The sequence below is a fragment of the Strix aluco genome, chromosome 1 (assembly GCF_031877795.1).
Source record: "Strix aluco isolate bStrAlu1 chromosome 1, bStrAlu1.hap1, whole genome shotgun sequence".
Classification (NCBI taxonomy): Eukaryota; Metazoa; Chordata; class Aves; order Strigiformes; family Strigidae; genus Strix; species Strix aluco.
The window spans coordinates 158,384,598-158,672,955 of record NC_133931.1 but is presented as its reverse complement, the minus strand read 5'-3'; the positions used below and the strand labels follow the sequence as shown (position 1 = coordinate 158,672,955).

General features: G+C 42.3%; 6 protein-coding genes and 1 long non-coding RNA gene across 27 annotated transcripts in view; 3 read left to right on the top strand and 4 right to left on the bottom strand.

Moving 5' to 3' along the window:
• CUL1 (cullin 1) overlaps positions 1-18,048 on the top strand; it is a 54,458-nt gene extending 36,410 nt beyond the window's left edge. For all 3 annotated transcript variants that reach the window (XM_074842865.1, XM_074842876.1, XM_074842884.1), the window contains 14 exons: positions 2,524-2,654; positions 5,573-5,680; positions 5,770-5,876; positions 7,029-7,077; positions 7,619-7,750; positions 8,282-8,399; positions 9,345-9,421; positions 10,194-10,325; positions 11,715-11,807; positions 13,120-13,167; positions 13,258-13,340; positions 14,856-14,961; positions 15,711-15,824; positions 17,420-18,048. In XM_074842865.1, coding sequence (XP_074698966.1) covers positions 2,524-2,654; positions 5,573-5,680; positions 5,770-5,876; positions 7,029-7,077; positions 7,619-7,750; positions 8,282-8,399; positions 9,345-9,421; positions 10,194-10,325; positions 11,715-11,807; positions 13,120-13,167; positions 13,258-13,340; positions 14,856-14,961; positions 15,711-15,824; positions 17,420-17,500 — 1,379 coding nt within the window. In that variant the 3' untranslated portion in view covers positions 17,501-18,048. The remainder of the gene's footprint in view (positions 1-2,523; positions 2,655-5,572; positions 5,681-5,769; positions 5,877-7,028; positions 7,078-7,618; positions 7,751-8,281; positions 8,400-9,344; positions 9,422-10,193; positions 10,326-11,714; positions 11,808-13,119; positions 13,168-13,257; positions 13,341-14,855; positions 14,962-15,710; positions 15,825-17,419) is intronic.
• A 2,178-nt stretch (positions 18,049-20,226) lies between these two features.
• Positions 20,227-72,187, bottom strand: EZH2 (enhancer of zeste 2 polycomb repressive complex 2 subunit). Of its 9 annotated transcripts, none has more exons than XM_074842831.1 (20): positions 72,151-72,187; positions 50,385-50,508; positions 49,734-49,862; positions 46,722-46,838; positions 45,214-45,352; positions 42,858-43,001; positions 42,215-42,317; positions 41,488-41,651; positions 35,020-35,111; positions 33,792-34,032; positions 33,187-33,356; positions 32,717-32,811; positions 25,847-25,887; positions 24,586-24,711; positions 24,017-24,195; positions 23,083-23,178; positions 22,383-22,464; positions 21,491-21,571; positions 21,291-21,375; positions 20,227-20,567 (listed from the first exon to the last, which is right to left on the bottom strand). In XM_074842831.1, the coding sequence occupies exons 2-20, from the start codon at positions 50,499-50,501 to the stop codon at positions 20,507-20,509; spliced, it is 2,262 nt and encodes a 753-aa protein (XP_074698932.1). In that variant the 5' UTR covers positions 50,502-50,508; positions 72,151-72,187; the 3' UTR covers positions 20,227-20,506. The 9 variants fall into 9 exon arrangements, with proteins under 9 accessions (XP_074698932.1, XP_074698952.1, XP_074698942.1 ...); XM_074842851.1 differs by lacking the exon at positions 72,151-72,187 and adding an exon at positions 71,773-71,909; XM_074842841.1 differs by lacking the exon at positions 72,151-72,187 and adding an exon at positions 71,022-71,263.
• A 54,157-nt stretch (positions 72,188-126,344) lies between these two features.
• On the bottom strand, positions 126,345-139,515 carry PDIA4 (protein disulfide isomerase family A member 4). The gene is made up of 10 exons (XM_074842765.1): positions 139,271-139,515; positions 134,107-134,281; positions 132,120-132,325; positions 131,321-131,459; positions 130,601-130,806; positions 129,759-129,917; positions 128,470-128,621; positions 127,911-128,067; positions 127,583-127,816; positions 126,345-127,011 (listed from the first exon to the last, which is right to left on the bottom strand). Exons 1-10 carry the CDS (start codon positions 139,374-139,376, stop codon positions 126,596-126,598), a joined length of 1,950 nt encoding a protein of 649 aa, XP_074698866.1. The 5' UTR covers positions 139,377-139,515; the 3' UTR covers positions 126,345-126,595.
• A 10,460-nt stretch (positions 139,516-149,975) lies between these two features.
• SMARCD3 (SWI/SNF related BAF chromatin remodeling complex subunit D3) lies at positions 149,976-261,625 on the bottom strand. 11 transcript variants are annotated; one of them, XM_074842696.1, is made up of 15 exons: positions 261,374-261,625; positions 260,062-260,527; positions 258,615-258,808; positions 209,914-210,131; positions 206,724-206,766; positions 186,983-187,105; positions 175,124-175,246; positions 173,144-173,239; positions 172,555-172,656; positions 170,454-170,615; positions 166,326-166,423; positions 159,954-160,089; positions 157,692-157,814; positions 154,081-154,182; positions 149,976-153,982 (listed from the first exon to the last, which is right to left on the bottom strand). In XM_074842696.1, the coding sequence occupies exons 4-15, from the start codon at positions 210,120-210,122 to the stop codon at positions 153,929-153,931; spliced, it is 1,371 nt and encodes a 456-aa protein (XP_074698797.1). In that variant the 5' UTR covers positions 210,123-210,131; positions 258,615-258,808; positions 260,062-260,527; positions 261,374-261,625; the 3' UTR covers positions 149,976-153,928. The 11 variants fall into 11 exon arrangements, with proteins under 11 accessions (XP_074698797.1, XP_074698815.1, XP_074698824.1 ...); XM_074842714.1 differs by having other exon boundaries at positions 260,068-260,527; XM_074842723.1 differs by having other exon boundaries at positions 260,388-260,527.
• On the top strand, positions 223,440-224,333 carry LOC141934494 (uncharacterized). The gene is made up of 2 exons (XR_012626345.1): positions 223,440-223,618; positions 224,029-224,333. It is a non-coding gene; the product is annotated as an uncharacterized LOC141934494 (long non-coding RNA).
• Positions 261,626-271,242: 9,617 nt separating the features above from the next.
• On the bottom strand, positions 271,243-276,479 carry CHPF2 (chondroitin polymerizing factor 2). Its single transcript, XM_074842655.1, has 4 exons — positions 275,774-276,479; positions 273,942-274,506; positions 273,320-273,502; positions 271,243-272,726 (listed from the first exon to the last, which is right to left on the bottom strand). The coding sequence occupies exons 1-4, from the start codon at positions 276,046-276,048 to the stop codon at positions 271,464-271,466; spliced, it is 2,286 nt and encodes a 761-aa protein (XP_074698756.1). The 5' UTR covers positions 276,049-276,479; the 3' UTR covers positions 271,243-271,463.
• Positions 276,480-277,081: 602 nt separating this feature from the next.
• Positions 277,082-287,319, top strand: ABCF2 (ATP binding cassette subfamily F member 2). The gene is made up of 14 exons (XM_074842640.1): positions 277,082-277,275; positions 279,271-279,483; positions 280,412-280,594; positions 280,925-281,096; positions 281,251-281,346; positions 282,443-282,545; positions 282,631-282,726; positions 282,834-282,953; positions 283,496-283,585; positions 283,825-283,935; positions 284,195-284,257; positions 284,716-284,844; positions 285,738-285,941; positions 286,706-287,319. The coding sequence occupies exons 1-14, from the start codon at positions 277,122-277,124 to the stop codon at positions 286,841-286,843; spliced, it is 1,872 nt and encodes a 623-aa protein (XP_074698741.1). The 5' UTR covers positions 277,082-277,121; the 3' UTR covers positions 286,844-287,319.
• Positions 287,320-288,358: the final 1,039 nt, after the last annotated feature.

Here is a 288,358-nt window from a genome sequence, read left to right as displayed (position 1 = left end):
TATGTTTGTAAACAAATGTATTTACTCTGTAATTGGAAGAGATCTTGATACAGGTGGGTGTTGACTAGTAAAATGACTATAATATCTTCTGACAATAGAAATAGTAATAGCACAAATAAGAAAAGTTTTCTGGACTCAGGAGGCCTTCCCAGGCTTTTCTTTTTTCCTTTATCAAGCTCATGGGTTATGCAAGCCTTTAATACAGTCGCTTACCATAAGTGATGCAATTCTGTAAGTTTGTTGGGGTAAAAAAGGAAGAGTACCAACTTGTGTCTTGGCACTGTCTTGGTATATGTCTTTGGTTTTACTTTCATTTCAGTTATTTCTAAGATTAATTAGGCATTTTTAAATGCCTGATTTTTTTTTTTTCTTCTTTTTCAAAATATTTTCTCTTTGGGCTTCATTTGTGCAAATTACAGTAGTTCCCTGGCCCTTTTTAAGTTTCATGAAATCTCAAGATTAGAAATACTCATTTTGAAAGGTTCTTTGAGAATTCATTCTCTAATCAGTTCACTCACAAATTTGTAATGTACTAAAATAGCCTATTGTAGACTATCCTAAACTTATAATAAAATTTTTCTCTCAATTAAAATCTTTATTGCTTTGCTCTTGAAAGTGCTAGTCTTGAGGTCCTCCCATGTGAAGTATGTTAAGCATGTTGTATTACAGACCACTCCTGCTGGTGTTCTGTAACTCTTTAATCGCATTGTGCAACTAGTTATAAAGGTTGTGGGGCACATTGTCATGTGTTACCTATTCACATCAGTATATTACCTATAGGAAATAATCATGTTTGTTGGGAGCAGTCTGTAATGATTTAGGTGGAGTTACCATGTAAATCTTCCTTGAGGCTTTGTAGCATCTCCTCCATGTTTCACCAAATACAGACCTCCTGATAGACCAACCTGTGAACCCTTATTTGTGGGCAGGTCTAGCAGCAGCTTATTAGATCTATGCATGGTGGTATTTTCCTACCATTTTTCCTAAAATTTCCTAGGTAAAAAAACCAGCATTCTTACGTTGTTATAAAAGCTTAACATCAGAATGCAAATGTGATTTTCAGAGAGAAAAAAAGTTTGCTTTTCAAATCCAAAAGTTTAAGCTTGCCAAAGTTTTAAGGAGTGGAAAGCATTATACGGGAATGGGTCTGAATAGAGGTGTCATCGCTTCAGTACTAAAGGCATCAAGTTCTGTGTGTTGTATTGCACAGTTAGGTAGTGATACAGCTGCTTGATTGCTCTGTTTTAATTTAATCTGATAATCCTCAAGTGGTAATAAATTGCTCATAAGCCCCTCAGAGAATTCCTTACAGAAGAGCTACATGCTGCTGACAACCTTAAGATGGATTCAACAAGGTGAAATATCCTCTTGGTGTACAGTAACTAATTTGGTTGTTTACTGTTTCACTTGAGTGCCTGTTCAAGAGGGCAAGATTACAAGGGTAACTAGTGCATTTGTGTACCTGGTTTATGGCCATATTAAAGCTTGCTTTTTTAATTATTTTTCTGTAAAAAAAGTTCTGTACTCAGAAAGTACAAAGCACCTGCCCTGTTGAAAATGAGTAATAAAATCAAAACCCTCTTCAGTATTAGACTTTCCAAAATTACTAATTGATTTTGATTTCCAAATTTATTTACGAAATTACTAATTGATTTTGGAAAGTCTTGGCTGAAAACTGGTGAGATTTTGATATGAATCTTTAACATATGTGAAATTACATCGAATCTGGTTTTACCTTTTTTAGTTTTGTTTCATGGTAGTGCTTTTTGTTTCCATGAGATGCAGTTACTTCTACTGGTAATCAGCTACTTAAACATTTTTTTAAGAAACATCTTTATTGACAGTGCTTTAGTGGAGCAAATCTGGTTTCTAATGTTTCAGTTTATCTGCTAAGGTCATATCAATACATAACATTTCGCCTTAAATTTCCAACTGTTACCACTGATGCTGCCCCAAGCAGAAGTGTTAATATACAAAAGGCTACAGGTGCTGTTAGATCGCTGAGAACTGTCCTGTTCAGAATAAGATTTAATGGACAGTGGCCAGCTGGCAAATGTTGTGCTCTTAGCACAGCCAGCAGTAACGCTAATGGCAGTCCTAATTCATGGGAACACTTCAAAACTTCATCTAAATAAGAGGGTTTTAACTCCATTTTAAAATCATGGCACCTATTTAAATTTATGAAAACTAGAAATCAGAAGTAAATATATTTCTATAGTCGAAGTAATTTTTTTTTTTTTTTCTTGAGGTTTATGTAGCATTGTGAAGGTAAAACAGATCTTAAATATTAAGAGGTTGTTTTCTCTAACTAGTCCTAGCTTTCCAGGTTAGTGCAAAGTTTTGCTGCACTGTATAATTTTTTGCTGTAGCTTTTTCTGGCTCTTTACAGGAGCAATTGCGCATATGTTTTCATTGATGATGGATGTTTAACTCCTATTGGCAACTTGTAAATGAGAATTTGAAGACATAACCAGTACTAATGGGAGATGCTGGCTTTCCTTTTTTTTTTTTTTTTTTTTCCAGACTTGGGACGCATGTATAACCTTGTATCTCGAATCCAGGATGGCCTTGGAGAGCTGAAAAAACTTTTGGAAACCCACATTCATAATCAGGGTCTAGCTGCAATTGAGAAATGTGGAGAAGCTGCTCTAAATGCAAGTATCCCATCAAAATAAGTCTGTGTGTGGTTGCTGCCAGTTTTACATTAGAGGAGGGTAAATGCTTCCTGATATTTCCAGTTTGCTTATGTTTTCCCTCTCACTGATTTAATTTGTGAGGACTAGGCAATTCCTAGGCAATTCTCAAATGTTGGTAGTAGGCTTAAAACAACAGTCATATCACTGTTACTACTCTTTGAGCTTTTGGTTATGGGTTGCTTTTTGGTGGGTGGTTTGTTTTTTTTTTTTTTGAGGGGAGTGAGGGGTGGTGTTCCTTCTGAGTTTTTGCACTCTGTCAGATATCATGCTGCTTGGAAAGCTGGCTGTGTAAATACAACATCCGACACTTACACCTGAAAGTCCACTATTTCAAGAAGCATTATCTCCAGTAGACTGTATTTTATTTCATCATCTTCTAGACTTCTGACCTGGGTCACTGAGATGGGACTGTATGGAGAAAGTTTCTGTTGGTTTTAATTTTTTGGTGAATGGCTTTATTCAGAAAAGCATGAGAAATGGAAAGGAGGAAGAGGTAACTGAAATGGTTGGTCACAAAATAAGGAGCAGGTCAGATCTTCTGCAACACTGTGGTCATTTAGCCATATAATTGGCTTTCTTGATTTTATCCTATAATTCTGATTTCGGATTTAATTTTGTATTGCTTAGGGTTGAATCTCAGCAACATGAAGTTGTTTAAACCCTTAGCTAACCTTTTTGTCTATAGAACAACATGACATTTTCTAGAAAAAAATAATAGAATGAAACACTGCACACAGCAAAATTAGGATAGGATTATAGATTCTGGTAAAATTTATTTAAAATGGGGTTTAACTTTGATTTTTGACAGAGTTCATTTTAATCTGTTATTGGCCTCAGATATTCTTGAAATAGCTTCATACTATTAATCAGTAAAGCAGTAATCTGTAATGACTACACGGAGAACAGTAAAAACTTTTTAGCACAGATTAAAATGTTTTACATTTGTATAGTGTCTGTTGGTCTCTTCTGTAGTTTTAAGTGTGTAGCTTTTTAGCAGTGTTGATCTTTTATGAATCATGAAAGCAAGTTCAGGAATCTACAGCTTCGTTTGTAGACATCACCTTAGATGTTGAAATTGGATGTGCTCAATGGCTGACACATCCCCCTAGTGGCCATCACTCTTGGGTGGGTTTCTTTGTACTTAGGCCTTGAAAAATTTCCCAGAAAAATGAAAGCTCTTTCTCCAGGAATTAGTTCATCTTTTAGAGAGGGGAAGCCTGAGACTTGTATGTGTTAGTTCTTTTGACTTCACCCATTACAAAACTCTTCCTGATAATGACGCTTTTTCTTGTTTCTTCATCTTTCTCCTTCATTCCTTTTCTTTTCCACACGTTTGTTCTTTTTCATAACAGTATCTCTGGCTGTCTCCCTCGGGAACCATCTTGCCTCTTCTTCCAGTATCCTTCATGCCACTGTTATCACTATTCATCATTGCCTTGTTAGCCCTCTGTCACACTTAGGTAGGACTGATTCTGCCTAAACAGATAATCAGCTGAGCAAATGCTTCTCAGTTTTTCTGTAGTCAGTGGAGAGAAGTAATCATACCAGCTTGACTCATCTGACCTATTTTAGGTGTTTTACTGCAGAATGAGTTGTGCTCTAGACCTCATTAACTGTATTAACGAGACTGCTCTTTAGTCAGAAGATTACTGCTTTTTGTGCCTTTTAGTTTGGTTTGTTTTTTTTTTTTTTTGGAGTCCTTGTAATCAGTAGACACCTTTCCAAATGTACTTCAAGTCCACTTGAATTTCTTGTCTGGGAGGTTCTCAGTAATCTCAGTTCTTTATCTTAAGCATGGCATTAGATCGGTGGTCCACATAGTCTATGTCTGTCTTCAGTGGCAACAGGAAATGTTTTTCAGGATCCTGATCTCTTGCCATTTGTTGCCAGCATCCAGAGCTCTTACAGTAGGAATGTTATGGGAGTACCTCCATGCACAGCCCTTTTAGTTTTTATTTATGGACCTATTGTCCATGAGTTTGTCTAATCTGTTCTTGAACCTGCTGATATTATCTGCTTCCAACAACCTCCTGTGACAGCAAGTTCCAGAAGTCCACTACCTTATATGTAAAGATGTTCTTTATTTTATCGGTCTTAAACTCGTTTCCTATAACTTTCATCAAGTGCCCTGTAGTTATAAAATGTGGCTTTTAGTGATCTTTTCAGTCCTCCTTCTGATTTTGTAAATCTTGGTCATAGGTCCTTTCAAAAGACTTCTAGCCTTTTTAGTCTGTGGTTCAGTAGCTGCCCAGTCTGCCTGGTGTTCTAGTTGCCTTTCACAGTTCCTACTCTGACGCCACTCTGTCTTTATTGACATGCAGAGATCAGTACTTGCACCTAGGACGCAGTCTGTGAGTGCCATAAACTTGATGTTTATTGGCATTTGGCTGCCACTAGGTGTTGAGTGGATAATTTTTAAGAACTGTCAACAATGATTGAGGTCTCTGTACTAAGTTGTACCTATTGGGGATACACTTTACTGCAGAGATTTATTTTGAGGGTTTCTTCTAGAACAGCTGCCATTTTATGGTTGTCCAGCTCTCTCAGGTCTGATTCAAATTAAGCTTCTGTCTCTGAAAATGTCCTTCTTAGGAATGTTTGCAGTGGTTGAGTAAGTGGGTTTGTTTCCTTTTGTGCTATATAATGTGGTACACTCTGCACTCTGGTTGCTGTAAATGAAAGCTTGTGCTAATGTAAATCAGTCCTGGACATAGGACCTAAACTAGTCTGGGTACTATTTCACTTCTAAAAGATTTCTAATACTTTGTAGACTTCCCCCATAAAAATTTGCTTAGGCCAGCGAGTAGCTCCATTTTGGAGGAAGTAGAAAGCAGAAAGTCAATGGGTTGCAAAACCAATCTCTCTTTATTTTACAGGATCCAAAAATGTATGTACAGACAGTGTTGGATGTCCATAAAAAGTACAATGCTTTAGTCATGTCTGCATTCAACAATGATGCCGGCTTTGTGGCTGCACTAGACAAAGTAAGTATATATAGTGGCATAAGGTGAATGCTTTTTTTTCTATTCAGTGTTTTGTCTCCCAAAATTTCACTGTCTTTTGTGATTTATAGGCTTGTGGTCGATTTATAAATAATAATGCAGTGACAAAAATGGCTCAATCATCTAGTAAATCCCCAGAGCTACTGGCACGATACTGTGACTCTTTACTAAAGAAAAGGTACGTCTTCAAAGACAGATTATTATTTCAGGTTGGCTTTTGTTTTAAAAGATTTTAGCATATGAAGTTTTATATTGTGTTTTCAGAAACAGAACTTAACATTTCAGGAAAAACTAATTATACCAAATTTTGAAGACAAAAATTTAAATAGGGCTGTTCCTAAAGATTATATGGAGTTTACGTTTATTTTTTAAAGAAGAGGGGGGTAAATAATAAAAAATCTGCAACCTTTCTTCCTTATAGGAAACTAAGTTCTATTTTTTTTAATAAAACAGAAGGGGTTTTTTGGGGAGGGGGGTGTCCCCCAAATTTGAGTTCTGTTACATGTTGTAAAGAAGAGACGCACATTCCATTTTTTCCATTAAAATTCTTGCTTTCCTCCTGTTGTTTTCTCTATATCTTCTTCCATCTGGGCAGAAATTGAGGAGGACAAAAACTGCTTTCTAATCTCCCATGGTTCGTAATTTAATTAAGGTATTTGGCTTCAAATGATTCAGCAGCTCCTACGCTGAGTTGGTATCAGTTCAGTTCATGCTGGATTGGTGTCAGTTTTGTCACTGGCAACTTCTTCTAGCTGTTTTGGGGGAGGAAAAAACCCACCACCAAACAATCCAAAACCAGAACAACTTGCTCACTTTTCCCTTCCCCATCCCCTCCTTCCTTCAGCAAAGGATTTATTTTCCCCTTTATAAATACTAGCTTTCTGCAGGGTAGATTCTGGGTATGCCTCATGGACAAGCATGATATGGAGGAAAACTGGGGGGGCCACCTGAGCTCTCAGCCAGTCAAGACCCAGCTCTACGAGCTGGTTTCTTTCCACTGTACTACCTAAGATAGTATTTAGGCAGGAAGAGAGAGATCTATGTTTAAGCCCAGAAATCCTGAGAAGCACCAGCCTATCAGGAAGTCCTGAGCAATTCATGGTCCAGGACTTCAACCTCTTGTTTAAAAATTGCATACTTCAGAATTGCTTTCATGTGGAGTAGTGAAGAGAACTGTTCATTTCATTACACTATTTCCTCTCTGAAGAATCTTTGATCCCAGAACTAATAAATCTGTGTTCCTTTATTTATGAAATTTCCGTATACATCCATATGTTGTTTTAATTCGGCAGTTTTGGGAGTCATTGAATATGCATTTCTTTAATTGCAGCTCAAAGAATCCAGAAGAAGCAGAATTGGAAGATACACTCAATCAAGTGGTAAGATGTCTATAAATACATCTCTTCTGTGTAAGCTTTGACAAGTTAGTAATATTTGGTTGTTATACAAGTCAGATGAGAGAAAACCTTTTATTTTTTATGTTTGATTTCATTACTTAGTATTTCAGCTCTTCAGTAATAATCTTCATTTTTGTGTGGCTTGTTGGTTATATTTTTTTAATTTAAAAAAAGCCCTTTACAGCAGATTTAAAGTGGCTAAATGGGATTTATGCTTTTACTTCATTTTTATATACACATATATATAATTTCTACAATATATTTTTATATAATTACATATACACACTACATAGTTATTCATACATAAGACCGTACATGTGGAATATACAGTTAATGTGTTTAAAATAGAATCCACATTTAAAACAAACACACACTACCCTGCACCCTCAAAAAAAAACCCCCCAACAAAAATCCCTGGCCTTAAAAATTTTAAGTGCAAATGAAGTAGCTACTGCTATAGCTTTTTCAAGACAAATGCTTAAATATTTTTTTTTTTCCTTACAAATTATCTTGGCTTTTCCAGATGGTTGTCTTCAAGTACATTGAAGATAAAGATGTGTTTCAAAAATTCTATGCCAAAATGCTGGCAAAAAGACTTGTACATCAGAACAGTGCTAGTGATGATGCTGAAGCAAGCATGATCTCTAAACTAAAAGTGAGTATTCCATGACTGTCCCATGATCTACCATCTTGCAGGTCCTCAGCCTGCCTTGGAAAGCAATGATATATGTCCTTTCATTTCATTATTTTATGTACAATAGAAAAATGCACAATCTAGGGGTTTGGGGGTTTTTTTACCTCCTCGGAGCTCGTAGTGCATGTCTGTCCACTGGAGTTAAGATGGAGTTAAACTTAATTATTCTTATTCAGATGACTGACATGGATATAATTATCCAGGGGAATGACTGCTGAAAAGTTACTTAATTTCATTAACCCGTGTTCATTCAGGGTCAAGCAAAAGCCAATCTAATACTCTTCTCATTATGTGTGTTGCTTCATTTTTAAACATCATTTTCTTCAGTTTTTGATGACAGTTAAAGAGCATGTCTAGTTTGGATCAGTACTTTGAGTAAGGGAAATACTGAACTTTGTACATCTTAAGAAAATAGGTTCCGATGCTTTGTTCTTCTCATTCTCCAATGTCAAAAATGTGTCTTGCTGACATATCTGTGCTTTTAAAATACAGCAAGCTTGTGGTTTTGAGTATACCTCCAAGCTGCAGCGGATGTTCCAAGATATTGGTGTAAGCAAGGACTTGAATGAGCAATTTAAAAAGCACCTGACCAATTCAGAACCATTAGATTGTAAGTAATACATTTACCTAAGTTACTGTTGAGTAGTTTAGCTTCCTCTTATTTCTACAGAGCTAACTATATGAGGGAAATAATTGGTTTAGACATCATACCCCCAGAAGTTAGAATTTGTATTATTTTGACCAAGATAGATAGGATTTTTAAATTAGTCTTTTAGGTCTGTACTTTGTCTTCTAATAGCACTTTATATCTTCTGTTATGGGTAGCCTCCTCCTGATTTTGCAGCTCATGTTTAGGTATGTAACTAAATTAAGTTGAATATCCTGTCTCTTTTTTTTTTTTTGATTGGAAAGATGTTTTTGTTTAAACAGTTGATTTTGAGCACAACATGGCTTAAGTTCATACTTGTGTAAAAGTATTAAGGAAAAAAGGATATTGTGTTTTTAGGTTGCTAGCCCTATCACTTTTTTATAAAGAAATATTTTTTTCATTGAAGCACGTTGAAGCAAGTTCTTTAAAGAATTGATAATTATTTGTTGGATTACATTTGGAGTTGTATGTTGACAGGCCTAAATTTCACTTAGTTTTTGTATTATTCTTGCCCAAAATGCCTTAAAAGTATGTGAAATGTTTATTCTTGCAGTTGTGTACTGTGATGACTTTTGGTTACACATAAAAATGAACACTTAAAATTTTTACACTTGCATGTTAAAAGAGAAGTCCATTGTGAGGGTAGAAACAGCGTAGTAACTTCTACAGATGAGAGGCAGTTGAGTGACTGTCACAGTAAATTTAAAGCGACATCTCACATGAATTCTCTTGGTTTATGGTCTGAATAAAAAAAAAAATAGGTAGAGCTTAATGACTTTTCACCATGTTAGTTTGAGCAAAATGCAGAACCATTTCTTATTTGTGTTAGAACTGGGACTGCATGTTTGAAGGAGGGGGAGGGAGCAAGGGGGATAACGCAGCTCAGCCTCTTCCCCTCTCTTCCAGTGGATTTCAGCATCCAGGTGCTGAGTTCTGGATCGTGGCCGTTCCAGCAGTCCTGCACGTTTGCTCTGCCTTCTGAGGTGAGGCGCTCGCACACGGTTCATCCCAATGTGGAATGATCACGCGAGAAATTTGTTTTACAAGGCTGGTGTCCCCTCCCGTTTTGTTGTGTGTCAGAGAGGAACGGAAGTGTCTCTTTGTTTGCCTATTTGGCTGGGTTATATTTGGAACAAGATAAGTGAGTAAGGTAGTAGGAGAAAACTGTGTGAAATACTTAACTGTTTTCACCTCTGGAAAGACCCTGGTTAATGAATCTTTCTTCAAAACATTCAACAGTAACTGAAGCAAATCTTTGTTAGTGTATTTTTCTGTGTATACTTTTATTTAAGAAAAATATTTCTCCCTGTTGCTTTGGCTTTGTCCAGTAAAATCTTTAGATATTATAATCATTAGTTTTCTGTTGAGTGCTTATCCAGAGCAGACAAGACAGGAATAATTAACATGAGAAATAAGTTTTAACTGCTGTTACCTGGAGGATGGAAGGTCGTTAAAAGAAATCACCTTTCTAGCCTTGCTTAATGTATCCTATAAGGAAGAATGGAACTTCAATACAAACCTAAATAAGCGTCTTTAACAACACTTTAAAGGGGAAACTCGTAACAAAGGGAAGTTTTCATCCAGTCTGAAGAATTTGAATACTTTGTATTTCTGTTTGTCATATTCAGACAACATGGCAGCCAAGGGTGATCAGATTTGATTCTCCTTTGTTGGTTCCAGAGCGTGTACTAATAATGGTAAATTAAGGTAAATAGTATTCTTTATTTATCTGTTGTTGTTGTTGTTTTTATACAGTTAGAACGGAGCTATCAGAGATTTACTGCATTTTATGCCAGTCGCCATAGTGGAAGAAAATTAACATGGTTGTATCAGCTGTCCAAAGGGGAATTGGTTACCAACTGTTTCAAAAACAGATACACGTTACAGGTAAGGATAACATCATGCCAGTAGGAACACTTGGTGATGATTGCATCGAGAGGACGGGATGCAGCTCATGGCTTAAAAGACACGCGTTCACGCTCTGCTCCGCTGCTCTTGCCTTATGTGGATGACCTGCATAGACTCTTTACTCCTCATTTGGAGATAATTGCTTTTCCATACTTTAAAGGACCATTGTGCAGATAAATGTGTTTAAAATGGTGAAGCATGTAGATGTTGAAGTAGTGGAGTTCATGTGAATACCTGCGCCTGCACACAAATTTTAATAGATAATACCATGAATTGAGCATTATATATTGTATTTGATTTGTATGTCAAAATACTAATTAACAGTATGTAATGATATATCACAATTAAGTATTTTAAATCGTTCAGTTCCTTAATTGGGGGGGATGGGGGGGAGTGTGTGTACATTCATATGTATACACACACATATATGTTTAGCTACTATTTACGATGCTCACATGCATTCATTAGCTTTATTCCTGTGAATAATACTACTGTCTTTAAATAAAGCAAAGCACAGATGCAAGACCTGATGGCAACAGATCTGTGTATTACTGAAGTGAACATAAATGTTAGCCCTCCCCAGATGGCTCTTGGTGTTATGATTAATAGAACCTTTATTATATGTTTGATTTATTTACTGTACTGATACTTAAGATCTATGTTTAAAAGAAAATTGACTTAGAAAAGGGAATGCATTACTTGTGGTCTAAGCAGGTGTTGAACTGGGTTGTGTGAGACCTCTTTGCATAAGATCTCACGCTGCTTATGCTTTCCTGTCTGCTTTCTCTCAAAAAGTAGACAGAGGAGGGAGTTCACAACAGTGAGAAGAAACAAGATAATCTCAGACTTTGAACTTGTCATCAACATATGTTAACCCTGTAGTGGTAGATGTGAATAAGCCACTGATAGCTGCCTCGGTTATAAATTTGGTTTCGTTATTCTGCTGGAGTTGGGAGGGTTGTGAGGATGAATACAGTAGTCTGTGTAGATTTTAATGAAGATTAAATGGTAGGAGTCAGGGAGTGACAGAGGAAAATAATTTAAAATTATGTTAGCAAGTAGAAAGATAAGACTTTGACACCATAATAGAAGATTTGATAAAGTGTTTGCTGCTAGTTAAATGATCATAATCTTAGGGTTTATGTTTAGATAATGCTGGAATGTAGAGTTCTGGTTGTATAAGTAACATCAGATTTTTCTGTATTGTGTAATGATTACCACTAGTTGGCTGTTATCTGTTGTCCAGATACTCCAGTGTATGTGTTTAACTTGTGAATTTCAGGCTGTTCAAATGCAGAAAATACGTTTGTCCATTCTCATTCTCTGATTTCCGCTCTCTCCCCTTCATTCTCTCTTTTTGGATGTTAGGCATCCACATTCCAGATGGCGATTTTACTGCAGTACAACACAGAAGATGCCTATACCGTGCAGCAGCTGACAGACAGCACTCAAATAAAAATGGTAGTGACTTTGCACATTTTACTACACTCTTGTGAACAAGGCTTTTGGTCTTCAGGGCTCTTCCTGCTCTCGTAAAACATCGGGATTAGACATGCTTGAAGCCAGAGTCGGTTTCTGTCTTGAAGGAACCACATGTGCTCTATCCTTGGTCAACTTATTTTCCTGGTTTACTTTCCTGTAACCCTAACTGCCTAGTCTTCTGATGAATCTTAGTGTGTATATCCTCCTGTTCATGCCTGGAGTGAATTGTCTAGCTTCCTGCTGAGCTCTGGTAGGAAGTTTTCAGGGGTTCGCTACGTAAATTGTAATATTAAAAGACAACATTCTAGGAAATTCAGAGTTTTCCCTAAATGATTGATCTGTGCATCTGTTTTTCTTTACATCTCAAGGCTTATATACATCAACCTAGTCAAGCCTGTAGTTTCATTGGTTCACTCTCTCTTGTGGAAAAAAATTTCCTCCTTTTCTTTCTAAGTAGATTTTATAGCCCACAGTTTATTTGGCAGCTGTGTCCTTTACTAGTAGGTTTGAATCAAGTCTGTTGGGACTTCTGGGAAGCTAGACAATGCCTAGTCAGTAAGATCTTTATTTTTAGAAATGCATATCTAGAAATTTCCTCCTGCTGCTGGTTTACAGCAAACTCAGAAGTCTTATGGGGTTGCCACTTATTGTAGATGCTTGCTTGAAGATATATATACATATATATTTATTTATGTAAAGTAAATACTTGGCCCAAATTATGGTTGGACCAGAATAAAACTTTCTACAGCTGAAAATTAACTGCATGAAACCCAGATGATTTTCGCTGTGGTAAAATAGCAGCTTTGCGAGCCCGCACAGAACACTGAGGGTAGTGTAGCCACCTGGGTGACTGACCAGCGACAGTAACCAGAACAGATCCCTCATGTAAGCAAGAAAAGAAAAATATGTTCATCAGAAAGCAGAGGGTGCTTGCTTTCTGAGGTTTAAGCTTGCCATCGTATCTATATTTGCATGGTTTGGGAAAATTTATTTCTTACACTTATAAATCTGCTTGCAAAATAGCCCCTAAAACAGCACCTGGAAAGATCTGGTTTTTGGAATTAGTCTTTCTAAAGAATTTGATGTTATTTGACTGACCACAAGGAGAATGTGTCCTAACACCCACTTCTGTGAAGTACGTGTTTACTGCTTTTTTTTTTTGTTTTACTCATTTTGCAGTGTTCTGCACTCACTGGTTCTTAGTCTAAAAACGTGTATTCTTGCTGAAGTATTTTAAGTTAGAGAAAGGTGCTGTCTGTCTGCACTGATAAAATTTTCTGTAATTTTGTAGGATATCTTGGCACAAGTTCTACAGATACTGTTGAAATCAAAATTGCTTGTAAGTATTCTTGCTTTTTTATGAGCTGCTCAACATTCAGCAAAATGTATTAATGAATATTTACTTGTTTGTTTTATTTATTTATTGCAGGTTTTGGAAGATGAAAATGCCAATGTTGATGAGGTGGAGTTAAAACCAGATACATTAATAAAACTGTTTCTTGGTTATAAAAAGTAAGGAAAAACTTCAGCAGCATACATCACTTGTGTATAATGGGTAGCATCCTCTTTCTCTGCTTTCAAAATTGGGTAAAACCTAATATACCTGGGATGAAAACTCCAGGGTTCAAGTGCCAATTCAAATAGAGATCCAGCATGTACCAGCTTTAAAGGGGAGGGTTGGCTAGCAGGGGGATGGGTAAGATTTCAGCTATCCACCTTGGACTTTGGGTCCTTTTTGTTCCTTGATTCTTGTCTAATTCTTGTATAATTTATTTCTGGTAAGAAATTGTGCTGGTTTTTACCAAGGTGCATGACTTGCATGTGCTCAGCAAAATACATTATATTTTATAAGGTTACAGTAGTGTGCAGTGACAAGTAAAGGTCAAAGTCTTAAATGTTCATCCTCTAGAGATAATATGAGAAGATCAGCAGGCTCGTTTTAGAACTTCAGAGTGTACAGTGATTTGAGAACTTAATAAACATGATTTTCAGTAGTTTTTATTACCTACTTTAACCAGTGTTGATTTCAACGTTCATGTATTAAGCTGTTCGCAGTACTGCAGTGACCTTTTGTCATGCTTACCAGAGCATAGACATAAACACACATAAATTCAGTGAGGAGTTCAGTACTTCCTGAAGATAAGATCTCAAGTGAAAGAAACATTTTTAAACCTTTCCTTGTACCTCACCTTCTATCTGCTTTCTTCCCTCCCTGACCAATAATTAAAGGTTTGAGAATTCACGGTCAGTGGCGTTAATGCAGTGATGGAAACAGCTCAGTGTTGCTGCACGGTGCGGCTCGGTGGTTCCCAATTTATGGTGCACAAGACTATGCCAAATAAATATCAGATCCCCTCTCCAATGCAGCGTTCCCAGTGCAGCCAACAGGCTGAGCACTGCCCAGTGCTCCCTGGTGCCCTGGTGCTGAGGCTCCTTTGCCACTTGTGACACAGCACTTCGTCTTGAGAGCGGTCACGCCTGGCAGCGGGCTCACCCAAGAACAACCGTGGGCACTGGGCAGCGTGTGAAAGAAAGGCAGAATTCAGTTTTACAGAACAAATGGATTTCTCCACATTATGGTCAGAATCCAATCTGTAAGGTGATTCTGTTTTCACTGACTTTCTTTGTCCTGTTCACTGACTGGAAGCTTCTTACTAAACATAGAAATATTTCAAATATAGTGTAATTGTATGGTGCTAATTTGACCTAACAGATCACTAGGTTGGATTCAGTAAGTCATGAAATACACAAACGACCACCAAAAAGGTATTTTGTCTTTTTGGTTGGTTGTGATTTTTTTTTGTTTGTTTGTTTGGCATTTGTTGGTTTGTTTGGGGTTTTTTTTAAACTTCAGTAAGATTGTCTAAAAGTTTCAGAAGTGCCAAAGTTCCCTTTTGTTGTAAAGTACTTGTGGTAGTGTGGCTTTTACTTTGGAGTTGGATTTTGTTTGGGGGTTTTGGGGTGTGGGTGCTTTGTTTGGTTTGTTTTTTAAACAGGCTGATTGTTTTATTCTGATTTTCTTTACAGCAAAAAATTAAGAGTAAACATCAATGTGCCAATGAAGACCGAACAGAAGCAGGAACAAGAAACTACACACAAAAATATAGAGGAAGATAGGAAACTACTGATTCAGGTGACTTGTTTTGCAGAATGTTGCCATGCTATGAACTTAGAATTCCAGCTTTGTAATCCTTTAGTGAAGCTTAGTGTGGGGTTTTATTAAAAGACAGTGTGCCCTTGCAGTGCACATTGGTGGAGCTAAAAATGTATTTACAGTGCTTTTAAAGGTGATGGGAGTCTGTAATAGAAAATGTAGAAAGGCAGGATAGGACACTTCTTCACATTTGTTCTAACATCATGTTGATGAGTGTTCGGGTGCTGTGGGTGCACACACACACCAGACCTCTGTCCTGGGTGAAAACTAGTAATATCTAAGTAGTATGGACTTGGTGTTTTTTCTATCATTTGGAATCCACTTGAGAAGCAAAGGGGCAGGAGAAGGAAATACAAATGTACTACTAAGAGTGTGTCACAGTAAGGTTAAATATCTAAAGAATCTAAAGAAGGCTTTCTGTTATACAAGTAGCTTCATGTTGCTCTTAGTACCAGTTGTACTGTAGTTATGACTGACCATAAGCAGAGTAGTTCTTAAAATTCCTGTCAAAACCACTTCTGATGACTGCACGCTACGTAGAATCTGAGTTCTTAAAGCCTGTGTGAGTAGTTGACGTTTGTAGGCAAGCTTCTCCCCAGCTGGTACTCAAGTTTGCTGTGGTGATGCTTCTGCACTAGCAGATGTGGTCTGCTGGGGAAGTAAAATGGCTTTATCCAGAAGGACAAGGAGTTTGCTCCTAAGCTCACCTTTCTGCCTTTGCTGTGCAGGCTGCTATTGTGAGAATCATGAAAATGAGGAAGGTTTTAAAACACCAGCAACTGCTTGGAGAAGTGCTAACACAGCTGTCCTCGAGGTTCAAGCCACGAGTTCCAGTAATTAAGGTATGTGAGAACCACATTTCTGAACCTGTATTTCAGGAGGTGAGGAGGATATATATAGACAAAATGCACGCTTCTGAATTAGAAGGGAAGCTAAGGAGCTGAGATGGGTAAGGACAGATTTTGGGAGTTGGAAATGAGTAGGAAATATTTTAACCAGAAGTATTCATAGAAACATAGAATGGTTTGGGTTGGAAGGGACCTCAAAGATCGTCTAGTTTCAACCCCCCTGCCAAGGGCAGGGACACCTCCCACTAGACCAGGTGGCTCAAAGCCACACCCAGCCTGGCCTTGAACACTGCCAGGGATGGAGCATCCACAACCTCCTTGGGCAACCTGTTCCAGTGCCTCACCACCCTCACAGTAAAAAAACCTTCTTCCTTATATTTAATCTAAACCTCCCCTCCCTCAGCTTCCACCCATTACCCCTCATCCTATCATTACAGTGCCTTGTAAAAAGTCCCTCCCCAGCCTTCTTGTAGGTGCCCTTCAGGTACTGGGAGGCCGCTCTAAGGTCTCCCCGGAGCCGTCTCTTCTCCAGGCTGAACAACCCCAACTCTCTCAGCCTGCCCTCAGAGGGGAGGTGCTCCAGCCCCCCAATCGTCTTGGTAGCCCTCCTCAGGACTTGTTCTAACAGTTCTATATCTTTCTTGTGTTGGGGGCCCAAGAGCTGGACACAGCACTGCAGGTGGGGTCTCACAAGAGCAGAGTAGAGGGGCAGAATCCCCTCCCTCAACCTACTGGCCACACTTCTCTTGATGCAGCCCAGAATCTGGTTGGCTTTTTGGGCTGCAAACGCACGCTGTTGGCTCATGTTGATCTCATCATCCACCAACGTGCCCAAGTCCTTCTCCCCAGGACTGTTCTCAATCCACTTATTACCCAGAAATATTGTATTTCTCTCACTGGAATATGCATGTTTTGTATTGTTGGCAGTGGTAAAATAGCTTGGTTGCATCTTTCCACACTAGTGCTGGCTTACAGCAGCCTCTGCTCCAGGCTTACCTCTTCCTGCTCTCCCCGTTGCGGGAGCACCACTGCTTGTGGACTAGCTCAGCAGAACAGCTTCCTGACCTCTTCTAGAGTAAAAACATTGGGGATGGGAGCGGTGTATTTAATTATTTGTTCAGTGGCCCCACCAGTGGTTTTTACGTCCACACCTGAGGGGATAGAACAGGCAGTAGAGAGCGGTTGCATAAACCAGTGCTGAAAGATGCACCCGCTCAAGAGGCGAAGTAGGCAGCTGGTTGCTGCAACTGCTGTCTTTAGTAACATTACAATAAGCGCTCTGCATCTTGGTTTAACTCTTGAACTGCTGTCTTACTGTGAAGCTGCTCAGCAGACTGAGGATCAGTTGATCTCCCAGTCACTGCCCTGGAATTGGCACCCAGTAAACGTAGTTCAGTGTAGTAGATTGGTGAAGTCTGCTTGGATGGGGTCAGAAACAGGCAAGTGAATTACCGTGGTTTGTGCCCTTTGCCTACTCCCATCCTCTATTTGGCGTGAAACTCAGTGGCCAAAATGGTTCAAAGTTCGTAGCGACCACGGAGGGGGCTCTTCTGCCAGCGTCCCACCGCTTGGGTTTGTTTCTCCCACAGAAATGCATCGACATTCTGATTGAGAAGGAGTACTTGGAACGCGTGGATGGTGAGAAGGACACCTACAGTTACTTGGCTTAACATTTTTATTAGCAATTACTTGACTGTGTGACACTCGGCAAATAGGTATGTGATGGAAAGAATGAAAGCAACGGAACTTCATAGCAGCCACCCTGCTGCCATTTGGACCTCCCTTTTTAATAACTGAGACCAGGACTCCCATCAGCCAGTCTCAGATTTACATCAGAACTGCTCAGGATTGATACATTTCAAGTATGTAAATATGGACACCAATGCCATTTAACCTAATTTAAGAACAGAAAGGAATCAAACCCTTCTCCTTTAAGGGTTGCATGCTACTGCATTTAAATCAATACATTGGCTATATGATAAACAGCTGCCGTCACAGGCAGCACTTATAAATGTTGGCAGCACTTTGAGAGCGAGTCTGAATGGACCCATGTGTAATCTGCTATGAAAAACCATTTGTATAGTGTGTTTCATTTTCTAATGTGTGATAAATAAAAAAAAAATTAAAAGATTTCTGTACAAGTTGCATTTGGTTTTATTGTTTTAAGTTTCATGACTTATCTTTCTAAATGTAAATAAAAGGTATAATGGTTATGAAAGCTATAGAAATTCGTTTTGCTTTTCCTCCTTCTCCCTGTTTTCTGGTGATTTAAGCACTTTTTGTTTTCTGTGGAAATTAATTGTCATCTGTCATGAAATGTGCCTGTTACTACTTTTTTAAGAGGAAATGTCTACGCTTTGAAAAGAAAAGGTTGTGACAATTTCACAGATACGTGGAATAGAAAATACTTGGAATACATGTGGCAATACTTGGTCATCTGAAATTGGAGCTGGTTTTAATATTGTTCAGTTTGCCATAAAGCGCATCACACTTGCCTAGATGCTGCCCTGAATAAATAAGGTTTTAGGCTGCCCCTTTCTTTGGCTAGAACAGGAAATTGTGCTCCTAAAGATTAATTCCCATTAAATGCAACCTGTGATGGGAATTAAAATATCTTTGAGTGTTACATGTACATTGATTGACCAGGCTTCATTCCATTCCTCTCACAGAGTTTTGTGTTCATTATATACATGTGAAATGAGTATTGGCTTTCCAGATGTTGCAAGCAAAATGCTGCCATCCTCACAGGTCTGTTTTGGTAACTTATATCTCCTGTTCTCATGGTGAAAAGAACCAAACTTCTGCAGCCAAACCCTTTTTCCCCTTAGAATTTGTGATTTGTTCAGGGTTTGCTCTGGCATGAAGAAAAGGGAGCCAAGTTTTGTGTTGATACTGTTTTTTCTCTGAGGGAAATTAATTTTTCATGGTTATATTAAACTCTGACCTACAAAAATGTCTGGGTTTTAAAGAAATAAAAATGGAGCAGTATTAGATGTGATCCAAACTTGTTTGGAAAATGGGGGAAATAGTCTCAACCCCACTTGAGATTTTGCACGCTTGTTATTCTTATTCTGAAAGAACTTTTATTTGCACTGAAGCATGGGTAAGAGAAGCATCTTGCTGTTCAATTTTCAGATTGCTTTTTGAAATTTAGAAGGATGGAGTATGCGATGCTTTTGGAATGATGGAGTGTGTGGCACTTTTAAGATGCTGTTTGTGTTTTGTTTATGTAAACCTTCCTTGCAGAAAGTTCAGTGCTAGTAGATTTTCATAGCAGGATGTAAGAGTGGTGTGGTGAGAGAGGAGCAGGCTCAATGTTCATATGTGGAAGGCCAGAAATAACCTGCTCTGAGCTGCCTCAAAGCCTAGCCTTAACCCAGTGCTGGTTTAAGTGGTGTTGCTTTGTACACTTTGTCTGCTGTCTCTTGCAGAGCTCTATTTTTAAAACCCAGCTGCTGTTGCTCCAGCTTCAGGCAAGAGTCATGTTCTACCCAAGCAGGGAGAAAGTAAGTTTTGACTTTTGGACTTTTTTTTTTTTTTTCTCCTGAGTAAGATGAGGGCTGTGACTTCTCAGTTCCTACTTAGGAACTGGCAGCTGACTGCTGTGCTTGAGCTGTGCTGCTTCAGCTCGTGTTGAACAGGGAGTTGGAGCCTCCTCGGTGTGGAAGTGTCATTATTGACAGGGTTTCTTGAAACCAGTTTTGCAGGAGTGTGTGCCTGGCTGTTTTGATGAGAGTATTGTGTTCTTTTGAGCAGGAGGACACAGAGTTCATGCTCAGCAAATCAGAAATAAATGTGGGAGCCTTGTACAAGAGTCAGACAACTAGCTGCAATCTAAACAATTTTGGATAAAAACATACATATATATATATATAAAATTTATAGTAACTGTACCACTAGTCAAAAGAGTGATTGCTTACAGATAAAGGAGATGAGGAAGAGAAAGGTATGTGTAATTACTGTTGCCTTTGTTATTCAGTTTGTTGCATTTGTCCCAGAAATCACAGCTATTCTGGGGTGGTTTTGGGACACACACCCCCCCACACCCCCTCACACCCCCTTTTCCCCTCCCATCAAATGCATCATGTTAAGATTAAGGAGACTTAGCCAAAGTAGAGAAATACCTAAAAAACTAAGGTTAGCTGTAGGAGTTTCTAAACTGCAGCCATCACTTTAGAGACTGCAAGTGTAGCTTCATGCCAAGGGTGTATGAAAACTGCTGAAACTACTGAAAATTTTACTTAGGTGCTATATGCTGAAGTTCCACAGTCTCCTACACTGTTTACGTCTTCACATTAATCTTAAATGGGACCTGAAGTAACAGGGCTGCCTTTGCTCAAGTTGAAAGCAAGTGTTCACATCGCTTCCTCAAGGCCGACACAAAATTCCCACTCAGTTCCAGTAAAAATGAAGAAGTTCAAGTATCCTTTATTCAAGGTTGAAAAATGTACCACACCACATTATTGCAAAAGTTCATCGGTACAAAACACTTTGCAGCTGGTGAGAAGGCAATAAAAAGTTGGGGTTTTTTAATTTGTTACTATAAATTACTGTTACAGTACTTTGCAAATACAGAATTTCAAATTGCATCATTTTTATTTTTCTAAAATTGCCCACAGTACTAGAAATTCCTGAAGATAAGGCAGCTGTTTGTTTAAAAGAAGAGGTAGCTGGTGTCAAGGGATTTCCATTTCTCTTTCAATGCCCACATACTTAAGGGCATCAGCTTGGCTATATCTGAAATTAAAAAAAAAAAAAATTAAAACCCAGTAACACTGAACATTTCAGCTTTGTTGTTCTGACACAACAGCACAGCACCAGCTCCTGGAATACTCTTGTACTTAAGATTTTCCATAGTTTCCTCACCCGCTGGGGCCTTTATTCCTTGTGTGAATTTGCAGATGCAGAACAATGCTGACCACTCAAGAAACCACCTTTAGAGGAGTTTGACCAAGAGGAAACAACACACTGAAATTCCAGACTTTTTTGCCTCAAATCTTGCAATGCTAGAGTTCCCTCTTAGCTAGTGGAAAGCAACTGCATTTCTCAAGGTTGACTTACACAGTGGACAGCTTTGTTTTCTTCAAGTGAGGTGATTTTAGAAAGTCTGAACAGAATCTGAGTGAGCACTTCTCTGTACTAACACAAGAATTAATGGGAAAGACAACCCCTGTGGGTACCTAGGGAACCCTACCAGATTCATGGGCAGGTCTGTCCCTTTTGTCACTAAACTCTTCTCTGTACAAGCTGCTGTTCCAAGTTCACAAGGCTCTTAACCAGCCACTTTGCCCAAGTCAGTCTTACTGTGGTATCTGGCATAAAAAGAAACACAAGGGCACCGCTGCTCAGCTGCCAAGAGCAGAGGGTGCAAGGAGGCAGGTGCAGTAATTAACTAGGAGCTGGGCAGAAATACTGAAGGCTAATCCAGTCTGATAGGAAGAAATTACAAAATTTACCAACCTGTAGTCAAAGAACAGTTCTTCACCAGTCTGAATGGCTCTTTTAGCAAATATTCCTATTCTGTGATCACCATTAACCATCATAACTGTTTAAAAGAGATTTAAACTTGTGTTAACACAAATACTGATAAAATAGGTATTCTAAATAAGTATCCCACAGCATTTAATACGTTGCTAAAAGCAAATCAATTTAAAACTTACCTTTTGCATAGCAGTTGGGATTTACTGAATGGTTTGCAAATCTAATTTTGTTGCCCTTGCGTGTTGCGTCAACCACAAAATCTAAGGGGGGAAACAACAACAAAACCCACAAGTGATGGATAGGTCACCCTCAAACCCATTTTTGTGTTCAATACCTCGTGTGCTTGGATTTTGGCAGCTGGAGAAGATAACTGCTCAGCTTCCCACATGGAAGAGCTGGCACATCATCCTACGATAGCTTTATTGTTCTGCAGGACGCAAAACAGTCCAGCTGCCCCACGCTGTGCTTTCTATTTATCTCCCCCACAGTGGCCCTGCCTTAGTTTCTCATTTGAAAAGCTTCTCTACCTTTATTCCACAAGCTCCATAAATATGTTAAGTCAACACTGACATAAAGCAGCTTTTTTCCGTGCTTTCAAATATTTTCTTGACACAGTGCAGTCTGTATTTTTCTCCTCAAGTGGCAGTAGCCACATACCACGTACCTCTGTGTGGCTTTTCCCCCCAGACACTACACAAAATTACCATCATCGCTTACTGCTAATTTAAGTCACAGTAAAATTATTTCATAGAATACCTAGCAAGCCTTTTAAATTCTTTAAGCACTTAATGCTTGCACATAATTTTACTCCATGAAATTCCACTTAACTCATCTTGTACAGTTGGCTTGTGTAATGGCTCTATCAGTACCATCTAGCTGACTACCATTTAGAGGGGGGGAAAAAAAAGAAAAGGACTAGCTATCGATATTAGGAATCCACACATTGCTAGGAAAAGATGTGCAGAAGAAAAATTTCTCAGTGTTACCTGCTGCCTGCAAAAGAGCGGGGCTGAACAACATGGTGAGCATATTTTATTTATGCTGCAAGGGTTATGACTAGTACATACATACCATTATTCAAGTTAAACAGAAAGCTGCACATGTATTTGTCGTATACTTTTCCTCTTCTGTCTGCCTCATCCTGAGAAATAATCTGAAAGAGATAGTATTTGTAAAACAGACCACCTCTTCTCTTCTGTAACCGTAACAGCTTAAGGTCAAAACCCCAGACATTCTGAAAGAGCAGTGGGGTTTTTTTTATTCTCTGGGCCTGAAGATATTCCCAAACATAAAGTACTGTTTTCAGCAAGCGCTCTGCGCTTATCAACCAACCATGCTTTGCACTTCGCATAAGTAAGTTCTTTCAGAGCACAAGGAAAGCAAGAATTGCTTCTCATCTCAAAATCAAGACCACATACCTGATTCCGGGGTTTATTACTACAGAATACAATTTAGTGAAAGCGCCTACTGAATTTTAGGACAATATTAAATTATTTTAGACACAATTCCTGGTGCATTTGAACTGGAATTGCATCTAAGATAAAGATGACATTCCAGCCTCTCACTCTCACAAGAACCTATGTCAATTTTTTTGTGGTATTTCAACCATCTAGCTCCTGGCTTTGGAGCCTCTGACAGCAGTAGCTGTATACTTAAGTCCATCACATCTCTGTCTAAACATGATACCAAGCTAGAGACAATCTCTTGGTCCCTAGCCAACACACAACTTCACCAGTTAAGCTCATACATAACCAGTGCTCTCCATCCTTACCTCACCACAGTATTCAGATATGAATTCATTCTTCTGTACAGGATCTTTGATGAAAATTCCCCAGCCTGCCACATCTGAAGGTGCCAATAGCAAGTGCTGTGGGAGTGGAGGAGAAGGAAAAAAAAAAAAAAAAAAAGAGTTTAGACATGCCTGGCTTGGATCTGGTTTTTGTTTTGGCTTTTTGGTTGGCTGGTTTGTTTTTAACAGAATCACTTAATGAAATGGATGCTGGGACTCCAGGAGAGAAGACAAACATGGATTCTTCTAATTATCAAATGCACGCTAAAATTACAGCTCATGGATCAGATGTTTTACATGAAAGAAAAACCAGGTGAAGTACTGGAAAACCAAGAAAAATTTTAGTTTAAGCTTGAAATGAGTGTGTTACATAAAAACATACACACTAAGGACTTCAAACTAGAAAGGTCTGCAGACAGGAGCCCACTACTGATTAGCTCAGTATTTGACTGAACTAGTTTGTGAGAATATGTTGCAGAGCAGAAATAAACCTTGGTTAATTTATTTATTTATCTAACAGATCAGAATGGGCTTTTGAGAGCAGACTGTATACAAGTTTGTGTGTCAGAATCAACAACTGAAGAAAGAAATAGCCAATATCTATGTCTGAGCCAAACTTCCTTATGCTGATCTAGGGGGAGACTGACATGCTATCACTTTAAAACAGCAACCTATTTACAAATTACAAGCGAAGCCTGGTTGGGGAGAAGGAGATACATGACAAGGTATACACACAGCTTAACAGCAGCACATAAGCAAGCTAAGGTGACAGCTACCACCCTTTTTGTTTGTTTTTTTTGCTTTGTTTTCCTGTCTGACAGCATGAAGGCAAAGAAATTCCATTCCCTGGTATGAAAATATAAAAGTGCCTGAAACCCGAGGGAATAGGAATGTAGTTGTACAACTATCGACATACTTTTTTGGATCCTCTCTGAATGCTGCAGTTCTTGCAAGAAACATTTTTGCTGTCCCAGTGGTCAGCTGCTCCACATGTTAAACAGAGGTCAGGGTCACATTCACGTACAGCTAGGTAACACGGGCACTGCTTAGTGTTGCATTGTGCTTTACAACGACATCCAGGAAACCTGTTTTGGCCTGCAAAGGAATATATGGAAAACAAAAAGAGCAAGTATGAACAAAAGACATTGTAAGATTTTGGCAGTGCAGATTATAGCATGTCAGAAAATAAAAAAGAAAAACAGCCATTGATGTCTGTATAAGACATTTGGAGGTACTGCAAGTTCTTTCCTTCCCTGTTTTTACTGTAGTCTTCCTCAACTTTAAGTCTGAAGACTCTTTTTGACTTTATTCAATGGCTAATTAAGAGGGCCAGATTAAACTGAATGTGTGCTCCCTTCTCACACCATTTGACACAATTTGCTGCTCCTGCAAACTCAACCTGCGGTAGGGACAGACTGCTAGTACACAGTTAGACGCTAGGACAGTGAAAGGAATTTATAGATAGCTTTTAAATGTTTTACTTACATTCTGAGCTGCACTGACAAAACTTCTCACAGAAGTTTTGAGCAATTACACATGGGCATGAGCTATCGCAAGGCTGACGTGGATGATCACATGGCTGATAGTTGTAAACATGATTCGATGACCCATCTGAATAAAAATAGCAACATTTTGTAAAGTTGAAAGGTGCAAACAAACAGTTCCCATCACTCTTTAAAGCAGAAATTCCCTTTTAGTCATTTAACTAAGAAAACCCAGAAAATGAACAAAAAAAACCCAAACCTACGATGAGTGGGGTTAAAAAAACCAAAAGACACCAAATCAGAACTGTAAGGTTAGTCAGGTGTTTGACACCATTAGTTGCCTGCTTCCTAGTGCACTTCATTCTTCCCAGTACTCAGCTGCTTTGAATATTCAGAGCTAAAAACTGTTTACTGTGGAAAGCTGAAAAACAAACTACAATGGTATAATTTCCTGTGTGAACATGTTCTAGAGTAGCACTGATATTATTCAGCAAAGTAAATTTGCTCAAACACTCCCAAGTAATTTTTACTCTGGAGCAACAGTCAACTTTCAAACAAGACTGGCAAAATGACACCCAGTCATTATACCACTGTGCTTTGCCAAGTCAATTTTCCAATACAGACAACACTAACATCTTACAGGCAAGGAGGGACTATCGGGGATAAGTCTAGAGCTTTACCTATAGAGCAGCTAGGAGAATTTGGTGCTATATAAATTGTATTTGCTGTCAATACTCCTGAGCTCATGTTGGGTTTGCATGTATTTGTAAAAATGCTCAAGTTAGCAATCAGCAAGTAAAAAGGAGACACGCACAAATTGATCAATTATTTATGTTGCTAGAAGTCCCAATGATTCTCAAGAAATTTTCAGATAACTATTTCTAAAATAAGCTGTTTTTTTTTTTTTTAAAAAAAAAAGCTGCTTTTTACCACAGCTCCTATTGTTAATACCATTTTTATCTGTACCTCAATGAGGCCATACTGAAAAGATTGTAAATTCAGCCTCTTTCCCTTTCTCTTGAATTATACATAGCTCTTCCAGTTATGTAAACCAAACAGTACCTTTTGTCCCTACGATATCAGTAATGAGAGCTTACTTTTATTCTTTTTATTCCCTCTATAATCTCTAGCTCCCCATGGAAGGTATATAATGGCTTCACATTAAAAAAAAAAAAAACACCCAAACCCCAAAAAACAAAACCAAAAAAGCAGTAGTAGGATCTTAAAAGTTCAGGATATAAATTGAATGGAAAGATGCTAACCCTTTTTCAGCTGTATCTTTCTGCAATGAGCAGCCCACAACCTGCAAAAACACAAAACACAAGAAGGTTGACAGGAACTCCTCCTGCAGTGGGCTGGGAAAGGTAGCTGCATCTTGCACCCACACTTGACTTAAAATGGGAATGCTTGTGGTAACATGAACATCTGCTAACTGCACACCAGTCGCAAGCGGTTGCAGCAGAACCACCCTGTCCCAGTCTCTCGGAGCTGACCATCAGTGCTCTGCAGGCTGCTCCCTCCCCCTCCCTGCCCAGGATTGTACAGACGGAGCAGCCCCCACCCAGCCCAGGCTAGAGAGATGCTTAAATTCAGATGGCCTTGAAGGAAAAACCTGCAAAGAGGAGGCTGCTGGAGCTGCAGAAGCAGCAGCAGGAAGGATACGGAATCGCAGATACGGAGGGACGTGTCTGAATAGGGGAGCAAAGTTCTGCCAGCAGTTTGCTCCTCAGGACGTGGCCCCCCGCCACACTGGTACTCTCCTACAGGTCACAGCCAGGTATCGCCCTTCGTCTGCCGAGCTCCGAGTATATGACACCAGGAGATCACATCTGTCTGGCACAGCCACACCGAGGCAACCTCAGTATTTCTTCTGGTTGGACAGACTTTTCCTCAGCTTGTTCTGACTGGTGGCACTGTGCTAAGCCTTTTCCCTTTTACTTCAAACTCTAAACACCTTTCTCTTACATCCTTAGAGTTTTCCTTCACTGTCCTCTTCCTCCATTAGCTTAGCTAAGCACTCCCTTTGCAAGAAGTGGTGTTTGTTACTGGAGGAAGGGGTGGTTTAAGAGTAACCTTCTCACTATACTTTAAAGTTCTTGCAAGCTACAATTACCCCTTTTATTTTGTACCCGTTTCAGATTGCAAGCTCTTTGGGCAGGAAATGTCTACTATTCCATAAATAGCTGTATCAGACACAATCTAGCAAAAACACCTGGCTAGACCTTCGGTATCAAAAGGAAAACCAGACTTAAATTTCAGTAGCCTTAAAATTAAAGGAGAGGTCAATGGTTTTAGTTTCTCTTCAATTCTCTGCATTTCAGTTAGCACTTGAATTTCAGCGAATAAACAGAATAAAAAAATATTAGATTAAGGATTCTCAAAGTGTATACTTCTTGGACTTTCTTAGTATGTCATATAGCAACATTAAGAGAACATGGGAGAAGCCCCTTTCCCTGGCCAAATAATACACTGCTAGCTGTACCTAGCAACCTCACTTTCTCTGCAGATTTACTTAGCAGTCCAAAATACTCGTGAAGACGTTGCTAAAAAATCCCCAGTACAGAACTCTCAGAAAGCCTTTCAGTGAGTGCAACACTCAGAGGCTTGCAGTCTGAAAAAATATCTCCTGCTATACTTAAAACACTTAAATAAGTATTCATATATATAAATACTTATATATATATACACACACACACACACATTAAACTACTTAAATAAGACTTTTTAGCCACTACTTCTTTCATAAAAGCGTGATATCAATTTCTACTTTAACCGAATAGTGTGCTGGCCCCCCCGCCCCACACAACAGCTTTAGGTAAGCAAGATTCTCTATGCAATTGCTCTTTCAAAGCTTTACAGTTAAGACTTAACGTTAAGTGCTCGACAGCCAACTTTCTTACAAGCATTTGAAGGAACCCATACAAGTTAGAGACCCACAGAGGCAGACTTGTCCAAGTAACTGAGGTTGAGGGGAGGGAACAAACCCAAAGACTATCAGCACTACAGAGCACTGTAATAAAGAGATCACTTAAGAGTGACTCACTCTAGAAAAAAAAAGGCTACCAACATAAGAAGACAGTTCCCATATAACTGAAAGGAGTGCAATTTTGACTTAAATTACTCTAATGCACACCAAACTACTTTTCTTTTTTGTCTGGCTGGTATTCATCAAGTGTAACGTATATCTTATTTTTGAATAATTCTTTCACAGAAGCTTCTCTTTCAGCCCAAGATTATAAGGACCTACTAGCATACCAAACCCTTAAAAGCCTTCTGTGGACAGACTTCTTAAAATGCCATTTCATTAGCAGTTACTATGAACCTTTTCCCCCACCCCCCCCTTCTTTTTTAGGTCAGCACTATCCTAATTCTTTAAAAGTAAAATGCCACTTGCTGACTAGTTACCACCTGAGACTTTTTGGTTTCCATGGGAAAGTATAGACTATATGGACAAGGTCACCTGAATATTACAAAGATTGCCACCATCAACATAGCATTAATACTACTAACTCCTCCAAATGGATAGAAAATTAAATATGGCAGTCACAATGGCAAAGGCATAAGCTTAGCCACTCGTGTAACAGAGACTGGTGTCACAGGAGGAAGAGAGTCTAGCAAGGAAGGAGCTGGAGACATGCAGTGTGAGCGTGAATTGTGAGGGATGACAAGACAACATGAAGCAAGCTGCCAACAGTGACAAATTTGACAAGAGGTTTGATTAGCACAATCAAATAGTACAGGCATTGGCTTCTAACTTTCAAAAACTGCCAGGAAGCACTGCAAGTCCCCCTGATTAGAGCACAAAGCTGAAGGCTGAATGAGTACCATACTAAAGGTGGACTAATTTATCTATCTGCCCTATAATCTGCTATCAGGTTCCAAGCACCAGGAAGCAAAGGCAAGGAAAAGACAGAAAGTTGAGAAAGCACTTGGACTCGAAGCTTCATAAGCAAAAGCAAACTGGAAACTCTGTGGCAGATTTCCAAGCAAGCAGGTGGATTTGTGCATCTGGTTTCTGACATCTGCAGGATAGCCAGCTTAGAAAACAAGTGTTTCCAGAAGCATTATGACAGAAGCTGTCAAAAATATTGTTGTTCTCTGCTAACAACCTACTAGATTTTGCTGGTGTTTTCAGGAGACACTGGTATCAGCTAATCAGGCAGTACAAACGCATTCTCTGAAGCTTACACGAGCATTTCTTTCTCTGCACAGGGATACTCTACCAGAAATAGCACTGAAAATTCAAAATACATGCCAACTGTGTCAATATTTGATTTTCTGGCATCACTCAAAGACTTCTTTTCAGTCTCCTAAATCATATCTACTCTAAGACTCAGCCTTCCAACCAGGTGGCATATAAGAATATCTGTGCCAATGCCTCAGCTGCACCTTTTGCCTGGTAACAGCGAGACTTTAAATCCCTATAAAAAGGCACCCTGAACTCTAGGCAGAACCACGTAAGCTATTCAAACATATGCAGTGAACAGCAGCCCAGCAGAAGATAGGGACAGGAGGAGGAAAATGAGAAAATGGGGAAAAAAAAATACTTTCAAATAAAGTTTACTAAGTACACTTGCATCCAAATAGGGGATGACGGAGGGGAGGAAAACAAAAATAATCAAGAAGCAGCATTACATGGCCCTACAATCAATAATAGATCCTTACTAATCCAGAGGAAGGAGTGTTGATTAGTTAAAGCAAATACGTGCGTTTTTCTTCCATTGCTGGGAGCTGAATTGTAAGGGAATTAATAGTACTGAAATACTGTCCCTCCAGCGTACATTCGTGCTGTTCTGAATTCTTTCTTGGTTCAGATTTTTCTATTGACTTCTATGCAAAGTACTTGCTCTTCTAGCAAAGCAGAGTTTTCACAAACTGCCAGGTTAATCTCTGATACATAGCACAGTCTGACACTTACTGGCTCTCCAAAACACAACTATATAACAAGTCTTCTCCTCTCATTGATCGGCCTTGTTACGGCTCTCTAACGAAAATGACACTGGAAGGAGGGAGCGAATATCTTTTACTATCCAAGAAGGATGTAACCTTGCCAGCTAGTTGCTCAGTATGCCTATACAGTCACCAAGATCGCATGGAAATAAGTGAAGTCTTGTAAGAAAGTTTATCAAATCAGTTAATAGAGGCCATTAAAAGCAGCCTTCTGCTGCAGCTTTTCTCTTTGGTGAATGCTGCGTTTGCTCAAAGGCTGTCTACCACAGGTACACATGGAAAACCTGCAGACCAGTAAGTCCCTTGAAATGGAAAAGTGCAAACAGGACAGAAGGGCCTTCCTGGTTCTAGGACTGGATTTACCTTAGGAGTGAGAACTCAAAGAAACAATAAACAGAGAAAGACTTGGAGATGGTTTTCCCAACTACTAGTTGTGTGACTTTGTGTTGGGTTTGTGCATGGTGTGGTTTTGGTAGTGGGGTAGGGGCTGCAGGGGTGGCTCCTGTGAGAGGCTTCTCGAAGCTCCCCTGGCTCCAAGTCAGCAGACCCGCCTCTGGCCAAGGGCGAGGCAGAATCACAGAATGATCTAGGTTGGAAAAGACCTTGAAGATCATCTAGTCCAAACATTAACTGAACACTGAGGCAATCGGTGATGTGGCTGCGCCTCTGCAATAACGTAAAGAACCTGCTGGGCAAGGAGCAGGGAGAAAGAGAGGGGAGGGGAATGATGTGATGTGAGAGACACTATGCAGACACTAAGGTCAGTGAAGAAGGAGGGGAGGTGCCCCAGAGCAGAGTCCCCTGCAGCCTGTGGTGAGAGGTCAGGCTGTCCTCCTGCCACCCACAGAGGTCACCGGTGGAGCAGATGCCAACCTGCAGCCCATGGAGGACCCCACGCCAGAGCAGGGGGCTGTGCCTGAAGAAGGCCAGGGCTCTGAGGGAAGCCCACACTGGGGCAATCCATTGCTGGGAGAACTGCAACACATGGAAGGGACCTGCGCTGGAGCAGTGAAGAGCTGCAGCCTGTGGAAATGACTCATGTCAGAGAAGTTCATGGAGGACTGTCTCCCGTGGGAAGGACCTCACACTGGGGCAGGGGAAGAGTGTGAGGAGTCCTCCCCCTGAAGAGGCAGGAGCAGCAGAGACAATGGGTGATGAACTGACTGTAACCCCCATCCCCTGCACCACTGGCTGGGGAAGCAGAGAAATCAAGAGCAAAGCTGAGCCCAGCAAGAAGGGAGGGGTGGCAGGGAGATGTTTTAAGATGCAGTTGTATTTCTCGCTGTCCTACTCTGATTTGATTGGTAAATTAGTGGTGGTATTCAAATTAAATTAACCTTTTTTTCCCCAAGTTGAGTCTGTCTTTTGCCCACGACCATAACTGGTGAGTGAGCCCTCCCTGTCTTTGTCTCGACCCAGGAGCCTTTCATTATATCTTCCCCTGCCCATCCCACTGGGGGGGAAGAGTGCGCAAGCTGCTGCATGGTGCTTTGTTGCCAGCTGGGCCTGCACTGCCACAGACATCTTTAGAAGTGCTCAGATTACAGCAGTATGCACGTGGGCTGAAAGGTTTTCCTTTTTTAAAAGGCTACTGCACGCAGAAGAATGGGCACAGCTTGACTGCCACATACTCTGTGAAATCAAATTTTAAAAATTATTTCCTTCCTTCAATGAGAGTTTAAAGAATTAAAAGGCATTTCAAAACTAAATTGCTAGCACAAAAGCTTTTATACTAGCAACTAATAAGAACAATAATATCAAGAAATCCCACCTAATGGTATGGGGTTTTATTTATTTGGAAAAAAGACCCAAACAAAAGTCTCAACACTCCTCCAAAACAATGTCAACCTGATAACCATACAATCCATTTCAGCTTCAAAACATGTTTGAGCCTTTCAGTTGCTCTTTTCAAATACGTGTAGTGGCACGACTTTTATAGCAATTTGGGTGAATCTGAAAGCAAGCTAATTCCCAACTGCATATTCTAAACTTGCACTATAGCTAATAACTCCAGATTTAAACAGCCAAGCCCACCAAATGCCCAAAAACTTGAAAACTGTGCCAAGAGCATTAAATCAATAGTTTTTGCTGAGAACAGAATCTCTTCCAGATGCTCACTGAATCTTTTCCTAGCTCACATTGGCTGCCTCTATGCTACAAAGCAGAAACACTCTACTCCACATCAACAGTATCTTTGAGCCAGTATCAGGAATTTCACTAAACCTGGAAATAATAAATATACTTAGACAAGCTAAGACAGAAGGCAAGAAGAATTGACGTGAGAAGAACTGGAAGAACAAACTTGGGGGAAAATAAGGAAAGTTAAAAGGAGAAATAGGAAACTTTATGGAAAAAAGTGTACTTATTGCTTGCAAAAAGAAATGTTCTTGCTAATTTTCAGTCAGCTCTTCATCTCCTAGGTTCTTATTCCTGGGAATAAAAATAGTCAAAGCAGAGTTGCATTTTTCAAACCTCAGGATTCTCAAAGAAAAATGCGTTTCACTGACAGCCAGCCACCAAGTTTACAATTTCAACAGGAATTGTTTCAGATTATCTTTGTGGCTTCAGCAAAAAACTTAATTTCAGTCTTCACTGCAGCTTCACTTCAAAGAACAACTTGTTAACCTGCTTCTTTAGTTGAAGTTCTAGTTGATGAAGAAACTGAGTGCTACAAAGGACTAGTATCTCAAAGAAAAAAAAAGGCAATCCTACTAGTTTGCTACAACATTTTTGCTCACTGATCATCTGAATCTTAATGGAATACACTTCACCATAAAAAACCCATGAGCTTTATTTTACAAAATACCATATAATCATTATTGAATCCCATTATAATGCTTGAAAATGTAATATTTATTGCTGCAAACAAAATTCTACCACCATACCTTCAAAGTTAGAACAAGCTGTGTAGAGTATTTCTAATCTAAACTTAGTTTGACTGCTTGCAGCAATACACCTACAAGAATCTGGCTGTTAAACAGGTTAAAAAGAAGGGAGAGAGGAAGAGATGTGGAAGGTTATACTTGCCAATGTGGTAAGACTTTTGTATGAAACCAAAAAATCATTTTGTTTTTGGAAGCAAAAGGAGAAGATTTGCATGACACTTCCTCCAAAATACTTTCTGTCTGATCCCCTGTTCTCCAGTTTATTGTTATGCTAAGGTTATTTAGTAACAGATTTACCTGTGTTTCCTTTTCTTCTTTCTGGGAGGAGTATCAACATCTTCAGCAGGGACTGGAGCAATAATACTAGATTCCTTTACTCTAAACTCATACACCTAACAAGAGATACCATAATACATCCACGATAAATCTCTCACTAGTAGAAAGTTGCTCATTTTCTAAGTTAGTATGATTTTCTCCAACCAAGAACTTACAGATTATATCCAGTCATAGCCTCTTTTCAATACATTTAAAGTTGATTATTTTTGTCATTTAAGAACAGTCTAATTTAAACCTCCTGTAACTTTAATTTAAAAACAGTTTTAAAACTAACTTTTATATATTTGTGGCATGAATTCTGGATCATAGCATTCTTGGGAAAACCAAGAAAATGAATTAATTTTCTCTTTTAGTAATCAATACTAGTATTTCTATACTTCAGTTTTAAAAGTAAAATGCTGTCATCCTTAACAAGTAGGTTCCCTTCTTACCTGCCTGCATGTTTTGGTCCCAATCAGTCTGGCAATTGCACAGAAGTTGTCATAGTAGGTACCAATAAGAACTCTAAACATTGAGGCTTCTGCACCACTCCATTCCACATTCTCGGGAGGCTCAATATTTGGCTTCATCTTTATCGGTGTTTGACACCTAGAATTTGCTTCTGTAACAAATGAAAGTGTGGATCAGTGTAAGGCTACGTTTCAAAAATTTTACATAGCACTTAAAAATGCCGAATTATTAACTGTATTTAAAAATATCCCAGGTTTTTGTTGTTGCTTCCTAATCTAAGTGCCACAACAAAATAGCAGTTTTCACATACCTCTTAAAGTAGTTAAAAATAAGGTAACACTAGCTATTGAAATTACACAATCTCACTTCTATACATAAATTGAGACAACCTGGAAATTTTCTTACAGGGTTCTCTTTGATTAAACTCGTATTATTACTTTGTCTTTTCATTCAGTTCCATACATTCCAAATATGTGGTTTCTAGGATCGCGTGGCTCAACTTGGTTTGGGTTTTTTGTTTTTGTGGTTTTTGGGGTTTTTTCCAATCCTCTCAAGCACTGCAGCTAACTGAATAAAGAAGCCTTACCAGAGGAACTGGATGTTTCATCTTTCTTTTCTTCTTCTTCTTTATCATTGTTTTCTCCTCCAGTTTCAGTTCCAGCTTCTCTATCACTATCTGTGTCTTTCGATTCCAATACATTTATTGTCGGCGTGCTGGGTCTGCTGGTGTTGTTTGGAAGTCTTCCCCTTCGGCGGCCACCTGGGCGCTTTGGTGGTGTCTTTATACGCTCAGCGGTCAAGGCAGCTGCAAACTCCTTTGCACCTTCCTAAACACAAAACATTATCATTTTCAGTAAGAGAATTAAAAGTGTTTTCACCTGTGGTCAGGGATTGGGGGAGAACACGTTCTACTTGCACGCTGTATAACTTTGCATTATTCTACAAATTAATCACGTACACACAAATTCTAGTTAAATGCACTCTAACAATGAACATCAATACTTTTGATGCTATCATGAAAAAATAAATCTACATTTACAGAGTACTTATGTCAGTATTTCAGTTCCACTTTCATTTTGGCTGCCAAATGAAAAAGAATCCAGTAGTAAATTTCTATTTTCCTAGATGACAGAAAAAAAAATGAGAATTTCCCCCCAGAGAATACCCTTCAAAATACAAGAAATCTTCTTGCACATGGCACTTGAACAATATGCATTCTGCATTTTTTAGAATGCAATCACTGGTGATTTGTTTTCTAGTGGAAAGGGGTATGACAATGCGTAGCAAGCTTTTAGATTGGAAAATTACATGGTTTCTTGTACTAAAAAAATTTAGGAGAAGTATGAGAGAGATTTGAAATTATATTACTAAGGATTTCACCTTATTAATTTCCATCCTGTTGTTTCTCAAGAGCACAAATAATGGATGGAATCTGCCTTCAGCAAACTAAAAAACCTTTATAATTTTTAGTTGTGATATAACTTATGAGAGTGCTAAGTCTGTAAGACCCAGTTGTTTGACTAGATTGGACACAATAGCAGCAACATATTATTAGGAGGTGGTAATCTTTCTTCCCTACAGATATGTCAGGCTACATCTAATAGAGCTGAAAATTATTCCTACTTAGATTTTCATTTGATGACTGGAAGTAAACTCTTTTCTTTTGCACAAGCTGAAGATAACATACTTGACTTCAAGTAGTGCATATGCTTGTGGGCCATCACAGATCCAGCATGTCCTTACACTAAGTGTAGCTTGCTATACTGCAGCTAGCACTAGCACTTAGTGAATTCTAACATATGAAATTATCTTACCAGATGTTGATAACAGTGCGGTCCACAAGGCTTATTATCTAATGCTGTTTCTGTATTCTTTCGTTTATAAGTATTAGGAGTTGCATGGAATGCTGTTGAATCAAAACATCACATTTGTAAGTTTTCATATTAAAGATACACTAAATATCTAACCTCAAACAGTATCCAAAACATAAGGTTTACCAAGACTTTACTAAAACCAGAATAAAAATTATAACAAATGGAAAAAAAACCACAAAATAAACCCCATCTAGTGACATCTGACTTACCGCTTAAATACACAGAGACAGCACACATGGGTAAATTTTGCATATGCCCGTTTATATCAGTGAAGACAGTCATCACATTTGTTTCATGTATCAAGGAAGACTTGCTGTATCTTCCTTCCCAACAAACAGAACAGACTTTAATTCTGTTACCATGTTAAACAGAATTATTCAGGACTTCTCCTATTAATGCATGATGATCTGTTAATCTGTAAAATTCAGGTCTTCAATTTCTATCTTGTCAAAAAATCCAACCCCACACACTTTGGAAAGGCAATGGACGCACCTTTCATTCTTGTTAGAAGGACACGTAAGCATTTTTACTCTATCAGTTTATCAGCACTCCAACTAAGCTGACAGGTGATAAGAGTTCAGTTCCTATATCCCAGATGAAGGGTAAAAATAAAGTAGCGTCACACAGTCACTGTGGATCAGAACAACCACAGAGGAGTGTCTGCTCATGTATCTGACAGACTCTTAAGTTGCAGCATGGTGACTCAGAAAGGAGCAGAACTGGACACATTACAGGTGCAACGTGAGCACCTTTATAACAGGATGGCCTTGTTTCCTACCCATTCCCTTTGCCAGAGCTCATCTCTACCAGCTCTCCCCCTGTGCAATCCCTGCCTCCCAGCAGGATGTTTTCGGAGAGACTGACTTTCCTGGTTTTGCTGGAAGTCTTGGGAACTCTTCTGAATCCCTTACTTAACTGAAGCCTGGAAAACCTGCAGCTAGAGTCTCACCAGAACTCATATAACTCATGTTCCCAAATTATATTAGGAGTCTTTTGAAATATCTTAGTTTTCTGCAATTCTCTTTTTTAAAAAAAAAAATCCTCCATGCTCAAAGAACGCGTTTTTTATATCTATATAGATATCAATAAATGTGCTAACAGTGGCATACACAACTAAAAGGAACAAAAATGGAGAATGTACTCAAGTTTTTTTAAAAAACAAAACCAAACCAACACAAACCCAAAAAACTATTCAGTGCTGTCTGTTTCCTAATGCTCCATAAAGGCCTACAGAAGACACCCATCTGAAAATGCACAATTCCCAAGCACTGTGAAAGCACTTATGCTGCAGTTTTACCACAGTTGCAGTTAGGCAACTGTAACTTACAATTAAGTTTTTCAACAGTCAGTGAATAAAAAGTGCTAAAGTTCAAACTGAAAGAAGAAATCCCTCCCCTCCTACCCCTATTAATCAATAAGGGCTGGTCCATACCAACACCACACCCTTCTCCTTCAGTAAGCCACCACCATAGGATTTCCTACTCATCTTATTTCTAGACTGTGCACAAGGCTTCTCTTCATAAGAGTCCACTATGCTTTCAAGACTAAACTTTTTATAAATGCTCTTCCTTCCCTTTTAAAGAATGTGGGCCAAGCTCACATATGTCTTCACAGACAAAGTGTTTAAAATTTAATTTCAGTGATCTGGCTTGCAGTGTAGCTCCACAAGTACTTGTTTTGGCACCAGTGGGGAGGGTGACCAGTGGTGGTGAGCGCTTCTTAAGAGAGCTCTGATGAAACCATCACTTCATGCTCCTCTCCCATAAGGGAAGGTGTGCTGGAAATCCAATCATAAATTCTATAATGTTATGCCTGTATTAATGACAGCAGCACACAGGAACCTCAGGGAAGCAATGTATTCTTTCAAGGTTTTCTTAAAAAGGTATAAACAAAGTATCACTAATTAAACATTGCGTCACTTTCTCCAGAGAAATATATTACATTTTATAAATCTGGAAACACAAAAAAGCTTTCATTTTCTACATATGGACATACAGATATGCAAAAATTATTTACAAGCAAGTATAGGAATGTAGTTTAATGCATATTATTGCTATTAGCATTCTTTCTTCCCCCACATTCCAGCTAAAAGCTTTTATGTGGTATGTCACTTCTCACGTTTCACATATCCTTCAAGTGTTCATACATTGTGTAGGTAAAATATGTTAAATAACAAAGAAACCTTGTAACTGAATGCCAAGTTATTCCACCTTTTTCCAGCTTTTAAGAAACAATGGGAACACCCCACCCAAAAGTGGAGGAGAAAAAACCCACATTTTTCAACACTGCATCTTTAAATTTGTAGAGTATACCATTTCATTTATTCAGGGGTTTTTTTGGTTGTTTTTTTTTTTTTCATATAACTGTTTTACCCTCTCTTCACACCACAAGGAAAATAATTTTGCAACAATGCAGAAGAGCAGTAAAACATTTGCAAGCCATGATCTATATCAGACTGCTGCAATGTGAAGAAATCAGAACTGTTCTTTTTACATGTCACTTGCAGATGCAAACATTTCTCACAAGTTCATTTGTGAGAGGTCCTAAAATGAATGTTTATTTTTTTTAAAAAAATGTTTTCCTTTAGACAATTAAGAAATGTTTAGTTTGTAATGCAGTGAAACAAATCAATGTTTGACTTTTTAAACCAGCGAGACCTCAAAAATACACTATATCTGATACTTAATATTAGAATCATATCTTGTATTCCACTATTTCAGAAACACCCAACATAATATAGTACTGACAACTATAGTCAAGAATCTACCACCGCTGTTGCGAGGTATTTTTTGGGGAGGCTTGTAACAAAGGGCCCAGGACAAGAATAAAACCGTACAGCTGTATTATGAATCTTGCAAATATCAGTAGTAATTTTTCAAAAAAATCAAAGAAGACTTTGCAGAATTTCCTAAATAACTAAACTCCATATTTCATCAATAATTTCCTTATGAAAGTCATTCTAAAACTGCTTCACTGAGCATGGTTTTTGTCTTTGAGATTTATTACCTGTCTCATCCCCAGTGGGCTCAATTCTCATATTTTTCATAATGTGAAAGTACACAGGCAACAGTTTAGCCTGAAATGTACATCTGCTTCACAGTCAAGCTATTTGGGAAATTCTCCCTACCTGATATTTTTCCTTCTTCTAAATTCTTTGTTAGTCCAGACATTTAGGCATAATTCCTTGCTGTCAGCAAATGAAGTCGGTACACAAGTTTTTTCAGTAATGTCATCACCTGCACATAAAGGGATTGCCAGGTCGTCAAGGGGACTTGACATGTTAAAAATCTAATGATAACTTTTCCAATATTTAACCCAAGTGTTCTAGAACAAAGATTCGAAACTCCATAAAATAAGGCTAATCTTAACAAAAAAAATGGAATCTGAGAGGGGGAATTACAAAAATCAAAACCAGACCTAATAGAATTTCTGTATTTTTTTAATTCTCTATGCCTTCTCCAGATATTTGCTCCTTTCAAGGTACAAATCTGATCACTGTAGCCCACCACATTACCAAAGTAATTCATCAAAAAAGTCATCAGCAGAAGCCAGGGCATCATCCTGTAGCGCTTGGCAATTGCATGAAGTAGAACATAAGGGCAACTGATAAGGGTGCCAGTAGAAACGTTACCAACTTTTTAAAGAAGTTAAATTGTTAAATTGTTGCAGACTCACTGAAAATTGCTAGTGCAGCCCCGATAACCAGAGTAGTCTTTTTTTTTGATGAGTTACTTATTCCCAGCAATGAATCTGGTGGATTTTGACCAACAGTCTTAAGATTTCGCAGAAAGCAAAGAAGTCATACAACTGACTCTCAGTTTTTAACAGGTAAATTCCTAGCTCTAGACAGACACTCAGACAGACAGACACACAGACAGAAAACAATCCTCTTTCTTTGGCGTTACTACAGACAAAAGCAGAAGGAAGCAATGCATCCAAAGCAGTGACCAGTCATTGTAGATGTGGGGTTTGGGTACGTCTTCAGCGAATGGTGACTGAAGCATCAGTTTACTACATTCAGTGTCCAGTATGAAGGCTACATAATGAATGTGTAAATCAAGCTTCTCTTGCTTCTCTTTGCAATGATCAAGTATCAAATATATTTTTATCAGTGACAATGCATGTGCTGCACAAGCTGTCATGAAGAGCATTATCATAACAGGTAATTTCACACTCCAGCTTGACACAAAGGTATATCTTGAATGCCTCCACAGTGGAAGTGTTATTCCTCCTTTTTTTCTGCTATGGCCCTGAAAACCTGAAGAGATGACTTAAAGTTTGGGCCTTTTTAAGTATGAGGCATGGTTTAAAATGAAGCCTTGGACATAGACCACTTTGGAAAGAATACTGACTTGCTTAAAGGACTTGTTGCTGGTGATTTCTGACAAGAACTGAGGCAATTTAAGTGTTTAGCATAAACACTTTGTCTTCCATCTGAAAGTTATGAACACAGAAAAGCAGGCACAACGCTTTCCACTTAAAGGATGCTTCTAGTGTGAGAACTGAGGTCCTTCAGCCAATCACTGACATGACTCTGGACTTTGTCATTAATCTGGCACTTAAGAACATGTCAAAATGAACAACACTATGAACCTGTCCCTCACAGCACTAAAAGAAAAGAGGCCTCACAGAGTTGGTGCAATAAAACTGTGGACTGGTAATACCAGGCTCCCCAGAGTAGCAGGTACTAAAACATGGTCTGTGGATCCTTTTCAGTTCTACTTCTAACAGTCTGCAAAAATAACTATGAAAGTCTATATAAAATCTATATAAACTATGTAAGTAATCAAATATATGTGTATTTTAGAGGAGCCCATATCTTCACTGGAAGACTCATACAAGTTTATAAAGTTAGTGAGAAAAATGGCCTAAAACCACTGCTGCAGAAGCACCTAAAATCTTTTGGGGTGCTACTGGAAAAAGTTTGTTCTATGTCTGGACAATGCTTTCCTGTTGACTTAAAAAACAAAATCCTTCTGAAGAAGTAAAACTAGACTGGCATTCAATCTCCCTGCTAAACTATTGAGAGTGTTGTAAAACCACTGCCAGACAAACGGATTTGCCAAGAGGTAGCATGCAGCTTCACTTCCCTGCCCTACAGAGTAAGGCTGCACACAGCACTTCTTGGAATGAGTCATCCAGGCAACTAAGATACTTCGAAACAAAAGCTACAGCTTCGCAGAACACACCGTGTTGAAGCTGGCTGGACAAGGCAGCAGCTATAACTTCAGAAATTTATTGTTCTTAAACATTATTCAGAAGTAAGAGCTTCTTGCTTTGTATTTTCAAGCAAGGCCTGCCAACAGAACACAAGGAGAAAGTAAAACTAACAGACCTAACTCCAAAAGCCACAAATACTAAAGAAACTAGGAACGGGAAAAGCTTCCCCCCTCCCCGCCATCTGAGAACAACTCCAGTTCCTCCTCAAACTGAAAGGCAACTAAGGGAGACTAAAAAGCAGCAGCACTGTGTAAAGCCTTCAGTGTGAAGTACAAATACAGGCAGATTGCATGTGTGCTGGATGAGGAGCTGCTGACAAAGCACAAAGATTTCCAAATGAACATGCATGCACACTCACAGTGGAACATGCACATGAACAGTTAAGTCAAAAGAGAAAATTAATTTGAAATAGAGGGCATCATAGTATTCAACTACAAGTCGAAACCACTTCATATTTGACTGTTAGGTTCCTCTTTACATTTGACTCTGTTCTCAGAGAAAGAATTGTCTCAAGTAGCACTTCAGAATCTCTCTTAATCTTCACACTTTGCAAATGGAAACTAACATCACCGCTAATGCTCTTGTCAAATCCTTCCCCCAAAAGAATGGAGCAACATGAAAGTAATTCAGTGGAAAGGATACCACGATTTCTAAAACTCAACTGTCTGAAACAATTCTCTTCAAACCACCAGGTACAAGTAAAGTGGCTAGAAAGTAACCTGAGAGAATAAAAGATAAAACTGTTCATGGATATTCATTCTCCCTGCTGGAAAATGAAGCAAGTCTGATGAATAACCAGGTATTTTTATGGAGAAATATATTCCATTCTCCATGCACAAACCAAGAAAGCGTAACACAGAAACAGTAGTAGAAAACAATACAGTTTTCTTGAAAATTACGAAAAGAAAAGTAACATTAGAGGTTGGTCCAAGTCAGGAATTCTATAGGAACTCCTAAATGCAAGAAGATAAACTACCCCAAACAGGTGCATTCAGTTTTCTGAGGTATAGTTTTCACTGCAAAATTATGTCAACGTGGACAAGTTGTTTTTGTAAACTTTAGCGATATTACTGCTTTTATTTTTTCTTCTCTTTCCTTCCTTCTGTATTGCATCTTATGGTACTTCTAAGTTTCCTGACTTGCAAAAAAAAAATAAGAAATATACAAGCACACTGTAATTGTACTTACGATGTAAGAAGCAATCATATTTAAAACAGCGTCTACAGAAGAGTGTGTGAAAAGAGTGCAGGCTTTGCTCCCTCTGAACAGATTTAGCATTTGGTCCATCTATGTTTGGTGTGCACTCAGGAGGAAGAGCTCCGGGAAGCTGCTGCTCAGTGAGTTCTTTGTATCTTAAAAGAAAGAAATAGAAGTGATTTATTCAGTATAATTTAAAAAAAGTAATTTTTTATTTCAGTACCACTCTGCATTTTAAGTGACAAAATTTTAAAAAAATCTAAGAAATGTGTGCCAGCCAGAAAGGTCAATCTGTCAGTGACGTGACAAGTTATTAATTCCATACTCATTAATACAAATATAAAATTGGCTAGGAAAAAATGCATTTATTTTTTGGACTGTCATCTCCTCATATATATTACTCACTAACGCCACAAAGGAAACTTCACTTTCTTAAATAGAAGCTTTCATTTTACCACTTCAAAAAAAATAACATAGATTATTAAACACATGCAAGCACTCACTTTTCATTAGTTTGAAAGGAAGGCTAATAAACACCTCTGTATTGACTCAGTGGGAACAGTCAACTCCCTTCAAGTATCACTTGCAGAAGTTATACAACTGCCACAAAACCTAGCTGCCAGGGGGACCATTCCTAATCAACAAATATTTAACGAAGTCAAGGAATCTTTGTTTCATAAAGCAACACAGCAATATATATCAAGGAATACTTTCTTACTTCTCTTTCAATTCTTCTGCTGTACCCTTGTCTGGGAACATTGAGGAAATGGCTTCAAATATCTTGTCAGAAGGAAACCTCCGAGGTGGGTGGCTTTCTTTCTCTGTCAAAGAAGCAAAAAATTTGGAAAACAAAAAATGTGTATTTCTGATCTTTTGCTACTTCAAGGAGGTGTTCAGAGAAAGGGGGACTTTGCAGCTTCTTTTATTAGGATTTTGGCAAAGTTTTTTATTTCTAAATTAGAGACAACTTAAAACTGCATTAAGTGATCTTTCCTGCTGAAAGAACTCTACTAGTAAAATTCGGAGAAACCATTATTTCACCAGCAGATGGAGATGGCAATTCAGAACTCTGCCTACTTTAGCATAATGATATTTTATTTTCTGAGGAGTACGAAAGCATTTATTAGACAGATTTCTGGTGCATTTGACTGTCTCAGTATGGAGATAAACAGAAATTGGCAAAAGCACCTTTCACAGTATTCTCAGTACAACTCTTCAACTAAGTGGCAAAAGAAATTATGAAGAAAGCGATGCTACTTTAGACCTGAAAACTATCAAGTAGAAGAGTTTGAACCAATTTATCGAGTGATTAGAGAAAGGGTGTTTTGGTTTTAATTTTTAAAGTCTGCAGACAGACATACCCATCCTGTTACCTTCCCGATCTTTTTGCTTGTCATCTCTTTCGTCAGGATTGTCGTCTCCATCATCATCATCTTCATCATCACTATATTGACCAAGTGCATTGACCAGCTCAACAAATATTTCATCATTGATAAATCCACATTCTGAAATTCAGCAAAATTGGGAATGAACGAAAAAGCACAAGGTTTATATGAAGTATTTTTAACCCTCCCTACACCTGAATTAAATTATGGCAAATACTGTAATTTAGGAAAAACAATTTTGTATTTTTTCCCCCCTCTTAATTTCAGCATATGAACTAAGAAATAAATACTGAGCATTTTTAACTCTTAGACTGACAACTGGGAAGGGAGAAGGAAACTTGCTGAAATTTTTCTTTTCCTCACTCCCTGTGCTTCATACTAGTAGACGTAAATAAACCTCTCTTCCTTGGAAGATAAATTACTTACTAGCTAGACTATTTAAAAGATTTTATGCTAGAATCCCAATGCCAACATGGTTGGATTAAGCCAGCCTGGAAATGCATACCAACACTCTATGAATCTATCCTTGGACAGCTAGGCAATCTCCAGAGAGATTTTTGGTTGGTAGTTCACAGCATCCACTTCCCCCCTTAAAGACCCCACTGGTAAGGTGATAAAAAAAGAATACAATTATACACAAAAAATTTGAGAGAAAACTGAAGCATACAATGATGCGTATATCTGCTTATTAGCTTATATTCTGCTGTGAAATTCAGAGAGCAGCACAGACAATAAGGCATTTCTTCAGAGACGAAAATCATAGTTAGTGTTGACAGAGACTGCTCTTATTTTTCAAAAAATAACCCTGAACTGTGTGGGAACTGTAGTGCTTATCACCATCCTTCTGAACCTGGACTGGGGTTGGATGTCAAACTATAACTTGAAGGAAACTATTAGTTTTATTCCTATGTAGACAATGAAAACAGGCAGATACTTCATTTGGATGTTTTAAACAGAACTCTTAATATACACAGGTTAGTATGACTTTCTCTCCCAAAAGTGCAATTACAGAGCTAGTTTACAATTCTGACTCCTACGTGAGAATGCCTCTGGATTACAGATTCCCACAGCATTTACATTTAATTACAGTCACACAAGAATACTAGTTATTGAGACACTAAAAAACTATCTCTCTGCTTTCAATATACAGTTTTGAAGGACCCATAATAACAGTAGTTGCCATCATAAACTTGGGACTCAAGACAGTAAAACAAGATTAATTTTAAAGCTAGACTCATTTAATAATAAATCAAATAAATAATAGAAGACATTTGCTAGTAAAGTCACCACTTTGACATAACCAGTTCTCTGACAAGGATGTCAGCAATCAGTAAATCTGTAAAAATATCCAAAGGCAAAACCCCATGAAACATTTCATATTCCTCAAGAAATATAAAGGCAACAGCTATCCTGAAGACATTAACAAGACTGGGTAGGACTGAGTAGCATTCATTATCGAATCGCAGGCTTAACCTTCCTGAGTGGCACATGATGTACTCAAAAAATGTAGTTCTCTTTCTCAGTCACTCCAGCATTAACAGGAATATAATCAATTTTAAGAAACAATTCCCCATTTGGGTGGAGGGAGGTGGGTGGGTAATGCTTCTGTGAAGGGGGAAGCAGAGTAGTCAGAGAAATCTTTACAACTGTAAAGTTCAGGCTTGTATAAGCCAGTTCTGAGTGGGCACACAGAGCAAGCAAAAGGTTACTACTTCACCAAGACTTTAGCAAACTAAGGGACAGATGGCATTGCATGCAGTCCAGCTCCCACACAGAATAAGAGATAAACTACACCTATGAATACATATATATAGTGTGCCAACAGAAGGATACAACTTTGCTCTATAAGCTGACTTACAGAAAGGAGGCTTTTAAATAGCTCTTATTTTCCTTAAAGGAAAAAAACCCAAAACCCACAAGAGGTTATTGTGTCGAATCCCATTCACAAGTGTTGTCTTTACCAGAGTTTTGCATACTTCTCCTGCCACTTTCTGCTAGGCAAGACACGCATAGGGGCATTATATTATTATATTCCAAAGCTCTGAGCATAAAATTGAAGACCAAGAACTTCTCCAAGTTGCACCTAGGCATTATGACAACTCACTGTATGGTCTAGAGAAAAAGTTAATGTATTTCATTTCTCCGTACTACTACTTCAACAATTTGCAGCCTTCTGAAAATGCAAAGCAACGTATTTAAATAAGGAAGTCTGTTATACCCAATGTTTACACGTTGTAGGGTTTCTAGAGATACTACTGTAACAATCAAGCATCAGGACTTAACAAGCAACACTGACAACAATTATTTATGTAGGAAGAAGCGATTAGTATACCTGAGTGTTTGGGCTCACCTCTGTCTCCATGCACTTTCCCATCATAGTTCTTTATCAGTTCTTCAATAAAGGTACCATCCTGGTCAAGCACTTCATCTCCCATATACGGAATGTTATGTAAAACAGTTTCATCCTCTACCTAGTAATGACAGTTATAATCAAACAATTTTAAATTGGTTTTCAATTGACCATTTCTGCATTGCTATTTTCACATTCTACAAGTGCCTAGCTATCACAGTTAACTAACAGGCCTCACTGCTTTAGCACATTTATCATTAACTAGATAAATAAAACAAAACCCTCATCTTTGTTCAAAATTTTTTTTGCACTAGTGGTGACTGGTTCAAGATACTGTCACTAGCTCCTAACATTAAGGTTAGCAGGGTGTTTCCACAAAGCTTCTACTACTGAAACACCATAAGCTACCTGGCTTTGGGAAGCTTGCATTTGATAAGTTCATTCTCCCTTCCTTGGTGCTCTTCCACAGTAATGTGCAACGGAAACTACCCCTTCATTGCTTTGCCAGAGAAAAGAAAATATGATATGAAAAGACTCTAAATTCAAGTTGTCTAAACAGCAAGCACAGAAACATGCTTCACAATTTAATCTGAACTCCACGGTCATTTTTTTTTGTCTGCATATAGACTAAATGCATTCATACTCCCATGTTTTATCAGTAGAATTTACAGACCTTGACACTCAGCTGTATCTTCCAATACTAGAGAGGAACCTTCTATTGCTAAGAAGATAAATGTAAACTTTCCTGCTAATCATGATTCTGCAGCAGCGCAAAATATCCAAACATTGATGAATTGAAAGCAAGTAGAAAAATGCGTGGAAGAGCTCTGTACATATACTGGTAAAACTGGTTATTTAAATCACTTTGCTACGATTATTATCATCACAATCAGCCAGCGAAGGTGATCATGTGCAAAATGATGTGACAAAATTTGGAATAATCTTAGCCTTTCAAATAAGTCAAATACCTACATCAGAACTCCAACATTATAGTTTCTGCATACAGTGAAGCTAATCAGAAGAAAAGGCTATATACTCAGTTGCTATATAAGAATGTGGGGAGACTGTCAGGATTAAGTTCTCTTTATCCCATAAGAATTGCTATTCTGCTACAGGTACGTTGGTCAATTGTCTTACATAAAGACATTCATATCCCTCAGATAATGTTTCTCATTACACTGATTATATGCTTTCAAATAAATCTACATTTGTTAAATGCCATACAAGACTATTGGTCACCTAAATTAAAGAAACTTAGGGTCTCTTTACAGTAAGGTTCTAGAGATACTTAGGTTCATTGAGGACAGAGGTTTAGTTTGCAATTAAAGTTACATTATTTTTTATTTGGGGACCCTACTTCTGATTATTACTGCCTTATTACCAATACCAAATAGATAGGGAGGGTAACTGGCAACAGATTTTTGCTGGTTTATTTCTAAAATTCACCCCTCCCTTTCCTCCATACATCCCAGCATTTTTTTTAAACTTACCATAAAATTCTGTTGAAGGGGAGACCAAGAATACATTATAGGCACAGAGGCAACAGCATTCAGAGTTTTCAGTGGGATGACTTGTTTTGGAAAATCTATATCACTGGTAACAGAGCACTGAAATAAGAGGTTGAAGTTACACTTACGTAGCAACATCACAAACAAAAAGAAAAAAAAAAAAACAGAGAACACTCTACAATGTACAAAATTCAAAGTGTTTGTCAAAATTAGCCATATCAGCCTTTGAAAAATACATCACATTTTTAGGGCATAATAGTAAGAATAGGTTTAGCCAGAAAAAAAAAGACACAAGATTTATTTCTATGTCAATACCTTTGCTAATAGATCATGGGGTTTTTTTCCACTTAAGTGGCTGGGATAGTATTTTATTCAGACTATTCAACCTACAATACCAATTATGTTTGGTATCTCAGATTTAGTACCTGTTGCTGCTACACTGATGTCAGAGTATTTACATCAGAGAAGCAACTGAATTACCCTGGCTTCAGATCAATACACGGCAGAAATCATGTATTATTTATGTTAAAAAACAAAATCATTTACTTTAATGCCAGCAAGACATCTATGGAAATAAATCCTCCATGTCTTGTTAATTCCTGTCCTGTTTCCCCATTGTTGTCGTTTCTCTTTATCCTACCCTCAAGCCTCTGATTATGCTCACTGCTTACAACTGAAAAATTAAAATTAACTCCTAATATGCAACTGTGGACATGACAATGAGTTTTTCAGCTACGGGACTTTTTTCTTTTTTTTGGAGTTCAGGGGTTTATATAGCCTCCAAAAGATAAACATGCCATAGAAATACAGACATCTTCTAGGTTATTCTTGTATCTATTCAACAGTTAACAGACACAGATCAACTTTTGTCAAGTACTTGGACAACAGTATGAAGAACTCCGAAAAAAGTCACAAACAAAAGCAGACAGGAACATACAAAGCTAGGGAAAGTACAACAAAGAGGATTTGGAGGTAGGTAAAACAAAGTTTAGAACAGCTATCATAGCTACCTGAAAGGAAAAAAGGAAGTGGAGACAAAAGATCTTTCTCCTTTCCCGAAGGGAAAGATGAACAGAGCTTCACATTTCTAAAGAAATACACAAAGTAATGTAACAAACAGTATACAGAGACAGTACCCCGGTAGAAGGACACAAGCCAGATTTATTTATTTTCTTTTTAATCTGCAGCAAATGAAATTAGATTTCTGCTGTGTATATCAATACTCAAGATACTGTCCTATGCTAATGCTTTATTCCCATTTCAGATTAAAGTTTAATTTTCTAGATAGCAGCCACCTAGCATATTTTTCATGTATTTTTCTTTAAAAATACAGAAGTAAAAAATAATTACTTTTATCTTTGGAACTAGAAGTCTCAGGCTGACAAATTAACTATGTCAAAATGACGCAAAGTTTTTGGTACTAAGTCTTAGTTATGTTGTCCTGCTGTTTTGGTGTGGAACCCATCTTAATATTTATTAGGCTAGCACAGGACATGTTATGGTCTCTGGTTGATGTGGACTGGACTAGCCATTGGAGAAAACCTGTGTCACCAACACAGTCTTCACCAATCACATGAAGGCTCTCACAAAACCTTTCCATCAGGTCACTAAACTTCTAGCCAGTGTCCTATGCAACTCTGAAGAAATTCAGCATATTAAGAAAAAAGATTTTAAAGTAATCTTAAGATCCCCACCATTTCTTTGTCTCATTTCTCTCACTATAACTTATGGCAATCTTAAATCAAGCATTAGAGTTCTGATTCATGAGACAGAGACTGGATTTGAATGCAGTAATTAGTGTGCTTATCAATTCAGGCAGGAAATTAACATAAAAGAATAGTGAATCAAGCTAGAAAACAAGAAAAAAAGAAAGAGGAATGGTGAGGAGTGATCTTTTACTAACAAAAAGAGAGCGAGAATGTGTAGAGAGGATGTGTACCTGTGTCAATTATTATCAGAAGTTCTGATCCTACAGTGCCATGTAAGAGGTATGGAGCTGTACATGAGTAATTGCATATTCAATCATGTTTAAGAGAAAACACTCAGGCAAAGGTCCTTGCCTGTTTGCATTTGAACATGCATGTACACAAATGCACCTCTGACAAACGCCCCCAGTTCCCCGCTAAAATTTTGGGAAAAGGATGATCTGACAAATTTCCTTGAAGAGAAAGTGGTTTGTTTGGGGTTTTTTTTAAGCTAGTCACAATAAAGTCTTTTCATTCTCATCCTACTGAAAAGAGTTAGCTTTTCAGATTATTACACATGAAACATCTTCAAACTGGCTTAGTGTGGAGAAGTGCCTAAAGAGCAACTGAGAAAGAAGATAAATTAACCTGGGCTGAATACAGAAAGTTGGAGTGGGCTTAAATCACTGCTCAAGCTACCAACATGGAAGCCAGTTTAGGTGCTCAAGTTGCATCACAATCATGGAAGTGTTTTTCACAAATTTAGCATCCAGTCTGCTTGTGCAACACAAGGGTGCATCAACTCAACTAACTCCTTTTAGAGCCTCTGTGGTTACATAACTTTAATTAACATAAAGAAGACTTTGTCAAGTGGGTGTGTTCACAGCTTTCACGTGTTTTAACTCAGTAACAACAAAAGTAACTACTCATTGGTACTACTGGGGGTCAACTCTAATAGGAGCAAGATTAAACTCCTAGTATCAGTGAGACAAAAACAGTTTGATTAAAGGATGCAGAGGTATGATCCAAGTATTATCAGAAATAAAGAAGTTTCACTTTTGTGTCTCTTTGAAGCTAGGCAGCCTGCTACATATTTATTGCTTTTCAGAAGTCATACAATTGAAGTAAATAATAAATAAATTCTTTAAGAGACTCATACAAAAAGTATTTAGCTGCCAAGTCATGTCATGCTGGGAAAAAAATAAAGAACAGCCAACTTTCCAGTATTAAAAAAAAAAAAAAAAAAAACAAACCAACAAACGTGCTAACAACCTTGTAAGTGGAATTACCACAACACATGTTAACCAACCTCCCTGGTCCCGCGCAATGAGCTCACAGAAGTCATGATGTGAACAGGCTGTATCCTACGTTGTTTCCATTCTTGATTTAAGATTTCAGTTCTTTCCAGTATCTTCTGGCGATTAGAATTAAACATACTCTAAAAATTAATCACAATTGTAAACATTACAAAGAAATCAAAGACTCTAAATTCACCTGCTAGTATCTTAAGGCATTATAACATTTACTAAAAAAATAAAACAAAACCAGACAGACTAAAAACAAGTACTCAAAACTCAACTGTCCAAATTTTGTTTAAATGTCAGCGAGGCTCAATATAGTTCATTATCCCTTTCTTTGACTCAAACCATGTTCTCATGTTTAGAGACTCAGAGGTTTAGCATGGAATTAAATTCTAAATGGAATTAGAAAGAATATGTGACTAAAGAAGTTGCCATACTTGCTCTCCAGAGTCACTTCTGATACTTAGCATGCCTGATTCAATCACATATAAATGTATCATACCTGTTTATAAGATCAGAGTTAAGACAAGTTTTCAGTACGTTAACAAAGTATTTAATGAAATTGTTACTGCAGGTGTTAACTGCAGGACAATTCATACCTCAGAAGAAAATCAATTTTTGTATCATTTTTTAAGCAATAGAACCAAAAGATTAAATACCTTTACTTCATCCGCACGTCGGAACCTCTTGAGCTGCCTCAATCTCATATATTCTGATTTCACACGTTTTCGCCAACAAATTGGTCCCTTCTCAGATTTTTTTCCGGTTTGACCCATGATTATACTACAAGAGAAAACGTCAGGTTAATATTGCCAAATGTGATGTCGCTGCTTACAGAGGAAGTTAAGTAGGATAGAGACATTCTTTTAATACCTTTCACATCCAACTCCTTTAATTCCTTTCAATCAGATACTTGCAATAACATCCCAATCCAACAAAAAAAAAAAAGAAAAATGAAAAAACGTACTTGAGTGATAGACACCAGAAAACAGTCATTTTAATTACAGAGCAGTGGGACCATTCACATTTGCTTTAAGCATATCTAATGCCTTTACACAGAAAAAGGTATGCAATGGATTTAAAGAAGTGGAACAAATCAAGATTCCCACTGCAAAGATACACACTGGTATCCTTGCAAGCAATCTGGTAAATTAATTTCTGGACAGCTACGTTCACAGCAGACAAACCTTTCCCTTCTCACAGGAGTCATCCTCTTCGGTAAGATACCAACTCCTAGAATAGGCTTCTGGAGTTGATTTTAAGTGCAGAGACATACCCCGAGTATAGTCCTCCCACCCAGCCACTCAAGAGTCAAAAAATTCTAGAAATTCAGACAAAGAGATTTGAAACAGTCAGAATAAGAGACCTTGCTCTCAAGTATTCTACAAAAACCCAAACTGTCCAGCTGACTGTAAACAGGACACTCATTCCACTTTTACTAATCACTCTGCTAGTACCAAGTGCTTCTTTTTTATGTTACAAGACTGTTGGTAATGAAGTTGCATTTTTACTTTATAATCCAATTGCATCGCTAGAATATGCCAATCTGCTCAGCATTTTTCAAAATCAAGGACCATATGCTGCGACTATGCTGGCAATGACTATTTTGACAGCATCCCGAAACAAAACCACTACATCGACGACTGGCTTCCTCTCAAGAATTGCACTGTAACAACCTATGGTATTTCACCGAATAGCTCAAAATAGCATTCACAATAGCCATTGTGGACTGAAAGACTGAAATGTCCAGTTGCCCAAGGTTAATACATCCTCAAACAAGCATAATCAATTTGAGCAGAAACAATTCCAGCCCTTCTGATTATCAAGGTAGGTAAACATGAACAGAGGTGTCTTCTTCAGGCCGGTGCCAAACGCCCAGTGCTACCTCCCCTGCCCCGTACCACAGCTCCCCTGACAGTCATGAGTACAGCTTTATTCAGGTTTTTGAAAGTTCTTTGCTGCTGTAGGCAGAGCTCTATTTTCAGCAGTTTTGTACAGGTTGGATCCGAGTTCTATCAGACTTTATGACAACTGGGGAGGGAAACAATAAAGAACCTGTTTATTCTCAATACTACACCTTCATTTACATTGAACACATTTACACTGAACAAAAGGTAATCGTCTATGTGAGCTTTACACCCGTTTTTATGCAAGACATTAAATCATACTGTGTAAGAAAAATTGTTGAGTTTTTAGATTTAGAATGAAACTGATTCAACAATTGTCACAATTGCCGACCCAAATCATGGGAAGCATCCTTTGAGGAAAAAAGGCACAGCATATAAATAAGTTTCACGTAATGCTTGAAGCACCTGCCTATACAGAGGGGAAGGACAGAGAACAAGCAGGGGGAGGTAAATCTAGAGCAAAATGTCAGAGTTGCTCTGCTTCCATGCCTCAAGGCAGCAAGTAGAATCCACCTGTACCTCACTTGCCACAACACCAGTGGTTACAAGAGATAAAAAGAAAATAAATTTTAAAAAATAATCCTGGACCATTCATGTTAGAGCATGGTAAAGACAATCAGTGATTCCGAGCGCACTACAATATTGGTTAGAGAACAGCATAAAAGCATTATGAAGTACAGAAAATGCATTGTATTATATGCTAAACTAAGCAAAGCAAAAATATGGAAAAACATACCATTAACTGGAAATAAATTAGACATAGAATAAGTATCATTAAATAAGAGAAAGACAGATTCTGAATTTGTAATACAGAACATCAAAATCACTTCAGTTATGGTTGAGCCAAAAGACATGGAAAAAGTACCAATGAATTCAAAAGATACATGAAAGCTCAGCTGACAATACTGAAGTAGCATATCCCATAAAAACAAAACACAGATTATGTTTACTTACTCTAACACTGCATCAACCACAGCTCTTCTTATTCTAGTTTCCTGGAGAATAACAAATGACTCAGGCTTTAAAAAAAGCTTAACTAAAATTAAATTGCCAGATAAGACCTGCTTATCAAAAGCAGATCTATATGGAAATTATATATAATTAGATTAAAGCCAACAACAAACCAAACAAACAAAAAACAGAATTCCCATCTTTCTTTCATACAACTGAAATGCAGCCCCCAGAAGATCACACACACAAGGATTTAAGACCGGAGAGCAATATATTCCCATCAAATAAACAAATCCAATCTATTCAATTTTTCAGTAATAAACATCATTGTTACCTGTTATATTAAAATGGTAAGAAAAATAATACTTCACAAGAAGATAAACACTTCCTTTTAAAACAGCATAAAACTTATGCACACTCAGGTCATTCATCTGAAAACAAATGGGACTTAGAAGGACACTCTCCTCTTGCACTAGTTTCAAGCTACTATCTGGGGCACAACATAGACAACCATTTAACATTCAAAGCATCAAATAATAAATCATAGAAAATTTTAAAAATGCACTTGTTTATGTCAAGTTATAGCAAGAAAAAGTTCTTCCAGATAAAGTAATAATGTTAGTGTGCAACAGTCAGTGGGATACACATAGTACATGAAGCCAAATATGTATAAACGAATTAGAAATGGCCTCTTAAATGGCAAGTCTGTATTAAGAGAAAAAGCACTGAATGGAAAAGAAGCAAATGCATGTATAGGTTATAGAAAAGTTATAACTAAGAAAAAAGCAAAGCGTCCTGGATGCATGGTTGTAAAATATGAATTTTGAAAATCCCTGAAAATTTATTAATGAATTCTGGTTTTGAGCAGCAGTTTTTCAAACCAAGTGAACCATATTTGTATGTTTCTGGGCAGCTGAACATCACCAGAGAAGAATTACAGTGTTGTTAACACATGTATTGTGGTAAGTGGTAATTGTTTTTCTGTCCCTAACCTCAGAAGAAAGTACGGGAGAAAAAAAAAAAACAAAAAAAAAAACCAAACCACAAGGCAGGAGGCAGGGAGAGAAGAGCGTATTTGTAGAGGACAGAGTTAATTCTCACAATGCCATTGATTCATTGTCTTCACATTAGGACTACAGCCAAATGCCACTGACAATTTCTAATGTCAATTCAAAGGTTGCCCCAAAAACTATTCATTTAAGAAACTGAACCAGAGAAACTGGGATAAGAAATTTCCCAGACAAAGACAGCCCATGTTGGGTTAGGGATGAGGAAGCAAAACATGAGAGAGAAAGATGAATTCTTACGGAAGGGTGCTGCACACTACCTCCACCCCTGGAGAAAGGGAAAGGAAAAGTAATCTGGAGAATTAAAAAACTTCAGGGAAACATCAACATAAACTTAATCTCTGGGACAAATTCAGGATTGTAGATGCTGTCTCAAGCCTGCTATTGGTCCACTTGCACTAGTACCTATGTGTAAGAAAAACCTTTCCCAAATCACTTTCTTCCACCATTTCTGCTGTTCACAGTTGTAAGTGCTCTGAGCTGTAACGAACTACACAGGTTTCACTTTGCTAAACAAGAAAAAAAGCCTATACATTTTCATTAAATTATGTTGTATGGGATTTGCAGCTAGGATTGCAGACCAGAAACGCTAGTGAATTTTAAGATAATTTGTCAGAAGTAGTCAACTTTTCATATAAAGTTTCAGAAAATTGCCACAGTAGCACAAGCAGCACAAGATAAATCCCATCTGTCTAAGAATAGTTAAACTGTCTTAACTGTCTTAATGTTAAACAGTTTCCATTTAATAAATAAAAACATGATACTGGATTGTCTTAGTGCAACGGTCTGATTCTGAGAGCCCCCAGGCCATGTCCCTCTTCTCTGTCCCCATTTCCCCTTCTGAATCCTGCTAGCTGTTTCTATTGTTTTAAAATCTTTTTCTTTCCCATTTTTGCATCCTCTTCAAACGAAGGGCCTACAAAAACCATCTGCTAAAGATCCCAGTCCTGAAAACTTTTATCCAAGAGAAAGAAACTACGTAGCAGTTAACCCTGTGGGCAACTTTAGGGGCAGATTATCTCATCTCCATAATAGATACCAGAAAGCAAGCGTAACTCCAAAGCAGTTATACTGTTTCTACAGAAAACTCCCAAAGTGCAGAATGACTTCCACGTAAAACCTGAGCTAACCTCGCCAGATCTTACCTGGCATCACGCTAAGAAGGGAAACCTTGCCATAATTCCCTGCACCCCCTTTGCAGAAGAAGGAACACTGCGAAGTGTGCTGAAACAGCCCCAACGATTCTAGTGTCAACCTCGTACAGTCAGAGACAGATGGACTGCGTCATTCCAGACTGGGCAATCACCCCGATGCCATGGCAAGCAAGGAGATGCATGTGCCATACCTAAATGCAAAGGCTTAATACCCTGGGTCCAAAGCTGGGCTTAACCCAGCCAGCCCTCCCGGAGCACAGCACTGCAGAACTAAGTGACCCCACACTGCCTATTCCATACATACACCTGAGCGTAGCTACACTCTGCTCACCAGCTCTCATACCATCCATATTTTTCCATTACTTGTAATATTACAGCTATCTAATTCCCTGAGCTATAGAGTACACCCATGCACAGTATACCTAAGTGCATGGGTAGAACTGGACATTAGATAATTATACTAACGAGTGGACCAATGTCATTCTGAACAGACCACCATCAAATACAAGAAAAATCACAAAACAGACACCTCTTTTTGACCAATAAGGAGTTTGAACTATGGTATTACGAATGAGAATTATGGAACCCACCTAAACCACTGATTTTAAAAAACCCTGCAAGAAAATAAAAACAAACACATAGCTATTCTTTTCAGTTTCTACTCATGCATGCATAGCTGGAAATGAAAAACAACAAAAATGGCAGCATCCTAAAGCATATACATTTGCATTTTAAATAGACTCTGCTGAGCATTGCATGAAGTTATGTACAAGATCCACATTCTTTACAGTAAATTTTAAAGAAACTTCATGCCTACAAGCTTATATCAGCCAATACTTACTTTTAACAGTCAAATACATCTAGGATTCACAATGAGAGACAAAGAAGTATAGAAAAATTTCAGCTCAAATTGCTCCTGTTTTGCCTACAGAACATAGAAACAGCCTTATTTAAAGACAATGTCCTATTTTTCTTGGATCGTTTTGGCAATATCCATCAGTGACAGACAAGCACACAGATAATTCTCTAAATTAGGCAGTCTATTCAAGCAGTCGTACTGCTGTCAAAGACTATATTTAAGCTCCTCTGGCTACCGTACCAAATTTCAGGGGAAAAAAAAAAAATAATGAAAATTTTCAAATTGGAAATCATGGGAGAACAAATGAGGGTGTCTGCCCTTTTAAAAGAATGCTATTAGTTTGTAACTGTGCTTAATATCATACAATATTTTAAACTGTAACAACATTACATTATCTTCTTCATTTCTGTTTGGATATATTTATGAATTAAGACATACTGTGTACAGTAAAACTTCTCAGTTCCTTTTTGCGAATTAATCTACACCCAAGATTATTAATATACTTTAAATATATGCATACACTGATACGATACTGCACTTAAGAGCACTCTTAACCAACAGATTCAATGTGGGGTGGGGGCAGGGAAGGTAAGGTAGGGGGAAGAATATAAAACCCAGCAGAGAAACTGTATATGTAACCCAATGCAAACACAACAATAAAATAAGTCATCATGTTTTTTGTTGCCTAGAGTAATAGAGTAATGAAGGAATAAAATAATTCAGATGGGGCAGGGGTAGGTGGGGGGAAGTACTACTTCTACTTTCTACAAAGACAAATGCAAATGCTTTCACATTTGCTTCTCAGAACCTCGAGCTCTAAAGGAATGTATTTAACTGCACAGCCCTGCTCAATGAACTACACCACGCTGCTTCTCAACCTCTTCTAGCTCACCGTTAGCATGCCCACAGCCCTGTGAACAGTGATGTTCTTCAACTAAGTTCTCTGGACTGGGTGCACTGGTAAGCTCCAAGCTTGCCATGCATCTGAACTGGCTTCACAAACTGTCCCTTCAGATACAATAAATTCCTTTAGATTCAATACCACATAATGAAGGTCCTCATCCAAGTAATTTCCTCAGCAGCGATGCCATCTTACAATCCACACTTCCCAACACTTTATTCTCACCCCAATACTGCCCACTGAGCTGCAGTCCCTCTTCTCAAAGGGATGCACTGTAAACTGGATTAAACTGACCAACAATAAATAAAAGCTCACTTTTGTGATTGTTTGTTCTCTGAAGCACAGATCAGTTTGATGATCCCATCCACAACTGCGGCTTCCTGTGCACAACTATAAAGCAGAAAGGATTTGTTAGGAACTCAGATCAACGCTAGGGAAAAACTAGTGCAGGCAATTACACCAACAGTGCAGGCACTGGTTTTCCATATCAGTTTACTCTGGAAAGGCAGACACACTCTTTAACTGTAAGCTGTTATCAGATCAAGACAGCATATAGGTCTCTCAGCCTGAGCATAAGCAATCTTACTAATGGAGAAATGATTATATATTAAACCCTATCTGAAGTTATCACTGAATTTCAAGCATCTACAAAACTTGGTTTAGTATAAAAAAAAAAAAAGGCCAACAGAAAAAAAAACAACCACACCCCACTACACCACTACACCCTTCTATGCTTTTCCTCAAACTAAAAAAATTTCTGCTCAGGCAACAGAATTTATGGCAACTTTCATGTTCAGAAAGCAGAATTTTAGCAACAAGATTAACAAGATTTTCCATAAGCCTGCAAAAAATTCAATACTTGCTAGAGGAAAAAAAAGGTAATACATTTCAAGTATCAAAAATCAATGCATTAAGCTTAGACCTAAAGTTGTTAGCTTTCCAAAACCACCTCATAAAAAAACCTCAAATGATCTTTTATGTTACAGGATTTTACACGGCACAATACAACCAAATGATTGTTCAACTGCAGCTAAGTATTTTTCAGCTGTGTTAAGCTAAACTTTATTGCTTAGAAACTCTTGGAAATTTACTTTTAGTAGTTTACTTCATGCACCCTAAATGCAAAATACTCTCTATGAACCTATCCTACATCTTTTCAGAGTAAGCAGTTTCCAATAGACTCTTATTACAATTATCAAGTACCTGAAAATAAACTATCAATAAAACACATACATATTACCAGACTTCAAAAAAACTGACTTGGAAGTTAATTAATTAAATTAATGCTGTGATCTGCCAGATCTGTTTCCTTCATTTATACAAACTTTTGTTAACTGCACGGAGAGATTCATGAAAAAGCTATGGTCAAGAAACAGTGTTATTTTCTTGGGCTAAGTAAGAAAAATTGTTCACTGCTGTGATTTCAGATTATGCAAGCTGCAGGGGCTGGGGGAAAAAGACACTCTCAGTACCTCAAAGGGCTTTTTACCTGTGCTATCAGCAGACAAAAAAAAAATATGCCTGGGAGCTTTGTAGTTGCTTGCTACTCTACTTTTTGGATTTTCTAAAGGAAAACAAAACATGATTTCCTTCCAAACTTATCTATGTAAAATAACATTCTTATTTCCATGGGAAGAAAAATATTCCCAAGGCCAACTGTCAGCTTGGATATTTCAGATATCAAACCAGACAACTAAAAAAAAAAATCTCTAGCCCTGAAATACAACAACATAGGAAAGATTAACATAGTTTATTAATAATGTTTCACTACAAAAAACAACTACAGCACATCTACTCCTTTGTAGAATTAGTCACAGAGAAATAGATGGGAGCAAACTGTAGTGTGTATTTTACTATTCTATATTCTAGAAATGTGGTATTTTAAGTTTAGAGTACAGTTCAACCTATTTTTAATAAAGAAATACCTAAAAATATTTCTCTATCCTTAAAAATTTACATCATGCCATTATTTCACATGCTGAAGTTCTGTATCATTAAAGGATGTTTAAATTTAGAGAGAGAACTTACATCAAATGCTACCATCAGTTCAATTACCTTCCTCAAATGCTATTTGGTGTCCATTTTACCTGGAAAAGACATCATCTGTCTGCTCTATCAGTAGCCCCCGGTCACTCATTTCCACCTCTGCTCAGCCTTCTCTACTGTGAGAGCTTAAGTGCTTATGATTCTGTTAATCAAACTAGGTCAGGGGGAAAAAAAAAAAATCTGTCTGAACAGCCCACAAAATAAACACACAGTTTTTAAATACAATTTTTCAGCAAAATCAGCTCCACAAGCTGGTTTGTTCAGCAGCCACATGAATTCTTGAATCAACACAAACAAAGGAGGAGCAACACTGGGGCAGGAACAAGAGGCAGAGAACTGAAATTGGAGAGGGCAGCAGTTTAGGCTTCAGCAGAAGTGTCTGTCAAGCCGTATCGTCTCTGTTGCTCAGTTTTACCAGTACAGAAAAAATTATTCTTAACAACCAGAAACAGGAAACATTTACTAAGCCATCCATGCCAGTTGTACCACTCTTCGGGCAGATAAATGCCAACAGGCTTGCAGTGGCCTACAAAGGCTTAACCTCTATTGGGCTCTGTTTGGCAGTATCTAAAAAGAAATTGGTCAGTTCGTGAACTGACCTAAGCAGGTAACGCCAAACAGCTCATCTGTCCTTCCTCACTCTGACAGGCTTCGGTGGTTGTGGATGATAGGTTAATAAAACACTCATGACCAACTCTAATGAGATTCCATGTTCTGCAAGAAGGGTCTTGATTACTCAAGAGATGGAAACTGTTATACTAGCTGTTGTCAAAGACAAAACTATTATTTTTACAAACCTGATGCAAGGAGGAGAACCATCAACAGCCTCAGATGTACCAATGCCATAACCCCAAACTGAGGAGTTATGTCTGTTTGTGAAAGCAAATGTCCAAATCTCAGAATACTTCCTCTTCCTCCCCCTCAAGTTAGCAGAAAAACCCTGGCTTGCAAGTAGAATTAAAAGCCTGTGTTTCAATTGCAGTGTGGGTAACAACCACATCCAAGACATTTTACCGTCAGCCCTAGCACCAATTCAGAGTGATGACGGCTGTAGGCTTTCCAGGTAATATGGCAGCGCCAAAAGCAGAAGGTCTGCTGCTATAAATCAGCACGCTTTTATTATGAGGAGTCTCATCACAGTTAAGCTCCTATTATTGTGGTAGTTAGTTACTTGCAATTACCATCTGCAACACTAAAATACGTTTCAGTTTGTGGGATCCCTTCAAAAGTAGCAGTCTGTCACTACTATATTGTGGGGGGTTTTTTATGTACCAACAACTTAAAATTTTTGCCTCCACTGGAAGAGAGCTGTCAAATTCAAGGCCAGTGCACTCTCTCCTCCGTGACATAATCAATGGCTACTAGTGTATTAACAGTTACCTAACAGAATTTAACTTTGAAGAACAACATTCCAACTTAACCAAAATTAAGCAGCACATTCACTTACCTATTTGCTGTCTGAAGCTGATAACAAGTACATCCTAATGTACTTCTCAACTAGGACTTGGAAAGGAAGTGGGATCTTAAAATGGCACGTTTCCTCTCTTCATTGTCTGTCTACGCTACTTCAGCATCTCAGATATAATTTACATGGCAAATATAATAAATTTGATTGATGTGACCAGTTACATCAGGTTTTTTCTGCACTCAAAAGAAGCAGTTTCCTAACTGGACCAAAATTGCGCATGCTGCCCTGATAAGCACCCAAACTGGCATGGAAGAAGAGGAACCATGCAACCAAGGTCAAGGGAAAGGAACAAAGCCTCTCCCTGTCAATGTCAGCAAACCATTAGAGTGTATCATCCACTTGCCTCGGACTAGAACACTTATCTTCCGTACCGTGTAAAACATACTATTCACACTGTGCTTTTTTTTTTTCTCTTTACAAGACTTTGCACAATCAAAGCAGCTAACGTGGCAAACTACTTGAAAGCTACTGGCGGAGAAGCATGTTTCCTGCTATCTCTAGATCGACTCAAGATTGCTCTGAAAAGATGTAGTGAGTGGCAAAACAGCAGCAACCATTTGTAACTTGTCTACATTAGTTGCCAGTGCAAGACAAATATAGAAGATGTCTGTAACAAATGAAAAGTTAGTGTAGGTTTGTTCAATTCAGTCCTGCCTCATACATTCCACTACAGCCATTCACAACTGCATATATTCAAATCAATGGTGCACAAGGGGTTTTTTCCATTTCTTATTACAAGTCTAAGGCTTCAAGGCATGTTCTATTTATTCTTAACAAAAATTATTTAAGACTACTACACACAGGCCCCCAAACTCCTAAATGGACTCTTTAAAACACGTGTCATGTTTTTGCCTATTTGTTGGTCTTATCAAATTGGACAAGACACTTCAAGAATTTCAACCAATACATAGAAGAATTAACTCCCCAAACAGCATGCTTTCTTACACAAATGAGAGCTAAACCTGGACAATCACAGAAGTTAAGTGCAATTCTAGTCTTTCTACTGAGACACACTAATCTATGCTACAATGAAAGCACAAGAGGCAACATAAAGACTCAGTAAGGGATTTCATTTCAATAAAAAGGAGAAAATTCTTCACAGTGAGTGCAGTCCAGTATAGGAATGCATTAAGCAGGGAGGTGCTAGAATCTCCGTTCTTGAAAACATTTTAAAAGTGGTCTGGAAAAGAGAATTTCAGTGTTGGCCTTGCCTAAGCAGGAGACCGGATCAGATGACCTCTAGACGTACCTGCCAACCTGAACTGTTCTACAAGTCAATACAACTCTGAAGTGGGCTCACCATCTCAAAACCAAGGACCATGCTATTTCTAAAGCTGATGCTATGGAGGTCGTTTGCCTTTCAAATTCCAGTTTAATACTTCAGAAGATTAAAACAATCACCGCCACATCCTAAAATTCTTGGCATTTCAATCAGCTACAGGTACAATTTGGAAAACAGCACTACTATTAAGGAAACAATAATTTGTGAATTAAAATGCTTAAGAGTTTAATCAGACTGAACTCTTCAGTTTGGTGCGTAATCACCAATTGTTCCTATCAGTGGAAACATTTGTTACGTTAGTCTCCCTTAACAACTCCATCAACTAGTTAGTTCACACGCTCCTTCCTACTATTCCATGTATTTGTTCATTTGAAAGAGGCTTTCTCTGCTTAACAGTACAGTTGGAGCCTTCAGTTCAACTTCTTAGAAATCATAATAAAGAAAGACAGATCGGAAAGCTCTTCACTAATTAACAACATAGTCTAACTAGTGCTACATACTCTCCATAAACTTTCCATTATGTTTAAAATAAAAAAACATCAAAGGGCTGTTTTTTCAAATTAGTTGTCTTCTTATCCTAATAGGGTTCTGCTTCTCTTATAGTCCAACCTTTGTGCCTTTGAAGTGTCACTCTTTTCAGACCTTTTACTCTCTGTATTTAAGTGACTATAGCCTTACCTTGCACTTGTTGTACTTAAGATTAGGAGCCTGCTCTCTACCCTGGAACATCAAATGGTTGGTTGTTTTTTGTGTTTGTTTGGTGGGGTTTTTTTCCCCTCCAACATCAATTTTACTTTTTTCATTTTTAAATAAACAAACACATTCTAGAAGATATCATTAAGCAAGTCAGGCAGTACATATGTTCACAAGAAGCAACTACTCTATGAACTGTTTCCCTGCAACTCAAGAGATGTGCCTCTTCAATTATTTCTTCCCAAGCACAATGTTGTTTGGGCCTTGTTACTATCCCAGCAGCTCCTTAAGTTAAAAGCTCTCAATTGATACTTCAGGATATTCAAGATTATCGAGATGTTTTTCTGTATCTTTTGAATAAGAATTCCACCTTCTTTCAAAAGAGGCTTAAAAAAGAATCACCGTTTTGTGGCAAATTCACACTTGGTCATCACATGCTACCTTGATAAAGATGCCTATCATAAAGTAACTGTACGCACCTCTTCTCTTACAGGTGTATGACCAGCTATCAGTATACTAAGAGAAGTTTCATGACATACTTATTCCCATCAAACTACTTACCTGGAGTAGTACAAAACTAACTTATTAACTGTAATGACTATAGTATTATTTGCAGTATTATTCCCCAAACTAGTTGAAGTGGTTACTAAATCATTATAACATAGGCAATACCTTGCATCTGTAATCTAAATTTCTTCTAAAAGGCTGATTTTTAGCTTTCCTATGATAACAAGGCTGATATATCCTTCTGCATATATCTTCCACAGTAACTTCTGATGCAAATGGCAAACATAAATTAGATGGCTTACAGATCGCTAAGTTACGTGTTTTCTGCAACAGATTCAAGAAGGACTTCAAGTGCTCTGGCACTATGAAAAGCTGCAGTGTGAACTCACATCTTATAAAAGGAAAAAAAAAAAAAAATCAGGGAAGTCATGAAAAACAAAACCAATTACAAGAGAGAAACACCACTCAGGGTTTCAGACACTGATGTATCAACAGGCAGCATCAGATCTCCACCCAAGCAATGCCATTGCAGCCAACTACAGTTCAGAGGACTCACCACCATACCTGCTCTCTGCTCCAGTGTGTAACAATTACATACATGACAGTAGCTACAATCCTTGCATTGTGCCCCTAGATGTTGCTAGGGAATGCTGCCATCTTAGATATTAGGAATTCTAACCTCCAGTCAAATTTCCAGATTTGGTAGGAGTCCCTGTCTTCCCTCCCCATACTTAACTCCTGACTTCTGCTTGCCTTGATCGCAACATCTACCTTCCTGCATCACTTACTGTTTCTAGTCTGGTTTTAACAGTTAAATGAATCTCTTCAAACACAGTTTCTCATTACTGCCCAAATATACCAGACAAAAATGGTACGGAGGACCAGGCAGCTTTGACTTTCAAGCGTCGCCCCTACACTATGCTGGCATTGTTACAAAAAAAAGCACTTTTACCCGCCACTTGTTCCTGCACCTGTGCTATCATTTCCCTCCTGACAGCATGAGCATTTTTGCAGCCAGACACTGACAGAGGCAAGGAAGTCCTCTGGCTGAAAATGCCTTGCTACTCTTGACTGAAGAAAAGTGAGCATCCAGCCACTCTGTCCCAACCTAAAGATGCTATGAACTATGGCCTCAGACATTCAATTTTCAGCTCCTTATGAAAGTACTAAATGCCTAAGCCTGAAGATCAGTTTCTGCGTGTGCTCAGTTCACACTGAAACTCATCACTTACTATCTGAAATGCTCACCTCATATAGTAAATCAGAGCAGTTCAGTTACTGACACACAAGACAGGAGGGAAAACAGTCAACTCTAGAACCCACAGAACTCACATTTTCTTCAATCATGCCCCCCATCTGATTTAAAAAAAAAAAAAAATTTAATTTGCCTCCCATGGTATTTTATTTCTTGCTTTCTTCCCCTAAACAGTTCATTCACATAGATCGTTTAACACTATGTTGCTTGAATATTCTTTTCAGGAATTTCTACCACCATCATGAACTGACCAGGTAGACACCAGAAACTCCCAACTCTTTATCAAGGACAAAAAGGAAAGAAAGGGAAGAGTGAGGAGTCAAGCAGCTCTTGGATATTAAAGTGTTCCTTCACTCCCTTTTTCTTCCTGGAAAAACATGAGGAATCTTAATTTACCTTCTTGCTGTTTTTACATTAGGATTTTTTATTTTTGTGGGTTAGAAAACTATCAAAGCAATGCAACTACCAGGTATTCAACACCCCTTACCCTATCTGCCAGCATGTTAAAAACTTTGCAACTCAGAGGTTATAAATAACTCAGACCTTCCAGAAGTACTTCAGAAAATAGAGCCAAAATTGTCTGTGGTTCTTAATATCTGAAATAATTTTCATCAATCTACTTCAAAAATTTAAATAATAAAAACAAGGAAAAAAAAAGGCAAGAATTCACCTGGTCTTGACAATATCCCACAATCATTTTAAAAGCTTTTGGCACTAACTACAGATTGATTAAACATGAAGTAGCTGAGTAAGATCCAACAACAGAACTGTTCTAGAAAACAAGCTTATTTCAGATTTTCTATTAGCCATAAAGGAGGGCATCTGATTACTTCATTTTTCCTGACAGTACACAGCCTTTGGATTTGTTTTGATATTATCTCATTTTGTGGGAGTCCTTCATTTAGAACATTTACTTATCAAGAAACAATGGTATGGGTACTTCTCAGAGTTTCATTCTCCTCAGTAGAGAAAAATAAAAAAGTTATGTCTGTTAACAACAAAATAAGATTTCAATACAAATAATTACATTTCCAATACATTTCCTTAACCAAATACAAGAGTAGAACAAGAAAAGTAATATAGTATAGTAAGTCTAAGTAGTATAAATAAGTCAGCCCTTAAAAGATAAATCCTTACTAGACTGTTCAGTCAGTCTGCATATGTAAGCCTGCAACTTTCAAAGGTATTCTTCCCTTCAAAAATTAAGTTCTTTCTCTGTATCCCTACAGCTTCAGGATTTAGAGAAACAAAAACAGACATGAAATAATTACTGAATACCATGTAAGAAGCAAGAGTAACCATTTCAAAGAAAAATTTTCTAAATTCCATATATTATTGCTTTCTTCCAGAACATTTCAACATTTGATACTTTTAGAAAAATACTGTTTTGGAAATAGAAATAACAAGTTCAAGTAGTCATCCACTTGGGTGGAGGAAGGGGGAAAGAGAGAATAGGAAGATCATAACCAAGTATTTTATATTAAAGATCAAACCAAAGTCGGCACTAACTGAAACCAACCGACATCTCACTTCAGTTTGGGCAACAACAGCACTTGGATATCTGCAGGTATAAATACTTTTAACTATACTTGCATGTGTGAGTAAGATTATTTGGATCAAAAACCAAATAAAATATTTTAAAACAGCAAAGAGCAGAAGAGCATCAAAAAGTTTCAAGCCTGATTCTGATCATGCTTTTTACATGCCACCCTTAAAACTATCCCACAGCCTGGCTATCTGTCAGGAGAAAGTAAAGGTTTATGCATAAAACCTGAACTTCACCTCTGTTGTTCAAATGCGTACCTCCGAATTTCTCCCTTCACGCTCATTCACAGATGCCCAGAGGGGGTAGATGACTCACACATACATTCCAAATCACCTCTGCTGCCTAACACCTTCATCTCTCAAAATTTAGCTTTTTGATATCCTGGATAAATCTGGCAGAAAAAGCAACACTTGCTGGGAACACTTAAGGCATGTTTCCACAGGCAAAATAATGTAGGGTGTGCACTGACTATTCCACCCAAACTTGTTTTGTGGACACACCTCTTTTACTCTAAAAACTCTAAAATAGCCACAGGTTCTTCAGCTCAATCCCCACACACAAAAGCAACCCATACTCCATACTGGACAAACTGTCACACAACAATTAAGCAGCTCAATAGCTATTCCGTACTTCTTTCCCTGCATAGGCCTAAACTTTTACAGACATTACACTTCCACGTATGCAGAATTTATTGTAGAACAGTCTGGCAAATTTTGGAGCTTAACTGGTATTTGCCAATTGTCTGAAAAATTCCAAAATGAGCTGCAAATGATGAAAGCAACCGTAAGAGTTATTTACACAACTCTCACTTTAAAGTCCTGAAAATAACTGGGTCTAATGTATGGCATCCCTAGTCTGTAAGGTATATGGGGATTAATTCATCAGCACATTAGAATAAATGTTGCTTATAAAAGGAAAAAACAGAGACTGCTTTTCCAAAAGCGTGATTTAATGGAGGAAAATTAATGAGAAACAGTTTATCTAAAAAAAAAAAAAAAAAAAAAACAACACACACAAGCCAAAACAAAAAAAAAAAACCACAACAAACCCAAAAAACTCGTCCAGTGAAAAAAAAATTAGCTCCCTTAGGCAGAGGAAGAGAATTACAAATAGTAAGGCTTTGGGACCAATTATGTCTCCCAGTTTCAAAGCAATGATGGATTTAACACCAGTAATGGTTAAACCATTTTAAGAATAAAACAACGTATGTCAATCTCTTCTGCCAACAGTTAAACAATAGATTTAACATTGCACTAAACACATTAGTAATAAATGCTCACTAGAAACATGGCACAAACTAGTGGACATATAGCTGGAAGAAGTTATCACAAAGGACAAATTTTATGCTGTCCCTGGTTATAAATTGTGTCATTAAAAAAGAGACGATAATAACTTAATGACTTCAATCCATTTGCCATGGTATAGTTTCACGGGTAAATCAAGCACCTGTAACACACATCTGCCTGATTTCTGACAGAAGCAGCAAACTGAATTCCATCTCTAGAATTTTTTATCTTACTAATAAAAAAATGAAATCAGACAACCACACACCAAAAATACAAAGCTTGCCAGATCCACTCCTATTAAGAAACATGGAAAGGAAACCAGCTCACATTTAAAGAAAAAAAAAAAGAATTACATACGAGGAGTCGTAAGATTTGCGTTTCCTTCCTTTCAAATACTTTGTTTCTTTAAATTACATCTGATGGCTTGGGGATTTAAACTGAACATGCAGGCTGTGAAAAAGATAATACATGGCAGGAAAAACTGAACCAACCACATAAAAGGCAGAATGGGAAGGAGCCAGATACAACAAAAACTGACAAGGGAAATAGGCCTGGTTCTAGACTTTAAGATAATTTAAAAGTATAAAGAAATCCTACCCTCCTGTAAAAGACTTATTTTCAGTTCACATCTTAGCCTAGAATGTGGACTGCAATTTGTACTACTTTGCTCGCATAATTACACATCCAACATAACTTAAGCTGGCACCATATGCATATATAAAAAAAGAAAACTAATAGCAAATTCTGAAGGTTTTCTGTAATGGTGTATCAAGGAAGTCTTTATTTGCACACAGGAAGGCATCAGTTTTACCTCATTTTAATGAAATCGTATCTATCCAAATTAGAAGCTTTGGAAGTATTATATCACATTTTCAAGCAAATTACAATACTGCGCTGATCCACTCACATCATTACATTGTTACTTTTACCCACAGCATTCAGAACACACTCAGTATCTCTCTAGATTTCCAAATGGCCTTCTCACCTGAAAAGTGCTACTGGTTTTACCATCGGAAAGGAAGCATAGTACACATTATAAATCATTCCAAGACAACAGAATTTTTCACAAATTGAGCAGAGGCACAGTTACTGAAAAAACCTATATGCAGATTTCAGCCAGGTAGTCAAAAGATTCCTAAAATAAGGGCATGACCCACATTAATCTGGGGGGTGTTTGTTTATTTACTATTTTTTCTGGACAGAGCAGACACATTAACAGACATCCTCTTCTTTCCCAGTATTTTTTAAAATGACAACCAGTTTACAAGTCTGTGGTTAAATAATAAGTTATATATTTAAGAATTCCTTTCCTTTTTGCTATTTTTAAAAGAAGTTTAATTTGTCAATGTTATGTGCAAATTATACTTGTCACTCTTCTTAAGAGCTGCCTCTACCCAAGTTTACTAGCGTGACTTTATCATTTTAATTCAGAATACATATTCTGACTAACAATGGAGGTAGTTTTCTCACTTTTGCTGAGGATCCAGACCTCAAGTCCACAGTCTGACACCTCTGAGTGGAAATCCAGACACAGAACCAGAAAAAGCCTGTAACAATCAAACTACCTACTATTATCAGTTACAGAAAGCAGCACTGTCACTACCACGTTTTAGAAAACTTCAGTGTTTCTTGCTTTGGGCTCAATAAAACTTACTCCCTCCTCCAACAAATTTCACTCTTTAGTTTCACCTTATCCAACATCATCCCAAAGTCTTTAACTGATCTCTGTGAGAGCAGATACAATAGCTATTTAAAAAGTCTGTGCGTTGTTCTCCTTTCAACCTTTAGCTCAACAAAACTCTTGGGCATATACTCAGAGCAAAAAAACAAACCCAGGCACTCTGCTAACTTGTAACCAATGTTTTTATGGTTCCCCTGTAAAACAGCTCTCCCTGTTTTGCATCCATTTTATACAACGTTTTTCTTTGTCCCACCTTTCTTCCTCCCAGACATAGCCACTTCACTGAAGCTATCACTTAATCTATGTCAGTGCTGGAGTAACTCATCCGTTTAAACATTAGCCATTCTAGAACAGTTGTACAAGTCATATACATAGATGCTAAATCTATAGATACATTTATAGATACAGACAGCATAGATGCTGTCTTCAATCAGACACCATTTCAATGGGCCCAGCACTGCTCTCCATGGACCTCGCTGATAGTACGTACAGAAGGTTGGTAGCAGCTTTAACACTAAAATAAGCCCCCCTACAGCTTCTGTTAACAGGGGTCTTGTTTCCTAATATAAGTATTATACAAACACCTCCTGAAATCATTAAGACTTATATTTACAGTATGTAGTCCATTTCCTCCATTTTTTTAAAAATCTGTCAAACTGAATTTTGCTTGGATAGGCAGTTCTGTAAAGATTACCTGCTTGACTCAGTAAAGCTTGGCAAAGGCCAGGTCCTGTTCCTGAGATTTTCAGCATCTCTGCTTGGGAAAACTTTACTCCCCCTTAAGTTTCACTGATAGTTCTCCTCAAGTCAGCTATGCATTTATAAGCGCTAACCGTATGATTACAGAACTTTCAGATTACAACCAACACTAAAGTTTCCCACAGCACTTTTGCTCAAATACAACATAAAGCGAACATTTATTAAATACGCCTTCTGTCAGTATTGCAGCCACTTTTAAAAATAACTCACTGTTCAAGAACATGAATATAAGACATTTAAAATTGCTGTTCAATTTTAACACTGTATCTATGAACTTATTAAAATATATACATGAAATATACAGCTAAAGAGGCTGAATCTTGTGAATGGTGACAAAAACAGATTTTTTTTTTTTTTACTAGTTTCAAGAGGAATTTTAGAGTGTACCAACTTTTCTGGGAATATTGTCGGAGTGGACTAGATGTTAGTTCTGACATAAGCTGCTTTACAGAAAGTGGCAGTTTGCTTGCACTCTCTCCCTCTCTACATATATATATATAAAAAAATACAGTTAGTTCATTTGATAATGCACTACAAAAACTCCCTTCTCGCTAAGCCAAAGTTTCACTGCAGGTAAGGAGAAGTGCAGGAATATATTTACATTTCACCTATGAATGTTGCAATGTTACAGAACAAACAAAAATCCATTTGAATGCGTATCTTCAACAAAAATCACTGTATTTCAGGTTGTTGGCAATTCTACCAAGAGAGGAAAAAAACACAGCAAGAAAAACAAAAAATTGAGCTTAAATTTCAAGTCTCTGGCCTAACTTTACATGCTACTGCTTTAGCTCATTTTAAACCGAACAAAGACATTTTATGACCTTTTGTCAATGCAGATTTTCAGTGTCTGTCACTTCTCAGGGTGAAATTAAGTATTAAAAAAACACTTTGAAAAATTAACTTTTTCCCAATTTTTGTCCTAAATTAGAATCTTGAATTCTTCAAGAGTTCTAGACAAAAGCATCTCATGGAACATTTTACTGTCACAGATTTCTCCACAGGTTGTTTAACTTTGTTATTTTCATTCCTCATGTAGACAGAGGAAGGAAAAAAAAAAAAAAGTATTTTTCCTCTCTTTTTTTTGGTAAAGGAAACTCCACAAGAAGAAATGTAACATTTTTGATGTAACAATCTTAAAGCCAGTACTTGACAAAGCACTAACTCTCGAAGTTAAAAACACTTTACACATCGCACAAAACTTTTGGTTCGTATCTCCTAAAATACTGGAAGCATGCTTTCCAAAAAAACTCTGTAGATGTTAAATGTTCACATTTTAATAAGCTAAAGCGAGAGCAGTTATAAACACTATGTACAATTCATACTCACCCTTCTGAAGATGCTTTATTGTTACCACAAATAAACATTCCCCGGACTCTCAATTTGATATAGACACTGGGGACAAACAAAGAATGACCTTTTAAATTTTATAAATCACAGGATGAATCTGAATGTGCCAACCCCTAAAAAAAGATGAACCTATCTATTGAGGAAATCCCAATTTAGAAAAGTGAAGATTACACTAAAAATGCTGGTAAAACTCTTCACTGAAATCTGAAGAACCAAACTCGTAATAGCTGAAAGTACAGTTGCCAGACTTAAACAAAGACAAACCCATCCTGCAACGATTAAACAACCTTGTTCAAACTGTTACCTGCTGCTTATTAGAGACCAAGAATCCAAACTTCCAGCTCCCCAGTTTAAAAAAAAAAAAAAAAAAAAAACACAAAACAAGAACTTTTCTCTAGGTCCAATAAAATAAGGATAGTGCCTTCTAAGTTAGAAATAAGTATCCTGAGTAATGTACAAGTTCATTATCCCATTCCTGCTGCATCTATGCACAGGCTGCTTTTCTTTTGTCTGCTAATAACAATTTCTGAATCACCAAGAATACCTGTTAATGTCAAATACATATGCGTGATGCCACAACACACCGATTTCTTCATCTTTATCCAATCATACGTTTGTTGCTCAGGGGCAGCTCTGCCCAGTACCCTCCTTCACGCCTCCCCCGATACCCTAATTTTAGAGAGCGCGCTGTATACCCGTGCTTTGCCGACATTAGACCCAAAACCCAAAATTCCCAGCTCCCCATGAACTTTCTCGCGGCGCTCTGGAAGACCAGGACCGCACGCTGCCTTTAACGCTTCGGAAGTTCGCCGGAGCCACCGCCAGCCCGATTTATCCCCCTCGCCCTCTTCGACTCCCTCCCCGAGCCAGGAGCGGGAGCCCGAAGGGCGGCGACCCCCCCAAACTGGTTTCCAGGACCCCAGGGCGCGGGCCGGCGGCCCGGGGCGCGCTCAGCCTCCCCGCCCGGCTCGCCCCAGCTTCCGGGAGGCTCAGAGCACCCGAGCCCGGAGCGGACCTGCCCGCGCCTCCCGGGAGCCTGCCGGGGCGCGGGGGGGACGGGGGTGGCGGCTTCATACCGCTCTCCCCACCGGGGGCACACGGATTTCTCAGCCGGGCGCTCCGAGACCTCAGCCGGCGTGCGTTAGGCACACACACCCCCCCCCACATCCCCTCTGCCCCTTCAATCAAACCGTGCCTGGAGCCGCCGCATGCAGACGGCAGGAACAGGGAGGAGGGGAAGGAAATCGCCGGGTCTTCCCCGTTCTCCCTCTCCCCGCACAGCGCGGCCCCCCCCCGCCGCCCCCCACCCCTTGGAGGGACGGACGCCGAGCTCACCCCCGGCCCGAGGCCGAGCTCCGCCGGGCGGGGGTCGGAACGGGAACCGCCGGCCGGGCTGGACGGAGCCAACTTAGACAAAGGGCACTTCAGACTCCATGTCTCTCCCCTCCAGCTGTCACCGGCCGGGAGCGCGCGTACCTCGCCGCCAGCGCCCCCCGCCGCCCGCCCACCCACCCGCGGGATGGGGACAGGGCGGGGGGAAGGCGGCTGCTCCTGGGGAGCCGTCACCCCCCCTCCTGCCGCCTTCCTCCTCCTCCTCCTCCTCCTCCTCCTCCCGCGCCCTCCTCCCCTCCCCCATTACAAAGGCAGCCGGTTATAAATAGCCGCTCCCGGTGCCAGCGCCTCAAGCCCGCGAGGTGTCGCTCGCTCACTCACCCGCCCCCCCGCCCCGGCCTCACGCCGCCGCCGCCGCTGCCGCCCCGCCGCCGCCGCCGCCAGCTCCGCGCCGCGCCGCTCCGCCCGCCCGCTCTCGCTCTCTCTCGTTCTCCCTCCCCTCAGCCTCCGGCTGCCGGATTCACCCTCCCGGACCGAGCGCCAAACGCGGCGGCCCAATCGGCATCGCGCTCATTGGCGAGCGCCGAGCGCCGCCTCGATTGGATGGACGCGGACAGGGCCCCCCCCCAGCCAATCAGGCGCGGGGAGGGGCGGGGCGAGGGGCGGGAGCTCTCGCCCCACGTGCGGGGCGGGCGGGCGGACGGGCAGCGGGGAGGTGGGGGGGGAACTCTTTGTTCTCGCGCTGGCCGCGGGGGACCGGGGGGCTCGTGCTTCCCCTTCCCGCCCCGCCGCCGCCGGGCCTTCCGTGCCCCGGTTCCCCCCCGCACCCCTCACCGCAGCGGGGCCGGGGCCCGCCGGGCCGGGGAGGCTCGAAACTCTCCGCCGCCGCCTCACGTGGAGGGGGGGGGGGGAGGGAGGGGAAAGGAGGGAGGCGAGAGGATTGGTGGGGCCGGGGAGGGAGCGCGGCGCGGCGCGGCCCGGGGAGGGGAGGGGCCGCCCTGCCCGGCGCTGCCGAGTTTGAATCAGTTCGAAAGTGGGAGCTGGTAACGGTTTTAACAGTCCCGCCGCTGCGCGCGCGGGAGGCGGCAGCCCTGTGGAGAGGCGCGGGAGGGCGGGACGCCTGCTGTGAGCGCCGGCCGCTCCTCGGCCGCCAGCGCTCCCCTCGCCTGTTGCTGCCGCGGCGGGCAGGGCGGCTCTCCGCCCCGGGTCGCCCTTCGCGCCCCCTTCGGCGCCACATCCGACGGGTCGAGGGCGGCCTGCGACAGCCCGCGCCCCGAGGCCCCCTGCGCCGCTCCCCGGGGCCCCGGCCCCCGCGGATGTCAGCTGGCTGAGTCACTTTCCAGAGTTGCATGATGCGCCCTCGTGTCGTGTCTGACCTTTGCTTACCCTAACTTTACCGGCATCTGCCTTTTTTTGTGTGTGTGTGTGTGTGTGTGCATCGTACCGTTCCCCTCGGCTTTCTCTGCCTCCCTGCTCTGCATCCAGAGTGGTTTTTCTCCGCCGTCAAAGCCCTGCCCTACCCTGTCGTGGGAGTGGTAATAAATCACAGCAGCAGCAAAGTGTCCACATCAGGCTTGGATCGTGTTGCCTGTTACGTGCCGTCTCCAGCCTCTGAGGTTGCTCTCAGTTTTCCCTCATTTCTAATCCGTGGGCTGTGCACATCAATCTTGTTGCCGAGGTTGTGTTTAAACCTTGAGGATTCGTGCTCCTTTAGTCCATTGTCATCTTGCTCTTTGGTCACTCCAGCCTTTCTTCGTCTTCAGTTCTGAGAAATAAAATCGTGAAGATAAGTTTCTTAACGGGTACTTTGGCCTTCCCTTGTAACCATATCCCTTTCCTGCGCATCCCCGCATTGAGCGCTGTGTCTAAAGTGAGCTGGAGCACGAGCCGCATCCTTGCTTCCACCATCTATCCCCGTCACCCCCCCTGACCAAATACAATCTCCCCTCTCCCTTGCGAATACCTTGGTACATCTTCAGGGTCAAAGCTCCAAAAGCAAGCACGGCCACCATAATGAGCTCCTGAGTAATAAAAGTCTTTTGCAGGGGAAATAAATCACAAGCACAACCTCATTCCCAAGTCACGCAAGCAGTTGGCTTACATGTCAAACGAGGCTCAGTGTTATTCTACTTAAAACTGACGTGCTTGTGTGCTTTTATAATCTCTTTCTATGTGCAAGTACTTAAAATTTCCAAACTTCATTGCATGTTAAACTTGCAATGAGATCTTAAGAGTGGGCATTCCTACACTGTATGTTCTTGATTTACCTCGTGGCCTTGAAAAGGGGTTTCTACTAGTAGCTTATTTTTACTTTTAAATCTCTAGGCGTTTGTGAGTTAAGAGCAAAAAATGTGCAGCAGAAATTATTTCCTCTTACGGTTACATGTCATAGTGTGTTAGATTGCCATACCCTTCCTCTAATTCTGGTGAAGTGGCTGACAATTGGAAAGATTATTTTAAAATTATCACATTTGCAAAATATTAGTCATTTCTGGAAATTCAGCTATTTGAATCTATCCTGCCCCAAGATGGCTGCCACCATCAAAATGGCTACCCAGTCCCTTCACAACTTAGAATTTGTAATTTATCTTGATTGTTAGAATTGCACTTCATGGGATCTGATTTTAGTCAGCAAGTATAAATAATCATGGCTAAACAAGCACAGGGTAACTTAATGTAAGAGGTACAGTCAGCCACAAGGTGGAAAAATCTGCGTTGTAGAACCTACCCTGTGAACTAGACCTCAGCACAGATCACTTCGTTTTTCTCTCTTGCACAGAACCTGAAACTAGTGCTTGCAAGAAAACTAAACACGTTTTGAGTGGAGTTAATCTTTCTCCTCTGCACTGTAACAAAACAACCTGTCCACCAAGGCTCCATTCTAGGCTCTTAAAGCAATGAACTCCTCAGCGAGGAGCTCCATTAGGCGCCGATTTTCTGATCAGTCGCTCAGGCTGTCTCAAACAATAAGGAGAATTTTAGCAACTGGGTTTTTCTGCACATGGCAGTTTAATGTTGCAACGAGCTCCTTACAGACTTTCTGTTTTCACAAAGTAAACCACCCAAATGGTTTTCTGTTTCTGCTGTATTTTCGTGATTAAAGAACACCTATTTGAACAAGGATCTGCTTTACGCAGAGACATTCAGATCTTTAGGCAAAAATAGTATAAAAAATTTTGAAAGAAGTATGAAACTGGTATTTTGAGGAGTCATTCTGAAAGAAGTGAATTCTGATGGCAGAACGTAACAGTGCTTTTGAGAAAAGTAGCTAATGTTGAAGAAGTATATATGTGTTACATGACAATGAAAATAAAATCAGACTCAGGAAAAAAATATCAGACTTGGTTTAGACACTTCTGGAATTGTTGAAAGCTTTTGCCTTTTTTTATAGCTAAGACATTGTAAGAAGAGCTTTCCCCATGTTCCAAAATGTGAATGAAACATGTATGTCCGAATTGTAAATATGACTAAAAGAGCAGAATAAGGATTTGTCAGTGCTAGATCACTAACATCAATTAGACAAAAAAATAATTGTTTAACAGCATCACAGGATATTCCTAACTACGATTGCTTACATTGGGGTGTACTTATGTGCCTCTTTTCACTCTCCAAAAAAAGTAGCATGTGAACACAGAAAAAAAGAGGTACAGTGCTACAAAGCAAAATTAATAGTTGAGTGGTTTCTTTTAAAGATTTTGACATCTTAACTAAGGTATTTCCAAAGCACAGATTATTCTTTATGCATTATCCTAATGATTTCCTTTCAGTCAGAATCATACGGTATTTCTTCCATCTGGCTGGGGGAACCAAGCAATACCAGCCAGGGAACTGCCTTAGCCTGAAATAACCACAAATGTTGGCCAGTTTTCCCCTTGTCCGCCCATCTTCGTTAAGGAGAAGCACAGCTAGGCCGCCCCCACCATCAGCAGCGCTGCGCAGGCATGACGGTAGCTGCATCTGTAATTCTTGTAGATAAGCTTGTGACTTGCTGATCACAGCGTTGCTTTCCTTTGTGCTTCAAGATCGCACTGTAACAAAGCTGTGCGCAGCTTTTGGGTGGGTCTCCTCTGTGGTGTGGTCTGGTGGACTTCACTTATTAGTCACACAGCCTCGAAAGGTTCAGTCTCATTGCTTTTGAGCTCAGTTGCTTGGTGGTGGGCAGAAAAAAGAGGCACACCCTGTCCTTGTTATACCTACCCCTACAAGCAAAGCCTGTAGTGCTGCAAATAATATTTCATCCAGCAGGCCATTTAGGAGCATGGTCTTTGTTTCTTTGTTTTTGTTTGTTGTTTGGGTTTTTACCTAATTATTTTATTTTTTTAAAAAAATGCATTCCGTGTCTGTTTTGGCAGAGGTGACTTCCATACAATATTCATTCAATTCCTTACACTAATCTGTACTTTTCCTGATACCTTGGTTTGTTGTGTGGCTTAAATTCCGCATTTTTAGTCCATGCGAACGTGGTAAGATTTTACAAAATGTTTACATACATGGAAATATATGCACAGCCTAAACCAGTATATCTGTAATAGCATTAAACTGTTAGGCACCGCAATGATTACACCGAAGTCAGCACATAGCCTTTTAAAAGAGTTGGCCTCTTGTTACATTATTATTATTAAAGAAGCAGTTCTTTTGTGTTAACTTTTTAAAAACAATTACGACTATTTTGTCACTAGACAGTTTGAGATCAACTATGTTTTTAAATGTTTTTCCATTAATATCTTAATGGTACTTATGGGCCAGGAAGAAATGTAACCTTATGTCGTGTTTCGCAAAACCTTTCTGCCCTCTTTTTTTCCATTTGCCATATGCTTCTCTGTAGAATTGAATTTAATAATGAGATAATCAGCCTACGTCATTTCGGACACAGTGGCCATTAGGCTAGATGAGGAGAACAAGGAGCTGAGTCACTGCAAGACGTAACATATACACGGTGTTTTTCAGACCTGCCAGGTCTCACGTACTGTGCCGGAGACTCCTGCTCTGCCCTCCCCTGCTTCTCTCATATTTGCAGCGCAGCACCTTGGCTGCTCCAGTGCCTCCCATGCCGAAGGCGTAGGGCCTGCGGGCTGCGAAGAGATGGCAGCACAGACCCGCAGCTGAAGGCGTGCCTCAAAAAGAAGCACCGTGCTCACAGGGTCCCTGCTAGAAGTAGACTCTTTCCCTGTCACGCAACCAGATGTGTGGTTGCCATCTGTCAGAGGACCCAGAACCTGGGAACTCACGTATCCAAAGAAGGTTGGGAGGTGTACGCAGTCAGGGTGCAAAACACATGTACAGTGGCAAGTGTAGGTGTATTGTCTAACACCAGAGCACCATGAAAACTAAATAGACTGCACGGGTGAAAAAAGGTGTAACAGTAAGTACGTTGCTAAATATGACCAAAATTTGATGCAGTGCTGCTACAGGAAAATGCACAGATTTCTGCGCCTTTGGGGGGCTGTCTGCATCTGATGCTGTGAATGGTAGCACATGCAGCTGGTTCTTAGCGCTGCAAAAGTGTCAGTGTCCATCCCCCCCTCCCCCTGGCAAGTAACAGAAAGCTACCTGGCCTGTCACTGAATGTTTGCCTCACGTATCATGATAAAGGTATGTAATGCGCTTTAGACTAAGGGTAAGTGCTTTCAGCATGCTGTGCCACCTCAGCTCTATCATACTGAGTTCAAGGGGATTTTGCTGAGGGAAGGGGATGCAAGATGAATAAAGGTGGAAGTGAGAGTGATGCGAACAATTAACTCGAACTATGGCTCTGTATCAAATACAGGATAGTATCTTTTTGGCTACGGAGAAATATTGCCGAAAGGAAAACGCCAGTGTTGGTTTTGTACAATAACAGAAGCAATGTAAGTGATTTTCTATTAACTTTTTTTTGACACACAGAGATAAAGCTTATTGCATGTGATCATCCATTTCAATTTGTGAAAGGGATTAATTGACTTCCCCTGGCTTCAATTAGAAGTTAATTTTACTTTAAAAACTATCTGTAGGTAATGGTTTCACTTTAAAGAATCTACTTTTGTTTATTTTGTGGTCACAGAAGCTGCTTAAGTTGTGTAAGAAAAATACTTTCCCATCCTTGTCTGCTTGTTTTTCCCTTTTCTTTTTATTCTTCACCCAACCTGCATTTACTGTTACATTCAAACCACTTAAAGGTCTAAATGGTCTCATGTAACAAAATTGCTGTGAAAGCATATGCTTGAGATCTTAAATTTGAGAGCCCCATCCCCGTTTCCAGGTGTATTTGGCAGTGTAGCTGTATGATAGTGCTGGGTGTGCCACTCACAGGGGAGGATTTTGCTGCAGATTTAAAGGCTCAAGTGGGCATTCATGAGTGTTGATGGATGGTCTCCTGTTGGGCCAAATCCAAGATTAAAAGCCTGAGCTCTGTTTGAATATTCTGTTTCTGAGGGGTCAAAATTCTTCAGTGGCAGTGGCTAAATTGCCCTAGCTGATGGACAGAGTTCACTGACTAGAATCAAATATTCTTGTTCGGCTGCAGAAGGTACTTCTTCAGGCAGCAAAGTGCAATATACATGTAGTGATAAGTCAGAGTGTTTGCAAAAGTAAATGTAGTTGTGAAATCTTTCCTTCTGTTCATCATTTCACCTCTCAGAGTATTACATCCAAATGTAGCCACCCTTCCATCTGTGTGTGAATTTGCCATGCATAGGCCTCCATTTTTAGCATCATTTACCCCTCCTCATCCTCTGATACTTATGGTATGCCTACTTTCAGCTCTTCCTTTGTAAAGGTACAGCCCTGTCCTGTCCTAGAATTGCCTAATCCCGACATCTAAAATAGTAGGAGGTATTTGCAGTTGCACTGACCCTAACTACCTTTTTAAAAAAGATAATAATGCATATTATGTTATCTGTATATACACAGGATCTGACATTACCCAAGGTTAGTAAATTCATAAAGGTAAAAATGAAAATATTGTTTAGCAACAGAAACTTGATTAAACCGAAAAAAATTGCTGGTCTTCTCACCTTTACAGGAGAAGACTGTGAATACCTACACTTTGAAAGTGGATTTGATAATTTGTTAAAGCTTGCCAAGACTAGTAAGTTATATTGTCAAAAAAGTCAATTCAAGAAGATGTATGGTAAAGACTTTACAGTGAAAGTAAAAAGATAATGATACTCATCCACCCATTAAATAAACTCCGTCTAATGCAAGTCATAAAAATAAGACGTTCTTCACAGAGGTTTATGGAGATGTACGAAGTACAAAATATGTATCCTATTGAATATGCTTCTGGGTTGTGTTCATGTTTCTCATGATTCAGGAGCCTTTTCAAATGATAGTTTATTCCAAATTTCATCCCCTGGGCATGGGTTAGAGAAAGCTTCTGTCAAGTCCAGGCCCATATCAAGTTGCTGCCCCATTCTTCTTCCTTGTTTGCATGTTTGTGGAGAGCCTTTAGTGAGTTGAGATGCTGGTCCCTACCAACAGAAGGCAAAGCCTTCCAGCACCCCTGGCTTTTTGTTTTCCAGTCTTAGCCCTTGATGAAAACATTCACAAATAAATGCAAATTTTAAAAAAGGATTATGCAGATCCATTCACTACTGTGACATCGCGTCAATGAGTTTACTTCCTAGCTGTAAGGATTTCTAGTTATTTGGCAGTCTTTTTGCCAAATATGCAATTTTTTATCACATACGTATCTCTGAAGATCAAAATGGTAAAACCAAAAATCATTCTACTGCTGGCCTGAGAAAGCTATTACTGGGAAAATGATGTTCTAAGATCAGAGGATGATAAGAGTTTTTTGTGCTTTATGACAGAAATCACTGCAGTGATTTATGTGCATGTACAAATACAGACAGACCTGTACATTAAAGTCCATCACACAGTGATGCAAGACTTGGTCAGACAATATTACATTTTAGGTGTCAGCTAAATAGGCTGGTCAGATACGTAATGGAAAGAATCACCGATTTGAATTTGTATCAAATTTGTATCATAGAGTAAAAAAGGTTGTGGGTTTAACAATTTAAAACTCTTACATATCACTTTCCTCTCTGAAGCCTTCATGCTGGGTATGAAACGTGAAATTAAGAGAAATTAAGGGAACTGGACTTTAGCCAAGAAAATTTTGAAATAAATTAGTATCTGCGCAGACTGACGCTGAGAAATGCTTTGTGAAGGATAGATTGCTGACAACTACGTCAGTGTTAAAACCTTGTCTATAATTTACACGCAAAAGGCCGCATTTTGCTCTCAATAATGCTCACTTAAATAAATAATACCAAGAGGAGAATCCCATCTTTTGCTTTCAAAGCAAGTGAGGTAAAAAGGAGAAAACGGGAAGGCTAGGCAAGGTCCATGCAGCAATAAATTTCTACTTAAGACCTTAAAGTACTTCCAAGTCACATTGATGGGTTGTTTCATGAAGTTTAGTATCTGTCAGACTGAGGGTGTAATTCTGATTTTCTCAGTCTATGTGGGTCTTAAGTGAATTTTAATTGGCATTACTCACTGGGAAAGTGAGATGAGATTCTAAGGCTGTAAGTACGAAAGACTGAGTCAACCAAGTGAGTGAAACAGTGACTAACTAATTAAGTGAATGAGTGAGCAGAGCATTGTTTGCTTTTGTGATCATTTCTATGCATGAGTGAATGGCAGGGCTATTACATGTGTGTGAATGAGTGGGGTCAGGGTTGCTGAACAATCCATAATTTGTGTGGTCTTTCCATCGTTTGATTAGACTAATGAGCCAAGTGTTTGGAATATTAATACATGTAGACTAGAGCTAAACTTGTTATGTAGTTTGGAGACAAATTAAAAAATATGAACGATAACGTGCCAAAGCCTGTTTTCAGTTGCATACGTGTAGCTCTGGATTGGGTAATCGGCTGTTCCACAGCAGGTTGCTTTCAGCCCACTGGCGTCGGGGAGCTGAATGGTGCTCTATTACTTCTTCCAGGATTATTGTTAGAAGTGACATGACCAAATCTGTTTGTAGTTTATTGCAAATCTAATTGTGTACTATAAACTGAAGCATTATCTGACAATGAAATGATTTTCTGTCTTATTACACTTTCATAAAGGAGCAGATTTGGCTATTCTTATGTCAACTATTTTGCTTCCAAAGTAGTTAACAAGGCTAGCAATAATTTTGGCACCCTAAAAGCTTATTCCTTCAAATAACAGAAACAGAAGCAGAATAAAACCTTGTTCTATTATGTCATATATATAAATCATGTTCTATTGTCACTTTTCATTTCATAGCTGCACGCGGTTAAGAGACTAGGAGTCAACACTGTGCTGCTAAAATCCAATCAAACCATAGGTGTGAAGCATGGAGATAAAGAAATAGTCTAGAATCGTGGAAAACTTAGAGGTTTTTCCACCCTATGGATTTTTTTTTCCCCCCTGAAGACTCACTGGCATTCATTACCCTGCCCTTTCTCTCTCTCTCAAAAAAAAAAAAAAAACCAACAAACCAAGATTTAAAAAACCTTGTAACTTCCAGTAGTAGGAAAGGTTGAAGAAAATATATCAAGCATTAGTAGTTACCAGCATTTCAACAACTCTGATGTCTTGACCTGAGCTGGGGAATGCTTTTACTTACTGTAAATTATTCTGAATTTGAAAACTGAGGTTATGGGAAACCTGTATATTACATAATTAATCCTACAGTTTTTCAGGCTTTTTCCTGCATGTTGGCTGATTGTTCCAGCAGAAGATATTTCCTGATCCTAAGCCAAAATCTGCCCTCTCATCTGCACTGTACTCTCTCAGAATGTTTCAGTAAATTGAGCAGCTGGCAGTATTTTTTCATATATCTTGTGATCTGACAACATTTTGCCATTCTTTAAAAAGCAGGAATCCTTTGCTTTTTACATCCTCCAGGTTTGGGATGGCGGTCCTCCAGAGAAGGACATGATTTGGCAAACAAACTGTAATTTAGCAAAATGCTGATGTTCTGCGTATGTTGCCATCTTTCCAAATGTATTTGGTCTTGATTTGGATGCTTTAAACTATGTGACTAGCTTTAAAGAGAGTAACAATTTTGGGATTTTTGTGGGTTTACCTACCCAAAAGAGCTATCTGACTTTATGAGCAAAATTAGTCACTGAAGTATGGGCAAGCCCAATGCCAAAGGTAAAAATTCATGACTTCTGCTCTGATGCAAGTCACATGAGTATGTTCTAGTTATCTGTGTAGTGGTAAAACTAGGGTGGCATTCTATTCAGGTTTCGTGTCAAAAATGATCAAACCCAGACATAAACACAGGCAAAAATTCTTGAAAAAGTTTTAAATGGCAAAATTGTTTTATAGAAAACTGAGAATTATCAGTCTATGTTTTAAACTGATCGGTAAACCGCAAAAATCTTCTAATCAATCTCTTCAGTCAGAACATCTGTTCCTATCTAAGGCTACTGTTAGCGGCCATTTTACAAAGAGCTGAAAACTGGCCGATGTTCTTCTGAGACACTGAGCCTCCAGCTACCAATTCCAAACAGTGCTACTGAACAGAGAAGGCTGAATAACATTTCTATGAGATGGAGTGTGTTTCAAAGAAGAGGGTTTGGGGGTTATGTCAGTCTAGTTCTTTGGTTTAGGATTAATTGCTGGGAACTTGAAGTGTGAGGAGTAGATGGTCCAGGATAAGGGAACAGATGTGATTTACTCTTCCTGTGATTTGCCTTGTGGTTTCTTCCAACTGCACTTCCATGTGCCTAATTCTCACATTTTCAAAATAAAGACAGGATTAATGAATGTTTATAAAGTGCTTTTGATGCCTAGAGAAAAGGAGGCTTTATCATCTCAGGATGTCATTATCAGAGTGGAAACATCATAGTAAGTTGTCACTGACATTGATATTTGTGAAATTTTAAAATTATTTTCAAAGTACATTCTGTATTGAAAGATTTGAATGCAATCTTGAAATACAGTATCGGAAGAGAAGTAAGAGTTAAATCATGTCATATTTGTTTTGGGTGGCCAAATACACAGAGAGAGAAACCTTGCCCACAGCTGGATCAATTTTTCAGATAAGAAAGGGCAATGTGCCATGTTAGTTACACCATACAGCAAGCAAATGCTTGTCTGCATGTAATTCTTGCAGATCTCCAAAAGGTCACAGTCTGGCTGTGGCTTGATGTCTACCACGGATCATGAAACTTAGCTGAAGAGCATCCACTGCATGCAGCTATCAGATTGCAGTTCGTTTCTTAAGCTAGACTAACAGACAAAAATCAAATCTGAATGATTCATTTTGTATTTGATCTTTGGCCTTATAGCGATGCCTGCACAAAAGCAGAACCTTGTGAATACATTTGTGCATGGGGTCGTTAAGGATAATGGAGTACTCTGTGGAAGTGCTGCACTTTTCCACCTTCTTAGCCCATACTTCATGCAACCCATTCAGAATTCTCCTCATGCTTCCTCAGAGCGAGGAAGTCAAATGTGTATGCTTTGCACATCACGTGCTCTTCCGTAGAGCCTCTTTTGCAAAGTGTCTCTCACAGGCCAAGAAGTTCACATTAGTGTGAAGATAGAGAGGATCAATAATAAAGAACTGCTGCCATTTGACAGCTGCTCATTGACACACATTACGAGTATCCAAATTTATTTCACCAGCTTTTGCTGCCATTCTCTGTGTGTAGACTCGAGGGACCAGAAAACTGCTACAGAAGCTGCATCTTTAAAACCAGTTTGTACAATGCTGCAGGAGTGTCCAGCACAAACAGCTTCAAATTCATGGTTTGAGTAAATTTTACACATTCTCAGATCTGGATCTCAATTATTTATAGTATGTACTGTGTCTTCCTGAGAAACTGAAGGCAGGTAAAGAGAAACTTTATTAATCCTGAGATTCAAGCTATATCCAAAGGACAGTGGCAGTTCAGAGGGCTCTTCTAAACTGCACAGTTGAGAAACACTTATCCCTGTGTGCCTCATCCAGCATACAGAGAGCACCACATCAAAAGCACCAAATCAGCTTCACTAGACTGCATAAACAGAAGGCTTTGTGTTTTTACTCCCTCTCCTTTTTTAAAAAAACACCAGACTTAGGAAATTAAATGCAAAAATAAATAAATGAAACCCTACATTCATACACACATACAGTTATCCTGTTAAAATGTCAGAAGTCAAGAAATGCACAAGTTAATGTTCTTATGTCAGCTCTGCTGCCCTGAATGGAGCCAGTCTTTCTCATCCTGTTTTCCTTGTTACATTTATTCAGGTTTATGGCCTCTCTCTCAAACTGCAGAAGCTTCACAGTTTTTGAGAATAAGATACTGACATCTGGAACAAACCGACTAAACTGCCCACACTTGTTTGGAAAAATATAATTAGACCCTTGCATAATAATAAAATGCAATTCAGTAATAAAATTAGCTGAATACATTGATTGCTATACTTCTGCTGTTTAATGTGTACTGTAAAATAAACCAGATGTACATTGTGACCAAATTAATGTTCCTGTAGAAACTTAATATTTGCATTTTGTGGTTGCTAACATCCTGCATTAGTGAATTAGAGAACAATTCTATGCTGCAGGATTTTTTTTAAAATTATCTTCTACTTGTTAGCCCAAAGTGACCAGCATCCATAAAGTTACTAACCAAGAGAGGATTCCCAGCACCTCTCTGCTGAAGGAGCTTTGAAATGCATACCCTTCTAAGGACTGCTGAAAGATCTGTATTAATTAACATGTTCTTCATCAAATAATGTGTGATATTTGGCAAATTATTATCTAAACAATTTTTCACATACTGTAACACATAAATAAAAGTTTGGGACCTGCGTTAAGTGGTTACCAATCTTGCTGAAGCATTTTTATAATGTGATTGATCACTAATATTGTACACTGATGCATATATGAAGAATTTGACTTGAACTGGTTTTGTCCAGCGTATATTCATAAAAAGATCTTTTGGGGGGGTTTCCCTGGTTTTGTTTAATTTTTTAAGGCAGGAAACATCTGAACCTTTACTGTATACTATTATTCTGAATTTAATACTGGATATTAAATTTGACTGAAAGAACCAATAGAAGTAGCATGTACAGAAAATCCCCAATTATAAGGATAAACACTGCTCTGCTGCCCCCAAAACCTACTTACAGTCACGTCTTCTAGCTGAAGTCAGGTCTGCCAAGAAACACATAATTTTGATCAGTTTAGTAGGAACAGTCTTATATGTTAGAGCTGGATTTGCAACCTAACTTGCAAATAAGTGTGCCTTGAAAATGTGAATGTTTTAAATTAACAGCTAGTCCTAAACTTCTTATGTAAGTCTGCAGTGGGTGCTGGGTAAAGAAAAATGCAGCTTGCAGAAGCAAGTGGAGACCTTGAGTAGCTGTTATTTGGCCATTCAGTATTCATTGTCCATAACCAATGGCAGTAAAAACATTTATGAGCCCTGACCATTTCCCATGGGATTGGCAATGTAGCAATTGGTACAACAGCACTTATTTTTTTCATTTATGCATCACGCTATAGGTTCTAAAGCTTTAATCATCTATATGTTTCAAAACATGATGTGGGTGTAAAGGAGTAAATTCCTTTTTATACTGCATGTAGACTATGTAATATGCCGATTTACCAACTACCATAAAATTTTCTGTTTCATTTTAGAAATCTGCCCCTTTTTTAATCTTGTCTTCCCTGAGGAAGAACATCTAAGATTCACATTTATTTAAAGAAAAGAAAAACAAAACCTATGCATGTGCCATCCATAGAATAGGAGAAGAGGGGATCAGAAAAGGATTTAGTCCCAGGATTTTTTTGTGTTTTTGTGTTACATCCAAAATCTGTTTGTCATAACGAATGAAAGCCAGGTAGGACAGATAAACATCTGTTCTGCAGAATTTCACTCAAGACAAATTGTGTTTGGTTGGCCCTATTTTTTTCCTCTCTACATGTAAAATAAGTATATACATACTATTTTTTTTCCTAGTGCTGCGATCTTTCAACAGAGGCTGCACAAAGACTTGCAAACACTTAAGATGGTAATCTTATCTTCAGAAAAGCAGCTGTTGAACTGAGTATATTTTTTGTGACGCAGTGGTTCCTCAGCCATCACTGTCGCATTGGGGCACTGTGAGGTCCCCATGAGGGCATGTTGAAGCCAGATGAATGGGTCCCTGATCACGTTGCTGTTGACTTAGAGCATGCGCTTATTTGGACAGTGTGTTTTCCATGCAGGCTTTGCATCAGCCATGGTAAAACAGAGGCTCCGTAAGGCATCTGAAGGTCAGAGTAGCTCAGAGAGAGAGAGTACCTACTCTGGCACTAAAGCATGCCACTGCAAAGTTCTTCATCCGAGGCCATAAACACATCTGAAATGTGTGGGAGAGTTTATATTGGGTCAGTGTTTCAAATTATGTGGCCATTGTGGTTTTTATCCAGCACTGGTTACGTGTTACATTCAAGTTTATGGTATCATGAAATCACAGTCTGACTTTAAACTCATTTAGCATTGCATGTGGCAGTGAGATGTGATCATACCTCATAAGCTGCCAGTGTCCTAATTTAGGAAATAACGTGTGCCAGAGATCCAAAATGGATTAGACCAAAATGTTAACACTGCAAAGAACCAAAAATAATGCATGTTTTCTTTCCTTGATGTCAATAACATTTTCTGTAAGCATACATATATTGTATTTTACTGTTAATGGAAATAATTTTCAGCAATAAATGAAAGGGACAGCTTATTTGTAATTACAGGATTTTTTTTAAAAAAAAAAAAAAAGAAAGAGAAAACAGTACATTTCTAAGTCAAGGATACCAAGACAAACTCTGGAAGGGACTGTGCACCTGCCTTGGTACTGGGAAGCAATAATAGATGCAGCAGTTTAGTTCAGCGCCTTTCAAAATTTAACACGCTATTGGTGTCTGCCTTGCTTCAATAAAACCTTAGCATTGTGTAAATAGAATGATCCTGATAACTTTCTGGATTGTTTCCAAATGCCTCATTTTTTGAAGGAGATCAGCCAGCTGAAATGTCAAAATTTGGAAACTAACAAAAATACTATATCCATTGTAAAACCTTTGTCTTCCTTGATACTTTATAGGAATTTTTATATCGTAATAATATGGCACTTCATTTCATCCAAGTGCTTCAGGGGTTTATTGGTTAAGTGGTTTGTACTAATACCTACACCTATTTTATAAGTATAAACTCATTCAAGATTTTTGGATGGCACACAACAATGTCTTCCAAGTTATGAAGAAAAGTATTTTTAGTAACAGTTACCATTTGACAATTTTGCTTTATATACTAATAATTTCAAGTGCTTTTGGACTGCTAGACCCATTTCCTGACATGCCTATCATACCTGTGCAAATTCCAGACACGCTGTTTTGTACCAGGGAAAGATCAGAGAGGAAGAGCACCTATTGTTAAAAAGAAGTAAAAATTACAAATACCAGTCTGGTCTAAAACTTTGAAAGCTATGATTTTGTCAGATTACATGACTCTCTCATGGAGTATATTCTACAATTTTATAAGGATGATAGACACTGTTTTAGAATTACTGATACTTTTTACTAAGTTCTTATTTTATTGAATTAGTATCCTTTCTAATCATTGGTTTTCAGCTACTTCTCCCAGATTTTGTTTTCCTTAGGCTTTTTACCCATGCGTAGATGAATCCACACATTAGCCTTTCTCTCTTGCCTGAGCATCCCTACAATCAGCTCTTGAGAACTGCCGTTCAGGCCTAACAAGCAAATGAGATGCTTCAAGACTACAATTATGTGATTATATTATGGTCTGAAACAGCCAACAAGGAGCCAACACCTATTATCTTGTTACCACACATTGTATACACATTCAAAATACACGATGAAATGTATAATAGACTGGAAAGGGTTGAAGATGTTTGGAGTACAGCTGGTCAACCTTTCTGATATTTTACGAAGTGTATATACTGTAAAGAAAAATTACAGCAACATTTGCTGTGCAGCTGATTAAAAACAATTATAGACAGATTTTGTTGAAAGATGAAAGAGTTATTTACCGCTTCAATTTGCTTTTTAAGTTACAGAATCAAGTTTGTTTGCCTTCACCTCTTTTACTGAAAGAGCCAGCTGGTAGCTTACTCACATGCCCAGACTTTGGGCTCCAGATGCTGAGACCTGCTGTAAATCTCTGGTAGTTCCAAACTGGTCAGGAGAGGAGAGGAAAGATCCATATTTGTAGGGGATCAGGGAACAGTATCAAAACTTGGATCTTAATGTTACAGAGAGGTTGTTTTTAGAAGTTATGGTTTTGTATGCCTGTATATATCAATGAAGGTATATACAAAGCACAAATTATAATGTCTTAAAGTTATAGGTCCTTACTCAGCAAAGTCTGTTAAGTGTAGGCTTAAGTGCTTTGCTGAATGGGTGCCACATTTGCTACAGCATTCAAGTTTCCTATGGATTGCAGCTGTCTGAAACAGCTCAGTTGCTGAAGTGACATCCTTTAAAAGGGATGTGCAGCACATATGCCTTAACCTGCAGATAGGATTGTTCTACCAAAACTTCATTTTAAATCTTTTTCAGGTATTTCAGTTGGAAGTACCATGATTTTTCAATACAATATGGACTCTCATAAGGCAAAGGCTATTTCTAATGGTCTTTTCCTTCACAGTTACGTAATGAAAAGGACATTTATCGTAAACCCTTATGTGTGTTGATGACCTCAGCCTACTGAATAGCCCCAAACTTTGGCAAATTGAGTGTCATATAACTAGACCCCAGGCAAGAATTTTATGGAAAGGGAAATGTATAGAGGAAAGTTTGCAGCTGGGAAATGTATCATAAGTGAAGACCAGAAGAAAGTATGTTTATATGTGTCTGTGGCTTCTGGTCTTTTGCCACTCACATCAGGATGTACAGCCTGGCGTGACTGAGTTCTGATCAAGAGCTGATCTACTATGGACTTCCCTGCTGGAGAAGTCTGGGTCTCCAAGTAAGTTACTGAAAATCTTCTTTACCAATAGACATCTACTAAGACATAAAATCATCCACAACGTGTTGTGAAAATGACTGGAAACAGACAAAGCATGAATAAGTGGAACCCAAGATACTGTGGACACAGTCAAGTATTATTTAATACTTCTCTAGACTAAAAGATGTACTTGTGCTTGTGTACGTATGCAAGACTGGCGATAACATATTGTTTAACTGATGACTGAATCAGGTCAATTATGTGTAAAATTATTAAAACAGTGGCACAAATACACATATATGTTTTATTTTTATAGTTAATAGATACACTAGCAGCCAAGTTTCTAATTTAGCATGAATGCAAATAAATTTCAAATAAAGTCTATCTTTAACGGATGGAATAAAATTCTACTTACTTGCATTAGCAGGAAATTAATTCATTTAATAAATCAGAAGACTCTTTTCTGAGGTAAATGTGAAATTACCCCTAGTCTAGAGAGCCCACAGATAGCCGAGACATCACTTCAGCTATGAGGTGCAAAAGGAAGGCCACCTGAGGTAAATTTTGTCGAGTATAAATAGACATTTAAGAATTAATTAGGTAGCTGGGGGTTTCCAGGGTTTCATTTTGTTGAAGCATTTTTAAGTGACTGTTATGTTGCTCAAATACATTAAATGTTCTGCCTACAGTAGGGCTTTCCCTGAAATGGAGCTGCCATGGTGCAATGGGTAAGGACTAAGGACTAGAGAGAGAAGAAAGCAGAGGGAAGGAGGGATTTCTCTGCATCCCTGCTCCCCAGACAAGAAATCAGTGTGGAAAAGAAGAAGGAAATACAAACATTTGAGTGTAAATGAGTGAAAATCAGAGAAAAGAGGGGATGAACAGAATGGGGAGGGGAAGGCATTGAGATGTCGAGTAAGTTGTAAATAGGCGAAAGGAGAAAGACTTATGGACCCAGCTAGAGTTGTAATGTAAATTACAGGATCTAGTGCTTGTGATAACCAGAGTGTTAGACCTGATGAGCTAGAAAATAACCTTTAAGACTTCTGTCCTAAATATAGCATCTTAGTGCTTCAGTCTTTGGGGGATTACTTTGTGGGGTATAGCACTGATTTAATTTTCTCTTTGCTTTTGGTCTCATTTTCTTTAGTTGTTAATATGTCTGTGTATACCAAACATCTCCGGCAAGGTGCTGATGGGTTTCATGAAGACCACCAGCTCATGTACCAACCATAAAGAAGATAAGCACCAGCACTCTTTCACTATTACCTTCTATTCGAATCCACTCATGGAAATATAAAGCCTACATATCCTTTTCATGTCTCACTGGTGCTCTGCTTCATTGGTGACACAACAGAGGAGATGGACATGAGTCAAGAGGCTTTGGATTTATTCTTCGCTCTCCCAGCCATATTGTGGTGTTTGGAGCAATTCACACTTTTTACGCCTGTTTCTTTGTTTGTTATCAGAAAATACTGATGATGTAGACCTTTGTAAAACAATTCATAAACCCTGGATGTCAGGATATCAGAAACCTAATCATTATTATCTAAAAATTATTTTAATTTTCCAACATGGTTTTTAATACCAAATATTCCTTACAAACCCCAAGAAAATAGAAGATAATAGTAATAATAATAACAACAATAATAATAATGCAAATTCACAGCTCACTGCACTCAAAATTTTTTCCTGCTTTTTACTGTTGTTTAATTTCAATAAATTTTTGTTATCAAAGTAAAATTTAATTAGATGTCAGAATGCAAATGCTCAGATTGGCTTCAGGTAAGCTTTGTTCTACTGCTTTATACAGGAAAATCAAATAGTGTATTATAATATATTCCTCCTGGATTGAGTAGTATTTTGAACATACACAAGAAATTACTGCAACTTATGCAATGGTAATAATGACAATGAATTAAGTTAATAATGGTGTTATTTTCTGGTTTGAGTTCTGTTAGTACAGGCAAAAACACAGTGTTAAAACATTGGTTTGGAGGCAGGTTTCTAGTTAGAAAAATAATACTTTCACAAAAAGCTGCAGTTAAAATGTTTGTATTCATAATTAAAGTTATTTTTAGAATACTATATTTATAATATATTGATGTTTAGACAATGTAAACGATTTTAAGTCTTTGTTTTCAACATTTTAAAAAATGTTATTTTACTACACGATATATCTCTTCCCTCCCTGACTTTTACATGCTTGTACTGCTGACAAAACTAGACCTTAACTACTGTTAGCCCTACAGAGCTGCACAGCTGATGGAGAGTCAGCTGGGCTTTATTGAGACTTGTGAATCCCTAATGAAATTATCATTTAAATTCTAATTCCCTTCCTACCAGCGGCAGTATGTGAAGCAGAGCGAGTGCTCAGATCACTGTCAGGCCGAAGTAAGCAACGCTGTGCGGTGACAGGGAGAGATAACGCAAGACTCCATTTGGGCACTCATGCTACGGTCTTCTTGGGGTGCAGTCAGCAGAACGCTATTTAAACGTGTTGCTCGAATACCACTTGGCACATACACAGCTGCTCTCAGTGGAGGATTTGTAAAAAGGCCATCCAGCATCCTTGGGTCAAGGAAATCCTAGCCAGCTTCTTTTTTGACTCAAAAAAACCCCAGTCATTGTCTTGACAGACATTCAGAAAATCTGCTTCCTGTGGGTTCAGCGGACCTGAGAGTGGAGAGAATCTATGTTTATCCAAATGTATAGCATGAGTAAATGCAATCTTATAAAATCCAACCCCCTTCATACTCAAAATATAGATTTTTCTACAATTCTTTGGGTAGCCTGGAATTAATATCTACTTATACATTCAAATGCTAATTATAAATGTCCACTGAGACTACTCACTTAACATCTTGATTTATATTCAGGCTTAACCATCACTTCTAATTAATATTCTGTTTAAGCCTGTATAAATAGTATATGCCATGATTTAAAGTAAATCGGTTAAAACAGTAATAAAATAAGCAGATGAAATTTCTGTATGATGCATACCTTTCACACTCACAAAACAAACTCTTGTAATCCAAGGCATTTCCCATTTTTTATTATCTTTTCCTGCTTCCTCCAGAGCAGAAATAGATACATCTACATGCAAGAATATATAACTCTAGGATCATAATTTTAATTTTTGTTACCTCTCACGTTTGTCGTTTCATTGTTTGGGTGTTGTTTTTTTTTTTTTTAACTGTCCTTTTGGTGTTTTTCTATTTTTAAAAGAATATATTCTCCCTCTTTGAGTCACTATTTCTTGTAATTATCCTTTCCAACATCTCCGTATTCATCTGCAGAGGAAATTGAGTACTGCCTGATTTCTTACACACCGAATGACCCAAAGAACTGACTCTGCAATTTGGTTTATCACTGTCAGATCATTTCTGCTTTACCATTTTCAAAGGAAAACCTAAATTTACAATTGTTTTTTAAAAAATTGAGAGTATTTAGATTATTGATTTGCCTCAGATACCTCTCAATATAATTGGTTTGGGGTTTTGAGAAAGCATCATAAAAATCAAAAATAGGCCATAAAAAGGCACTGAAGTGACAGGCATAGCTTGAAACTAAAATCCACAAAATATAGGAAGAACATTTTCTCTTAACACAGGTGTACCTAAGCATTCTGCCAGCAGCAGCAGATCATACATACTCTATATGCCTCGTTGGCTGGGAGAAATGGGAAGATTAAATTTTATGTTAAGGACATATCCAAGATAATTGAGGTTATGCTAGTAATCTTTGTACCTTCTCTGTTTGCTTGATACATACAGTGTAGTAGCATCTTCCTTTTAAAGTCTAAAGAGCTGCTGTTGTAGTTACTGTGAAGCCTGTAGATGATTTTACATAAATGCTTAGGTATTCGTGCTGAATACAGCTCAGAACAAGACAGATTTTTACATAATTTCAATTAATTTATTTTACAGCCAGAAGTATTCCTTTACATTCATCACAATACTGACAGAAAATGGAGTTTTGCTTTCTCTCTAAGTGGGAATAACATTACAGTGTACTTTTTAAGCAAATAACCCCCAAAGAATAAAAGATGTCATATGAAGTAATTAGATGGAGTGCCAACAGGCTGGCTTCTAGGTTATTGTTAGAATCATGGAATAATTAATTCTGTTTTCATTGACTAGTTTGTTACAGACATTGTTTTTCATGAGGGGTGGCACCAAGTATGTAGATATATGAAAAGTAAGAATCATTTTAAGAGCACCATCTTTTCATTGTGAAAAGGAAAGCATCACACTCCACAATGACCTGAACTGTCAGTGATCTGATTTGATGACAGACAGACAGAAAAGATACCCAGTTTTCTGTCCTGAAGTTTCTGGGTCAAAACAGTCAAACTAGACTCTGCTTGGTTCACTTCTGAAGGCAACAGTTACAATCTAACAGCGGCGCGAATTCTGCAAGACTCTTCCTAGATCAGCTTCTCTTTATTGAAATTATTTTTGCTTAGACTCAATTCTAAGTATTGCATCTACTAGCATTGCTGATCTAATGAAAATAGGCTCCATATTCATAAGTTTTATCTGCAGCATAGTTTCTGTTAGCATGTCTTAGTCATGACTGATTTTCAGTATAGGAGCGTTGTTATTATCATCTAGTGATTTTTTTTTTTTTTTTTTTTTTGCAATGGAGTTCGCTGTGGCCAAAAATGTCTAGATGTCATTTTAAAAAAGAAACAAAGCTTTCATTTACTATCCACTTACTTTCTATTCGCTTACTTTCCTGGTCACTGATAAAGGAGAAGGAAGCATTACTGCTCCTTTAAAAAAATATTTATCAAGAAAGACAGTAACTGATATTGTCTTCAATTCTAGGTATTAAAGAGCTTTACCCAGGCACTGCTCACTGATGGTGTTCTTGTGAGAGAGGGAAGTCTAAGCAAACCCTGCAGTTGGGCTGGAGGAATGTGGAAGAGAGGCAGGGAGAAAAAATGAACTCATGATGGGTGCTTTTTAATGAGAGCTGTGATTAACAGTGAATCTCATCTGCCTTTTCTTTTAAAGCTCATTTCTTGCCTTTAAAGTTAAAATCAAGGGCAGATTTATTGGGGAGAAACAAGGGAGCTTCAGTACCCTCCATTAGGTGCTGCCCGGGCTTTGCCAACTCGTAACAGTTTGTTTCCATCCTTAACATATATAAAATCGTGGGGCCAAAGAGGTCAGAAAACTAAAGTATATACAACTAACCCACCTCCTTCCTAACTCCTAATCTCAAAGCCATGCTCACGCTTTTTTTGGAGACCGATTGGTGGTGGCTGTGTTTCTGGGACTGTCCACAGGGACCTTTCTGCAGGGGATTTCAGCCACTGAAAGCACATACCTCAATGTGCACCCAGGTCGTACTGGTTGTGTGTGAATCTCAGGAGTGTAAATCATGTGCATTCTAAAAGACAGCTATGGGGTGGCTGAAATCTAAGCATACATAAGCCCATAATTCATGATTTCTGACAATTCATGTCCAAGCCACCTTGCAGCTCATCACTTCTGGCAATGATGGCTCTCACCACCCCACAACCAAATCACCACAGCGGCCATAACCCCCTTGTCACAGGTCACAGCCCAACATATTAACGCAGAGCATGATCTCAGGTTTGATACATATTTCAGCAGTGGCTGAAAATCAGATGCAGCACCATTCAGCTAATTCTTCCAAACCAGTCTATAACATAAAGCTGGGTCTTGCACTGCTCCAGCACAAACCGCACAGGCTGCGAGTTGGAGTCCAGAGTTATTAATCTGACAGAAAAAAGAATGAGCAGGTGCATCATGCACACTGGGAGTGGGAAGGACTTGGGAGACCTTCCTCCTAAGGGTCTTCTGAGCAGCATCAAACATAGGAATTTTTTTCCCCTTAATTTTTAGTTGAATATTCTTGGGATGCTAAAGTTCTATCATCATCTCTTGAAACATGTTAATAATACTTAGTTTTTCAATAAGATGTGCCCTATTTTAGCTGAAAGTTTTTACAATTTTTGCAGGAAATATGTGATGAAATTCTGTAACCAATAGCATTTGGGAGAGTTGTACTGCTCTGTCATTTTCAAATAGGCATGAATCCATGAAATACTGCTTTTTAAAAGCCATAAAATTGGATTTACCTTATTCACCCTTTTAATTGTTGGCACAGGTGCTCTAAAAATATGGCTAAAATGAAGTCAAGATGACATTCTTATTCCAAGTAGGTGTGTCTTAATATCAGCAGCTATTTCTTTTCAGGTTATTTATTTATGCTGACAGCATCCCAGTGATGTTCTTTTGAACTTGTAAAGGCATTCAGTTTTGAATCTTCCTGTCTGATTCTCGATTTAAGACACTTGCTGACAAATAAACTAAAGCGAGTTGAAATCCAGACAAATAAAATGGAGACATTTAGCAGCTCTAGGCCAGCCAGTCGGGGTGAGGAAGGGTGAAGTCTGTATGCTCAGGGTAATCCCGAGATAAGCAAAAGATCATGTTTCCTTTGTACATTGCTGCCATCTGCTGCATTTTATCAACAGGCTTGCGGAATGGGGTTTTTTCTTCATTATGCGCACAAGAGCTCAGAAAGTAGAACAAGCCCCACAAAATCCATGTCTCTGCACCAGTTTCAGAGAGCTCAATATTATTTTTAATTCAGTAAATAAACACACCTCTCTCAATAGTCGCTCAACTCAAACAATGTTTTCATAGCAGTTTACAACTCAGTCATTTGCTTATATTTCCCATCATGCAAATTTGTTGCAAACCAAGAACTAATTGTGCCATCTGAACTGCCAAAGAAACGTGGCAAGGGGACAGAGATTGTTTACTGGTGCTCATGATACAAAGTACATGCCATACATTAATCATCTTCTTTGCTTGGATTAGTTAAATGAGTCATCCTAACTAGGGTGAAAAAGAGATTTGAGGGCTTTATATATAAAGCCAAATGAACAACCACTCTGGCTGGTCCGATGGTAGTGGGTTAACAGAAATTATTACTGTTAGTTAAACTAACCTTTCTATATTCCTCCCCACTGCTAAACTTGACTGGTCTTTTTAATGCATTTTAAGCACCTGCTAAGAGCTTGACAGCTGCTGGCCACATCTATCAATCTGTAGTTACAGTGACCCTGTATCTTCTCAGATAAACTCTTTGTGCTGTGACTCCCAGTTCTCACTATGTAGTGTAACTTTTCCAGGAGATAGTTCAATACATAGTGCATTTGCCTCTGAAACGAAAGCAAATAATTGTTCTATGTATGGTGTAAAGAGCACTAAATTTCCAAACTTCTGGGGTTTTGGGCAGAAGTAATAAAGCTATGATTCTAGGTCCTTGGGCCATAACAGTTAACAAAGGAGACTACCTAAAAATAGAGGTGTTAAATCTGTCTACGTGACCAAATTAAAATCCTAGTAATTAACCCTAGTTGTCCGATTTGTACAATTTCCTGGGACATTTCAAAAGGTTCCTAAGTGACTGTACATGTTCTAAGCCACTGCCAGTTATTACAGGAGAAGCTCTGCGCTCCAGTGGCAGGGGAAGCAAGATGTCTCTTATTGGCAGGTCTGGACCTACGAAGCTGACTGCATGCTTCATGTAAACACACAGATGAATCCCACTGGAGTCAATGCATGACAGTGTTTTCTGTAAGTAGGTAATATAGTATAATACCCCAAAAGACTTGAGTTTTTACCATCCTCTGCCATTTGTTACAGATAACTACTTTTTTTTTTTTTCCCCCTAAAGCTTAGCTTTTTATTAATGTTAGTCAACAGCTTCCTGGTAAATTGTTACTTCACCAATATTTTATGTTCTCCTTAAAGTACAACTTTATGTTTCACTCTTTTGAATACAAAAGGGTACTGATGATGGCTTTAGATAAAAGGCAACAGGAAAAAATAGTACTTACACATGGGTAAGATGTAGGTGGTCATTAAGGGTTACCTACTCTGCAGAGAATAAAATAGAACCAGGGAAACAACGACCTTTACTTTTGAGAAGCCAAGGAGAATTGAAAAGGAAATAACGCAGTAGAAAAATGCAAGTTACACCCAGATAGGAGATGGTGAAAGGTGGGGAAGGTGCAGAGTGTGAAGAACTTGCCGAAGCATGGCTCTCTAATAAGACTTACTAGTGTTCAGGAAAGATATTTTGTAGGGGAGGCTACATCTGCATGATTGATTTAAAGATGGATTTCTTAAGACCGCAGACTGATTTCTCTATCGTTGCAAAGGTAACTAGAAAAATAGTACATGACAGTTGATGCAAAAAGAAAAAATAATTATTCCAGAACATAAAAAATTCTTGTCACTGAAAGCTGAACAGTAATTTAAGCCTTAGTCTTGAAGTCAACAGAATCCAGAAAGGAAAGATGTACCTGCAGAAATCCAGGCTGAGCAATTTAACCATGAGTGTCTAAAAAATTCCCTTTCCTTTGGTGCAATTCTGACACTGAGGGTAATGAGAGTATATGGGACAGACATTAGAGAGGACACTGTAAATGCTACCACCTATTTGGTGAAAAAGATGGTGGGTTATATTCACTGGGACAAGACCTAAGTAAGCCTCAGTGAAAATCAGAGCAGTGCATGTAAATTCCATCCATAAGGAGCAGTTAGCAAAAGTATTCTTGTCTAACAGAAATATTTGTAAATATGTGGCTTTCCCAATGTGTTCAGTCATGACAAATTATCGACTTTGTCATCTGCTGCCATGTGTTCTCTGGGCTCTGTATCTCTGCTGCTGTGAAAAGGTCTGCTAGGGCAGGAGGATTGAAATTGAAATTAAAATGGAGGGTGTCTTTACATTTTTGCCCTACAGAAGAGGTTCTAATCTTTGCCCCAAAAGCCATGCTTTAGATTGGTTTATAACATTTATGTTATTTTGATCTAGGTTGTAAGGTAGATATACCTTTCTAGGATCAAACTGTCACAGCTGCTCTACGTAATTTCTAAGACAAACAAAAATACAACAAAAAATGATGGCCCTTTCCTCATCTGGCTGCTTTTCTGGAAGTCTCAGGACTCAGGTCTGACCCTCTGGCCAAGTTTGTCATATTGACAGTGGTAGTGAATTTACCAGTTGGACTTACAATTCCTCCTCACTCATACTCGGTAAGGCGAGTTAATTACTTCACCTCATTTGTTTTTATCTCGCTAGATTTTTGGAGCAGCAAGAGAGGAAGACGGACCAAGGGTAAGCATCCTCACTCATGCTCAGGCATATCATTGGCTGGGGTCACAATCTGAGCAAGACTGAGCAAACCAAGAAGGGGATATTGTGCCTGGTATTATAAGACTTCAAAGTGAGGCCGTGTCAAAAGTTAAAACCATACAAAAATCCAAATGATGTCTTCACAGTGACCTATTTGATTATTGCCCTATGAATGGCCTACAAAGCACCGATGCAGACAGAATGACCCAGTGGAAGCCATACATATACTGTTTGAGGATAAAAATGCACGTAACGAAATAGGAAACCTAAGCAATGCAGCGAGTAACTACTCAGTGGAAATGCCTGCTCCATCGACAGCAAGGAACTAAGCATGTGTATGAATCATTAGGGCCTGTAAAAAATGGACATGAACATGTTTTATGGCAGACGATAAATTAAGTCCGCTCTTCAAAAGGAACCGGGAATTCATCTGTGGTGTCTGAATAAAAACAAAACAAAATATATAGGGAAAGTAAAAGATTTGTGGAAAAGATGGGCCTTTTTAGAAAGAAGACGAGATGAATAGATGGAGTTATGAGAGAGGGATGTAAAATTATAGCCCAGAGGAAGTCAGTTTGGGACCCTACTTATACTTATTCATAAGATAAGAGGCGAGTCTTAACTGTAATGAAAGGCAATCAAAATATTGAAACAAATCATATTTTACTTTAAGCATTGGTAAATTGTGCAAATTCCTGTCACGATATGTCAGGGCTACAATACTGATGTGCCATTTATGTGGGTAATGATCTTGTACAGAGGATCAAACTAGGGAGGATTAGAAAAAATCCTCTTCTTGATTAGAGGTTCTTGTATGCCTCTATAGAAACTGGTCTCTTGATTATTGGCCTTGGTTACGAGTTATCATACAGATAAATGTTCTCTATAGACCTCTGAGAAAAACTTTACTTGTTTCTCAAAGTCTTCCATTCCTCGGACACATTTTGATTTTTCCAGTGATTTTTAGTTTGAGAAGGGGCATTACATTGTTCTCCGGAAGTCAGGATGATTCAGGGACCACTATGTAAAATTAGAGAAGACTCCCAACTCAGCAGAACAAACTGTCAGTAAAATGGGCTGAGTATATTTATTTTATTAACCTGCTGTCCCCACAGCAGTTGAGTGTCAGGTAGCATTTGCTAGGTAGGGGGAAAAATGGAATAGCAACACATTAAGGAAAAGTCTTTGCAGTTAGTTTTCTGAAACATATCCAGTATCTCAGAATGTTTTTCGCTTGCAATAGTGGTGCAAGACAGCAGAAATCACAATTCTGAAATGCTAGGAAAGGTAATTCTTTCCAGCTGAGATATACACTTCACAAACTACATCTTACCATGTACATATTGCATAAGGAGGATACTGGTGCTGTTTCCTATAGCAAACTTTGTCTGTACTAGAAAGTTTCAGTATTCTAACCAGCGTCAGTCTAAAATTGGTCTTGTAAAACAGGCACGAGCCTATGCTGTAAACACCTAAGATGGGTTATGCCTGTTACTGAACTAAATTACATGAATGCAAGCAAAGCCATCTTAATGGCTCTACATTAGATGTTCTCACCAGTTTCTATATGAACTTTAAACTAACAGGTAAACAGCAGAGATAGGAAAATGTTACTGTTGTACCTGATAATCTAAAAGCTATGTTTCCAGGTATTCACTCAGCTTGAACAAAAGTAATAAAATATGTTCTCCCAGGCAAGAATCCAACATTTTTAATAAAAAGGAATACTATTTTTGAGTAGAGAAGACAACCACAAACACATGGGATTTTTGTACTGAAATCTGCCTAAATGCTGTGGTTTGAACCCAAACTCAGAAGGAACTTCAATTTCTCATCCCAGTTTTAATGTAACTGATCTTAAAAAAGGTTTACGATACAAGGAGAGAAAGTCTAGAAGGAAAATCTTCACAATGAAAATGTCTGGCTGGAACTTGGATAACAGCCTACATTACTATAAATCTAAACTGAATCCAAATGTGGCCCCCTTAGGTCATTCCTGACTGTTGTAGCAACATAAACATTACTTGTGCTTGAATATATGCAGTAATGTGTGTGTATGTTCTTGCCCAGTGCTATTCAATGCCTTATTAAATTAGATTCTCAAGGATGACATAACTTAACTTCATCTCTCTCAGAGGACCTTCAACTGAAGTTAAAATTCCTCATTAGCCTTGACTGACACCTTAGAATGAAAATTTTAAAACGAAGCTATTAGTTTAAGGGTAACATACTGATTATTATTTTCCCCTGATACAAAAAGCATAAGTGAGTTTCCAAACTTTGAATCCTTCCTTTTTAGTGCACTGCAGTCTTTCAGCAAAAACCTGCTTTCATGTTCCATAGTGCATGTCTGAAGTGTAGAAAGTAGCTGTCATTTAGGTTTCTAGCATACCAAATGTCTTATTTTGGATGTCAACATTAAACCTAGGCTGCAGGGGAGATGAGAGAGAAGGGGAAATAAGAGTTAATTTTGTTTTGTTTGCTTTAAAACCACTCAGCAAATCATTGAGACCCACTTTTGCAGAAGCATTTAGGCATACAAAAGTTAGGAGGCACTCCACATCTGCTTGACAAGGAATTAATTATCCTAATTTTCTTGTGTCTCTAAGCCTTGGCCTTTTCAACACTATCATTCTGGGGACGGTTACCGAGGAAAGGGTGAGGAGGACTAACTTCTACTTGCAGCACAAATATGCAGTGTGCCACAACCTTTGCAGGAAAACATCTGTAACAGAGTCAAGACAACCAGCATAGATGAAACACTATATGGCCTCAATTCAGCATTAAGCTCATACACAATGTTTTCAACATCAAAAGAAATAACTGCATGCTTATGGTACTGACAATGTTTAAATATTTTGCTAGATCAGGACTTCAGTTGACACTGTTAATAAATGAGATTTCAGTAAGCAGCGCTTTGCTGTAAACCATTTAACTGCTTGCATATGGTCACAAACTGACTGTATAGTAAAAGGTTGTAACCTTAATAAAAACATGTAGTGTAAATAAAATCTTATGCAAAGAGACATCTTTTTTTTTTTTTTTTTTCCACTTGAAGGCCAGCTAAGCGCTAAGTACTGATAATGAAAATTATTTGAAACACTACGTTAAAACTATGATGTGCTAAGCACTTCTTAGGGGCAGCCCTAAATCTTTATTAGTTGGAACAGAGATATTTTGGAACATGATTGTATTGACATCCATGGCCATCATTTCACAGAATCACAGAATTGTCTAGGTTGGAAAAGACCTTGAAGATCATCCAGTCCAACCATCAACCCAACATTAACAGTTCCCAACTCCACCATATCCCTTAGCGCTAAGTCGACCCTACTCTTAAACACCTCCAGGGATGGGGACTCCACCCCTGCCCTGGGCAGCCCATTCCAACGCCCAACAACTCCTTCTGGAAAGAAATGCTTCCTAATAGCCAGTCTGACCCTGCCCTGGTGCAGCTTGAGGCCATTCCCTCTTGACCTGTCACTTGTTCCTGGGTTCAAGAGACTCATCCCCAGCTCTCTGCACCCTCCTTTCAGGTAGCTGTAGAGGGCAATGAGGTCTCCCCTCAGCCTCCTCTTCTCCAGACTATACCCCCCAGTTCCCTCAGCCGCTCCCCATCAGACCTGTGCTCCAGACCCTGCACCAGCTTCGTTGCCCTTCTCTGGACACGCTCGAGTCATTCAATGTCCTTTTTGTAGTGAGGGGCCCAAAACTGAACACAGTTTTTGTTTTATATTTTTATATTTAAATCCCTGTTCTTACCATGACAAAGTCTTATTCCCTGATCAGGCCTACCAAAACCAATTCAACACAGATGTTCCAAATGACAAATATAACCGATATACCAGTTTATACAGGGCATAACATTACTACTGTATTAATATTTCAGCATCTGTGGGTTCCTGAATAAGATGACATGTCATCATAAATCAGGAAATAGCAATATCAATTCAGCTTTGGAAGAATGAGTCAAATTAGAAAGATGAAGTACAGAGACTAACAAGAGGCTTATTGGTAGGCAATTTAAACAAATAAAAATTTCTGAGTGAAGATGGTCAGGGCTATCACAACAAAATAAACAGCAAGATAATTTTCTTGTTTGAAATGGATAGAAATCGATTTTCAGGTGACTTTTCCTAAAGTTGTCTGAATGGGAGGAATTAAAATTAGCTTTAGTCTCTGAACAGATTAGTTTCAAGTAAGCTAATAACCATGAACATTACAAGTCTTTAAATATTTTGTCATGATCTCTTGCCTTTAGAGTGGGAAAGGTTGTTGCTCTGATTAATAAACTTAATAAACTGCAACATTTACCTTATTCAGCATATTAAATCATGCTGTACCTTTAAACCAGAAAAAGAGGAATTAAAAAAACATTTTTCCCCATATCTGGAAGTGCTCAAAAGACAGTATTTATGTTCAAATTTCTAGTTATAGAAATGTCAATTTATAGGGTTTCCCTTAGATGAAACAACAAAGACCCCCAACCAACTACATCATGTCCTTGTCTGATCACTCCTTCAATCTCTGAAACACCCTGCCATTTACTGCTGCATTTACAGACACAAAGCAAAAGCAGAACAGCAGAGCAGTTGTTCTGCTGCTACACATAGGTTCTGAAAATTCTGGAGGATTATAGACTCATTAAAACTCATGGGAAAGAAAGCAGAAGCAGTCTATGCTAGTGAGCAATTTAGTTGGACTCATGACATCACTTTGTCTTCAGTGGACACTTGCGAGTCTGTAATGAATCAGAGAGCTTGCCAGCATGGTACACAGAACAAAAAGAAGTTATTTCAAAGAAAATTAATGCCATACTGTCATATTAGGTGATTGATTTTGACCAGGAAGCTCAGCCATCAGTAGGAAGTTTACATCAACAAACACTGTTTTTACTACCACTCCTTGGCTACAGTTGTGATGCTATTTAAAACTGTATGAGTCCAGAGACATTCAGGAAAACATTATAAAAAATAAACTATGTGTTTCTCTTAGGAAATGTAGGGTAAAGGAGAAACGAGATATCTCTGGGATGTTATCTCCACCCACTGCAATCCTATTGCCAGATTAGATCACTTGGAAGGGTCATTTGTTGGCTCCAGATTCCTATATGTTCTTTAGATAGATTAAGGCTGTATGGAAATCAAGGAAGTTTTACTTCTCAGTGCTTTGAATGAGTATCCTGATGAACAAAATTCCTTCCTGAGATATGAGCTATACTACTGTTTGCTAAAATCAACAATATTGATCAAATATTTCTTCCCCAGGAGGTTATTTTTCTTGAGGAGAATGCTTTGGCTAAGATAAGTTACTTCTCCCTTCCTACACAATAGAAGGAGACACCTCTCATTCTTTATATTGGCAGATGTAAAGATGATGTGAAGACACTCATGAAATCGTGTGTTGTCTTGCATTCCTCAAACACTCTTGGGAATGCGGTCTACAGTACATGTTGAGGTGTCAAGTGAGGTCATTTGTTGCTTTTAGTGAATGCCTGTATCCCCATCACTAACATTAGATATTTAAATGCTGTGTAGCACGCTGTATTTCAGACACACTGTAGAATCTTTGTCATCTTTTTTCGGTCCGTAAAATTGATTAAAGGTAACCATACACAAGTAATCATAAAGGTTTCTGTAGCAACATTAAGTCTCCCAGTTAACATGTCAGATATTTTGATTGTAGGTTAAGGGTCTAAAGACACAGCTAAACACACAGGTAATGGATAATGAGAGAGAAGAAGTCAGCATTAAACTTAACAGGGCCAGTCGGAAGAGCAGTGGTTTGCAACAAACACATTAACGCAAGCTATATAAAGAAATCCTCTTGAGCTCTCATAAAAACCCTGCCATATTACACTCAAAGTGGGTCTCCACTGTAGATGGAGTCCTCTGAAACAGATAGCAAGGCTCCAGCCTGTATTGTTACATGTATATTGAAAAAGGTGGTATAGAAGATGACATATATCCCCTACTTTAGCCCTGAACCCCAGTTTGCACTGCAAGGTATCTAATTAGTGTGCTAAAATAATATTGAATTTGAGGCCTGTGGAGATGCGGCTGGAACAAGGCCAAAGATGAAGCCAGGACTAACTAGCACAGGTTCAATCTTGATGCCTTCCTGTGGGCTGGCCCAAGGTTCCCATTGTCTGCCAGGGTTTGCAAATACTTCGGGTCTTTGCCATGATAAGGAATTATTCTTACAGGTCTAATCCTATCACCCCTTGAAAATCTCTGCAATAGGTGAAAGATGTAACTGTGAAATAGGGCGCTGTTGTGAAACAATACCCATGAAAATAGGGGTATGAGAACTCAAGGTAAATATAGAAACACTTTTAAGGGTGAAAACAGAAATTACTCCTAATGCATACTCACTTGTTGAAGCCTGACATAGCAATGGCACAAAATCACTGAGAGGCAGCTGAGAGTGGGCCAATTCTGCAACATTTTGAAGGAAATAAATTCCATGACAAAACAGATTTTGAAGTAGTAGCAAGTGAAATTAGTTCCAACTGTGATATAGTTCAAAAAGATGTTGATCAATTAGGAACTTGTTTGAAAGGCCTGGATACAACATTACTGATGTAAAATCTGTGCAAATGAACTGTGTGGCATAAAAAAATCCCCAAACAAACAAGCACACCTACAGCATTATCAAAGTATTTCACAAAAACGAGAGGTAGCAAATAATCTCAGAGATCATTCCAAACTATGTGCACATCCCTTGCATTGCATTTTAACTGATCTTATACAATGACATGCTCTTTTTTTTTTTTTTCCCTGCCTCCCTTTCTACTCAGTAGGTTTATGTAGACAGAAGAATTCTGCAAGCAGAAAAAAAACGCTTTTGATTTCCTGACAAATCAGGAAAGGCAAAAATGTCCTCAGTTTGAGGATGAAGACCAATGACAAGAGATCAGGCTGTTGTTGCTGGCTGGACAGTACTTTCCCATGAAAGAGACACCACTTTGGTGCCCCTACTTGTGTCACACTAAGCTTTCTTAGACCCAAGTTGAACCTGCTGGGTCTCAAGCACAACAGACCGATGTATCTTCAGAAAGAACAATTTGGATGAAGCTATGACTCTTCACTTCCTGGTTTGTCTGGTTTCAGAATATAAAAATTCTGGTGATTAATGAAAGTGCAGCACTGTTCTGAAGAAATTCAGCCATTAATTGTGGTACCATCAGGACACCGGTATTCCTCTACAGTAAAACTGAAGCATTTTATTTTGGTTCCAACCTAGTATTATAAATACAGAGGCCAAATAGCCCAAATTTTGAAATTCAGACATTATTGCAAATTTTAGAAAATAATTCCATTTTCTAGTCTGGCAGCTGGTTTGAGAGCAAGGAATGTCTGTATTTTCATTTCTTATAGCCTGAAGAAGCCTGATAAATCATAGACATCAAGCTGAATTGAGCCTCTGGAATATTTTAAGCCCATCTCTCTGAAATCAGTAGGAGAGATATTTGCTTTCTTTAGAATTATTTAACCTACTCCTCAGATAAGACAGTGTGCTACTGCACACACAGCAGTTTAAAGACAGTCTAAAATCAGGCTCACGAAGATTTTCAGGGCAATTCCATCCTGCCTTTGTTTCTTCACTGCCCTGTGCAATTGCACAGTGAACTTGCTAGGCTGGAAAAGTAACATCTGAAGTGTTATTTGCCACTGTATCACTTCCCTGGATTAGCCGTGTTGATGCAAGGGAGCAAAGCAAAGGGGACAGCAAAAAGAACTGCAGCACAATGAAACAGCAGTGAGTGAGATGCTGGGTTTGGAGGGTAGAAGAACGCCTGCCCCAGTGCTGCAGCTAACTGCCCTGACTGCTGTGCTCTTTTAGAGAGCTACGCTGTATGGCTGCGCTGATCCACACCAACCAGGGCCCTCCACGTGTTACCTGGTTTTTTTAGTTTTCAAAACGGAGCCTATTTTCTCCCAGGGATGTAGGGGTTTGCTGCAGAAGGGGTTATCCCAGCACTTGCTGAGGGGCAGGTGGCTGTGGGAGTGTCTGGGACAGGAGGAAGACTCTTCTTCAGCTGATTTCATTTGTAAGCAGAACACTTCACTGAAACTCTACCTCTTGGATGTGTTCTTTCCTTGATGCACTTTGCCTTTAATAACATCAGTAAAAATAAATAAATAAATAAATAAAATTTGAGGCATTAATTTATCCCTAAATGAACATTTCTGTTTTGCAATAATCGTTTCTTAGTAGCTGTTCAGCCCCAGATCCCATACACGCCCACGTGCTACTGATCTCTCCATCTCCTCATCGGCATCTCCGACGTGCTGTGGAGCAGGAGCTATGGCTTCAGCAGTCCCTCTCGAACCAAGAAAGGTGTTAGTGGTGTTATAAGCTACAGCAGATATGACTGAAAGAATATATTAGTATACATATGTGCGTGACCCTGCTTACCTGTCTGTGGAGGGCTGCAGCAATGTGGGTGTAGAGGGCGGTACTCGGTGCAGGACTGCTCACGTAAACCCTGCACACTTCGCTTGATAAAGAGTAGCTGAAAAGAGGGGGGTTTCCTCCTGTCGGACATCACCTGTAACGCCTGCATTGCTACTTGAAAAAGAACTAGACAACAGCACTTTTCTTCAGCAGTTTTTAATTTATGACTCGAGGCTGCTTATTTGCATATCACCTACCCATCATGCAGCGGGGCCTGTTGTTGCTTAAAGGAAAAGGTCTACATGAAATAGATTACACATTGGGTTTTAAGAGAGACACAGCCGCATTGTTTTTAAAAGAGAAAACGACAATCATTTGATTTTGCAAAACCCGAGTGCTAGCAGTGCCATCATAACTCAGCGGTGTCTCACTCTCAGGGCTATAAATACCTTCCCTACAGTTGAAGCATCCTGGCTGGTCCGATGGCAGTGGTATTTATAATTAATTGATCACAGTCAGTTACAGATTTCTTTGTTCTTTCTCCACTCCCACTGCTGCACTTGACTGGTCTTTTGCTGCTGAAGTTCCACATACTTTTTAATATCATTTGTAATTAAACATTCTAGAAATAACATTTGTATAGAGCTCCAACAGGCAGGACAAAGCAGGGGTGCAGCTGCCCATGTTCAGGAATATTTCCAACACTACACACATGAAATTCAACCTTCCTCATCCTGCTTCTGCTTTATTAAGTGCTTTAGTGACTTTACCATTTTTTGTAGCTCTTGTTCCCTTTTATTTGTAAGCTGACAGTCTTTTCTGTAGCCTCTAATTTTCTGGAATAAATGAGGATCAAGTCAAGAATATATTTTTTAATCTTAATCCCTCATGGAATATGCTTTCTTCCCCAGTCTCTTTGAGAAGCCAGTGCCTGCTACTGGATTTTTACCATTGTTAACACAGGCACTGTGCTTCAAAGACATTTGTGCAATGGCAGTTGAAAGTGTTACTGCTGAGGGCAGAGGAGAAAATAGGAGTCACTTACCTGAGATTCTGCTTTAATTATATGGTTTTCATTTCTAATACATCATGCTTACAACTTCAAGCATGCTCTTCACAGATTAATGAAATGAAATAGTCAAAAGAATGAATAGCAGAAATAAGTGAAGACTGCCTAAACCTTTCACATACAGGACACAAGAATTTCTGCTCTAGGTGCTGCAAGTAAATGTGCCATTTGATTATCAGACAATACAGCAACTGAGCAAGGTGGAGGCCTTCATTTTATGCAGAAAGGTATTTAACTTTTGGTCATCATGAGCCTCAAATATTTCTTGAATGATCACTTCCCACAGGTGGCGGCTCGAAGCTTGTAGCTTCAAGCCACCTCAGCCCCCTTTTTCTAGACTGGGGATTTATGTGTTTGGGTGTTTTTTTAAGTCAGCTGTGAAATGTTAATTGTGCTGAGAGGAGTATATCCTCAGCCACTACAGATTCATTTTCCTGTAGGTTATTTATATCAGCATTTCTCATCTATTTGAAATCTGCATTTATTGTTCAGTTATTGAAGCCTGATGGCTAAAATGCTGGTGTTCCTGTTTACCTTTCTTCTCCATTCCCCTTTGTTTTTTTCCTATTGCCTTCCTTTCAGCTATGTCTACTTTATAAATGCCTTACAGCCCCACAAATACATAGTGTATGAACAAAAGGTTTCTTTTGTGGACTGAGCTGCAGAGTCAAGGTTGCAGTATATACTCCTATCACCATCTCCACACCCTGCCTCTCACTGTTTGCACACTGAACATGCAAAGGCGGTGACAGCTCTCTTGTGCTCACACGACGATGCACCATGAGCTCTGCAGACACAGCTCTGGAAATCAAGAACCACACCTCTCCATAAACCTGAATGACATGAATATACCGGTAGAAACCTGCATGCTGTCATAGATTTAAATCTAATACATATATCTTTTTTTCCCCCCCTCAGGATTTTCTTTACCAGTTACCGATTTCTCCCCCAAAGGTTGTTTCACTACATCCCTTCTCCAAGGGTGTGGAAGCTTAACAAAGGCCAAAGACAGCCTTCCAGTAACTCTCCTTTGCCACATATTAGTATTTAACTTAGCGCCGTTAATCAACGTGATAATAATTGTGCTCCCTTTACCTGATCTGGCAGTGGGTGTGGTGGTTGCAAACAGCTCTGTCTCCATGACAAAGCCCTCAAAATTTCCCCACATGTGAGCTCTCCCCTCCCAACTGCAGGGTCATGGCCCTTCAAAATCCCAAGGGATATGCGCTTCAGGGATAACGCTGAGAGCCTGGTGTCAATTATTGGAGTTAATATGCGAGGCGTACCTGTGCTGAGCTGCTGCCCAGGTGCTGCTGCCCAGCCAGCCGTGCCCGTGGGGACCCCAACAGAGAGGCCACCTGTTCGCTCAGTGCTGCGACATCCACCTGTGTAAGAGGCATCCTGGTAGGTGTTTTGCCAAGCGGGCACAAATTATAAAGCCGATTCCAAACTCAGTATCGTGTCTTTCCTGGGGGAAGGAGGGGTTACAAACGCCTCCAGAAAGCCCCCTGCTCACCCTCACGGCAGCAGGCAGCCATGTCCTGGTGGGCCAGGCCCACACGTGGTGCTGCAAGGGGCAGGGAGGCAGCTGGGAGCTGATGGGAAGTGGGGTGCCTCTATGAGGTGCAAGAAGCATCCCCCTCTTTTTTGACAATGGCTTTTTTCACCATCATACCTCCCCTCTTGTGCCAGCAGCCCACCTGTCCTGCTGGCTGGCAAGCCCCCATTGCTCTTCAGCAGCCAAATCTCGCAGCCATTTTCTCTTCCGTGCCTCATCTCAGCTTTCAGCCGCCTCCCCAGGCCCATCTGGGGCCTGCCCCATTCCGGGGCCTGCCTGCCTCCCCGCAGCGTGGCGCCCAAGGGGCTCCCCATGGGGCCTCTCCCCTCGGTGTGTGGTGCTGCCAGGGCTGTGCTTTGGCCCAGCACCAGCACTGCCATGGCTGTGGGGACAGGGGCTGCGTCTGACCTGTCCCGCTCTTCTGCAAAGCACTGTGTAAAATCTGTGTTACCGCAGAGATATTTAATAAAACCTAGGCAGTATCCAGTGTATGAGAAAAGATGCCTGCATTATTCATCACTGCATTCAGAAGAATTAATTTTTTTTTTTTATTGTTTTACAGTATATGATTCTAGTCTGCTCTGCTTTCACAGGGAGTTTTCCTTTTCCCGCTTTGGAAACCCAGTCTTGATTCTGTTTTCTAACCTCCTCTCCCTCCCACTTGCCGCATCCTCTAGGCAAGCACACTCTTTTTTAAAGAAAGCCTCTTAAATAAGCGAGACCCAGCAGAATCTGCTCGAGGGCCCCCGCAGCAGTCACATGCAGGGTCAATCTCCTGTTTCATTTCAGCATGCCGTACATCCCTGCCATCGCACCAGCTGCCATGCCTCAATAGGGATCTCTTGCGTAAAGAGCATATTGCTTATTTTCTTTTCATCATCGCTAGTAGTTCCTTTCCTTGCATCCACTTTAATTGCTGATACACTCAACTTCACAAGGATTTGGCTATGAAAGCAATATATTGTCTTATTTCTTAAGATTTATTGCTATGTGAGTGCAAGTCTCTAATGTCTTTTCCTATTGGGTACAAGTAGCTTAAAAACCATCCCTCTATGCATATACTCTGGTTTTTGTCTCTTCTAGTTAGGGAGGCCTTCTTTTAAACTCAGACACACTGAGAAGTGAAAGTTGAATATTCTGCTAACCCTGCTATTGCAGCACCCATCCCCGCTGTGTCTCAGTTCAGCCAACCCCTGAAGATACAACCATGTCAATATTGTTTTAAAAAAGCCTCAACAACCTGCCTTTCTTTCAAACACAAGCAAATACTAAGTTTCATCGCCATCTAGGAGGCCTGTACAAATCTTGGGGTAGTACGTACACCCTAAATGTAGAGTTCACCCTGTTGTTTCCCAAAAATATCCTGGAGGTCAAAAATTTTGAGCAGAAGAGGCAATCACTGTAAACAGAAAAGGCTGTACGTATGCTGTTGGAAGAAATGTAGGAAAAGGTTGGCCTCAAAGCACTTCCTTCAAACAATAAGCTGTTGTGAATTGAGGGGGGATTTAAAATTTAAACTTTTAATTTTTAAATATTAGGACTTTCTGCATTTAAGTATTTGGGAGTCCACTAAGAACGTATCAGCCAGCTCTGCTGATTACATCTCATGGCTGGCTTTGCAGTCACTAGATCAGGAGATAAATTCTTACTAAATACAACTGTCAGCTCAACATATATTTTGGACAGCAAGTCTTTACACTGTACCTTATATTGGGAGGTAAGAATGCCACAAAGTGTCTTTTATATTTGCGTGATGACTATTCTTCTAGAAAATTCCTTCTCTTCATGACATTTTGAACCTGTGAAATTTGTATCCAGCTGCTAGGTTTCAAATGAAATTTTATAGACTGATTTTATTAATCACTCAGAGTATCAATTATTAGAATATTAATTACTAGAATATTGTAAAGCAAAAGCTAGTGAACTTTTTATTACTATGATATAAATGGCAACAGCAGAGGCTCACACAGATGAATGCGATATAAAAGTCAGTGATAGTGAAAGAGGTATCGGCACATGTAATCATGTGCTCTTAGTTTGATCACCCAAGTGTAAATTTCATTAGGAATTTTTAATCACTTCTCCCTGACTCATATGTCTTTTTAGGATCAGAGTAGCTTATTTACGGAGCCACTGGTTTTCTCCGTCTCAGACCCATAGACCAAAAAAAGAAAAGGTTAAGGTAACTTCATTGAGACCACTGCAATATCCACCAGGGAGACAAAATCCAGCCATCAGCTGTTCATCCCCATCTTGGAGGTGGTTGCTAGAAAACTCCTTCCCTCTGGAGAGAAGGAAATATCCTGCAGTGCCACCGAGTCGCACCACTCTGCGGCAGAGCCCACTCTGCCAGCCAGGACAGTAACTCGCTGGGGGAAGCCCTTGTGTAGGTGGGTGCACTTCTCAGAGCTGATGCTTTCAGCGCATCCCTGCCCCTCTATGCCTGTTCCACCAGGCACAACCTTCTGCAGGACAGTCTGTCTTTGTGCCATAGAAACGTTGCTATTTTTCTGCCAAAGGGTTATCTACACCTGCACAGGAGGGAAGAGGATTGTCCCCAAAATAAGCTGCAAAAGGAAAACTGTTGCCTTCCTAGCCTCCACATCAGTCTTTATACACTAAACACAAGCGTTTCAGCCACAGCACCTACACCATAAACCTGCAAGAGTCAAACGTGGTAAACAAAAACACATAAAAATAATCTTCCTTATGATCTGACCAAGTTTCTTGTGAAATTTACTCAGCCTCTTTTAGATGAATTTTCCAGAAGTAGCATAAGGCTAACGGATTACAAAATTCTTTCATTAAAGCAAAACAAATATTTTGAACAGAACATAGCTCAAAGTACAGTTGGACATAGTACCTTCTCTTTAGGCAAAGTTATCCTTTCACTAAAAGTTTGTTTTGTTGTTTAAACTGAATTCTGAAAGTGTTAACTTAGATGCTTAGTGTAAGAAATAATAATTGCAAATATGCAACATCATTACCCCTGCTGAAAAAGCTGAGCTATTTCTTCAGCAAGCGTTCCCTAGGGAAAGGTGTTAGAAGGCTCTGAATATACAAATACCTATAGTCCCCAGAGATTAAATGAAGTCATTTTAATTAATTCCCAACGGGGAAGGAGTCTTCGCAAACTCTAAATTGCATGGAAGCTATGCAAAAAAAAAAGACATGTTGTGTAATTCCAGATACTTCACAGTTTTTTTTCCGCCCCAGAAAACACAAAATGTTTTCACAGCTATACAGGTTATCTCTCTTAGGACTGAAACCCTGAGTAGGGGAAAAGCAAGTCAGAAAGAAGTGCTGCTAACAGCACTACATGAAATAATTTTCACTGTTGTCTTGAAAATGCAGATCTATAATTTAAGAAGTCATTCCTCACCAATTTAAAACAATGGCAGGTTACATGTCTAAAGGAGATATGCTTTAAGAATGCGCTGCAATAAGTGTGTATCGTTCCCTGTCACTGTCCTAGCCCTGTGAATACTCCAAGGACCGTAGGTGATGTAAATCGGAACGCATTAAATCTCTGCCTTAAGGAGCTTGCAGGCAAGTGTCTCCTGCCTGTTGTTTATGCTGTGGCCTGTCCGAGGGGGTGCTGGTTGTGTTGAGACATGTGGGTGCTTTTTCGATGTAAATAATAGCTAACAGTAATTGATGTTAATAAAGCAATATTAGTTTACACTTACTGAAAGTATGGATCTAATTATCAGGAAGTATAAAAATAAAATGAAATGGAAACCTATTGTGCATGCTAGCTGGAATAAAACAGCTACAGCACAGTGAAACATTCCCTTGAAAAAAACCCACAAGTTTCAGAGAAGCCAAACAATACGGATAAAATAAACCATTTTGCAAACAGTTCTTTTTTAATGGAAATTTCGATAGCCACATGATGGACTCCAAATAGTTTCCAATACCTTCTGCTGTTGTAGAGTTCTCACTGTAAGCAGGAGGACTAGGCAACAACTTGGACCTGATTTGTGTTCCTGTAATTGGTTCCAGAAGAGGAAGCTGGTCAGATAAAGATCTGAGTCCATGATCTTCTAGTAAGCAAGTAAAAAAGAAACCCAGACTAAATCAAACAGACCAGAACTTACTCAATTTGTAGTAATGACATATAATAGAGCTTTAATAGAAGAAAAGAAGAAAGAAAAAACTGATATCAAAGTGCAGGAGCTCAGCATCTCAGTGATTATCTGTGACTATATTTAATTGTAGCCCATGTTCCAAAAACGCAAGATAAAGATTGGATATGAAGGTTTTAGTTTTGGATAGTTAATAAAGCTACAGTTTCTGCTCCAAAACAAAAAGTCAGAAGATTGCTACCAGTGATCCACCCAAACATTTATGTTAATCCCCACCCTTTTTACTACATCTCCTCTACAGATGGGTATCTTCAGCATTACAGAAAATGAACATTCAGGGGAAAATGCAGGGAACATTTATCATATGATTTCAAATGAAGTACAGCAAATGCAGCCCTTGAAGGATTTCTCTCTGCTTTACCATCTTCTGCGTTTCAAGTTTTACTGCTGCTGAGAGAGTTCATCTAGCTCATGTCTTCATGCAACACAGAGCCCTTCTGAAAGCTGTCTTTTTGCCAGAGTGATGAGTTTCCTTTCCTGTTACAGTCAGTTTTACCTATCTCATGTTTCTCTCCATAATCACAGGTCACTCCAGGTCCAAGGGAGTCACTAGTTTTTTAAACAATCTAGTTTATCAGACGCATACTCTCATTGGGGCTGCTCTCAATGGGTCACACGGTAGCAATTGCAGTGGCAGTTTGCAAGGCCACAGAGGGGAAAGAGCACCTACCACCACGGCTCTGGGAAGGGACAAGGAGGAGACATTATGAAAACATAGCAATGAGTGAGACACAGGTAGCCTCCTCCTGCATATGTATTGGGAACTTAACCAAATATTTGTATCTTTTCCACAGTGAGCACTAAAATCACATGCAGCTTGGGTATGTTACATCTTACAATACACTCACCAGAGTGGGACTACAGGGATAAAACTGTGTGTTCTCCTGCCCATCCTTTATCCAAGACAGATTTTCCCCAGAATGTATGCAGGCACCCAAGGAACCTTTCAAGAGTTTGAAGAGAGACTGAGCTAGGAAGCATTCAGCGAAGTCAATTATGGAAACACTTCCGATGAAGAATTACACCAGACCTGACAGCCAACAGAGACAAGCACCCACAGCCTTTAGAGAAAAAAAGGGTTAAAAAGAAGCCTTCCAAGTCCAGGAAAACCCAGCTTCCCTCAATAATCACAGGCCTTTGGGGAAGGAAAAAGGTAGTAATTCAAGAGATTAACTACCAGTTGCTTCCACTTATTGCAGAAGGAGAGAACGCAGCTGTGTCTGGCCCAGGGTTCCCCCAGGCAGAAGAGATGGGCTGTATTCCCACAGCAAAAGCAGCCCTCTTGAGAAAGGAGAAAGAAGCCCAGGGGGACATAAATTACGTGAATCGGTGCTTATTGATATCTGTGTTCACTGCACGTAGGAGAAGCTGGGAAATACACCAAAGGGAGGCTCTGAGACATGAAGGTCCTTTTTGCGGCCGAGCAGATCTCACAGCTTGCATCTGGCAGGTGGGTGGTAGTCCCCTACCCAACTTGCCCTGACCGTTGGGTTCACCTTGGGCTGCCTCTAGCACTCATCAAGTTTCTTGGCGAGCTAATACAAATTTTTGATATTGGGCAGTGCTGAAGGGAGCTCTTAGAATCACAGAATCATTCAGGTTGGAAAAGACCCTTGGGATCATCGAGTCCAGCCATCAGCCCTACTCTACAAAGTTCTCCCCTACACCATATCCCCCAACATCTCATCCAAACGACCCTTAAACACATCTTCAAGCACGTACACAGGCTGTTTTTTGAAATACCTTTTTTGAAAACTGCGGCGTTTCCCGCCATTGGGGTGCCCAGGAGCTCGTTTCTTCCAGTCAGACATATCTTTTCACTTAGCTGGTAGAAATGGAATTATTTTTGCGATTCCATCTGTCAAAGCCATTAAAACAAGCTAAGGGAAGGAGATGCAAACGAGTGGCAGTTGTGTGGGCAAGTATGATGCCAGAAGTTTAATTTTCTTAAGAAAACACAGTAAAGAGATGTGAAAAAAATTGCCAGACTTAACAACGAGGAAAGAAAAAAGGAAAGAAAGGAGAAAAGCTGCAGAGCGCTGTGGTAGCAGCCGAGACCCAGGAGGGGCGGGAGGCGGGGCCCCGTGATTTGCATACTGCCTTCCCAGAATGCAGCGGGGCAGCCCCGCGGCGGCACACACCGCGATTTTTGCTGCCACTCGAAGGCGTTTCTTTGCAGTCGTGGCTTTTATCGCGCTGTCGGGATTAGCGACGTGAAGGCATAGCCAGGGGAAGGCTAGGAGCGCCGGTCGGTGATGAGCCGTAAGCTGCAGGTATGGGGATGAGGGTGGTATAAATAGTTTTGGGGCGCGGTATGGCTGTCGGCTGGTCCGAAGGTAGTGGGGTATCTCAATTGATTGTTCACAGTCAGTTACAGATTGATCTCCTCGTTCTCTCTTTCCCCCCTTCCCACTACTGCACTTGACTAGTCTTTTGCACCTTGAACACACCCCCCCATCACTTTTCATCCCCCACGACCACTCTCTGTTCTTGATTTAGAGCAACAGGAAGCACCCAAAAACGTGAAAAATTAATTTTTCCATTTATAAGAATCCAGTACCTATCTCAATATCCAGCTTCCAGCTGAATTCTTGGTGGTTCAGCTTGCCTGCCACCACCTGCAGCCCCCAACGCACAGAAAATAATCTAATTTAATTAATTAGTTTAGTGATATGCCCGAAGCACAGCAGGGCGCTCCTTTGAGACAGAACTTGCTACATAAAGCGTAACTGCACCTCACGGCTCCCGACTGCATTGGGGTAGCTGAGCGCAGCGGCCAGCACTCCTCCGGCCTGCCTAGGGACCGCGGTGACAGAGAGGGGGGAGAGGTCACTTCTTGCAGCCACTGCCCTGCTTTCAGCTTTCCTGCTGACTTTTGCACCCCTTCACCCAGGGCTGCGAGTGGGGAAACAAGGGAGAGACAAATCAAGTGTCGCGCCGGTGCTGAGTCCGGCTCTACCGCAAGTCACGGGGGTTTAGAGCTCCAAGGGAAACCCCAGAGCGCATCAGGTTGGTGTGTGTTAGGAGAAACTGTGAGGTTCTGCGGGAAGGGAAGGTTGATGGATGATCTGAAATCTGGGGTTGGGGAATGTGGGCACCTTGGGAGGGCCAAAGACTGAGAAATTCAGGGTGTTTCTAAGCTAACAGTGTTTGAAGGAAGACTGCACACCACAGAAAACTAGAGATGTAACTTAACTTTTTCTTTAAATTTTGAAGTAATGGGCAGAGACCTGTTTGTTCTTCCTCAGAAAAAACAAAGGAGTTCTGAGGAAAATGGAAAAATGAAAGTATCAGAAGTAGTTAACTTGGTTTTGGAAACTAATTCCTACTTCTTTACAAATACAACATTTATTAATACATACAATTTAGTAAGCACAATTAAAAGTATTGCAAAGTATTTTTGTGAAGCAGTAAAAGAACCTCACTTTTAAAACTATACCTGGTCAGATAAAGAGGGTTTCAGAGCACATTGGAGCACTTCTAAAGGTACCTTTAGCCTGTTGGTGTATCTCAGATCACCAGGGGTGAGGGGCTGGAAGTTAAAGGTAACAATAGTTTTGGCATGTAAGGAGAAAAGAAGGATGTGCAAACTGGGTCAAAATTACTACATAAAGAGTAAACTCATTTTAATCAGATAAAAGAAATAATGCAGGTTTACAGAGGGGAAAAAAACCAACCAAAACAGAATGACATTTCATTCTTTGGGGAAAAAAAGAATCTTGTCTTTGGAAGTTAAAGAACAGACAGCTAAGTATTGCATTACAACACTCTCACTATCTTTGTTTTTCCTACCTCTTTGGTTTTTCATCTATGTTCCCCTCCTCACTGGTTCTTTGTTCTCTCCTATCCATTTTTGCCTTTTTTCTTGTCTTCACCTCCATACTTCCTTGCCTCATCCCCAACTCTTTCCTTTCAAGGCCTTTATGTCCAGAAGTCTTTCCCCCAAAGCAAGCAGCACAGAGAGGTAATTCTCAAAGCACCCTTTCTTCTCCCACCTGCTTTGCTGCACACACAGGGCTGAGGAGAAGATGCACCCTCCAGCTTCCTCCACAGCCACACAGACCGGGCGGGCTGGCAGCAGCAGGTCTAGTAACAGAGTCATTGCCTCTGCCCCTGCTCTTCTGGGCACCCTTGTTCCAGTGTAACACAGGTCAGGCCTAAGCATGGGCTGAGGAGGACCTGCCTGCCCAATGAACGACAGCAGTAAGCCAGTCTTCTCCATCAGCCATCTGGTAAAGTTTTATTTTCTTTCTCTAACCCAACAGATTTGCATTTCTCTAAAGAGATGCAGCAGAAGCGACAGCCTAGAGCTCTCTGACAGCGAGAGTGCTAGAGCCTTATCTCAAGAGATGCACAGCTGACGATTTTTAGGAAGGGGAAGATACCTCCTTGACCGTGCTATAACCTGTTATAAAAACGTGGAGGGTCATACCTCCTGCTTAAAGAGAAATTCTTCGATAGGGAATTGCCGGTCACCTGCTTTCCAGAGGGAGTTTTGTGCTGAGGATCACAGACTGCAAGCGCATTCCCACAACCTCAAGAAACCTGCCTAAGCCTGAAAGAGAGGTCGCATTCAGGCCCTTTCCACAGCATTTCCTGCTGGCTGGAGCTTGATTGCTCCTTTCTCACCGCCCTGTTTGTTTTGGATCTTGACTGAAGTGCTTATTTCTCCCCATGCAGGAGGATTTTTCCCTCGCAGGTGCATCCCAGATACCAACAGTTTACATTCCACTGCAGGAACCAGTCAACTAATTTTCAGGTACCGAGTCTTTTGTTGCCACCCTAATGCTGGATGTAGCTTTCTTACTCTGAAAGGTTAACACTGGATTCAATTTAATAAAAGAAAGAAAACTTGAACTAGTAGAAAGGAAATGCCATAGACAGCAGAAAACCATGTAATAACCACTTCTTCCTGGTGGTAAGCAAATTAGTCCAGCAGTTTACTTTTGAAGGCATTTGATGGATTCTCTGAAGTCAAAGTCTATGAAGCAAATACATTTATCCCTTAGTTTGTTTATTAGAGGAGCACTCTTGAGTCAGGCATTCATCACCATTAAAAATGTGTGGTTTAAATTAATTACTAATTTCAGCTAGTGATAAGATGAAAAGTGATTTAAGAGGAAGGTTTCAAACCAAACCAGTTTTGTGGCACTTTTTTTTTTTCCTACTGAACAGTAACCCAAAATTTACAATTCCCACTAGAACATCTTCATACCGTTCTACTTATTTTATGAACTGATGCATTTCTCAGACTAAATGTTTTCCCAGATTTTCTTGCACTTATGTAGTTACTGACCTGTATTTGCTAGTGGCATATACAGGTGATTAGCTGCATTGCCTGGTACTGCCTGTTACTCATGGTTACATGTGTGTAGTGATTTTTACACATTATCCTAATTTCCTCCTTCTTTTACAAGATGTTTCCCATCATTGAGTTGGGGCTGGTCTTCAACGTGCAGTGTTTCACAGCCAAGAGGATGACTTATTCCTTATATATCCATAGCTCAACAGGATCCCCTCAGGCTGAAGTACTGTATGTCTGATGAAGGCTGACTATTCCTACAATTCTCAGCAAAACAAGCTGCATTGTTAGGAAAAAAGCCCAACCAAACACCAAATTGCTTGTGCCACTGAACCTGTTGTCACATCACCGTAATTAAAGAGAGACTTTTTGATCCTTACCTGTCTTTTGGACAGCTTCCAGTATGAGGAAGTGCCCCCCTTGCACCCACTGCTGTGTCGCTATAGAAAACAGTGTGCTTCAAGGATCTCGTTAATACTTGTAATGCATCTTGGAAGGGAAAGAATGAAAAACAAAGCCCACTGTGACTTTTTTTTATTTAAAACGTGACTTTTCTATTTAAAGAGCAGCTGGTTTGTCCAAATGGAACATTACAAGTGATCTCAGAAAAATAAAAAGAGGCAGGCAGATTAGTAAGGCCACTTTCATTTCGATGGACCAGTTAGTACACCAATAAAGACCTCTCTCAATTTGCATCTGCTGTAGTTATCTGCTCTGTTCCTGCTCTGTCAGGCTGTTGAAAGGATCTTGAACAAAGCTTAACCCACCTGGCACTAGGCCCTCTGTGAAGATCTGCTGGCTGGGAAGAGCTATAGCTTACTTACACTAGTGGAGTTTGACTGGTTATCCTTTAGTTGTTAGATCATCTTGAGACTGTAAAAGACCAAAACCAACTCAAAGCACAAAAGAACCACCAAACCCCACATTAAAATACATGTCCAAAGGCATTAGCAAAAATAACATATGAAATATTTCACGTGGCAAGTAAATGCAGAACCACCTTCCTTACTCAAAGCAGTACTACTTTCAAGAGGTACATTCCATTTCCCGGATGCATTCTGTGCTTCAGAAATCAGTACTAGTGTAGCATCAGGACTTTGGTTGTGGAACTTTGTATTTAACCTATGTACCTGTTCCAAAAAGACAAGTTATTAGGCTGAATATGGAAAGTAAACAGCTGAAAATCTGGGGCTTGATATGTACAGCGATCAGAATAGGTGAGTAAATCATCCTGTCTAGCCTTGATTTCTTCGACTTTAAGGAAAATTGAGTTAACATTTGCTTTTTTTCTGAGCCCACCTTCTGCTGTATTTTCTTTTCCTCTGCATCTGTCATTCTGAGCAGCAATTTACCTGGCTGCATTGCAGAACGACTCTCCCCCACTGTAAGGCAAGACATACTGAATTTCAGGAAGGGTTCTGTAATTCAGACAAAGCAAGTAGGAGGGCATTAATCAAGACTGACAAGTGTTACCTTTCACTATGAAGAAACAACTGGCTGTTCAAAACCCCAGCATATGGAAATCCATCAGAGGATTAGGTTACTGATTGTGATAACAGTTTTCTTTGCATGATTGGATTAAATATAGCTTTAACAAAAAGGTAAAGGAGATAATCAAGCCACACACGCTTGGGATTTGAAAAAAAAAAAACCAAACACACAACGCATTTCAGAAACTGGAATTTCAATTTTTCTAATGTAAGGATTCATAGTAATTCACAGAGCAAATTTCTTCCTCGCTGTATGTGGAAATTAAACTGGAGAATGCCCATGTCCTTCCAGACCCAAGTAGTCTCACACAGCCTCTGCAAAGACGTGATCATTTAGATTTCACGGTGTTTCTGGTTGTGGAGCTTGCCCAGACATTCAGGAATGGATGAGCAGAAACAGAAAGCAATGCTGCAAAGGGTCAGCTAACGGCACAGTGGCTTCATATAAAGCCAGCTGTTCACGGCACAAACTCCTGCACTAACATTAACATGACATCACTCTGCGGCCTCTGAGAGCAACCTCCAGAGAAGCTGACAGAAAACAAGATGACTTGTGAGCTCTGTGAGTCTGGGCGTGGATGTCAAGACAGGCCACGCGTGCCAGGAAAGTTTCTCCTGCCTCTGGCTGCATGGCTTCGTGCAACCTACCACGAGCCCAGGCAGGAAAGGAAGGGGAGCCCTCCCCTGGAACTGCACTGCAGTGATGTGCAGCGATTCCTGTGACACCTCTCTACTTCAAGGTGTACAGCACTACTACCAGCTGTAGCCCCAGAAATGCCTGGCAACTGAGGCAAGATGCTACAGCATTTCAGCACCGTCAGCTAGGGTTGCTCAGAGATCCCTGCTCTGCACTGAAAAAGGGACTTGTGCCACTTAAGGACAGCAAACCAAAGCCAAACTGCTTTGCAAACACAAGGCTCTGCACCAGTTGGACTAAGTGGATTACACACTTGTTTGCACAGGGCTTGATGTACTCACTAACCCCCATCAAGGGCTGAGTGTACAGACTGCAATACTCAATCTGATCCTCGACCATTTCCAACGCAGGCTGTGGGCAAAGCGCCTTCTGGGGCATGGACAGTCTGCAGCGGCTTCTTCTGCCTACTGTAGCAGAAAGGACCCAAGTCTGACCTCTACACTTAATGCTACTTTCTGAAAAGCCTCTAACCTGTATCATATATTCTTATTCATGTTCTACTTTTCAGAAGCCTGTTTCCTCAGTGCATAGCCTCATGTACAAGAGGACAGATAAGCTGTGGAGTAGTCTCCAGCTCTGCAGAGCCTTGCTTGCTACCAGTCAAATCCTGAGCCACACGCAGGCACCACCATAATTAACAGTTTTGAAGTATAAAATTGTTTAGAGTAGAAACCAAGTAATAACCTCAATTGCAAAGAGACATGTCCCTCTACTGTCAACAATCTCTTCCAGTCCCAGAAAAGACGGCACTTAATGCAGTATCAAGATCCCAGGCCAGTATTTGCTGTCACCTTGACTGTTGCACAGACACAGTACAAACTCCCTCAAGGAGCACAAGCTGCGCTAGAGTTGCTGCCTACCTTATTCCTTGACCCTTCAGGGAAAGGAAGTGGCCCTGAAGAAGTCTCAAGTCTGACTGCTTAGAGATATACTACAGTTTACAGAAAAATGTTTGTTTTCTAGAGGATGTGTGGGAGATATTTACGCCAGGCCAGGCTCCTTGGAGCCTACCCAGGAACCATTATTACTACACAAATCAGTCCTGTGCTGAAGCATAAGCTGCAGGCTGTCTCCCACCTGGAACTATAATGAGAAATGATGCCATATGCTCATGCAGCTGTGGGTAAGAGCAAGTGAGGGGAGCTCCCTTGTTCTTCTGCACTGTATGCTTTTTTCTTCAGTAAGAAAGGAACACCAAGGCTAATCAGCAGCACTTAGGTATGACTTTAATGGAGTTTAAGATGCTTAGGAAAGCATCCTAAGGCACCAGGAAGGGAAAAGCAGACACGCATAATGCATTTAACAAATTCCAGAAGATGTTAGGACCTGTTCCCCTTAAAAGGCATCAATCTCATTAATACCTCTTTTCAGGTAGAGAACTTTAACTCTCTACAGAGAGATAACTGACCTAATGATATCGCCATCCCAGTGAGTTTCACAGAAAGGTGACATGGTGTTGATCGTGCAAACAGCAGGGGACAGGACACTGGAGCTAAGGAAAGCAGATTGCTTTCCAGTATGACTTTGCCCAAAGTTGAGAGGCCACAGTATCCTCATCTTGCTGGGAAGCCATCAAGATAAATACATCCATTATGAGGTACAGGTGTCAAGGTGCGTGACACAGCCATGGACTTGCAGGAAACACAGCTGGGTGACCCAAGTGTAAGGACAGATCAAATCCTCGTTCCCTCTACTGCTCATAACCCCAACCCATAACCTACTTGGGCTACGCTGCCTGGCCCTTGCAACTCACAGCTGTCAAGAAACTAAGTTAGCAATGCTACAACTAGTGTATTCCTGTGACAGATGCACTCAACTCCCCACCCCTTAACCAAACCAGCAGCGGTTTGGTACAGGCTCCAAAGGAGGTAAAGGCCGGAGCCGGGCCAAGAACTCCTCTAGGAAACCCACAGAGGAGCAGAGCAACAAGGATTCTCACGCATACCTCTTGTTGTATGCAATTTGACTATGAGCCAAGCACTTTACCCCATAAATATGACAGCCTATGTGAGCCTCCTTTGAGCTCTCCCTTGCTGCTAGGCAGCGTGGCTGCACGGCGGTGATCTCCCCTTGAGCTGGGATGACTCTCAAGATTGCTCCTCAAGGCAGAGAGATCTTTTACCAATGACAGATCGCTGGATGAGCCCAATTTGAGTTCTCCCTGGACAGCAACGGGACTGCACACCAGGCAACTCTCCCCTTGCACAGGGAGATCTCTCAGTGTTAAGATATATTAATCATTTAGCTTAAGTTTTAAATAGAATGAATCACTTCAGAGTTATAACGTTGTGTGATTTAGTATGCCATTTGCTTAACTCTACTTAGTATGAGCAGCTAGACTTGAAACCTTAAGTGGAAATTTACAGCTTGTGGCTTAGATTTACTGAATGTGTTCCTACTTAGTCAAAAAAGGGCTCCAGAGCCAGCATAAATCAGGAGATAAGGAGGCTTCAAGGCTACAACCATCAACAGCACCTGCAGCTTGACAAGACAACAAACAGCCTGTCCAAAGACAGTGAAGGAATCCAACGAGGTGTCAGAAGCAGCTCAGACCAGAATCACCACTGGAAAGAAAGGCATGTGGAAGGGGCATGGAGAGTGTGTGAGGGGCGGGTGAACAGCCTGTAAGGGTGTAATTGCCCAGAGATTTCTTTCTTTGGGTTGGGCCCCTCTTCAGAGGCACCAGCTGAAGCTGACTCTGCTGCTCTACCACTCTATTAATAAAATCTGATGCCTGAGAGTCTTTTCAGGAAACCTTGAACTTCAGAGCAAACTAACACCGGACGCCTGGACTGAAGGCTTCAAACTTTGGGGTGAACTAACGCCAGACACCCAGATGGAAGGCAGACGAATTGGGAATAAGCATGATGAAACTCTGAAACCTTAGCTAAGTGATATAAAGAATTGGGTGTGCGCATATAAACCTTTAGCCATCAACACATATAATCCTTTAGACATAAACTGTTGACCAAGTCTGGGACTAGGAGTGGATCCAGCTGCACCTAGGCTCTGTCAGGAGTTTAGGGGGTCCATTCTGGACCTTGTGACTCAACAGGAGGTTTTCCTTACCCTTTGTATCTCTTAGACATAAACCGCTGACGAAGTCTGGGACTAAGTCTGGAGCCAGCCACACTTAGGCTCCATCAGGGGCTTGGGGGGTCCATTCTGAACCTCATGACTCAACAGGAGGGTCTCCCTCACCTTTTTGCACCCTCCAATCTCTGTGTAAGTCATTCTAAAATGATTTTAGCTCTATTTTCCTTTGTATGTTTCCTCATGCAGTAAGTAATAGAGTGAACCTTGCCGTCCAACTCTGTTAAGTTGCTTTAAGTGATCATAAATCAGGATCCGTGACAAATTGGCAGGATCATAAAACACCCAACTGCGACAATCCCTCTTCCATATTCAGCTCGGACTTAAGCACTGATGCTGCAGAAGAAAATTCCAGTCTTTGAGCATAGCCCTGAACTAACCACGTACCAGGCTGCCTCCACCTGCGGAGGCAAGGAAGAGGAAGACAGCAGGAGCGCCATGCAAGACACCTTGGACACTCCCCTGGGCCTTGTCCCTTTTATTGCCACAAAGGCTCCCAGCAGGCAGGAGAGGTTGTTTTCCACCCAGAGTGGTGTTAGCTCCTACTGGGAAGAAGTCTACAATAGAAACAGTACAGCACTGGCAATCACAATGTTAGTAAGCAAGCAACTGCACAAAGAGGGGCAAGAAACTCTTGTAAAACTTACTATCCCGAGAAGAACGGAGCTTCACTCAGCCCTGACTGTAGTCCTCACCACCAAGAAGGGACTTTTCACCCTCCCTTCTACATGTTCCATATTTATCCATATCCTGCTGTTGGTTAGACATTATCTGTTTTGGAATAAATCCCTATAAGCCTGCAACTAACTAATAAGCAGGAGCAGTTTAGTTCCCTGCAGTATTAAGTGAGGTATGTGCTTCAGGATAGAAACTGAACTATGTTTATGCACTGATTTTAGAAGTCTGTGCCTACTTCTTTGAAGAACTGAGTTCATCTCAACTTACAGACAGGTCAGAACTTGCTACTCAGCTTATGGATACTCTCTAAAGCTGCAAAGAGTCACCTCTAGTGTAAGGTGGTGCTCGGCTAAGTCTGATCTCAGTCCTGTTGCCTGTGCACAGACATTTATCACAGATCACGGCCTCTGAAGGCTCTACAGGAAAGCTGCAAACAGAAATGGCAAGTGATGGGAAGATAATACACTTAGTAAAAAAAGTCTTGTAGGTGAAATATTGCCTAAGCTTAACAGATATCTGTACATTTAAGGAGAGTCAAGAAAAAGCCCTCTACTATATAAAGAGGAGATTGACAGTGCCAGGGCCCTGAAGTGAATTATGACACTGTTTTAACACAAAGCAGCAATTGAGATCTGATCCTGAATAGTTGCTTAGCACTTCCCAGCTTTTGCTGATAAACAACAGGAGATGAATAGCATTCAAGCACATCCCAGCACTCTGTGGAGATTTGATACCGTCCCCTTCATCCATAATCTGCTGGTGAGCTTCATTCACTAGCATCAGCTAAGTTGTCAATTAAGAGAAAGCCTTCACGCAGTCTCATACACCTCTGCAAGAATAATTTGCTACTCACGCTTTGCTGTGTAGGTTGTTAACAGTCAGTGAGGAACAGTCCCCTCTTAAGGCAGCCGGGAGGCACGTCCCTTCAAGAGGGATGCAAGGTGCAGTAGGAAAGGATAAGGATTATGTACCCTCTTGCAGGCCCTTTTGGGTCCTTGGACTATACTTAACAGCCCCTTCCTGGACATGGGTTTACCCTCGCTACACAGAAGACTGCATCTCCCCAGAAGAAAAAAAAAAAAAAACAAACAACAAAACAAAAAAAAAAAAAACCCAAAACATTGGGTGGTGGGGTTTTAGATTTGCACACCCTCCAAAAACTAATACAGCAAGGAAATGCTGAAGGAAGACTGATGATATCGGTCTTTTGCTGCTAGGAGGGAATCACTACCCGTAAAATCAAATCTGTATCAGAACTGCCTCAGTGACACTTAAGTCGCACACACCGCGGCAACACAGCTCTAAGAGGCAGACGGTGCTTCTGGAGTATATACCCCAACACAGCCCATAAGTTTACAGGCGTATCTAAACTGGGACATTCAAGATCAAAATCCACTTTTAAACACACATACTGCCAAGCGGAGCACAAAGTAGATGCGATCAACCTTTGTAACTGCAGTAACTGCCACAGGAATAAAGTCCACCAGGTTTCAGTCTGCTTCCCCAAAGAAAAATCCCTACCAAACTTTCCTCTCTGCAAAAGGAAAGGAGATGGCAACACACAGATTTGATATCAGAAACCAAGCATTACCACCCACTAGATGCTCCTTCCACCACACTCCAGTTCGTCCAAAACATACTTGGGAAGACTAAGATATAAACGGGTCAATACAGACTAGTAAAGAGAAGTAAAACTTGCTATTTTAGCATCACCCTCTCTACAGAGGGGCACAAAGCAAAAGCAGACAGGTCTAGAACACATTTAGTTAGCAAGTCACTGTGTCTTATCTCAACAGGACTGAATAATTCGCCCATACTTTAGAAAACTCCCATTCTTACCCTCAGCAACGAATACAGTGATATAGTCATGTGAATAAGTATACAGAAATATAACAGAAGAGAGACTGGCTCAAAATACTGCTCCCCTCAGTAACCATACCAACAAATGACAATGAAAACTGTTCAGCAAAGGGATCTGGTTCTTTCTTTTCAGTAATATCTTTTAACTTTAAAAAGTTGCATTGGAGTCAAATAATCAAGCTCAAGATAGTCACAAAAAATAGAGGATGTATTTTTCTCCAAAGATCAAAACCATAACTAACGCAAGACATTCATATCAGAGAAGTTCAGTGTCCAGAAAAACTTTTCTGCCATATAAAAAAAAAGATACTGCAATTGCTTTACTGCTCAAGAATTTCCTTGCTCAAACTGCTTAATTCTTCTCTCATGGAAGTTTTGTCAGTAACTTGCTTTTAACTACAATGTACAAACAATTTTTCTTCACCACCCTCATCCTACCTAAAGCTCTTCTTTTGTTCTGGAGAGTTTTGTCGCATGCTCCTCTATAAACTTGCTCAAATGCTCTAAATCTCTGTCCCCACCTTCAAATTTAATAGGGTTGTTCTTCCTGTCCCTCAGAGCAAAGTAGATCGTGGGGAATCCCTCCACTTTGTAGTGGTCGCTCGTCACGTCGTTGGCAGTAGCATCCATCTTGGCTATGACTAGATTTTTCTCATTCTTGTATTTTTTGCCTAGCTCGGTATACACTGGTTCTAGTTGCTTGCAGTGTCCGCACCACGGGGCATAGAACTCTATGAGAACATCATTCTTTGGATCCATTACTATGGTATCAAAAGTTTTACCCACTACCACCTTCACAGGCCCTTTGTTATTTTTTGGCACTGGCTGGGACTTCACAATAGGCTTCAGTTTTCCTAGAAGGAAGCAAAACACACGTTCTTGTTAGAATGCAGTAAGAGCAATCCTTATGATCTCCCCCAAGACGAAAGGGCACACAAACATCCTCCTGTCAGGGAAAAGCATCACACCAGTAAATGAACTTACATTTACATGAAACATAGGCTCTTGCTGGTGGCATTTCAGCACAATCACCTTGTGAAATACAGGCAGCAATTTGTTTCACAATTCCCTAGAACCTTTCCTCCATCTTTTTATGGCTGTCCATCCACAATATAGTAGACAGCGATTTATGATACTAGTCCCAAATATGAGCAGTCAACTCATGCTTCAAAGCCGCACAAATGTTTTAGGCTTGCCAAACATGCTTAGTTTTAGAATACAGCTAGATGCCACAGCATAATCCAAGCAAAGTTAATGAACTGAGATTAAAAAATAAAGGCAAGAAACATCCAAAAGCTTTAAGCCGCAGAGCACTGTGAGGTTGCACATGTAACTTTATCATAGACATTGCCTCAGCAAAAACTCTTGGAAAACAAAGGGGAAACAAAGAAAATGGCTTAGAGAACCCTATTTTAGAAACTGCACCTTTTTTGAATGCCTGCACAAACTGCCTGAGTACATCAGAGTCAAACTCTTCCGGCTCCATCGCATATTTCTTGCCATGTTCATCCAGAATGGCAACATTGACATCCTCTCCACTCTCAAGCAGGCCCAAGTCTTTTATTTCAGAAGAATAGTCCTCCTCATCAGAAACAGCAAACACGTATTCAGGGAAGTCTTTGGCCACTTCCAGGACTTTGCCTCTCCAGTACTGCGTAGCTGAAAAATCAGAACACAACAGGATTAGTAATTTCTAGTTACTTACTGCTGGCTTCCTCCCAAAGTGGAGAAAAGGTAATCTCAGCTAACTTACCAACACGATAGTCGAAACTAAAGTCTACAGAATAATAGACAACCACTAGAGGACGCTTAGCATATCTTTTACCATCATTGGAAGGCTTGCGATGGCCAACTAGAGGTAAAGCATATTTTAGCACATGCTCTTTAATCTCTGATCCATCTGTAGAGTCCTGTTTAAAAAAATTGGGAAAAAAAGTTCAGACAAATGCATTCAAGCGGCACTTCTGTTACACACTACTGAAAAGTAATACTGATGCATGCATGAATGAGAAAGAAGGGCATGCTATAAACACTACTGTCACCATATTCTTCAAGTCCTTAAACACTAAAGATAATTTACTATTCTACTCAAACTGAATATTGTAATGGTAAATTATTACTTGAACACGTAACCTCTGGCTTAATTTCATAAAGCTTTCTTGAACAAAGCAATACAATTTCAAGTGACAAATGAGTTGCCTCAAGTACCTAGTGGAATACTTCCAACAGGAAGATGCCAACTCCTTGTGTACACAAAGAAAGAGAACCTTCAATCTGCATACAAACTTTCTAGCTTTGGACCAGCTACTTACTTTAAGATCCAAAACATGCATCTTGGCCTCGTGCTTTGACTGAAATTTTTCTGGCTGCATGACAACCAGTTTTCCTGGAGATGCTTTCAATAGTTTTGCAATCTCATTGCTGAAGGTGTGGTGGAACTTGTAATCTTCTCTTAAACCGTTAGCTGAAAAATTAAGGTCAGGGAGAAGGAAGAGTCATCAAGTGACCTGACAGCCTCTGACTGAAATCTGGAGACTGCACTGCACGGAAACTCTCTTCCCATTCTCAATGGGACATGGAACAACCCAGAGTCTTAGAGAACAGCTCTCATCCAGGGGTGGAGCAGCATGTGAAAATACATACAATTTGAGTAGCACTGTTTGAGTGCTGTTCAACAACCCACCTACGTGAGTTATTCTCCATAATCAAAAGCCTTGAGCAGCTTCCAAAACATATATGGAGAAACACCTATTTGTTTATCAATCTCCTACCTCTTGGCTTCCCTCCAGATAACAGAAAGCAGAGCTGGAAAGGAACTCACAAGGTCACCTAGTCAATCTATTTGCTTTGGGGAACAATTCTGTATCCTGCCAGGCTGGAGCAAGCACATCCGCTCCTAATCCAACTATAAATGATGGCAGCCCCAGAAACAGGCATAGCCAGGGGGGAGAAGAATTGCCCACACTGCTCTCAAGGCTCTGGTAGAAACCAAGAGTGGCTGCGAGTGGTTCAATCGTGTGAGACACAGAGATTGATTAAAGGGACCGAGCACTTCAAGAGCCTAGCTGCTTCTGTGCGGTAGCAAATATCATTAACAGGACCGTCAATATGTCACCCCAATGGGGTTTTTTAAGAATAAACATTGCCAGGAATGGTCTAGCTTAATTGATCCAGAGGTGGATGAGGATTCTTTCTCCAGGCCACCCCACCCTAAATAAATTTGGCAGAGCCCAGCCTCTGGAACTGTCAGATGTGAAACAAGCAATAGCAGATAGCAAAGCTAGCAAGGCTTTAAGCCAAGAAGTTGTGATTTGTTCCTAGGCTAGGCATTTTCCCGCCTCTCTAGTCTGTATGTTTTTAGGGACACAATACCAAGAGGAGGTACCTCCTGTGACTGGCTGATAACTTGAGTTATAGCTTCAAAATCTAGTGTGAGCTTTTTCCTCAAGTACAAGTAGATCACCCTTTGATCTTCCTCTTAATTCTTCTCCAACCTCCCCCCCAAACTAAGACCAGAAATAAAGGATCTCTCCATGACCAAAGTCCCAGGCAGAATCTCAACAAAACATACATTTCATTAATATTTTAAAACATTCTTTACCTGCTTCCTGATAGAGCTGATAGGCTTTGTCATTCTCTCCACTAAAGACACCGATGATGATGACATCATCCCCATCCCTCAGAAATTCCTGTACCTGCTTGGTACCCTGAATCTGTTTGGATGGAGGACCAGCCTGTTCAATCATGTAGTCAACAATACCTGCAAGACAAATGTGACCCCGAAGTTGCTTAGAACATTTACTGAACTGAAAGGTTCAGGCATTCTCCCTGTGACATTGTTTAACACCGCATTTCCCATGGACACCTTTCTTTCTGTGCAGCCTTACCACCCACAATAGCCAGAAGACCAAATAAGTAAGACCTCAATCCAAGTTTTTAAAGCTGCAGTTCTGGATATTCTCTTCAGGTTGGTTTCAGAAGAGGTGACCAAGCACGAGTTCCATGAGTATCAGCTGATCTTTAAAGTAACCTCCTTTCTGAAATTCCAGACCCTTCACTGTCTGCTGACCCTGCTATAAGCCAAAGTTCTACATGGATAGTCTTAAGTCTTCCCTCTTATTAAAACCTAATATTAAGCACTTTGCCAGTCCTTATGGTGCACTCCAGTCCAATTAAAGGCTGCCCATTTACTCATACTGCCACTGCTTCACCATGTGTATTTAACTTATTTTGTATTAAAAGGAGCTTATAGTTCCACCATAAGATGTTACAAAGATTAGGTACAAATTTATACTGCTGGCCTATGTAGGTATGAGAGCAGAGTTTTTCAGGTTTACCCAACTGCCATTGCTATGATGCTAACAAGTCTGCAAATCCTATAGATACAGCAAAACATTTGTGGTCAAGCCCTCAGAAAATAAGAAAAAGCAGAAGCTGCGATACCATATTTTTCCCGAGGACCACTGTAGTCATACGGTTTGCCCTTGCGGAAGATTTTCAGAGTTGGGTAGCCAGAAACATCAAACTTCTTTGCAAGCTCAGTTTCAGCAGTGGCGTCGACTTTAGCCAGGGGGATAGGAGGTGTGCGCTTGCTGAGCTCCTGGGCAGCCTTCTCGTATTCTGGAGCAAGCCTTTTGCAGTGTCCACACCTAAAGAAGGAGATCAGAGGGTAGTTTTTACAAGCCACCAGTCCTGCTACCTCTGAAGTTGAAGAGTTAAATCTTCCAGAATGGAGAAAGTAGAAATGGGGTTATTCAATCTCTAGAGAACACTTCAGCCCAGGAAGACTTGTCTCTCTAACCTGAAGCCAGCCTCTATGTCTGGCCCCATGTTACTACAGGTAGTTTCATTTTTAGAGGCCATTTTTAAATTAAGGACCAACTCCCTTTGGTCTTCAGTATCTCCCAACGTGTTTCCAAATTAGTACATATGGAAAATCTTCAGTGAAGTTTTGGAGACCACCCCTTGCTGAGACACAGATCCAGTCTAGTCTTCAAGTGATTTGTGTGAACCTACGTCCACGTTAGAACTAAGGTGAATCACAGCTACACCCCTGCACAAGGCAAGCCTCTTTCAACAAGGCATAACAACAGAAAACAGGTTCCCCAAGCATGTCCGGGCCAGCTGTGCTAGGGAAGTACCAGTGACTGACTTCTTGCTTACCATGGAGCATAGAACTCCACCAGGATTATGTCAGCACCATTCACGACATCATCAAAATTATCCTGGGTCAATACCAGGGTTGCTTCTGGTGGAGGGGTCCAACTGGGGTCAGAAACCTCCTTGACTTTGGCCACAATTGCTGAAATACAGTTCAACAGCTCAATTAGCAAGCTTGAATTATTATACCAGTAGCATATCCAATGTTGGTATCAAGAATTTAAAATCAGAATAGCAAGCATGGTCCTGGACCAAACATAGTCAAGCTTACATGAGAACACTTTCTTAATCAAGCTCCTTTATGCTTTACTTCATTGTTGGTATTGCCAAGGTCTTTAATATTCTCTTTGCTCCATAGAGTATCTTATTTATGCAGAGCACAGACCTGTACTTTGCAGCACCTTAGCACATGAATTCCATCTCAAAACAGACAGAAAAGGTAGTTTTTGCCCTCCGACTGAGCTGGACACATTCATTAAGCAAGAAACAAGTGGTTTTATATACAGTCAGTGTACAGACCAGACATTTGTTATTAGCTGATTCTTCAGCAAGCATGAGACTACCTCCTATTCTAGTCAAGTCATATTTCTAGAAAGCTTCCGTCAGTAACAGCATTACCCACTACCTGCAAAACTGTCCTTTAGCATGCAGCCGATTGAGAAGACAGGCAAAATTTTAGCCTTCATAATATTATTCTGCGTAAGTAACTTGAGATCAAAGTCCTTCAAAACAGTCGCATGAAGAAACAAGAGCATATACTTTCTTGCTTTGCTACAGAGAATTGCAAAGGACTGGTGCTTACCATCTTCTGTCCGAGAACCATCATAGTCAACAGGTTGGCCTTTTTTCAGGATTTTGATGGTCGGGTAGCCACTGACGTCAAAACGACTTGCTAGGGAAGTGGCTGCAGTAGCATCTACTTTGGCAACTGGAATAGGAGGGTCATTTTCCTTCAGAGTTTTGGCTATCTTTTCATATTCAGGAGCAAACTGCTTGCAATGCCCACACCTGTCGGAGGAAGAGTCAAGCAGTTACATAAATGCACAACAGACCCACAGGAGCATTTTGCTACTCTACATTTCCAGGATGACTTCTGATAGGTGTTCACAACCTCACCATAAGAATGTTTGTCTTGCTATCTTTTCAGATGATAGAGAGAGAGAGAGTAACTGTAACTAATGTGCTGCTTGTTCAAATCCCAACCTCTTCTATTTTTCCCCCCCCTTCATTCAAAAGGCAACAGAGTTCCTTATGTTTTCTAAAGCCACTGTAAAAAAAATGTAACAATTCCTTTTACAACAAAATTGCAAACCTTGTCCTGTGCTGCTTCTTCCCTGCCCCCACAAATATAATCTAACTCAGACTTCAGCTTCTCCCTAATCTAGATTCACCTTCTCTACCCAGCATTCTAAATTGAACTAAAAAGAAAAATGAACCAGTAGTTAAGGTGGCCTAATGAAATCTCACATCCACCATGGTATCACAGCACCTGCTCTCTCTCTCTGGACACACCAGAACTCTTTGGGAAGAACAGAGAGGCTGCTGCTGCAACAGCTGACATGACAGAGGATAGCAGTGTAAGAAAGGCTGAATAAAGCTTGACAAGCTGAAGATGAAACCAGGAAAATGAAGGGGGAAAAAAAAAAAGGAAAAGTAGTGTGTAGCAGATAGGCTGTACTCCTTAGCCTCTCAACTGGCAGGAGGGGGAGTAAAAAAAAAAAAAAAAAAGAGAAGAGGTGTTTAGTCTGTGATAACCACGCATCCTTCTGTTTGACTAAATTCAGCTTCATGTTCAGTTTTCATGCAGGCAAGCTACAGCTGCAGAAGTTGTACCTACAACCAAGCAGGGATGGGATTGTCTGTAATGAGAGTAGCAGTTAAAAGGCAACTCCACCTCAAGCAAGATCATGTTCCCACCTCTATTCAAAGACTAGAAAAGGACAAATGAGTAAGTTGTCTTTAGATCACTAAGCCACAAAGGAAAAGAGGTTCTGGCTGCAACACTAACTCAGCAGCTTGACTACAAATATATCCTACTCTTGTTTTCCTCCACTAACCATCCCTACTATTTTTGTCCATAAGAATGCAAGAAAAGATACATTCTGGCCTAAATTCTCTGTCTCGGTTATAGGCAGGTAAATCCATTGTAGCTCCCTGAACACACTGGTGTTACTGAGAACCCTGGTATGCCAGCAGAATTATCATCATTAGGTAGATATAGGAAACACTGTTTAAATTGATAATACAAATGAGCTATGTCCTTACTCACACCACACTCTTCTGGCATGGACAGAGATTTGAACTAGAGAAGGAAAACCTCCTAGCAATTCCCCTGCTAGGGAAGTTTCCTCCATCTAGATGAGGAATTGCACAAGTTCTCAGTGGGCCAGCACAAGGACATGACAGCAGGCTGCAAGACCACACTGCATGACTTTTCTGGGGCTCGCTGGGACCATTTCTGTTCCGTGACAGGCACAGACCAGGGATGGCACCAGGGCTGTGCTTCCCTTAGCACGGGATGCCTCAGCATGACCCACATCTGTGGAAAAGAGCAGGCTGTTGTCTGTTGCATGGTACAGGGGCAGGGAAAAGGGTACTTCCACACCACCAGAACTGTCTCCCACCCTGGACTACGGCAGAGGCCAGTGCTTCTCCTGCAGACAAGCTACTACTACGTCACCTTTAAAACTGCAACCCAAGCTTGCTTTTTAGGAGTGTGTCCTGTCAAGGGAGCCCCCAACAGCCACCCCAGCCAGCACCTAAGGAGGTACCGCAGGCTGCGAACCCACCATGGTGCATAGAACTCCAGCAGCACAGTGTCCTTGTCTTCAGTAAAGCTGTCAAAGTTTGCATCGTTCAAGACTAATACACCATTTTCTTCTTTAACTGCAGAATCATCATCCTCGTCTTCGTCATCTTCATCATCATCATCGCCATCATCGTCAGCTTCTTTTGTAACAGATTCTAGAAAAATAAAAATGCAATAGTGATTAGATTGTATCAAGTTTAACATTAAAATAATGCTACCAGGTTAAAGATGGATTAAGTATATCCTGTGGTCAAAAAAAAAAAAAAGCATCAACACACAGTAGTTCCTGCTCCACATACACAACAACAGCTACTTTAATTTGCAAAGAGTCTGGATGCAGATGTTTCACCATCTCATTTTTGTCCACACCACACCAGCTAACAACATCAATATTTCAGTAAAGCGTCAACATGTATTTTGCACTTCAGGGCAAACTAACAAAACAGACATGAGAATTAACACATACTGACCCTATGTGACAAGTCGCTACTAGGGTACGTTGGGTATCTTGTTGAAACGGGGGAAGCAAGACATGTTTTGCTGCACTTTTGAGCTCCCAGATGATACCCAAATTGGAACAGAAGCCCTCCATCGTGCAGCAGAACAGCTGTCCTTCAAGCGCTGCAACTTGTGGTTGAAACATGAGGTGTCTTGTACCAAGAAAGCAGATGTTATCTATTCACAAAGCTTCCCTTTTACCCTTACTACACCTGTAACACTACTATGTTCTGCCTGTCTAAAAGTCTAATAAACAGACAAGGCTTGCTACAAACTCAAATACTATCATTTCGCTACTACCAAGGTGGTTTAGAGGCAGTACTTCAAAACTATGCTTCTGTTCCTGACTGCTCAATCCCACCCCTGCCACCTCAACGTATCTTGCTTTCCGTTACAGTGATGTTTCAGGCCTGCAATTCGTTGAAGAGACTTTCCACTCACAGGAGCATCACTCTGCTCTGGATCAGCACCAGGTTGCAGAACGAGTGTAAAATCAAATAAGGAAGTGACTGTCACAGGAGTCCCGTGAAAACTCATTCCTATGCACTTGGCAGATGCAAAGTACTCTTCTAAAATAAATGGAGTGAAACCTTCTTTCAAAGAACTTTGAGGGAGGCTTATGATTTAAAGAGGCCAAAACTGCTGGTCCAGAACAGGCCTTTCAAGAAGAGATCAGATTTGCAGAATTACTGAAGCAAAGTTAGCACATGAAACCTGAAGCCAGGACATTTCAACCGGTTCAATCTTTGCTGGCTTGAAGTTTGAGATGGTTTCTTTAATATTCGATCTTTCACATGTTCTTTTAAACTTTTTTTTTTTTTTAAACTGCCATCATTCAAGGCAAGCAGACCTTCCTGAATGACTTTAAAGGAATTTCAGTCACAGAACAAATAATGAAAATACCTCATCCCAAAAGAAAACTGTACAACAATGAAGCTAAGGTTCTTTCAACCACTGGGAGTTCCAGGATTAAGAAAAAAAAAAAAAAAAAAAAAAAGAAAAATATTAAGGTTTCTTGTTCAGAAATATTCTCCATTTAACTTTAATTGGCTTTTGACAGGAGTTACTGCAGTAGGACTGCAAATCATGTACATGCAAGTTACTTATTCAGAACAAGAATTCTGAAAATACTCTGATTTCACCTGGAATTTGAAAGTTAAGAATGATAAATCTGTAGTATCCAGGTATGAAAAAGTGGAAAAACCAAACCCCACTATTCTCAGACCAACAGCAGACCACAGGAACAAGCTAACTGTGGACAAAATTATGCTATTAAATTGCAATAGCTATTTTTCTGTTAGGAGAAGGTATTAAAAAAATAAGTCTATATGCTCTCAGAAAACAATATGAACTCCTGAAGAAAATGAGTTAATTTTAATTAGAACCCAACTTTATATACCACCACAAATTTAAAGCTTCTGATGAGGGGAGAGATCACAGGAGATCATTTATCACAGAACAGTAGTTACCTGGATTAAGTTTCTTTAATTCATCTGATCTATGGAGCAGCTAAAAGCACTATTTGCAAGTGGACAATGCCTCCTGTGTCACTGCCTCTGAGCACCTGCAGTGAAAGGGCTGAACTGTCAAGCACCCTTGAAGCAAAACTATGGCAGTCCTGTACCTACAGGACTGCCCTGGTGAAAAGGCACATTTTCAGGGGGTTTCAGCAGTCAAAACTTCTGTTTACACGCATGCCCGGCAGTTCTGAGGGCTATGTTTCACTGCAGGGCATTCATGGTCGGTCTGTGCCTGAATTCCCAGCAAGTTGCACGATGTCCACTGCTTTTCCAAGCAAATCGCTTCAGACTTGATTTTCCCTGACACAAAGGAATTTGAGCAAAACTAGCCGGCCACTTCTGCTCATGCACCTCTGAAACGACCAGATTGCGACTCTCATTCCTGCTTACTATGCTAACTACACACCCCCAACAGAGAAAAAGACCCCCACAGCTACTGGGGCAGAGGCTCATGGTTTAGAAAGCCCAGAACCAAGTATCACCTACAAAATCATCCTGCACAAGTGTAAAATGTTACCACTAGATCTAAACTGAAATAATTTTTTATCTTTCCCTGCAAGTGGCTGTATAGCCTGCCAATAGAAAACTTCTTTGACAGCAATACATTGTCCGGGGAGCTATATACACCACCCACTTCCTCCTCGGAGATGAGGGCAGGACAGGAGCACTTAACAGCAAGAGTCCAGCTTTTCCCAACTGGCTTAAGGAGGGCACGTATTTCCACCAAAAAAAAAAAAAAAAAAAAATTCACCACACCTATAAATTGGTCCTTAAGAGTGCAAACTCATCGTCTGAGGTCTCCAGCCTCACCAATACCTAGGGTTATCACAGCTACCTCTAACATCCCCTTTAGCACTGGGACTGAAAGACCTGCTTCAAGGACCTGACCAAGTAGGGGAGAAGTAAGCAGGACTTTTATCATTAAGAGCAAGAAACTTTCCTCTGCATTAATGATTTACAATTTGAAGAGAACAGATTCAGGTGTCACAGTTAGACTCATCCTGTAATGGCAGAAATAGCTAATAAATATTTGCATAAGACAGCTCATGAAAATAAAATAGCCACACCCGAACTGAAGTGCCTTTGTTTCTTAAATCTACTTGCAAAGCAGGTGGACAAACCAACAAGTGAGAGCTGTGGCTAAACCTGCCCTCCAGTAAAATACGGACGACTCCCTTTTACCTCAACAAAGCACTTCCACAAATTTCAACATACAAGTGAAAAAACATGATGAAGATGGCACTCATTTTAAGGCTTCAGGTGCATGATGCTGGCCAGTAGGCTTTCTTCAGGATGACAGCTACTCTAACCGAAATTAATTCCTACAGTAACTTCACTGAACTTTCAGCATTTATTCTAAGTCTGGCCTAGTAGCTTTTTCTTACGTAGGGTGAATCCCATATGAAAAAGCTGCATCCAGACATCAGTGACTTCGGGGTTCTGCCTGAAAGTTTCCTTTTGAGGAGGACACTGCAGTCTGTTCCCCAACTGGATGAGCTCAGTTTTCAGAAACCCAGAAGTCAAGACTCAAAATCTGTTGCCAGGGCATTCAAAAGCCTTTTTATGAAAGCAGTCTTCCTCAAGGTTATCTACAGTGGATCCTCTACAAGATCCCTCCTTTTCCTTCATCAGGATGCAAAGAGTGTAACAGTCATGCTCTAGGCTTATCTTGCTGTGAGCATATTCGCCTCACTGTCCTAGCCAAACTTCACTTCCAAAATCACACAGTGCAACAAGCCTGGCTTCATCTGTTTTTTTCATCTCCTGAACAATCAACTTACATAAAGTCACTTGCCTGTTGCAAAGTAAATTTATTCCACTTCATACAGGTCTGCATTTCAAGGGCAAAAATGGAAATCCTTAACTACATGCCTTTTTAAAGCAAAGGCTTGGTAGAGCCTAGTTCATGATTTATATACAGCTTTGAGATACACAACAGAAATAGGAAAACTATTCAAGCGGTGCAATGGATTAGTGCTCAACTTGCACAGAGGAGGAAATACTTTCACCGCTGTGCATCTCTGATCCCGAGAACTCATATAATGAGAGGAACAGCACACGTGGGAAACACTGATGGGTGCTCGGCCCATGAGAAGCTGAGCTACTGTTGTCTGACACAGGGCCCAGGCTTCGCTGTAACATCACAGGTTCTTCATCCTCTGAAGGTAGTAGGGGAAATCAGTGCTAGGCTTTGTCACATGCTACAAAGCGATAAGTGTTCTAGCTAAAAGCAGAGAAACAGACATAATACGTGCATTTCAGCTTAGAATTAAAAGAAAAGCTTCACAGGAAGATTCTGTATCTTACTGCAGATGCTATATCCTACAAAAAACGCCACCCAAATCTCTTGATCCTTATTCTACAGATCATACAGTCAGTCACACAGATAAGGTACCTGAGATAAGTGTGTTTCTTGAAGTTTCTGGGCCTGTTCACTGAGCAAGAATTTGCAGGACAGGAGTTCAGGAGGTTCTCCATAACCTGGTCTCCCTGAACAGCCTCTAATATTTAACATACAGCAGTGTAGGAAATATGAAAGGTGTAGGATTTCTCAAAATCCACGTGAAAGGTACTTAAAATCTAAAAAGAAGCACCTTCAAACGCCTGCCTGCTACGTAGAGGTACTAAACTTAGTAAGTCAGAGCAGTTTTGTTTCAGCTAATTTTGGAAAGGTCAAGACAGGCATCAGTGAAATTCAAAGACAATGGGAAGAAACACCAAGAAACTAGCAACGCACGGCCTTCCTTCTGGGAGGAGATACACAGGCAGTTTGAAACGAACGCACAGATCTCCTGAACTAAGGGGTAAGGAAAAGAGTGCACCGTCGGATAATGAAATTGCAAACGTACTGACAATTTAAAAGTCAGTAATTACCAACACGGCTAATTGCTAGCTTTTAATTCCGTGTTTAGAAGAGGCGAGGCAGAGCTGCCGCACAGCGAAGGAGAAACGACCAGCGCTGTGACAGGCAGGCTCTCCGAGACACCAAGGCCTTCAGGGAGGGGGGATCAGCGCCCTGCCCCCGCCGGCTCTGCCCAGAGGCCTGCGGGGAACCAGCCGGCCGCGGCCCGCCCCTTCGGCCCCCCGCGGCGCCTCGCAGGGCCCCCGCCAGCCCCCCGCGCTCACCTCCGTCGCCGCCGTCCTCCTCCTCGGCCGCCGCGCCCCGCGCCAGGAGAGCGATCTGGGCCAGCCCCAGCAGCAGCACCAGCACCCACAGCCCGCTCGGCCTCATCCCGCCGCCCGCCCGCCGCTCCTCAGGCCGCTCCGGCCGCCCCTTCCGAGCGCGAGCGGCCGCAGCGGAGGGCGCGCGGAAAATTAGACGCTTGCCCTGAGGTGCCTCTCCCCCATTGGCTGCCAGGGGTGCCAACCAACCGCCGGCTGCCACGCGGGTCAGGCGCAGCCGCCCTCGGAGCCGTGCGAGGAAGGGGATAGGGGGGAGCGCCCGCCCCCACGGGCGAAAAGCCACATCGCCCTTCGGGATTGGCGGGCTGCCGCCAGGGGGCGGGCACAAGGCGGGGGCAGCCTGTAAGGGCACGTCGCGTCTGCAGGGGGCGGGGCTTCCCCTGCGCGGGGGGCAAGCGCGATCCGCCGCCATTGGGGGCTCGCGGTGGCGGAGGCCCCATGAGTTGTTTTTATTGTTTAAGTAACTTATTGCCGTGTACTAAAGTGTTTGACGGTGTTCGGGGGCTCCCGCGGATGGGGCGCAGCCAGCCCATCCGTAATGCTGTAATGAACGACCGTAAGCAAAGGCGTTACAGGCCTTGGAGAGATTAAAAGTGCGTGCAGACGCCTGTCTGAATGCCTTATGCTTAACTTTTTCTATTTCCAAAAAGCTGTGGTGAAATCGGAGTCTTTTAGCAAGGTTATAAGAGAGCAGTAATTTGCTGAGTCAGGTTTTTCTGAGTGTATTGGCTGCCTACTCTTAAACAAACCCACAAACATAAACCTTTGGATAAGTGATCCTTCCCCTTTCCACTTCCTGACATAGCTATGGCACGTTTTTTTTTTTCTTTTTGTAATTGTCGTGGTTTGAGCTCCGAGGGCAACTGAGCACCGTGCAGAAGCTCACTCCCCCCTTCCTCACCAGCTTTGAGAAGGAGGGAAGCAAAAGACGCAGGAACTTGAGATAAGGACTGGAAGGGATGATCTCATCCTTTAAGGCACAGGCAAAAGACTTGTTAGGGGAAGAAAAAAACAACATAAATTTAATACAGACACTACCAACACCACCTGGCTGCCTTTTTGCCTTCTGGTGGTTCACCCTCCCCTTTTCCAGGGGGCTGTGGGCAGGGCACGGGGTATATGAGCCAGAGCCCCGCATCAGGGAGCTCATCCTGCTCCTGGGTTTCTCTAGTGTAAGTGTTTTCCTGTTCCTTCAGTTGGTTACAGCTTTTGAACCCTCTAACCTGTTTGGGTAGATGTGTTTTGATATTAAGAGGATAGGGCTGAAGGAAGAGCTTTAGGACCAGTCAATGTTCAGCAGCATATAGAGTAGAAAGTACACTTGTATGCAGCTTTTTTTTCAGGTCAGTCATTTTTTTTAATTGAGCGTTCAAGGGTGGAAAGGTGGTTTAAGAGGATGTTTTGGGGTTTTTTTAATTCTAGGTACATAGCATTGTCCTGGGGTTCTTGACTTTATTGAAGGTGGAACCTTGTCTTTTTCACCAGTTTTACTGAATACTATGTAAATTGCTGATATAATTTCTCCTAATAGGATTGATAGTAAAATTAGCTAGCCAGGGTTATGGTGAGCATCTTGTATGCGTCTATACAGAGTTTTGGCATTTCTCTCGAAAGTGTCAGGGATGTTAACACACAGCATTTTTCAGGGTGTGGGACAGCTCATCGCCTTCCCCAGTTGCCCACAGAGTACCAATGTTGTCCCTAAAACCTTTGCAGCTTGTGGTGGGCCCTTCATAGATTATAAGCATTAGGACTTCACTTATTTTGTAGGGCTGTAGCAGAGCCCAGAGTCTGTGGGAAGGTGCCTGCAGAATGCTGGGTGTGGCTCAGAAGAATAGTTCCCAAGGAGTGGCCAGTGTAGGGGGTTCAGGGGTGCTAACACAGGGAAGGAGCTGTCAGGAAGCAGTGGGGTTCCTTCCCTGACAGTTCAGGAAAAGAGAAGGGGTGTGTAAAGTTTTGAGACTGGGGAATGGCAACACAGTACATGAAAGGCAGGAAACAATTAAAAAATAGGGATAAGAAGCATGACAAAGGTAGGCATAGGAAGAAAATATAAAAAGTGATGAGGTACAGGACAGACAGGAAACAACTAAAAACAGAGAGAGCAAACTAGAAAAACTAAAAGTATATATAGAAGCAACATTTTAAAAGCCAAGGGATTAAGAGACAAAAGAATTAAGCAATATTGATAGCAAATGAAAACACAGACATAGAAAATCTGAAAAGCAAGGGCACTAAGGAAAGATGAGAAATAAAGACATTGAAGGGAAAAAAGCAGGCATAGAAAGAACTTCTAAAAGCAAGTGGGCTTAGGGAAATAAAGGGAAAAAACTAAAAAACTAGGGACAGCAAACTAGAAGAGATAAAGAAAATTTTAAAAGTGAGGGTGCCAAGGAAAGAGAAGAAATAATTAAAAACCAGCAAAGGGAATAAAAGTACACATAGAAAGAACACGCAAAAAGCGATAAGCATTAGGGAAATAAAGGACAAAATTATGAAAGAGGGACAGCAAACTAAAACAAAGATGTAGAAAGCAAATTTCAACAGCAACAGCACTGAGAAAACCCAATAAATTATTAAAAGAAAAGATAGTGAAATAAAGACAGTGAATGGGATAAAAGGAGGCAGAAAATTTTAAAGAAATGGAAATTAAGGAAATAAGTAAAAAATCAAAAAGCAGTGATGGCGAACTGAAATGGAGATGTAGAAAAAAAAAATCTGGAAAGCAATGGCAAAAAGCAAGAAAAGAAATAATTTTTAAAAGCCAGAGAAGGAAAAAAAGCAGGCATAGAAAAAACTTATAAAAAGCAAGGGGGATTAGGGAAATAAAGGGAAAAACTAAAAAATAGGGACAGCAAACTAAAACAGATGCACAGAATATTGAAAAATCAAGGGTGCTAAGGAAAGAGAAGAAGTAATTAGAAAATAAAGGAAGACAAAGACAGCAAATGGGGTAAAAGTAGACAGAACATTTTAAATGCAATGGTGATTAAAGAAATGAGGAAAAAAATAAAAAAGAGCAATGGTGAACTAAAATGGAAATGTAGAAAAATATTTTAAAAGTGATGCCACTAAAAACCCTAAAAAAGACGGAGAAGGAGATAGAAGTAGAAAACATTAGATGCCAAGGGATTAAGAGAGGAAAGAACTAAAAAGTAGAGTCAGCATAACAAAAGGCAGACGTAGGCACTAAGGAAGGAAGAAAAAACTTTAAAAAGACCACAAAGGGAATAAAAGTAGGCATAGAAAGAGCATTTAAAAAGTGAGGGGGATAGGAAAATAAAGGGGAAAAATAGGGACAGCAAACTAAAACAGATGTGGAAAGAAAATTTAAAAAGCAAGGGCACTAAGGAAGGAAAAATAATTTAAAAAGAAAGCAAGCTAAATAAAGACAGCGAACAAGATGAATGTAGAAAATTTTAAAAGTGACAGGGATTGGGGAAATAAAGGAGGGGAGGAAAAACGAAAAATAGACACAGCAAACTAAAATGAAGACTAAGAAAACAAATCTAAAAAGCAACCACACTAGGGAAGGAGAATAAATAATTAAAAAATAAAGACAGTGAATGGGATAGAAGTAGACAGAAAATTTGAGAAGCAACAGTGATTAAGGAAATAGGGAAAAAATTAAAAAGTAGCAACAGTGAACAAAAGGAGATGTAGAGAGGGCATTAAGGAAAGACAAGAACTAATTAAAAAGACATTGAATGGAGAAAGGATAGGCATGGAAAGAACATTTTAAAAGCAATACGTAGAAGGGAAATAAAGGAAAAAATTATGACATAAGGACAGTGAACTAGAACAGAGATGTAGGACGAAAATTTAAAAACTGACAACACTAAGGAAATACAAGAAATCATTTTTTAAAAATAGCAAATGGAATAAAATTAGGCAAAGAAAGAAAATTTAAACCCAGTGAGCATTAGGGAAATTAAAAAAATATGAGTAAAAAAGAGTATCTAAAAAGTGAGGGTGCAAAGGAAATACATGAAATAATTAAAAAAAATAAAGGTAGACAACGACAGCAAATGGGATAAAAGTAGACAGAAGATATAAAACCAAATGCAGGTTAAGGAAATAAGAAAAAATTAAAAAGTAGCAAAGCTGAACTGAAATGAAGACATAGAAAGGAACTAAAAAGTGATGCAACAGAAGAACTAATTAAAGACAGCAAAGGGAATAAAAGTAGGCATAGAAAGAAATTTAAAAAGATTTAAAAGAGATAAGCATTAGGGAAATAAAGAGGAAAAACTGCAAAATAGGGACAGCAAACTAAAAGATGTATAATGAGAATTTAAAAAGTGAGGGCACTAAGGACAGATGGAGGATGAGAAAATAAGGCAGGAGAGGTAGCAGGACAAAAGCACAGAGAAAAAGGGAGCACTAGAAGAAGAAAGGAAGAGGGAGCAGGAGAGAAGAATAGAGAGAAGAGGTATAGGGAAGCAAAAAATGAAAAAAATGAGCAGCAGCATGGAAAAGAGAGGGGCCAGGAGAGGGGCAGGAAGGGACCAGGACGCACAAGAGGGATGACAGGGCCCCAAGGGCCCGGGACTTAACCACAGCTCTCGCTCTTGGCGCTGCCGGGAGAATTTGACAGGTCAGATGTTTCTCTCTCCTCCCTTCCTCCTTCCCTTCTTCTGTAACTCCAGTCACTTGGCTGCCTTCCACCTAAAGGAATAGATGGGGGCATCCCAGCTCTTAGGAGACCGCAGCACACGGCCGTACCGCGCGTTGGGTGACCCGTGCGGACCCTGCAGGGCACGCTGGCGGGCTGGCCTGCTGCGGACTACAGAGAGGGATCCTTCCCCACCCCGAGGGGCAGGCTCTCTCTTGCCTGCAGCAGGAGGTGGCTGCCGGCCAGATAGCCTTCAATTTTTTTTTTTTTTAATTTTTTTTTTTTTTTTAGTCTTTCTCTGGCCTCTCCAGCTTCAGCCACCACAGCTCCTGTCCACTGTCCATAGCCAGTAAGTGCTCCGCCTGTTCCTTTTCAACCCCATGCTGTGAGAAGCTCGAGGCCAGGCAGAGACAACCCATGCAAGCCTGAGGTGGGTGCAGTCAACAGCGCACCCAGGGGAGGAATGGACAAGCACATCCTCAGTGAAGCTTCTGGGAGATGGAAAAGAAGAAGCAGTGACCGTTGTGACTATAGACAGCCTCTGGCCGGAGCCTGTCCTTCCACAGGGGCTTCTGGAGACGCATCGAGGGCCAGCTTGCCACAGTCACAACAGGGCTTGGGGGTGGCCTGAAGCTATGGGACAGGCTTCGGGGGAGATGCTGGAACTGGGGGCAGCTGCACAGGGCTGGGAGAGGCTAAAAGGGAGCTCTGGCGAGTTGGGGAGGCACCCAGGCACCCAAATCCTTCCCTTCTTCCCTTCCACCAGCTCTCAGGTGGGGCTGCCTGCCACAGAAGAGGGCTTGCCACTACCCATCCCACCACCCCCAGGGCAGCCAGGAGACACCCCCACACCTGCCAAAGGGGCTCGCTTGCCTCACTGGTGGTCCTGGCCCTCCCTGACCACCAGGAATCGCACTCAGCAAGCCGCCATACGGCAGCAAGCCTTGCAGCCTGTGCAAATGTTTCTCATCAAACACAGGGACCACTAATCACAAGTTCCATTGGGTAAACCCGGTACTTTGTGGATCTATTGTGTAAGCCTGATAGGATCCAGGCCTTGCTAATGCCTTCACCATTGAAGAGGAGATAAAAGATTGATAAGAGGGGTCTGGCCCCAGAAGGTGCCAGAGGCTGAATGATTGCCCGAGAAGCATGAAGTCTGGGAAAATCTGTGGAAACCAGGGGAGAAGTAAAGGCAGCAGGGGGAGATCACGACCACCGTCTCAATAAAGACCAAAAAAACTTGTCCCCCCACACTTGCAAGGAGCACGCGTGCTAATTTACACAGCAAGCGATGCTAATTTAAATATAACTAACCAATACCAGGTGGAATGGTAATTACAGACCAATGAGTGTAAACGCAGATAGGTTTTTACTAATCATGTAATAGGATAAATAGGCTGTAGCTCCTTTGTGCGGTGCGCCAGCTTTGTGGAATTACCCCCTAGCACGATGGAATAAAACTGACTTCTCGGCGCTGTGTGCGAGATCGGCTTTTGCACCTCGGGTGACAAACCCCGTTTGAGGGACAAGGGTTTCGCCCTCGAGGGACAGCAGTGCCGGCGCTGCCGTCCCGCGCTTTGCGCGCCCCCCCCGACACCGCGCACCTGGGGCGGCGGCGTTTCCTTACCGGGAGGCAGCACCCCCCGGGTACCGCAGCATCGCACCGCCGGTACCGGAGACGCTACGGTGCCACGCTGCGCTCGCCTGAGGGCAGCGGTGAGGGCGCGCGCCCCACCACGCATGCGCGGCGGGACCGCTCCTGGGCTGGCGGGCGGTGCGCCACGGCGCATGCGCGCTGGAGGCACGGCCACGCCGCTGTTCGGGGAGCAGGCGGAAGCCCCCAGGAAACCGGCGACAAAACTACCGCTTCGGGCCGCGCCGGTAGCGAGGGCTCCGCCATGCCGTGCGCGCCCGAGAGCGGTGCAGCTGCTCGGCAGCCATGTCCTCAAAAACTACAGCTCCCGGCATGCCCCGGGAACCAGCATGGCCGACCGGAAGCCCCGGGCTTACAGCTACCGGCGGCTTTCCCTCCGTGCTGGCCCCGCGGGTACACTATCCCCCGTCTGTGCCGACGCACTCGGAAATTCCGCCGAGCCCTCAGCGCAGCCCAGCGCTCCTCAGCGTGGCTCCGGGCAGCCCCCGCCTCCGGCTCCGACAGGGCACAGTCCCCCCCCGCCGCTTCCTCCGAGCCTCCCCGACACGGACCCTGCCGCCATCCTCGGGGCTTTCCCCGGGACCCACCAGTCGATGGGGCGGCCCCGCTCACCTCCTCCCTCAGCGCAGCCGCATCCCTGCGACGCTCGGCGAGCGCGCTCCGCTCATCCTTTGGCCAGCAGGGACAGGGAAGGGGTCTTACCCCTGTACTCGGCACTGGTGAGGCCGCACCTCAATTACTGGGTTCGGTTTTGGGCCCCTCACTACAAAAAGGACATTGAATGACTCGAGCGTGTCCAGAGAAGGGCAACGAAGCTGGTGAAGGACCTGGAGCACATGTCGTACGAGGAGCGGCTGAGGGAACTGGGGGGGTTTAGTCTGGAGAAGAGGAGGCTGAGGGGAGACCTCATCGCCCTCTACAGCTACCTGAAAGGAGGGTGCAGAGACCTGGGGATGAGTCTCTTGAACCCAGGAACAAGTGATAGGACAAGAGGGAATGGCCTCAAGCTGCACCAGGGAAGGTTTAGACTGGCTATTAGGAAGCATTTCTTTCCAGAAGGGGTTGTTGGGCGTTGGAATGGGCTGCCCAGGGCAGGGGTGGAGTCCCCATCCCTTGGAGGGGTTGAAGAGTCGGGTTGACCCAGCGCTGAGGGATCTGGTGGAGTTGAGAACGGTCAGTGTGAGGTTAATGGTTGGACTAGATGATCTTCAAGGTCTTTTCCAGCTCACACCGGCCTCTCGAGGCCACCCAGGGCAGGGTAGTACCCGGCCCCACCGGCAGCAGCCACCCCTTCACAGGGAGGGGCTGTCACCATCAGCCTCACTGCCTGGACCTGGGGCTTCTCCAGCCCCGGCCCGCAGCTGGAGCCCAGCAGGAACATGGCGGGGGGCATCGCCCAACCCCCGCAGCGTGCCACCTCTTCCCCCGGGCTCCCTCACAGCCCCTTGCCCGGGGCAAAGGAAGCACAAAACAGCCGGGATGGCAGAGGAGACGGCGAGTGTTTATTCAGTCACGCACATCAGTGCCTGGAGTGAGTCTGCTCCGTGGCTGGGGCAACCCAACGCTCTCCCTGTCCCTGGGACACCTCTGCAGTTGTTTCCGGAGACATGGAACAGATAGTCAGCTCCTGGAGCAATGGGCTGCTGGGCAGAAGTGTAGGCTGCCAAAAATGAGGAGCAGGACACAGGACACTGTAAGAGGAGAAAAGTGGCAGCTGGCTGGGCAGCAGGGGTGTAGCAAAGAAAGCATGAGGCAGGGAATGGGATAGTGAGAGAAAGACAGGAACAAGAAAAAATACAGGCACAGCGAGTGGCGATAAGAAAGGAGCAGGACAGAGATGGAGAAAGAAGCAGTAGGGACAGGAGAGGCAGAAGGACAGTGGGAGCAGGACAGAGAGAAAAATAAGGACAGGGAGCAGGATGGAGGTGAAGAAAAATCCTCGGATGGGCAGCATGACAGAGGCATTAAAAAAGAACGGGGCAGGGAGGGCTACAGTGAGAAATGAGGGGACAGAGCAGGACACAGCAACAGAGAATAAAAAAGGAAGAGGGAGCATGAGAGGAACAGCAGGTGAAGGACAGAGCAACAGCAGGGAAAGAGGGTCAGGGAGCAAGACACTGGGACAGAATGAAAAAAAGGGGCAGTGAGCATGACAGTGGCAGAGCACAAGAACAGAGGGATAAAGAGACAGGGAGACAAGGACGGTGATAATGATGGGAAGGGGAGAGAAAGACAGCAGCAGAGAGCGATGGAAAAAGGGAAAAACCCTCCATCTCCAGGACAGAGGGTTGTAAAGAGAGATGAGTGAGAAGGACTGAGGGGCACAGACAGAAAGGTACAGGGAAAAGTACAGTGAGATGGAGGAAGAAATAGGGAGCAGGACAAAAGGACAGAAAAAGGAGAGGAAGAAGGAAGGATAAGGATGAGGACAGGGAGTGGGACATATGGAGAGAGAGAAAAAGCAGGACAGAGAACAGGGGAGAGGGATTGAATAATACGGAGAGATGCAGATTGGGACGAAGAGACGGAGAAGGTAAAAACAGGCGATGGTCTGGAGGACCTGTTTCTGACAACCTGTCACTCCTGATGTCACTTCCATGGCCTCAAAAATGGGACACAACATAAGACAGAGGTATGAGGGAGTGAAAGAAAAGGCACAGGGAACTTTTTTTTTTTAAAATGAAGAAAAAAACGAGAGCAAAATAGTGATGGGGAATGGGATAGGGATGGGGAGCAGACAGAACAAGAGAGGAACAAGAAGCAACAGGAAACAAAAAGAAATCTCCATTCCTCCTCTCACAATCCTGGAAAAACAGCCTGCCTATTGCTTCTTCAAAAGGAAGGGGATAAAACACATGGGACTGTTGTCACTGCAAGATGACTGCTGTTATTGCTACTTGCTTTTCCTTCTCTGTTAGAAAGTGTGCAGAGACTCATTTTTTCAAAGGCAAAATTAACTTACCTCAGCTGCTGAGATTTCCTAGAAAACCTTCCGAACAGAACTTTCCCCACGCTAGGTGGAATATTTATATAGACATTTAGGAATTTTTTTTTTTTCAAGTCTGTTTGCTTTCTTCTCAGATAAAGGTTACTGCTTCTGCCTTCCCTTTCACTGAGTTGCTGAAGTAATTCTAGGTCTTCCTTGCCTCTTTCACCCTTCTCTCTTTCTACTCTTCACCACCTCACTTCTTTATGTCATTCTCACTTGACAGTCTGTTGGGCTAAGAAACCTTAACCCAGAAACAAACCTCTCTTCACTGAGCTGGTGCACTGCAGCTTGCTCATCCTGAAAAAGGTTTCTAATATTATTGGCTGTATAGTGCCTCTGTTGGAAGGCTGCTAGCTATTTGCACAGCTTTCTCCAGGCTCCTCTGTAGTGAGAGACCAATTTGTGCCAGAGCTTAGCACTGGTGACTACAGTAAATGAAGCCTTAGGCCACATGAATTGTACTTTAACCTTTGTTTTTATCTATGACAAAGTAACCAGTAGATAAAGAAGTATAAGTAAAACTTTAACTACAGGATATTCTGTAATAAAAAATAAGGAAATGTCTCAAGACAGAGACAAAAAGGGTGCCTGGAGGCTGCAGGAACAAATCAGAAGAGAAGACCCCAGGGTCCACGAACAGGATTCATAAGCATAAATGCCATCAGGAAATCAAGCAACCTATAGAGACTATAAAATCCAGTACCAACCAACAGGTGGGGTTGCTTTTCAGAGGCACCCAGCTTGAGTTGCAACTACTATGACATATTAAACATAGTAGAAGAAGGAACTCTTATTCTTTTATTATAAAAGTGGAACCTAGGAACAAGCCCTGCCGAGGTAGCATCCGCGTAATTCCTACCACGGGCTAGATGGCGATTGTGTAATTCCTACACCACTTCTCAGCATCCAAACTCTACCCCCAGCTGCAACTTTTTTGTTGATTGTAACTAATAACAGTGATAATGATAAATGTACTCCAAAATGACCAAGCAACTGACCTGGAGAGGAGCCAGACCTCTCCAGTGGGAAGGATTTCTCGCTTACTTAGTATGGAAATGGCTGAAGATGGAATCCAGCGAAGAAACGTGTGTGTGTGTCTGTGTGCGTACGTCCATGCACAACTGAACAGAAATCCAAAAGCTTCAGAACATTTATCAGCAGAAAGAAACCAACTGTACCGGTCTTTGTTAAGACACGTAAGGTTAGTGCAAGAGATACAAAGAAACAAAGTATTTATTGTTAAAAGCTTTTCTACGAATCACTCGGCATCATACAATGAAGATATGGTGGCTACAGAGTAGAGGGAGCCCCTCTCTCTCTCTCTCTCTCTCTCTTTCTCCCCCCCCCCCCCCCCATTTATACACATATTTGCTCACTCTCACAAACCCACAGTTATATTTTTTTAATGGAGTTCCTTTCTTCAATGAGATTGAAAAAGGTGTTTATCATACAGGATCTGGCAGAACAGATACATCCTATTAAACAACAGAGCAGTTACAGAAAGGAGACCTCTTTCTTCAGGAAAAAAGAGCTTTCTCTTCCCCCTCATCTCTTTGCACTGCCATAAAAGGGGTCTCAACACAAAAACAGGCCAAAAAACCCCAAACAATACCTGACTAGCATTTTGGCAAAATTAGGAGCCCTATGATAGGTACCAATATTGATATACGCACTAATACTTTCACTCAGCTTCCACAGGATAAATTCTAAACGATGTGGTGTAAAAAACCTGCCAGCTGAAACACTGTCTGCACTACAACTACCAACCCCGCTAAGTCGAACAACTGAATCCCTGTTGATAACAGTGGAAAATGTTTTGGCAATGTGTCTCAAAGTTCTTTGCAGAACATTTGGTTGTGTCCTGCGGGCCCGTTTCCCAGGCTCCATGCACGTTGAGCCTGGCTCTCTCCCATGTGCTCTCTACATGTATACACACACACACACACGCACACACACAAAAAACACACCACCTCACACGGACTGTGCTATTTCCAACAGTGCTCTGCACGTTATCCTGTGCTACGTCTTACTGGCACTTCAGTGGCACTCTGCTCCATCTTTTTATTTCTTTTTCCACTGGCTGTATTCTCTCTATTCCATAATCAAACATTTGTTTTCCCTTTCATTTCTAAGAAACACTTGGTCTGAGTCCTGACTTGTGGCCAAGAGCACAAAGGATTAAAAAGAGTGTTTTAAACCTGCCATGTCAACACTTCAGCTCCAAGATTATTTCCCATCTATTGGCACTCCAGAATTCTGTTTTAACCCTTTCCTAGTTGGATACTATATTTTCTAACCACCTATATTATCATCTATACATTAACTACTTCCATGCACAGAATATTTTTTTGCAGTATGCACAGATGTGTTTTGTCCTGTGGCAGCAAGACCCCAAAACATCTTCTTGTCATCTTTTATACACACAAAAAGACAACCATCCTGAACTTAAAATTAATTTATCATTCACAATCTGCCACAATTGCATGCCTGTTCAGTACCACTGCCTTTCATTTTTGTATGCTCAAGCAGCATTTGGTCCAGTTCCTCCCAGTATTGCTCCTTATTTCTCTTCAAATACAATTTATCTTTTTTGCAAACAAGCAAGCTCCTGGTGGTACTCCTGGAATAGAGGACAAAAATTCTCTCTGTGTCTCTTCAGTAAAAGGCCTGAACTGCTTCTGAACATAGGAAAAAAGCATAAAAATCTCAAACCCCAGTTTAACCAAAGGAAAGACACCTGACAGCTGTTCCTAAGACTCACTGTTGGTGACTATTTTTATGTACAGTAGGAATATGGACTGTGGGATCTAAGAATTGAGATTTTGGATTGCCATCTTCAGTGCCATCTACAGTGGCTGACTCACGCGCACGTACAGACACACTTCAGTATACCATTGGTGCTTAACATAGCTTCACCTTCCAGGGATGCTGTTGTGAACACTGGGCAGCAATATCACATTAGTTTTGCTAATTTGCACTGGAAGAGACTTGGAAACAGATCCATCCAACTAATTCTACAGAGAGATTCTAAAAGCAGGCTGGACTCCATTATGTTGCCAGCTGTGGCACATGACTGAAATTTCTCTGTACAAATATCTGCCACTTTAATGGGAAAGTTCTCAAAAAATCAGAATTCCCTGGCAGACATCCTGCAGGCATCTATCCTAGTCCCATGCCCTTCTCACATCCTTGCGTATCTTTCTCTGCATTTCTTATTCCTGGAGACTGAATGCATCCCCTGAATGTAGCTGCTCTGTTTACCACACACAGAAAAGAGTTTTATACACTGGACAGCATGCACACAACTGACACAGCAGCGTAATAAATATGGAAGCACAGTAGCAGATGACCCCCACTGTTTTCCTTCATAATGCTTGCTTGTAGTCCAATTAGTGGAGTCCTAAAGTAAATACAATTTCAAGTCATTCACTGTCTGGCAGCCTCACAGCCCCTCACTATACTCAGTTTAAGACTGCAGGACGTCACGTTTTACTGTAAAAAGAGGTTTTAACAAAAAAAAAAAAGTTCCAAACAAAGCCATTCCCCGTAAAAGGCCTCAGGCAAAGAGGTACAGCTATGCTTTTTCTCATACCAGTGGTTTTGCATGATGGTACTGCCATCGTATGACTGCAATCAAATGTAAATTTTCCAAGACACCTCCGAACACAACGGACAGAGTAAAAGCCATGGCACTATTAATGTGAAAGCAGAGGTATTAAATAAAGGGGTGGAAGAGAAGACTATCTCTTTTGTGACTGGACAGAAGAAACTTTTAAGTTCAACTAAGAAAGAAATTGGCAAAGATAGCAGAGGAGAAAAGGACAATACTACAGCAAAATGCATTATTCACAAGAGCTGCCTCCCGTACCACATGTGAATTTGATTCTCTTTCCAAGATAGTGAAAGAAAGGAGATGAAAAGGAGTAACCTAGAGGAGGATTTTGAGTGCCATATAATCTGGACAGAAAGTTATACTTTGGCAGCTGCTTTTTGGACTAGAAGTCATATTGGGCCATTAATTACAAACTAATCTATGCACTACCAAAAATGAGGGGGGGAAGGATTTAATGAAGATGTCCCTGCTTCCAAGTAAATAGGATATAAATTCCCATAGTCTGAATTTGTCAAACATTTACAAAGAAGATGGTTTCCTAGGGATATGTTCTCTGTGCTATTTAAGGCTGATTGATAGTGCTTTATAACTCAACAGCATCCTATATAACCAGTACGTATCATGTATGGGGGAACTAAATAATTCCTAGTAAGAGGCAATTCACCTATGATCAAAATGTGAGACCAGTCCAAGGACTGTTAACATCTTGCAGTAAACTGCCACATTGCATGAAGTTAAGCTTCTTGGATTCTGTACCAACTTAACAATTAGGAAAGTTCTTTGCAGGGCTGATCCCTGCTGGTACACAGAGAAACATTTAAGAAATCTCATATTTTACATATATGCTTATTGTTAATATCTACTGTGTTCAAGGCAGGTATCAGCAAAGCACCATTAAGTTTTCTTTTCTTGCGAACGCCTCTTTTCTTGCTTCAACCTCAGCTTTGCTAACACCACTGATATTAAGGATGCCTAAGAAGCTCTTATCCCAGGGATAATTCTCTTCCTCTCAGTACAGCACATTGATCATACCCATCTAGAGATACATCATTCAGTCTACCTTTCACTGCAGGGGCAAGGGAAAGAGGAAGTATCAGAGTTTGCAGAAGAGGTGTCCTGACTATACTGCTTTCTTCCAGAGGGGCTCTTCATTCCAGGAATGAAAATCCTCCTAGTTTGTTCTTTCACATGGTGAGATGGCTTCTTGCACTGCTCCAGCTGGAATAAAAACTCTATTCAGGAATAAAAAGCATTCCACAGCTATAAGAAAGACTATCTTGTCTAATTCCAGAGAAGTTACTATTTGAGACTCTTAGGTAACATAGGATGAGAACTGCATTTATTTCTCTAAATCTGTAGTCTCTTATAACACCTATCTCAACCTCCCCCATCGATGCCACCCATGATTCTATGCATAGCCCATTAGGATTTGCTGTGTAGTGTCGGAACTTTCCACTAAAACTTAATGATGCACGTTGATGAATGAACCTTTAATCTTCTTTAACACTGACACTTGTATGGTGCTGTCTCTGGCCTGGAATGGTTTGAGACACCCCCCATGGGCAAGATTTTCAAGGGTCACTCTAAAGCTGGTGTTCTGACTGGTGTGTTGATGGTACATTCTCATCCAGTCAGGAAGCAGGTCCATGTGTAACAGTGAGCTAAGTAACACTGAAAAGTCCACTGGTTTGGTGATCATGATGCCAATGGGACCTTGTGAGCAGTACTTATGTATTGCGCACTCCCAGAGATTGTTCCAGTTCCTGCCGGCGCTGCTGGATCTGAAAGAAAAAGAGAAACTGTACAGTTCAGCAGATTCAATTGTTCAGTGGCAGAAAGATTCATTTATAAGCCAGCAGTGTGGATAATTCCTTCATACCTTGCAGTAGAAATATCTGCTCACAGCCTCTTGAGACCATGGCTCGTGATAAAATTCAGCTCTGCGTTCTTCCTCTGGGTTTCCAACTACATCAGTCATCACCTGTGACAAAGATTAAAACATTTTTCACTATAGCTCTTATACCACGTAGAGAAGCATTCAGATTTACCTAGAGTCAAAATTTATCTACATTACTACATTAAAAATGTTCAGGACTGTTCTCTAAGCCCAAGGCGAATGGACAATGAGTGGCATGTGTGCTTAGTACCAAAACAAGATGGTCACATACAAACTGTTCACCGTGAACAGCTCCTAACCTCTGCTCCTCAACTGTACCAAGGAATAATTCTAGACACTAGTAGTTGCCCAGGATAAGTACCACGATCTCCAATGATTTAACAACATGGACAGTTTAGTTCCAGTGCCCAGGAAAAGTACCCTGGCACTGTATATTTTATTAGCCTATGTATCCAAAGAACCTCAGCAGTTACCCATACACAGGGTAACAGCTTGAAATGGTTAAGGTATTCACATTAGATTGAAGCACAACTCTATACCAGTGTTGCCCTTATCTCAAAGCGTATCTGACCTTGATTTCAAGGAAAGTTCTGATGGGGAAAGCATTAACGAAAAATAACTCTTTTGAAATGCGAGGAACAGAAAACCCTAGTAATTCCAAAATGGCCGAAGTCCTGTGCTGATTTTTCAGTCTCTACACAACTGCCAAGAAAGCAAGATTTGAAAAACCAGTAAGTTGTTTAAGGAATTAGTGGATGGGACCACCTGGAAAACTGCCCTTAGGGACAAAGGAGCTGAACGGAGCTTGCAGCTCTTTAAGGACATTTTTCTTAGTGTGAAAGAGCCCTAAATTCCCATGTGTAAGAAACTGGACAAGGAAGGCAGGAGGCCAGCATGGATCAGTAAGGATGTCCTGGTCAAACTAAAGTGTAACAAGGAAATGCACAGGCAGTGGAACTAGGGACAGGTATCCTGGGAAGGATATAAGGATGCTGTAGGGATGGGCTCAGGAAAGCCAAGGCACAGCTAGAGCTGAATTTGGCAAGGGATGCAAAGAATAATAAGAAGAACTTTTACAGGTACGTTGGCCAGAAAAGAAGATTAAAGAAAACGTACTCCTCCTCAGTAAATTAGACAGGAGAGCTGGTGACAACCAATATGGAGAAGGCTAAGTTAATCAACAAAGTTTTCTGCCTCCGTTTTCAATGGTAATCTCTCTTCCCACATCTCTCAGACCCCTAAACCTCAAGGGTGCAAGAAGTCACTCCCATTGTAGGAGAAGATCAGGTCTGAGAGCATCTGAGGAACCTGAACATACACAAGTCCATGGGACCTGACAAAATGCATGCCAGGGTCCCGAGTGAACTGGCTGATGTAGTCATTAAGCCACTCTCCAACATATTTGAAAAGTCAAGGCAGCCAGGCAAAGTCCCCAGTGACTGGAAAAAGGGAAAAATCACACCCATTTTTAAAAAGGGTAGAAAGGAGGACTCTGGGATCAGTCAGCCTCACCTCTGTGCCCAGTAAGATTATGAAACAGATCCTCCTGGAAAACATGTCAGAACATATGGAAGGCAGGGAGGTGATTAGAGACAGACAACATGGCTTCACCAAAGGCAAATTACAGAATCACAGAATCACAGAATGATCTCAGTTGGAAAAGACCTTGAAGATCATCCAGTCCAACCATTAACCTCACACTGACCGTTCTCAACTCCACCAGATCCCTCAGCGCTGGGCCAACCTGACTCTGAAACCCCTCCAGGGATGGGGACTCCACCCCTGCCCTGGGCAGCCCATTCCAACGCCCAACAACCCCTTCTGGAAAGAAATACTTCCTAATAGCCAGTCTAAACCTTCCCTGATGCAACTTATTGCGCATGACTAATCTAGTGTACTTCTATGATGGAGCGACCGCAGTGGTGGATGATGGAAGAGCAACTGATGTCATCACCTGGCTCAGGGCAATCCTCAGTATCAGTACAGACAGAAGGATGAATGGATTGAGAGCAGCCCTGCAGAGAAGGATTTGGGGCTACCAGTGACAAAAAATTAGATGAGTCAGCAGTGTGCACTTGCAGCCCAGAAAGCCAATCGTATCCTGGGCTGCATGCAAAGCAGCATGGCCAGCAGGTCGAGGGAGGGGATTGTGCCCCTCTACTCTGCTCTTGTGAGGCCCCACCTGGAGTACTGTGTCCAGCTCGGGTCCACAGTATATAGACAGACATGTCCCTTTTGGAGCAGGTCCAGAGGAAGCCACGAAAATGGTCAGAGGGCTGGAACACCTCTCCTATGAAGATAAGAGATTTCGAGTTTTTCAGCTTGGAGAAGAGAAGGCTCCAGGGAGACCTTACTGCAGCCTTTCAGTACTTAAAGGGGGCTACAGGAAAGATGGAGAGAGACTTTTTACCAAGGCCGGTAGTGACAGGACAAGGGGCAATGTTTCTAGACTAAAAGATGGTAGGTTTAGATTAGATATAAGGAAGACTTATATGAGGGTGGTGAGACACTGGCACAGGTTGCCGAGAGAAGCTGTGGCTGCCCCCTCCCTGGCAGTGTTCAAGGCCAGGTTGGACGAGGCTTTGGGCAACCTGGGCTAGTGGAAGGTGTCCCTGCCCGTGGCAGGGGGGTTGGAACTAGGTGAGCCCTAGTCCCTTCCAACCCAAACCATTCTATCATTCTCTAAAAAAATAAAATTGTGATGACTAAATCTCTGGCATCATAAAATCAAGGGTAAATATAAGACTATTAGCATCTTTTGCAGAGTAATATTGTGCAATCACAATTCTGATGCTGGCAGGGCAGAACATTATGTGACTGGTTGTCAGTCAGGGAGAACACTGAACAACTGTTCTATATATGCAGTTAGAGAAGCTCCACAACACCTTCATTTGTAAGATTGTCAAGCTAAAGGCTGCTTTATTTAAACATTCTTTCAGATGCTTGTCCCCTTTTGAATACAATATAAATAATAATAATCATAATCTTAACAGTAGATTGTTTGAAGACTATTGACTAACAAACTAGACATTTATATCTGAAAGACACAATTATTTTATTAAAATAATTATTAATACAACTGGTTTTGAGGCATCTGAGTTAAAGACACAAAGTGTGAAACTTTATGAGGAACAAATTACTCATTTTTGCTGGCAAAAAACTGAACTTTACATTCCATTTCTTGGGTATCTCAAAGCTAAACTCAAAGGCAGCTGATATTTAATCTGCTTATTTCTTAAATAAGATTAAATGCTGAACTAACAAAACACCCTAATTGTTTTATTGTAGTACAGGATACTCCTGATGAATTTTATATAGCTTTAATTTTAGAGACTACACCAACACAGCCCTGCACTTTGATCTTACCACAAATTCACCTACCACCCCCATTAAGCACCACTGTATTCCAAGTGGCATACAGCCTCAGCTGTCCTTTCTACACACTGTCTGCTCTGGGATTGCAGTATTCCACTCATTGTCTGTCTTCCACCAATTTTCCATCCTGGATGTTTTAGCTATACACTCTATATACATTTAGCTAAAATTCTTACATTCTGGTTTCACTATTCATTCTTCTTCAAACCTTAGCTCACCTTAAGATCCCTACTTTGGGACCGGAGAAGGTCTTGGATGTATCCTTTGGGATCTTTGGAGAAACTCAGCATGAAATCACGTTGTATTTTTAACTGATTTATGGATTCGATTGTCTCATGAATCTGACAGAAAAAAACAAAGCAGATGTTACTTAATTCCTCCCATGCTCCAGTGCCCTGAGGTCAGCCCCGTTAGCATCTTCATACTTCTTGTAATGTACAAAGGTGACAATTCTACACCACAGACCTGTGCAGGTTTCCATGGCTTTTTCCTTTCAAACAATCCTGCAATTACCTTTCGGTTTCACTTGTACTTCTGCAATACAAGTATGTACAGGATTCTTCACTTCCTGCATCGAACTGCTGGATGGCATGCTATATACAATATTGAAGGGCTAAGTCATGTCACTGCACAATGTAATCATTTCCTGTGTATAATCAGTCCTTCTGCCAAGTCTGGGATTTTTCAGGAAAGGTGCTTTATAAATATGTCTTTAAACAGCGCCCAATGCAAGAAAGCAGCTATTCCCCTGGTTACTCATCATCGTATCCTCAATACCCTGCTGTGATCCTTAAAATTTCTAGTGATTGCCTGATCAAGTCCATGTTAAATGAACTCACATCACAGCCATGACTTCTAGACTTTTTCTTACAAGAAAGCCTATTAAAGTCACAATGGCTGCAAAAATGAGTGTGAACAATGAGAAATCAGGAGTATGGAAGGTTTACAGAAAGTGAGCCATATCTTCAGAAATATTATGAAAGAAATGAGCATTAACCATTAGGGAAGAATGAAGACTCCAAAGAGAAGTCAACGTTACATAATCATCTTGAACAACAAAATCAAGTACCATTAGTGGGAGGATAGTTAATGAATCATTTGTGCATACACACAGAAAAGTAAACTTTTGCTACCCGGTTCCTCTAAAATTCTGGTTTGAGAATGTAAACCTATCTTGTTTAATTTGATGGATACATCTGTTTTGCCAGAACAGCTAATGTGGCCAGGGACATGGGAGAAAATAATCCTTCCCTGATCTGGCTATGCCATCAAGGCCACTAGTGTAGGCACAACTATGTGGTATGTTAACTGAAGGGAGCTGCTGTCAACTTAAAATCATTTGGTATTTGGGAAAATGATGTAGCCCTGCTGGAGACAAATCTGCTGACATGCACCGAGTTTCCACTAGAGGACTCTGTGGCAGCACAGCAACACATGGTACAGCTGATAACAATGCAGCAGTCGATGGCTGTTCACCCAGAAGTGACTTCAGTAACTTCACCAATCGCAGTTTGCCCTCTGCTGTAGCAAATGCTCAAAAAAGAGGTGATACAGACATGAGAAAAGGTGAGCTGGGCTGGAAACAGAATAATCCCGTGCATGCTGCATGCAAGCCTATATAGGCTGGGAAGCAACTGGCTGAGCACCTGCCCTGCTGAAAACGACCTTTCTCAAGAGCCATAAACCAAAAGATGCTGCAACAGTGACCAGAATCCATAGGACTGATAGTGTCCAAACCCCTTTAAAATCACATGAAGACCAGAGTTTAACATACTTGTTTGTATTAGAGGTAAACAAACAGAAACTGGGCCTGACTGTATGTCACATAAATAATCTCTGGTCCACAGTGTCACACCTCTTCTTCCCTTGCTCTGAGAAGCCACTTTTATTTAATCCTTACCAAGCCAAATCAGCCATTTACACATGTGCCAAAAGCTGGCTAACAGTCCCCATGACATGAACCCCGAATAGAGCCTGCAGAGCTCCCCACTGCTGTAAGACAGATACTGTTATTTGAACACCAAAAACAAGTCGGCCAAACTGCTTCAAGTGATTTTTCTGCCATATTTCATCCATATTTGCACCTACTGCAGAGAGCTGTTCTGCAACCGTGCCTGCACAAAACACATCTGGAGTATGAGATTCTCTGAGCTTTGTTTTACAGCAACTTAGCAAGACACCATGACCTCTCAATAAGAAGTTATAGTAAAACAGTTCAGATGACTCTTAAATGCCAGGGGAATCATGATACTACCTATGAAACTCTGCTTCTATCACCTCAACAACTGTGTCAGGCCCTGGATCAAATCCTGAGCGGGAATGCCACTCCGCCCTTTGTATTCCCATTGCATGTGGCTGATTCATTCCTAATTGAGAAGTCCCTGTCTCACAATTAATGTCTTTGATGTGTGACACCAAACCCACATGAAGGTACACAATGAGTATATATGCTGTGTCATACTTTACTCCTGGGCTAGTACCTTGTTGTCCAATGCTGTAATCTCCTGTTGGTTAGCTGTTGAGAGAAGAAAACTACTCATCTGTCCCTTTAATGGGTCTTCAACTTCTACATCTATGTCATAACAAGCCGTCTTCTTCTGATCGTTGGGGTCAACACTATGGAGAGTATAACAGAAGAACATGAGAACTGCCATAATGAATCAGAATAAATATCCTTCCAGCCCAGAATACACTCTTTAATAAAGCCTGTTGCAGGTGCTGTGAGAAGAATTTAAGAACAGGGTATCTTTATATATTTGTATATCCTAGCATATCCCCTCATCTTCCATCAGCAGAATTCAGAAACTTTTGAGCTGGAGCTTTTGTACACACCGTCAACTTTAATAGTTACTAATGGACATAGTCTTCATTAAACTGTCTAACACCTTCCTGAGACCTGGCCTCCAAAGCAGTCCCCAGTGGTAAATACCTGCTCGACTGCATCTTTTTTGAGATAGGGTGAGTAGAACTGTACACTACCATTCTGGATGTGAGCACATACGACATGTTATTTGGTTCTTGGTTCCTTCTCTAATAATTCCTAGCATTGTAATTGTTTTGGCAGCTATGCAGCATTGTAATGATTCCCAGCTACTTCTTCAGAGGTAGCAGTGAACTTGGAGACCACCACTTTGTCTGTAAAGTTGCCTGCTTAATTCTTCAAAGAATATAGCCAGTCGTGCCCTCCCGTTACAGAAGATATATTGACTCTTCCCCAATACATCATGTCTGTTAATGCCATTCTGTACCACAGTTGGTACCAATTGGCTTCCAATATCCAGGATTGGTCCTGGTATCTTTTTGGCATCTCATTAACTATAACCCCTCTGGTACTGAGGAAGATTTCAGTAATAGATAACACATTGTATAGAATCATAGAATCATTTAGGCTGCAAAAGACCCTTAAGATCATTGAGTCCAACCATTAACCTAACACTGCCAAGTCCACCACTAAACCATGTCTCTAAGTGCCACGTCTACACGTCTTTTAAATACCTCCACAGATGGTGACTCAACCCCTTCCCTGGGCAGCCTGTTCCAGTGCTTGATAATCCTTTCAGTGAAGGAATTTTTCCTAATATCCAATCTAAACCATCCCTGGTGCAACTTGAGGCTGTTTCTTCTTGTCCTATCACGTGTTACTTGGTAGAAGAGGCCGACCCCCACCTCACTACAACGTCCTTTCAGGTAGTTGTAGAGAGCCACGAGGTGGCTCAGCTTCCTTTTCTCCAGACTAAACGACCCCAGTTCCCTCAGCTGGTCCTCACAAGACTTGTCCTCTAGACTCTTCACTGGGTTCATTGCTTTTCTCTGGACACGCTCCAGCACCTCAGTGTCTTTCTTGTAGTGAGGGGCCCAAAACCGAACACAGTATTTGAGGTGCGGCCTCGCCAGTGCCGAGTACAAAGGTACAGCAGTTGGTAGTTAGGCAATTTAATGACAGTCCTGCATTAAAAACCATTTACAACTCCTCATTTAGTGTGTGTTAAATTTATTTCTATTTGATACCTTCGTGTGAAAAAGTTTTTCAGACTCTTTCCACCTGCCCTCCAAATCCCATACTGCACAGGTATGGGACCTTCCCTAATCTCTAAAGTTAACATTGATTAAAAGAATCTCTTTTCTTATCTGACTTTAAGCAGCTGATTATCTTCCAAGGACAGTTTTTTTAAGCCTTATTAATTTCTCAGTTTCAACAGTAGACTTCCTACTTCCTATATATTTCAAAGAATCTTACTTTTTCATCTTTAACAAGTATTATCAGTAACAAATATCAGTATTATTCTTTGGCTTGTCCTATCCTAAATTTATATTTAATTTGTTGGGGTTTAGATTTAACATTTACTTTACCTTTAGGCTAAAGTTTCTTAGCGAGAAAACAGTTTTTCAGACCAATAGATCTTCTAGTCATTGTCACTCGTAATATAAAAATGCTGACTTTAGAACACTATTTTTGAAATGTCTAGGTTGTGTGCATCTGCTGTAGGTTATAAAAAAATTGGCTCATGATCTAATTGAGCTTGTTAGACGTAGGGGAACAGAAGAATTTCCATGGATGGATTTGCAGTAGGAGTGTTCCAAGCAGGTGGATTGAGGTGATCCTTCCCTACCCTCAGCACTGGTGAGGCCGCACTGGAGTACCATGTTCAGTGCTGAGTTTCCCAGTACAAGAGAGATATGGAGCTACTGGAGAGAGTTCCACAGAGGTCCACGAAGATGATTAAGGCACTGGAGCACCACACACATGAGAAAAGGCTGAGAGATCTGGGACTGTTCAGCCTAGAGAACAGGCTTGGTGAGGAGGTGGAGGGAACTTATCAGTACCTGAAGGGAGGGTTTAAAGAAGATGGAGCTAGGATCTTTTCAGTGGTACCCAGTGTCAGGACAAGAGGCAATGGGTGAAAGCTGAAACACAGGAGGCTCTGTCTGACCACCAGGAAACACTTTTTTACTTTAAAGGTGACGAAACACTGGCACAGGTTTCTCAGAGAGGTTGTGGAGTCTCCCACATTGGAGATATTCACAAGCCGTCTGGACACATTCCTGGCCAACTGGCTACAGGTGGCTCTGCTTGAGCCGGCGAGGGCTTTTGACCAGATGATCTCCAGAGGTCACTTCCAACCTCTACCATTCTGGGATTCTGTGATGCTGTGGCCTTCTGCTAATGAATCAGCAGCAGAAGGAAGACTACAGAAAACCCGGGTCTGGGTCTGGTTCTGCTGCTCATGTCAAAAGCCATGGAGAAGGCCGAGGCACCCGGTGCTGTCTTTGCCCCTGTTTCTCCTGGTAAGTCCTGTCCTCACGCCTCCCAGGTCCCCGAGCCAACGTCAGAGCCAGGGCAGCACGGCTGTTCAGAGGGACCTTGACAGGCTGCAGAAACAGGATGGCAGCTCAACGTTGTAGAGTTCATCAAAGGCAAACAGAGAGTCCCGCTCCTGGGGCAGAATGACGCCCTGCAGTGGCACGGGTGGGCATCAACTGGGTGGAAAGCAGTTTTGCAGGAGAGGAGCTGGGGGTCCTCATGGACAACAAGTGGAGAATGAGTCTGTGAGGTAAGCCAGCCGTGACAAAGGTCAGCTGCAAAACGGGCTGGATTAGCAGAAGCGTTGCCCTCAAGTCAAGGAAAGAGGCTGTTCTTGCTACGCCACGCTTGTGAAGCTGCGTATGGACTTGTGGGCACCGGACCACAAAGACGGGACATTCTGGAGTGAGGCCCGCAGAGGACCACCAGGATGTCGGGGGGCTGGAGCACAGGCCTGCCAGGAGAAGCTGCAGGAGCCCCGTTTGTCCAGCCTCAAGAAGAGAAGGGGAAAGGGAGATGCTGTTGGTGAGTGCAACTGCCATAGGGGATGGTGAAGAAAAGGCAGAGCCAGCCTCCTCTTTGGGGTGCCCAACGGTAGGATGAGAGGCAACAGAAACTCACTGCCACATTGGCAATTGACTCAGTATAAGGAACTCTTTTTTTTTTTTTTTAAATCATGATGGTAGTCAAAAGGAGGAAATCAAGAACTAATCTATTTGCAATAGGAGAATATTGGAGAGCTATGTTTTCTAGTCTACTTGTGTAATGCTAATATTGTGGGAGATGGCTTGCTGCTTTGCAGAAATGAGAAATCCCACAGATGTTTCTCTTTATACCTCTGATTTTAGGTGTGTCAGCTACAAAAAGAAGTGCAACTCAAGAAAACCTCCAGATCCAGCTTGAGCTCAGGTAAGAAGATTTGACTTCTACCAGTTTTAAATCTGGTACATTTGGTATCGCAGAAATCAGAAACTATTATACACTCTGTATTTTTTAATTGTATTCTGCATTCCCTTTCAGTCTACCTAATATTTGAAATATTTACCAAGATTAGAGGCTTCCTGTTCATCTCTATTTCACTTCCACTTCAATCCCACTGCATTTTTTGTTTTCTTTTTCAAAAGGGGGAGGTGGTTTGTGTCTGAAGAGTGCTTCTAAAATGCTATTATTTCTAGAACAAGCTTAGTATACTTCAGATTTTAGTCTCTGTGCACATACTCCAAAACTAGAATGAATAATTGTGATCTAGTTGACCTTATTGTAAATGACAGGCCTGAGGATTTATCTGAATTAAAAACACATTTATTTAAAATCACTAGGGGTGAAAAATTCCCTGTAGCAGTGTGCTGGTTTTGGCTGGGATAGAGTTAACTTTCTTCATAGTATCCAGTATGGTGGTATGTTTTGGATTTGTGCTGGAAACAGTGTTGATAACTCAGGGATGTTTTAGTTCTCACTGAGCAGTGCTTAACAGAGTCAAGGCCTTTTCTGCTCCTCACCCCACCCCACCAGCGAGCAGGCTGGGACTGCACAAGAAGCTGGGAGGGGACACAGCTGGGACAGCTGACCCCAACCGACCCAAGGGATATCCCACACCATAGGACGTCATGCTCAGCAATAAACTGGGACTTGCTGAGCATCAGTCGGTTGGTTGTGAGCAATTGTTTTCATTTGCATCACTTGTCTTTCTTGGGTTTTATTTCTCTCTGTTATTTTCCTTTTCATTATAGGTTGTTGTTATTATTATTATTATTACTACTACTACTATTATTACTATTAGTATTTTATTTCAATTATTAAACTGTCTTTACCTCAACCCACAAATTTTCTCCCTTTTACCTTTCCGATTCTCTTCCCCCATCCCGCTGTGGGTCAGTGAGTGAGCGGCTGTGTGGTGCTTAGTTACTGGCTGGGGTTAGACCATGACAAGCAGTTGCAAAACTGTTTCAGTACATTCACTCTTAAAAACTGAACACAGAGGGGCAGGGCAGAGGGCCTGTAAGAGTCTGTTTAAAGCTCAACTGGACTAGGCCCCTAAGCACCCTGATATAATTTGAACCTGCTTTGAGTTGGGAGTGTGGAGCTCTAGATGATCACCTGTGATGCCTTCTACTGTACAGTATTTTGTGATTTCATGAGTCTAAAAATTACTCACTTCCTTTAAATTCAGTGCCAGACTTCCAGATTTATTCTAGCTTAGCTTGAGACTGCAAAGACTCTATTGCAAAGTATTCCCTATTGTCAGGAAATTAATTCTTCCCCTTTCCACAGCATTATGTCAGAGCAGTGTAATGCTGTCAGGCGCTGTGTGGTGCACACCGTGTATCAGAGGATGGTACTACACACAAGGTCCTGCTCTTTAGCTTGGATCTAACAGAAAACATACTGCCTCCAGAACCTCTTTGCCATCTCTCTGCCCTTGGAAACTTAACCATCAGTTCATTGTCATTTTTCTCCGACAACGACTATATATCTCTGAGAACCTCAGCTTTTTTTTGGTCAATCAAATAGGACACTGAGTTGTCTTCAATGACAGTATATACACAGCTATCAATTTGCATGGTAGCCAAGCTGCTTTTTGATTACTCTGTTTTATATATTCAAATGAATCGAAAAGCAAATTTTATTTCTATAGCTTATGTAATAAACTTCTCACCACATATATTACGAATTTTAAATAAAGAAACCAATATTAAGCATATTCAGAAATATTTGTTGCCAATATTCTGTAGGAAATCAAATCATTACGCTCAAATTAACAATAATGTTTAAACACCCAGATTCAGAGTTTTGATCAAGACCACAGAGGAACTTGGGAAAGAGTAGAGTATCTTAACAGCAAGGTTGCAATCCCCAAAAGTCTCTTTATCCTCCTCCCCCCTACACACAGTTCTCCTTTAAATATGGCATGTGCTGGAAGTGCCCTAGATAGCTGAAAGTTGTATTTCATCTACTATGCCAGAAATACATCTGTTTTGACAAGGATGCCAGAAGCTCAGTATCTTGGTCACAATGACCTTCTCTGACTCTACACATTCTTTACCATAAAACTCTTGAGATCTCTGACTATTTGGCTTTCTTAGAATAAGACTAATGCCCAAACAGCTGACCCAATCCCAACAAAGCATGCATGGACTGGCCACTGTATTTGAAACTGTAATACTGTTGTACATTTTACATAATAACTCAGTGATTACAATGATTGCCCATGATGTACAATATCTTATTTCAATTCCTTTTTTTCCCTTCTAAGTGGATTCAAACTCTCATTCCTTTCTCCTTTGGAAAGAAACCTCACTAACTCTCTCAGTGGTACTCTAGTAGGGATAAAAATAAGTTGTTTTGCATACGCCTAGAGAATTGGTACCATTCTATTGAAAATAATTCAAAATTATATAGACCAGAATGACACAGAGAATGAACAAAGTCCAAGGTACTCACCTGGAAGTTATTAAAAACTGGATTCTGGTCCCTGCTACTGTAGCTGTTTGTGTATTTTATACAGTGAGTGTTTTGCACATGACAGTGCTGAGCGGACCGACCAGCTTACCTGATGATATGGTTTATCACTATAGGGTCTGGCGGCAGCAGCAGGTTAGTGAGTCTCTGAGGAATTTCAGAAAACTTTAGCCGTGGACAGTCGAAGATCTGGAATACAATAAAGCATGTTATCCTTGTCCAAAACCTAACTTGCAATTAAATGAGAAAGTAAGAAATCGACAGTTCAAAAGGAAGGTGATTTTGAAAGCTATAATTCTGGCTCCTTGCACAGAATAAATTTTTCATCACTTTTGTCCCTGCAAATTGCTGCTGTACTTAACTATCTGGGCTAGCTGACAGATGCAGCAGATTATGACAATTTTAGGTGTCCCACTTTTGGTTTAGCTGCTGAAGGGCTCAGGCCACTTTAATGGATCATCAGGATCAACTGTATCAATAATGGGAGAGAAGTGAACACTTGTCTCACTAAGGGTCAGCAGCAGCATATCATAAAGAAAACTTTTTTTTTTTACCACAGGAAATATAAAACAGTCTGCTTTTTTTTTTTTTTTCCCAAGGCATGTTTCCTGCAATATTTTGTGCTAAAGAAAAATACAAGAAAACATTTTTGGATTTTAAAACCATTTGCAATTATTTTTTTTTTTTAATATTAAGGAAAATTTTAAAAGTCAACATGGTTTTACTTATTTTTAACCAAGACCTAAACAGCCTCTTGGAAGGGATCCACTCCTTTCCAATCAACATCTTATGGTTACCTTCTCTTTACTGTGGTCCAGAAGCTAAGTATGTATTGAATTCAGAAAAAACCACCAACCTTTTGAAAAGATCAAAATCTGTAGTTTTTGGAAATTTTCTGTGAGTAATTGCAGTGCATTGCCATGAATCTAGGAGCACTCCTTACACCTGGAGCTTTCAGAAATATAATTATTACAGCCTTTTTTTCCCTACTGGGATTTTTGATGCTCTGAATAGGTAAGTAGGCTTTTCTCTAAAGATATTCCATTTAAAGTGACTTTAAAAACCCCCGAACTATCTATATATTAACATTTCCCTTAAAATGTGCTGTTATGTGGAGGTAATTTGTAAAAATGTTGAGTTCTATACAAATGCAAATGCTTCCTAGGGAAACTATTTCCACCTGATAGACAAGAGATACTACTTGTAGTAGTGTATCTATAAACAGAAGAATGCTTTGCAGCTCTAGAGACCAAGGATGCAGGCAGGGTTGAAAAGAATGGACTGTCAGGTTGTAGGATGGACATGCAAAGTCAGACTGTTCAACTAGGATGCTGTGGTTCCTCAGACAGACTATCACCTGAAATCCATCATTTTCTGGAGTGAGGGAATTTGATAGCAGGAATACCTAAAAGCCAGCTCTGGGGTTTGAAATATCTTTGGACCTTTTTTCTTGCTTTTGCTTGTAACACAGTGGATTTCAAATTCCCCAGCTGACGTAAACAGTGTTTCTAAACAGAGAAGGACCCTTCTTCATCAGCTCTAAAATCTGTCTAATTTGCTGGACTTATCTGCATCCAGGAATTCAGCCAGCTAGTTTCTAAAGAGCAAGGAAGTAACCAAATCTACTGAGTCTGCAACTCACTCTTTATTTCAGTTCTGAATTCTGACACTTGGTAGAAAACACTGTGTAATTTCCACTCAAAATCTTTGCATACCAAACTCCATCCAATCTGCTGTCACCACTGGCTCAATGCTCATGTCAAACTCCTAACGTGAATGCCCAAGAGACGAGAGCCTTAGGAAGGGAAACGGGAGCAAGGACACACAACAGTGCGAGAAGGAGTGGGAACCTGGAAACTAGGGCTAGATGGAATTTTCCTAAACCTTCTCACATTCCTACTTAACTGGAGTTAATGGTCTAAACTTATAACCACTGGCTCTGAAAGCGTACATGCCTATAGTAATTCTGCTGTGTGAAGTAACTCATTCAGTGATCATTTTTTAGTCTGCACTGTGTTGTGTCATTAAATATCACCACAAGCACACCAGCACAGGATTTAGAAAAGCTGGCATACCAAATGAGAAGACCCGTATCTACAAGGGAACGCTAGAGACACTGATGTGTTACGTACTGCTCCCCTAAGTGATCTGTGTGCTTCCAGCTATGACCATGATTTTTTCCAGGAGTTACATGCCAAAAACTATATAGTCTACAGAAATATCATCAGACTGGAAGGCATTCCTAACTCAATTCCTTTACCCTCCATATCTCAATCTTAGAGTATTAGGGTGAAAACCAAAAAACTCATCATGAAATGTTTCATTTGATTTAATGGGATTAATTTTCCTATACACTAACATCAGTTTTGAAAGCAAGATTAGCTCCTTGGGACAATTTTGCCAGAGACTTAAGGAAAAATGGAAACACTCAAATCAATCCCATTTATGATTTAAATCTATGCAAGCACTGCATTCTTATGAAACTATTCCAGATTAGCCAGCTCTTCGAGGGAGTGAGGTTCAGTCTTCTAGAAAAGGAATCTGCTACTTCTCAACTCTCTCATCTGACTAATCTAAGTGAGAAGGCTTACCATAAGTAAGGTATGAACTGCTGTACTGAATCAGACATCTACCACACTATCCTGCCCTCAACAGTAGCCAAAAGTGGATACTAAAGGAAAAATATAAGAACAGGAGAAATATGTACTAGTTCTTCCCCCCAGAAAATCTCCCAATCTCCACAGCTTTGCAATTACTTGGCATTTATAACAGCCGAAGATTTTTTTTTTCCATTGGTTTGTCAATTTTGGAACCTATATACACTTTTAGCATTTGTAATGTCCTATTGCAAGGAGTTCCAAAGTTTAACTATGTTCAATTCCTTTTGTTTGTTTTTAATTTGCTACCTGCCAGTTTCAGTTGATGGCCTCTAATTATTTACCAAAATAAATAATAATTACTCCTCCTTCACCTTTTCCATTCTGCTCATGATTTTTCAGTGTTTTTCACCTCCCCTTTTCCACTTCCTCTTCAGGATGGCACAAACAAAACTGAGTCTAAACTGGCTATAGATACATAGGGAATGGAAATCAAATCGTCTAAGCAACAGAGCGAACAGTTTTGTAATTTTGCCAAAAATTCTTACGTGGTTTAAAGATGGAATTTTTACTATATATGAAAAAGACTGCATGCTGTAATTCTCAAAAAAATCCAAAAAACAAACAAAAAGTGACTACATAATCCAGATCACTTTGGTTCTATATTCCTAAAAATACCCATGAATCTCACAAATATTTTGTTGTATTTTATATTTTCAAATGTGGAAAAACCCAGTGCTGCCTTTAAGTTTATCTCAAGCATTGGTCACTTTAAACAGTTGTAAATTAGTAACAGAAAATAAAAGCTTAAAAAGAAAACTTGGACACAATTTTCATTGCATCATTTACTTTCAATGCTCACTAAAACATTATTCATTTATTATAACTGCAAGTACTTTCCCTAAGTGGGAATATGTCACAAACTCTACCTTTGGGTACTTTCAAAATAAATCAGGTAAGCCTGAAGCTACAGAAAAACAAAGCCAATTAAAATAGTGACAGCTCAGATCACATTACTTTACAAAATAAATATAATCATATTTACAGAGAAGGTGAAGATGCTTTTAAGTGGCCTTCTTGGTTGATTCTAGAGGTCGTTGTGAAAGACAAAAAGTCTTAACATACTACTTTCAAAACATCGTGCAGATCATTGAGGGTATTTTATAATCTGAAGCAGACTTAGGAAAAAATAGCTTTTCTAATTATATCTTCCATGCCTTCTGCCCTTCATAAACAGGGAAAGAGAAGGGAAGAAAACAGGTCTACATATGATTTGGCAATCAGAATCAGTAGATATTTCACATTCCTTAGTACAAAATGATACACTGGGGGAAAAAAACAGTAAATCAATACAGTGAAACAATTAGAGAAAGTCCTCCTTCCTGAAAAGGCCACAACTTATGTGGGAGTGCTGAACCACCAGATGTGGTTTTTTGACAACAGAGGCACATGGAGAGTGTGCTTATTATGTTTGTTGTAGTGACTCTTGAAAGCCATTCAGTACTGAAGATACTGCAAATCATTAAGGGAAAATAAAAATCAGACATTTTCATCCGTTCAAAATTTGCAGATGAATATTACAGTTTGCCTCTGAAGAGCTACTGTGTCCAAAAAGGAGTTACCTGCTGAAAGTACTTGTCGCAGTTAATGTATTCCTTATCATGGGAGTCTTGCAGCTTATTTGTTTTGATGTACTGCCAGAGAGCCTGGATGATGGCTGATCGGGTCTGTGTGTGTATCCCCAGCAAACGGGCTAATCTCGGGTCCAGTTTAAACTGTGGAGGCTGTAACAGAAAGAGGAGATGGCAATGGCAATAGAGAGAAGCGCAGATAAATACACAGCTGTGAAGTTTCAGCTTTAATTCTCAAGGGACTCTGTTCCTCAGGAGAAGCACCCCATGCAGTGGCAGAGATTGCAAAAATACAAGATGCTCAGATGTGTACCACTGTTGGTGCTCTGGAAGAACTATGCCTAGGGTCTGGAAAGGAAGAGGGACACTTTACACGTGCTGTGCACACAGACTATCTGTATCACATGCTTTAGATAATAACAACTTGCATGCAGACTCAGGAAAAAATTTTCCTTTTCAACATGGATGTATAATTTGACTTTAGGGAGTGGGAGAAGAAAAAGAATGGTCCTTCCCCTGACCTACTGGAGTTTAACCACAAAAAGAGAGAACGAAGTCATGACGATGCTTCTACTGTTGCTAATAACTGTTCAGTTGCCTCACATCAACAAAGTACCTTGGAACTCTGTTTTTCAGGCACATTCCCACCATTCTGCTGCATACCAGAAAATTTACTTCTCTTGACCTCTGCGATACAACTCTTCAACTACCCTGTTCTGCATCTCCAGTAATATATGTTCCTTGGATACTCTGGAATTTGGTGCCTCTTCAAGTGTGTACCCATACTCAAGTTTAATATTTGCCACATTATTAGGCAAGGATTACTCTGTTGGGTGCCAGGACACCCAATAACAAATCAAGACTTAAGTATAAGAGAACATCTATTTTAAAGCATAAATTTATAATAATGTGAGCACAACAAACATCATTATATTGTCTTAATAGTAAAGGTTCTCACTGGCTATATCAGCATTTCAGTTAGCTCATACACTCCCTAAAATTAGTAACATTTTCTCTCTGTTAAATGTCTTTATCCTTGATAGATGTTATTTGCATGGAGGGGAAAGAGAATGGCACAGAATGAGTTCTTTAAGTTATACAATCAAAATGTATCTGAGACTGAACTGCCATTGAAAAGGGAAATCTCATCTCCTCTCAGCAGTGCATTTTTATCAATTTTCTTAAGACAGCAACATTTCTTTCAGGGATGGTTTCAGTCAGATTACTGAGTTCCACAACGGCACATCTCCATCATGCGTGCCAAGAGTATGGAGGCTGTAGCAGTGCACACCCGCAACTGAAAGGAAAGTGTTTTTTTGAAGCAGCTTAGCCTTACAAGAGCTTACAACAGCAACAGTCTGAAACTGCCCAGGAACCTCTTTTATATTCTATCTCAAGGCAGTATAACCTAATTTTTGCCTATTGGTTTGTTTCCTGTGACTGGGATCAGGGAATTGATTTGAAAGTAAGTTTTGTTAGCTTTCAAATGGATCAGTTCCCTGACTCGTTTGTGCTCAGCCCACAAATACTACTACAACAGAACTAATACTGACAAAAGAGAGGAAGCAGGAATGCCTAACAAGGCCTAAGAGTAACGGCAAGTCTAACCCATGTAGGGCAGTGTTGTTTTATACCAGATTAGGGTGACAATGTAATCCAAATTTAACAAAACAGGAAAGCTGTGCGGTCTGCTCTGAAAAACAGGCTGCCACACCTACACAGCTAGTTCAGCTACCACTAGCAAGAACCACTCCTTTCAATTTCTGTACAGGACCACACACATAACTCATGTGCAATTTATTTCACTCTTCTCTAAGAAGCCTGTGGTGGAAATTCATATTCCTTCTGCAGGTGGGAAATAAAAATAGTAATTATCATAGTGCCAAGAACAATATTTTGCTAGACTATAATAGAAACTTACTTGATGTGTCCCCTTTAAATTTTAAATAATCTGTCAGTTTGGACTATGGACTATGTGAGATTCTGAGTCCAAGTATATTGTTTTTTGATGTATGTGACAGGACGAATTTGTTCTGTTGCACTATGTCCCAATGGCTGTATTTTCCAAGCCAAAAGCAGTGAGTGCACTGACCTGGTAGTCCAACATGAGGAGTAATGTGCAGCGCACGCTGACATCACCGGGTCTTTTCACCTGGAAGCCATCCGTTTCCTGGGTTGTGGGAGTTCTGTGCCACTGCCAAAGGAAAAAACAAGTAAAACGGTCAGTCTCTTTTACACTGGTGTCCATGGAGGTACATCTTGTACAATACACTATGCAAGAAGAAGACAAGTATAAGCCTTCTGAAGACCTTGCAATTCAAAAAAAAAAAACCCTAACCAAAACCACCCCAAATAATTTCTTGCTTTGCCCTTACAATTCAGCTTATTAATGCACAATCTGTTCTGCTGTTAGCATGCTTTACTTGTTAGGAAAAATGTGCACAATTTTTTCATCATTTCATACATTCTGTTCTAAGATGTGCACTACATCACTATCACATCTGTGTTTTTAGACTATATAGATTCTGTTTAATAAATGCTCTTAAAATGAATGGAATTTTGAAAACTTGGAAAGACCTTAAATGAGTGCAAGGTAACTTGAACACAGCAGACAATGGGCACATAGCTGTTTATCTGTGCTAGTATCAGGTTTGTATGCAAAGGGTGCACGACCTTCTTACCTCCACAAGATGGTTGTCAGGTCCATAAAGATCTTTGTCCAGTTCAATAACCAAGCTCTTAAAAAAAGATGAAAACTTCCGTTTCTGTTTGCTGAGCTATACAATCAGAAGAAACAGAAATGTTTAAGGCTGAGTATGTTGACTTATGTTCTATGTTTCCTTCTCAGGCTTTCTCTTTCTCTTGAACATTAATTCCCATATAGGCCACAAGTGTGATCAATCTAATTGAGTTTTCCCTCTGACAAATGCAGGGCAAGACGCAAAAATCTCAACAGTGGTGGAACACTGCACACTGAAGGGAAGATTTCCCTGACTCTCAGTGTTATTGGAAAGGACTGGCTCGTAACGTGAATATGTCACCTGTGAGAGTGGGTCCAGAGGAGGCCATGAAAATGATCAGAGGGAGGGAACACCTCCCCTGTGAGGACAGGCTGAGAGAATTGGGGTTGCTCAGTCTGGAGAAGAGAAGGCTCCAGGGAGACCTTAAAGCGGCCTCCCAGTACTTAAAGGGGCTACAGGAAAGATGGGGAGAGACTTTTTACCAAGGCCCATAGTGACAGGACAAGGGACAATGCTTTTAAACTGAAAGATGGTAGGTTTAGATTAGATATAAGGAAGACTTTTTTTACAATGAGGGTGGTGAGACACTGGCACAGGTTGCCCAGAGCAGCTGTGGCTGCCCCCTCCCTGGCAGTGTTCAAGGCCAGGCTGGACGGGGCTTTGGGCAACCTGGGCTAGTGGAAGGTGTCCCTGCCCGTGGCAGGGGGGTTGGACTAGATGGTCTGTAAGGTCCCTTCCAACCCAAACCATTCTATCATTCTAAAGGCACTGCATACCTTTAATAGCTTGGTTGTTTGATGAATGCTAATTTCTTGTTCTGATTTATCATGACAGTAAATCTAAGTAAAAGTATTTTCTCTTACATTTTGCATTTCCATTTAATTATTGGTATTTGCTGTTTACTACACTGCTCCTGCTGTCAAAAACTGGGAGGTCTATATTCAGATGATCTGACTTTCAGATTCTATTCTATTCTATTCTATTCTATTCTATTCTATTCTATTCTATTCTATTCTATTCTATTCTATTCTATTCTATTTACATAGAATAGAGTCCACAGGATTTCAATGAATTTCTTATTTAATGCAGATAATCTTTTAGAAATACACCACCTTTTGATTTAAAATTTGCCAGTAACTGAGAAGCTATTATTCTCACTAAAGAATCTCTTTCTTTGTTAAAATATATACTCTGATTTCTAAACTGAATTGGTCTAACTTCAATTTCTAGACATTGCACTTTGTCACCCCTTCATCCTCCAGTAAGATTATGATTCTGATTCATGTAGTTATCTCCAGACAGACGGACATGCCTTGAAAGCCTTGCCCTCTCCATACATGCACGTTCTCCATCTGTTTACCCTATCAAACACTTAGCTTGTCAAGCCTGTTCAAATAGGTGACACCTTTATTAGGAAAGTCCAGTCTTCCCTGAAGAAAGCTAAATCCATCACTGAGGTTTCGGAGGACTTCAGAATGATAAAAGTTTTCTTCCATTCTTGCTCTGACCATCCATCCATCCTCTTGTCCTCCCTAGGAATATGAACTACTTGCTTCTCCTTGTTATCCTACTCTTCACAGGATCAGCGCCTGCTGTAGGCCTGATTTATCACACTTCTCATGACCTGAACCCTGCCATATCTTTTAAGGGAATTGTCTCAGGCCTGTTCTCTCCACCTCCTCCTACCTGTCCTGTCCTCAGGTCTGCTCCATTTCCTGCTGCCCTCCCTGCCCCTCCCCAATATTACCATTATGGCCTTATCCCTCCCTCTGGCTGGACTTGGGACCTTCCCAGCATCAACAAGCCAATGCTGACATTCAGAGATGTCTCATCTGAGTTGGTGTCCCCAGTAAAGTCCACCACCCCACAGGACAATCCCTAGGTCCTTGCCAGCCCCGGTGAAGCACAGGTAAATCATACGTCATCCAGGAGCTTCCCCTCCACTCGCAGCTCCCATGAAGCAATGCTGCCATCAGAGTCGTCAGCGTCAGATTTTGCAGGATTAAATGTGTTGGAGATGTAAAGTCTCAGTTTCCGCTTTTGCTGTTATACAAATAGAGAAAAGAAAAGTACACATCCAGTTTAAGTCCAAGACCTGAGGAAGCCACAGGAAAGGCGATAGTTACACATTTAGCAGAGAATCTGCATGTTTAGTACAGTTGCATCAGGTTATACTAGAATTTAAGATTTGGTTATGTATAAGAAAATACACTGAAGAGCTGAATCTGAAACTTCCTTTCAGAAACTATTGGCTATACACGTAAGTGGAGAAAAACAGGAGGTTTCAGGGCCAGGCCCATGAGGCTATACATCCTGTACTTGTGGATTAGATATTTGAGAAATCGTTGTAAGAAAAGCACAATATTATGCCCTCCTGTCTAGATCCTAGCTAGATTGCTAAGGCTCAGCTGCAAACCTCTTGCTGCATGGATGTCTTTCATAGTTGTATCAGATCAGACTTGTAAATGGCAGTCACAAATACAGATACTGCTGCAAATTACATGCCAGGTACATCTGTGACCATCTTCATTCTACCATCATGCAGAGTCTGGTCATAGTCTTCCTACAGACACACACCCAAACGCACACAATTGCTGCCTCTTTAACTGCCTTTCACCCTAATCAAACATCTTGCAGCTCCAACTTGCTGTGAGACCTGAGTGGAAGAAGGCACTGTGCTTCAATCCCTAACCCAGGTGTTCCAGTGTGTGAGAGACACAATCACGCCTACCCATTGTCATTTTTACAGGCTAAGGTTTCCCAACCACTGTACTGGCTTATGGCTATGTTATTTCTCAGTGCCCTTCTCTCCCGTGCACCAGGTGGAAAACCTGGCCATTCACTCTGATGCATGGATTCCAGAAAGGATATTGCCAAAAATTTCTTTGGGACTCTAATCTCAAGTGTCTGTTTATAAGAGAATGACAAAAAGGCTAGGCTACAGTTGGCAAGTTAATGCAGTCAAAACAACCTTCATACAACATAAGAAAGGAGTAGTCTTGTAAAGCTTTCACACTCACACACACACACACATATAGGAGAGAAGGAAGTTTTTAGTTTCCTGCATCAGGTCAGGAAACTAAAAATCTAATATGGCATAGAGGAACGTGGGAGGCAGAGATGTATGGCTGAAGAGGAATGAGAAAATGCCTGCGTTTTGCCAAATCTAGAGAAGACAGTGACAGAAAGGTTTGATGGAAATGGAGTGTCAAAATCCACTGACAGGGAACAGGATTTTCAAAAGTGCCAGGACTCCTGAAAATGACAGCTTGACACAGATAAGAACAGGCAGATAGGTAGAAAAATATTCCTGGAAATCCATATTCTTTCTCCATCCTTTCCTAAAGGATTTTGGTTGTTGAAGTGCTCTTTCATTATATAAATTGGTTTTTTTTAATGACCCAGAATCTTTATTTGGTGTGGAGGACTTGTGAAGGACTTCACATTTCTAAATTCACAACTCTTCTAATGAACTTGTACATTTTACGCACTATTCCTAAATTTTATCCTCACCTGAATTATTTGCAAAATGGTATCTATATATGTAAGCAGCTTTTTCTTAATAGTTCCTCCTCAATACTGATATTTCAGGTTTATATCACTGATTCCATTTCCTTTTCTTCTGATTTCCAAAGACATTATCTCTATTCTCCCTTCTACCCTGGAAACTCCTTCTCTACTCATATCTCCCCATATCCAGGTAGGAGCTGTCTCTGTTTCCTCCAAAGTCTCACATGTCATCACTAAGATCATTCTCTGCAATAACATTCTTACTAAAATCTGAATATTTTAGATGTCTTCTTTTCTCCTTGCTTTCAGGCTCTAGCTGCCCTGTACAGCCCACCTAAAACCAAGTCAGTAACAATGACTAACTCCACTGTGAAATACAAAATACCTCTCCTTGACAATCTCCACCATTTCCCTTTGCTAACCCCTTATCACTTTTCTTTCAAGTCATGCACAAGCCAGATGCAGCTTACATTTCAGAACTGGTCTCATGCTGGGTTCCCTATCCTTTCCCTGCTCTGTCAAAGTCAGAGTCTGTATATCATTTGTTTGTTTCTCCCACATCTCTTTCTTCAATTTACAGTGTTTTCTTCCACACAATGAATTATTCTCTTTCGCAAATTTAATCCTTTCCTTGCTGCAACTCCTATAAATCAGTCCGCTTCTTCCACACTCTCATCAGAAAGGAACTTGCATTAATTATTAATTAAATCCTAAGTAATGGCTATCTCTAAAGTTATCTTTTGTCCTACTTTCTACATATCTTGATTTTAGATCAAAAACTATTTAGCCTTTGAGTCCAACATGTTACAGACACTACTGATGACCTGTAAGTACTGTGGAATGCTGAGCCTTTAGTCTCTGCTAAGCAAAGACATTCTATCCAACCAGCAAAATGTATAACCTGCACTGGGGGGGTTAGCTTCAGAATGTGGCCCAAAGGTACTGAAAATTTGCAATACTATTAGGGCAGTGATTATCTCCCAAATGCAACCACAGAAAGATCTTTGCTTCTGACTCATCAGGAAATCAGTCAAATAGGTCAACTGCACAGCTGCGAGAGAACCCCAACACCAAATGGGCTTCAAATCTAAAAAAAAATCTTTATTAGAACACAAAGCAGAATAAGGGAACATAGAGAAGGAAAACTCACATCTGGCGGATAAAATGGAATAAATAAATAAACAAATAAATAACTAAGGTTTTGTAAACCAAATTTTCTCTGCTCACATGTCCTTGAAAATGGTTCATTTCTTCAGGCTTGCTCTTATTCCAGCAACTCTGTGATTTCCGGGGTTGCAGAAAACTCTGTAGGGTCATTTCTGAGGAGACACAGAGAATCCTCTCTTTTTATTCCTTAAGCTTCAGCTGTGTTTGTGCTATTGTCTTCTCTCAGGAGACTCCAAATTTCTGCTTTTTCTTCCAGCTTCTTACTCAATGGTGGCAGTCCCTCATCCTTTTTGCCTCACTGACTGCCCTACCCTGCACTCCAGCTGGCACAGTCTCCCGCTCCGAGGGTTCTACTAAGCCAAGTGTACCTTAGGATGCGACAAACACTAGCCTTCCTTTCTACAGCTGAGCCACCACCCTTTAAAAGGAACCTACACAGCAAACAGATGTCAGCCATCACAGTTGTCATAACCAGTAACTCTAGACCTGACCTGCAGAGCGCAGCAAGATCTGCCAAAGACATTCTGGTAAGCAGTCTAAAAAAATTGAAAAAAAAGGCATTTGGCCATGAACACTTGAACAGCAAACATGTCCTCCCCTGTACAGCACCATACTGACCCAGAGACATTCAAGCCTCCACAACTACCTTTCGGAAGCCGCTGCCAACATGTCCACCTCCTGTTTGTTCCTTTATGAGTTGCTGCTCCATTTTTATCTTCTTTCTGCCCTTCCTAGAACTTCCACTACCATCTCTTCCTTACATATGTCCAGTGTTGTCAGCACCACTGGCTCCTCATAAAAGCTATCTGGGAGCAGCTCTGCTCAAGACATCCTGAGAGGCTGACTATCTTATCTTCCAGTTCCAGGAACTAGACAATGGCACTTGAACTTGTCCTACATACACTTATCACCAACAGTGGTAATACTGAGGAGTGGTAATGAGCAGTGGCATTTAAAGAAAATGCGTTTAGAAATCTATCAAAACATCAAAACCATAGCTCTACAAATGAACATTTTCTTTGGACCAGCAGGCTCCTTCTCCTCTACCATGATTTTTCTCCTGTCAGCTGTGAGACATTACCATCTCACCTGATGAAGCAAGATCCTGGCAGAGATCCAAGAGTACAGTCTGAATCCCTTCTGTGAGTAACCTGTTCCCCAGTGAGTAACAACTTCAGCACCCACAGCTATGCTGTTATCATCATGATGTCCACTCTTGGAAGATGTCAGCTTGGAGATGATATAGATAGTCAAAACTGAGCTCAAGGAAGAAGAGCACCAAAATGGCATTGTCTGGGTTTTATAGCCACTATACAGACCATAGAGTCTCCTTGGCTGAAGACACACACCCAAAATCACTGCACTCAGTTCACTTATCAGTACTTCTGGGTTCTACAATAATGTCAAGCTCATATCCAGAAGGCTCTGAGAGTGAGGTATTCTTCCATCTCCAGTTGAGCAACTCCATCTCATCCAGGCAGGAAATGACACAACATCAGTTATGTGTAGCTTGTTTACTTTGCAGCTTAAATACAGCAGTGCAATGTATTTGGGCAAGAAGCCACTGCACTTCAATAAATTCTGCAAATTTCTTAGCAACGCACATTATAGCACAGATCTAAAATCTATTCTTCTCTCTCTATGCTGGCTTCTCAGAGAACAGAAAAGCAACCACCCAAAACATGTGGTCTTGTTTTTTACTGGTAGGATTCTCAGTAACTTGGAGAAAAAACTAAAGAGAAAACTTACAGCTCTAGATCAAGAAGCAAGCATCACATTTCATCTCTTCAGACCCACTGAAACTTTATCACCCACAAAGACAAAGCTCATCAGGGGGGAACTTCAAGGAGACTTGATCAACATTGTGAATCAAATAACCTCTTGTCCAAAAATCAAATGCTTAAATCTTTAAGTGTAAGATACACATCTTCAACATGCATCTTTGGTTTGTCCTCAGCGAAATGAATTTGAAGTCACATTGAAAAGAAAAGCTTTCCCCAAAAAGCACTGTATTTCACTTACAATTTCTCCTTGAGGAAAAGAAAAGGAAAAAAAGAAGCTTATGTGACAGAAGATTGGTCATGTCAGCGATGAACTACTGCAAAGGTCTCAGCTACGACAGCAGCACAAATGGTGGGAGAGCTCATGTGGAATGAAACAGATCTAAACAGGAGGCTGACATGAATGCTGGAGCAGCAGAACTACAGCTTTTTCTCTCCAATTCTTCAATGTCATCTTCACACAAATCAATACAGATTTAAGTTGAAGTAAATGGGTGAAATGCTGGAAATCTGTCACATCCTCCAGAAAACTACCTCTGGTTTATAGTGCCACATTTTTTTTTCAGTTTCCATTAGCATTAAACCCCTAAAAAGTCAAATCAGAAAATAAGCATCTGAAGATACCACGATCTGTGTGATATCCCCAAGGCAAATCTCCATTGACTGCTGAAATTAAAGTTTCCTTCAGTGAACTCTCAGGTAGGACAAAATTCCAGGACACTTCCAGGGAAGTTGTGCTTGGGATTTCAAACAAATGAACTACGTTATCAGCAGATAGTCTATTGCTGACTGAATCAAGGAGATCTGGCTGCTGATCCTATGATCCTTGTGTTAAGAGCTCTCTATGCACATCTTAAAGATGGATTTCTATGTACCTCAACACAGCATAAAACCCCATGCATAAAGCACAGGAAAGATTAAAATCTGTGTTTCTGTTTTTGCATTTAGAGTAACTGTTTCGTGGTCTCACAAAAACCTTTTAGGAAGCAAAAAGAACACTGGAAGATAAAGTAGCATGGAGACTAGAAATCAGGAGACAAAAAGAATAATGACCATTAATAACAAGTGTTCAAGTCTGATCATTATAAAAGAATCAAATGAAACAGAGAGTGTCCATATCAGAACTGGAATATAGAGGTATCACTCACCCAGAGGAGCAGCAAACAGATATGTCAAAATTTGTAGAAGAAACAAAATTAGTTAGATAACTCACGACAACAAAAGATGGACAAGAACTTAAAAACAGCAAACCCAAAGCAGGAAAATTAGTGGCTTGGTAGAATAGGCAAGTATCATGAATACTGAAAGGAACTACCCAATATTTACTGAGTTTAAAATTGCACCAACACATGAAAAACACCTGTAGACAGTTCTATAAAAACCTCAACAACAAAAAAAACCACCTCCAAAAAAGACAAACAAATGTTATAGAGGAATAAAACAGAGAACAGTATGCACAACAGTCTATAAAATCAGTTACAGCAGCTTATTTGGCAGTTGTATACTATACTCTCTTAGGAGGAGAATCATGAGGTGTATACTGACGGGTGATAAGAATAGCTAGGTGCACTGAAAAATTCTTTCTCTACAGTGATTGTGAGGACTGAATTTTTTACCTAAGAAAAGGAAACATCAAAGAACCTGAAAGACAAATTTAAAATATAGGCCGATCAAAAGAAGGAGATTAAGTGTTTGCGTTTTCCTTATCCCACAATGCAAAAAGCAGAACACATAAAATTATGCCACAAGACCATAAATTCAAACCTGATCAATGGAAGTATGTCATGTATGCTATACAAAGCATAATGAACCATAGTTAACCCATACAACTCATTGTCACAGAACATAGATTTAGAACTTGCAGGTTTTTAAGCCAGAAGAGACTTTATTGTCCAGTTCAATTTTCTGTGCAACACAGGCTCTAATCATTCATCAAACAGGGCAGACCTTTTTAAAGGACATCCATTGTTGACTTAAAGACTTGACATAATGAAAAACCTATTACATATCTGATATCTTGCTCTAGTAGTCATAAGTATGCACATTAATCAGTCTCAATTGGTCTATTTCTGAACTACCAGCTGTTGTACCAAAGCCAAAAGCTCTTTAAACAAAAACAAACTGAAAAACAAAAAACAGGGAAAGAGCTGGAGTGGCTATACTACATACAGATCGCAAGAATATCCAGTCGTATGAGAATTTTAAAAGATTTCAGACCTTTCTGTGTCTTTATATAAAATGATCTCTGATTACTGCAATTTAGGTGGAACTGCTACCTAAAGTTGGAAGGGTTTCTGGCACCTTCCTGTGAAGTACTTAGCACTGGAACACATTACCGGGAGAGGTTGTGGAGTTTCCCACCTTGGAGATGTTCAAAAGCCATCCAAACCTGGTCCTGGGCAACGCACTATAGGTGGCCCTGCTTGAGCAGGGGGGTTGAACAAGATACCTCCAGAGGTCCCTTCCAACCTCAACCAATCTGTGATCCTGTTACTGATCTCTTAGTAAGGACACTGATCTACTCTAGCCTCATAATTCCTGTTGTGGGAGAGGGAGGGTGATTATGCAAGATTTAACCATGTTCTCATCAAATACTTAAGCTAGTTTGTAATGGGTTAAGAATGCACATGTACTTTGCCTGTTTGTGTTGAGGCTGAGGAACTTTTTGCCCAGTGGCTTGATTCAGTCCTAACTAGTTAAGAGCAGTGTAGCATGCTAAGGCTGCAGGCACAGTTTCTGACAGTGAGTAACTATCCAGGCAATAAGCCAACCAGCAACGCAGTAACACGTGTTGGCATGGTCCCATTGGCAACTCAGTCCTCTCAATAATAACATGTGTAAGAACCCCCAGATCAGTCTAGAGAGGACAACCTGGGAACTCCTAGGGCCAAGTTCAGGACTGTCCAAAAGGAAGTGGCTCACCTAAAGCCCACTGGCTCTGAGGTGACCCTCAAAGATCTGGTGACTGCAGATTAATACACATGTTAAGGCAAAGGACGGTAAGAACCACAAGCCATGACCCTACTCTCCCAATGTATAACCACATACCAATCAGAGGATATATCTGTTGCTGGACTGATCTCACACTAGGGAACCTGTAAGCTATTTGGCTTTTTTTTATTTTGTAATTTTATGGTCGATGATTAAAGATGAGAAAATTCCTAATAAAATTACTTCAATAAATTTTTTTGTTTAAATTGAAGTTGCCATAAATTCTGTTTTGCTTTCAACATATTTCTACTTCAAATGGCTTGTGCAGACATTTCCCCTGAAAAGCTTTAAAATATCTTATCAAAATCACCATAGTGCTTGATGGAGTACACCAATGGGCCCTAGGGTCGCTGAGCTGGCAGCAGCAGTAAGTCCAGGTCACAGGTCTGCATCATGTAATGCTTTTCAGAACCCATGAAAATACAATTTCAAAAATTAAATCTTTGTTTCCCCTCCTTGATTTGGAGGAATTTTGCTTCTCTGACAATTACAACCTCTCTCTAATTTCAAGCCTAACATTTATTCAGTCACCTTTTCCCGATTTTCCTTGTGCCAGCACTGTCCTTCAGCCTAAATATGAATACTTTTTTCCTCCTCTACCAAAAAGGCAGTCACGCCCCATCCCTCCCCATTTTGTTAGTGTTTGCATATAAAAGCTGAGTGACATTCACAACACGAATCTTCCTTTCCCTAGGTTGTTCCAGAAGCTCTTTTTCCACATGATCATTCTAGTTTGAACTGCTCATTTTGAGCATTGATGACACTGTATTCCAGCTTTAGCAACCAGATGAGATGTCACTAGTGTCTTCTGCAGTAACACTAGAACTTTTCTGTTGCTACAGGGAATTCTAGTTACTGACCTATCCTAAGATTTTTTCTCTCAGTTGCATCATATGAAGTATAGGATTGTTATTATGAAAATAATAAACCTCACCTTTAATGATGTTTCAAATCAATTGGCAACTATTTTATAGCAGAAATTCCTCCAATTAATCCCAGCCAGAACCAAGACCAACATGAAAATCACAGAAAAGGAAGTACACTGCCCATGTGCCACAGACTGCAAAGTGCAGAGGGGAATCTACAACAGCTAAAAAGTGATAGAGCTGCCATTACTCTCAATTGCCTTAAATCTTCTTCAGTAATCCCCACCTCTTTCTCCATAACATCCCATAAAGAATGCATAAAATGCTTTGTTCAAGTTGAGGTAAATGATACCTACTGCATTTGTTGACTGAAGTGCATGCAGGTTTGATTCCAGGAGCTCAATGACAGTAGGGTTCAGAGTATGACACAAAAATCTCCACAAATTATTTGTTCTTCTGCTGCTAAGAATATCCTTTGGATGCTCAAGGTTTAGAACTCAGTACATGGAAAAGATGAGAGTCTCTGAGAACGACAGAACTGCAGAGCTCAGGTATGAGGTGCTGCAGACACAAGGCATACTGAGCAAAAAAAACCCAGTCTTGCCTGAGAGGGCAGAGGACCAGACAAAAACCTTAGTGTTTCAGAAAAAATGCAAATTCCCTTCTGCCAAAAATCCAATAGCAATTCCTCAGTCATCTTAAAACCTGAAAGTGGGGAAAGAATCTCAATTTACAAAACCGGGGAGAGACATTGTAACTATATTCAGATGCTACTACTCTTGTGTACTCTCCTGAAAATGGAGAACCTGGGAGTAGATAGTTTAGTTCAAGGAACTGCAACTACACACAGGTCTGGAGTGACAGTCCCTGGATAACAATCTCTGGTTTGGGTGAGACCAAACTATTGTCTGTGGTGCCAGGGCTTGGAGTAGGAACCCTGTTTGTGGGATGGGTCACTAGATGCTCTTCTTTCAGCCAGGTGACCCCTGATTCAAGCCTGGGGATGAAAATCTTATCAGTTTAAAAATTATGTTTACATCCACAACTGACTAGTTATCTCAGACAATGGAGAAACAGGCACTTTTTAGGGCATGATTTATCTATACTTTTAAATATCTACTTCTGTATGAGAAGAACTGTGCCCTGAATTCCATTGCCTACACCAACTAAATCTCTTGACTATAAAGGGAGCCCAGAACGACTAGCTTACATATAAATAAACACTATGTAGATGTCTATACTTAGCCAAATAAATCCCACTCCCAAAGTCCACCATGGCCTTAGCTGTCCAGATTTTCTGTAATGCATTCTTCTTTAATGACATCTACTCGTTTGGAGTTAAGCCATATGGTTTCTGTTTCCTTCAGGCCATGGAGCTTGCTATATCTGTACCTCTAGCCACACTGCAGTCAAACAGCCCTGTCTGCCTGGCTCCCTCCTAAAAAGTCCCTTCTGGAATTCTGAGCACGTGAGTGGGTGGGTCTTCCATAAAGTCAGTGCAAGGACTTTTGTGACCAGTGGCATGCAGCAAATGCTGCTCTGCAGATGAGGAATTCTGAGACTCTTGTGACAGATGTACCCCAAGAACGTAGGACTGACAGAAGAAGAGGATAGAACACACTAGTACCCAACAGGCAGAAAAAAGACAAGGCAGGATCTACACTGAAAAAGCTGGCAGCTGAAAGGGGTTGCTGACAGTGGTAAAGTGAGCTGGCAGGTGGTGAAGGCTGTTTCCCCCTCTTCAACCAACCTCACAGCCCCAAGATCTCCTTGCTTTCTGAGCCATCCCACAGCTGTCATCTGTTTCAACAGTGCAACTGTTCACAGAAGATCCAAGTAGGATCAACAGGCCCCGCGCTGTCCTCAATCAAAAGTGTTTCAAACATTTCCCCCTAAAATTTCTCCAGAATAATTAGTCTTCAGACAGAAAAAAAACAGCCTGAGCAACACTAGACCATAAACCTATGGTTCCCAAAGACTGTTCCTAGCTACAACTCAATCACAGTGACCAGTATGATAACTGCAATTACAACTGACAATTCCGAGCAGTCCTGCATATTCTCTACATAATATCACATACCTCAGACAAATTTAAATTACAATCCCAATCCCAGTTTGGGAACCACTGTTTTAAGGCAAATATTTCAAAACTACAAGAGCTTTGATAAGACATGGAAATGCAGAGATCATTTTTATTGCTGTTACCAATGCTCCAACTATAATAAAATGAAAATACTTAATATCAGAACAACTCAAATTTATCTAGGCTTAGCTCTATTTTGACAGGTCTTGAATTTCACAGCTGTTACACGCTAAGTCTAGACATGAATTTGAAAAACATCTGTTTGATCATTCTTTACATGTTAACTAGCTGAGTAACTGATATTTAAAATGTGTTTGCTGAGCCCTAAACAGAAACAGAATTTTCTGTCTACAGTTTCTGTAGAGTGTTGTGCCTCCTATACTCTTCCCCATTACAGTCCATTTCATATATATCATATATATCAACTGGAAAAACATCAGAGGTAAAAGCCTTCCACATCATATCAGATACCTGTACAGTGACAAACAGAATGGAATCTTGATCTTAGATGGGCCGATACGCATTACTGTGGTACAGACAAGAATGACAGCTTTACTTCACAGTAGACATACAGCTATAAAACCCTCCGTGCTACAGGATTTACTATATGAATGAGTATGAACCTTCAATACAGTCACAAGAACTTAAATAAGACATGAAAATAAATTCTTTGCAATATGAGTGGACAAACATTGGAACAGGTTGCCTGAAGAGGCTGTGAAAACTCTGTCCCTAGAGATCTTCAAAACTCAACAAGGCCTTGACAACCCTGTTTTGAGCAGGAGGTTGAACTAGATGAATTCCACAGTTTCCTCCTAACTAAACTTTTCCATGATTCAGCTGAATAGACTCAGAAAACTTAGGAAAAGACCATTTCAGTAGGTATTATGAACAGTGAAGTGCTGGACTTGATCTAATAGAAATTGTAGAAAATGTCATCCATTCTTCTCTTACATGAATCATCCTTTTACAGACTGTGACAACATGTGTACATTTTTGCAGGATCTTTAACAATTTTTCTGTAAGTAATTCTTCCCATTATATGTTCTGTTATTCCGCAAGTTTAACTTTTGACTGAATTCTACTAGGAAATTTAATACATCTCTTCAGCACACCCCTTTAACCTCTTATGTTCTTCATTTAATCATTCTAATACAAAGTTCCAAAACCAGAGTTTATTTATCCAGAAGCTATTATTCCCCTTATTAAAAGCTTTCAGAATCTAGAGCTGGTAATATGCACAGAATTTTCTCCACCACTTTGTCTGACCTGTTTCAAAATATCTGTTAACAGGACTCTTACTGGAAAGATCATTCCACCATATAATACAAGGATTACTTTTTTTCCCCCTAACTCAATGTTCAAATTTTTCATGACATACCTTCATTGGCCTCTTCAGCGCTTCCTGAATATCCACACGCTTCCGCATAATGGTCTGGTCTAGTTTGCGTTCAAAGGCCAACAGATCCATGTAGGCCTGGGACTCAGGAACCAGCTCCCGGATCTGAGAAGGAAGCAAGGAATATCCAAGCACTGGAAGCAAGAATCTACTATGTTCCAGAGCAGTAATACTGACACCTTCCCAGCCCCTAGACAGACGTGCTCAGAGGGAGTTATCCCTAAGACAGCAGTTCCCAGTTAGTGGGGCAGGTCTCAGTGGCATGGTACAAGCATATGACTGAAAAGATGGAGCACAGAACTAAAGCTAACGAACTCTGGAAGACCCCAGCTGGATCCACAAGGCCTGAATCACGGCTGCTTTTTTTCAACTGAGGCTTAGCTACAAGCAGCCTGGGAGCCACTGCTTTCAGCAACGCAAAGTACAGTAAATTTGTCCTGTTTAAACTAAAAATGCTGGGTCTCTCTAGACTGAAAGGAAAGGGTGCATGTTCACGTTGATTTTTTAAAAACAAGTGTTACCCATTGTAAGTAAAAACTGCCATTTAGGAAGTCAATCTTTGTGAACATATCTTCTTGGCTGAGGTGACCTTCACATCAAAGTTTCAACATGACCAGCTGTGAGGTGTCAACTTTCAATCTTGCCAACTTCTACTGGTATTTCAATACATTAGCTAAACTATATTAGTTCTATCAACAGACCCCCTTTTTATTTTCCCTTTTCCAGAGAAGTTAGCAGAGGAGGTGTTATGAAGTAGGTCAGGAGGAAGACCTAACAACATGAGCTTAGAAATGGCCAAGTATACCCTTACATGAAAAAGTCACTTCTTAATCAGGAATAACTCATGCAGGCAAACCACAAAAGAAAGGAACTGTAAGTAATTATAATAAATCTACTGGACTGCCTTGTCTATTTCTACAATATTCACTCTAGCTTTCACCTATATAACTAAAATATTTAACTGTTAGAATGCTTCTGTTCTATAGGAATCAAAAGCTAGTTGGTATTCCTGTTTTGCTTTAGAATCAGAAGTCTACAGTTTTAATTTGGTGTAAGGCACAAACACCTATGTGAGAGACACCAGGCATACACCTGTTCACTATGTTCTGCAAGGACATAAGAACTATTGTACGAGGTCATCCCAACAGTCATCTATCCTAGCATTGTGTCTCTGACAGCATTTGGAAGTTGTTGCCCTTTAATACCTACAAACAGCCTGAGGCACGGCGCTCCAGAACCTCAATAGGCAGTGTGTGAGGAAGTACCTCCTTTTGCTCGTTTTGAACCTGCCATCCGTTAGCTTTATTTGATACCGCCGTCTTGCATAGCTGGAGCTGCACTGGGCAGGCACTCCCTGTGCATCTTCTCCATACTGCTCATATATTTTATAGTGTTTTGTCGTCCCTCTCTCAATATTTTCCTTTTCCAGCCTGAAGATGAACAATTCCTCCCTTCTGTATTTAGACTGATAAAGACTAACAAATAAATGTCTCTTTCAACCTTGTTTGTTTGTTTTGAGATGCTAGAACACCTGCTCTATTTACAGCAGGACTGACACTTTGGAGAAGCAGAAACCACAGAGCCAAAAACTCTGTTCAGCTTTAGCTGAACCACTATATTTTTAACTGCTTGTATTCTTTCACAAAGTCTTAGTATCAGCAGAATAATAAAAGAACATGAACATTTTTAAGAGCGAAGCACGAAGAGCAAGCATTGCCCTGGAAACATCAAGGAGTTGCCAGACAGCTTGCAGAATAAAGACGGCTAGGCAATACTTCCTCCTCACACTGAATACAAATCTTTGGACCCAACAAAATACCCCAATGCTTTTATCCTGTCCCACAAAAAAAAAAAAAAAAAAAAAAGATTCCTCAGTTCCTGGAAATTAACCATACTGTACTGCAGTCAATTAAAAATTCTGGAGCCAGAACATAGTTTTGATCTTTTAACTCCAAGTTCCAGTACAGTCAGTTCATGAACTCCTAGGCACATGATGATGCAGGGAGCTGGCCTACACAGCCCACAAGATAAAGCATATACTACAGCTATGATACAACCTTTTCAGCTGGTTCGCAGGGTACTGGACCCAGGACCTAATGAAATTTCTAATAAATTTGTAGAAACAGCAATAAGTGTTTCTATTCCACACTTTTATGTTTCTTATCACATGAAAGTGAAAGGGTATTTCCTATTCCATTCCTATAACCAAACTGGATGTTAAACATTATAAGATGTTAAGAAAGCATAAACACTTTAAAATCAGCCAGCAAAGCTAATACTGCATATAATTCCTTGAACTGCAAATGGCTGCAGGTTGGGAGAGTATCTGGGAGAAGAATTGTACTTGCCTGTGTTTGGACTCTTCTCTAGGTATGTGTTATGGTCATAGTGAAGATGGGATACTAGGCGAGATCAAAGGTTCACTCAGGCCAGTTTTGGCTGCTCTTACAGTCTTTTGCTTTCTCACCCTACTATTGGAATAATCTTTTGGAGTCATGATCGTTTTCCAGTTTCATACAGTTTCATTTTCCAAATTTCCCCTCAAGAGTGAGAGTTAAATTAAAGGGGAGCCCCAGCAGTATCAGATCACAATGAAGAATTTTCTTTGTTTCTGGTACATCTTAGCTCAAAAAGATGAAGGTACTCTTACACTCCAAGGTACTCTTATACTCCGGTCAGTAATATAACTCATATTTCAGTCTTCTTTATAGGTAACTGAACCACAGTTATCTTGGTGTTTACATGATAAGGATCTGTGCAGCTTGCCTAATTCCTTCTTCCTGCATAGCCTTCCCTAACTGAAAAGTTCATAGATCCAAGTCTCCTCTCTTCTACAAAAGTTCTAACTATAAATGTGTAGAGAATATTTCAAGACCTGAATTCTCCATTCTGACCTTTACCTATTTCAAGAAACTACAAAGAGTCCCTAGCAGCAGCATCACATCATCTGAGGTTTTGAAGCATGTATGTTAAACCTTATCTTAAAGTTATATGGAAAACTGGAGTAGATTATTATTAACATTAGTAAGGTAGTGTCTTTCTAGACACTGCGGATCTTTTTTTTCCTACTGTGAAAATTCAAATGTTTCAAAATTTTGAAAATTAGTAAGAACAGATTATTATTAAATTATGCACTTTTATCCTTGATTTCCACAGATTTGTTATCAATGGTGACAAAAGAATGGAAAAATTATAAGAGTGGGGGCAGTGAGGACAGTGTGCAGGGAACAGCATGATGGGAGAGGCTTCTCACAATTTCCTTGTAAAAGCAGGATATGTGGGGGCTGCACCACACGTGCCTGTAAACAAACACGCAAGTCTTGTCAAACAGCCAGAATCAGAAACCAGTGAACAGATGCAACACTCCAGTCTCTGCGATATGAAAAACATCACAGGATGCTTCTATGACTGGCACAGTACGACAGCTTGGAAGGCAAGGACAACAGGCTGCACACTAGGGAAGGGTTCATCCGAATGCTGAGAGCTGCATCGGAACAGATGACACTGTGAGGGGCATCTCCTGCACACCGCCCGATCAAGATGGAGACAAAGCCTTTCTTAGACATCTGGAGGAAGCCCCATGGTTGCAGGCCCTCATACTCACGGGGGAACTTTAACCACCCTGACATCCGCTTTGAGGGCAGGAGCACTGGGCACAAGCCCTGCAGGAGATTCCTGGGTTGGACTGATGACTGTTTCTTGACACAGGTGATCAACAAGCCAGCAAGGGGAGGGGCACTGCTGGGCCCATTACTCACAAAGAAGGAAGAACTGGTTGGGGATGGGAAGGTTAAGGGCAGCCCTGGCTGTGGCCACTGTGAGATGGCAGAGTTTGCGATCCTGAGAGAAGCAAGCAAGACCTGGACTTCTGGAGAGCAGGTTTTGGCTTGTTCAGGGATCTGCCCAGAAGGCTCCTGTGGGACAGCGGGGATCCCTGGAGGACAAAGGGGCTCAGGGAAGCTGGCTGAACTTCAAGGACAATCACTTAAAGCAAAGGGGCAATGATCAGACCAGAGTACAGAAAGTTGAGCGGTCCTGGCAGGAGGCCAGCAGGGCTAAGCAGGGAATTCCTGACTGGCCCCAAATGCAAAGAGGGAATGCACGGAGCTGTAAACAGGGATGGTCTACCCAGCAGGAACAGCACAACGGTGCCTGAGCATGCAAGCCTGAAAATAGGAAAGTCAAAGCTCAGCTGGAATTGAACTGAGCAACGGACGTGATGGGCAACAAGAAAGCCTTCTGCAAGTGGACCAGGAGCAGAAGGAAGACTACAGAAAACTGGGTCTGGGTCTGGTTCTGCTGCTCATGTCAAAAGCCATGGAGAAGGCCGAGGCACCCGGTGCTGTCTTTGCCCCTGTTTCTCCTGGTAAGTCCTGTCCTCACGTCTCCCAGGTCCCCAAGCCAACGTCAGAGCCAGGGCAGCACGGCTGTTCAGAGGGACCTTGACAGGCTGCAGAAACAGGACGGCAGCTCAACGTTGTAGAGTTCATCAAAGGCAAACAGAGAGTCCCGCTCCTGGGGCAGAATGACGCCCTGCAGTGGCACGGGTGGGCATCAACTGGGTGGAAAGCAGTTTTGCAGGAGAGGAGCTGGGGGTCCTCATGGACAACAAGTGGAGAATGAGTCTGTGAGGTAAGCCAGCCGTGACAAAGGTCAGCTGCAAAACGGGCTGGATTAGCAGAAGCGTTGCCCTCAAGTCAAGGAAAGAGGCTGTTCTTGCTACGCCACGCTTGTGAAGCTGCGTCTGGACTTGTGGGCACCGGACCACAAAGACGGGACATTCTGGAGCGAGGCCCGCAGAGGACCACCAGGATGTCGGGGGGCTGGAGCACAGGCCTGCCAGGAGAAGCTGCAGGAGCCCCGTTTGTCCAGCCTCGAGAAGAGAAGGGGAAAGGGAGATGCTGTTGGTGAGTGCAACTGCCATAGGGGATGGTGAAGAAAAGGCAGAGCCAGCCTCCTCTTTGGGGTGCCCAACGGTAGGATGAGAGGCAACAGAAACTCACTGCCACATTGGCAATTGACTCAGTATAAGTATCAGTATCAGTATTAAAAAAAAAAAAAACACCAAACAATGTGATGGTAGCAAAACATTGGAACAGGCTGCCAGAAGATGCTGTGGACATCCATCTTTGATTGAGGGTATTCAGAACCCGACTGGACAAGGTCCTGAGCAACATGATGTCATTTGAACCTGTTTTGTGCAACAGTTGGTCTGCATGACTTCCAAAGGTCCTCCTGATCCAAATTATGTGATTACTGATGCTTAAACAGTTTACCCAAATCATGGTTTTGCCAGATATTCAGTGAATCCTTTGTGTGTTTGAGGACTAAGTGATCACTTTCAGCCTATATGCTATAGAGACTAAATTACAGTTTCTTTTATTCTATGCAACTGCGAATACATGTTATATGTACTACATGTATTGCAAGTAAAATGTACAAGTAATATATTTAAATTATGAGCACATATGCAAACAAGGCTTAAAATTCCTCAGGAGGTTTACAAAGGAGTCAATAGAATGCTAGTCTATCTAATATCCTCTATTTAAGGATATCTCCAAATCAAAAATTGTGGCAGACATTAACACTGACCAAAAGTGAATGAGAACAGAGCAGCCATACAGCAACAGGGATTCTCCATAAAGCTGGTCTACTCAAGCATACTTTTTTTATACAGGCAGATGTAGCCCAGTAATGACACTCACTCTTCCAGAACACTGGCTAACTAACCTTAACACCTCTGAAAACAAGAAATTAAGATCTACAGTTCATCTTTGTCCTTCCCTTACTTCAGACCTGGCACTAGTCATCAGGAATGGTTAATTTGTCATTACCAAACAAACAAGCAAGACAGGGATAATCCACCTTTTAAAATCATCAATTCAAATCAGGTTAACAATAGTACTGTAACAGATGAAGTATCTAAGGCTATGGGAGAGGTAAGGTTGAGAGATAGAGAAATCTTCTGCTTGGCCAATAGCATGGATGGAGAAGAACAATTCTGGAAGAGGCAGCCTTCCATCACATTTGAGGCTACAATTTCATACCTGAGTGTAGCAGATTACACTCAAAACAGTGATCAACATCAGATGCCAGTTTCTGTCAAAATGGCTGGAGTACCTCGCGTAGAAAGTGCGCTGACTTTAAACCACTTGTAAGGTCTGGTGGTACAAAGTAAAATTAGTAAAACTTGATAACATATTTGAATTGTCACAGGGAGTTAATGCTAGATCTGATACATGCCCATTACGTTTCCACTTCTGTATTTGCAGCTGAAAGCAACATTTATCTCATCATTAAACAACAGTGGGAAATAGAAGTGTCAGTCTTCAGAACAAGTCCATACAGGAAACAACTGCTCTGATGTACAATAACTTAGTTATCTACTAGATGATTTGATAAAAGGATGGTCACTATCTATGAAGCAGAAGTAGTATTACTACAGAAAGAGATGACTGGTTGTTTTTCTGGTGTAACAGAAACCTTGAGGAACACTGCTAGTAGGAGATGGAAACAGGAGTACCGTAATGCCTGGGCCTCTGCTGAATTCAGTACAAAAGTAGTAGGTTGAAGTTGTCTGGCCTGTACTATACAGGACATGTACCAGCTCCTCTCAGCCTTAACAAATGTTATATAAGAAAGTATGAGAGAGGCACAACTAAGAACAAACTGTTGCTTGTGCTCTGTCAACTTCATCTGCTTCAAGCATGTCTGCATCACTGCTCTCCAAGACAGACTCTTGTACTGCCAGATTCCTGGGTTAGAGATGTACTGCACTTATTTGCAGAAAAACTAATTTTGCTGTGTTATGACCACTTTATAGGGCAATTCAGATAGTACTGCATAGCAATAACTGTCCTTCTCCCTGTGTTTATTTATTGTTCCATTAATCTTACCCATAAATTTTAGCATCAAATTTCACATATTATGCATGACACTGAAAAAAAAAAAAAGCTACACTGCACTGGGCCAAGAACTGATCTTTCTGGTCCCACTAGAAATGACCCACTCACTGATGTCTCCAAATTGACAGTGAGGGACTTCTTAATTCAAGGTAACCAATAAGCTTACTTATACTGTTTGATTTTTAATTGAGATGTCATTGATAACAGATCAAACGGCTTGAAGAAATCCAATAGTATCAACACAATTTCTGTTATCAAAGAAGCCTGTGATCTCCTCAGAAAAAGGCAGGCTTGTTGAACAAGATTTAATTTTTACAAAGCTGCACATGGGTCTATGAAGTATCAAAGTGCTCAGATGTCTTCAGTCAGCTAAAGGCACAAGGATCTCCTCAAACAATGTAAAACTTAACAGAGAGATCAAGAGAAGCCTGGGCACAGAACAAAAAGATCCCTCCTTATCTAGACAGCAGGATAATCTTCCAGAGGGGAAGAAAGATTCCCCAACTTTGAATTTATATTTTGCTGTCTGCCTGTCACCAAGAAAAGGAAGGGCTGTGTGTGAACCCTAACTGGACTTGGCTGTCAAGCGGAAAGGAGAACATAAGAAAAATATTGTTTAAACAACAGAAGTGCATCCTCCCTTCCTTCTCTGCACCTGCAGCAGAGAGTAATCTAATCCAGCAATCCTTAGCACAGAGGCAGAATCAGCACTCTTCACTTCCCAACCCTCAAAAAATCATGTTTTAATTCAAAAACTTTTCCCCTCTCTTTTTATTTTGACATCCCATTAACTCCTAGTCCTATCCCTCACTTAGCCCCAACTCCATCATACCCATCATTATCCTAATAATTCAGTTGTGTTGGGGAACGGTGCATTTGTAAATGTATTTAGAATGTTACCTTTATTCTGGCTATCTCATTATCAAATAAATATTAGCAAAGGAAGAACAGTTTCATGAAAGAAAACAGTTATCTGTTTATAGTCACACAGTTATGGGAAGAAAACCAAAGAGTTAAGTCTTGTTTTGATTTAAAGCAGAGAAGAAACATGGAATGAGGACAGATAATGTTATGTGCAGCTAAAAGATACAAGCAAGATTTACTTTGATTTCTCTACAATGTTTTAAGCAGAATGTCATGAACATTTCCCAGTTATGAAATAGAGTCATGGACATTTAAATCTAGACTAAACTCTCTCCAGTACACCAAAGAAAAAAGTGCTTCGGTCTCCAAGGCTATAGAGAAAGATACACATTATGTCAAAACTGATCTAATGTGTCCATTCCAAACTAATTACTGCTGTGGCTGGAAGAGTACTAAAAAGCATCATGTAAATTCCAAATTTATTCTTCTAAATATCAAGAGACCTAGCTGTATCACTTCTGCAAGAAAATTATGTCCCCTCCATTCCTTAAAGATGTCAGAAGTAATGGAAAAAATAAAGGAAAACGGGTATTTTAGACTTTCAAGTGGTCCTTAGGGATACAACCCTTCACAAGAACTTTTTGAGGAATTCACAGTGACACACACATAAAAAGCCATGTGTTGTCCAAGAAAGCTGAAAAAAAAGCAGTAAGACAAAGATTCATTTTTTCATCAAGGCCAAGTGATATATGAAACCTTACATCTTTCAACAACTTTGACGTGGCATTTTATTAAAATGATTCAGAAGAGGACAAAAGACACATAAATGCATTAAAAGCTGTAAAATTTTTAGTTAATCACATCCTGAAAAGACTGTAAGACACTTCAGAAAAGGCTTTTTCTGAGTTTGCTGACCGAGCTGCACGATGGCAGATGAGTTGCGATACCGAACAAACACAATGGAATGCACAGTAAGGCAAGCAATTTATCAGTACTGGTGGGTACTAAAGAGACCATAGCTACTGAGGAAAGTGACCAAAACTCACTGTGGGTAAGTTAATGAAATCATCTGCATGAGCAGCAACAAACAGACAAAGATGCTTGGTATAAAGAAGAGAATGGGGAAATCAGAAATAAAGAAGAGTACAGGGATATGGATCCATACCATGGTGAACTGGGAGAAAGAAGCAAAGAATGTAGGACATAACTACATTGTGGGGACTCTCACTGCTTCCCAGGGAAATCTTAAAAGGATTTAGAAAATGGTAGGGGAGGAAACAATAGCCCCGAACACCACTGTAGCCTAACAGACCAGTGCAGTTCTTAAATACATGAGCAGAGAGCCTGGGAGCAAGACTAAGGGTTTTACAATTATTGCCATGCTTGGCAATATCATAATCAGAAAGAACACCAGAGTCACAAATGAAGAAATCTACTGACAAACTCAAGAAAATTCTGAGAAAAGCTATTGAGATGATTAGCAGACAGGAAAACATCCTCTATAATACAAGGTTCCATGCAGCCAATTAATTTAGCTTCACTTATGAGTATGTATCTATTTACACAAAAGAAAAAAAAGTTTCTCTGCCTGTCAAAGTGACAACACAACGAACTTGAAATTGGTTAAGTTCAGATTAGAAACAAAGTGAAAATTCTTAGGAGTGAGTGTAGCCAAACACTGAAAAAATTTGACAATGACTGCAGGGAATATTTCATCACTAGTGATTTTAAATACATATGCTCTTACTTACAAGTAAATTCTCAGGCCTGTCTTGTAGAAGTTAAACAAAAACAAAACAAAGTAGCAGTAAATTCTCATGACAGAGTCAGACTTCAGATTGTCTAGTTGTATGACACTAAAAATAAATTAATACTTTTTTTCTCCTCCCAGAAGATCAAATATGTGCTCTTTCTTTAAAGTCTTCCACAAGAAGGCTTGCCACTCTCTAGTAAAATTAAATAGACCACTCAATACAACTATTAGGAGCTGATATACATGTATGCAGAACATAAAGAACAGACAGAATACTGATAGGAAATGACAGAAAAATAATCAGTGTCAGTGATGGAAAACCGAAGCTTAAGCTGGGGATAGAGGTTTTCTTGAATTGCACCCGTTGCCACTGACATATCCAAGAACGGAGATGTATGGAGAAATAGATGCTAGATTTCCCACTTCTGCAAAGAACAAAGCCATCTCCCATGCTCCTAACACCACACAAACAGACTACAAAACATAAGTCTCCAATATTCTCCTATTGCAAACAGGTTAGCTCTTGACTCCTCCCTATTGAAAATAAATTACAGCAATCATTTCTGTGACTTTTGCCATCAGAAAATGGAGGATCTGGGAAGTGCATTTTTGGCATAGACAGTTTTCTAAAGGGGGTTGTTTTGGTTTTCATTAGCATCCTTAGGTGAAGTGTGGACACCAGCAAACCTAAGAAATATATCTCTGTCAGTCTCATTGACCTCCAGCATGACTATATGTATAAAATCTTTCCTGCTGACAGAGTATAACCCATTCTGCCATAAACTTAACATTGGATGATACTGAATTCTGAAAGAATTTGAGTCTCTTCAAGTGAAGCCTTGATAGGAGTACAGGCTACAAAAAAGTCTATATGCAGTTCAGCCTCCCTTGATCTCCAGAAGCCTTCAGTGTTGAGGCAGTCACTGCTTCATTGTGTTCTGCTGGAAGGTGCTTCTGACATGCCTCGACTAGCAAACACCAAAGTCACTCACATCCTGGGAACAATCCATTTGAAGTTCTGGGGTTATGTTGATGAAGAGTCGTCAAACCCACAAAGGATTCACTGAATATCTGGCAAAACCATGATTTGGGTAAACTGTTTAAGCATCAGTAATCACATAATTTGGATCAGGAGGACCTTTGGAAGTCATGCAAACCAACTGTTGCACAAAACAGGTTCAAATGACATCATGTTGCTCAGGACCTTGTCCAGTCGGGTTCTGAATACCCTCAATCAAAGATGGATGTCCACAGCATCTTCTGGCAGCCTGTTCCAATGTTTTGCTACCATCACATTGTTTGGTGTTTTTTTTTTTTTTTAAAAAAAGAGTTCCTTATACTGAGTCAATTGCCAATGTGGCAGTGAGTTTCTGTTGCCTCTCATCCTACCGTTGGGCACCCCAAAGAGGAGGCTGGCTCTGCCTTTTCTTCACCATCCCCTATGGCAGTTGCACTCACCAACAGCATCTCCCTTTCCCCTTCTCTTCTCGAGGCTGGACAAACGGGGCTCCTGCAGCTTCTCCTGGCAGGCCTGTGCTCCAGCCCCTCGACATCCTGGTGGTCCTCTGCGGGCCTCACTCCAGAATGTCCCGTCTTTGTGGTCCGGTGCCCACAAGTCCAGACGCAGCTTCACAAGCGTGGTGTAGCAAGAACAGCCTCTTTCCTTGACTTGAGGGCAACGCTTCTGCTAATCCAGCCCGTTTTGCAGCTGACCTTTGTCACGGCTGGCTTACCTCACAGACTCATTCTCCACTTGTTGTCCATGAGGACCCCCAGCTCCTCTCCTGCAAAACTGCTTTCCACCCAGTTGATGCCCACCCGTGCCACTGCAGGGCGTCATTCTGCCCCAGGAGCGGGACTCTCTGTTTGCCTTTGATGAACTCTACAACAATGAGCTGCCGTCCTGTTTCTGCAGCCTGTCAAGGTCCCTCTGAACAGCCGTGCTGCCCTGGCTCTGACGTTGGCTTGGGGACCTGGGAGACGTGAGGACAGGACTTACCAGGAGAAACAGGGGCAAAGACAGCACCGGGTGCCTCAGCCTTCTCCACGGCTTTTGACATGAGCAGCAGAACCAGACCCAGACCCAGTTTTCTGTAGTCTTCCTTCTGCTCCTGATCCACTTGCAGAAGGCTTTCTTGTTGCCCATCACGTCCGTTGCTCGGTTCAATTCCAGCTGAGCTTTGACTTTCCTATTTTCAGGCTTGCATGCTCAGGCACCGTTGTGCTGTTCCTGCTGGGTAGACCATCCCTATTTACAGCTCCGTGCATTCCCTCTTTGCATTTGGGGCCAGTCAGGAATTCTGGCCTCCTGCCAGGACCGCTCAACTTTCTGTACTCTGGTCTGATCATTGCCCCTTTGCTTTAAGTGATTGTCCTTGAAGTTCAGCCAGCTTCCCTGAGCCCCTTTGTCCTCCAGGGATCCCCACTGTCCCACAGGAGCCTTCTGGGCAGATCCCTGAACAAGCCAAAACCTGCTCTCCAGAAGTCCAGGTCTTGCTTGCTTCTCTCAGGATCGCAAACTCTGCCATCTCACGGTGGCCACAGCCAGGGCTGCCCTTAACCTTCCCATCCCCAACCAGTTCTTCCTTCTTTGAGAGTAATGGGCCCAGCAGTGCCCCTCCCCTTGCTGGCTTGTTGATCACCTGTGTCAAGAAACAGTCATCAGTCCAACCCAGGAATCTCCTGCAGGGCTTGTGCCCAGTGCTCCTGCCCTCAAAGCGGATGTCAGGGTGGTTAAAGTTCCCCCATGAGTATGAGGGCCTGCAACCATGGGGCTTCCTCCAGATGTCTAAGAAAGGCTTTGTCTCCATCTTGATCGGGCAGATTGTCTGTAGTAGACAGCCACCACGCTCTCACCTGCATAACTCAATTTTAAACTAAAGTTAGTGAAAAAAAAACCAAAACAGATACAGAAGAGTATGTCCTTCAGATTGATGTTTCTTTCCAGGTGAAAGTTGGCTATCATTAAAGGTCGCAGGAAAAAAAAAAAATTGATCCATTTCAAGTAGGAAAGAACAATTGGAGATAAATTCTTCACTACTCAAGCAGGACAAACAAAGCAGTTTCAGCAATTTGCTTTTAAAAAAAATAATCATCAGACACTAATAAACAGAGATTTGGCAACTTCCTTAGAGTTAGGCTAGCCTGTAATTTCTATGTTTGAGAAAGGTAACAAAAGCCATGACCTCTTGCTCCTCAAGTCTAAAAAGCTCAATTAGATCCTGAGCCAATTTTTCTACTACCTACAGCTGATGCACACAACCTAGACATTTCAAAAATAGTGTTCAGAAGCCATCATTTTTACATTACAAGTGACAATGACTGAAGTCCGACTTATCAGCTACTGGACAGTCTCCCTGCTAAGAAACTTCAGCCTACAGCTTATTGACAAAAGTGTCTCTACCGTTGAGGCTTCTATGGTGGTCAAAGAAGCATAGCTATGGGCTGACACTCCTTAGAAATTGTAACTCTCTGCTAGCTTGCAAGTCTTGATCCTGAAGAGATAGTGTTTCAGGGAGGATTTCTGAGTGGCTACCAAAGAGCCAGTAACAGTCCAGTAACATGGCAAAAAGCAATTAAAGACTGTGCCATTCTGAATTTCATGGTCACATGCAGATACCATTCAAAAAGGCAAAGATCCTGTAACACTACTAGCAACAGTTAAGCAAGTCTTCCACCAGCGGTAATCAGTCATGAGCACAGACTAACGTGGGCAGATAGAAGCAATACATATAAGCACCTAAGCTCTACACTGTTTATATTTGAATGTTTAATTACATAAAACAAGGCTATAGGTCACATCTACGAATTAGGATTATATGGAGTCCTTATGAGTTACACTCAAAGTTCTAGTAAAAGCAATTCAGTAGCTCCTTTATATTCAGTGGCCAGGCAGCATCTATGACCCAGCCAAAGCTCTGAGGCATATAGTCCAAAGAAACAACCGGAGAGGTGACCACAAAGTCAATCAGCATGGAAAAACATCAACTCTAGGGATGTCAGGGAGTCAGATGGCATACAGAAGTAACATTTCTGGAGACTTCTGCTAGAGATGTCTATGGAACAGAACCTGGATCACAGGTACCAGCTTGAAGGGATGTCAGAAGATCTCTAGTCCAACTTCCTCCTCAAAGCAGGGTCAACGATGAGGTTATGCTGAGGTTTTAAAACTTCCAGTGGTGGAGATCCCACAATCTCTCTGGGTTTCAATACTTGACTGTCCTGTTGTGAAGAAGTTTCTCCTTACATATAGCCAGCTCCTCATGTTTCAACTTACATTTGCTGGCTCTCATTCTCCTGCCATGCTCCACTGGAAAGCCTGGCTCCACCTTCTTGACCAGCTGTTAGGTCCCCTCAGAGCCATCCTTCCTCCAGGCTGAACAAGGCCAGTTCTCTCAGTCTCTCCTGATGACCCTCTGCTGAACTCAATTCAGTTTGCCAATGTTTTTCTTGAATTGGGGGTCCCAAAACTGGACACAGTGCTCTAGCTGTGAGCTAACGAGTACTGAGCAAAGAGGGGGAATCAAGTCTCTCAATCTCCTGGCTGTGCTCTTGTTCATACAGCCTAGGATGCTGTTAGTCATCTTTGATGCCAGGGCACACTTCTTGCTCATGCTCAGCTCACTCTCCACCAGGGCCTCCAGGGCCTTTCCAGCAGTGCTGCTCCTCAGCCAGGCAACCCCAAGAGCTTACTTACCCTCACTTTCCCAAAGAAGAACTTTGCATTTGACCTTCTTGAATTTCATAAAGCTCCTGTTGGCTTATTCCTCCAGTCTATCCAGCTCCCCCGAAATGGCAGCCTGTCCACAAGCACATCGACTGTTTCCCCCCACCCCATGTCTTGGTGTCACCTGCAAATTTTAAAAGCAAGGACTCCGCTGCCTCTTCCACATCACTGATACAGATGCTAAACCAAACAGCTGCCAGGATAGATCGCTCCAGTACTCTGCTTGCCACTGTCCTCCTGGCAGAGTGCAACCTATTAGCCACTACCCTCTATCCCAATTATCCCACCAGATGGTTGTCCCCCCATCTAGACCATGATGTCCCAACTTGGATACAAGACTATTATGGGAGACAGCGTTGAAAACTTTGCTAAAGCTAAGGTAAATTACATCCACTGCTATCTCTTGCTCACAGGTCCAGTCATTTTATCAGATGAGGCAATCAGGTTGGTCAGGCATGATTCACCCTTGGTAAATCCAGGCTCACTGTTCCCTATTACCATCTTCTTCTTCACATGTCCAGAAATGTGTTTCAAAGAGCACTTGCTCCGTGATTTTCCCAGGGACTGAAGTGACACCAATTGGCTGCAGTTCCCTGGATTGTTTTTATGGTCTTTTGCAAAGATGGGTGCAATAATTGCCTTTTTCTAGTCACAGGAAACCTTCCCCAATTTCCACAACATTTCAAGGTGATAGAGAGTGGCCTTGCAAGGACATTGGTCAGTTCCCTCAGCACCCTCAGATGCAGCCTGCTGGGTACCACAGAGCTGTATGGGTCAAGTTTTCTCAAGAAATCCCTGGCTCAATCCCTGTCCACTGCTGGCTGTTCCTCTTGAACATGTTCACTGATCACAGAGGTATGGGAGACATCATTAGTGCAGACTGAGACAAAGAAGGCTTTGAGTACTTCAGACTTATCTGTCTCTGTCGTCACTATATCACCCAGCCCACTCAGCATAGGGCCCACATTTTCCTTGGTCAGCCTTTTATTACTAATGTAACAGTAGAAGGTTCTCTTGTTGTCCTTGACGTCTCTTGAAAATCTCAACTTCAGCTGAGCTTTGACTTTCCTGAGAACAGATGCCCAGGCAACATTTCTAAGTTCCTCCTTTGTAGCCTGTCCCTGCTTCCACCTCTTGTACACTGCCTTTTGATGTTGGGACCTCCACTGTGAGTTCCCTGCTTAGTTAAGCTGGGCTCCTCATAAATCTGTTAATTTTCTTGCATATCAAGACAGACTGCTCATGTGCTTGGAGGGTCCTTAAAGACCTGCCAGCTTGTCTGAGCCACTTTGATCTTCAGAGCTGCTTCCCATGGGATCACACCTACCAGTTCCCTAAATAAGCCAAACTCTGCTTGTCTGAAGTCCAGGGTCTGTACTTTGCTACTCTCCTTCCTCATTCCCTTCAAGATCTTGAGCTTCATTATTTCACAGCAGGCTGCCACTGATTATCACATCCCTAACCATTTCCTCCTTACAAGAGAATAGCAGACCCAGGTGTTCCTCACCTCTGGTTGGCTCAGATGGAGAAAGGGGGACAACAGCCAAGCAGTGACTAAACAACAACAGGACAGCTATTATGGTATGGTATCTGTGCAGAGAATCCATAGGATGGTCAGTGAATGGCAGCAGGAGCTGACTGAATATCTGTGTAAAGGAGAATGAAGTAGGGAGGATGAAAAGGAGAGGACAGCTGTACAAAAACCTATCAGCACAGCTAGACAAGAAGTCTTCATGGGAATCTGGGGCCCAGTGAGAACAACAGTAGTCAATACTAAGAGATAAGCATGCCATTGAAGGAGAAGCAGTTTGCTGTTTCAAAGTTACACTCCACTCAGCAAGTTAAATGAGGAAATGCAGAGACACACACAGCTATGGAGTCAGAATGATTTTCAGCTGAGATTCTTGCATCAGAATGGGTAGGCAAGGAAGCTGAAGAAACAGAACAGTGAATCACAGTCACGGTGCCTGGCAAAAATGTAATGACTCAGAACTAAGAGAAAATAAGACACTGACCAGAAGTAATGAGACAAGGCCTGAACGAAGAAGAGGTGCAATTTGATATGCAGTCATGTTACGCTAGAGACAGTTTGTGGCCTGAGGTCAAAATTGAGGCACAACTGCTAGACTTGGGTCACAAAGGTCACATCAGCCCCAGAGATCTAGGTCCCTAGCTATGAATGAAGATGTCTATGAACTTTTCCGAAATTCAATGAGGGTTTCAGTGACCTGAGAACAAGGGAAGGATCCAGAGGTAAGGAAAATGGGGTGGGGTACAGCCTGCTGCACGGAACTGGAGTTAATGTTGAATACCCTATAAAAAATGCTAAGCCTTGTTACGTTACAGTATGTCAGCCTGGGTTTAAGCAATTCATTCTTTTCATTAAATTTGCATTTTAGACAAAAGATACGCAGTAGATTCAATCAACCTGCATTTAAGTAAAGCATTTGACATACAGTCATAAAGGGAACCACTACTTAAGACTAAAAAATGGGGATTAGAACAAGAACAATATGTTGCAAAGAACTGGCATACAGGAAAAGTATTAAGCAGGAAATACCTCATGGACCATTTTAAAACTGATTTTATTTAAATATTTTCATTAATAGCTCCAGCACAAGAAGGAGAAGTATGCTAACAAAACTTAACAATGACAGATTTGGGTGGCACTGTCAATACAAGGCAGAGGACAGTACAGAGAATATAAGGAAGCTGAGAACTGTATAATAGAAATGTGATTAAATATAGCATTACAAAGCACAGGATCATGTTCCTCAGAGTCTATACTCATAATTCCTGTTCTAATATGGGAATTCATCAGTCACAAACAATAGAAAGCAGAAATACTTGTGAGTATTAGTCAATCACAGAATGACCATATGCTGTATCAGCCTGGTAGAACCACAAAAAATAAAATGTGATCCCAATCTGCATCATTAGCTATTTCCAGTAGAGATAAAAATGCATCAGTGGCATTCAAGCACTGGTGATACTGGTAATCTGTATTACTATGTATAGCTCTGGTCTCCTGAGAGGTCGATTTAAAGAGGTTTGAAAGAGGTGAATTTAACCTGGAATAGATATAACGAAGGACTGTGAGGATTAGAATTGTGGGGAGCCCCTCCTACTTGGGAAACTAAAAGCACTTGCCTTGCCAAGCCCAGCAAAAAAGAAAAAAAAAAAAAAGGTGCCAGATCTAAAGTATCTCAGAAGTAAGGAACCTAACTAGTCTTGAGGCAGCAGTTGTGTCACGGCTACAGAGGAAACCAGACTGGATGTGCCAGGAGATCCCATGCAGTTCCATAATCCTACCTTCCTACATGTAATAGTTTGCTAGGTTGAACTTTCTCATATGATTATATCCATGAAAAATTAAATCCTTCTCAAATATCTGAACTATAGCAGCTGAGCGACCCTACCCAGCTAGCAGTATGCTCCAGCACTATACTACAGGCTTGATCAGAGCCTGGAAGTCCAACAGCAGGTTATCTGCGCCAACCACCCAACTCGCTATCACATCAAGTAACACTGAGAGCCCATCTCCTTTTCCACTACTACATAAGACAGTTTTCAAGAGTAAAACGTATTTAGTATCTTCCCCTCTCCCCTTCACAGTTCCCAGAAAACACAAGCAAGAGTGTGCAAAAAGCCTGTGGGTAACAGGTGTTGATTGGCTGGAAAATACTCCAAGAAGTTGCTCTAGAAAATGGGAAGTTTTACCCTGTGTTTCAAGTGCATTCCAAAGCCACCAGTGCAAATCTTCCACTTGACAGGACACCGATGCACACAGCGTTTTCCCATCCCATGAACAGTGAGAGTAAGGAGGTTCTGATACACTGACTGCAGCCTGATGGAGTACCTTAATCCAGACGCAACGTCATATCATCGATACCAGCGCTCCAGCTGCAGATAAAAACTCCACTGCAGACAGAACTCTAGCAATTTGTGTTGCCTTATCACTCCATCAGTTAAAATTATTGGCTGACAGCAATAAAGACACTGAAAGACAAGAAGACTTGGTGACAGCATGGTTCCGAAAGGTGCTAGCATCTGTGTAAGTTTTTGACACACTTGAATAAGGCTCTACCTATTAAAGAATTATGGATTTGCTAAACAGAGGCACAAGTCTTCTGTTTCCAGAAAAGTTTGGTTACCTCTACTCTGAGACCTTCTTATGTTATAAAGGCAGCAGACAAAAAAAAAAAAAAGCGCCTTGAAATGGACATAACTTTAAAATGATAGCCTCACCACAGAGGATATATAATTTGTCTGTGAAAACAATTTTTGTGAGACAGACAGAACTGACAACACAAGAAACGTAGCTTTCATTCTAAGAAAGTACAGACTCCAAGCAGAGCAGGAATGAGGCTCTAACACAAACACCATGGAGGCTGCAAGTAGTTCAAAGGTCTGGATTTAATGGTGGCTTAGTCCTTTCAAGACAGCAGCATGAGAGAACTAATGGCTAACCTATGAGAGGCTGTGCTTTCAGAGGGTGGCAGGAGTTACAAGAAAAAAAGTGACACTATGACATCAGGAGTATCAAAGTGGGCTCACCTCCTCGGGTAGCTGGCACTAGGTACCTGTGGAATGTCACAGAAGAGAATCTGCAGGCTGCCATCAACTCTGGGTTTACACTAGCAGTGGAGAGGTAGACTTGAAAGGACGTGGAGATCTACACACCTGTCAAAGGGATTCTAAGCCCAGAAAAAGAACCAGAAGCCAAAGAAACTGGAACTAGGATGTGGCGAGGGCATGTGTTTTGAAGACTAAGGAAGCTTGCCTTTTGGGACCAAGTAGGTTTTGGGGGAACTGTACTGACGAGGGTACAGGAAAGGAAAAGTCTGGGAATAATGAAAGAGAAGGGGAGCAGAGAGAAATTCCAGCGTTTAAAAAAGAAGTAGAAGATTTAAGCATTGAGGATCAAGCATAGGCAGACACTGAAAGCTAGACATATCCCCAGAGATAAGAGAATAACTCTCCAGACAATGCAGGCCCCTTGAACTCTGTTGTTTACACAGGTTCACTTCAGTCCTACTAGGACACAACCACAAAAATTAGAACCTGGCAGCTCTACTGGGCCAGAGAGACCTGAGAACGAGCCCACCTCCTACAGGCACAGCTGTGCTCTGAACCAGCTTTTGGCCAGCCTCAAAAATTGATCAAAAACATCCTTAAGACCCAGAGGGCCCCAGCGTCAAGTCATGTACTTCGCAGCCCAGCACCACTGTCCATCCAGCAAGTGGCAGTGCTGGCTCGGCTAACCCAGTGCACGAGGAGACACAGGCCGGGCTGCACTCCACACTCCCAGCCCCCAGCCCCAGCCCCAGCCTTGCTCTCTAGACTTTCACCCACTGCCTACTTACTTTTTAATTAGATTTTTAAACAAAAAGTGAAAGTATTTTCTAAAATCCCTCTAATTACACTAAGATGCTGAACTGATTGTGAAGGGAATAGGAAATGAAAGCGACTCACCCTCTGAGGGAGAATTTTGTCAGCCATCTTCCTCCTCTTGGCACTGTACATTTTTTAAAGAAAAAAACACGTTACCATGGTGACAGATCTAGGAGTAACGAGGCCACCTGCTAAATTATCCTGACATCTCCACATGCTGGTGCACAGCTGTGCATGCATCAGCAAAAGGGTCTCACCCATGCCCAGGACCTAGGACCCCTTCTCTCAGCAGCCTGGGGAGGTAGTTAGCTAAGAACAAATCAGGGCTGTCTGTTATGCATCTTGGAAAGAAGTGTGCAAGTTCTTTGATCACAGCATCTTCTATGGTGCAGGGCGGCAATGTAGGCAAGTGCATGTGCACATGCTGTCTATAGATACAGAAAAAGCATGTAGGAGGACAGTGTGCACGTGTGGAAGCGTGCATAGATATATCTATGCATATGCACATGCAAGTGGTTGAGTGCCTGTAAACAGAACGTGAACTTGTTCAAACAGATGACGTGCATTCGTGCATTCATGCCCCAAATTAAGTGCTGATTAAAAACACACATATATATGTGTATTTCATATGGTGTATGAAAACACATACATATATACACACACTTCCCTACGTATATACACTTGTTTTATTGTAATGTATTTCCATGAGTGATATACAAAGGTAAGTGGGCTTACGTTTCCATATTTGTTCATCTTTATGAACGCACGTGTGGGAAGATAAATATGTGCCTGTAGTGTATATACTCAATGTCCCCATACCTATACCTAAGCACATTTATATATCTATGCTTTTAAAAACATACTTGTGTTCGTGTACATACACACAAACGTATATGTGCCTAAGCAATGATACTGTCAGGAAGATTGCCAAATACATTGTCTTTTGAATTCTTCAGATTCTGAGAACCATTTGTGCCCACCAAACCTGTCACCTAGAGTTCTCTAACAGGGCCAAGAGGGAATTCAGGCCTATTCTTCACCTCTATAATTTGTGAGGCCTTTATCTTAAACAGGAGATGAATCACTCCATCTGTGACAGACAAATGGGAGAAAGCAAACTGCCTGCTGCTGCTCTGCCATGTCACAAAGATGCCCCTCCTGACTGTTTTCATACAGGAAGTCTGTCATCAGCCATGTCCACGTAAAAGCTGTTTCCACACACATCAATGTGGCATACTCTCTTCCTACATTTGCTAATAATAAGCCCGGCCTGAAATACCAGATCCTTAGATTCTTCCCCATCCCCATATATGCCAAGCCTGAGGAACTCTTTGTGCCCGGAGGTGCAAACTACATCCTTCCTCAGGGGCAGAAAATTCATCCACACAGTCACACCCAACTTTGTAGGTGAACAACGTCCCTTTTTAAAAGCTAGCATAATGGGACTGGAATGTTACACGGTGTGAACCTCCAACACCTTCCACAGCTCACAAAATCAAATCCGCACTGAAACACTTCACAGAATTCGGGAAGTAATGCCTGACCAAGCTCCACCCTCCCAAAGGGAAATGGGATATGCATGCACCTGCAACAACTCCAAAGGCTTGCAGTTAAAAAGCAAGTAACAAACAAAAAGCCCCCAACAACTTGGGTCTCAACTAGCTCTCCAAGAGTCTATTACAGAAATGAGATTTTTGTCTCCACCAAACCTGCCAAGAAAGGACAACTACACCTTCTTGGCCCTTTTGTGCCATAAAACCTAGAACTCCGTTACTCCAACAAATGGACCCAACGTGCCAGAAAAGTTTGCCTGAAAACCCAGAAAAACTTCAATGGAAAACAACAGGGAGGTGGAAAAATGAACAAGGGGAAAATATTCAACACATTATCTGGAGGGAAGGCATGGCAGAAGAAACAGAAACACTTTCCTGAGTACCTAGGAAGCACTGGTGTGAGCTGGACTCGCTACAGTAGAGATTACTGCTGGGTTCCAAACTAGAAGCATTGAAGTTAAGAACTGGGGAGGGGGAACTGCTTCCTTCTCTGAATTAGGCCATCAACTTTTAGAAAATACTCTTCTTTAACGATCCCTGGAAACTAGTCAGTAACTAAGGTTTACCTTAATTATCCAGCAGTGGCAATTTTTCAGGTTATATCTACCCCGTATACTTGAAGGCTAGGCATTATTCTGTGCAGTTTCCTGGAGTACCTCCTGGGAGGTGCTGTGGAATGTGCATTTTGGCTAGTGGTGGGCAAGGCCTCCAAGTCGCACATGCATCTCTTGTGCTCGCGTGCTGCACTCACACACGTTCCTTCTGTATTCAATCTTATTCAATCGTAATATATTAATACTCTCAGGATTGGTGTCCTTTCCAGATGCATCCCAGATATAAGCATTCCCAAGTCTGGCTTGCTGATCCAAGGCATATAACCTGGACAGAGCAGGGCTCCTGAAGCACTGAGCTTAGAGAGTCATGGTTTACCTACAACTAGATATGATGACACACCAGAAAACTGCATCCATATATACACCTCTAAAGATTTTGCAAAAGGCAGACTACCCAGATGACTGCACCCTATGTATTTATCAGGAACTGGCTCACACTTGAAACTCAAGACTGCTGAGGTCTAATAAGTTGCAAAAAGGAATAAGCGAACTGTTATTTAAGAGAGAAATGCACTCTGCACTGTACAAAGTGGGCATATTTTAAAAAGAAAGTTCCTTCAGAAAAAAAAATCCTCTAATTCTATGAAATTATTTCCCATGCATATCTCTTTATATGTAGGAATGCCTGTGACAATTGCAAGTTTTATGACCACTCTCCTGAGTGACCACAGTACAAGTATTCACATGACCAACCAAAAATTTCTTCCACTTCTCTTATTTACGAGACATTTTGTTAGCCAGTCAGAAATCAGAGAAACTATACAGAACAGATAACAAATAAAACAATATTTGTACTATATTAGAAGAGAACTGGTTCACTAACTTTAAAGGCTAAATATAACGGCCAGATTTATAGCCTGATAAACCTGTGAGGTAAAAGCATTATAACTGCAAAACCAGACATTAGTAAAGGTCAGTTTGTTCAAGACCATTCACAAACGAAGCAAAGAGTAAAATTTATCAATGTTTTTCCTGCTTTAAGAAACTGACAATACATAAATCTTTTCTGTCTCATTCGATCTTAAAGGTCTTACCTATTGCTAAAAAGATATCGTTTTTTCTTCCTCAAATTGTCCTCCCATGTTTTCTTTCCGGAACACTCACCTCCTAGTTCGGTTCTGAGTGGCTTGCTGCTGCTGTTGCACTTGCTGCTGCACCTGCTGTTGCTGGACCTGCTGTGGTGCAGTGCGTTTTCTTGTTGTTTCCATCACGGTCTGGGGCATCCCAGGTCGAACTGAGGGACTTCCAACGTATGGGGGGCCTGGGGGACCCATGGGAGCCCCCTGATGGGGCATTCGAGCTCCTGATGGCATCCCAGGTCGCTAGAGAAGAAGCAAAACAGAAAGAAGAGCCAGTTCGGTCCCTGTTTCTTCAGCTGCAAAGACATCTGTACATAATCCGACACTAGCTCCAGCAAGTTCCCCATTCTGACCATCCTGATAAGTGCTAAGCAGCAACACAGAGCACATGAGCTCTGGACTGGTATTTCCTGGACGTCGTAAAGAGGCATTCAGTGATAGACAGGAAACAGGGATGAAAAATACTAGGCTTGGGAAAACACTCAGTGGTCAGTAACATATCCAGGCCAGCTTACAGCAGAAAGCTCTACCTTCAGACCAGAGAAAAAGCTCCATGGCAGCTACACCCAGTCCAAATGCTAATCAAAGCTACAAGCGAGCTCACATCTACAGTGCTTCAGATTTTGCACTGACTAGCAGGCTGCTTTGATCAGTAGGGAGACTGTAACAAGCAAAGGTGAACCATGAAAACACTATGATAAAACATTTTCCATTAAGAGCCCTCTCCTTCACCTACACTGGAGAGCAGCGTAAGTTCACAAAGCGACAAGAATCCTTTAAGAAAAGGTCATGTCTCTGATCAAGCCTCTAAAATAAAAAATAAAAAAAAAGGAATGTGGTAGTTTGTCAGCAGCCCCTGCAGGCATTCTAAAGTCCTGACATTTACACTGGCTTCAGTGTGCTCTGGAGAGACACTTTGGGTCAAATCACAAGCTTAATGCTGTACAAGACACACAATAAACTCAATTCTGAATCCTAAAAGTTTATAGTCGTCAAGGAAAAACACTAGTAAAATAATTACTACCTGTAAAATGCAATTTAAAACAGAGAGAAGAGCTTAGTTTCCTTCTAAGAATTATCAAGATGTTTATTTTATGTCTATGTATATGTGAAAATACAGACGAATGCACACACGCTCTTCAGGCATTTGAGCCACTATGTGAATAAGAATAATCATGCACATAAATCTTTTGAAAGTCAAGTCCCTCTACAAAGTCTTTTAAGGAAACCAAGAGGCAATGGCATCCATTATGGATAAATAATTGGCTAAAGGATAGAAATGAGGTAAAAGTAATTGGTTCTGAAAATAAAAGGAAGGCACATGCAGAGTGTTGCTGGGACTCAGGCGTTTCAGCATATTCATAAGCAACCTGGAAAAAAAAAAAAAAAAGGAAAAAAAGCAAGGAAGTGAAAAAGTTTGTTGGTAACATTAAGTTATTCAAGCTGGCAAGGATGAAGGCCAGTGTCAAAGAACTGCAAAAAGGACTTTATGAGACAGAATGAGCAGTTAAAAAGAAGATTAAAATGGATTTCAATACATACTGAAATGAATTACATGGGAAAAAACAATCCAATCATCACATACAAAACAATGGGCTCTGAACTGACTGTTGCCTGACAGAAGCAAGATCTCGGAGTTTAAACAGACACTTCCAGAAAAAAAACCAAAACAACAAACACATCAGTTTGCTGCTTACTAGAGGTCAAAAAAAGCCATTAAATAAAAGAAATGACAAGGAAGGGGACAGAGAATAGCACTGTGCCACTGTCCATGGTTTGCCCGCATGTTGAATGCTGTGTGCAGTTCTGGTTCCTGCAGTTCAGTAATGGCAGAGTAGATCTGAAAAAAGTACAAAGAATGGCACGGAAATGATTAAGATATGGAACTGCATCCACGTAAGTAAAAGTAAATACACTATGATTTTGCATCTGGAAAGATGTGATCCAAGGTAATCTAAGGGGGCATTTGCTAGAGCTCTGCAAAATCATGAGTGGCCTGGAGAGGGCAGTTGGGGATTAACTGTTCACTGCCCCTTCCAGAAACAACCATCACGGCCATCAGGGGAGGCGAGGAGGAGTCAGGCTCACAGACACCCAAACTGGGTAGTTTGCCACACAGTGGCTACTCCGCCTGTGGAACCCCTTTCCAAAGGGGTGCTAACGACATGGAAAACATGTGGCTCAGAAACTTCTCTGAGTTATCAACAGTTAAAGACTGAGAAAGTACTTGGGAGAAGTACACTAGTGGTCTCCAAAGTGAGATGCATGCACCCCACAGGGTATGCTAGACAGTCCATTGAGAGGTGGGAAGAAAATGGTTTTTACACTATTAATAAAATAAAATAAAAACTTTAAAAATAGTTTATTTCATCTTTATCTCAACCTTTTATAATTTCTAAATATATATTATAATAATATATAATTCTAAATATAATTTGAACCTGCATCTGCAATTAACCACCCAAATGCACTGCAGTCCCCAAAGCCCCAGCTCAGTGCCCTTCCTGATCATCACAAGTCTTAGATATAAATTGCACTTGTATGCATGAAGGAAACTGGAGAAAGAAATAAGGGGAATGGATGATCAGCAAAGACCCAATGGCTATAATTGGTACGGACAGAGAAGGAAGGCTGAGGTAGGAGAGAGACCAGCACAGGAAGCCAAGCAGGTGAATTCAGCAAGTATTTGTGTAGGAAACCGACTGTGGGTATGGCCACTGAGCAGAGAAGCAGCAGGAGGCAGCAAACAGGCAAAACTGAGGCCTTGTGCAGAGCTGGAAACATCTTCTCCCACAAACACGGAGCTATGAAAACTGCTGGAACAGAGCAGCTCTCTCCGTTCCCACGTACTCACCCCCACCCTCTGACCCAGGCAGAGTCAGCAGAAACAAATGGCCCAGAAAATGCTTCTCACTTGAGCTGGTATTTAAGATCTCTCTGTTGCCTGTCAGTCTACACACTGTGGCCCTCTTCCAGCAAAGAGCAGACCACTGGGCCTGCTGTTCCCTGCCAATCACCTGGGGACATTTGACAGTCATTCGGAAGAGACAAGATCCTGAGCACAGCCATCTCATGTTCGTCCCTCCCGGAGACTGGCCACAAGGATCAGACTGCAGGGCCACTTTTCTGCTTCTATAAAGGGCACCTTAAGGCCTGGAGAACAAGGTCAGGAGGCCAAATCTACTCTCGATCTAAGTCTGACATCGTTGGACTTCCTTCAGTTCCCTTTGTAAACAGAGAAGCATGAAGAAAGAACAAAACCGAGAAAAAGGAGACAGCTCTAGCAAAAGCATATTCAATCTCACCCCTTGCCCTGCCTCCTTCCTTCCCCTCCCTTCTTATGTTCCTATCTCCGATATCACCCATAGATGAAATATTACTCACTATGCAATCACCATCTCCCTGCTGCAAGTCCACCAGGCTCCCAAGATACAGAAATGCTTTCTATCTAAACTTTTATAAAGAACACACAAGCAGTACCTTACCTTATCTAAAAGCTTGTTTTGCTCTCAAACACATGTGCAGCACAAGACAGTGACAGACAATACACTGAATTTTTCATAATACTGACATAAAAGTCTTGATACTAAGGAGTATCAAGATACCATTATGTCTTTTGAAAGACACCTGTCTATGGGTTAGGATCTGTCTCTCCCCTCTTCCTCAGAGGGAAGGAATCTGTCCTGAACAAGCCACGGTGAAGGCTGCAGTGAAAAACAGCACTGACACATCCTCCTTTCTGGAAGATCATCTACCCTAGACCCCTCTACTCAACTCAACTCTGTTCTTACCCACAGACCCCTTTTTTTCCTCCATTGATTCCATTACATGTATTACTCTGCACTACTTCAAACACTTTACTGGAGAGAGGGCAAAACCACTGTGGCCCATAGGACATGAGGAAGACCACAGTATGGAGGGACGACTCTCACAGCTCTGAGATGATGCAAAGAGTAGAGTGGAGCTGCCTTCAGAGCATCTAGGCAAGGCCAAACAGTACAGCACACAAAGACACACAACCAATAAATACATGCATTCTGGTCCCTAAGAATTCTGCCCATTGCCTGTATTCCTGCACACAGTCCACCACTGCCCTGGCTACACCCTTCCAAAGCTGAGCACACTGTCAGTGCAGCAAGCACATCACCTCCCCAGCAACTGCTGCCAAGTCCCTATCACTACCTTCCACTGCCCAGTTTCCCAAGCCACACATCTGACTTTTCTACTTGCTTCCCTGCCTGAGCCTCCTTCAGATCAGAGGACTGCTTCCTTCCTCTTCCTCGTTGTCATTCTTCAGGTGAACTTCTCCAGTCTGACGGCAGAAATGAGACAACTTTGGAGTGGTGCTTTTCTATGTATTTCTACTGCAGAGTCTTTTCTCAAGGGACATCAACATCACAGCAGCCAAAATGCTGAAGCAGACAAAAGGAGGGCTCCTGTCTGGACATACCAGATAGAGGAAAATAACCTGGAGAACTGATAGGTAAAAGCAAAAGAAAGTGTCAAGAAAAGAAAAGCAAAAACACCTAAAGCGCCTTAGAAAAGGACCAAACAGAGAGCAAGGAGTCACTGCAATGCAACAGAGCACTGAGCTGCACCTACAGCAATTTCCTTTTCTGAAAGACACAGACTGTATCCATCTTGGCACCATACAGGAAGACTCTGATGGCATGAACACGCACAGGCCTCTTGCTAACTGAGAAACAGAGAGGTTTGGAGAACAATTACCAAGTCTACAAACAGCATATTTTTTTAACTAAAAATAGATGCTACCTTGGCTAGACAACATATTGTGTCAAGGCATTACAGTAGCTACTGATTTCTGTAAGGCATAAACATAAGCAAGAGGAGATGCCAGATGCTGTCTGGAGGTAAGAATGGGTCACCAAAAGTATCTGGAACAGTTAAGAATAGACTAGACTGATATTGTCTGATGGCAACAGGCTTCTGACTGCACAAATGGTTTCCCAATCGAATGCACCATTTCAAAATGGACTCTTAGAAGTACAAGAGAAAAAGTTGTAGACGGCTTATCTCCTCTCCTACAACTACAGCTGTTACCTCATATGAGTTCCTTTTTTAAAATGTCTATTAATCTTTCAGAGATTTAGTAAGCAGAAACATCAGTATTGCAATTCTTCTTGCTTGCCTGCCATATTCACCTTCCTCCATTTCCCAAAAGCTCTCACATCCTAGAGTCAAGGTCCAAGTGTTCCAGGTTCCACACATTTTTAAATAATGCTCACAACAATCCAAAAATCTTTCACTTAGAAACCACCACATTTACCAAACTGTGAATTGTAACTTGAGACAAAGTTCAGTGACCACCTTTGTATTTCATGCATGTCCATTCACAGCTCAGAATAATCAGACACCAAACCTCAACCAAAGCACTTGGATGCTACCAAGAAAAAAAACCAAAAACTAACCTGTCTTTGGAATTTAAACTAACAAACCCTATATACCATCTTTGAGTTCCATCAGCTTCCTTATTTTAATAGATCTGATCACATTCACTACTGTGATGTAATGTATGGAATGGATTTTGTGTGAAGAACTACCAAAATGTACCTCTTGACTGTAAAAATCATGGCTTTGGGAGGGGAGAGGGTTTAACAACAGAGCTCTGCAACATCATGACTGGCGTGGAGAGAGAAGAGGCTGATCAAGAGCTCACTGTCTCCTCCCTTGCAAGACTTGACAACAGCTAGCCATTGGCAGAATCTGGCACTTCTTTATGTAAGATAAGCTGCAAAAATTCCTGACACAAAACACTGTGAGTGCTGAAACTTTCTATGGGTTCGCGAAGACATCGGCGGACTAACCTACATAAAAAAAATCCATATAGGGCAGCTTTGGGTCAGAAAGCTCCAGAGTTACAAAGCGCAGAGTATTTCGATGAAACATCACTAGGTTTTTGTCTGGTTCGTGTACTTCCATGCAGTCTTCTGCTACTCCCTGCAACTGGGGACACTGGGCTAAATGATCCAGTGTGACCGTTCTCATATTCCTACAGTATTTCTTTTTTCAAAAGCAGAAGAGCAATTCAAACATCTCACAGATCAATTACATCTGTGCACCTATATTCATCAGTAAATCCAAGTCTTCTCAATGAGCAACTCAAATTTGTTTAACAAGTCCATATTGTATAAAATCACATGGATCTCTATTAAAGCCCTAGCTAGAACTAGTATGATTTTCTTTTCTTAAATATGTGTGAACTTTTCTGTGTTTGTTAGCCTGCAGTTAGCCCAGAGCTAGGAAAGGACAAACCTTAGTTTCTGCTGGCAGCTCACTCACATGGTTGAATGCTGTAAAATGTTTTCATTCTACCAGTCTTCTGCATGTACCTTCCCAATCAAATTGTTCACTGCGGTAAGGTCCCTTGATTTCTCCAGGCTGCCCTACACTCACCCCAAACATCTCCTTGTTTAACAAAACAGGGAATACATACGCAGCAAACCAGTGACTGTTCCAGAACCTGTTCCCTGACAACGTCCTAGCACAGAGAATGGCGCAGACAGCCCTGTGTTAGGGAAGTGGAACAAACTGTCCAAAAATGACAGCTCATGAGGATCTTTTCTGGCCTTTCTAGCGGTAGCTGTTTTGTGCTCTGACAAGATAGTATTTATATCCATGATAATATAAAAATTAGTGGGCTATTTTTCATTAGCAAAGTTCTACTTTTTTCAAACCTTTGCTGCTTCTTTCAAAACTTTGCTACTCCTAGTAGTGATCTCTACAAACTGATGACTGGCTGGAAGAAACACTCACTTTTAACCACTTGAAACAGATCACCATTCAATTTGGGGAGAATATCTTTAGTTCTTTCTATTCTAATAAAACAAATATAATTTTTATAATATACTGAAATAGGAGTCCTTGAGGTCATCCAGTCCTTCCTCATCTCAGAGAAGTATCACCAGCATCTCCATCATCTTTGATACTTACTTCTTTAACCAGTGCCTAGAAGAGCCCAGTGACAGAGATTTTACAACTTTCCTAATCAGTCTCCACACTTAGATATTATAAATAAATAAAAAAAATCCCATTCTCCTACTGATGAAGTCTTCACAGGCCTCCCGCTACTACTACCATCCGAGTTACCCCTCTTTTTGCTTGTTATGCAGATGACCAAAATCAGGAAACTATTCTTGTAAGTATATGCCACAGATTTACAATTGCTTCTGTATTATTCTCCGTTCTATTTCTTAAACAGGCTAAGCATTTACTTGCTTTCTTAGTAGCAGTGGCTGCTGCTACACACTAGGCAGCTCACAGCGACATCCAAGCCTTCCTCCTGAATGGTTACAGTTCATTTAAAAGCCAGCAATGTATGAGGAGATGCAAAACTTGTTTAGGAAATCCATTGCTCATCTGCTTTTCCAAATCACTGATAAATCTGTTAGACACTCCAGACACATCTTTGGGGCACCAAATGTGTCTTTTTGTCTGTTTTAACATTGGCAACGAGTTATTTATCACTATATTAAATATTTGTTTACATGATGGCATGCTTTGAGATCCTTCTTTCATTGTACTGAAACAAAGAGCTTCACTACTAAGTGCCATTTCGTATAACAGTTTCTGTACTTACCACAAAATTCTGTGACCAGATTTGAGAGGTAGATAACCAGACAAAAAAAAGACTTGAGGATAAGCAAAGGAGTCACATAAGTGATACATAGGTTTGTACAAATTAGAGGTCTTGATGTGTAACTAATATTAAGCTGTAGAGATTAGCAGGAACTATGAAAAAACACATATTAGCAGAAAATAAATATGGATACGGACTTATATTAACGGGAAGAGTTTCCTAAGCACGGCATAGAGGACAGAGAACAAGATCACCATGGAAAAAAGGTGATTTGAACTGACAGCCACTATATTGTAAATACAGATATGACTTGATAGTTAAGAAAGGGACATAGAGCTTTATAGGTGTATCTGGTGTATAAAAGGCAAGAAGATTGGTTTTGGAAGGAAGACAAAGCAGGAACAGAAAAAGGACACAGAAGCAGATTAAAAAGGTCAGAACAACAGGATGAAAAAGAACCCCTCAGCAGCTTCTTGTGTGAAGATGACACAGGCAAGGTCAACAATACAAGGCACCAAAGAGAAGATTGCTCCAATTGAGTCACAAGAGGACAGATGTCTGGACAAGAGCTTTGACAAGATCTGCACCACAGACCTTCTCAAGGCTACATGGGAAGTACCTGTTTGAGTAAGAAAAATTAAAAAAAAAAAAAAGGAAAGAACGAAAGAAGGAAAGAAGGGAGACAAAGGTATAATCCATTGAAGAGATCCAGTCAGAAGGGAGGACGACTATGATAGGGCCTAGAGGACAGAAGAAACTGAAAAAAAAGAATGGCCTGCAGGAAGATTAATAACTTGGTTTGGGTCAACAAAATTTAAGGCAACAGCTGGACACCCAGAGATGTCATAAAGACAGCCTGAAATGTACTCCTGGACTGTAGAAAATGTATCAATAAAGAGATAAATCAACATAAATGTGGTGATTAAAGCCACATTTATCCATAAAAGTGCTAGAAATAGAGCAGAGAGGAACAACAACAAAAAAGGACAATGTAAAGGATGAAGCCTTTGGGGAAAAAAAGAAATTTCTCCCTTCCCATAAAAACAATGTGCAAGACTCTGATGAAACAGAAGGAGTAAAAGAATTGGGAAAATAAATAACTGAAAGAAATTTAACCTTTTTTAAAAAGGAGCTGCTAACCAGAGGTGTAACAAGCTATCAAGAACTCAAGCAGGATGAGAATGAAGTATCGCACTTGAGATTTTTAACCATTAAGAGATTTCACCTTTCAGAGGTATCCTATTTGACTGGGACAAACCAGGAAGAAGACATCTTCTCAGCTGGCAATATGGAAAAGAACAAAGGCAGGATAAGGTGCACAAGAGCAAAGGGCAAAGCGACCTTAGCAAAGGAACATATGTTTCCAGAAAGATCAAGTGAATCCAAAAGCTAACTGCCCTCAGGAAATACTGCAAAATTATCCTGCTCATTTAAGTGTTCACATAGCAAAAAATTTTCTCACAACATTCTACCTCTATTTACCTCTCCCTGTTTTTGGGGGAGGAAAAAAAATAAGGAGCCTGCAATAACCAAATCAAATAATGTTATCATAGATAAAATAAAAAATAACTAATTTGAAGAGGAGATTTTTCCCTGCAATTAGAGCAGAATCTGACTCCAAGGAATTCCAGTAAAGGTTGCTATGTAACTTGATTTTTCAAGGAATTAATTCAGATGCTGACACACCATGGATGGCAATAAAACTCAATAGCCAGCAATACATAAACTCAAGGTAATGGCTGTGATGGCACATTCTCATATTTGGTAGGATACAGGACCTGAAGAGATAAAATTAAGTTATAATTTTTAAAATCTTTTTTAAGTAATGGAAGACTACCTACACCAACCTGTGTTTTGATCAAAATGAACCTGAGATGAGGAAGAAACTAAAGAAAAGAACAAACAAGGAAGCAAAAGCAGAACTAAAGGAGATCACTGTGGAGGAAAGGAGAAGGTCATACATAAGGTGTTCAGGCAACAGAGTAACAGGCGAAAAGCCCCAGTCTCACTAAGAAGTAGAGGGAAGATGACAAAAAAATGCAGATATTCCAGGCAAACGCAGATATTCAAGTAAGATGCCACTAGTGGCAAAACTCCCAGGGCAGAAAAGACAGACTTTTCTAGCATTCAGTTAAGTAATGGAAATGAGTTCTGCTACATTCATCCCGGTATATATTAAGAATTCCCATGCTCATAGAGGCTAGCATGCTGCTTTCCCATGAAGCCCATCTAGATGTGGAAGAGGCAAACCCACACAACCATTTTTGCCACTCTTCTTGACACTAAAGGAAGACCACTGGTGTGCAAATGCCAATAGAAACCTTGGAAAAGGCAAAGGCATCCCATACAGCCACCCCTCCCAACCTGCCTATGGTTCTGCCCAGTTATAGGCATCCAGAGCTCAGACTACCTTAACGAACCCACATGTCCACAACAAATCCACTGTACAGACCTGCACAACCGCTCTTCAGTCATCCCTGTACATCCACCAATCTCACAATAGGCTGCTCCTGTACACTGGCACCACATCACCTGTTCAGGGTTCTCATCAACACACAATGCCACCTCAAAGTCCTCAGCCTTGCAAGTCCCACCACATCCAGGATCCGCAGGACGCACCTGAATTATGGAGACAACTTAGGAGCCTGCCATGAGCTCCACAGATTTCTACGATCTTTGCACAAGAGCCCCCACCTGATGTCTTCAAAAAGGTGTCGCAGGAGCTGCCAGAATCCTCAAGAGAGAAAGCACTCAGGACTATGAGTATCCAAACAGTATCTACATTCACTGGGGCTCTTTAACGGTCTTATTTTTGTCAAATGTGTACCAACACAAGAAATCCAAATGTTATAAATGGTGACTACTCTCAATCACTAGAGAGTCATTTAAAGAACATCGTTTCCAATGGCAGCAAAACAGGGTTAGCATTTCCCCTTAAATGGAGATCGAAGACCTGATTCTTAAACAAAAGCTGGAAAATTTTTTAAGACCTGAAGGATTGCTTTAATTAAGCATGGCACCCTGAAATTCTCTTGTGGGTGAGTTCCCATAGACTGTTACAGATCTGCAGAGCTAATCTCTTCAAGCCCCTGAAAGTCACCTGTTAAGTAGCCAGAGGATACATAAGAGCCAAGACTGGAGACAAGAACCAGAGGTAGTACCACAAGGCTTCATCAGGTTTTCATCAGAATTGTTTTTCAAAACACGAGTTTGATTACAGAACAAAGTGTCCTACAAGCCCATTTGGGTCAGATCCAGTGCGGATTCTGCACCATGATCAGGCTCAAAAGCACGCTATTCACCATTCATGGAGAATCAAAGCAAAAATCACAGCACACATCCCCCCAGACACAAGCCTATATTATCAATGAATCAGTGCATATTCTGGGGGCTTTACAGACCCCGGTGCTCTCCTGGCAAGGCAGTTACCAGCGCCCCAGGAGCACACTGCAGGAGCCGATCCAGCCCAGCACAGAGCCTCCAGTTTCCACTCATCCCTCTATTCAGAGCCAGCCAGCTCACTAACTTTCCCGACTCACCACCCCATGGACCAGAAACTCAAAAAGTTTGCTTTTCGTAGCTTTGCGAGCCCCTCCTGTAACTTCGTCTGTAGCCATCAGGGTCTGCTCAGCCTCTCTCACTCTCTCTCTTCCTCTTTCTTTCCCTTTTCTGCCTTTTTCTCCAACTCTCCCCTCTGAGTCCTGCTGGGCTCTCACACTTCTAATAGCGCGGAGTGGGGAGGGGGCCCCTTCAGGGCCTTCCTGACGGCCCACTCGCGCTAAGCCTCAGCTGCTGCATTCCTCCACTGATAAGCCAGAAATAGTTTGTGCTGCCGGGTTCTGTGTGTTTACTCTGCAGGGACAGAAAATCCAGCTTTTTAAACCTCTCTGTCCAAACAGCAGAGATAAGCAGGAGGCAAATTGAAAACACGTCCCGGCTTTTTCATCGCACTGCTGCAACCTCTCCTCCTCTGCACCAGGGGATGGTAAATTCTGGGGCAAGGGGGAAGGGGGAGGGGGCAACTTCAGCACTGACATAAAACTCAGTACCTCCCAGAGAGTGTTTTCCCATTAGAAAATGCAGCAGGCGAGCAGTGAGAAACAATGGTTTTCCCTTGCTCCCACTGCTCCTCCCGCACTGCATTTCCAGGCCTTTTCCCCGGGGACCTGGCAGGCAGCACTCAGAAACATTCACTGGCAGCATTTCCAGCCTGTGAGACTGAGAACTAACCCCTTTGGACAAGAGAGAGAAACAGCAGGAGGCAGAAAGCCGGGAACAGGGAGGGACAGTGTGTGAGAGCGAGGGGAAAGAAAGAGTGTGAGAACAGCGGGAGGAAGGGGGCGGGGGGCAGCATGGCGACGGCACAACGCCTGACTCGATTCCACGCTCCCACCGCCGCGCTCTGGCGGGGTGACCGCCCTCCGGATGCTTTGGTACCACTGTGACGGATCCATTCGAGACCCCAGGTGATGGACAGACGCAGACAAATTATTAACACCACAGCTGCCGTGAGCCAGCAGCAGCCCGCCGCCGATCACACAAAGCCCTGCGCGACAACGCGTGTCATCCCAGGACACTGCTGGGAGCACGCTAGCCCACCTGCCTCCCAGGGGAAGGGGGCAGAAAGCGGCTGACCACCCCCTCGGCGACCGACCGCTGGCTGCTGCGGTGGCCCTGGGCTAGCGGACGCTGGCAGCGCGGCGGCCATTCTGCGCGCAGCAGCGCTGGCTCCTCCATCATGGCAGAGCAGGCAGCGGTGGCCTGGGGCACCGATCTGCTTACCGACAGCTCCTTCTGTGTCTGCGGCTTGCAAGGGGCTGTGCTTCCCAGTCTGCCTAACGCAGCAATAGACGAGATGTTGCCAGGTTACGAGAGGGGTTTATTCTATTCCTCTGCTTGAAATCTTGTCTAGGGGCTGCAAATTTTCTGGCAAGACTGCAAACAGAAGAGAATCAGCTCTGAAACAAATAAATACATTTCTGCCCTCAACCAGTAATAAAAACAAGCACAGAATAGATACTGCAGTGAAAAGCAAGCTGTGATCGTACAGACTTTTGCCTGGGAGGATGAAGGCAACAACCTCCACTGATTTTTAGGGTGACCCCAATCCAAGCGCAACTGTGTGACAACAGCCACAGGAATCACAGAAATCTCGGGAGGGTGGGCAATAGCCACAGGAATCACAGAAATCTCGGGAGGGTGGGCATTGCTGTCCGTTCCCCCTCCCAGTCCTTCAGAAGGAACACGCCAAGCAAAGCCGTGTGGCCTTACTCAGTGCCTAAACTATTCCTGAGGTTCAAGCTGACTTGAACTAAAGGCACGTGTAATCTGGAACCAAACTGCTACGTGTCCGGTGGACTCGGTAGTGTTAACGGTGGGACTCAAGGGTCTTTTTCAACCTGAATGATTCTGGGATTCTGTGTGCCAGCATGGCGGCATTGGGCCTGCGTCTGCCATTTTTTTTTAGATCCCAGAAGCGCACAGAAGCGTTGGCTCCCATCTTGTGAGCCCCGCTCCCAGAGACACAACTCCTCGGCAGCCGCGCTGCCCGTTGGCTCCCCGCACGCCACCGAGGCAGCAGCTTTCCCTGCAGTGGGGTGGACACCACGGCCCCGTGCAGGTGCTGCTCTTCCCGATCCTTAACGGGAACCGTGCAACCGCCCTCACCGCACGACATGGCACGGGCCCGAACCGGCGGCTGCCCCGGGGGAGGCTCCGGGCGAGCACCCGGGCCGGCCTCCGACCCCCCGGCGCCGCCCGGCCGAGCACCCCGCGGCTCGGGAGGGCCGCCCGCCCGCTCTCCCCCGCGCACCGGGGCGGGCAGAGGGGCCAGCGGCGGCGGGGCGCGGCTCCGGGCTGCGGCGGGGCGCGGAGTCCCCCCTCGCGTCCCCCCGCGCTCCTCCGCCAGCACCAGCGGCACCGAATGGCAACGGCGCGCCCGGCACGGGCAGGGCGTGCGCCAGCCGCGGTCCCGGGCGAGCCGCTGGCGGAGAGCCGGGCCGGGCCGGGCCGAACCGGGCCAAGCCGCAGGTCCCGGGCCGGGCCCGGCCGGGCCGAAGCGCGGCGGGCCGCCCGCAGGTCCCCGCGGGCCCCGGGCGCGGCGGCGCGCATGCCCGGCGCGGCTCCCGTGAAGGTCAGCCGTGGCCTAGCGGGGGACGCGCGGGCGGGAGCGGCCGGACGCGCGGGCGGGAGCGGCTTTAACCCCTGCCGCGCCGCGCCCGGGGCGAAGGGGGGGGGCACCGCCCCGGGGACCGCGACTGACACCCCCCTCGGTGTGCAGGGAGCGGGGCGGGGGTGCGTGGCGCCCGGGGGGAGGCGGCGGGTTGCGCCTGCCCGCGGCTCGGGGCTGGGGGCTGAGGCCGGAGGACAAAGCAGCACCGGGCCCTTCGCGGGCGTTTTGCGGTTCCCGTGACAGCGAATCCACTCGGCGGGGAGCGGGGAGCGCTCCCGCCCCGCCGCCCCTTTGTCAGCGCGGCCGGGAGGGGCGCGCTGCGGGTTTTCGGCTGCTCTTTTTTTTTTTATTATTTTTCTAATCGGTGACAGGTAAAGGAACAAGGCAGAGTTGCTCCCGTTCTCCGTCAGCAGGCGGGTGCTGTGTCACGGCCTGGGGCGGGAGGATGCGTCCTGAAGCGTCACCGAATTCCAGCTGAACGCCACGCGATCGGTAGCGTATTCTCTCTGGATGCTCTTAACGGGCCTTACATAAAGAGATTTCCCCGAACATCAAATTACAAGGTCAGCCGCCTGACAAATTAAGGAATGGCAGACTCGCTGTAGCCACAGACTTGAATGAGTAAAAGTCCAAAAAAAAGGAAGATCTTGTAATAAAACTCCGTTCTTACTTCGTGTGGGTGTAGTTCTCTAAGTGCTTTAGGAAATAAATCGGTAGAAGTAGCTCTTTTGTTTTGCCAAATGGAAAATAAGGTACGACTGCATGGAAGTGACTTGCCCAACATCACCTAGCTGAGAATGAAACCTATTTCCTGGGATTCTTCCACTCCCCACAGTACCTCCAAGGAAAACTACAGCGCAGTGCATTTGCACAAAAGGCTGAAGGTTACAGAAGGTTACAGTGCAAGAACATTTCGCTCATATTAAGAGAAAAATCAGATAAATTTTATTTTAAACTGTTTCTATTTTCCCTACATTTTTTTTCATAAAAGTGTTGAAAGTAAGTGCCTGTGTTCTTAAAAAAGTGCCCAGTTCAACCCAAGACCTCCCCAACTGCTACGAGTACCCTGGCAGCTCCCAGCCATTTCTGGTTGAGAAGATGGCATGGGCCTCACTCTGCAGTGCTCGTGTTCCTTTGCTAGTCCTTGGAGGCTGAGCACATCTGGGGCCTCCTTCCATGCCTCCACTGCTTGCTTCAACCTCAATTCATGCTCTATTCCTAGGCCGTTTTATTTTGAGGAAAGGCTGACATTCCTCCTCCTTACCTCTTGGGGCTCTGAGAGGCCACATTTTCTCCCACAAGTTTGTTTTTTACTTCTGTGCTATTATTCAAGCTTTTAAGATTGTTAAATTAAGATGGGCAGGTTAGAAAAGATATGAACCAAGTTGTTTTGGGGAGATAAGGTGGCGGCTGCTTTCAATAATTTGAGCTGCAGGTAATTAAAGTATATGAAGGTACTGGTTGTCTTAAAGAGGCATGGTTTCTCTCATCCAATTTTCACTTAAGTCAGTGGCACTCTCTTCACTGAAACTTAAAATAGTCTCAACAGTTTTGGAATTGATGCAATATGACATCGAAAACATACTGAAAAACAGACAAAATAGCCCAAGAGTGAGGCTCTGCTTATTTTAAAGAAATGACCACTTGTTTCTGAGTTCAGAATTATTCAATATTCTCATTACCAATATGGATAATGAACTAGAGAACATGCTTATTAGATTTCCCAACAACACATATGGTAGTAGAGATGATTAAAATTAAAATCCTGAGAAGCTGGAGATGTGGTTTGAAAGAACAGGACATAATTCAATAAAGCAGCATAAGGTTCCACATCAAGATAGAAATCAACAACTGTATAAATAGAAGATGGAGAACAACTGGCTGAAAAGTATTTTTTTTCAGAAAAAGTATTTGGGGATATAATAGATCATAAACTGAATGTGAGTTAACAGTACTACACTGATGCAAAATAAGCGGATTAAAAAAAAACCACCAAACAACAGAGCAGTAACTGAATGCTGCCCCACTTCTCTCATCCCCTTGGTGGCAGCATAAGCAGAGACAACGATTCTCTAGACTCCTCTCTGTTTTCTCTCTGCTTCTTCCCCATCCCTCGTCCTCTCCAGGACACAAGCAGTCCCAGCTCAACAGGTACCTGAGGCTGCAAAATTAAATTTTGCCAGTATTGCCGAGGAACTCTTCCAAAGTAATCCTTCTGTTGCGGTATGAATTGTTAATGGCTCAACGAGACTGTCCTTTGCAGTCTGGGGCCCTGTGCATCAAAGATAATGTGTGAGAGAAATCAAGATGGTTCAGGGGAGAACAGTAAGTGTGACAAGAACTATAAAGCCCAAAAAGAGAAAATAACAGTCTTCAGATATCCGAAAGGCTGCTGCAAATACAGGGAAGAGCTGCTCCCCATACACACAGTACAAGAAATAATGGATTGAGATTTCCCCCAGGAAGATTTATGTTAGATATTAAGGAAGAATACAGCAGTAAAGGTAGAGATGCTCTGGGATAGTTTGTCCAGCAAGGATGGGAATCTCCATCACCAAAGGTCTTTCAAGAACAGATTAGTCCAAAGTGATGCAGGCAGTACAGATTCTGACTTGGGGCAGGACAAGGGACTAGCTGATTCCCAGAGGTTCCCTTTGCCTTGTTTCTCTACAGAAATTGTATGGAATTTCATAAGACAAATATAAGGCTCTTTTCCATCCAGAGTGGTTTCCCTTGACAGATTCCACAGATCCGATGCAAACAAGTTTAAGCCGATCAAAAAGGGTCCCTCAAATTTTTTATTTTGGAAAAAATACACATCTGATTGCTACAACAATGTAAGAATAAGGAATCTGCATATGCAGATTGCTGCCAGTAATCCTTTGAGACTTCCCAAGTATCATATAGCTTTTATACTGTGGCTTTTTGTGCTCTCCTTGACTCACATACCTTCAACTACCATCTTGCATCACTGTCTCATAGACCTACCTTCTTCTGTCAGGTCTTTACACTGTTTTTAAAATGTCTGCAATGAAGAAATACCATTTCTTCATTTGCAGTACAAATAAAGACGACCTGAAATAAAGGCAAAAAAGAATACATGAAAGCAAAGTGTTTGCATCTGTCTCCAGAGGTTCCAAACATTATTCTGCAGAGGTAGAGAGATAATTACAAACTTACCTCCTGATTATTTTAAAAGCAAAGGCAACAGCAGGGATGCCAAAAGATGGAGAAAAAGATAGGTGATACTATAGGATGCAAAATAATGAGTCATCAGCATTATCACGATACCAACCATACTTGTATTTTAGCCAACTCTGCACAATTCTGTGTGACCTCATAGTAAGCTGTCTAGCCCTACTATGCCTCTACCTCCACTTTTCCATCCCCACCAAACCCACTTTCCACAGCTCGTGCAGTGACATCTACGCGTGGCTTCTCACATCTTCTTAGCAAAGGAGCAGAGTGCTACAGGCAGCAGTCCACAACACTCATTTTCTAGCCAAGGGCCAAAGCATAGCTGCAGAGTATGAGAAGTTATTAGGAAGACTTTGGTCCTGGAAGGAGAATAGAGGAGATAGGAGACTGTGTTGGGAGTATGGATTTCTGGTTTTCAACAGTGAAGGCAATAGAGGAATTCTTGGGAGAATCCTGGGGGGAACAGAGAAAAAGACTTACCAACAACTACCCCCAAACCTACTGCCCCTCGTCCAAACAGTCTGATACTTGGTGATTAGAATCATGGCTTTGGGATGTATTTGATAAGAGCATCATAAAGGATTCACCTGCTATCACGAACTGACAGAACACAGATGGGAGAACCACTGGGTCAGCAAGTCCACTGTTGTACAGTCAACAGCAACCATGTCATACGTAACCCTTTCAGACATAAATTTGTTGCATAGCACTTTAAACCTTGGGACTCCTATGGTAGAGCTGCTAAAAAAACCTGAGTTCTTTGCAAGAATGAGTATGTTCTTTTAGTATACCTGGCTATTCCCATTTACTCTTTTACTAACATTGCCCTAATGGTTCTTCTTTGTGTCTAACGTTTATGCTTTGAAGCATTTATACACAGCAGTCAAACCCACGCTCACTCCTCCTTTTGTCAGACTAAACAAGTGAAACCGTTATTTGATCTCTTAAAACTGAGCTCCCATTTCTCATCATTCTACCAGCCTTTTCCATGGCAGTCCCAGTTAACCTGCCTAGAACAAGGGCAAACAGAACTGTAGCTGTAGTTGCCAGAAGGCCATGTACTCATGTGGCATTAATACTTCTCTCACCAGCACAAATTTCTACCAAACTTTGCTAGGCTCACAACTGCCTTTCCCAACATTATGACAGTGATAACCCCACATTCTCCTGCAAGTGGACTAATGTCCACTTGCTGTTTCTCCTTCTTAATCACTGCCACTAGATAAGTCTCGAGCTTACAGTGCTGATTCCTGTTACAAGTCCCTAAGTGCATGACTATGCACTATATGGTCATCAGATATCATCTGATTTCTGTTTGTGTAGTCTTCAGAGTCATTCAGTTCTTTCCATATAACTTATCCCTTCTGCTTCAGTGGTACCTGTCTATTTTGCATCAACTAATTCAATTATGATGCTTCCTATTTTTGTGCCATAGGCATTACTGAAAAGACTAAACTACATCAATCCCAAGGCAAATCCTGAAGAAACTGCAATGTATGTTGTGTCTTCTTTATTGAGCTCCTTACCTACCTTGCAATTCTTCTATTATCTGTCTTCTGAGTCCCACACAAATTTTCAGATAGCCCTGTATCAAAGGCTTCACTGAAGTCTAGATAAATAAGACAGTTTCCTTTCTGTAGAAAATTAGCTATCTGAGAAAGAGTAAGTTAGTAAACTTATATTGCTTTTTTATCCCATCTACCATCTACGTCCTCCTCATGCTCAGTTATTTTCTCTTTCAAAAATCATTCTTGAGCCTTGCATGGAGTTAGGGTCAGACTAATGCAACTGCCTAGAGTATTCTTGCCTTTCTGTATTACAGGAAAACCAACAGGACTTCCTGTTTCTTTATCAGGAAAAAATATATTTTTTAAAGCCCATTTTGATTAATATTAATAATGCTAGGAATTATATCCTGTTCTCACTGAAAATCATTTGAAAAGTATCTATATTTTAAGAAAATCAGTAAGTAAATACTGACTGAAGGATGTATTAATATGCAGAGCTACATAAGAACTGAGAAACAGTCTTAGAAAACACTAGGAGACTGGAGAAAACACGTAACCAAAGAAGGAAAACAGAGCAATCTTGGCATAGACTGTCTAATAAATCCACCTCCCATTTCAACTAAACTAGTAGAACAATTAATAGGTGAATACAACCAGACTTAGAGCACAATGGAACTGAGAGCAAGTAATATTGGTGGTCATAAAAAAACTGCACTGCCAGACAAGCCCAAGTGTCTTTTAAAATTATTTTATTTGGCAGAATAATTACAACAATTACAAACATTACCCCCCAAAAAAGTCAGTCTCAAACAGCACATAATTACAGCAAACATCAATGACTTTGCAAAATGGCAGCCAGCGGGAAATGGCAAATATAACTTAAATGCAATGTAGTAAAATATCACTATATGCCTGAAATTCTTAACATGGACATAATTTGTATCTAATTGCCAGTAAAAATAAAAATTACTGCAAAGCTATAAAAAAATTATAAAAACAAGTGGAAGGGAAGTGGCTACTAAGGACTCCAAGGATGATTGTTACATCCGGATTGTTTTACCATCTTCAAAGATCTAAAAGAGGGAAGTAAAAAACATGTAGATTAAATCCTCAAATGGTAAGATTTTGGGGAAGTTAAATCCTCAAATGATAAGATTTTGGGGAAGTTTCACATCCAGTCAGGACAGAGGATAAAATAAAATCAAATGGACCTAAAATGTTAGAAGATTTAGGCTGGAAAGACTCAAGCAGGTGGTGGAAGATAAATCCCGAGGTGAAAGAACTGTGCTATGTCTGTAGCAGCAGGTGAAATGGTTTTCTAATCTTTTCAGCATTCCATTCACCTAGTACACAAATACATATATGAAATCACAGGAATACAGAAATGGCAGGCACAGCAATTCATGACACAGAGACACGATTACGGTACTTAGGCTTCAGCTGGACAATAGGCTTTCAAGTGAGGCTCCTTCTGAGCAACTGAGTGTTGCAAAAGTGGAAAACGTCTGGCTCCAGCACAATACAGTGGTTTGTCTCCTCATCCTTCTCAGCAGAGCACAGGCACAGCAGGCTGGCAGATTACAGCTGAGAGTAACAAACTGCACTTGGCAGTGGGGTCATAAAGCGTGCGCAGTAACGCACTGCATGTGCTCCCAGAAAAAAAGCATGTCTAAATGACAAGGCATGTAAATGGTGGCACAAGTTACTTGTTAAATGGGCTTCAAAACATATGTAGAAGAAACACAGGCAGAAGAAAGGTAAGTTGAATCATTACGGCATTCAGCGCTTTGCAAAATAAACAATTTACAGCGGTAAAACTCAAATAGCAGAGGGCTGTGTTTGTGTGTGGATGTGAACCACGAGAGGGAGAAGAGTTACATGTTGTGCCTTATGTCATATAATCTGTCATGTTTCACCGTTCTTCCCATTCTTAGTACTCAGTTGTTTCTAGGGCCTGAGAGTACTAGGAGGTACAGATGAAAACAATATCGTCTCTGGCCTTCACAGTTTACAAATTAAGTTAACAGATGGAAATAGAAAGAGGGCAATGGAACAGAGAGCGCACTAGTCATCCTGACAGGCAGTGGACTTGGCACACCAGCTGTCTAGCTACACTTACTTTGAATAGCCACCAAATTCCTACTCTGTGCACCCCATCCTTGGCACCTGTTTTCTGACCAATTTATAGCCAGCCTGCAACTTGAAACCATAGAAACAATGTACTTGTGGGGGGTTTTGACTACCCTGTTCTCTCTTGGGAAATAAGTATGCTTCATTCTTCAAAGAGATTCCCTAGCGCTCAGATGCCACAACCAAGCTAGTACATGCACATATGATACAGCAACACTGAATGTTAATTACAAATATGATGCCAAATAATAAGACATAAATGTCTGCTAAGGTTATAGAGAGAAAGGCTTTCTAAATTGTTATAAGCCTGAGATACCAAGAAAATTAGAAAATTATTTGTTTAAATTCCTTTAGTTAAGATCTTGGCTATAAATCTGGAATAGGATATTCACTTAGACTAAACAAGCATAAAACAAACTTAAAAAATTAGTGAAAAGTTTATGTAATGGAAGGTCAATCACTAATACTCCAACCATAAGAAACACAGGGAGCAGAATATTGGGGGAAAAAAAATTCCAACACAAAAAAAAGCTTGTCGTATTTCTGCCCTTGAGAAAATCTCCTTCCGTCTATAACATAACTGATTCCTTTCCTACTGCATCTGATCTATAACAACCCTCCCACTCAGCTGATTTTGTCTTAACAATTACCCCTTTTTTTTTTTCCCCCAGTTTCTCCACCTCCTTTTGCTAGTTGAGTCAACCTTTCCTTTCCCCAGCCAAACTCCTGCCATTGCATATCTCACCACTGCAATTCTGTCTTTTCTGAACTTGGCAAATACCTTTTTTACTCTGATTAAATCCACTTGGAGCACTGCTGGCAAAAATTTGCTCTGAAACTGTCTAAAATGCCAAACACAGGAGTAAGAAAGTGCCCACTTCTGCATCCCTCTGTCTTACCCATTTGCTGATTTTACCCCACCATATGACAGCTCTGCCATGCATTTAGCATGACACTTAACTCCAGGATGCATTGCCTCTTCCACAGTGCTGCAAGAAGCCAACAATCACAACTCCTCATGAGAAATAATTTAATCGAGAAATCAGTTGCAGGACTACACCCCTCTCCTCGTTATGGCCTTATTTTAAGGCTTAGTATTGTTCTTCCCTATTTCTCCCTTTATATGTTAACTCCATTTATCTATCAAAGGACTAAATCTGTGAACCATCTTGCATGCTTACAGTTCTCTGACATTTCAGACCAGACAAAGCCCTGAAGAATACCTTCAGAAAAAGACTGAGCTAGTGAAGAACGGACCACATAAAACTAAAATAGTGAACAGTCTTTCCGCTTCTGATCCTGCTGCAGTCTCCCAAAATAAAAATGGTTAGGATCCTTCCTGCAGAAAAGCATGTGAGAGAGCAGGAATCAGTCACATGCTCTTTCAGTCATTTGCTTCTGGTTAGAGGACAGAAGACACTGTGTTAAGACTTACGAAGATGTGACGTATTCTACTGATTCCTATAGCAACGGTGCGGTGTCTGCTCCTAGACTGATAGGCCACCTCTCTCTCCTTGCAGAAAGCTGCACGATCATCTCCACACTGTCAGTGCCACTCTCTCCATTTCCTTTCCCATCCTAAACATGCATGAATTCAAACATGAATTCAGACATGAATTCTAAGGTAGCTGACAACTCGCACAACTGGAGTGCTGTGATGGATGGCTACAGGCTCTTTAGGAAAGGCAGGCTGGGGAGGCGAGGAGGGGGAGTTGTCCTTCATCCGAGAGGGCAGTGGAGTGCACAGAGCTCCACCTCGGGATGAACAGTGAATCAGTTCAGAGCTTACGGGTCACAATTAGCAGGCAGACCAAGACGAGTAGCATTGTGGTGGGTGTCTGCTACAGACCACCTGCTGAGGAAGAAGCAGATGAGACCTCAGACAGCAGGAAAAATCCTCATGTTCACAGGCTCTTGTCCTCCTGGGAGACTTTAACCACTCCAGTAGCTGCTGAAGGGATAACAGAGCAGGGCACAAGCAATCCAGGAAGCTTCTGGGGCACACTGAAGATTAATTCCTAACACAGGCAACTGAGGAGCAGACAAGGAGAGGTGCTCTGCTGGACCTGATTCTTATAAACAAGGAAGAACTGGTCAGGAATGTGAAGATGAGGACAGCCTTGGCTGGTCCATGAGATGGAAGATTTCAGGAACATGAGAGGATGGAGCAGGGCAGAAAACAGGATCACAGCCCTAGACTTCAGAAGAGCAGACTTTGGACTGTTCAGGGATCTGCTTGGAAGAATCCTGAGTTACGATCTTGCAAAGAAGAGGGTTCCAGGAGAGCTGGTTGATTTTCAAAGATTACCTCCTCCAAATTCAAGACTGGTTCATCCCAACAGGCAGGACATCAACCAAAAGCAGCAGGAGGCCTGCATGCATGAACGAGGAGCTCCTGACTGAGCTCAAGCATTACAAGGAAGCATAGAAGAGGCGGAAGCAGGGACAGGTGACCCAGGAGGAATACAGAGACACTGCCCAAGCATGCAGGGATGTGATTAGGATAACAAAAGCCTACCTGGAGTTGAATCTGGAGAGGAACATGAAGGGCAGACAGAAGGGATTTTACAAGTACATCAGCAGCAAAAGAAAGACATGGGAAGATGTGGGCTTACGGCTGAATGGGGAAGGCGAATTCCTGAGAAAGATCATAGAAAAGTTTGAAGTACTAAATGCTGCCTTTGCCTCCTTCTTTACTAGCAAGATTGGCCGTCAGGAATCCCAGGCTCCTGAGACCGTAAGAAAGTCTGGAGCAAGGAAGACTTGCCCTTGGTGGAGGAAGACAAGGTTAGGGCACATTTAAATGGACATACAGTAGTCCACGGGACCTGACAGGATGTAGCCACGAGTGCTATGGGGGCTAGCCAACGTCATTGCGAGACACCTCTCAATTATCTTTGAAAACTCATGGAGATCGGGAGAGTTCTTGAGGACTGGAAGAGTGCAAATGTCACTTCTATCTTCAAGAAGAGGAAGAAGAAGAAACTGGGAAAAAACAGGTTGTTCAGCCTCACCTCAGTCCTAGGGAGGGTAACGAAACATATCCTCCGGGAAACCATTTCCAACACATGAAGCACAAAAAGTTGACCGAGAATAGTCAGCATGAATTTGTGAAGGAGAAATTGTACTCGTGCACCAGGACAGGCAAGGGGATGACTGGCTGGAAAACAGCTCTGCAGAAAAAGACCGGAGGGTTCTGGTGAGCAACAAATTGAAGATCAGCCAACAATGTTCCCTTGCAGCAAAGAAGGCCAACAACATCCTGAGCTGCATTAGGAAGAACATTACCGGCAGGTCAAGGGACGTGACACTTCTCCTCTACTTGCCACTGGTGAGGCCACACCTGGAGTGCTGCGTCCAGTTCTGGGCTCCCTAGTACAAGACAGACATGGACATACTGGAGAGAGTGCTACAAAGATGGTTAAGGGATAGGATCATCTATCATAATGAGGCAAGGCTGAGAGAGCTGGGAAGTTTTTAGCATGGAGATGAGAAGGCTCAGGGAGTATCTTATCAATGTGCATAAATACCTGATGGCAGGGTGCAAAGAAGACAGAGCCAGACTATTCTCAGTGGCATCCAGTGACAGACTAGAGGCAACTGGCACAAAATGAAATACAGGAAATTTCATTTACACACAAGAAAAGCTTTTTTACTGTGAGCAGGTGAACAGTTTTTTTACTTAGAACAGGTTGCCCAGAGAGCAACTTAACTCCATCCCTGGAAATAATCAAGACTTCACTGAACTTGGTACTCAGCAAGTTGCTCTAGTTGACCCAACTTCAAGGAGGGAGGTTGGACTACATGATCTCCACAGGTCCCTTTCAACCTCAATCATTCTATGATTTTATGATTCTACTCAGGAAAGACTTAAGCATTACAAGTAACTCAAATACCTGCCCAGTCAACATGAAGTAGATTCACATGAGGAACCATGGAATGGAGACTGACAGCAGAAACAAGGCAATGACAAAACACCTGGAATGCGCTTACCTGGAAACATATATGCAGACTTCACTGCTGTCTCTTTGCAGGCACAGCAAAATTATAGGGTGCAGAGAAGGGGAGAAGAATCAGGGGCTCATGCCAGTTCAGTAGTGATTGAAAATGCTAGGGTTTTTTACCTTAGAATATAGGTATTAGGGGGGCAAAAGAGTAGGATAATGAAGGTAAATAATGCACTTTATTTACTATCCCTTAATGCAGGACTAGGAAGAAGCTACTAGAATGAAAAGCAGGCTGTTGATGAAAAAACTTTAAAACAAAAGAACAAACACACTGCTTAGTAATACCTATAATACATACAATTGCATACAAAATGCTGCTTATAAAATAATTTTCCCAGTCCATTGCTTTGAAATGATTACTGTTCCACTAGTGCTTCTGCATCCCCCACCTCACATTTAAAAAAAGAAAAGATCAAACTAGGTGTGGATCCTACTTCTGGTCCCTGCTAAAGATGTTTGCTCCCTTAGAAAAGCATCACAGTGGGTTTAGAAGAAGTGGTGCCTCTTACATATAATTCGTTTACTGTATTAGCAGTTTCTTATTTGGTGGATCTAGTGCAGGTAGACCTGTCTGCTTCTACATAGTTCTCCTTTTCTCCTTTCAGACATCAGAAAGGACTGCTGAGATGCAGACTCCCCGCATACACTTTGCTTCTGTTTTTCACGTTTGTCTGTCCACTCCTTTGAAAGAATTAGTATGAGAAACTCTCTGTTGCCTCTCATGCTAGCAAGAATACTGCTTTCCTTATGAAGAGCTGCAAAGAAGTCTTCAGTGCTGGCAATTAGTGACTGAGGAAGGAACTCCTCAGATGGGAACAACAGTGCACAGTTAATCTGTTTTATACAGGGAGCCAGGAACAGCACCACACTATTCGCAGCTCGCTCCTCCTTGTCAGCTGCAGGATCAGAGCACCTGAATGTGTCGACAGCTTCTGCTTCAGGTACGGGCAACAAAGAGCTTGGAGCCTGCGCTGTTGAGCTCTGAACAGAATCTTCCCTGTGAAGCCTTCACAGTACATTTCCATGGGAACAGACACATGCCTTTCTTGTTGCCGAGGAGACAAGTCACTGCTTTTTGAGACTGGTGAACATCGTGCCCAAAGCATTTCAGCATCTTTAAGATTATAAGGAGCTTTGCACAGGCACAATCACCTCCCCCCCCAGTTAATGTCAATCATTCTCCCATCCCTCTTTTTCAGAATCTGTTTTAAGCATTTTGATATAATATGCCAGATTATTCCTAATATCTGGTTTTGGTATCAACATTTAAAATGACATGGAAATCTTTTCTACTATTGTTCTGCAACTCTTCTGATTCCCTCTCACTGAGCTAACTTGCAGTAAAACTAATTCCTTCCTCTCCATGGGTTTCCTGTGCTATTGATCTGTACTTCGAGAAAAGCTGGTTGGCAAAACCAGCGTCCATCTCTCCTCCATCTTCTCCCACTTCCACTCTTTCAAAATAGAACACGTGTGTAAAATCAAAGGGCTCTGTACTCCCGAGGCCTCGGGGTGGCACTGGATGGCACATATGCACAAAGGAGGAGGTGGTGGATTTCTACACTTCATTCCCAGCTTTGCTGTCTGGGGCTGGGCCACTGGAGTCAGTTACTGCCCAGGCAGCAGCTCTGCCAGCTCACTGGCCATCGGCTCCGCGGTGTGAAGACTCGGGGGCGGCGGGACCAGCACTACAACCACACCAGCAGCAGCCCTGCAAGCAAAACATTTCTCAAGCTGCCACGGAGGAGCAAAAGTGCTTCCCTGGGTCATCAGGAAGCGGTGGCCACTGGACTGCTGGTGCCACTGGTTCTCTGTTCACATTCTCTCCTCCCTCACACAACTTTTTCCTCATCCTTTCTGAAAAAAAATGCACTGGTAGTTGAGATTGGCAATTTGGGGAGGGAGTGTCAACTGAAACAGAGGCCCACTATTCCTGTATATCTGATGTGGGGAAGGAGAGACAGCTAGAGACTATAGTCAAAGGAGCAATGGATGAAGTCTCCCATAATGGGGGAGTCTGGAAACTTGGCATTTCTGGCAGCAGAAGGGCCCCTTCTCCATCCTTGTATCTGAATTTACAGAATCAGTGCAGTGCCCTAATAGTGATGGAGAACATGGTCCAGTCACTAATCATAGAATCATTTAGGTTGGAAAAGACCTTTAAGATCATCGAGTCCAACGTAAACATGCCAAGTCCACCACTAAACCATGTCCCTAAGCGCCACGTCTACACATCTTTTAAATACCTCCAGGGATGGTGACTTAACCACTTCCCTGGGCAGCCTGTTCCAGTGCTTGACAACCCTTCCAGTGAAGAAATAATTTGCGGCCATTTCTTCTCATCCTATTGCTTGTTACTTGGGAAAAGAGACTGACACCCACCTCGCTACAGTCTCCTTTCAGGTAGTTGTAGAGAGAGAGAAGGTCTCCAGTGAGCTTCGTTTTCTCCAGACTAAACAACCCCCATTCCCTCAGCTGCTCCTCATATGCTCTAGGTCCTTCATCAGCTTCGTTGACCTTCTCTGGACACGCTCCAGCACCTCAATGTCTTTCTTGTAGTGAGGGGCCCAAAACTGAACACAGTAATCGAGGTGTGGCCTCACCAGTGCCGAGTCCAGGGGTAAGATCCCTTCCCTGTCCCTGCTGGCCACGCTATTTCTGATACAAGCCAGGATACCATTGGCCTTCTTGGCCACCTGGGCACACTGCTGGCTCATGTTCAGCCGGCTGTCAATCAACAGCCCCAGGTCCTTCTCCACCAGGCAGCTTTCCAGCCACTCTGCCCCAAGCCTGTAGTGTTGCTTGGGGTTGTTGCGACCCAAGTGCAGGACCTGGTACTGAGCCTTACTGAAACTCATACAATTGCCCTTGGCCCATCGCTCCAGCCTGTCCAGATCTCTCTGTAGAGCCTCTCTACCCTCGAGCAGATCATCACTCCCACCCAACTTGGTGTCATCTGCAAACTTACTGAGGGTGCACTCGATCCCCTCGTCCAGATCATCAATAAAGATGTTAAACAGGAGTGGCTCCAAGACTGAGCCCTGGGGGACACCACTCGTGATCGGCTGCCAATCGGATTTAACTCCATTCACCACAACTCTTTGGGCCCAGCCAACCAGCCATTTTTTTACCCAGCAAAGAGTACACCCATCCAAGCCATAAGCAGCCAGTTTCTCCAGGAGAATGCTGTGGGAAACAGTGTCAAAGTCCAGGTAAACAACATCCACAGCCTCTCCCTCATCCACTAAACAGGTCACTTTGTCATAGAAGGAGATCAGGTTAGTCAAGCAGGACCTGCCTTTCATAAACCCATGCCAACTGGGCCTGATCACCTGGTTGTCCTGTATGTGCAGCAGGATGGCACTCAAGATGATCTGCTCCATAACCTTCCCTGGCACTGAGATCAGACTGACAGGCCTGTCGTTCCCCAGATCCTCCTTCCAGCCCTTCTTTTAGATAGGTGTCACATTTACCGACCTCCAGTCAGCTGGGACCTCCCTGGGTAGCCAGGCCTGCTGATAAATGATTGAAAGTGGCTTGGTGAGCGCTCCCGCGAGCTCCCTCAGTACCCTTGGGTGGATCCCATCGGGCTCCATAGACTTGTGTGTGTCTAAGTGGTGTAGCAGGTCAATAACCATTTCCCCATGGATTAGTGGGGGCTTCATTCTGCTCCCCATCCCTGTCTTCCAGCGCAGGGAGCTGTGTACTAAGTACTTCAGCCTTTTCCTCATCCTTTGTCACTATGTCTCCCCCTACATCCAATAAAGGATGGAGATGCTCCTTAGCCCTCCTTTTGTTGCTAATGTATTTATAGAAACCTTTTTTATTGTTTTTTATGGCAGTAGCCAGATTAAGTACTAGTTGGGCTTTGGCCCTTCTAACTTTCTCCCTGCATAACGTCACGACATCCTTGTAGTCCTCCCGAGTTGCCTGCCCCTTCTTCCAAAGGTCATAAACTCTTCTTTTTTTTCTGAGTTCCAGCCAAAGCTCTCTGTTCAGCCAGGCTGGTCTTCTGCCCTGCCGGCTTGTCTTTCAGCACATAAGTATGGCCTGCTCCTGCACCTTTAAGATTTCCTTCTTGAAGAATGCCCAGCCTTCCTGGACTCCTTTGCCCTTCAGGACTGCCTCCCAAGGGACTCTGTCAACCAGGCCCCTAAAGAGGCCAAAGCCTGCCCTTTGGAAATCCAAGGTAGCAGTCCTGCTAAACCCCCTCCTTACTTCTCCATGAATCGAAAACTCTATCATTTCATGATTGCTATGCTTAAGATGACCTCCAACCCACCATGTTTCTATGACTGCAACTCTGTTATAGTTTTCCAGCTGCACAATGGCTTCCAGCTCCTCCTGTTGTTGCCCATGCTGTGTGCATTGGTGTAGATGCACTTCAGTTGGGCTACTGATGCCATCACCTTTTTTGGGGGCAGAAGCCCCAATTCCTATGTGACTGTTCTCAGGCTCTTCCGTCATTTCTAACACATCAATAACACTTGCATCTTTGCTGCTGCATGGACCTCTATCCCCTACCTCCACTGAGATGGCAAACCGAAGGACCTCGCTAGCACACATTGTCCTCAAACACTAGTGTGCCCCCCCAGGCTTATCTCTAGTGAGCCTGGTTTTATTCCTTTCCCCTTTCAAACCCAGTTTAAAGCTCTGCTAACTCCTGTGCAAAGATCCTTTTCCCCCTTTGTGACATGTGTACCCCATCTGTTGTCAGAAGGCCTGGTGTCACGTAGACCAAACCATGATCAAAAACCCCAAAATTCTGCTGGTGACACCAGGCTAGGAGCCAGGTATTGATCTGATGGCTCTTGCTGTTTCTTTCCTCATCATTCCCTGCAACTGGAAGGACAGAGGAGAAAATTACTTGTGCTCCTGATCCCTTAACCAGTCATCCCAAGGCCCCAAAGTCTCCCTTGATTGCCCTTGGACTTCTTGTTGCAACTTCATTGCAGCCTACCTGAAAAATCAATAATGGATAATCATCTGAGGGCCATACCAGGGTAGGAAGTTTTCTCTTCACATCTTTAACCCAGGCCCCAGGAAGGCAGCAGACTTTCCTAAGAAGTGAGTCCAGTCTGCATATGGGGCTTTCTGTTCCCCCCAGGAGAGAGTCTCCTATGACAACGACCCATCTTTTTTTCTTTATGGAAGCAGTTTTGACACGGGGCACAGACCAACTTAATCTTGGCAACACCTCCCACCTAGATGAAGTATCATCCTTGTCCTTGTTTGGTTCCACTTGCAGAGCCTCAGCTATTATGCAAGGGCACCTGGGAAGGTGGGGTAGTCATGGAGGAGACACACCTGCTGTGCTGGGCAGGAACTTGTCACCATTGCCCTCTATCCCTTAAGTCACTGCCAGGTGATCCCTTAAATTCAGCCAGGTGGAGAGAAGATAGGGAATCCTCCATATCATGTGTCCTGTCTGCCTGACAGGCCTGACCCAGGGAAAGTAGGGTGCAATTCTAGTAGTCTGTCTACCTCTCAGACTCCCTGACACTCCTCAACATACTCACCTTCTCCCAGAGCTCTGTCACTAAGCGAAGGAGTTCCTCTAACTGGACACACTTCCCACAGGTGTGCTCACTACTGCCATCCAGTACTGGTGTAAGAATAGGAAGTTTAAGGAAGGTTTTAGAGCCCTCCGGGCTAATGCATGGTTATGCATTAACACTCAGAGAAAATGGCAAGTGACTCTCTTCTGCAGGGGATGGAGGCAATTGTCTGCCAGCCAGACATGTTGTCATGGGAGGTTTGTTGTAACTAGGGACCCTGATCCAGGTTGTTGCAGGGAGACTACTGAGGCTTGTCCAGGCCTTGAACGACCACCCCTTGCTGCTCAAACACATGGCAAATAACAGTGCCTAGGGAGTCCTGGAGCAAATCAAGAGATACGACAGAGCTCTGGGGACAAAGGTGAAGGACATGGCACCCCAGGTAATCTTCCTGACCTTACAGGTGCAGGGGAAGGCTCAGGTAGGAGCAGATCTATCCTGCAAGTTAACAACTAGTTGTGCAACTATGTCACAGACAGAGATTTGGCTTGTGTGACATGGTTCCCTCTTTGAGGAATGAGAACTGCTAGCATGAGACAGGATTAATTTGACAACGTAGTGCAGGAGCATCTTTGGCCACGGGCTGGCCAGCCAACCTGGTGAGAAAGGATAACAACCCAGTGTGTTAGGGGAGGTGATAACAGCTTGCAAGTGAGGGAATGGAGACTGGGGGGGAAGTACACGGTGCAGAGCAATGAGAGCGAGAGCACGCCCTTGGGAAGGATAAAACAGATCAAAAGGAACCCGCTTTAAGTGCCTGCATACAAACACACACAGCCTGAGAAACATGAGTCCAATAAATTATTCCAAGCATACATTTAAATTTTTGTACTTCAGAAACTCCCAGAGATGTTAATTACCCGAAGGAACTGCTTACACAGACTCTAAGGCTAGAGGGCCTATTACAATAGTTGGACCTTATCCTATATACAATGGCACCATTTCTGTGCTATACCTCTGGCTCACTCTAGGAGAGTACTCAGGGCTAAGTACCATCATATTCCTCCCCTGTTTTCATACTCCTCCTTAAAGTTACTTTCAGCCACTATCAAATATTGTGTTATACCCATGATGTGATCCAGGACGGCTGCTCCCACAGCACCAACCAACAGTCCCTCACTCAACAGATTCTTCACAGAATTTACTCTAACTTAAAAGCTATAAAGATGCTGGAAAGTCATGCAATCCTGATTTAAAGAATCCCAAGCATCTAGGATCTACTGTGTCCTGATATCTCTTCTTCCACCGTTTAATTGTCCTCCTTGTAAAACTATGCTTTACTTCAAGTTTGAATTTCACTACTTATAGCACCCAGACATGCCTTTTTCACCTGACTAAGACTTCCTGGGCTGCGTGTGGTTACGTATTTAAAGTAATGGCAGTAGCAGCAGGAACTCCTAAATTCAGATAGAGCAAGAGGCAATGCTCATGTGTGTTACGCACAGCGGACTGGAAATCCATGTCTCTATATAAAATGGCCTTGTGAACTATCTTCCCCATTTAGATTCTTTAAGATCAGAACAAAATCCGTCTGTCAACCTCTCCTGAGTGAATGAAATACAGTGAGTCCGTATGGTTGCTCACTATAAAACAGTATTAACTACATCTTTAATCTCTTTATATGTCTCTTCTGAACACTTTTTCATATTCCATCAGCCTTCCTGAAGTACAGATACTTGAAATGGAACCTGTATTACAGTAATATGCAGTAACGCCCCTAGAACAGCATCATTCTAGGACCCTGGTTTTATTCCTTTACAACCACAATCCCAAAGCCCATTTACAAATACTCTTTCTATACAAATTCATCTGTTTGTTTCTCAATATATGATCCTTATATATTACTCCACCAAAAAACTGGGGGTGTTAAGAGGAACCTAACATATAAAGCAACTATATAAACAGTCCAAATTGGTCAGTATAGATAACCTTCCCCATTATTCATCACTGCACTAATCCTGTCATCTGATATCTCCTCCCATACACTTTCTCCTGCATCCAAGGATTCTGATTTCTCTGTAACCTCAGTGACAGCACAGCTCCACTGCTGACCAAGTGATGTAGCCTGTCACAAGAGCCTGAACTGGTCAAGAAAAACATACCGGCCACCTCTGCATTACATGGCCTCTTGAAGTCTTTGGTGACTGTACATAAACAGCAGCTTTCCTCAAAGAGAGCTTTGAGCACCAGAAGAAGTAGTACTCGAGTCTATGATATCCAAGAAATCTTACCATTGCCACTGGTTTTATACAGAAAGATAAATAATGCAGAAGTGGCTAGTAAAATAAGTGAAAGCTACAAGTACAAATCTGTGAAGGGTGATGTCAGTACGTGGTACTTATATGTAACACTGTAATGAAGTGTTGGGCCTAACTATCTCTACTTCATCTGATTTGAATCTGAAAAAAACCCAAATAATTTACTAGGAAGACAAAAGCCAATACCAGACATGTATTGCCTCTAAATAATGTTTCTACAGTTAAAAAAAAAAAAAAATCACAGAACATAAAATCATTAATTATCACGCCATTCCTGGGCATCCAAATGTCTCTGCTCTCAAAGTGAAGATAGTATTATTTACCTTCACTGCAAAAAGGAAAAGTAAAGGTGAAGGGATAGACATCTGCTCCTGGCCAATGGCACTGGGCTTATCAAAATGAATCCACAGCCTTGTACGTGTCTTCATTCACACTAAGTCTGTATGAAGTGAGCTACATTGTGCACAGGTGTCTAATTATTTATCTGCCCCTTCCTATGAAGTTTAAACTGAAGGAACTTTTTCTGGGGCGGCAGATGTCAGGACATGATGTCAGGGAAAAGCCTTAAAGAAATGAATGCACCCAACAGCAGGACAAACCCTTGCATTGCATGGTGGCAGGAACATGAATGAGCCTGGCCCACAGGCTATCCGCTAAGAAGCACTGCTTTGTTTTTGTAGAAATGGGGCCTAGCCAAAAGGGAAGAAACAGTCTTCTTATCCCTAGAATGAATATGAATATAGATTGTAGTACCTGGGCATACACTCTCACTCACACGAAGTATCATGCCTTTCATGCACACATCTATCTTAAAAATATGAACAATCATCACGGAAACATGTGTACTTTCTTAAAGAGCAAATTGCTCCAGACAGAAAATACTAAATAGTAAGTATTAAAAACTCTAAATTTCAGTTACTTATGTTTAAGAAGGAGCAATATGGGGGAGCTCTTCATTTAAGAGCACTTTATTGGAAACTCAAAAAACCATAGTCCCAAACAATAACAATGTGTCCTAGTTTCAGCTGGGATGGAGTTAATCTTTTCTTCTTAGTAGCTAGAATAGTGCTGTGTTTTGGATTCAGTATGGGATTTGGTATGAAAAGAATGTTGATAGTGTACTGATGTTTTCAGTTGTTGCTAAGAAATCCAGGACTTTTCAATTGCCCGTGTCCTGCCAGTGTGCAAGTGTACAAGAAGCTGGGAGGGAGCAGAGCCAGAACACCAGACCCAAACTGGCCGCTGGAATATTCCATATCATATAAAGTCATGCTCAGTGTATAGAGGAGGACCAGCCAGGAAAGGGGAGCTCTCACTTCTGGGACTGCAGTTTCAGGATTTTCTCTTCTCTTCTAGCTGGGAACAGGCTGGGCATCAGTCAGTGGGTGGTGAGCAATCACACCGTGCATTACCTATTCGTATTTTCTATTATTATTATTATTATTAGCAGTAGTATTTTATTTCAATTATTAAACTGTCTTTATCTCACCCTATGAGTCTCCTTACCTTTACTGCCCTAATTCTATCCCCCATCCCCTGGGTGGGGGGAGGGTAAGTGAGCAGCTATGTGGTGCTTGGCTGCCAGCTAGGTTTAAACCACTACACAACATAATTAAAAAGATTCTCCTTTAGATGGAAGAGTAACAATAGAATTAGAAAAGAGACAAGAAAATAAATAGTACAAGTGATACTGACAACTTTTACATTGCAGTCTCTGCTATAACATTCAATTAGAGAATTTAACATAATTGACCCAAAATCCACAACGATACATAGTCAAAAACAAACAAAAGGATTTTTAAGTACTATTTCAGTAACAAAAATGTCCTTCTAGAAATAATATTTGATGCACTATCAAGAGAATTTACAAAATTGTTGACAGTAAACATTGTGTTAAGTATTTAGAAATACATCAGAGGAGATGCTCACAGTTTATATTGGTGACAAAATAACAAAATGCTTATTACTACAACCGTTCCTACACAAGGGTGCTGAAGTTAGACAATTTAAAACTATTAGCTGAATACTGCCATTCAACAGCTTTACGAGAAATAACTTGTGCATTCCTGAGACCATTATTGTTGACTTAAGAAATCTTGAAACACTAAAGAAGAATGGAAGAAAGTTAATGCTGTTATCAGATAATTAAGAATAGTGAACTGGATGACATGACTGATTATAGACCGGTAAGTCTAACAGTCTAACAGTTTGCTGCCATAGTACTCAGGAAGGACTAGTGCTACTAACAAATGTGTTATAGTTAACACTAATCAAAATGGTTTTATGGAAAATATACCTTGTCAAACTATGCTGATATATTTCTATAAGAATATTTTCATAAGGCTATTTATATATATTAAAAAAAAGCCAATTTGTTCAGCCTTCTGTAAACCATTGACTATGTGAGTATGTTTGTTTAACTAAGGTTAGACCTGAGGCTCTAATGTGACCAGCTGGTAACAACAGACATTTGGTAGAATTCATCTCAACCCAGTGCAGGTATGTGCAATATTTATAAGCTCACCACCCTTGACAGTCAATGGGGAGAAACAGGTACTTTTAGGAACATTTCAGAGGATTACAGTATGATCTATTTAGGTCTTTATATTACAGTGTGGCAAGTCAAACCTTCTACACACTGTAAAAGGAACCAATGACAACTAGCTCACTTGTAGACATCTACAGTTAATCAAATAAACCACATCCTCTTTATGCACTTGTAATGCAGGGTGTTAGAATTTAAACCAAGAAATCACAGCATAGTAAAGCAAAAGCATTTTGAATAAAATATTTAACAAGCACCGAGATGTACAGTTGCAAAGTGACTGGTGTCTGTAAACTGCTACACTTCAATTAGATGCTGTGATAAAAAACTGCTGAGCAAACTCCAGGAACAGTAACTATGTCCAGGGCAGCATCAGCCCAAGAACACTGTCTCCTTGTCTTTAGCTGGGCCACAGTCCTTGTTTTCCTCATGTTTCAAGAATTTCTTCACAAGTTAGGAGAGACAGAGGAATACTGTGACAGAAGAATACTGTTCAGATTAAGAACCAGTGTTAACCTCATTTACAGGTCCCACAAGTTGCTACAGCAAAACAGTGCAGGGGAGAAACAAACCACCACAAGAAGCAGAAGTATGTTGCCAGGGCAGAGTGTGAACTTCTTAAATCAGGTTTATCGATGAGTTTCATTTATGTGAAACCATGATTTAAATGTTTTCAAAGATAAGAAAGAAGCAGAGCAGTTAGAAACATTTTTACAAATGGGAAGCAGGAAAGGTGAACAAAATTCACAAGAAAATTCACTTGTAAATAGCTGTGTGTGCAGGCATTAGAAACAAAATAATTTGGATTAATGCAGTATAATCAGAAAAAGAATAAAAGCAAGATTGCCACATGTTGCTGGCTCAGTGCTGGCCCTTAAGGAAGAGTGGGTTTTGGAGGAAAAAAAGACCAAGAAAGCCCAGGGAACAGTCTCAGGATTTCAACGGTTTAAATGCTTGTCAGGTTAAGAGAATTAGAATCTGACTCAAGTATACACTGCTGTACCCTATAACATTTTGAATAAAATACTCAAGCCTCCACAAAACTCAGTATAGCACATACATTTCATATATGTCAAAAGAGAGCAAATCCTAAATAATAACAGCTAAATGAAGAATCATCATCAGATAGAACCTGCTGTCTGCTTAACATCATGTAATATATTTGTAAGTGATTCAGGAGAAGGTATGAAATGAAATTAATACTATTTAAGCTTGTGTAAGTCAGAAGGAGACAGGACAAGTCATTTATACTCTTATCCAAGTCACTTGGTGAACTGGGAACAAAAAAAACTACACATAAATAAATGTGCATTCAGAGAGCCTGAAAGAGTAGGCAGACCACTTGTTGCATGGGATCTACATGCTTGGGAAGCAACAAACCTAAAAAGGTCTTCACAAACATGGAACCTGGCACAAGCAGCTGATGCATACTTCTGGTACCCTGAAACAGCCGTGAAGAACAAAGCCAAACACAGGTGTAAGGGGTGAAATAAGAGGAAAGGAAATAGCAACAGAAACTTTAGAAAAAAATAGTACCAAACATGAAGATGGGGAGAAAAGCACAGTAAGACCAGCTAAGGAAAAGGGATCAAGGAAGGATTTAAAGATGTATAGAAAACATTTACTAGGAAGTGATGTAGGAGGCCCACAAAGAAGGTGCAAGGAAGTTACTGGGACAAGAAAGAAGTTAAGATGGAGCACAGATCTGGCCAGACACAAAAAACCCAAAAATCTATGACAGCACTGTCAGTGTCTAAGGCAAAACAGTTGCAGGACAGAGTTAAGAGACAAGCTGTATTAGATGGTACCAGTGCTACGTGATGTGGTGAGAGGACACCCAGTCAGACTCTCATGTGGCCTCTGCCATGTACCATGCAAGAGCTTCCCAGGAGCTGTTCCCCTGTGGAATGGCAGAATGCAATAGAGAAACTGTGGGGCGGCAACAGCCACTTGGGGAAGACATGTCCACACAAAAGTGTTGTCCACACAGGCTCAGCATTCAAGCAATGAGCCACTGAGGATGTCTGGCTGAGCAGGAGAAGGATGTGAGAGATGGAAGTAGAGACAGGCATGGTCCCTTCATAAGCGTGCAGCTCAAGGCCTAGCTGTGTCAGCACAAGCGAGTAGCTGCTGCCAATTTTGCTAGAGAATCGCCATCCATTCTATTCATACCTGAAGAGTTGGGAAAATTCGGCAATAACCTACAGGTGCTTGAAGAAAATACACTTAAAGTCTGTAAATAAGAAGTTATCTGAAGTACTTATAGAGAAAATAAGCGAGTACTTCATAATATAACCATAACTGTGAGACTATTACCCACCTTAACTTGAAATACTTTTATTGAGGGATTAATGTCTTTCGTAAAGACAATATATACTATTAATGTGTGTTCTAATTTCCATAACAGTATTTCTCTCCACAATTGCAAATTCTGGTACCATGACAATAAAAAACATGAGGATCTCCAAAAGCCAAGTTCTCAGGTCAAGTCAGGGTCCTCCCACCCCTCCATCACATACAGCTCCATTCCTGAAGCCAAAAAATTCTGCCCAAACAAACTGAAACCGCCTCCCACCATTTCCTTTTCCTACTTTTTTTTCCAACAGGAGAATAAGTAGGTGGCAGGCAGGCAAAAGAGCTTAAGCTGCCCTGGATAAAGGAAGCTCTCTGTATTTACAGCTCTTTTCCCCAATACTTTTTTGCGGACTCTGCAGCTGGCTGATTTTTGCTTCCTAATCTGCATTTCATCTCCAAACCACCCCCAAGCCCGCCTCCAGAACTGTGGTCGTTCACCAGAGCTCCCTACCCTCTCCCCTATCATTTATTCTTTTCCTCATTTGCCTACCATTGTCAAGGCACTGCTTCCTAGCCCACCACTGCTCCTCTGCCTTTTGTCTCTTGCTTAAGCCAAGTGCTTCAACACGCACTCAGATGTCTTTACTGATGCAAGGAGGTATTTAGCTCTCAGCTATGGCAAGAAGCAGCTGTGCACAGGAACAACATTCTGTGCAGTAGAAACAGCACAGGAGAGTCCAAACATGATGTGCAGAATAGGCCTTCACAGAGCAGTTCAAGGAGGGAAAGCAGAGGAAAGAAAAGACAAGAAGAGTCATATGTGCCAGTGCAATCTAAACAGCAAGTAAGCCATCAGAGTAGCATTAAGTGCAGATAGATCCTAGCTAAAATATTTGAGAATTTCCCCCTCTCTTCACCTGATTTAAGCAATAGATTTCAGAGGGTTTCATTTTAATTTTCTCTTTTAAGTAGTGTTTTTGTTTGGTACTTGCTAGGTTTGTTTTTCAAATCAAAAGTGAAGGGGCTCTGCTATGCACAACACTGACTGCACAGCAGCATAACTCTCCTATTTAACTTTTCTCTCAATTCTGTAAATCCAGAGTGGGAACTCTGCCATCCCATAGCACCCAGGCCTACTGGATGGTATAATCTGAGACATCTGTGTTCTGCTTCTCTCCGAGGTACCTTCATCCTGCATGAAACTCAAAGAAAACCCTAAGCTTACCTTCTGCTTCCAGGGACCCCATCTATCCACACCATGCAGAACACCCACTACATGACTAAGAAAAACATAATTGAGCTTGTTAAGTTTTACTTCCTTTTGGTGAAAATTGATTTTCAAAAAAAGTTCTCCTATCTTCACTTTTCTTCCCATCCAAAGCACACTCTATAAATAGAAACAAAGTATTCTTATATTCAATTTTAAATCAGTACAAAAGACTTGTATAGGTATGGGAAGCCTATATAGTTCAGAGGGCTAATACACGGAAGAAACAACAAAGTCAAAGATGGGGAAGGGAGTTGCAGCTCAACAATTTAACCTCTTTTTTTTTTTTTTTCCCTTTAAAGTTGCTTAACAACAATGACTGGCATCTGGAATAAAAGAAGCCTTTACCATTTACTATCCTCAGACTTTTAACAAAGACAGTGGAAAAATTCACATTTCTGACATCATCAGATCTCAGACCAAAGGTCCACTTAGCCAACAGTGAGTACCAGATGCTCAAAGAAAGAATATAAGAAATAAAATTAAGAAAAGCAAATCTTGTGATTTTTTTTTTTCACAACTGTATCATGTATTCTAATAAATATACTCCTGTACCTTGAAACTTTTCTTACTTTATGGGTAGAGCATCAGAGCCACAACACTATTATTGCAAAAAACAATACATATTCCCCTTTTATGACCTTCCTGTTTCTAACAGCCATGGTTTACGAACATCCTGAGCCTGGACTACCATGCTGAATAGCCAGCAATGGACTTGTCTAATACCTGTGTTTGAACCCCTCTATACTGTACACAGCTGAAACATTTTTAGTAGTAACTGCTACAATCTAATCTGGCATGAGCTGAAAAAAACCCGAACACCTTTTTTAAGCCTGTTGCCTGATAATTTCATCACATGTCCATATGTTCTATAAATAGTAACTTGCCTTTTCTCCATGATGACTGAAGATCTCTAGCACAGTTATCTTCAGCTATCGTTTTTCTAAAGAATTCTCACATACCTCCTCTGATGGACATCTCTCCACCTCTCACTATTCTTATCACTTTTTCTAGAATTCTTCTAGTTCTACTAGTCACTGCATCTTAATGGATATAGAACGGCATTCACTCTTCAGGACATAGGTGAACCATGGATTTATACAATATTATAACAATAACTTCATTTTTGTTAATTCTTTTCCTGTAATATCTAACATCGAATTTTACATTTTAATCGCTACTGTTAAGCTCATGCTTGCAAAGGACTATCTATAAAGGTGCTAAGATTTCTTTCCTGAGCCAAAAGAGATAATTTTGACAACAATGTGGCTACATTGATAGGCTTATTTTCTCTACACACTTTACATATGAATTCATTAACCTTAAATTTTTTCTGCCGTATTATCATACAGCTTTGAAACACTTTTCCCCAGTCTTAAGAGACAGGTTTAGGTTCTGCTGCACTGAATAATGTCACAGTATTGGCTAATTTTGTTGCTTCGTTATTTAACTCTTTAGAAATCATTCATCATACACTGAACACCAGTGGGGAACCAAACAGGCACTCCTTCCGTTACAGAAACAGAACATTTATTTGTCCTTCTGCACCCACCACCTCCAGCAGCTCCAGGGCCCAGGGATTCCACTAGTTCAGGTTAGTCCTCTCCAGTGCTATGCCTGTAGTTTCTTAATGGCTCGTCAATTAGTGAAAGGATACTTTTGGTCTTTGTCTCCATTATTCCTTGACTAGCTGGTTTGTGTCTGTTTTTCTTTGGCGCTTGCCCCATTTACTTATCATCCCCTTTGCACTGAAAACATCCTTGATTGCATAAACTTAATTAAGAAGAGGCGTGCTCTCACCTTCCACATACCCTGACATTTCCTCATGAAGTTCAACAAAGGGAAGGGCAAAGTCCTGCACCTGGGGAGGAATAACCCCAGGCACCAGTATATGCTGGGGGCCACCCAGCTGGAAAGCAGCTTGGCAGAAAAGGACATAAAGGTCCTGGTGGAGACCAAACTGGACACGAGCCAGCAGTGTGCCCTTGCTGCAAAGAAGGCTCATGGAATCCTGGGCTGCATGAGGCAAAGCATTGCCAGCAGGTCAAGGGAAGTGATCCTTCCCCTCAACTCCACACCAGTGAGGCCACAGCTGGAGTGCTGTGTCCAGTGCCAGGCTTGTCCAGTACAAGAGAGACAGGAGAGAGAGTCCAATGAAGGGCCACGAAGATGACGAAGGGACTGGGTCATCTCTCCTGTGAGGAAAGGCCAAGAGCGCTAGGACTTCTTAGCCTGGAGAAGAGAAGGCTCGAAGGGGATCTTATTAATGTATATGAGTACCTGAAGGGAGAGTGCAAAGATGACTGTGCCCAGTGACAGGACGAGAGGCAATGGGCACCAACTGAAACACAGGAGGCTCCCTCAGCACATCAGCAAACACTGGTTTACAGTGAGGGTGACTGAGCACTAGAGTAGGCTGCCCAGACGGGTTGTGGAGTCTCCCACCTTGGAGATATTCAAAGGCTGTCTGGACATGGTCCTGGGCAACCAGGTCTGCTTGAGCAGGGAAGCTGGACAAGATGATCTCCAGAGGTCCCATTCAACTGCAACCATTCTGTGATTTCCTGCTTTTCCTTACTGTTTATGAGGAATTTTCCTTATTGACTCTATACTTCCCTTAGTAGCTTTGACATTCTTTAGAAACATTGCAGAGAGCATTTTAGGGGTTGGAATGGGCCGCCCAGGGAGGTGGTGGAGTCCCCATCCCTGGAGATGTTTAAGAGTAAAGTTGACTTAGCGCTTAGAGATATGCTGTAGTTGGGAACTGTCAGTGTTAGGTCAATGGTTGGACTGGATGATCTTCAAGGTCTTTTCCAACCTAGACGATTCTGTGATCTCATATTTTCAAAAAACTGAAGTACAATACGCTGACAGGCCCACTCTTATTCACATGACCCGTCAAAGAATTCTAATCCTAATAAAATAGGGGCACAACAGAGAATGGAACAGGAACATAACAGACCTGGGGGGCACCTCTGCAGAAGACATGCTGACTCCTTACCTGCAAGGGCATGCTTAGACACCAATTCTTTGAACAGAAGACAGGACTCCACTAATTACACCTTCACATGCAATTTACATTGTTAAATATACTAATAGATGAGGATGGCTGCAGCACTTGACAGAAGCATTCACTCAGAAAATAAAATTTGAAGGAGTTATGAAGAACCTGACAGGAGATATTACAGTACGTGACATCAGTCAGTAGTTCTCTCTTGCTTTTACCATACTGCAGCCAGTGCTGATCATATCTCTAAAAAGTACACAGCAGAATTAATAAATATACAGATATGGAAAGACTAGGTACAAAATAATTCTCTTATGAAGAGGAACTGAAAAAGAGTGCTTGCTTATATTGAAGAGGAGGGGAGAGACATACAAAATAAAGACTAGCACTGAGACAAAACTAGGAGCACATTACCTTGTAACAGAGCAACTAGAGGACCGCCAACAAAAACAGTGGCCAAACTCAAAATCAACAAAAGCTTTTTCATGCAGAACAGTTAGCCTGGGGCACTAACTGGCATAGGACTTGCCAAGAGACATTGAAGATGTAGAAAGAGGTCAGCTAGGTAAGGAGCATCCAGTTTTCTCGGCCTTGCGTGCCACACAGCAAAATCTTTACATGCCAAATGGCCACAAGACACATACCACCACATATTTCAGAGGATGGCAGAGAGAAGTACCAGATAGTCCACAGAAAAGTTATGACAGCAGCTGTCTCACATGTTCCGTCACACTGCCTTGGGCCCTAGCTTGTCCATGCATACCACTGGATCCCAGGGAGACCTAGCGATGGCATTCTTGGCAGACCCCACTGGTTTGCTTCCTTCCGAAGAAAGATCTGGACTACCAAGCACAAAAATGGCACCAGAATTACTTACAAACCATATACAGATACCCTTGGACTAGACACTTTCATGCATACAAGAATATCCAGAGCTGTAACATTAAGTATTAAGAGAACAATAAGGAAGTGTGTAAAGAACAAAGCCCACAGAACAAAAGCCAGGCTCTAATGGGAACTAACAGGATCCTTCTGTGAGGGGCAGCTTATTGCCTAGCATTAATCATGAGGGATTTGAAAGACCATTCTAGAGACATGACAGGGTATTATTAGGCTATTTTTTTTTTTCTGATTACAAATAAGCACTATGAAATATCAATAATGTCCCCAATTTACTGCCACAAATTAAACAGTAAATGTAGTTAAAAGTGAAGGTACCTTACAGGGAGGGTTAGTACCTGGTCAGACAACATTCAGCATTCAGCATATGGAAATTAATACAAAGTCACCTCTAAGGAACTGAAGTGCAGGACAGAACTGTTGGATCAAGACACCTTATTAAGATGGATCCATTCAAAATGTGTTTTTAAAGGAAATGAATAATCTAAGAACAAAGAGTGAAAAACATCCCCCTAAAGCAGATCGTGTCTTGAGAAGTGGAAAATCTCAAAAGGAAGTAGGGACCACAGTAGGAAAACAACTCAGACTGAATTACCTGTGCCACACCGTGGCAAAGAGAGCCAAAGGAACCCTTGGATTTATGAAGAGGATAGTAGGATGATTTTCTCTATATACTTCAATCACTGCAGAAGTCCATGTTGGAACACTGAATAAAGTAGTGCCAAGTACAATCCAGAAGTCTGAAAAATGTTGTCCATGAAAGATTTAAATAATGCAACATTTAATGAACTAAACATAAAGTTGACAGATGAACATGATGATGATATTTAAGTACATTCAATATAAGTACAAACATTCACAAAATGCCAAGTGATAAAAAGCTTTTAAATTAAATAGAGAAAAAGACAGAACAAGAGCTAATGGACAAAAGCTGACATGAGAAAACTATGCCACAAATCATTACCAGCACATGTCAGTCAGGAGCATGGCGGGGCAGGGAATCACACTCCTAGCAGTTACAATGACATTCTCTCCTCCATAAGCACAGCTGACACTGTTATAACCTTCACCCCTGGCTTTCAGGATAGTCTAGCCATCAAACAAAATATTTACAGAATCAAAGGAGAAAGGCTAGCATGGTCATTAGAAGATCAAATCCTTCCTTGCCCCAAGTCAGTATTGACCTGCCAAAACCGTTCTTAACAGATACTTGTCTAAGTTCTTAAGCCCTCCACTAATAGAGGCTGTACAGACAGTATATTCCATTTTTAATTTACGATAGCTAACCAAACTGCAGGTTGTCATTCTGGAAGGTATAAGGCTCACAGTAAGGACAAATGGAAGTCCATTAGTGCTCAGTAAAATACAGGTGTCAGGTGACCCAGAAGTCTATTTTAGCCATAAGATCCATTAATCTGTAAACAGCCATGATCATGCAGATCAACACCTTGCTTCATGACTGGTGTTGATGCCAGGGCTTTGGCTTCTACAATCACAGGATGTTCTTTGATGAATACAGATTACTGGGAAGAGAAAGGATTCACCATCAGCCCATTCCCTCAGGACCCTGGCATGCATTTCATCAGGTCACATGGACTTGTGTATGTTCAGGTTCCTCAGATGGTCTAGAACCTGATCTTCTACGATAGGTAGGACTTCTTTCCCCCAGTCCCTGCCTTGAGATTCAGGGACTTGAGACATTTGGGAAGAGCAACTGCCAGTGAAAACTGAGCAGGGAAAAAGTTGTTGAGTACTTCAGCCTTCTCCGTGTCAGCTGTCACCAGATTCCCTGTCTCATTTATTGGAGGGTACAATTTCTTTTGTCTTCCTTGCCTGACTAGCGTACCTGTAGAAGCCCTTCTTATTATTCTTCACACACCTGGCCAAATTCAGCTCCAGTTGTGCCTTAACTTTCCTGATCCCATCCCTATACTCCTGGGCAGTATCCCTATATTCTTTCCAGGATGAATCTTCCTGCTTCCACTGCCTATACATTTCCCTCTTGTGTTTCAGTTTGACAAGGAGGTCCTTACTCAGCCATGCTGGTTTCCCACGTTCTTCACCTGATTTTTTGAGCATGGCAATCAATAGTTCTTGTGCTCTAAGAAAAATGTCTTTAAATAGCTGTCAGCTCAATGTTCAAATGGAGATAGTATCAAGCGGTGTCCCTCAGGGGTCCATACTGGGACTGGGACTGTTCAGTATCTTTATTAATGACAGAGATGGTGGGATTGGGCGCACCCTCAGCATGTTTGCAGGTGACACCAAGCCAAGTGCTGCAGCTGATAGGCTGGAGGGAAGGGATGTGCCATCCAGAGGGACCCTGACAGGCTGGAGGAGTGGGCCCATGTGAACCACATGAAGTTCAACAAGGCCAAGTGCAAGGTCCTGCACGTGGGTCAGGGGCAATCCCCAGTGCCAGCAGAGACTGGGGGATGGACTGACTGAGAGCAGCTCTGCGGAGAAGGACTTGGGGATATTGGCAGATGAAAAATTAGACATGAGCTGGCAATGTGTTCTTGCAGCCCAGAAAGTCAACCGTATCCTTGGCTGCATCAAGAGAAGTGTGGCCAACAGGTTGAGGGAGGGTATTCTTCCTCTCTACTCTGTTCTCATCAGACCTCACCTGGATCCAGCTCTGTGGGTCCAGAGGAGGCCATGAAAATTACCAGAAGGCTGGAACACCTCTCCTAAGAAGAAAAGATGAGAGTTGGGGTTGTTCAGCCTGGAGAAGAGAAGGCTCCAGGGAGACCTTATTGCAGCATTTCAGTACTTACAGGGGGCTTGGTAAGAAAGATGGAGTTAGAATTTTTACCAAGGCCCATAGTGATAGGTCAAGAGGCAACAGTTTTAAACTGAAAGAGGGTAGGTTTAGATGGGACATAAATAAGACATTTTTTACTATGAGAGTGGTGAGACACTGGAACAAGACTAGATGATCTTTGAAGGTCCCTTCCAACCCAAACCATTCTATCATTCTATGAACCACACACTGAATGAGCTTTGCACTTTGTCCTGCAACTACTCTTATCCTGTCCACATGGAGTCTGATCAGCATATCAGCCAGCTCAGTTACTATGTAGTTATCCCTATGATCTCAAAGAAGAAAAAACAGGGATAAAAAACCTTAAGTAACCTTGCAGTATGTCCTTTCTCTACTACGGAAATGGTAAGCTTTAAAAAGTTATCCACAGGTAACATTTAAAAATCATTCCTCACTGCCCTAACAGCTGCAAACACAGCTCTTGCTCTCCATCTAGACATCACCTTTTAACTGTAAATCCTGCAGTTGCCATGAATCATACATATTTTGCCAGGGAAAAATGATTAGTTTAAATCTTTAAAAATAATGAGTATATAAATTTTGAATATTATGCCTTGTTAGGCCAAATGAAGTCCGACTCCTTTCACATCATCAAAAGCACATTTGCAAATCAAAGGCCACATGCTTATCAAAAGTTAAGTTTATACGATTTCCCACTTCAGTGCAATAGCTGTGCCTATAAATTTAAAAATATATGATTGGTAAATTGTATTTTCTTCTCTGCAGTTTAGGATCTTGAAAGGAGCTGAACCGCCTTTAAACAAATTATTTTTAAAATTCATTCACAGGCAGAGAATGCGTGCCAAATTTCAGGGTAAAAAGTAAAAGATACAATGTTAATTAGACTCTGAAACTGACATTCCTGGAGCAGGCAAATTCTTCAGTCTAGCTAACGGCTTCCTTTAAGCCATGGTGGTTCAAGGAGAAGTGCTTCTATCCCTAACTTTGGACAACTACCATAGAGAAACACAGGCATCATCCTTATGATAAGAGCTCAAAATAGTAAAGGCTATTGGACTATCAAAGGCCATAAAGGAAACGACAGGAAATGTGTCTTTCAAACACTAGAACCAATGAACACAGAGTTTTTAAAAAAGTAGAAGGAAGATCAAAACAGCTTTCCATAAAAATCATGGGACCGTTGTCCAGCATTGAGGTGCCAGTGCTATCAATATATCCAGGTATAAGAATGACCATATCCCTTTTACTTTCATGTTCATTCAGTGAATATCAGAAACATTTGGCAAAGGCATCTCACGCTGTCAGGTCACAAAAATCAGACATACCTCACTTGATGACCTCTGAGTAACATTCCCCAAACAAGACCCACTAGCCACTGTCTACATTATGAAAGCATTATGGAGAAGACAGCAGAAACTCTGAGAGCTAGAAGAAAAAGCATGCAGGTTGTAGTTATTTGCTTGTTTCTGTGCACTTAGGACACTTCCATATAAATGAAAAACCTGGATAACTCCTGTGGTATAATACCAGAACTCTTAATCCGTTACATTTTAAATTAAGAACCGTTCAATTCCTCCAACTGCACCTTTCCAGAAGAACTAAATTCCTGGAATGCTATTCAGCTTAAGGGAAGACCAGCAAATTCCAGGTGTTAGCCCAAGCACTCTCTTTGTAAACCACTGTGGCGATACTGCACTGGAAGAGGAGTGAGCTCCAAGTGATGAAGAGTACTGAAGGTTAAAGTTAACATCAATGGGTTTTTAACAGGTTAGTCAGCACAGAGAACATGGCATGTGATAGTTACCAGAACAGAAGGACATGGAGTGGGGTGTCAGAACTGAAAAGGAAATAAACTTTCCTAGATGTCAACCAGAAAAAGCCTTTTGCCACATTTGCTGCCTGGCATTCAGTGGTCATCTTGAATCCAACACCATCCATAAGTGCAAACACAAGTCAAAAAAAAAATCACAAAAGCGTTTCCTGCTTAGAGGGTTATTATTATTTTTCTCATTTGCTTCCAATTTCTTTTGCCAAGCATCTGCAGTCACCCCCTTTTTGTCTGGTCTCTCCCTCTGCCAAACAGCTCTCGTCCATACTTCAGTCTTCTATCATTTGGAACCTGATGAGAACTACCAAACTGCCTTTCTAAAAGACATACCCTTACTCAGCAACAGCTGTGAGCTGGATACAGGCCAAAGTGATATAGGACCACTGTAGTCCTCCCTGCACTCAGAATCCAAGAGAACATTCAACTGAACAGAAAAGGACAGAACAGTGACAGAAAACATAATCACAGAAAAGTCAATCACTGGAACAGCTCCTTCCAATATAGATAAGGATTTTGGGAGATTTTCTAACATTGTTTACTCCAAACTGCTGATTCCATCATTAGATGACTGCAAAAACTTAAAAGGTATGTGTAAGAAAAAAAAATGATTCAGCATTTGCTTCATTTTCCTATTCCCTTCCCACATATCCATTACTAGTCAGAGACAGGATACTTTGGTCTGACTCAGCACAACACAGTTCTTAAATTCATGTAAGTTATGATAGGCAGACTAGTACTGGTATCTCTCTGCAACAGACTTTCCCTAGCTCAGCCAGAATCGAAAAGCCAGAGGTAGCAGGCACTGGGCAAAGTTCATAACTGTGCTGCAGCAGGCTAAGCAACACGGTTGTTAAAGGGCCAAATCAGATGACAATAACAAGGCTGTGCATCTTAAAATAATAATAAAAAAATTTATAACTTAGCCTATTTATTTCCAATGCAAAACAGAATTCATTTTTCTATCAGACAACTTACCAGTGCAGTGACCTGTGCAGGCTATAAAAGGTGAAAAGGCATGATCCAGTCGTGGGAAAAACAAAGTCCCTCACAGGCCTACTGTGTTACTGACTGGGAAAAAAAATAGAGGATGTAGGTGGATACTCACCAGTGGAAGCAACAAGAAGAATGGAACTAATGGTAAAAAATAAAGACCTGAATGGCAGGTTTGAGTACCTTATCATGGAGATGACCAACAAATACCCAACAACAGCAGGTACTGGAGAAGTCTACCAGCTGGGAAGAGCTAACCATGCCAACTTAAACCTGCTGTGAGAAGCCTAGTAACCCTACAAATCAATAAGCCTCTGACAAGGTCTAATCACGTTTACTTGTAGAGAATGAAGTAATGAATTACCACGAAGAATACCTGCTACCACTACTCCTCTTCATTCTTTCCTCTATTAGGCCTGCGCTTAGCAACTGCATTCTCCAACGTTATTTGCTCTGAGCCAGTCTGCTCTGCCGGATCAGCACCCTCCCTGCCAGCACTAGCAGAAACTATCACAGAAGTAGTTGGCTAGTAAAAGGACCAACAAGCAGGCAGTTCAGAATTTATTTCACAAAATAACATTTCCCATATGTCCAAAGGCAAACACTTCCCAGTCCCAATACAAAGCACAGACACAGTCTTCCCATCTAGAACAGATCATTTTTCAAAGGGCTAAAACCTACCTGTACCCGACTAGGTAGCTGATGAACACCCGGAGTCACATGTGTACGGACCAAGAGGAAGCAGGAAACTTATCCAACAGGAAGGGGCAGGAGACCAGATATTATGTCATGATGAATTAGCAGCAGATATTCTCATTGACCTGAAGCAGGAACAGCTCTAAGACAGCAGATCGAGGATGCATTTGGATCCAACTCTGAAAAGAGAAAGTACATACCAAGTGTGAGGGAAGTAATACAGAGTATAAATAAAATTTCCTAGAAGAGCACCAACCCATGTGACACTTCATAAGCAGCAAAATTGGAAAAAAAGAAAAGGGAAAAAGCAAGAAAGATGCAACTGGCAGAGTGATTAGGGACTTCTCTGCAGACAACTGCACATAGATGCATGTCTATGTTGCCAAGACACTAGGCCATCCTTACAGGCTATTCAACTTAGAGACAGGAGCCAGCTTGTATTTGGGGAGTTTGGAAAAAACCTGAAGAAGGTACACCACCTGCCTATAACCTGTCAACATTTTAAGGTATGCTCTAATAAGAACCATAGGGTGGTTAGGATTGGACAGCATCCCTGGATTTTGCCTGGCCTAACCAAGAAGCAAGGGTATCTTCTTACACAGATGTTCTCAGTTATGTTTATGCCATCAGACATCTGTGGTAACCCTTGGGAAAGCAGGCCAGTTCAGGAACTTTAGCCAAGCCAGCTTGCTTTCATTCTTAAAAAGTCAAACACTTAAAGGCTATCAGAATACTCCAGCATTTCAGCAGGCACTCTTAGCTGTCCTGGTAGGATGGTGAGTGCTGCAGACTGGAAGAACTAATGATCCCACAGATTACGGTATAGTCAGGCAGCTTCAGTGCCTGCATATTCATGACAGGTCCCAGAGAAAATGAGCCAGGGTAAGAAGGATGAGGGAGCTGCTCCTTGGGAAGAGCTGAGCCAGCTGCACCTGTGTATACAAAGCACTGCTGCTTCTGACAGCTCTCTACTGTAGCTGATGAAGAAAAGAAGCATTACAGCAGAACAGATGTGAACACCAGCGCTCACAGCATTCACGGGTGTAAGCTCATACCTAGTCATGCAGTTAGAAGCAACTGCTCGAAGAATGGATAGGCAAGAAAGGGAAATACGAGCATCACACCGCCAGCCTAAGCAGTGCTGGTCAGCACAAGAGCAAACAACCCCATCGGGGACAGTAACAAGGCTCTAGGTCCAGCAGGGTCAAAACAAGGGAAGGGCAAAGGGCAGAAAGAAGATCAGGGTGAACTGTGCTACAACAGAGCTGAAGTCAAGGAAGGATGGAGTCCGGGAAAGCAGTGCTGAGGCAGAACACCACAATGGAAGCAGTGCAAGTGAGAAGGGCTGGGCCAGGAGAGTGCATGAGGTACAGAAAGGTACATCGCTGTGGAAAAAGAGGCAACCAAAGGCTGACAATGTTGGGAATCTCACCCTCACCCTGCCTTCGGGGGAAGGCCAGGCTGGGAGTTTCTTCCTCAGAGCCAGAGGGCAGGGGATTCTGCCACGGAAGATGGGCTGGTTTCTCACAGTGGCGTCCCCATGGCAAACAGTAGGTTGATTGCTCCTGAGGCAGCACCAAGGAAGTGGTTATTCTCAGAAGCTGCAGGACTCCCCTGGATGGGCGGTTGTATGAAGCCAGTCTCTCCAAGAAGGGCAGTGCTGGCAGCAGCGGGCAAGGAGACTGCACAAACACACCCCAGATCATGCTAACTGGTTAATGGCCTTGCTTTCTCCTCAGTCCCCCACTTAATTTCTACCTCAGTCTTTCCCAGCAGCAACTTGCACACAGGGTCCCTCCAGAGGAACGGAGAACAGTTGAGGCCCCAGGGATCAGGAGGGAGGGAGGGAGCAGCGGTCTCCAGCAGCAAGCTCCTGGCGCCAAAGTGAGATGGTCTGCCTGTGTGGGAAGTCAAGAAGATCTTCTGGAAGGCCATGCAGAGCATTAGTCTTCTACAGATACAGACCGGTATGTCCCAAGAGAGCATCTGGGACTAGGTATCTCCCTCCGAAAACAGAGCAGAGGGGCAGCTCAGAGGCAGCAAGACTCTCTCAAAAGGTGCCGTCTCCCGTGTGAAGGTTGGCTGTTCCTGGGGCACTAGAGACAACTGTCAGTCGGGGGACAGCACTGGGGTGTCTCCAGGGACAGGGTGTCAAGAAGGAGACCCTCCTCTCCAGAGGCCCACGGCAGGGCCGCCGGTGTGATTCCGGACGAGTGCTGGTGTCTCCCCCGGGACGGTCAGTCCCTGCTGAGGGGAAAGAACCTCCCGAGGGGGCTCGCCGTCCACATTTGCGAGGGCTCAATGAGTACCGGGCTTCCCCTCTCCGCCTGCCTCTCCTGGGTCCCTGCGAGGCAGCAAAGCCACCGCAGCTCGGCCGAGGATGCGGGGGGGGACACGCTGGGACAACCGGCTGCCCCGAGTCCGAAGAACGGAGAGAGCGGCGGCGCCGGGCGCTCGTCGGGGTGTTCCAGGCCCCCCGGGCTCCGCGGGGGAACCGTGCGGCGGGAGGGGGCACCGCCGGGCCGGCATACCGGCGTCCCCGGGCTCTGCCAGCCTCCCGGGCTGGGGCGGGGGGGGGTCGGTGCCCGGCCCGGGGGTGCCCCGCAGCCAGAGCTCCCGCAGGCACCCGGGGCAGAGCCACCGGCGAGTGCTGCCGCGGGGTCGAGCCGGGCGGAAGCCCGGAGCAAGGAGGGGGGTGTGGGGGGGGTGTGGGGGGGCGCGGCGGGACCCGGGGCAAGGCTCACCGTCCCGTCCATGCTCCTCCCCGCCGCGCCGCTCTCCCGCTCGCACCGGGGCCGCCGTCCCAGCGCCGGGCGCCTGCGCGGCGCTGCAGGGAGCGGCGCAGGGACCGTCTGCAAAGTGCGCGTCGCCCGCGCAGGAGCGGCGGGGCCGGGTTGTGCCGGGCCGGGCCGGGCTGCCCGCAGCACCCCGCCGCCGGGGGAGAGGGCCCCGGTGCGCCCCGACCTCCCGCCTCTTGGCGACGGCAGGACGGTGTAGCCGCGGCCCCTGCGCCCGCTTCCCGGCCCTGCGGGGGCGGCGCGGAGCGGAGCGGAGCTCCTCCCCTGGACGGGCGGGGGGGCGGGGGGGAAGCGCCCGTACCTTGCTGGGCCGCCCCGCCCCGGCCCCGCCGCTCGGCGCCGACCACGGCAACCTCCGGGCAAGGCCGCGGAGCCGTTCCCGCCGCCACGGCCCCCAGCCAGCACCGAGCCCCGGCGCCACGGCGGCCATCGCTCGCCACAGCCCCTCACCCGCCACAGCCCCTCAGTTGCCGTCGCAGCCCCCTCACTCGCCAAAGCCCCCCCCCGCCGCGTTCCCGCCGCCGGAGCGCCCCTCACTCGCCGCCACAGCCCCCCCGCTGCTCCACTAACGCGCCGCCACAGCGCCACCGGCCCCGGCCCGGCTCTGCCCAGCCCTGGCACGGCTGAACAGGAGCCAGCAGTGTGCCCAGGTGGCCAAGAAGGCCAATGGCATCCTGGCTTGTATCAGCAATAGTGTGGCCAGCAGGGACAGGGAAGGGATCTTACCCCTGTACTCGGCACTGGTGAGGCCGCACCTCGATTACTGGGTTCAGTTTTGGGCCCCTCACTACAAAAAGGACATTGAATGACTCGAGCGTGTCCAGAGAAGGGCAACGAAGCTGGTGCAGGGTCTGGAGCACAGGTCTGATGGGGAGCGGCTGAGGGAACTGGGGGGGTTTAGTCTGGAGAAGAGGAGGCTGAGGGGAGACCTCATCGCCCTCTACAGCTACCTGAAAGGAGGGTGCAGAGAGCTGGGGATGAGTCTCTTGAACCAAGGAACAAGCGATAGGACAAGAGGGAATGGCCTCAAGCTGCGCCAGGGCAGGGTTAGACTGGCTATTAGGAAGTATTTCTTTCCAGAAGGGGTTGTTGGGCGTTGGAATGGGCTGCCCAGGGCAGGGGTGGAGTCCCCATCCCTGGAGGGGTTGAAGAGTCGGGCTGACCCAGCGCTGAGGGATCTGGTGGAGTTGAGAACGGTCAGTGTGAGGTTAATGGTTGGACTGGATGATCTTCAAGGTCTTTTCCAACCTAGATCATTCTGTGATTCTGTCTGTCAGGTCGAGCTGCGGGTGCAGAGCCCAGGCCCAGGCCGCCCTTGGGGTGTAGCGACCGCCCGCGGCCCTGGCCCACCTGGGCCTGTCCCACTCAGCCGCCCCTCGGACCCACCAGGCAGCCCCGGGGCAGAGGACAGGGAGAAGCTGGGGGTGAACTGAACGTTGTGGCCTGGTGGCAAGGGTGAGGGTGGCCCAGGCTGTGGCGGGGCAGTGCGGGGATGGGGATTCAGCAAGGCTTGGGGAGGATGGGAGCAACACTAACCCGCATATCCGTATCGGAGCGGAGGAAGAAAGCTTTGAAGCAGGTGTGATACTTCAAATTCAAAACTGGCTTGTGCCACAGGTTATTAGCCTGTATTTGCACGCTTTTTTCTGCACACTCTTCTCTTCAGGAGCTAGGAACTCCTGGGAGGGTGGGGGTACCGGGTTCGGTGAGTCTGTTGTACTGCAATGGGAAAAGAAAAAGAAAATTATTTCGTGAAGATCCGGTGGAAGCTATTTACGATGTATACTGTCAAAGAATAAATTTGAAGCACTGAAGAGAGGCTGACTTAAGCTGAAGAAGCATTGCAAACCATGAGAGGAATGAGGAGGGGGGTTTGTATAGGATGAGCACTGAAAGTGAATAATTTTGCATGGTGCTCCAAGGAGCTGTGAGAAGGGTGAAAGGCAACAGCTCTGTTTAAAAGCAGTAGGCGATGAGCAGAAGCCAAGCAATTCTGTCAGCTCCAAGTGTTCAAAAAGGGCATAAATCTAAAAGCTGAAATAAAGTACTGTAAAGATTATGAGGTGGATTTATGTCTCACTGGGTATTTTTAAATGGGGGCTATATATTTATGTGCCTTCAGCTTTTTCAGTCCGCATTTTTCATGTGTGTCACATTTTCAAGCTTTTTGCTGCAGCTATTTGCACTAGAAAAACACTGTTGTAAATGAAAAATGAGCTTTTGTGCTACCTGTAATCCAGAAACTGCCACCTTTGAGCATCCTGGAAGAAATGGTTTAGGGTGCCTGTTGAGAAGATAATGTAAGTGCTAGGTGCATCAAGGAAAGAATCTGAAAGAGAGGGTGACTGTCTTGGCTGAGGTAAATGACTCATGAGGGGCAAGCCCTGAGATAGCTTGCAAGAAAGCACCTTGTATAGCAATTCAGGCTAGGGCTCCTGACAGGAGAGCGAGCTAGCAGCCTGCACAGGTTTTGCAGTACTGTAAAGTATGTTTCATGATGGGTGTGTGACAAGGTAATGCGTAAAGCCAAATAGAAGAGAGCAAGTTCCTCAGAAAAGAAGTCTTTGTGCTGAAGTTAAGAATGGAGGAAGCTGCTGAGCAAGAATACCTTGCCTTTGCTGGGGAAATGTGCACCTGTGGATGAGATTGTATCATCTGGGCCCCTCACTACAAAAAGGACATTGAATGACTCGAGCGTGTCCAGAGAAGGGCAACAAAGCTGGTGAAGGACCTGGAGCACATGTCGTACGAGGAGTGGCTGAGGGAACTGGGGGGGTTTAGTCTGGAGAAGAGGAGGCTGAGGGGAGACCTCATTGCCCTCTACAACTCCCTGGAAGGAGGGTGCAGAGAGGGGGCTATGAGTCTCTTCAACCAAATAACAAGTGATAGGATAAGAGGGAATGGCCTCAAGTTGCGCCAGGGAAGGTTTAGACTGGCTATGAGGAAGCATTTCTTTCCAGAAGGGGTTGTTGGGCGTTGGAATGGGCTGCCCAGGGCAGGGGTGGAGTCCCCATCCCTGGAGGGGTTTAAGAGTCAGGTTGACCCAGCGCTGAGGGATCTGGTGGAGTTGAGAACAGTCAGTGAGAGGTTAATGGTTGGACTGGATGATCTTCAAGGTCTTTTCCAACCTAGATCATTCTGTGATTCTGTGCTCTGTATCTAGTCGTCTGATCTGACCAAGAGCAACTCCAAACCGTCTCTATGGAACAGCCTAGACCCTCTGCAGGTGGTTGGCTTGCACTTGCCGGAGTGGCAGCAATTGGCTCTGAACCACTTTGGAATGAGAAAATTCCACATCCTGCCAGCTGTGACTGAGATAAGTGCAGTCATCCCAGGGACTACACAGACACCACTGAACTGCTTAGTGCTGCTGAGGGAGGGGAGGTGGAAACCACCCCATGCGGGCTGCCCACATGAGATGGGCTGCACATCCCCCTCGCATGGGAGAGTCACATCATTTATATTCCAGTCTTGGAGAAGATGGATGGACACCGTGATCAGGTAAAATACCTGAGTTCACAACATCTGTATTTTCAGTTTTTTTAAAAAAAAGTATATCTTCTAGTTAGGCATAGAGTGTCAGCTCCTTCATAGGTGAGAAGATGGTGAGTCTATTTTCACCTGTTTCTTGAAGTCAAAAATGCAATTGGGACAAACGCTTCCTGTGTCTGTAACATATACTGTACATTTTTCTCTGGGATCAGCAAGAAAGTGAAGTACACACAAAAGTACACACACCTGGAGCATGACAGGGTAAGCACAGTTGGAGGCACAGCAGACACCTGATAAGGGTATTCATTTTCTCAGTTTTACAAGCCCAGAGATGACAATCATGGCAATTTGTCTTCCTGGACAATCCATGACCCCATTGTAGTCCATGAATTCTGCATCATGATCCTCAAACAGTTTATCATTTCTGGCTGAATTAAAGTGAGTATTTGAAACAGATCTAGTCCCTTTTTGCAGTTAATGGCACAAAAATGGTGGTACAGAGTCAAATCATAAGTACACCTGACTCATTTACCCCATTCCTGACAGGGGCCAACACTGAATGCCTGGAAAAGATCATAAAAATAGGGTAGACATACAGTGATACCTCCCCAAATGCTCTCCTAGCTCATAGTGATTTGTGATTCAGAGACCTACTGTGACAGAGGTGTTGGCTTTGTGTTCAACAGCCTTTGATGGATTTCTCTTTTGCAACTTTTATCCACTATATATTCAGAGTCATGAAATTTAAAGCCATGAAGGACCATTAATTGTGCCCACTTACATATGACAAGTAATTTCACATGGGCCTCCAATGATCTCTGTCACACAAACAGAGAAGCTGCCACTCTGTAATTTCATTAGCCAGTCACTTTCATCACTAAAAGCATATGCCAATTTTCAGCTGGAATTATCTGTGGCGGTTTAAAGCTGTTAGTTTTGGTGTTATTGTTGTTGTGTCTTACCCCTAGATAACTAAAAACCTCTTTAGTATCCAGGACTTTTACTCAGTAAATGTACTTATACACTCTAATCAGACCACCTCACAACCCTCTAAGTAATTAGAGTTCATAGAATCATCACAGAATGGTTTCGGTTGGAAGGCACCTTTAAAGGCCATCTAGTCCAACCCCCCTGCAGTGAGCAGGGACATCTTCAACTAGATCAGGTTGCTCAGAGCCCCATCCAACCCGACCTTGAATGTTTCCAGGGATGGGGCATCTACCACCTCTCTGGGCAACCCGTGCCAGTGTTTCACTACCCTGACTGTAAAAAAATCTCTTCCTTAAATCTAGCCTGAATCTGCTTTTACTTTGAAACCAGTTTAAATCCATTACCCCTTGTCTTATCCCTACAGGAGTTCTGCACTTCTCATTGTAAAATATTTCTTCCAATCTTCAGATAAATTTTGTGAACTTCTTGTACATTTTTTTTTTCCTCTCTGTTCCCTTAAAAAAAAAAAAGGGCTATGCCACCAGGGGCCTTACTGCTGTCTCTCACATCAACAGTATCTGTTTCCCCCAGATTGTCTACGTGTATAGATTTGTTATATCATGTCTTCCACTGTAAACTTTACAGGGCTGGGATAGCTCCGTATTTTAGTGTCTAAAATAGTGGGACCTAGTCAAATTAAGCTGCTTGTGCATTAATACAGTCAATTTATTTCCAAATTTCTTTCCAGACTTTTTTTTTTTTTTTTTTTTGATACAGTCCTCTCTGGAGGAGTGACACGCCTTCCTTTTCCCCAAGCACATAAATTTGCACTTGACAGCTTTAAGACAAAATCTATTTGAATAACCTTACTTTGCCACACACACTTCTCTATTCTTACCCTATCTTTATGACTTTTTTTTTCAGTACTCATTTTTTACATCACCTGGAGATTTTATCAGTAGAGATCTTACATTTGCTTCCAAATCATCAATTAAGTCTCAAACAACACTGGCTGAAGAACTGTCCTCCTAGGACCTAAGCAGAAGTGCCCAAATCCAACAGTTGGCTCTTATCTGATATGCTAATCAGTTCTTAACTCAGATGATTTGTTTGCTGCTGTATAACTTTCTGTTTAATAGTTAAAGCATTGCATTAAAACAAATGGATTGTCAGGTCTGTAATGGCTGCCTGATCATCTTTAACTCAACATGTAACTCCAAAGGCTTAAATCATTTGCCAAGTCTTACTTGCTGTACAACAGCCTTGTCTAGTACTAGTTATACAGTAATGCCAACTACACCAAATTTCTTATCAGTTAGCATTTCTGGTTTCAATTGCTTAAGGTCTGATGTTAGGTATCTGTAAGGAGCAATTAACATTTTTCTTGTTTGGTGTAACACTGGATCAATTTGTTCAACATTTAATTTGATTTCCTTCTTTCCTCTTTACCGTATTTGCCTTATTGCATTTTTAGTTTACTATCCCCAGGCTATTCCAGCTAGAGTGTAACTGTGAAAGTTAACCTGTCTGCCTGTAAGATGCAAGTTGTTCCTTTCATATAGCCTAATCTCACTTGGAATGCAGAGTTTTGATCAGTAAACCAGAATCTTCAGCTTATGGACTCAGCAGTTTGCTGGCAGTATTTCCTGCCTTTCCTTTCCATAAGAGCTGCATTTAAAAAAAAAAAATAATCAACTTCCAGCTTCCCTCAGTTTTCTCCCAAGGTACTAGATGCTCTTAAGAGTTTCAAGTTCTGTGTAGTATTGTAGTATTCTATGTGTATCCTGACAGTCAACTTACTGCATCTTTTTTAATGTTTATTCTTTCAGCTTGGTTGGATGACACCTGTTTTACCCCCATGCATGCTATGAGAACGCTTGCTTTGCTTACGCAGTTTTCTACAGCATCCAATGCCCATTGCCAGTCCTTCCAAACGTGTGATCTAGAACAATGATTCAGGGAATTCTCCTCGGACATTACACCATATCGAAACTTGCGCTCACAAGCTATGCATCATCCTCTCTGGCACCATGAGGTTGTATTTCATGCATCAGAATCTCTTTTGTGCTCAAGAAGACAAACACACCACCACCAAGGCAAGCAGCAGCAGGGGTTCTTACACTGTCCATCTTCACTGTTGTAGCGATCCTGACTGGGAGACAGTCGCTGTACGTCAAGGAGTCGATGACCCACGTAACAGTTAACCCTAGCGTGCACAGGCCTGCGCTACACCGTGCCACTCTCACAGGGTGACATTCAGGCCCGTGTTTGCTGCACAAAGCCCTGACCGCAGGACTCCGTCAGCATCTCGTAACAGAAGGACCCATAGGCAGTTCTCAGTCCGTACCGGTGATTATGCCACCTGCGTGGCCTTGCCTTTGTCTAAAAGTGAGGCAAGAAATTCTCGTGCAAACGTCCTTTCTGCCTGACAGTAGAAATGATGAATAGAGTTGTTTGTAATCTTATACTAGCTCTAATGGCCAAAATGGGAGAACCTACAGATGCGTGGCATGCTGCGTGTGGATCAGAGGCCCATTCAATACTATACCACTTGGGGTTCCTTGCATCATGGATGTAAGTGGATGGATCTATCCTATTCTCTTTCTACAGTGTTAGCTCTAATATATCATATTTTAAATGATACCTTACACAGTTCTGGGTGCTTTTCCTGGGATCATAACGGATCAGCACCTCCTCATGCGAAACAACTACTCATAACAAGAAGGTTTCCCAGTTAGCTTCTCTTGTTCTCACTCTTTGAAGGTTTGGTTAGCGACAAACACGCATCCCATTAAGACATTCAACAGAAATCTGACTTCTTCCCATGTAACTGTGGTTAACACACCTCTTATTTTTTAAATAAACACATCTGCGATTTCTACCCAATTTGAAGCAATGTTGCAGACTTCAAGTACTTATTCTGAAGCTTTTCTAATCTTTCAGCATCTCTTGATGCTGGCACAAGACCTCCACCTCATACTCCTCACGAGTATAGCAAATACAATCTCTTTTCTTAAACGGTGCTTATGCAGCTGTGAATGGAGTTATACTCATGGGCTCATCACACTGAAAGTCACATGTTCACATCAGGGCTGTGGCCTTTGATTTCTAGGACAGACTGGAAAGAAGCTGGAAAGCTGAAAGCCCCAGTACAAGACAGACATGGACATACAGGAGCGAGGCCAGCGAAGGGCTGTGAGGATGGTTAACTGAAGTGTCTGTCCCAACAGGTGAGGTTGTGAGAGCTGGGATTGTTTAGCCTGGAGAACAGGCTCAGTGTGACTCTTACCCACACGTGTAAGTCGTTCATGGGAGACTATAAGGAAGACAGAAACTGATTCTTCCCAGTGGTGTCCAGTGACATGACAAGAGGCAATGGGCACAAACTGAAATGCAAGAAATTCCATTTAAACATGAAAAGGAACTTTTTAGCTGTAGAAGTTATTACACACTGGAACAGATTGCCAGGAGAGATTGTGGAGTCTCCATCCCTGGAGATGCTTAAAATGCAACTGAATACAGTTCTGAGCAACTGATCTAGCTGGCCCTTTGTGCAGGGGTGCGGTTGAACTAAAGAACTCCAGAGGTCCCTTCTCTGTGATACAGAACAGGGAAATCTAAAACATGAGCTGTTTGCTTAATTTCTAGATAAATGATTTTGCAGCTGTCTTGTGTATAAGATCATCTTATATCTGAATCATTCTGTAGAACAGGCCTGTCCTCATTTTCTCCCACCTGGTTGACCTTTATCTGCAAACTTTTACCAACATTTTTTCCCCTCAAATAATCAAATATAATGAGTGACATTTGGCCAAAAACCCATTCCTGTATGAGCATGCTGAAAACCCATACCTGGTCATTAAAAGACAAACTTTTCATCCATTTAATAATTACATTAATGAAAACATGGGCATTGATTGGGAGTAACAGTCCTTGAGAATAAGGAAATGGTTGCCTCCTTCCACTAAGGTGCATGTGGCAAGCAGGTGGATATGCCTGATGGAAACCAGGTCCCAAAACTGTGTGTGTTGAAGTTGTGTAGAGCCACTGTGGGAATACAACGGAAGATTGGTCAGGAGATTGTAAACACGCTCAAGTGACTTGGAGCTGGGGTGCCAAAACCCACATCTATCATGCTAACTGTTGTTTGGCTTTGTGTGCTTGACTGGTAGAAAGTCTGCGTTTAGATAACACAGGCCTATGAGAGACTCAGAGGCACCTTATCGAACATCCCTGAGATTCTTGCCCTGGTGTGGGAAGGATCAAAGCACAGTGGAAAACTATACCTGCAAAAATCCCGGAATCGCAGGCAAAAGCAGCAGGTTCCAGATCTTTGCTTTCTTCTCCTCTTTCTGGCTAGCAAGGATGTGTGTCTGCGTCCCCACTTGCATGCCTCTGTACGGGCGTGAGGTAACAAGAATAAATTTACTCTTTCATTTCATCCACAGTTTGTGGTTGTTCCTGGGGCCTGCTTGTGGCAGCTCACATGGCCAGGAGCAGAGTCAAAAAGTATATTGGAACTGAGGAATTTCTGTCCCTTAGGAGAGTTGCCTAGGCTCACCACTTTAATAGGTGCAGGACTTAACAGATAATCTTTGCCCAGATGGCCAAGGCCAATGGTATCCTGGCTTGTATCAGCACTAGCGTGGCCAGCAGGGAGAAGGAAGGGATCTTACCCCTGTACTCAGCACTGGTGAGGCCGCACCTCAATTACTGGGTTCAGTTTTGGGCCCCTCACTACAAAAAGGACATTGAATGACTCGAGCGTGTCCAGAGAAGGGCAACGAAGCTGGTGCAGGGTCTGGAGCACAGGTCTGATGGGGAGCGGCTGAGGGAACTGGGGGGGTTTAGTCTGGAGAAGAGGAGGCTGAGGGGAGACCTCATCGCCCTCTACAGCTACCTGAAAGGAGGGTGCAGAGAGCTGGGGATGAGTCTCTTGAACCAAGGAACAAGCAATAGGACAAAAGGGAATGGCCTCAAGCTGCGCCAGGGCAGGGTTAGACTGGCTATTAGGAAGCATTTCTTTCCAGAAGTTGGGCGTTGGAATGGGCTGCCCAGGGCAGGGGTGGAGTCCCCATCCCTGGAGGGATTTAAGAGTTGGGTTGACCCAGTGCTGAGCGATCTGGTGGAGTTGAGAATGCTCACACAAAGAAGACACAACCACACAGGAGGGTGCAAAAACAGCACTGAGTAGCACAGTCAAGGTAACTTTGTTCCAGTACACAGCTCAGATTCACACTCTCTCTGCACTGCTCAGCAGAACTGTGTGGCTGAAAGGTCAACTCTACAGCTTGTTTTACATACCTCATGCCAGACGCTGTAAAGTTTACAAGTAGCCACATGAGTCTGCCTGGAAAGAAACTTTTATTTATTTAAAAAACAAACACAAACCCTTCCCCCCCCCCCCCAAAAAAAAAAAAAACAAAACCAAAACAAACCAAAACAAACCCACAGAAACAGCCTCTCTCCGTAGCCCATGCCTGTGCCTCAGAGCAGGGCTGGAAGTCTTCCTCCTCCCTTGACCTCACATGCCCTTCACCCATGACAAGGCTGGGAAGGGGATGGAAAGTGCCAAGTGTTAAGGTGCTGAGAAGCTCTTGATGTTTCTAGTCTCTCAAGTGCTGTTGGCCTGTTCCTGCTCAAAGAGGGCCATGGCTAAATGCGAGCGGGATGCAAGTCCTTCCAAGTTACTAAGCACGCAGCGGTGGTATAACTCCTCGCTAAGCCGGGGATTGCAGCTCCTCAGTGCATATTTCTGCACTAAGCCTGGCTCCACAGCCCTAAATAGGTGCAGACCAGAATAGTGGAGGAAGACATCAAACACCTCCATGCTCTCCAGCACCTCATCTCGGTCTAGGATATCAGCTGCTAGCTTGGTACGTGCTGTCATGTAGTCAGAGTTATAAAAGCAGGCCTCAGCAAAGGAATGTCTGTCGAAATGCCCGTCCCTCAGGAAGTCGGTGCTGGAGGAAGCAGCCTGCTCGCCACGGTACACCAGTGCAGGGTTGAACTCTTGGAAATGCACCGGGAAGAAGACCTGCCAATTGCTGATAGTATTCATGCGGCAACGGTTCAGGAACTCCATATTGATTTCTGTCCAGACGCTGGCCAAGAAGAATAGCGTATCCACAGGGTGCTTCTTTGATACTATATCCATGAGTTTCACTTGCGATGGCACCTCAGTTTTAACACTAATCCAGGGGATTTTAACTTCTGCATAGCGTTTCTCCAGCTCTCCCACCATGGCTTTGACTCCTGCAAAAACATCCACCTGACTGACTCTCTGGGCATCATAGGGATGGTAAATGAAAAGCAAAGTCAGCAAGGCATTATCATGTGTGTCCAGAGTGTTCATAGCAAACATATCCAGGAAGTTTGCCACAAAATCCAGGTCCTGCACTGTCAAGGGAAGCACCAGTTGTACCCGCGTGGCCTCCGTCACGTACGGCATGGGAATAATTTCTACCTTACTTAAGGGCCGCACCAAGCTCACTCGTTTGGCCAGAACATGACTATGGCCCTTTTGGGTCACTGCCTCCAGCAGTAGGTCCAGCGTATATTCCATGCCCCGCGTGGGGTCAAAACGCCGATAGCCATTCAGCAACTGGCGCTTGCTGAAGCGGAGCAGAGGCTGGTAGCGACTGTTAAGCTGCTCAAGTGCAGACTCAATGATTTCACTGACATCTGCTTTGCTGGCTCCAGAGAGCTCACACTTGGGGGAGCCATCAGGACAGGAGAAGAGGTGCTGCTCCGTGAAGTAATCCCAGCTGATTACCTCAAAACGCGACTTTGGAAGAAACGGGGCATTAATGCCCACAGGCCATGTCAAGCCTGCCTCGCCCGCGGGAGTCAGCGACGTCAGGTTCCTGATCTGCATCTGTGCAAAGAGAGAACGCATACTGATCCCTACCACCTCCTCAAAGACGTCCAAGTCCATCTCCCACCCAGGCTCACCTCACTACCTACAACTGTATCATGCTGGTATCACACCAGCAGTTTTGAATAACATGGTGTCAGAAGTGCTATTTCTGAGATGCAGGACTAAATCCTATGTCTGGCTGACCGTCACCTACAAATAAAAGCAATAATTTTCCTTCACTGTGTTGAAAGTCATGATGAGTCTCTTGAACCAAGTAACAAGTGATAGGACAAAAGGGAATGGCCTCAAGCTGCGCCAGGGAAGGTTTAGACTGGTTATTAGGAAGTATTTCTTTCCAGAAGGGGTTGTTGGGTGTTGGAATGGGCTGCCCAGGGCAGGCAGGGGTGGAGTCCCCATCCCTGAAGGGGTTGAAGAGTCGGGTTGACCCAGTGCTGAGGGATCTGGTGGAGTTGAGAACGGTCAGTGTGAGGTTAATGGTTGGACTGGATGATCTTCAAGGTCTTTTCCAACCGAGATCATTTTGTGATTCTGTGAAAGAAAAGGAAACCTGTTTGGTCGAGGAGCTTTTACAGTTATCCCTCACCACGTACCTGGAGGTCCTGGATCTCCTGGTAGGCTCTATCCAGCTGGATCCTGCTGAAGTGCTTGTGCAGCCGGTACATCAGGGTCACATCAGAAACAGGATGCACAGCAAGAGCTGCTTGGAACTCCTCTTCCTCCTCCTTTTCCGGCTCAGTATTTTTGGCCAATTCATAGGTGTGATAATGTTGGCCCTGAAGTAGATAAGAGCCAGGAAGACCAGCATGGGACTTGAATTCACAGAGAAGCCTTCCCTCACCCCAGACGTGCATTTGCCCCTCTTTCCATGCTGACTGCAGTAACCAGAGACGAAAATATAAGAGTTGTTCCCCCCACGCTACACACCCACTCGCTTCTTGTTACCAACGTGCCCTTTACCCGACCTCCAAAAACCTGTGGATCGGCATCTGCTAGTAGGCTAAAAATGAAATACTGTATATGCCGTCTCCCCCAGCGTCTCAGCTTTGATTACGGGCCTCTCCCCAGTGCTGCCGCACCACACAGCCCTTTCTTCCTCTGTATCTCATAACAGCGGCTCAGGGAAAAGCCCCTGTGCTATGCAGCAGGGAACTAGCAAGAGCATTGGTTCTGTCAGGCTCAGCGAGCACAAACCCCTGAGAAGGGAGGCAGTACCTGGAGCTGGGAGACACAAGTGATACCAAGGAAATCGATGATGCAACGTCCCAGCCACTCATCTGGCCGCACACTGAGGATCTCATTGCGACAGCTGTCCAGGTGCGGATGGAGCTTAAGCAGCAGGCTGCGGGAGATCAGGTAGCCAAAGCCACCGTGACAATAGCGGGCCTGCTCATCTCCCCCGATAAACTCCTCCGCTCGTCCCAGGTAGACATCTTGGTTAATACTTAGGTGCGTCACCAGAGCCTTGACCTGTTCAGCCTGGGCATAGGTGTCATCCTGCATGATGTAGAACCAGTCGTAGTCAGAACCAAAGTGCTGGTGGATATAGTGCATGGTCTCATACATGAGCCAAATGGGCCGCTCATCCCCATGGGCCACCAGCACCATGCCGTGAGGCACCTTGGCGCTGCGCAACCCTGTGAAGTACAGCAGGCGGGGGAAGTGATGGGCTACTGTCTTGTTCACAGCCACTGCCAGCGTATTCAGGGTAGCCTTGGAGGTCAGCACAGCCACAAACAGTCTCTCATGAAATCCCAACTCCGTCTGGATGTAGCGAGTTCTGTAAAGGAAGGACATACCTACATGGCAAACAGCCGGATGACAAAAATCAAAGGATTACAGTAACTTGGGGTAAGTCTTTATCTGCTGGAGTCTATCAATGGTGAAACAGTTAAGCCTAAAAGCTGAGCTTTAAGAGAAGACTCACTAGCAAAAATCCCATTTTGTAAAACCACTTGCTTCCTTCAAGGAAACTGCAATCTCCCAACATTCATCCGAGCATGCAGTTTTGGCTGGGATAGAGTTAATTTTCTCCCTAGTGCCTAGTATGGGGCTACCTTTTAGATTTCTGCTGGGAACTGTGTGGCTAATTCAGGGATGTTCTCCTTACTGCTGAGCAGTGCTTACACAGAGTCAAGGCCTTTTCTGTTTCTCACCTCACCCCACCACCGAGCAGGCTGGTGGGGGGGCACAAAAAGTTGGGAGGGGACGCAGCCAGGACAACTAACCCCAACTGACCCAAGGGATATCCCACACCATATGACATCACACTCAGCATATAAAACTGGGGGAAGAAGAAAGAAGAAGGAAGGGGAGGACGTTCAGAGTGATGGCATTTGTCTCCCCAAGTCACCAGTCACATGTGACAGAGCCCTGCTGTCCTGGAGACGGCTGAACCTGCCTGCCAATGGGAAGCGGTGAATAAATTCCTTGTTTTGCTTTGGTTGCCCGCACAGCTTTTGCATTACCTATTAAACCGTCTTTCTCTCAAACCACGAGTTTTCTCATTTTTACCCTTCTGAATCTCTCTCCCGTCCCACCGCAGGGGTTGGGGGGGGGGGGGGGTGCAGTGAGCGAGCAGCTGAGCAGTGCTTAGCTGCCAGCTGGGGTTATACCATGACACCAAGCTAGGAAACTGTGCTAGTGTAAGTAAAAAAATAAAAATAAAGAGCTAACCACTTGCAAGTTACATACATTGCTATTAATTGCTCAAAATTTTCCTAATGAATATACTGGTTAAAGAAGTTTTGAAGAGTAATTTAACATGCTCTCTTAGACACGAGTAATAAAAGAAAAAATATTCTCAATCTTGGGTGCTTTTGTTGCCTTTTTTTTTAACTTAAATTCTCTGACACTTCTCTTGCACCCCTTTAAGGTAACAATCTTAGCCGTTGCCTTGTTGCATCATGCTGTTACTAGATAAGGCATTTCAAACAGCATATTCCACCCTGAACCCGTTAACTCACTGGAAGATTTAGAACCCCGACCACCACCCACTGGGGATTATTTTCCTCGCCAGAAAGCCTAGCCAAAAGCATAGCTTTTACCTGAGCACTTTTTTGTAAGGCTTGTTGGGGTCTCTGTAGTAGGGCACAATCCTAGGCCTGAAGTCTTCGTGGCCCGGGCCCGGCCTTCCATCCGCTGCCTCCGGCCGCCCTCCACCGCCGAGGGGCCCGGCCCGGCCGGCCGCCCCCAGGCACTGCTCCTCGGCTCCGCCCTGGCTCCAGGAGGCGCGCAGCAGGCTCAGGCTGCAGCCGAGTGAGAGGCCCAGGACGAGCGGCAGCACGGGCCGCAGCGTGGCCAGCAGCGCAGCCAGGCGCATGGCGGCGGGGCCCCGGCGGGCCAACGTCCAGCCGCGGGACAGCCCGCTCCGGTCCCGGTCCCGGTGCGGGTGGGTGGGGGTGGCCGCAGGCCCGCTACGTTCGGGGAGGGCTCACGGGGCCGCTCCGGCGCTCGGGGAACCGGTGGCCGCGGGACATCGCCGGGCGGCGCGGAGGAGGGCAGCGGCGGGCCCTGCGGGGCGGCAGAGGCGAGCGGCGGCAGCCCCCGCGCGGGGCCGCGCACCGGCCCCCGACGGTCAGCGGCCCCGGGGCTCTCTCACCTGCGGGCGGGGCGGCCCTTCCGCGCGCAGGCCGGGGGCGGCCCGGAGCTCCGTACCGGGGGCGCGGGGGGAGACGGCGGCTCCCGCCCGGCCGCGCTCCCGCCGCTGCCACCTCAGCCGCCTCATCGCGACACCTCCCGCGCGCTTCCTCTTCCGCTTCCCCTTCCCTCTCGATGGTGTCCCGGCGGCCGCTCTACCCGGCGGCCTCTATGGTACCGCGAGGCCCCGCCCCCTCCGCGCGGGCGCGGGGAGCGCCGGGGGGGCGGTGGGTGGGGCCCGGCGCGCGCGGCGCGGTGCAGGCCGGGACGGGCAGTGCCCGGGAGGCGGCGGGCCCGAGCGGCGGGGGGCGCGCGGACTCCGCTTCCCAGAGCGGCGCGGCGCGGCCGCCCGGCGCCGGTGACGTTTCGCGCTCCCATTGGTCGCTGCTCCGGGCGGGGGGTGGGGCGTGCGCACGCGGTAGCAGCTGTCCTGTTGCGACAGAAGGAAAGCGCGGATCAGCCGGTGCGGGCCGGGCCGGTGCGGGCCGGGCGGGCGGCGGGGGAGGAGGAGGACCAGTGGCGGGTGGGCCGGGCCGGGCCGGGTTGGGCCGCGCGGCGCGGCGCGGGCAGCCGGGAGGGCAGCGCTCGGCCGGGCCCGGCGGCGCCGCGTGCTCCGGGCCGGGCGGTTCGCGGGGCCGCCGAGGCGCGGGACTGAGGCGGGGCGGACCGGGCCGGATCGGCGCGGCCTAATGGCGCCTGTCGCACCTCCACCGCAGCCCCCCCCCCCCTCCCCTTCCCCGCCAGCCCCGCCGCGCCATGCCCTCGGACCTGGCCAAGAAGAAGGCGGCCAAGAAGAAGGAGGCGGCCAAGGCCCGGCAGCGGCCGCGCCGGGCCGCGGAGGAGAACGGCGATGCCGGGACGGAGCCGCAGGAGGTCCGGCTGCCGGAGGCCAACGGAACGTCGCTGCCAGGTGAGAGGCGGCCCCGCCGTTACGCCGGTCCCTTGGCGCCGGCCGGTGCCTGGCTTGTGGCCGTGCGCCCCGCAGGGGACAGCCCCCTCGGCGGGGGGTCAGCCCGGCGGCCCCACGTGTTGGGGTGCCGGGAGCGTCCAGCCGGGGCTGTCGGTGGACGGGATGTGCACGTTCGGTGGTGCCCACGGCGCAGTACTCTGGCATGGCTGTTCCCCTCCGGTGGAAGCACCCCGTGGGCACGGGCTGGCGCCGAACCGGGGCAGCGGCAGTGTCTGCTGTGAGGGCCGGCGGGCCGCCTGCAGCCGTTGGTGGTGGCTCGCCAGAAACTCTGTGGGCGAAGGATTCCTTGGGCCCTCGCGTGAGCCTGGCAGGGTGAAGGTAGAGGGTGCTGGTGGCGTCTTTTCCCTCTCGAACTGATCCTGACCCCATGTTCTGATAGTTGATGCCCAGACCTGTTTGGTTTGTTTGTTGGTTGTTGTTTTTTTCCCGCTGTAGTGTCTGAATTGTTGCTGTTCCTACCGATATTGCCGTGACTCTCTTCATCTGTTTCTCCGGACATACCTGGTCTGTGGAAACTAAGGGCTTGTCTTAATCAAAAAGCCTTGGTTACCAAAGAGCCGTTGACCTTCCTAAAGGAAACCGGCACGGTAAAGCCAACGGAGAGTTTATTTTTAATCTTTCTTTAGCCCACCTGGTAACTCCCCCGGGCTGTTGGGTGCACGAGTTGTTTTCAGGCTCACAGGGCGTCGCGTTAAAGAGGCGCTCGGTGGGTGACACGGAGACCCGGGGGGGCTCCAGCGGGCAAGGTGAGGGGCCAGGCTCCCGAGGACCCCCAGCTCCCGAGGGCCCCGGTCTTTGCGGGGGCTGGTGGGCTCGGACCACAGTTCCAGGGATGGTTCCAGTGCCGGAACGCGGCTTCTGGGCCGGTCGCCGCCGCGGCGGGACGACCCCGGCCCGGCCCGGCCCGGCGGGGTGACCCCGGCCCCGGCTCCGGGCGCCGCCGGCTGCGGGCGGGGACTCGGCGCCCGCCCGGCCCGAGGCAGCCAATCGCCGTCCGCTCCCCGTGGCTCATTTACATACCGCCTTCTTATTGGTGAAGCGTGGGGAGCCGCGGGGGGTGATGGGCCGGGGCTTGGGCGCGCGGCGTCCCCGCCCGCGCCCTCCTCCGGAACCTGCCGGTTTGGGGGGCGGGCGAGCAGGCGCCGGTGTCCCCGGTCGGTGAAGAGTCAAGGGGAGGCGAGTAAAGCAGCGCGAACGTAGCGGCCAGGTTATGTGGGTCGGTACACTCCTATTTGTTATTGTCAGTTCCCCGCGAGAATAATTGCGTGTCAAGGATAAAACTGCCTCGCCCCTCTTCTCACTCGGCTGGTTTGCTTGTGTGGGGGGAGTGTGGCTGAGGGCCTCAATGCCATTTCATTCTTCAGATGGCGGCCTTTCACCGAGGAGTGGGAATTGGGCTGTAACTCATGGCTGCAGCAGGTCATCGGGGCAGGAGAGATGTGCTTATGCTGTAGGAGGAAAGGAAGAGGGGGGGCAGGCATATGGACATACTACTTCCCAAAAAGTTGGTAGGGCCTATTCCAGTGCTGCTGCTTCTTCCCTCCTCTCAGCTTTCCCTTAATTTATTTTCTAGCCAAGTTTTCTTTTGGACAGCCCTTAAGTTTGTAAGCAATACTCCATAAGTTCTCTTTCCACCCCAGTCCTTCCTGCAGTGAGGGTTAGTCCCATCGTACTTGGATAACAGGTTAGCTGTTCTGGCTGCTCACTTAGTTCTAAAGATCATATTTTATTCAGAGAGCAGGTGGAAGTTCCTGTTAGACCATATATAGCCATCTGCTAAGCTGAAAAGCTGTCGTTGCATCTGCGCCTCCTCAACATTTCCGTAGAAATGGGGATATGAGAGTTGTTTTTGTGGTCCAGGGCCTATTGGTACAGGGGCTTATGGCTTCCCTTGTACTTGTAAATCAGTGACGCTTCTGATCTGTCTCTGCCTAGAGGTGGATGCTCTTACGAAGGAGCTGGAGGACTTTGAGCTGAAGAAAGCCGCTGCCCGTGCTGTGACAGGAGTGCTGGCCTCCCATCCCAACAGCACTGATGTGCACATCATTAACCTCTCACTGACCTTCCACGGCCAGGAGCTGCTGAGCGATACAAAACTGGAGCTGAACTCCGGGAGACGCTACGGCCTGATTGGACTCAATGGGATTGGTAAGCTGTGGGGCACAGTGATGTGGGCTTCTTGGAGCTTGGTGAAGATTCCGTGTTGCTGAGAAGCTGGACAGACGCAGGTGGTAAATGCTGGAAACCAGAAAGAAGGCTGTTAGACAGACATGGCTGGGACGTGGCAGTTTCCGTTCTCCCATCTCCCCACATGGGAAGAGGAATTGCTGGGGTTGCTGGCAGAACTATGAGGTTGCATTCTGGCTGTGGACTGTGCATTTGAACTTATTTCTGTGGACCGTTGGGTGAGATGTTTGGGATTTGTGAATCTGTCTGATTCCCGTTGGCAGGATTTGTTTAGCAGTGGCAGTAAGCCCAATGTTGATGCTGTTGGTCAAAGAACTTGCACAGCATGGAGGAGTAGGGAGTGTGCGGTTTGCCCTGAATGGGAAAACAACTGTACAGTCCCTGGAGAAGGAAACACTGCATTGAGAGATGCAGAATATGGGTGTAATTGAAGAAGAGCTAGTAAGAGTGACCAACTGGTTTAACTTTCAGGAAAACACCTAGATTCTCTAGTGACAAGAGCATTACTTTCCTCTTTGTTACAAGTCTTTAGATTCTGGAGTCCTGGTAACAGATATCAGACCTGGTTAGTTAGCAGGAAGTATACAGCACAGATAAAGTTTCCTAAATCCAGGCAAGGGCTGAATTGCAGCAGTTTCCAAAGAGCTGCTTCTTGTCTCAATCCCATCCTTGAGGTGGTGAGCCTTAGCTGGGAGGGCAGCCTCTTGCAGAGAGGCAGTAGGCTCTGCTGCGTCTCTAATTCTTCTGGCCTCTTGGGCAAGAAATTCCCAAGGATTTTCTGGGGAGAGGGAGGGAATCAATGGGATCTGACTGCATCTCATCCATTTCTCTGTGACATTGTCTCTCACTGAATCCAACAATTAATTGTGGAGTGTCTGTCTGCACACAGGGAAATCCATGCTTTTGTCAGCTATTGGGAAACGAGAAGTGCCCATCCCAGAGCATATTGACATCTATCACCTGACCCGAGAGATGCCTCCCAGTGACAAGACCCCTCTGCAGTGTGTGATGGAGGTGGATACAGAGAGGGCCATGTTAGAACGAGAGGCGGAACGTCTGGCTCACGAAGATGGTAAAGCTTCTTGGAGTCCCTGTGGACAAGGGACATTTCCTCCATTTCCCTCCCCACCGAAGAAAAGGTCTTATTGGGTTCCTTGGCAGAGTTTTTATATGTTATGGTGCCCATTTCCCCAGCTGCCCTGTGCTAGTTGAAAAGTCCCATAGGATTACACTTCTTTGGATGAAATTATTCCATGCAGCTTCTTACAAAGTGTCTCAGGCTTGGGAGTGGAGGGGGCTGAGTAGTGGTAAGGCAGATGGACTATGAGCTTTCCCAGCTGTGTAGAGGTGCAGCTGAGAGCCCTTTGTTGGTAGAAGTGCTGACAGGCAGGCTCTCTTTCAGCGGAGTGTGAGAAACTCTTGGAGTTATATGAACGTCTGGAGGAGCTGGATGCTGACAAGGCAGAAGCACGGGCCTCACGTATCCTTCATGGCTTGGGGTTCACGCCAGCCATGCAGAGGAAGAAGCTGAAGGACTTTAGCGGTGGCTGGCGAATGAGGGTGGCTCTTGCTAGGTGAGTGGTAGACTGCCTGCTGCCTCTGGGGAGAATGCCTGCCTGCTCCTGACTCTGCAGAGCCACATGCACAGTTCTGAGAACTCGGAGCAGAGCTGAGAGGCTTTGGGTTACCTGCATTTACCTTACGCTGTCATCTCCCTTCTCCTTTCAGAGCCCTCTTCATTCGGCCTTTCATGCTGCTGCTAGATGAGCCCACAAACCATCTTGACCTGGATGCCTGTGTGTGGTTGGAGGAAGAGCTGAAAACGTAAGCATGAAGGAGTTTGCTGCTTCCGTGGGTCGTGCTTTTCTGCTGGAACATCTTGTCAGCGTGTGAGCAAGTGCTACAGGAATAACTGTAGTTCTTGTGGCTACATAACTATAGTGCGGTACCAGTGACACCTTCTTGTGCTTACTGCCCCACGTGTCTACAGAAGGGTTCTTGATGCAAGGATAATGAATTCAGGACAAGCCCCTGTCTCTCTCACTGAAGAAATGAGAAATGCTGCTTTGTACTCCCTGGTTAAAGCTACTTCCTTGGAAGCTCCTGCCAGGAGCAGCCCTGGCAGCCTCTGTACCAGCCCCATGTGCGGTACCAGTCGTGTGAGCTTCCCAGACCTGGCTTCCAGCTCATCTTTCTGCATATTGTTCCTCTGATTTCACAGAACTGTGATATCTGAGTGTGTCAGTTTAACCTTGTTCTAGTATGTTGAGTGACTGTTTTTCATAAACAAAGGTAAAATGTTAAGGCTTAAGGCAAAAAGGAATAGTTATGAAGCTTAGTTTAGCTGGGTTGTGCATTAGAAGGACTATATTGTGAGAACGGCTTTTTGTTTGCAGAGGTTTTTCCATCACCTTTGTCAGTTGAACCTTTTGCGTGTTTGCTTTAGAAGTCAGATGTTTTAGGAAAGTAATTTGGACCTCTCTTTTTGGGAGGCTTTAACCAGTCGTTTTACAGATTTGGAGCAGAGCCAGGCATAGGGTAACTAACAGATGGTAGTCTGTACCAAGGTGGAAGTAAGCAGCAACGGTTGAAACTTCTTACAAGTGTGATGCTAGTGGAGTCAGTTGCATCAGTAGCACTAGTCAAATACCACATCAGTAGCCAGTTCTTCACTCTTTTTGAAGACAGGTGAAGACTGTCTTATGGTGTTTTACCACAATTTGCAGTATTTACTTACTGCAGCTGGTTGTAGCTGCTTTACTCCAGATTTCCCAAAGCATCTCCAAGGCTCTTATCTTTTTGTTCTTAATCCGACTGTAGGCAAGAGATCTGGTGCATGTAAATCCTTTGTCACCATCAGGGCCAACAAGCAAGAATTCTTCTCCTAGCTTAGTCTCTAATAACTTATGTGGTACCGCAGGTTCAAGCGGATCCTTGTGCTGATATCCCACTCCCAGGACTTCTTGAATGGTGTCTGCACCAACATAATCCACATGCACAACCGCAAACTGAAGTACTACACGGTGAGTAAATGGTGCCCCGTGCAACTGGCAGAAACAGAGGAGCTGTCCTCTGGGGTGTGTCTGATGTTCTGTGGCCTCTTTCTAGGGAAATTATGATCAGTATGTAAAGACTCGCCTGGAACTAGAAGAAAATCAAATGAAGCGATTCCACTGGGAGCAGGATCAGATTGCCCATATGAAGGTATCTGCCTAGCTGCATGAACATCTTTCTACCCGTGCAGGTGGGCGTCTCTGCACCTCCTCAACCTTGTTACTGTGGCTTTCCGCTCACTCTGTGTTTTGTTGCAGAATTACATCGCACGATTTGGTCATGGTAGCGCGAAGCTGGCCAGACAAGCTCAGAGCAAGGAGAAAACCCTTCAAAAAATGATGGCTTCTGGCTTGACAGAGAGAGTTGTGAATGATAAGGTAGGATTAGACATGGGATTCCATCTAGAGGTCAGTACTGAAAACATGGGCTAGTTAAGGAGAATGATCTTTAGCTGACAGCAGGAATGGCTGACACAGCTGGGAGCAGAACGGTGTGCCCTTCCTGATGCCAAGGATGACTGTACTGAAGATAGTGTCATGCTGAAGAGTGGAAAGGGGAGGAGTAACTTTCTAGGGGACAGAAGGGGATTTGTTCTATCAATAAGGCTGTTTTGCAGATGCAGAAATCAGAAATGAATGTCGAAGGGTTGGAGAAGATGGGGGAGGATGGTCAGAGCTACTCGTACTTGTTTGAAGAGTATAAGCCCCCATTTGCTTCAAGGGGAAAGAAATAGGGACTCATTAGCCAGCAGATGAGCTGAATCAGAATAAATCTGTGAGTTGCTAGAGGGGCTTATAAAAAGTCGCAGTCTGATGCCTTGGTCTACAGATGATGCTTGTAGTGAGGCGTGGTTATACCAGAATAACTGGGTTGTTTTGTGCTCCAGGGTGTCTCACAAGTGGTTATTCTGTGTTTACAGACTTTGTCATTCTATTTCCCGCCCTGTGGGAAAATCCCCCCTCCTGTCATCATGGTGCAGAACGTCAGCTTCAAATACACCAAGGATGGGGTGAGTGTGGGGAGTGTGCTTGGGTTATTTAGAGATTAGTTGTATCCCTGCCTTGGTTGGGAGCGTGAGGCTTTTGGGTGAGCTTTCTGATCGGGCTGATGCATACAACTAGTGGATCAAACTTCTTGGCAGTGTTAAAATGCCGAGTCTGCTGAGGACAGAGCATTACAGGTGCAGCGTGGAGGTTCTGGGTAGTAGTGGAAAGGCATAATAGGTGTCATGACTTTTCTGGTTTGCAGCCATGGATCTATAATAACCTGGAGTTTGGGATTGACCTGGATACCCGTGTAGCTCTTGTTGGACCCAATGGAGCTGGAAAGTCAACACTGCTGAAACTGCTCACAGGAGAGGTGTGTTTCCTACGTTGTCTACCCTGTTCTGGACCTTTATTCCTGGGCTAGTCTTGAACAAAGCTGTGCTTATTTGCCAGAGCACCCCAGTCAGGCCTTGGAAATCCTACGGTCTCGCTGCAATATAGGGCTTTTTCTCTCACTTTATCTGTTCAGGCTGCCTCCTCTGTGCCAGAGCAGAGATGGCTGGATTCTGTATTTCTGGCATACAGCAAAAGGAGGGATTTCCTAGTGAAATGCTTTTATCTTCCTTTTCTAGCTGCTGCCCACAGATGGGATGATTCGCAAGCACTCACACGTGAAGATTGGTAGATACCACCAGGTACTCCCTACAGCAGCCACCGGGGACATGAAATGCTGAGGAAAAAGCTGTCAGGAATGAGGAATCTTGCCCCTCTATTCTGCTTCTAAGGCCCCTCTCATTGCTGCCCTTCTGTGCCTGGAGATGGGGGAAGGAACTGTTCCTTTGGCTGAATGGGCTCCAGCAAATGTTCTTACCCTGAAAAGAGTCTGTGGCCCTTTCTGTTTAGCCTCTCGCCTTTTATGGGAGAGATGGTTGTCTTGTCCTTGGTGGTGGACAAACTTGCTATTCTGAAGCAGCACTCATGGTCCTGAAACGGAGACACCTTCCATAATAGTTCAGCATAGTGGATACACTGGGAATGGGGTTATTGTGTGCTGCTGCTCAAGCTGGTAGCGGAGGGGTGTAAGGGGAAAAGTACTTTTGGCTGTGAAGTGGGTGGCCTGCACAGCCTGAGGCTGAATTTTCTTCTCTGTCAGCACTTGCAAGAACAGTTGGACTTAGACCTCTCACCCCTGGAGTACATGCTGAAATGCTACCCAGAGATCAAGGAGAAGGAGGAGATGAGGAAAATCATTGGCAGATATGGTCTGACGGGGAAGCAGCAGGTGAGTATGAGCTGTCAAGGTTTGCTTTTTGCTCATTAGGGAGGTAGAGCTGCTGTATTTTCTGTTGTTCTACCCCAGTCTGACTGTGATGCAGTATGCAGCATGGCACACCACAGCATCAAAATCCTTTTTCCATCTCTGCCTTTGAAATGGGAGGAAAAAAAATACTCATGGCTCACAGGAACTTTCTTTGCATTGCAGCAGTATGTGGGTTGGAATGAGTGACCTTCTCAGAATGTGGGTGAAGAGAAGACAGGTTGTGGCATAGTGCTAGACTCAAGCCTATTTTAGTTGTAACTTGAACTAGTTTGCTTGCTTTGAGATGAACAGCAGGCAGAAATGCTAGAACACATTCTCAACTGGGAGTAGGTTCTACTTGGTTCAAACAAGAGGGTAGGATCACCAGTGGTGCTCCCAAGTCCAAACGTGGCATGCTCCTCTATGTCATACATCACATGTATGACAGGAGTTGTCCTTATCACTGCAGCTCAACATTGATTTTTACATTGTTCTTCCCCATTTGTCACTCCAGAAGTTGAGAGTAGTTGTATGGGTTGTGTCAGGATGCAATGAATGTCAGGATACAATGTTAGGTTAATGGCTGGACTAGATGATCTTCAAGGTCTTTCTCAACCTAGATGATTCTGTGATTCTGTGTTCTATGAACACTAGTCAGACCTCAATTAGTTATCCTTTCGAACCTTTAACACAAGCTGGGTCTTGCTATGGACACTCCTCCAGAAACCCCTGGAATTCCCTTGTTCTGCTGGTGCAAGAAGCTTAGCCTAGGTATGAGACTGACTAAACTCTGTCCTCATGTGTCATGTAGCTGCTGGAAACAGTGTGAGATCGGAATATGTTGTGGTCAGGGTCATAGTGTCTGTGTTTGTCAGGTGAGCCCCATCAGGAACCTCTCTGATGGGCAGAAGTGCCGTGTGTGCTTTGCATGGCTGGCCTGGCAGAATCCTCACATGCTTTTCCTGGACGAGCCTACCAACCACTTGGACATAGAGACAATAGATGCTCTGGCAGATGCTATCAATGAATTTGAAGGAGGAATGATGCTCGTCAGCCATGACTTCAGACTCATCCAACAGGTAAGAAAAGCAGTGAAGTTTTTCAGAGCACCTTTCTAACACTTTAATTAAAACAAGGTGTTTTCAGCTGGCTGGCTCTTACTTCTCCCCAAAAGATGTGCGAGTGAAAGAAATCACTGGACATGATTTCTTTGCCATGTTCTTGTGAAACAATTACTGAGCTAGCCTAGGAAAAAATTAGGTACTTAAAAGAAAAAAAACCCACCCTAAACCCTAGAAGTGAAGAATAACTTAGATGGAAATCATGACACTCTGTGGAGGCCTTAACTAGATTTTTTTTAAACGATACTGGAGTAGTTCTAGCACAGTCTTTTATCACTCAGTCCGCACAGGCGAAGGAAATTGCACCACGTACACACAAATGTCAAGTGCTGATTTATAAGCTATAGCTTTGTCTGCAAGTTCAGGTATAATTTTATTTTTCAGTGTGTTATATCCAAGTAGTTCAGGTCAAGAACTACTTTTTTTTTTTTTTTCAATTCCAAGTTTTGCAGGAAAGGCTTTCCTTCTTAGTCCACGAACAAAAAAATAAATGCTGAGGGGTCAAGGATTTTTAGTTCTAAAATTTTGTATAAATTATGCAGAAAACACCAGGTAAGATATTTCACTGCAGATATTTTTCCTTGGTAGTTGAAGTGCAGAAGTTATTAAGCTCTTTTCTTATCAGACTTCAGAGAGTAGGTTTTGGTTAATTTTATGATTTTTGTGAAACTGTAAAATGCCGTGCTGCAAACCTCTCCTCCTCCTTGTGTGCTTGCTTTCAGGTTGCACAGGAGATCTGGGTCTGTGAGAAGCAGACAATCACAAAGTGGCAAGGCGACATCCTCGCCTACAAGGAACATCTCAAGTCCAAGCTGGTGGATGAGGATCCGCAGCTCACCAAAAAGACCCACAACGTGTGAGCCGCAGAGCGGTCGGCCGGGCGCTCTCCCTGGAGACTGGCAGTGGCCAATGTGACTCACCCGCCTGCCGACTGGAACAGGACTCTGCTGCTATCTCTGGCTGTCTTCTAGGATTGCTGCAATACTGCTTCCCCTTGACTTGCCTCGCACCTCTGTATCTGGACAGATCTCTTCTCTCCTGATCTGGCTACGTTTGGGCAACCGTTTCCGTATTTAGATGCTGTCCCATCTGAGCCAGGCCTTGGAATCGAATGGTCTGGGGTCGTGGCAGTGGCAGTTAGGGTGTCGAGCCGCAGTGATACGGAAGTGGAGACCCCAGCCCAGCTTCTCCCGCCTCTTCCTTCCCAATTTCTGCTTCAGTTTAGATACTTCACTTCAAACTCCTCTGGCCTTGGTTTGTTTTTAACTATTATTTAACAGTGTAATTAACAGATCTGCCTGAGAAACCATCAGTCAATAAAGAGGGAAGAACAGTCTTGTTTTGTGAGCCGGAGTAGTTATTTGGGCATGCTGGGGCAAACTGGTTAGTACTGAGCTTTGAGTAAGGATTCAGAGCCCTTTCTTCTGGGATGAAGGTTCAGTTCTTCAGTACTACCAAAGCTACGAGCACAACTTGGGGGATACATGAAGTGGTGAGTACTGAGCTCTGGAGGTACAGAGCAGTGAGTAGGATCCTCACACCTGGGAAACCTCTGCTAATCCAGAGTGAACTCAGAGTTTTCCAGTTAGTGACAGAAGGGGGAGCAAGCCACACACACTTTTTTTGTTGTTGACTAAGAACTGGAAAGGATTCTGAAGGCTGGAAGTTAGAGACAGAACATAGATCTGTAAAATACCAGTGTGTGTTCTCTACAACAGAGTGCCTTAGGTGTATGCTTTTTCTTTCACCTTGAATTGTGTGGCTCTAATACTGAGACTCAGTAATTTAGGATTTTTGGACTAAGAATTAGTTATTTGTTCCTTGCAGGTTTAACTAAACAAGACTAATCAACTAAAGTTAACATTTATTTTTGTTCTTAACAACAAATTTTTAGATAAGTTGGTGTTTAAACCTCACCCTGTGTCACAGAAGCTTGAATAAAATGCATTTTTCATGTAATTTTGAAACAATTAAATAGTAGTGAGGAAAAAGGTAGCAAATCCAACCAAACATGATCATGACTTACCATTTTAATTCTGACACATGGCTGTGCTGGTCATGTGAAAGGTTCATGTAATCTGTTCCAACGGTACATGTTGACAGGCAAATTGAAGAACAGGACAAATATGTAGTAGTTGCACTCTCTTGCAGTACTTTATCAGATGCTGACCATCTGTGGCTCTGACTCTTTGAGAAGAGTATTTCCTTGTTTTTTTTCCAAAGGGACCATCGAAGTTGTGACTGCTGCTATAGAAACACTGTATCATCCACAGGACAAATGTCACAATGGGAGCTGCTTCTAGTAGATAGTGCAGAACATTCAGGTTTTTCAGTGGTTTTAGCAGTGATCTGAGAGAAAGAAAAAAGAAAAGTCT

Coding starts and splice junctions, on each gene's coding strand:
- EZH2 (XM_074842779.1), bottom strand. CDS start 70,454: ATGTTTATTTGTGGTAACAATAAAGCATCTTCAGAAGG. Junction 33,357..33,791: donor TGAAACATCCAGTTCCTCTG/GTAAGGCTTCTT, acceptor CATTTGTTACAG/AAGCAAATTCTAGGTGTCAA. Junction 22,465..23,082: donor TATCTGAATACTGTGGTGAG/GTAAGGATGGAG, acceptor TATCTCTTTCAG/ATTATTTCTCAGGATGAGGC.
- PDIA4 (XM_074842765.1), bottom strand. CDS start 139,376: ATGAGGCCGAGCGGGCTGTGGGTGCTGGTGCTGCTGCTGGGGCTGGCC. Junction 129,918..130,600: donor TGGTCCTCGGGAAAAATATG/GTATCGCAGCTT, acceptor TTTGTCTTGCAG/GTATTGTTGACTACATGATT. Junction 128,068..128,469: donor TGCATGTTTTGGATCTTAAA/GTAAGTAGCTGG, acceptor TTTTTTAAACAG/GACTCTACAGATGGATCAGA.
- SMARCD3 (XM_074842669.1), bottom strand. CDS start 221,102: ATGGCTACAGACGAAGTTACAGGAGGGGCTCGCAAAGCTACGAAAAGC. Junction 166,424..170,453: donor GCGACAAGTACTTTCAGCAG/GTAACTCCTTTT, acceptor ATTGTATTCCAG/ATCTTCGACTGTCCACGGCT. Junction 157,815..159,953: donor TTACAGCATTGGACAACAAG/GTACTAGCCCAG, acceptor TTTTTCTGTCAG/ATTCATGAGACAATCGAATC.
- CHPF2 (XM_074842655.1), bottom strand. CDS start 276,048: ATGCGCCTGGCTGCGCTGCTGGCCACGCTGCGGCCCGTGCTGCCGCTC. Junction 273,503..273,941: donor CTTGTGTCTCCCAGCTCCAG/GTACTGCCTCCC, acceptor TATCTACTTCAG/GGCCAACATTATCACACCTA. Junction 272,727..273,319: donor AGGAGATCCAGGACCTCCAG/GTACGTGGTGAG, acceptor CTCTTTGCACAG/ATGCAGATCAGGAACCTGAC.
- ABCF2 (XM_074842640.1), top strand. CDS start 277,122: ATGCCCTCGGACCTGGCCAAGAAGAAGGCGGCCAAGAAGAAGGAGGCG. Junction 277,276..279,270: donor CAACGGAACGTCGCTGCCAG/GTGAGAGGCGGC, acceptor GTCTCTGCCTAG/AGGTGGATGCTCTTACGAAG. Junction 281,347..282,442: donor TTGGAGGAAGAGCTGAAAAC/GTAAGCATGAAG, acceptor GTGGTACCGCAG/GTTCAAGCGGATCCTTGTGC.